The following is a 288,358-nucleotide window of genomic DNA, read 5'->3' on the forward strand; positions in this document are numbered from 1 at the left end:
CGACTTAAACGAATTGAGAAGTGGGTTGAAACTCGGTTTCTGACTTGCACCCTGCGCGCAGTTCACAGCTGTTCGGATTTACACGTTTTCGTTCTTGTAACATCTTGAGACTCTCTGCTTAAGGTTGTTGTAATATGATTGCAATTTAGCTGCTCTGACCCAAACTCTGGAGAGAGGATTATGCTGGTTTGTGCAGCGAGCTGCGAACTCTCTGAAAATGATCTAAGGTGATCCACTATGCAGTCTTTAATCGCTAATCTCCCATTTATTGTTTTATCTCCCAAAGCTTTCTTAATAGTTATAGCACTTCCATCAAAGGCAGCATGTTTTTGTATTGTATTTTCCTTTGATATGCGTAGGAGCTACCATTGTTCCCCATTCTGGCAAATATGTTTCAACTTGGAAATGGAAGTGCTGCTTGGTCTTTGCACAAGACATGTGTTGAGCTTTAAAAAAGCAACCCAAGGATTATCTGGAAGGTGACCCATTTAAATGTTTTCCTGCCTGCTAAATGGGTCTCATATCCCTCAATGCTAGCTGCTTCTTTCAAATGAAAACATCCCAAGTGAGAAGTTTGGTTCTTTAGGCAAGTCTCTTAAATCATGGAATTACACTTTTGAAAAGGTCACCAAAGCCATCTAGTGCAACACTGCAGTGTGCAGGAAAACCAATTAAATCCTCCCTGAGAGATGGCTGTCCAGCTCTTAAAAACCCTTCAATTTATAGTCTCTGTGGGTATTGCTTAGTCTGGAAGCTTTTTGTTAAACATTATAAAATACAATCTGGAAGGCTTTGGAATGAATTGGAAGTCAGTTCTGCTGATGCATCTGAGAGCAAGGTTTTCTGAGCATTAATTCTGATCCTAATGATTATGTATGTATGTGTGGCCTCTTCTTTCTGAACAAGGAATATGTATGTATTCTTGCAGTGACAACAGATTGATTTAAATGGAAATATTTTCTAGATGGTTTACATGAATCAGACACCAGAGGGCGCTAGACATCCTTTTTAAAGCAAGAAACTAAGCAGCAATGTTTCTACCCTGCTTTCCCTACCTCAAGCACTCAAGATAGGTCAGAGCAATTCCCATTGGCTTTCATTTAGCATGTTGTTACGGATGTGAGCTATACACTTAATCATCTGGAGGATACCAGGTTGAAGAAAGCTGACTGAACACATTTTAGCTTAGTTTATTGTGGGAACCCAGTCACATGTGATTCAATTTATTGTTAGTACATACCTATAGGGTTAGTTTGATGAATTTTGGTTTATTATATGGAAAGTATGATGCGTACCTACTCTTTGTGTCCTTGATGGACATCCTTCATCCCATATGTATTTTGTAATCAATGGTGAGTATATATGTTTGTACTTTGTAAAAACTGCTTTATGGTGTAGTAGACACAAAATACTTTTCTTGCCAGACTTCTTTTTAGAAAGCTTTGCACTGAGGTGGAATGACTGTAGAGAAAGGTCCAGGATCACCACATACAGACTGATCCATTTTCATAAGAAAAAAAATCTCAGATATAGAGTCTTGAAAGTTTTGCAAAATGACCTTTATTTGTATGAAGTGACAGAAGAAGCCTAAGCAAAGCAAAAGAGCAAGTGGGTGGAAATAGGCAAGCAAGGTGCACTGAAAAGAGACAATTATCTTAAGGTCAGAATGCCACATTCGACCCAAGCAACAAACAGGGAAGTTGGAAACAACAAAGCTCTGGAAAATTTCATGGCCAGAGCCATTGAAGAAAATGCTGCAGGGCTGAGGAAAGCATGTGACTGGGAGTTGAAAGCATATCCTAGGACAGTGATGGTGAGCCTGTGACTTGGATGCCAGAGGTGACATGCCACAAGCTGTTCCCAAAAGCACATTCTCACGTGAGATTTATGGAGGCTGGAAGGCTGCTCGAGAATGGGGCGTGTCTTGGAGAGGCTGCAGAGGGCTGTCAACAGAAAGAGAACACTGCATGAAGGTATCTGAGTGGCAGAAGTGCTGCTACGGTTGACGCTGCAGCCTAGGCCTCTACGTCAAGCCCAGCATCAGCCGGCCACTGAGTGTTGCTGTTTAGAATAACCAAGATCAGGGAAAGATAATTCTTTGTTGTTTAGGCTGTGTGTGTGAATGAATGAGAGAGAGAGAGCGATTTTCCAGATTTTTGACATGCCAAGCCCCAAAGGTTTGCCATTGCTATTCTACAAGCCATGGGGCAAATGGGGAAGCCCCATGGATAGATCCAAAGAATTGGCCAGCAGTTACCTTAACTGGATTGGGCCTCATGATGAGGTGTTTCTAAAATTTATGTGTGCCTTTCCATATTAGGATGAATACTTTATGGCTTTACAAGTTTTGTGTAAAGGCCAAGTAGCCCTATTACTAGCATAAGTATAGTATGCCATATAAAAATGTTTTATTGCTGGGTTCCCATGTCTTCACCTCATCTCTTCCTCAGTTCATGACCGAATCTAAAATAATCCTGAGCTGGACCAAGTTTGATATTTCTGTTTTGACATCATTCCAGGTGAAGCTTCAGATATATAAAACCTGTTAGGCTTTGCTCACCTTACCTTGGAGGGAAGTTAAAATAAAGGTCAAGTAGGAGTTGACAATAGGGATTACAAATGCCATGCTGATAAGTTTTTTGCCAATTCAAAGAATGGGTGATAGCACTAACAAAAAGACAAGTGGTGAAGTTTGGAACAAAAGGAGGTTTAAACAAAAAATTCTTTTTTCCTTTAAAAAAAAGTTTATTGCAAAACTCATTATTTGGTAGCTCTTCCAGAATCCACTAATGTACAGTACAGAATAAATCAGCATCCTGCTTCAACCATGTTTAATCCTGATTTTGAATATCTTGTTCAGATGCGTGCATTCTGATCACTAATATGGTATGTACATAGTAACTTCAGATACGGTCAGCTACATACATTGCATTATTTAGTATTGGAAATATTTGTAACATTACAGTAGAACTTCGTTAACTTGCAGAGACAACTAATTTTTCCAACTACATGTCAAGTACACAATATACTTTTTCTCATATAGGTTGTCCTTGTTTAGTGATTGGAACTGGTTGTGATGAAATGATCACTAAGCAACAGTCACTAAAGGAATCAAGTGACTGAAAGAGGGAGAGACAGACAGTGGTGCCTTCTCATTCAAGATAGCAATAGCACTTAAGACGTATATACTGCTTTATAGTGCTTTACAGCCCTCTCTAAGCCGTTTAGAGTCAGCATTTTGCCCCCAATAATCTGGATCATTTTACCCACCTCGGAAGGATGGAATACTGAGTCAACCTTGACCCAGTGAGATTTGAACTGCTGAACTGCAGCTAGCAGTCAGCTGAAGTAGACTGCAGTACTGCACTCTAACCACTGCGCCACCTCGGCTCTTTTAATGAAGTTCTCTTCTACAGGGTCAGTACCTGATCTCCCCCCAACCCCAAATTCATAAATTCAGCTTTGTAACCTTAATTGATTATAACCCTCCTGGTACCTGAGGTTGCATGAAACTGACCAGATCTTAATCAGTTTCACACTGAAGGTTTTTGTTGGGGTAAATGTTTGCATTGGTTGGAAAATGATTTTTTATTACTGTTTCATTTGCAAATAGTCACTGTTGCTACACAGGGACTGCCTGTATTATAGAGTTCAACCTACAGTAATTTAGGTAGGTTAAACCAGAACTAAGTATGAAAGCAGCATTTGCCAGTGACTGTGGCCTTTTATTCAAAATATTTTATTACTCTGCTATGCCTACCTTACATTTTCTGCTTTACTAGGAATATAACAAATATAAGATATGCTTGCTAAATATATAACAAATTTTATTGGCACATGCCTCATATTTTATTCCTTTATTTTCCACCAAAAAAATCCAGAAAATCTAGTTATTCCCTTCTCTGAGTGATCTCTGCAGTTTATTGAGGCTCTACTGTAGATGATAAAGTGCTGAAAGTAAACAAAGGATCCCAAATTGCAACACGGTCTTCAGAATTTTCCAGCAGGGAGACAATATGGATTGCTTAAGATACAGGGACACCATATTCCTGTGCCTAGGGCATTTTGATGACAAAAGTAAAGGATTTTACTGGAACATAGTGCCAGTAAATAGCTCTTAAGATCATGTTTTTGTTCTTTTATAAGAATATTTAAAATCAGAATGTTTTATATATGATTCACTGAAAATTTGCCAGCATTCATATATTTATGTCTTAAGTACATTGTGATGGTATAGATTAGGTTGCATTTGTTTTTTGGTAGGGGATACTGAAAAACCCTATTCCCTATCAGGAATCACAATGACCTTAATTTGTATAATCTTAGCAGAATAATTGACATACAACCATTATCAATGGATTATCAAGAAACATTTTTAATCTGTACTTGTGTGTATTCAGAACAAAATCTGTTATTTTCTTGTTTCCCCCCTGAGTTTTCTAGTGAGAAAAAGACGTAGAAAAGTGGGGTAAGCAAACTCGTGTCACCTTTGATGTGGCTATTTATTAAAAGTCAGTGAACAATAGTCAACATGTTGCCGCCACCTCTTAGAATTCCCTTTCTTTATACAAAACTTAACTGAAAATGGGAGATGCACAAATTGCATTTTAAAAATATTAATTTTGTTGCATTTTTTTCTCTGCAGTGACTGTTACATTGATTCATGCATTATGTGACTGCAATGAATGGAGCATTTTAAAAAAAACCAGATTACCAGGTTATCAGATATAGCTGTAAAAAATCTGGATGACCACTAGATGACAGCCAATAGTTAGGTTTAAATATCTCTCTGCTGCCCTCCTGTGGTCACTTGGATTTTTAAAACATAGATCAGATAACCCTCAAGTTCTCCAAGGCTTGGTTTATGCAGTTGGCCCCTTTAAGCTCTCAAACATGGCTCCACTGAGGCACACTGTCCAGTGGAAATTGCAAGAAAGTAGATGACTGAGGCATTAGATTATATAGTTTCACCTTTCAATGCACTCTACTGTAAGGACAACTGTGGTCATACAAATGGAATGACAAAACATACAACCTTCATATGAAGGCACTGATGGAACAATCAGAGCTTCTATTTAACTCATAAAAGACCTATACATGAATGAGTGTGGAAGTTAACAAAGGTAAAAACAGATCCCAAAAATACAGCATGCACGTTCTCAAGCTTGTCCATGGAGAACTAAAGCCTACAGACATAGACCTAACTGAAAGATGATTCATAGTATAACCAAAGACTGTGGAATGTTTTCAGAATAAAAATGTTTTTCTCCTGATTCATCAAACTTTTACAGGTAGCTCTCCACTTACAACAGTTCATTTAGTGACAATTCAAAGTTACAACATAACTGAAAAAAGTGAGTTATAACTTTTTCACACTTGTGACTTTTGTAGCAGCCCCATAGTCACATGTTCAAAATTCAGATGATTGGCAACTGCCTCATATTTATGACGGTTGCAGTGTACCAGGGTCACATGATCACCTTTTGCAAACTTCTGACAAGCAAAGTCAATGGGAAAGCCAGATTCACTTAACAAACATTATTCACCTAACAACTGCAGTAATTGACTGAACAACGGTGGCAAAAAAAAGTCGTAAACTGGAGCAAAACTCACCTAACAAATGTCTCACCTAGCAACAGAAATTTTGGGCTCAGTTGTGATCATAAGTTGAGGACTACCTACTGAAACAATCTTAATACAATTCCATACATGCTTGAAATGTTTTTACTGGATTTAAACCACAGCCTCCATTACATCAGAGCAGACTCTTGAAGTCTTATTAACTAAGCCTATAGTCTGGTTGTTTCAGCCTTTGAACTCCAAAACACCACACAGTATCTTTGTTTCATTTCTTTAAAAGGCACCTGTTGTAAGACTTCTATAACCATAAAAATAAGTAGGTGCACTATTACCTATGCCTAAAAATCTACACACTAGAAATGCATCAAGACTTGGAAAGAGTTTGGGGCAAATGGTTTGTTTTAAATAACAGTTAATCACAAAATAAAAATAAATAACTTTTTTTAAAAATTAAAACTGCTAGATCAGTGATTGCCTGAATGTCGAAAGGCAAGTAACAGTAAGTCTTTAAAAGTACAATCCTATTCATGCACAATCAGTATTAGTCCTTCTATGCCTGATACTGTGATTTTGAATACATCTACTCGAAAAGCAAGTCTCACCAAGGCTGCAAATTTATGCACATTCAGTAGTGTATCTTGAAGAAAACAGTACAACATATAAATAATCATACTTAAGATTATGCAATAATTTTTATCGGCATTTTAAGGTAATACTGTTATGAAAAAGCTATAGTAACTGGCCCTAAAATAGAACTGGTAACCTCCAAACTTTTGTGGAGTTTAACCAACTTTTTAAAAAAGCACACAAAAGCTATTCGTTAATTGACTAGTGAAGAGTGACAAAAGTTAACTTCTTCCCTTATGTTGCTGGATTCCAATTCAAGTCACAGGACAAGGAGAATTGGCTACCTGTTCCAAGTATAAATTTAATACCTGTTCTCCAAAATTAAAAAAACAGAGCAGCTATGCTTATTTGATGAAAAGAAACATTTCAAGACTGCTTCATCAGATAAGCCACATCTGATTTTTCTTTCCCCTAACATCTTGCTTCTTCACTATAATTTGGAATTGAGATATTATGTGTTGCCTGCTTCCCATTAATAAGAACATTTGAATCACAATTTCATGCTCAGTAAGTGTGTGCATGGAATTAATCAATAGAACTTCACATGTCAGGTGTTTTCAAATAGATAATATTAACCAGTCTTTATGATTGCTAACATGTTCACCTTTGTTGTGTTGCATTCCCTTTAATGTGTTAGTTTCGAAAGGTGGACTTGAGCTGACTTGTTTTTCCCCAATCTCTAAATATGTGTTAAAATTCAAGCTATGCTATCATAGCTCTTTACAGAATCCTCTGTTTTCCCAAAATCAGTTTCTATAAAATCGTCCTGAGGCTCCGAGGCGTTCTCTTGTATTGATTGTTTCTTTCGTTGACATGTTAAATTCTTGCAAGGCCTCACCAATGAAAGGAACACAGCAGCCAGCAGCATTCCACCAGCACAGGAATAGAATGCAGAACTGTATTTTTTTGTGGTATCCACTAGTACACCTGTAAAAGCAAGAAGAAAAGAGCATGTTATGAAAAACTTTATACGTACCAGTTTGCCACAATCTTTTGAAACATTTTCTTCAGATTTTTCTTTCCTGAGTGTGACTTACAGAACACCAAATCTAATCTTCCAAGTTTAAGAACAAGCAGAGGGGCACCTGGGCTTAATAAGTGAATTACTTAAACAATTATTACATTATTTAAAAAGAAGGGGAAAAGAGGGAAATGACTTTACCAAACTGTTCCCATGATGCATGCTTGGGGTTTGGGCCCATCCTAAATAGCTCAAAATTGTAAACAATTCTAGAAAAGGTATTGAAGGTGGTCCTTGAAGTGCAGCATTCAACTCACTACTAAAATTATTTCTAAACAGTCTTGAAGATAAAATTATGACAGTTGTTTGTCTTGGGCATAGAAGTCAAATGATCATTTGCTCTTTAATAGTGTTTCACTCAGGTTGAGTGTCTGCTTCTGTCTTATTTAATTTTTACACCCTTTAAGCTGTGGCTGGACAACTTGTGGTTTCCCAGGTGTTTATGAATTGCACCTTCCACCATCCCTTATTAGTCCAATAACATCTAGAAGGCTACAGGTCTCCTCTTCCTCTCCACATGTAAACTTTGTTCTGATTCCTTATTTGCTTGCATATTGCTAAACTCAGAATAAAAATCTATGTAGCCACAGTCAGGCAAGTAGAGATTTCTATGGCTTGTAAAGAGCTGGGTTCAAGTATTAATTGAACCCTGGACAAATTCTCTTTCACTATTAGCCTTCTGTAAAATAGGAAAAACTACCCACTTCGTAGAGTTTGAGGCATAAAACAATATACCAGTCTTGAAGCACTCTGTAAATTAAGATTTCCATTGCTAATAATATGATTAGTAAGGATGCTACTGTTCAACTACCGCCCAAGCAGATGGATAATGTCTGGAAGCCAAAGGAGTGCTTACTGGGCAATGCTAAAATACTAAGTTAGAGGGATAAAAAAGTAGCAAGATTGTTTATTAACTAACTTATATGCTGCTTCATAGCCCTCTCTATGCTGTTTACAGGGTCATATTGCCCACAATAATCTGGGTTCTCATTTTACTGACCTCAGAAGGATGGAAGGCTAAGTCAACCTTGAAGCTGATCAGAATCAAACTCCTGGCAGTTGGCAGAATTAGCCTGCAATACTGCATTCTAACCACTGCGCCACCACATCTTTTTACACAATAAATTGATTAGCTCCTTTAGGGAGGCTGATGAAAATGCAATGCTTATAAATCTATATGGGCTGCTAATGTAAACTCTTGCCTTCTATTGTTGACCTACAGCCCTTATCATCTAGGAGTATTTCAATTTCCTTCTGTTTCCCTATGTATCCTATATAAGCTGAATTGAATGTTCCCTGTTCACACAAGAGCACCTTTTCCATTTTTTACTTGTTCTTCAACTGTGGTTTAGTATACATTACGATCGCAGTAGAAAGCTGCCTAATATTGAGTCAGGTAATAGGTGCACATATGGTAGAATCTTGTCAATACTGGCTGGCAGTATCTCTTCATATTTTCAGTGAGGGCTTTCTTCAGCCCTACCTGATAATGACACACTGAACCTTGGGAAACAGGTGCAATTGTTAGGGAGCCCCAGCATGGGTAGAAAGAGTAGAGAGAGAAGTAAAAAGATCTCTGAAATGCTGCTTAACACTACCTGCAAGGGGTGGTCCAGCCAACCCTGATAAGCTTTGAATAAATACGTAGACCCCTGCAGCAGATGCCATCCTCTCAATGCCCACGACATCCTCTTCAGCTAGCATTGGAATGTGTGTGCCCGCTACTGTCCCGAGCATGAATCCAAAGAAAATGCTACACATCATTAGCCCCCAAAAATCGTAGGCGAGAGGGAAGGCAAAAAGGGCAATGTCCAGCAGAATGACACAAATGAGCTCAATGTAAATCTTTCTGATGGGCTTTTTGTTGAGCACCCAACCAGCGCCGATTCTACCAAAGACCTCAGCAATTGCCATTGCTGAGAGAATGTAAGCAGAGCGATCCTTGTTGATGCCAAGGCTCATGCTGAGAGGAATTATATATAGCGAAGGAGCAAAAAATCCCAAAGTAGCAAATAGACCAAAAAGCGCGTAACAAATAAAGCTGCAGTCTTTCAACACAGAGAAGTCTAGGAGTTTGGGTTTGGGTTCCTTGGTAGGAATGCCACTACTGGCTATGAACATCTCCATGTTTTCCTTTGGTTCTTCATTTTTAAGTTCCAAGTTGGCATCTCTAGATACGTTGTGAGGTGAGGTAGTTATTTCTACTCCTGAGTCAATGGAGTCTATTGAGGTGCGTGTCTGTTCATTTTCAAGCATGTACTTTGTCTCTCTTTGCTGTTCCACTGGTGGTACTTTCACTACTTCTTGTGCTATGATTGTGATGGGGCGCAGCAGCAATCCGCAGGCAGTAATTCCAAGCTGCAGTAGACCAACAAACAAGAGGCTGGCTCTCCAACCAAAGTATTCCTTTGAAGCAGTGATAGCTATAGCATAGGAAAAAATAAAACGTACGTATGAACCAGGGATGAAATGCCGGTTCGGACCAGATCGCCGGATCCGGTAGCGATGGCAACGGGTGGTTCAGCGAACCGGTAGCAAACATCCCTGCCCACCCCCACCCCCCACGCCCAGCTGAGCCACACAATCATCAGAGGCTTTTTTAAAAATTATTTTTAAAAGCATTTTTCCGGCCAAAGAGGTTGTAGAAAAAAATGCTTTTAAAAATTAAAAAAAAAAAAGCCTCTGATGATCCTGTGGCTTTTTTTCTGGATCAGAAAAAAAAAGCCTCTGCCTATCAGGCAACTCAGCTGGGATGGTCAGAGGCTTTTAAAAGCATTTTTTTAACAACCTCTTCAACTGAAGAGGTTGTAGAAAAAAATGGTTTTAAAAGTTAAAAAAAAAGTTGGCCACACCCACCCAGTCACATTCCCCCACCAAGCCACGCCCACAGAACTGGTAGTAACAAATTTTACATTTCACCACTAGTATGAACTTGGAAAAACACTCACGTTTATAACAGTAAATTCAAATTTTGCCATAGTTTACACTCATGGAGTTTAGGGACCGGCATAGAATTCTTGGCTAATTATTTTGGGAGATGTGGATAGTTTAAGCATGAGAAAAACAAACTACAAAACGGATTTTTATACCAAATGTTTCTTTGCCCAGGTAAGCTTTGGTGCTGCTGAACTTTAGCACATATTAGACAGAAATATATATATATGCTTCTGTCACCTTAGGGAAAACAGGATCAAATACAGTTCTCTTACTTTTCCAAATCTATACTCTGTGAAACTAAAACCAGTGTCTTTCTCCACCATGATGGATTGAGTTATATGCAATAGATATGGGAGCTAGAACAGAATTGGGAGACACTAAGTATGGGCAAAATGAAGGTTTTGGCATGGAGGAGGACTGAAAGCACATTTCATCTTAGCACGTATAGTAGGCCTGGTGAATTCTAGTAGCATACTAAAATTGCACCCAGCCATATGGGCATGCTAAGACCCCAGGGTTTGAATTTCAGATACGATGGGTTAATCTCCCAGATAACCACATAGACAGCCTTTCTACTATTAATACTGCAGTTGGAATTGCAATTTAGCTTTATTTTTAGCTTCTGCATAGGTTGTATGTCATTTTACTCTGCTTATTGAAAAAAATAGTAGCAAGGTGAGAACATGCTCTATAGTAGTCCGAGCTCGTGTCTAGAATAACTAAGGAGTCAAATCGTGTCCCTAATTACAAATTTAGGCACAAACCTCCTTTTATAGTTTTCTTTATATTTCCAATGTAAAGATCTGGATATCCCTTCTGTCATCCTGTCCTTTATTTTTCTAAATCTCCCTCCCCCACTTCTTACTTAGCAGGTGATGTGATTTTTCTTAAGATTGGAAAGACGTTCTAATTACTTGGAATATAATGAATGGAATGATCTCTGACTCTTAATGAAAACAGCATGCATTCCGAGAACTTGCTATGCTTTTATAGAAAATACGTTGGAAGTTGAGAATACAATTAAATTGATATCCTTTCTCTTTGTAGGATCTCCAATAAGAGTATACAGCACTCTTCTCTCCCAATTCTCCCCACAACAATCCTATGATGTATGTTGGGCTGAAAATGAGTAACTGGCCCCACCAAGTAGGCTTCTACTGCTGACAGTAGTTTAAATTTTGCATCTATAATACTTGCATTATTACATAGTTGTTTTGTTTTTAGTGCCTTGATTGCTGGTGACTACATGGACAACTCCATACAATTTTCTTGGCAACATTTTCCGAAGTTGTTTGCCAATGACTTATTCCTAAGGCTGAGAGAAACTGACTGGCCTCAAGTCATCCAGCTGGCTTTATGCCTAAGGCCCAACAAGAACCCCTGATTTCCTAGGTTCTAGTCCCGTTATGGCAAACCTATGGCATGTGTGCCGGAAGTGGCATGCAGAGCCATCTCTCCGGGCACAGCAGCCGTCGCCCATTGCTCTTCCGGGTTCTGGCTTCGCGTTCGTGGGAGTGCCAGAAACTGGAAGAGCAGCTCCCCAGAATTCATGTGCACGCCAGGAAGCTGAGCTTCCAGTTTCCAGTGCATGCATGCGCACTGGCCAGTTGGTTTTTGTATGCGCATACATGCCAGAAACCGGAAGCTCAGCTTCCCAGCGTGCACATGCACGCCATGGAGCTGCTCTTCTGGCTTCCAGCATGCTCTCCTGTTTCGGCACTCAGTGCCAAAAAGGTTCGCCAACACTATTGTAGTCTAATGCTTTTACCCACTAAATCAAAATGAACTTCAATTATCTATTTACTTCTTTACAATATACAGTCGATGCCTTTGAAGCATGATTTAATGGATTAAGCACAGTTCTGCTCAAATGAAAAATCTATGGCTTTTACTATCTATGTCTGGCAGAACTGTATGATCTTTAAGAACTTAGCTAGAAATGTTGCATTTTTGAAAATGATTGAGATGGAAATCCTTTTTCCATCATTGATCTCTTTTTCTGCTAAATTACAAGAGTAACCCAAAGAGGAACATTAATTTGGAGTTGCACATTCTCTACAACAGGGATCCTCAATCCCTGGCCATGGACCAGTACCAATCTATGGTATGTTGGGAACGGGGCCGTGCAAGCAGCAGGTGAACAGGTGCTTAATCTGCACATGTGTGGGATCCAAGTTCCATGTATGATACCCCACCTTCCATCCGTCTGTGGAAGAGAGTTTTTCTTCCAAAACCAGTCCCTGGAGCCAGAAAGGTTGGGGACCGTTACTCTACAATTAATATATTTGTTAATTGAAAATAAAATTTTAACATGGCCCCAAGGTAGCTAGATTTGGGCAGGACTATGTTTTGATATATCCATGCCAAAAGGGTGAAGAAGCATACAATATTAAGATGCCTCTATTTCAGAAAAGTCAAGAAACGTGTTTTTTTACCTGGTGCAAAAGAAAAAACAGCAAAGCATTCTCCTGTAGAAGCCACGGCAGTGACCAATGAGCGCTTTTTGTCAAAGTACTGAGACAGTATGGTAACAGTTGGAAGAAAGGCAAAACAGTATCCTAAACCTGTGAATAAATGCCAAATGTTAATATAAAGCTGTTATGCTCCTGCAGGATCGGAAATATTTTTTAAAAATTATTCACTCAGGACATACTCCTTGCCACCCATAATTTATCTTGAAATTCTGACATGTTTTGCTAATTCTTGTTTTCAAATAATTAGAATGTGTCATGATACATTTCCCATAATAAGCTCTCAAAATGAACCTTTGCTCTGTCAAGTGGGCAAGGAAGCTGAAAATCCAGGTCTGCCTGTGATGGCATTAACAACCAGGGTCACTCAGCAGAACTGAGAACTCTGCAGATTTTTCTCTTTCCTAGATATCTCGGCCTCTTCATACAAGAGCTACTTCTACTTCTCAATGTAAACATTTCTTGCAGAATAATGTTAGCTCAACATTTCTTTAAAAGAAACTCACCCGAAACTATGCCAATTGAGATGTACATTTCAACCAGTGTACGTGCAAAGGAAGCGGCAACCATTCCACTACAGACCAGTAGCCCTCCAATCATCACCACCAGACGATGACCAAAACGATTAGCTACAATTGTAGAAAGAGGAGCTGCGAAAAGAAGGAAGATTTAATTGTTTATCCTCTTTTCAGACCAGGATACTGGAACCCAACCTATGTGCTTTGGTTAGCAGGGTCCTCCGAATCTCTCCTCCCCTTATAACACCTTGTATCCAACAGCTAAGAACGTGACAACGTATAAGTCACTGGTTCAGTGATTCAAACTTACCAGGCATCAGTAATTTACTTCTGGTTATTTTATTTTTATTCTATTAGAGCAATCCCAAGTGGTAGGTTGTACATACACACATTTACCTAATGTATGATAACCAGTCTGGTTGTTAAGAGTTACAGCACCAGGCTAAAAACTGGGTGTTTGGGAGTTTTAATCCTGTCTTAGGCACAACGACAATTGGTAATCTTGGGCCAGTCACTTTCTCTCAACCCTAGGAAGAAGGCAATGGGAAACCACTTCTGAAAAACCTTGCCAAGAAGAGTGCAGGAACAAGTCCAGACAGTTGCCAGTGACTCAAAGACACCAATATAAAACATCCCCTCACTATGTATATTTCATTAATAAGTCCACAGTGGCAAATTGGCAGGTGTTCCAAGTTTCAACAGAGAAACCTTATTTCTCACATCTCATCAGGTGACATGGTTTGATTAATAGGTAACCAAAATATGCCAGCTCTGCAGGATTAAATAGGATGGGCAGATACTATAAAGGACGGTCCCTCAAATATGTCTGTAAACTTGAATTAAGCCATCATCTAAAACAGTTATTAAGCATAAAATGCATAAAAAGTAAACTTTCTCCAAGAGCCTAATTGTAAATCAATGTATACAGAATGCAATCCTTAATTGTTCTAGTACCTATTTCTTTCAGAATTCTCTTATTGAAAGACAGGAGCTGGTTTGACAGTAATCTCACTTGGGATAAATATATGTTGTCCTTACTGACTGCAATCGGAACTGGCAAATCTGTCATTAAGGGACACGGTTGTTAACCCAAAACATCATAACCACACCAGATTTACAGCAGTCCCACAATGGTGGTTAAGTGAATCACTATGGGTGGTTAAGCGCAAACATCATCTGACCACGACTTACTGCTGGCTTCCCCATTGACTTTGCGTGGTGGAAGCCAGCTGTGAAGATTGCAAATAGTGATCACAGGATGTTCTGATGCTTATAATAAATGCACGCTGGTTGCAACATGCCCAAATCACGATCACTTTGCTACAGGGAATGGTGCAATGGCTGCAAGTTCAAGGATTGACTGTAATTATCACTGTTGTTCAGGGTTGTCCTAAGTTTGAATGATTGTTAAACAAGTGGTCATTAAATGACCACCAATAGTATAACCAAGCCTTATGCTGGGTAGGGCCCCTTTAAGCCCATTGAAAGCACAGGTCTTAAGTCATAATTATCCATGTATAAGACCAGGTTTGTAAGACTTCATATAACTTTATATGAAGTTTCTAGATCGGGACTCCCTACGCACGGTCACTCAGGCACTCGTCACTTCCCGCCTGGACTACTGCAATGCTCTCTACATGGGGCTCCCCTTGGGGTGCACCCGGAGGCTCCAGTTGGTCCAGAATGCGGCCACGCGGGGGATTATGGGAGCAATGGGGCGCTCCCATGTGACACCTCTCCTGCGCGAGCTGCACTGGCTTCCTGTGGTCTTCCGGGTGTGCTTCAAGGTGTTGGTGACCACCTTTAAAGCGCTCCATGGCTTAGGGACGGGGTATTTACGAGACCGCCTTCTGCCGCCAATAGCCTCCCACCGGCCAGTTCTCTCACACAGAGAGGGCCTCCTCAGGGTGCCGTTGGCCAGACAATGTTGGCTGGCGACCCCCAGGGGGAGAGCCTTCTCTGTGGCGGCACCTGCCCTCTGGAACAACCTACCCCCAGAGATACGCACGATACCAGACCTCCGGACTTTTCGTCAGGCCCTGAAAACACATCTATTTCATCTAGACGGGCTGGCTTGACCCCATCCTTGCGGTTTTAAATTTATAATTGGTTTTAATTGGGTTTTTAAATTGATGGCCAAAATTATTTAATGTTTTTTAAATTGTTTTTAAATTTTATATGTTGTGTTTTTACCGTGGCTGTTCACCGCCCTGAGTCCTGTTGGAGAAGAGCGGTATACAAATAAAATAAATAAATAAATAAATAAACTATTATCTAAGTATACGCTTACCTGTAAACGTAAGTACAAATACACATATTGAGATTATCCATGCTATCCTGCTGTTGCTTTCCTTAAAACAGTCCACTAAGTCAGTAAAGAAGACCCCAAAGGACTTGATAATGCCGTACGTCAAGGCCTCCACAAAGAAGAAAGCGAATGCCACAATCCATCCCCATCCTCCATCAGGCACTTTAGTATAAACATTTGGGGTAAAGCATGACATTTTGGGTGCTTTGACAGTCATTTTGCTCTGGAATAGAAAAGATGTTAAGATTGGGGTATCCTCTAAAAACACAAGGCACATAAAGTTCACTTGCTAAAATATAAGGAATTAAGTGTGAAATAAATATTAAAAAATGTAGTTTCCCCTAGATCGGGGGTATCAAATTCAAGGCCCAGGGGATGGATCCAACCCATGGGTTGCTTAGATCTGGCCTGCAGGGCCGCCCTGGAAACAGCGAAGGACTGACCCACTGTACTTCTACCAGCGAAAACAGAGTTCGGGAGGGCCACATTTTTGCTGGCAGAGGGTTGCAGGAGGCCATCGCAGCCAAAAACGGAGCTCGGAAGCCCATGTTCACTGGCAGAGCACTTGGGGCATCACAGGCGCCCCCAACACAAGTGACGTTGAGGTGGCCACGCCCACCCTGGCCATTCCAGCCCCCACAGGTCAAACACAACCCTGATGCAGCCCTCAATGAAATAAAGTTTGACACCCCTTACAGTATAAAGAATTGAAGTAAATTTGTTTATTAATTCTCCATCTCATTATCACAAATTATGCTGATTTTATAGGACCAGTTGAATTTCTAAGCTCAAAATATATTTCATCATAAGAACAAACTGATGCCATTCAAGAAAAAGCAATTAAGGAGATGAAAATATAGTCGAGGGCAGTTCTGGGGGTACAAAAGAATCCATGATGATCCCAAAGCTGTAGTGAGAGTGGGGAGAATCCTGTATTTGCAATCTGCTCTTGAGGCTGGATTCTAATTAAATCCAAGCCTATCCTACTGTTAAGAGATGTTGTCTTCATAGTTGAAAATGCTGAACCTTCCATATGATGATTTTAAATGTTCCTGGTTCTGTTTTTTCAAGTCAGTTTTGACTCTTGGTCCCTGCAGTCCCTGCAGTTTTCTTGGCAAGGTTTCCAAATTGGCTTGCCACTGCTTCTTCTTCCTCAGACTCGCCCAAGAAAACCCAACTGCTTTTGTGCTTAAGGCAGAACAAGAATTTCATGGTCTCCCAGTTTTTAGCTCAGTATCATAACCACTACACCAAACTGGCTCTTTTTAAGCACTAGAACAGCCTATACAGGTAATTCTTGAGTTACAACTATAATTTAGGTCCACAATTAGAATTATAAAGCAAGTCATCATATGACGGGACCCAGTTTTACCTTTTTTTATGGCGGTCTTTAAGCAAATGTGGCAGTCATTAAGGGAATCCATTGTTTACTATGAGGTGGTTTTTGCTGGAAACTGGAAGTAAACTTTGGTTTCTGGCAAAAATGGCATAAGCCAAGTCACGTGATTGTGGAGTGCTGCAAATGTGGGCAGGCTGCTCAAAATGCAGTCACATGACCTGGGGAGATTGGGGCAGATGTTGGAACTGGATTCTAAGTAAAAAAAATTGGGGGGGGGGAGGTCTATCAGAACTTTGATCATAAGTCAAGGTCTACCTGTACAGATGGAAGCTGTGTACAGGACTGCCTATACACGGGCAGCGATTGCTGATTCTCAAGGGGCTTTGTAACTCAATAAAAGCTCCTTATCTAGTGCACTCTAAAAGAGTCAAGCATACCTGAAAAAGTTCTTTGTGCTGATACTTTGTATAGTCCCAGGTTAATGGTACGCCACATCCTGAGGTCCAGACCATCCCCACCCTATTGGCCTTCCGAAAAGCGGTGAAGACCTGGCTCTTCCGGCAGGCTTGGGGCCGTTGATCTCGCTGCTGCAATTTGGTGAGATCCGGCCATGAATGGTGTGAATGGGTTTTAATTGTTTTTAATGGTTTAACTTTTAATGTTTTATATATGGTTTTTAAATGCATTGTAAGCCGCCTTGAGTCTTCGGAGAAAGGCGGCATACAAGTTGAACAAATAAATAAATAAATAAATAAATAACCTTTGAGTGGTTCTTAGAAATATGAGTATGTTCAGAGCATTTTCCACATGAGTAAACTTTGGAAATAATATACTCAAGTGTTCCGAGTGAATCGAAGCTGTTTCAACTTGGAGACTACAATTCCCTTTTTCTGCTCTGCTGATGCCTCAACCGTGGTAGATTAGAGCATTAGGAGCCAAAAAGAGTCCCCATGCAATAATGCATATTTTAAACCCAAGAAAGTGTAGGGATATATGGGAGTTCTAATTTAGTGGGGCTGGACAACAGAACATTGGGGAAAGTGGTATTAGAAGATCTTGGTGCTCTAAAAATTAAGTATAAAAGTGCTTTCTGAAACAATTGAATTGTTCTAATTCAATATCTCAATATGATGAAGTCAGTATATTTTCTCAATGGAGTGCAGAGCAACTTTCCACAGGGGAAAAAAAAAGATAGTAGAGCTTTGCTAAACTTCATGACAAAAGTAATAAAGTCACCGACTTAAAATTCTTGGACTTTCCATCTTTTATTCCAGCATTCTTGCAGTGCAAGGATTTGCAAAAAGCTCTATCCTACTGCAATTGCCAATCATTCTTTAGCTGCCAGTTCTGTGGGGTCGCTTGGAAACATTAATGCATACAAAGTTCTGCTTTAGTCCCAGTTAACAGTTTCGGGTTTCACTAAATAGGCAATTCTGTATCCTTGATACACAAGATTTTTGTATACATACTATTACTGTAATACTATTATGTCTTAGTATCAGTATATACTCTATTGTACTATTCATAAGGAACAAATTCCATGATGTCATAGACATCTTAACTATATGTAGTGAAATATAAGGTGCTTCAGTGTGCCAAATTACATGTGAGATACATTTAGGAGAAAGTTAGTAAAATAATTAAAAAAAATAATTTAAAGTATGTAATAAAAAGTTTTAAATGTTTTCAGGAAAACATTTCTTTATCAGGAATTTTTACGTCAATAAATGCTTTTTAAAATTAATTTATTTTTGTCAAATAATTCCTGAAATATAGGATTGAGTGTTGTATAATAGAGGAAGGATTTTAAAAGTTGGTTTGCAAGAGGCAAATTAAAAAAAAACTTTGTTTTTAAACATTCATCAAATCACTTATGCTTTAGTCCAAAGGCACTGCTAGGCCATTTTAAACTAATTAGTCATGAGGTTTTTAACATGTTAATTAAAATAGGTAAAAATAATACAGAAAGCAGAAAGGGCAATCAGTAATTATTTTTAGTCAGCCTGCAATGTGCAGGTGCTTATGAAACCATAAGACTGGACAGTTTGTGCCTGATGACTTCAGATTTGGAGGAATAAGAACAGATGGTATCTAATATTTCAAGAATCTCTGCAAAATCAGAGCGAAGTAACTTTCGTTACTGTAACACTTAATGCAGACCAGGCAGGACTATTGTATTAATAGTCCTACCTGGTTTGAATTAAATGTTACATGTATGTGGTGATATGTTAAGGGGTGTAACAAATCCTACAGCAAAATCAAATGTTAAAAGAATTGCATTTTTTTCCTAATTTGGGGCAGAAAGAAAAGAGCCAAGGCTTTCTGTAATCTGAATCATAATATAGTAATCCATACATAGCATTGAGTGAGATCTTGATCAAATCCTGTCTAAAGCCTGGCATAGGACACGGTCCAATATTAGTTTCATTTGCTTCTGGAGAATATGTATTGTTAAGTCCTGTCTATGCTATTTCTGCTTAAACATTGTACTTCGTTTAAGCTTTCCCGGTCGCAGCTCAGAAAAGCGCAGCTTAAAAAAGATGTGGGATCCAAGGGCTTTGTTTAGCGGAGATGCGACGCCTGCAGAATTCAATAGCGCGGAACACAATTTTTAGCGGCCACGTTGCGCCATGCGGTTATCCTGAAGCCGGTTTAAAGCGCATTGATAGAATGCAGATCTGCCCTGTTCTTTCGCCTTGCATAAATAACGCCATACAAAGCTTTTTTCCCCTTTAAAAACAGAAGGGGGAGAGAGACCTATTTTATAAGCAAGGTTTTTCTTTTAAATGTAGTCTTCCCAATGGAAGAGCAACCCCTCCGTTGCCCGCTCCCAGTCCACGCGATGTATGTAGAGCGTGGGAAGGGAGCACTCGCACGAGGGCCCAGGAGTGTATCTTCATCTCTTGTGCAACCTTCAAGGCACAGTTACACTTTATTTTTCCAATCGGATTCTTTGCTCTCCCCTTTTTTTCAGAGAGGCGGATGCTCTTTCCGATTAAAACAATAGGTAACAGTTTAAAAAAAAAAAAGCGACAGTAAGACAACCAAACTTGTGCCCAGAAGAAAAGTCACTTACCAGGTCAGAAGATATTGCTGCTGCAACTTGGGGAGAGAAAGATGTGGAAGAAAAAGGATTTCCCCCCAAGCTGCAGAAAGGAGCACCTTTGGCCTATGACCTGGTCAGCAACATGCTGAAGCAGCGGCTGGAACACCCGACCCTTCGCCCTCAGTAGCGCGAACCAAAGACCCCGCTCCAGAAGGCGCGGGAAGGGGGCTGCAGTCGCTTCAGACTTATACTCCTGACCCCCTTTGGAAAAGGTGGAGCCTGCCCTACTCCTAAAATAGACCCCCCCTTCGTCGGGAAAGAGCGGCCGGGAGTCTGGCTCGTTATCCGATGCTAGGCTCCCGCTGCTGGTGCCAAGGCTGCCCCATGGTCAGCCGGCGCGTCCTTCGCTCCCGAGTTTTTTTTCTTTTTTCGGGGGGGATTTCTGCCCTCGGCTCGACTCTTAGCAATCTCTCTCGCCTTCCCACGCACGCTCTCCCCGCTCCTTTTTTAGCAAATGCTGCCGTCTCTTCTGGTTCACACCACATCAGCTCCGCTTTTTTTATATACCGGCTCAAGCCGGTCTCTACCGGCGGATCTGGCGCGCGCTGTAACTCAGCAGCGCCATGTGCGCGCCGGAACCCGGTTTTGCAATTGCAATTGCAATTGCAGCAGCTGACGAACGAGCGGGCGAGGTAGCGGGCGGGCCGGCTTCCGCGCGCTCTAGAAGGAAGCGCGCGCCGGGCGGCCGCAAGGAGCCGCGACCTGAACGAGTAACGTTGGGAGAGGAGGCGACAAACCCAAGGGAAGGGTGCAGTGGGATGGGGTGGACGAGTTTTATTTGGAGAGCGGTCGGACTCTGCCACGTTTGCTTCCCTTCGTGACACCTTCTCCTCTTTCCTCATAATGCCATAAAACTGATGTAATTCGCCTAAGCCGCAGCCCAGACGCGCGGTTATTAAAGAGACTTTCCCTGTCCCTCTTTTTTTTTCCCCTTGTTAACTTCCTCTTTTAAGAAGCAGCGGCAGGCAGAGCTCGACAAACCATTTCCCCGCTAGTAATGTATATTCTAAAAAATGCACTAAGTGAGCTCCCCTCCCCCCACCCGCCTCCCATTTCATAGAGGCTGAGCATCTTCATGCAAAAGGAAGCTTCGCTGCGCCGCTTGGGAGTCCCTAGTTTAGCTCATCCCCGAAGAGCCCATCTCGGTTGGAGGAAATCCCTCGCGTGAGACTCCTCGCTTCCCAAGACTGCAGCCTTTCCGTCTTTTTTTTCCCCTCCCCTGCCTGCAGCAGGGGAGCCTTTCCTAGTAAGTTCGACCCGCTCTTTCCCAACAATTCTCTGTACTGTTAAAGGTACCATCTCCCGCCTCCCCCCCCCTCACTCTTTCGCATGGTTTCCGCTCGTGTCTTCATCAGCACGTGAATTTGCGGGGGTCGTCTGTGGCGGGTGGGTGAGAGCAACAAGGGGAACTTCCCTTCGCGTATTAACGCGGGGATTATAAACGCGGGCGACGGCGGGGGAGCCTCTCGCTTAAATCTAGCTCAGCCCCTCATTCGCAGGAAGGTCAGCTAAGGTAAATTGCCGCAGGGAGCGCCGAGCTTCGTCTTGCGGAAGGCATCCGCGTGAATTTCTTCCTCCTTGGGCCCGCCAGCCAGCCAGCCACCATCGGCATCTTTTCAACGAAGGAGAAATGGCAAGATCTGCTAAATACCACCCCCCTCCCCGCAAAGAAGCCGTTCAAAAGAGAGGAGGCGTGGACTTTTAATCATTTGAGTCCCAAGGTGCAAACATGATCCAGACCAAGAAACTGAAAAAGCAACGAAGCCGTCCGAGTGGACCCGGCTGGTGCTCAGACCAAAGTCTGGGTACCACTTGGCACCCAAGTAGTTCTTTGTAGCTTCGCAGTTGCAAATTCCTGGGGTGACCACTACATTTCCAGGGCAAAAAGCCTCGCGTGAAACAGTCGCGCGCGCGGCGAACGAAACTAACCAAACCAAAAAAAAAAAAAAAAAATCGCGCCAAATTGCCACACTGCAGTCACGCTGACCGGCTGGAGAGTTGACGCAGCCCCACGGCTTTCTTTGGGACGCGTGTACTTTATAGAGTTTGCATTTGGCCCTCAGCTTTTAAAGAAGCGTCATCTTAATTGCTGGGGCAGGTTCCCCCCGGACTCGGGTAGCGCCCCCTAGCGGTCGACCTGCTTTGGCATAAGGGTTCCCGGGCGCGAGCCCCAGTGCGCGCTCTTGCCTTCGCGGCGGCGCGAGCTTTTTTCCCCAGGTTCGAGCTCGTGCTGCTGCTGCCGCCGCTACAGCTACAGCCGATCCGGGCAGAACAGGTTTCTGCCAGTTTGGGTGTGTGTGTCTGGCTGCTGTTGTATACATGCACTAGAGACTCCTAATCTCCCGGAAGCCGAGCTGTCCTTGTTGCAACGGATGATACTGATGACTCAATAGACTGCCGGTGCTTGCGAGCGAGCCTTTGCAGAAATCGAAGTAGTCGCCGCCGTTCCTCTCCGAGTTGGCAGTTTGCAGTCTTCAGTTTAAGCTTGGGTGTCTTCTGTTTCTCCTTTTGGTCTGTTGTTGTTGTTTTTTTATGCTGTCAGGTCTATTAACGGCTCCCGAAGATGATTTTTGCTGAGTTATTAGAACTGCTTGTTAACGCTAGTTTCACTAATGGCTGCTGTGAGCTTCTTCGCTGACCCACGTGTGTGAAGTTCTTGCATACAACCTAAAATTCACTTGAATGGTAAATTTTAAAGGATACCGCAAAGCTAGTTGGCTCCAGAAATGCATAATTACAGTACTTCCACTTTCTACAGCAGCAAAAGAATTTTTTTTCCCCTTCCGGTTCGCGTGTAGAGGTCGGAACAGACTGAAAAAGCAGAGACTTATGTAATATGCATTTAAAGTGTTTATATAAACTGGCCAACTAGTCTTTGAGGAAATACCATTTAATAGTAATAATAAAAAAAACCCAAAGAAAATACTCAAAAAATTATTCTTGATTGTTTTTAAAAGTCCAGTAGGGCTCAGTTAAACACAATAAATCTTGGATTGGGGATGAAGCCATTTCTGCCTTTTGCTGTAATGTGTCACTTTAGCAATCAGAATCTCAAGGAAACTTAAATATAACAATTCTCTCTTTGCCATACTGGAAGCTAGATATTGGTTAAGATGGGTGGCCATGTAAATCTTTAAAATTCGGTATTTTATCCCAAATATGAATGCTTACTTAGAAATTAGTTGTAATATATTCAATGAAGTTTGCATTGAAATCAGTTTCAGATTCTTTGTAATTAGCATTTTTACTGAAATTCTGGTTGCAACTGGTTTCTTCAACTCAGATAAATTTGGAAGGCTGGGAGAAAGCTGACAGAAGCCAAATGGATAAGGCATGCCAGCTTAGAACAGTGTGTTGTCATTTTAAAACAAAATGTACTTAACTGTCATTGGATTTGAGGGCCCTGGAAGATGTAATTTACATTTTGTGTGAGCTAAACACTGAAGTGAAGTTTCCAGTCAAGTATCCTTCAGATGTCTCGGGACTGAAGTGGTTGGAAGGTTTAACCAGCATTCCTGCTTGCTGGGATCCTATTATTATGTCACATCTGGAGAGTGACAGGTTGGAGAAGGCTTCTTTAAGTGAATTTCCTACTGGAATAAGGATAAACCGTTTCTGCTGAACTTTATTAAATATATTTATATTTAAATATATTAAAATGTTAAATAATTCTGGAGCACCTTTGCTCCAGAACATAAAAAGATTAGTTATAGTTATAGGCATTTTTTTCTATAAGAATAATATTCTACTTCCATCTCCACTCCCTAAATTTATTGCAACATTACTCTTAATTCTCTCAATCTGTCTTCACAACATTCCTGTGAAGTTGGGATAATATTAACTCTTCCCTAAATAAGCTAAATCAGAATTTGAAGCTTTGTCTCCCCAATGTGCATTCTGACTGCTGTATGGGAATAAAATAGAAAATATTTTAATATGCAGCTACAGGAAAGCAGTTGCCTGTCCAGAATCCCCAAGGATTGGGACATGAATAGGATTTGATTTAAGTTCTCCAGCCCTTGACTCTCATGGTTACATCAACAAATCTGAAAGGCTGATTGTGCATGTTTGTTCAGTTTCTAGAAAAGAACACCTTTTGGCCAGATAAGCTGTTTGTACTTCAAACAAAAATGCATGACGCTAATAAATGCATGACGCCCTTCTTTGTTTTTGCATGTTTTTTTTTTTTAATTACAACAGTAAAAACTAATAAAAACTACACTTGGAGAAGAAGAGAATCGAAAGGAAAAAAATAAGTGCCGGAAAGAAAGAAAGAATAAAGAAAAATATATAAAGAAGTGACTTCCAACCTTCATTACAACAAGGATTAATTAATTAATTCGATTTATATGCCGCCCTTCTCCGGAGACTCAGGGCGGCTTACAATGCATTAAGCAATAGCCTTCATACTTTTGTATATATCTGCTTAGTAGGGCTTTTTGGCCCCCCCCTAAGTATGTTAAATTTGTTTAACAAGGATTCCAGCCCTTCCCTTCCCTATAAGCAAATCCATAAAACATCAACTTTTCAGTCCTGGTGTCAGCAGAAAGTCCCTAAAGAACTTTGCAAAACAAAATGAAGTCTTACATTAACCTTGATCAAATAAACCAACTTTATATTACTACTTTTTACTTCTAGCAGTCTTAATTTTAAATTCAGCCAATTATTGTTATAGGATTTTATTTCTCTTAAATTCTTCCTTATCCCATTACACATATTTTTTTCAAGGCTTTAACAAGCCTGTTTCCTAAATTTAATTAAAAACTATTTTCCAGGTCATTCTCTTGGCTTATCACTTGTATTTCCCTTTTAATTTTTAAAACGTCAGATGGTTATTTGAGTTTGTGGTTGGGGCTAAAAAACAGCTTCTAAAGCATAGCTGATCATCGTAGGGAGCTCCAGTGACTAAAGCAGGCAAAGTGTGAAGACAGCAGCTGTTCCAGGTAGCCATTTTGGGCACCGCACATCACGTTTTCAGCCTCCAAAAGCATTGCGTTTTGGGGCGGCAATTAGCAATGTGCTTTGCCAATCCCCGCAGCCTTGAAGGGCTCTCAAACGGAGTGGTTGGAGGCTGAAAACGCGACGTCTGGAGCCCAAAAACGCAAGCCATTGTCACTGGCAATCTCTGCAGCCAGGAAGAGGACGCGCGGAGGCCAAAGGGTGGGGGGCGGCGAATGGGCGGGGTTACATTCGGAGTATAGGATGCACCCAAATTTTCAGTCTCTTCTGGAGGCGGAAACGTGTAGTTTACTCAGTTGGTAGAGTATGGAAACTTGACCCTTTGCCATGCTGATTACAAGCTTGTAAGATAAAGAAAACCTCTGCTTTGCCAAGCTGATCAGACATTAAAGAAAACCCCTAGTCAAACTTTCATTTCAAATCAAAAAGCCTACTTCAGTGGTCCAGAAAATCAAATTGTAAGGACTGTAAGAATATAAATTATGCTAATAACATGCACAATTGGAATATGTTGTCATTACTGTTTAAACTCTTCATTATTGTTTGAACTTTGTTTTGTTTTGTTTTTTTAAATTAAAGTCATTCAGAAATAAACTTGGGAGAAGAAAGCAAAGGGATAGCATTGGAAAGTACCCTGTAATATATAGAACGAATGGAGGACATAAGAGGAATAAGTGGAAATGTGTAATATGAGGAAGAAGCTGTTTGTCTTTAGGAGTGTATCCTGTATTTCTGCTAGTTATCAGACAAATCATGTTAAGTAAAAAGTACAGGTTGTGAGAAATGAGTTTCCAGATAAAGCAAAGGAAAAGCAGAGAATGATTTGATTGCTTATTTGTTCCCTATGACTATCATTAAGTGTTGTACCTTATGATTCTTGACAAATGTATCTTGTCTTTTTATGTACACTTGAGAGCATATGCACCAAAGACAAATTCCTTCTGTGTCCAATCACACTTGGCCGATAATTCTAAGATGAAAACAACACTTTGCTCTTGGGCACAATCCTTGATTGAAAGCCCTGCCTTGCAGTTTGGTGTCCCTTGTTTGTTTCTGCCTCTGTTGTCAAGGTTATATATGCGAAAATTAAAAAGTCTGCTTCCTTTTCTTAGGATATTGTTGTACTGTAAGTTACTGTACCCTGGAGTAGAATTATTTTACCCTAAGACCCAGTTTGGAGTGTTTCTGGTGTCTAGGCTTAAAAATATGCTTACCCTTCCTTTTGTGTTTCATTTAGGAAATAATTTGTTTACAGATACATTTCATTTTGTGTATAGTAATTAAAAATATTGAGCTTTACCAAATACATATTTTTAACAATGTGTCTGGACAATGGAATTATTGGATATTTAGCATGGAGAAGATCCAGAATCTTTTCTAGAAAGCATGAAATTTATTTTCTTCTCAGTCCTGAACAGCCTATATGATCAATGCCATTATTTAGGTTTAATTCTTCATTTTGTAAATAATGACATTTATGGCAGAATCTTTGATTTCAGAATAACACTCACTTTTCAGTACTCACTTTGAATTAGTTCAGACAGAAAACTAACATTAGTTATGTACCACTGTGGAGTTGCTTGAAACGTGAATCATATTATATTCATGTTTTCTCAATAATGTGAGGCCTTTTCATATATACAAGAATTCTAACACTGTCAGTGTATCTCCTTATGTTTGTCTGAGCTCTCAAAAGAACTAAAATCCCTGTTGTACAGTGTAAGGAAATATGACCTTCCAGATAGTGAGGTTCATTAGTTCATTCATTAATGCTAACTGATGTTTTATCAATTAAGTGTAGCTTACATTACAATAAAAGAAGATATAAATCAAGGGAGAATTACAGTATTTGTAGCTTGTGTAGTCCTTGGTGCCCTCTAAGGTTGGTGGCTTTCTTACAAATGTTTCATTACCAAACTAGGAACATCATCAGCACTGATGATGTTACCTAGTTTGGTAATGAAACATCTGCAAGAAAACCACCAAGCTCAGAGAACAACAAGGACTTCACAGTTCAACTGTGAACTACAAATATTCTCTTCTATCAGTATTTGTATCTTGAACCAACCATCGATCTCTATCCTAAGATTCACTTTTAAAATAAAAAGTAAAAATAATATAAACCTACCGTATTGGCATTGTTGAGGTCTCCTGTAGGTGTCTCCATATCTTAAAAGGCCTCTTGGCTATCTAGGACAGACTGGGAATCATATCAGCGTCTGGTTTCCACTCTACAATTTCAAGATAAATGACAACATGGAACAAAGATCCACGCTAAAAATATTTAAAAGTCAGAAACTTTATAAGATTTTAAATCCCTCCCACAAAGAAATAACTTTAAAGAAGTTGTGTATTTCTCGGGTAAGGAACTGAATAAAACTTCCAGGTGTCCCTCCCACCATTAGCTAATTACTAACCTTGGTCAGGCTACGGTTTACAGTTTCTGCTTATACTAGTTAGCATTCCTCTTAATTGCTGAGACACCCCAAATAGTTGCCCAGGTTTCTAAAATCCAGGTAGGCAGGCTACAACTCAAATTTTGCAAACAAAGCCAAAAGTGGTTGCTTTCACAAAAGGCGCATAGAGACATTTGGGCTGTTTGCTTCCCCAAGTGATAACCCTTGGCATGATTTGGGAAGATTTTCTCCAGCTGGCAGCTTCTAGATACTGCTGTTGTGTTGCATGTTCATCTTCTGACATGCTGACTTAGAATTCTGAGAATTAAAAACTCAAGGAACTCAAGGAAAGTGCCAGGTGGGAGAAGGGTGACGTCCATCCAACTGCTGCCCACTCAGGTTGCAGATGCATGTTGATTCAGGCAGAAAACTTACCATCCTGGAAGTCAAAAGACATTGTTCATCCTTCTCTCCTGAAAAGATTATTTTCTGCTGAAAAAGAAAAAAAAAATGGGATGTTTGACTCTGCCCTTTCCCTTCTATCTTTCCCATCACAACAGACAATAGGGCCTATTCAAGTCTGGCTTATCTTTAAAAGTACTAAACAGCATCAGACCTATTTAATGGATGGGAGACTACCAAAAAATTCCAGGATTGTAGACTACTTGAGAAAACATCCTGGAAGAAAGTAATGACATCATATCTGTTTGTAGAGAAAGTTATATGGGTTTGTCCATAAAGTCAAGGTTTTTTTTTTAATCTCATGCTACCAGTCATACTCAGCACTTAGGCCTGTATCTTTAGATAGCTTTCAAGCATCTTTGTTAGGCCTGGGTGCATATGACAATCAAGAGTTAGCACCTATGTGAACAGTCCTTCTGAGAAGATAACATATTGGAAACTACTCAGAGGAAAACTGTTAAGCTACTCTGGTGTTCAGAGCGCAGAAGTGAGGGTAGCTGGCCAGTTTCCATTTCTCTTTCTAAGGATGACACATCACAATCCCTAGAAAGATCAGATACAAAATCCTCTGTATTATGTTTCTATTTGGAATGGTGTAATGTAAGAAATCCTCCCCTGTATATTCAGTACCGAGAAGATATTGCATAAATCCTTCAAAAGAAATGCCTTGGATCATACAGTAGTATAAACAAAGCACCTTCTATGCTGTTTAACATCTTTTTTTCCCAGGCCCACATAAGTGTTTGCGAAACTACTACTAGCGGTCACTGCCGACATGTGGAGGGAGTAAGGACCAATGTTCAAAATAGTTCAGTGGTCCTGGAAAGCAACCCAGCTGCTTTCATGAGTCAAAAGGAAGTGCTTTATTCTGTTTTGAGAAATTTTATGTGCCAATTGACTCATAGCTCAGTTAGATATAGAAATGCAGTCAAAATCTGCTGTGGCAGAAATTTAGGTCAGTTTAAATCCAGTCTGGATTTAACTGAAGACACATCTTCAATTCTTGTATGCTTAGTGAAAGTGTTGTTTAGTTGGATCTTTAAATGCAACTTTTACAGAACATTATAGTGCTGTGTGGATTTTCTTTCCATTACATAGGTGTAGTTAACATGGCTAAAAAGGTAAGTAGAGTCAGATATGGTTAGTACTTGGAAAGGAGACCACCAGGAAATCTTATAGCAATACACTAGAGTGGGAAGCTGAAAAAAACATCTTGGAAGAAAGTAATGAATGATAAATCATATCTGTATTCTTCTAGAAAAAACTACATGGACTTAGTTTGAAACGAAGGAGACATTACCGTGTGTGTGTGTGTGTGTGTGTGTGTGTGTGTTAGTTACACTAGTTAATCCCCCATCACCCCCAAAATTTCCCTAGTAGCATTTCCTTTAGCTCATGGCTCAGTTGCTGGATCTTTGGCAAAACATTAGCTTTAGTTAGCTGCAAACAACATGACTATTTGTAAGGAATTTTGAGATTTATCTGCAAATATGTGCTAGGACAGTTCTTAAAATACACCTTTCTAAAAATACTGATTTTGTAATTAACTTTTCTAGTAAAGAATTATGGACGCCAGCCATCTCAGTTAATTGCTGTTGTCTGTGCTGTGGTAGCATCCACTTTCTGGATGATGTACAAGAAAGAGATCTGGTATCTTTTAGATCCTTGTTCTATTCTGCCTGGTCCTGTCCGGTGCCAGCAGCTAGTCCAGTGATGGCGAACATTTTGGGCTTAGTAGGTCAAAAGTTCAGAAAAACTTGATTCTGTTCAGTGGTGAATGCTGTCGGGTTAACAACTGGTTCGGTGAGCTTGCTTTTTTCGTGTAGGTGTGTCTAAGGTGCTTGTGCTTGCACTGAAAATGGAACATTTATGTCCACTAAATATAATCACATTTCTTTTTATGTGGAAAAAATGGTTTTGTATAAGCAAACATCAGGTGCAAAAAAATATTGCTTTATGACCTATCCAAGAAATTGTTTAGCCCTAGATGTAGATCAAATATAGCATTCTGAAAAGATTTATCTGTCTAAGGGGAAGGTACATTGGTCCCAAGTTGGTGGGAAAGAATGTGAATTTTTAACTTCTGTTATGGTGAATTCTATAAGTATTTATATTTACTTAAATATATAAAGTAGCTGTTTTAATAAAAAAAAAAACAAAACAGAAGCTCATCTGCTTACCTTCCAAGTCAGCAACGGTAAGTAGAACAATGAGGGGTGGGGGAAATCAGCTGTGGCGCACAATTGAGATGAGCTACAAAGCAGGAAATAAAGGACAGGATCGAGCGGAGGCGGGTTGGCGGGGCCAACTGATTGTCAGTGCTACCGGTTTGTTCGAACCGGTCCGAACCGGCTGAATTCCACCTCTGATTCTGTTGGCGTGTCACATATACATACCCCTGGATAAAAGAGAAACAATTCATAATGAGTGGCTTTTGAAGGTACAGTATCTGCCTGTACCCACTAGGTCAAATAAGGTGGGCACACTCCAAATCCCTTCTGTTACGTGCTGCCATCTAGTAGGACCTAGGTTCTAGGAAGTGTTTCTTCTCCTTAACTGCCCCTGCTGTGTATGGAACATGGAAGACTTTGACAAATTGTAGGGGTAAGGTGAGAATAGAGTCCAGCAAGGTAGAAGCCTGATATGTGGGAGAGTGTTGACCCAGAAACCCAGAATATCCATTGTGATTCTTTGGATGGTGGTTTCTTTTTAAAAAAGATTTTTATACCTTTGTGAGTCACCCAGGGTTGTGGTTCATAATATGGGCAGCTATCTACGGTAAATCTTTTAAATAAATGAATAAATTTCTTTCAACATCACCTGCAAAAAGTATTCCAGTAGGCTTTGTAGAATTGACTCCCACAGATGTTTCAGGGTTGTAATTCTAAAAAAAATCTCAGATTTGGCTATAAAATAATTCCTACATATGTACTTTAGTAAAACCATCAACTTATAAAGCCCTTCCCAGGCAAGTTGAGATTTGCAATCATGTTTGGGATGACTTTGGATACTCAACCTCTTTTCTATTCATGAAACAAATAATTATTACCCACACAGGCTTACTGGAAGAAATATAATTAAGCACCCTCTTCTTTTGCAGAAATAAATTGTTTGTTTTAGATGACTACCTCTTGGGAAACTGTTAAGCAAGTTCCCAGTGAGTCATTTTGGTTCTTTATACATTTTCTCAGGCAGCTTTTCTGACACATGACCCAATAAAGAAGAGGTTTTGTGGAAAATTAAATCTTGTCTCTAGAAAATAATAATCGTTATGAAAAGTGGGATTATGGGACTTTAACACTTTTGTTCTGAATACCCTATTTATTCTGTTGAAGTTCATCCCCATTCATGTACTTCTTTTCCACTCAACTTCTGAGTTTTGATATTGTGCCAATTGTTTTTTATATACAAGATCCAATCTGGATCAGTCACAGGGAACCAAAGGTTTAGTCTTCCAAACTTTTTGGACTCGTGCTGGAGTCCATCCTCAGGGAACTTTTCTCTCACCAGAATGTGTTTTCTGTTTGGCACCCAATTATTGTTTTAAATATTTTATATAGTGTTTTATTGAAAGATCATAAGCCGCCTAGAATGGGTGGGTTCTAAAATTTTTTACTACCGGTTCTGTGGGCATGGCTTATTTTGTGGGTGTGGCTTGGAGGTCATGTGACTAGGTGGGCGTGGCTAGCTGGTCAGAGTCATTTCTGGAAGGTCCCCGCACTTAAGACCAGTCGTCGCACTTACGACCCGACTCATTTATTTGCTTTTAACACTGATCAACTGTAGGACGGCCCTTTGAAGCCCCGCGGCAAGAGTTTAAACAGTTTTTTTCCCTCTAGTCATCAGCTGGGACTCAGGAGGCAGCAATAGATTGGGGGTGGGACCAAATAAAAGGTAAGAATAACGTGGGGGGGTGGGAGGGCGGGGGGGGAGAACCGGTTCGGTGACGTCATATCATCACCGCTACCGGCTTGGCCGAACCAGACCGAACCGGGAGGAACCCACCACTGGCCTAGAGTCACTTTGACAAGATGGATGGCATAGAAGTTAAACAAACATACATACAAACAAACCTTTTTCCCCTGGGGATTAGACTTGATTTGACTCTGCTGGCCTTTTGTAAGACCTTGAAACCTGGTTTGGTTAATGAGCCCAGAGCCCTGGATGTGTAATTGAGGCCATATCATGGTTTATTAATTGTTGTATTAATTGTTTTACCTCAGGTGTTGTATACAATATATTACTATTGGTTTGTTATGTTTTCATTTGTTTTTAATCATTGCTGACAACTCAGAATAATGTATTTGAGATGGGTGCCAATATACATTGAGTTGGATTGGATTGGATTAAGTAAGTAAGTAAGTAAATGTAATAAGGTATTATTTTGTAAAACATCATCTGTATTATCTTCACTACTAATATACATCTATTTTTCCTTTATTGTGCATTGCTTTCTATAGCATAAAAAGATAAAATCTCTTTTGAGTCAAGTTTGACTCTTGCTGACCTCATGGATAGAGACAGACCTGCGTAGGTTTCTTGATAACATAATGGACGGAGTTTGTCATTTATTGACAATATATATATATATTTATTTTTAGCCTACTGCCCTAGTCTTTTGCTATGGTTTCCCATCCAACTTCTAATCAGATTTGCCACTGAATTTTCAAGTTCAGTTACGGACAACTAACTACCAGTATATTCCTAAAATACAGATATTTATGTCCAGAACTTAAAATGCTAATTTCTTTCTTTCATAAAACACTTTTAATAGTGCCAGGTCTACAAGTCCCCTTATCAGTTTCTTGTATAGTCCAGATTTTACTAAAACAAGGAAATTTATGCTCTGTGGTACATCTATATCTCTCTATTTTGAACAGACTATATACCGGTACCTGTACTGTCATTGGCTTGCTGATATCCTTGCAAAAACATTATATTTCCCCCCATATGTTGTTTCCAGGAATGTCAACAGAGGAATAACTTTGATCACTGATATATCAAAACATATATGAAAACTCTGAAAACTGAGGACTAGATTCTTGCCCACTCTTGCTTGTGAATCTTTGTTTTAATACAATCATTTCCCTTCACGTACTCTTCATGGAAACCTTCATTGCCCATAAAAACACTACAGAAATCTTTAACTTACAACAATTCATTTACAAAGTTTGCAGCATCCCAAGGTCATGTGATTACTATTTGCAACTTCCAGCTGGTGTCTAACAAGCAAAGTTAATGAGGGAAGCCAGATCCGCTTAACAACCGCATGATTCACTTAACAACTAAAGTAATTTGCTTAGTAATCATGGCATGAAAGGTTGTAGAATCAGGTGCTACTCACTTAGCAACCACGATGCTTAGCAACAAAAATTCTGGTCTCGATAGCAGTTATAAGTCAAGGACCAACTTTATGCCAAGAATGTGTTCCACAGTGCCTATAAAGTGTCCTGTTATTTTAAAAATGTTATTTCTTTTAATGTGGGCATGTAAACCAGCAGGTAGTTAAGCTGATCAAACAGTACCATATCTGTTGGGACGGATTAATAAGAAACATGGCAAAAGGAAGGATTTGGATGAAAAATTTTCTTGTTGTGAAATTCTCTGGGTTTGGTTATATTGTAGTGCAGTTCTCTTAAATATCAGGCCTTGGCAAAGAGTCCTTCTTGCTCTTAAAATAGGTGGAGTGTGGTGTCTCTTCAAAGACGCTGCTGAGTCTGTTAAGTCACATGAGACGTGCTTACCTCCTCCCAGTAAACAAAAGCCATTGCCAAAAATTGAGGCAAACTCAGATTAGTCACTTACAAAGTGAAGAGTCTGCCAGATAAACTCAAGAGAGTGACATATTAGCAATTCTAGGAAGTGCTGTCCCAAACATACTTGTTTTTCTCATTTTATTTTAGATATATTATTGGCATTACCTCAGAGGACACCAGAAGATGACTGGGTTTGGATAATTCTACATCTTAGTTTTACCAGGCAGTTCCCAGGGAAGTGTTGCCTCTTTTTAATTTGATTGATTCTGAGGGGAAAAGACATGCGTTTCTGCTTCTAATTTAAAGTTGTCCTGTCTGAGCAAAACTATGCTCTGTGAATGACATGGGGGCGCCTTTGACAGTCACCTAATTCAGTAGTACCATACTTTTATTTACTCTTTCTTATTTATTATTACATTTATATGCTGTCCATCTCACCGTCCAAAATGACTCTGGGCTGCTTACAATGCAGTACTTTGTTAGACATGCAGTATATATTCATTACATTCACACATTGCACTAAGACACACTGTGTACATTTAACATTCTGGGTAAACCTAGCCATTATAAACCGCATCTTATGGCTTAGTTCAGTGGCCTCCAATCTTTTGAGCATCAAGGACTAGCCTATGTAGAGAGATTTTTCCGCGAACCAGAGGGGGGGTGGTTTCATTTGCTGCCTGCATCCCGCAGATGGGGCTTCGCTTGTTTGCGCGGCCTGGTTTCTAGCATGCCGCGGACCAATGATGATCCACAGACTGGGGGTTGGGGATCCCTGGCTTAGTATATATTGCATAAATTCAGTCACTTAAGGTTTTACAACAAAATATTTTTAAAAAATATATCAGGGCTTCCTGCAGATCAAGTTCAACATATAAGGACCAATCTGGCTGTACACCGCCCTGAGTCCTCAGGGAGAAGGACGGTATAGAAATCCAATATAAATAAATAAATAAATAAATAAATAAATTGTATTTGGTCATCTTATTCCATTCCATTTTAAACTTAATTAAAATGAAACCTAGTTCATATGATCAGTCGGTCATGTGTCTTAATAATTTTCCCTGTCATACTAACTGTGACAATAACTTTAAAAGTCTCTGGGATTATATTGAAGGTGTAGCGTCCTCTGCCTGTTGCCTCCAGCAACCAGGAAGCGTTTCTGATTGGTTGCGAAGTGACAGCTCTCTTGGCGGGAAGCATAAGTGTTGATCATTGGTTAGACCTTCTGACAGCCGATGTATAAATAGTGGGTCTGTTGCAAGTGTTTCTTTGAAGCGTTCTGGTTACTTGTTATGTTAACTAATAAAGCAGCTGTGTTGACCTAGTCTCGCCTCAGTCGTTATCCACGCTCAGTACCGACGTTAACACTGGTGACGAGGTTTGGGGCTACTGAGGAGACTCAAGGTACGCATCCATTTCTTTTCTTGCCACATTACGATGTCCACCCCAGTCATGTTCGCCCGTTTCGAGCCCGCCACGGAGTCCTGGGATGCCTATATGGAGCGCTTCGAATGCTTTCTACAGGCAAATGACTACGCCGGGCTCTCCAGTGACAGGAAACGAGCCCATTTCTTAAACTCCTGTGGCCCTGAGATATTCACAACAGCACAGGCTTTGTTGGCTCCTCAACTCGTTTCTATGGTGCCTTGGGACCTTCTTTTAGCCAAGCTGCGGGCTCATTACGCACCGGCTCCATCTCACATTTCCTGGCGATTCGCTTTCCTTCAAATCCGTCAGGGGGAAGGCAAATCCATTAACCAGTATATGGCTTCCTTCAGATCTGCAGCGATTGAGTGCAAATTCCGTGATTTGGATGACTCCCTTTTAGAGCAATTGGTGTGCAGAGTGAGGGACATCCGGCTGCAACGGCGTCTTCTAGAAAGGACTGATATCACCCTCCAAATCGCTATTGATGAAGCCTGTGCATCAGACAAGTTGACAGCCGAGATGCACCGAACTCATACAGCAATCCCGCCTAGCCACACCGTTACCGTACATTATGAGTAAGAATTTTCTGATGACACCACTGATGAGGAAACTGAAGTGAGCTGCCTGAAGTCCCTGCCGGAAAAGAGGGCACCAGGAAGGAAGACCCCGCCATCTGCCTGCCTGGGATGTGGCGAGAACCACCCCCGGTTCCTTTGTCGTTTTAAGTCTGCAATCTGCCGGTGCTGCGGGAAAAAAGGCCACCTTGCCAAAGTTTGCCGAGCATCTGCACCGGAAACCCGTCCTGCTTCAGACCAACATTCCTTTAGGAGACCCCAAAGGGGTCTCACCAAGTCCCGGGAAGACTGTTTCACAATCTTCCGATACAACACCCACCCTGCGGTGTCGACCAGTCAGGCTTCCTCAGGTTTCAGGAAAAAAAATTACCTCACAGTTAAGATAGAGGGTGTTCCCTGCCAAATGGAGGTGGATACAGGCTCTTCTAAGTCTATCATAGCCTGGAACACCCTACACAAGCTATTACCTACCCTACCTAAAAGTCACCTTTCTGCCTGCTTTACCAGGCTTCGTGATTTATCAAGGAAATACCATCCCCATTATGGGACGGGCTAAATTCAGGGTAGAGAGGGGGACTTTCTCGGGTCACCTCCCCTTAGTCATAGTCAAGAGTCACCTCCCCAGTTGACTTGGGCTAGACTGGTTTGAGGCTTTAGGCCTCACAGTCTCCAGCATTCACTCCATCTCCACAGATGGTTTTGAGGCCCTGACTACAGAGTTCGCAGAAGTTTTTGATGACACCTTAGGTAAATACACTGGATCCCCTATTTCCCTCAGTCTCGACCCACAAGTGGCCCCTATTCATCTCAAGCCAAGGCGAATGCCATTTGCCCTTTGCCGAAGGTGGACCAGGAACTGGATAAGTTGGTTGCTCAAAGGTTTCTGGAACCCACAGACCATTCCCCTTGGAGACCCCCATCGTTATACCAATCAAACCCGATGGGTCTATCTGCATCTGTGGGGATTTTAAATGCACCCTCAATCGGGCCTTACAAGTGCACCCGTATCCAGTTTCTGTGGTCCAGCACCTCCTACTTTCCCTGGGTCAGGGCACCATATTCGTTAAGCTGGACATGGCCCAGGCCTTCCAGCAATTTCCTGTGGACGATGCCACAGTGACCACCCAAACAATTGTTACTCACAAAGGGGCTTTTAAATGTCGCCGCCTCCAATTCGGAATCAGTGTGGCCCCAGGGTTATTCCAGAGCCTCATGCAGCGTTTGTTGCATGGGATACCTGGGGTCATCCCTTATTTCGATGATGTTTTGGTTTCTGCAACTAGCAAGGCACAACTGCTCCACCGTTTGCATCTCGTCTTGACCCGTTTTAGACAGACAGGCCTCAAATTTAAAAAACCTAAATGCAGATTTGGTGTTCCCAACCTAGAATTCTTAGGGTTTTTAATAGATGCAGACGGCCTGCACCCCGCGCCTTCTAAAGTGGACGCTATAAAGAAGGCCCCAACTCCCACATGCAAGGCGGAGCTGCAATCATTTCTGGGCCTGCTTAATTTTTATAGTGTTTTTCTGCCACATAAGGCATCTGTGGCAGAACCTCTCCACAGGTTGCTGGACAGCAATACACCCTGGCATTGGGGAAAGGCGCAGGCCTCCGCTTTTGCAGCTGTTAAGGATCTCCTAACTTCAGATGCAGTTCTTGTTCAGTACTCAGATCGTCTTCCCCTCTCACTGGCTTGTGACACCTTTCCCTATGGTATTGGCGCAGTCCTGAGCCATGTACTGCCAAATGGGATTGAGGCTCCCATAGCTTACTTCTCAAGGACTTTGTCCCCAGCTGAACGCAATTATAGCCAGTTGGCTATCGTGTCAGCGGTCAAAAAATTCCATGATTATTTATATGATCGTTTCTTCCAGCTTTTCACAGATCACAAGCCCCTTCTGGGTTTGTTGTCCAGGGACAGACAGACCCCCCCCAAATCATGCCTCCACGCCTGTCTCGCTGGTCAGTATTTTTGGCTGTCTACAACTACCAACTCATACACCGCCCAGGGAAGGCCCTAGGAAATGCAGATGGCCTCAGTCGCTGTCCCTTGCCTTTGCCTGTTTCTGACCCAGCCCCAGGAGCACCCATTTTCTTGGTAGATGAATGGGAGGTCCCTGTTACTGCATTGGACATAGTCAAATCCTCGCTGAAAGACCCGAAGATAGACCCAGGTCTTAGATTGGGTATCCCGGGGATGGCCTCGGGAACACATACCCGAGGAATTCCGGCCATATGAAAAGAGGCAGCATGAGTTGTCTGTGTTGAGGGGCTGCCTTCTTTGGGGATGCAGGGTAGTGATTCCTCCTCCCTTGCAAACACCCATTTTACGTAGCCTTCATGAAGGACACTCGGGTATCGCCCGGATGAAGGCTCTGGGTCGCCTAACTTGGACAAGTCTATAGCTTGTCCAAGTTAGGGTAGGAAGGGTAGGAAGATGTCAGAGTTGCCAACAGTCCCACCCGGCTCCCCCAGAAGTCCCCCGCCAGAGAGTGGGGAAACTCCTAGGAGCCCTTGGTCTCGGCTTCATATCGACCTGGCAGGGCCATTCCAGGGTCAGACCATATTAATAGTTGTTGACGCTTATTCTAAGTGGGTAGAGTTGGCACGCATGTCCTCCACCATGCCAGGGGCCATTATCTGGGTCCTTCGTACGTGGTTCACTACCCATGGCCTGCCAGACCTGATTGTGTCAGATAACGGCCCACAGTTCACCTCTGCCGTTTTCCAGGTGTTCCTGGCTGAACTGGGCATCCGCCATGCCTCGGTGGCTCCCTTTCATCCGGCCAGCAATGGACTGGCTGAGAGGGCAATTAGATCTGCCAAGGACATCTTGTCCAAACTGGGGCCGGCCAACTGGGCGGAGAAGATCACAAAATATCTCCTGGCGCAACACCCCACTCCCTGCCCAACAACTAACCGCAGTCCAGCCGAGCTCCTCATGGGGTGCCGCCTCAGAACAACCCTGGACAGGCTACATCCAAACTATGCAACGGATACCCCCCTGGATTCTACTAGTAGGGTCAGGACCTTTAACCTAGGGGACCGAATATATGCTTGGAATTACGGGGAGGAACCTCGCTGGTTGCCAGGTCAAATTTCCAAAATAACAGGGCCCTGTTCTTACAGGATCTTGCTCGAGGATGGTCGAAGCTGGCACCGACACATTGATCAGATCCAAGAGCGACTGTTTGCTTTCCCTCCTGCCCCCGTCGGGTCAGAACCTGAACTAATTGAGGCGGCGGATCCCAAAAACAATTTCCAAGCCAAAGTTGCGGCCCTCACTCCCTCCTCCCAGGCGGCCCCATCGGCTGACATACCTGAGGATCCGGTCGTTCATCCGCCGCTGGAGTCTCTGAGCGAGGTCAGGCCACAGATACCCAGGCAATCAGTGGATCCAGGCTTGGCAACCTCCATTCTGCCACATTTCGAATCTTCCGCTCCGGAACTGCGGCGTTCCAGCAGAATACGCAGGTGCCCAGCGTATTTGTCAGACTACACATGCGTCATCCGAGGGGGAAGGAGTGTAGCGTCCTCTGCCTGTTGCCGCCAGCAACCAGGAAGCGTTTCTGATTGGTTGTGAAGTGACAGCTCTCTTGGCGGGAAGCATAAACATTGACCATTGGTTAGACCTTCTGACAGCCGATGTATAAATAGCGGCTCTGTTGCAAGTGTTTCTCTGAAGCATTCTGGTTACTTGTTATGTTAACTAATAAGCAGCTGTGTTGAGCTAGTCTCGCCTCAGTCGTTATCCATGCTCAGTACCGACTTTAACAGAAGGCTTCGTGAATCACCAGTAACCTTGTGGTCTAAAGTTGTGCCGTGTGCAGATCACGCCATTGTGTTCTCTTCCTGTCTTCTTCTATACTACTTGTCTCTCTATCAGACCTATCATGATGTCTTTTGCTCTGTTGTATATACTGACATTGGCTGCTGCTGGCAGTAATGAGGAAATTAATCAGAGGTGGGTTTCAGCAGGTTCTGACCAGTTCTGGAGAACTGGTAGTGGAAATTTTGAGTAGTAAACCAGTAGTAAAAATTCTGACTGGCCCCGCCCCCATCTAATCTCTGCCTCCCAAGTCCCAGCTAATCGGGAGGAAATGGGGATTTTGCAGTAACCTTCCCCTGGATTGGGGAGGAAATGGAGATTTTACAGTATCCTTCCCCTGCCACGCCCACCAAGTCATGCCATGCCACGGCACGCCACGCCACGCTCACCAAGCCATGCCGACAGAACCGGTAGTAAAACAATTTGAAACTCACGACTGAAATTAATAATGTAGTAATGTAGAATGAGGAAGGAGCAGTGTGGGGGCCTAGTGGTCAAGATGCTCACACACACCCCACTCAGAAGGTTGAGAGTTCAATCCTAAGTAGTGGCAGATGTTTCTCTCTGATGAAGGGTATCCGGCCAGTAAACACTCAGCTCCATCCAGTCGTCCCGGCTCTACCTCGAACTAAAGGATTACAGGGTCGTAAAAAGGAAATCTTTAATAGAGAATGTATTAACGTTTTGTGCTCATCCACTGTCTCAACACAATGTGTCTCTGAGTCTTGTTCTGGGAAAAAATAGGAGGAAGGAGCATAATATCTGCAGCATCAAGTTCTTGACTGAAGAGCAAGATAGAAATCTAGTAACTAAGCAAAGCACGTAACTGTCTTAACAACAGTGGTGCTGGCATGTACCTGTTGGTTCCATGGACAAGCAAACTTAATTAACAAGTTGTACATGGCTTGATTAGCCAATCTTAGGTTACAGACATGGAATAAATTTTAATCCAGGAGTGCTGCCTTTAGTAGCAGACAGGCATTGTTTATAGAAGAAAGAACAGAATATCCCCTGATCTAAATACTTTTTAAAAAATCAAATCTTGATAATTTTTTGTTGCTCTGTCCTGTCGCTCACTTTTAAGAGTGTGGTTCCCAGCATAATTGAAGGTTATAGCCACTTGATCAATTCTTCGACAGCAGCTGTCAAAGATAGCTCCAGGAATCTTCTCCAGCCTTACCTGTAGATCAGAGCTCCCCACCCCCCACCCCCGTCCGCCCAGGTCTGTGAACCAATACCAGTCCGCAGCCTATTGGGAACCAGGCCGTGGAGCACATGATTTTTGTGTACATTTGTGTAAGTGGCGGGTGGGCGCACAAAACCATCCTCTTCCCCCGTTGCTGCCACTGCCACTGCTAGACCACAGAGCCGGAAAGGTTGGGGATGGCTGCCATAGATGATCTTGCAAATTATTGCATGCACATAGCAGTTTCTTTACCACTATGCTACCTTTTCAGTTCTGATACGGGAAGGCATAGCACCTGAATATAAATGAAGTTGTGCAGCCTCTCCATGTGGCAGTCCAACACACCTGGGATAACGGTAGTCCTCAATGTGCAACCATTCATTTAGTGACCATTTGAAATTACAATGGCCCTGAAAAAAAAAATGAAGATGATTTTTCACACTTACCTCTGCAGCATCCATCTGGTCACCTGATCAAAATTTGGATGCTTGGCAACTGGGATATTTTATTTTTTTACACACACTACAGTTGCGGTGTCCTGGAGTCAAGTGATCAACTTTGGCAACCTTTTGATGAGCAAAGTCAATGGGGAATCTAAATTCACTTAACAACCATGTTAGTAACTTAACAACTGCAGTGATTCACTTAACATCTATTTTATGAAAGGTCATAAAATAGGGGAAAATTCAAGTTTTTTTGCCTAGCAACAGAAATTTGGGGCTCAGTTGTGGTCATAAATCAAGGACTACCTGTATTCCAGATGACCTTTTCTTCATCTTTCCTTCATTTCCTCCTCCGTGTGTGTGTGTGTGTGTGTGTGTGTGTGTGTGTGTGTGTGTGTAACTTCCTCTTTACCCCATTTTTGTAGTCAGGATGGTATTACCTACCATATTTTATGTAGGTGCTTCCTGGGAACCTGCTCTTGGAAAAAAAAAATGAATGAAATCTTCTGTATTAGGACTCTTAGACCTTTAATTAACCTCAGTAATTCCAGCAAAGCTTATATTCACTTATTCATTAAGCCTGATTGCTAGGGAATTTATCTGAGGTTCCAGCAGGCCCAAATCCTGAATTCTTGCCTTGTGCACGGAGTGTTTTAATTTTTCAAATCTCCTTTTCTGTTCGCTTTCTCAGGACTGAGTTTTGTTTTGTTTATCCCATCCCTTTACTCATGCCCGTTGTTTAATTAGGTCATTCTTACCCCTTCTTTCTTTTGTTGTGTTGACTAACTGACCAAATTTGTATCTTCAGCTGCACATTCTTTCCCCAAGGTCTTTGATACTCAACTGGAACCATCTGTCATAATACTGGTCTTAGCTGGACTCAGCTGGACTGTTCCACCCACCTCCGACTGCTTATGCTCCCAGTGACTTTCTGTCTTTGATATGCCAGCCGGCTTTTTCCCCCCTTTCAAGTGTCATCCTCTGATAACATTCTCACTGTCCTTGCAGATTAGACTGGACTGATGGTGATGTACAAGGAGCTTTCCTCTGTGAAATTAAGTCAGTTTTGTCCAGTTCTCAGCGGATCAGGCTGTTGGCATCTCATAAAAGTGAACTCTGATTTATTAACTTAGTTAATAAAGGCTGGGTACAAGTGTTGCAAGCTGTCAAAGTGACTGATCTGCAAACAGAGTGTTTACTACTGATTGGTTTCAGTATTGTGGTAGGATGGTGAGCTTTTAAAATATGAATAAAGGCCTTCTCTGGCGAAGGTGAACTGGCTAGAAATACCTGGCCAGGTACAGCTATTACTGTTTCAGATCTGCCAGCTATTTCTTTGGAATGTACTCTTCCTGCAGACCTGATGGAACCGATAAATGCTGATGTGGGAAGTTCTAAAGCGGGAAAAAAATAGTATTATTATGGCCAGAGGTTCAGCCCTAGATCCCTAGTGGGATCTGGTGGTGATACTGTGACTTTTAAGGGGCCTTGTGTATGTCCCTAGTATAGGAAGTCCATGACGTACAACCACAATTGAGCCCAACATTTCTGTTGCTAAGCAACGCAGTTGTTAAGTGAGTTTTGCTCCATTTCACAACCTTTCTTGCCACAATCGTTAGTGAATCACTGTAGTTTTTAAGTTAGTGACACGGTAGTTGAGTGAATCTGGTCCCCCATTGACTTTGTCAGAGGATCACAAAATGCGATCACATGACCCCGGGACACTGCAACCATCATAAATAGGAGCCAGTTGATTATAATCCAGTGTCTGAATTTTGATCATGTGACCATGGCGATGCTACAATGGCTGCAAGCATGAAAAACAGTTATTGGTCACTTTTTTCAGTGACATTATAACTTCAAACAGTCACTAAACGAATATATATTAAAGGTGTTCTTAAAAATGTCCCTATCTCTTGTGGCATTTGGGCATAAAGCAGAGGGGACTTAGTTCTTCCATGGCTCCAAGTTACAGATTACACTCTGAACCTTTTTTCTACCCTTCTTCAAGAAATGCAAGAGGCGGCCAGCAGATACATTGATGATAAGTCTGTTGGCCACTGCTTTGGTTTCTTAGTGCTTTCCTCATAGTAATTCAGGAGAGTGGGTTGTCAGTCCATGGCCCTTGACCCCACATTCATTGTTACGTGCTATTCATGTAACAGGCCTTCATAATTACACAGAGTAAACTGTGATCCCTATCTGGGAATTGGATGCCAATTTAGCTTAAAAATAACAGTACTTTCTACCCTCAAAAACATCTCTTTTATCAGAGGTAATAATATTTTGTAGAATTACAATGCATTGTTCTTTGCTTAGGATGCTTTTGTTCTTTGTTTAGGATTCTTAGGATGCTCTGGCAATCCAGATTATTTCAGTTTTTCATAAGTACAAATTATAAAAAAAAATTAAATTAAATGAGAATGGCAATTTCAGTAACAAAGCTAAATTGATTTGGTCAGTGACATTAATACAGAAAAGCACACTAATAGAACTGATCCACTAATACAGGGCTGTCAAACCCGCGGCCCGTCGGCCGGATGCGTCACATGCTGGCCCCGCCCATGTCCAGTTTAACGAAAAAGCCACAACACATCACGTGACGGCGCCGTGGCAATCCAACTTTGACACCCCTGCACTAATAGAACTGATCTACTTTTGAAATTGAAATTGAAATAACAGTAGAATTTTTTATTTGGGAAAATGACCATTAGTATTGGAAGTATAAAATGTAATAATAAACATGTACTAATTAGTTAGTCAAATATTACCACATCTCTCTCTCTCTAGAACTTTTGTGCAGCTTTCAACTTCACAAGGGGATGTAAAGTATATATCAGATAGATTAGATTTTTTTCCCCTTTGCTAATTAGCAAAGCATTGTAATACAGGTAGGTAATCCTTGCCTTGCAACCATTCATTTAGTGACCATTCAAAGTTACAGGTGCACTGAAAAAAGTGACTCATAACCTTTTTTCATAATTACAATAGCAATAGCACTTAGACCTATATATTGCTTTACAGTGCTTTTACACCCTCTCTAAGAGGTTTTACAGAGTCAGTCTATTGTCCCCAACAATCTGGGTTCTCATTTTACCGACCTCGGAAGGATGGAAGGCTGAGTCAACCTTGAACCGGTGAGATTCAAACTGCCAATTTGCAGGCAGGCAGCAGAAGTAGCCTGCAGTACTGCATTCTAACCACTGCGCCACTGCAGCTCCTTGCAACATCTCCATGGTCACATGATCAAAATTTGGACACTTGGCAACTGGCTTGTATTTATGTTGGTTGCAGTGTCCTGGAGTCACATGATCACCTTCTGCAACCTTCTGACAAGCAGTGTCAATGGGGAAGCCTGATTCACTTAGCAGCCATGTTACTAATCTAATGACTTCAGTGATTCACTTAACAACCGTAGCAGGAAAGGTTTTAAGAAATAACCTGGCTGAGCCCAAGGGAAGGATCTAATACATCATAAGTCACGAGTCCCTGAGCATCTGCAAGAGAACTAAATCCAGCCCATCTTGAATGCCTCTTTTATCTCCTGCTCATTTCCCTTAAAGGCTGGTTGGATGCTTGTAGAGAGCTTACGCTTGCAATAAATCTTTATACTCATTTGACTGACTTCTCTAGCTCTTAACAAAAGGTTGTAAAATGGGGCAAAACTCACTTAACAACTGTCTTGCTTAGTAACAGAAAGTTTGGGCTCAATTGTAGTCGTAAGTCAAGGACTACCTGTATTTTATCTCATAAACAAGTAAACCACATAGTTTTCATTTTTCTAATTCAGCGTTTTTCAACCGTGGCAATTTTTAAAAATATGTGGACTCAGCTCCCAAGAATTCTGGCTGGGGAATTCTGGGAATGGAAGTCCACACATCTTAAAAGTTGCAAGTTTGAAAAAGACTGGTCTAGATAGTTCCAGATACTATATCTGGTAATAGATATTGTCTGCCTTGCTCAAGCGGGATTTTATCTATAAAATAATTGGCTTGTGTTGGCTATGCTGGTTGGTTGTGGGTAATGCAGGCTAACATACTTGAAGAACTCACAAATGGGGAAAACTGTTTTATCTTATAATTCATTTACCACACAGAAGCTGCCAGAACAGACCAAGACAAGTTCTTAAGGAAAGGAATGTTGTCTGCAGTTTTATTAACTTTGGATCTACTTGAGTCAGATTTACATTACAGATAGTCCTCAATTTACAACTGTTCATTTAGTGACCGTTCAAAGTTACAACAACACTGAAAAAAGTGTCATGACTATTTTTCACACTTAACAACCATTGCAGCATCCCCATGGTCACTCGATCAAAATTGAGATGCTTGGCAACTGTTCCACATTTATGACGGTTGCGGTGTTCTGGGGTCATGTGATCAGCTTTTGCAACCTTCTGACAAGCAAAGTCAAGTCAGATTCACTTAACAACCATGTTGCTAACTTAACAAATGCAATGATTCACTTAATAACTGTGGCAAAAAAAGTCGTAAAATGGGGCAAAATTCAATTAAGAAATGTTTCACTTAGCAGCGTAAATTTTGGGCTCAATTATGTTTATAATTCAAGGACCACCTGTAGTGTGAGAAGAGTAGCTTCTGGTAGCAACCAGAAAAATGTCTGAATGTTTGCATGTAGCCTATATCCTGCTAAAATTTAATTTTGTTCATGTTTTTAGAGGAATCTGAATTTTGAAATTATGTATTAACTTTTGTACTTAAAATCCTTACATTTGTTCTAGGCTTGCCCTTATCCTGCCTGCGATGACTCCTATATCAGCTATACTTTGCATGTCGTAGCATTTATCATTTTGAGGACTAGACAAATTTGTTTTTCTAATAAGCTTTAATTCTAGTAAGGGTGGAGGCGAATTCAGACATGACAGTTCATTCATCCAGCTGGAAATCTTATAATTGATATGGTTCGTGATTAGGAAGAAAAGTTGCTACGGTTAGATTTGCCCATGGTAGAAAGCAGAATTCTGGATTACAGTAAATACATTGTACTCCTACTACAGGAAGTAGTTATTTTAAGGCGTGGAAAGTTTGTCTTCTAATCTATGGGAATTTGAGTTGTGGTCTTAAAGACATTTTGATAAATATGCTTAGGATAATAAAGCCCTTCATGGGATTGGCCTATCTTGAGGGATCATCTCTCACCCTGGTTATTCCCAGCCCGACCCATTAGATCTGGCACAGAAGGCATGCTCTGGGTACCATCAGCTAGGGATCTGCATTTAGTGGGTGCCAGGAGAAGTGCCTTCTTTATCATGGTCATCCTTACCCCCAGAATTAGATGATCTCCATCCCTTTTGAGTTGTCAAAACCTGATTATGTTATTGGACACAGAACTCCCAAGGAACTGGAGATTTGTTTAGTTGCTTTCATTGTTGAGCTGGCCTAGGGGTTTGTATACTTGGATTTTTTACACTCCTTATTTTGTTTAATGTAGATTTCTATATTTTTTTAATCTCTTCTTTTTTTATATATTTTGTTTTTTTATCCATTTGTTGCATGCCACCCGAAATCACTTTTGGTGAGATGGGCCGCTATATAAATCATTGATTCAAACTGTACTTAAGTGTGACTTTGTCTGAAAGTGGACATCTAAAGAATCTTCAAATATTGCTCTAGATTAGAATTTGATTAAATTGTTGGATTTGGGGTTCCTGCAAATAAAGGGCTAAAGTTTTTACGAGAGTGTGCAGGTTTATGGTAAAATAATTTTGTTTCCTCTCCATGACAGTGTGACTTTCAAGAGCTTGCCACTATGAATACAATTTCATGGCATAATTTGCTCTAACCAATACATCTGCTTTCCCTAGATTTCCTCCCCCCCCCCCAAATAATTGCACATGGAAATATACTGATAAGAAGTAGTTGTTGAAAGCAAGATAATTAGAATAGATGCAAACGTAGGTAGATCTTTGATGACTTTGAAGATTAACTGCACCTTGGCAGGTGTTGTTTACTTGGTGAATTTAACTCTTTTTTTAACTTCTGAGCATGGCCCTTTCTTTCTTTTTTCTTTTCCTGTGTAGCTGCCTTTTCCTCCTCTTGAATTTATTTATTATTTTTTGCTGTTTCTGTTGGAAAGGGACCTATGTGAAAGTGTGAATATTTGTGTGTGTTTTCTGTGAGAGTGATTAGTAAGTGAAACAATTATCTTTTAAGTGGTTATATTTTGAAAGCAATTAATTACTAGAACTTTGTCTGTCTGTCTATCTATCTATCTATCTATCTATCTATCTATCTATCTATCTATCTATCTATCTATCTGGTTTGGATATATGGATATAATGCACACATACCCTGGGCAAATAGTGGATGAGGGACAAATCTTCAGAACTGGTTTTAGCTGGTGTTAACAAACCAACAGGATCCCAAGCCGGCAATGCAAAACATGTTGCCTTTGTGTTCACAGGTTTTTTTTAATCTGTTTTTTTCTTAAAGAACCATCTTAAATTCAGAGTCGCCTTTCAAGTAAAGCAAGTAAACAGCATGTTATATCTCTACCTGCAAGCTTGTATGTATGTTTTTCTTAATATGTCGTTCTAATTTTCTTTTCTGCAGAATTTCGGGAATGTTGCAGTTGATCTGAAATATCCACATTGCCTCTGAAGAAAAGAACACCCAGGCAACATTTACAGTTGGATATTTTTAACGTTCATGAGATTCTCCTAAAACTGCTCTCCTGATGCCATGGATATTCTGCTTCTTAAAGCACTGGTGTTGGTCTTGGTCAGTTGCTTTACTGGGCTTCTCTACTGCCATCCCAGGCTTTCTTTTAACTGGGAAAGAACAGTTTACAAGAAACCAAATTTCATAGTGATTTTGGCAGATGATGTAGGATGGGGAGATTTTGGAGCCAACTGGGACCTAAAAAAAGACACACCTAATTTGGATAAGATAGCCCAGGAAGGAATGAGGTGAGTTTCAAACCATTCTCTAGCATTCACAGTTATTTACCATGTATTTAGAGAGTGTAGACAATTGTTTAAATGCTACAGGATTATAGGATTGTACTTATAGTTGTGCATTTTTGTTTGCTTATTGATTTATGACATTTACATTGTGCACAATCAAAAGCATTCCGTATTTTTTGGAGTATAAGACGCACCTTTTCCCCCCAAAAAAGAGGGTGAAAATCTGGGTGCGTCTTATACTCCGAATGTAGTCCCACCCAGCTTCTCAAATGGAGGTTTCAGAGGCTGAAAAAGCATCAGAAAAGAAGCTTCAGAAAAGAAGCCCCCAAACAGAGCTTCAGAGGCTTTTTTTCTGAAGCTCTGTTTTGGAGGCTTTCAGAGGCAGAAAAAAAAAGCAAGGCACAGAGCTCACAACCAAGGAACCTGTTGCTAAAATTCACCTCTGGGAACAGCTGATTGGGGGTATTCCGGGAGACCGATTCACCTGCCAATCAGCTTTTTTCTTATTTTCCTCCCCAAAAACAAAGGTGCATCTTATACTCTGGTGCATCTTATACTCTGAAAAATATGGCACTTTCAACAGCTTATAACATACAGTATATCAAAATGAGAGGGTAACATGGAAGATTCATAAAACTTAAATTAAAAAATACAGAAGCGTTCTAGACAGCATGTTGTATCAGCCTCCTGTGGAAAAACTATTTTTAGCAATCTTCAGAAAACAACTAGAGTAGGGACCTAACACCCATAGGAAACCTTTCCAGAGAGCCAATCCAATGGTGGGGGAAAATGGCACCTTCATGACCTCCCCTAAATGGGGAAAATCCATTGCTTCTTGTGGCATGATTGAAATGGTTGGGCCAATTCCAGTAGAAAAATGTGGTTCTGAAGAAATATCAGGGTTATTTTTTTAAATAAACTTGGTTTATTTATTTATTTACGTATATGCTGCTTAACTCCAAAAGGAATGATATATCAGAATAATATAAAAGTAAAATAGACAGAATTGAATAAGAAAACATAAATGCCATAACACACCAAACATTCATTTCTTAGCCATTGAGTATATAAAAAAATACTAACAGCATTAATCCCACTTATACTTAATACCCACATCATACTGTCAATCCCCCAAAATATTGTAAAGCCGCCAGATAATTGCTTTCAAATGCAAATGGGAGATAAATTAATTTCATAAATATAGGACCTTGAGGGAATCTGGTCAAGGTTGATTACAAATTGAACATCACTCATTTGCACTACTACAAGACTTGAAAGTTCCTTTGGAGGGGAGTGAAAAACTGTAGTAATTCCAGAATGGGGTGGCTACACAGCTGTCAGATCAGTCCAGTTGTTGCCAAATAACACCAAATTTAAATACATTATTTTGCTTCTGATAAAGCTTACGTGGCATAGTAGCAAGATAGTCTGACATCACCTCAACAAAATTGAATGGGCTAATGTGGTTCAAACATATAGAGATGACTGCCTATTTGTGAAAAGTCCATCAGAGTAGGTCAGATGGCATGTTTCCATAGTCTAGAGAGTACCTTTATCTCTCCCATTCTGTAAAACGGTTAAAACTATTATGCTATCAAAACTGAATTCATGATCAGCATTCATCCATATTTTTGTTTTATTTTGGTTTACTCTTTTCTCCTGTTTTACTTTTGCTTTATTGTTCATCGTCCAGAGTCTTAATTCATGGGAGAATATCAATAAATACAATAACAATGAAATTGTATTCATATTCATTAATAGGTGAGTTTATTCTTTTGTCCTGGTTTTGCCCTTTTCTGGTGAGTATCCTTGAGGAAGATGAATGGTCTAGAAACATGAAATATGAATAAATATCCACATAAATGTACACATAAAAATTATTATATGCATATATTTATTGGCAGTGAAATGGGGAATATTCATGATTAGTTTCATCAAGAGATGGCAGCCCTACGTTAACCAGTGCATAAGAAAGGTATTGCATAGATTTTTCATGTGAATTTACACATTTTTTCCATGGCTATCTATTTTTTTTTTCTCACTGTCTACTCCATTTTTTTGTGGAATGATAATGTTAAATTGAAGGTCATATTCATTTGGGGTAAATAGGTTGGTGTCATCATCATTATCATCTAAACTTGTATGCTGCTCAACTCTCAACATCTCTGGGTGGCTTATGCAGTAGAATTTGGAAGAGTTAAAGAGCCATTTCCAATGTTTTACTGGCACAAGTGGCACATCCCTCCCCCCCCCCCCATGCTCAGTCTTTAAAACTGTAAACTTGCTTAATAACTTGCACTTCTCTAAATCTGGGAGGCAATTAGTTTGAACCATTTCTCCTACAGCTACAAATGCTAATTGTGAGACATGATTTAATTCAAGGATGCTGTAATGAATAGTTGTTTTGTAGGATGTACCAAGAATTTATTGCTTCTCTAAAGACGTCAATTCTGGCTATTTAAAACCTCCTCAGGCGAATGGTCAAACAAGGCATTGAGATAGCCCTAGTGATTGGGACTTCTGTTTGCTTAGTGTACACATGTTTCTCTTGTGTTATCTGTCTTGAACATATTTGCTTCATACCATTTTGGCATGTACACAAATCTTAGAGAGCAGTCAGTCAGCCTTCTTTCTATTAGTTGTAGCTCATTTTCCTTTAATATATAGGCCAAACATGTGTTTGATTTTTCTCTTGTTTGTACAGAATAGCAATAGCACTTAGACTTATATGCCAACCCATAATGTTTTGCAGCACATTCTGTGCAGTTTACAATGTCAGCATACAGCTCCCAACTGTCTGGGTCCTTCATTTTACTGACCTCGGAAGGATGAACCTCTCAGGATTGAACTCCAGACTGTGGGCAGAGTTAGCCTGCAATACTGCAGTCTAACCACTGCAGCACCACAGATCTTGTTTTTGCAGAACTATATGAGAGCAGTACATCTATTGAGACATGAGCCCTGCCTCGTTTCCATTATTTAGTTTATTTTTCTATTTTGATTGGTCATAGACCTGCAGCATAGAATCCAAATAGCCTATTTCAGTTCTGTACAATATTTCAGACACATGGTAACCTGTCCACACTAGCAGACCACACCAAACTGTATCAATAGAAGAGAATACACATACAATAGGCATTATGGGAATAAAGCTGATGCAGCTGGAGCTGCTGGTTTCCACCCCAGACAGAACTGTTATATTGATCTGGTATCTCCCAGTCTCAAGGTTTTGAAGAAAGTAAATGCAGAAAACAGTGGACTTACCAAAGGCCCCAATTATGAAGTAATAGTTGAACCAGGGATTTCTGAGCTCACTGCTATACTCTTAGTTTATATTACGGTAGTTTTACTCAAAGAATGAGATGCTTATTATTGTTCAAACACTTTTACCCTTTTGATCTAATTAATCAGATTCCAAAAACCTGCGGATTACAGATTTCCTCACCATCTCCCATCATGCAATAATCTATCCAAGACATCATGCAAATCCATCCAAACAATTGTATTGATTGCTTTCCTGTTACATTTCTTTTTCAATTCTTTTACTTGCAACAAATTATTGGTATTTTTTCTCATGAATGGTATCGGCTTTATTTTATGCACAACGGGAGTTTTAAAACACGCCCATAATAAATGAGTCGTGAGATCCACTCAATAGGATTCTGCTGATATCTGCAAAGAGAATATAAATTCTAGAGACTTCTCTTATAAAGATTTAAGATTGTCACTTTGTTATGAATTATTTCAGTCAAATACAATGCCTAAGTTGAAGATTATTTTATTTGATGAATGTACACCGTGAGAGACAGTTGGTAAAGGCACTAGACTAGAAAACAGGAGACTGAATTCAACCCCTACTTAAAGTGCCAGCTGCATGAAGCTGGGCTAGTCACTATTTCTCAGCTCTAAGAAAAAGAAGGCAATGGCAATCTACTTCCAAAAATATCAAGAAAATTAATATACTCAGGATAATAAAGACCTTTGTTGGCATGGGATCAGGCTATCTGAGTGATCTCCTCTCCCAGGTTATTTCAGCCCACACCAGTTGATCTGGCAAAGAGGGGATGCTGTGGGGATGCTAGGGATCTACATTGGATGGATCCTAGGAGATGTGCCTTCTGTGTCGTAGTGCCTGTCTTATGGAACACCCCCCCCACCCCCCATGTATGGATATGTCCAGGTAGTCACCAGGATTTTAGGAAAGCTGGTTTGGTATAGTAGTTAAAGATATTGGACTGGAAACCAACAGATTCTGAATTCCAATTCTACTTTAGACCCAAAACCTGCTGAGTGATTTGCAGCTGAGTGATTTGAGGCTCTTTAGGCCCTAGGAAGAAAGCAATGGCAAACACTTCTGGAAAAGAGTCATAACATAGTTGAAGCCACTCCCCCCCCCCCCAAATATAGTATTTAAAGACACCAGGTTATAACTAATTTAATTATTTGTGCCAAGCAAACTTTTTCTTATGAGATTTACATGAGAATGTAAATCAACTTTCTTCAAACTTGTTTCCTCAGCTGTTTTGGGGTGCAGCTCTGAATACTTGTTTCAATAATTGCCCATATGGGCTGCAGCTAATCAGGGGTGGGTTCTACTTACCTTTACTACCGGTTCGCATCACGCCTGCACTCTTCTGCGCATGTGCAGATCACCTATGATGACGTCCAGGTCAGTGGGTGGAGCCTCCCACCGATTTTACTACTGGTTCTTGCGAACCGGTCTGAACCGGGGGCAACCCACCACTGCAGCTAATGTATGCTACAAATAAAAATTTGGTAGGGTACTGGACTGGAAAAGATTGTTGTAGACAGAGTTGTCTACAACAGCATAGCAATTAGCATAGCTAATTCGTGGTATGAATTTTTTGCTCCATTTTTTATGGTTAAAGCTAGTTAAAAAAGAAGAAGAAGAAGAAGCCCAGACACATGATAAAAGGGATTTTCTGCATATAGCTTTCCTTAATCCTGCATGGAAAAGAAGTAATTAGATTATATTGTGATCACTTGAGATTTTAAAAATTTGGATTAACTGACATTTTCTTCTTTCAAATGAAATGTTGCTGTACAGGATAACCTTCAACTTGAAAAAAGTCTGATGACTTGCCCATTATGTGAGGCCGTTTTCAAGAATGTTTGTCCTGTGCTTTGAACCTTCTGGCCTTTGATGTCATCAGATGAAATAAATTACCCTTTAACTACGCTAATAGCCACATCTCCATTCCTAAGTTTCCATAGCCCAAAAACTTAGTTTGGACATTCTACGCCTCAAAATCTGTAACGGGAGATACTTCAAAAATAAATCAGTCACATTAGTTGCACAAAGCAGCATGCTTTTAGAGAATGAGTTTTTAGGAAGATTTGGATACTGCCAGTCTGGCTGAAAATATCACCTCATTGGCAGATTTGTCCCCTAGGAAAAGCTTAGCACTGATTTTTCCTTGGACATTAGCAGCCTTGAGAAGCCAAGTTAGCAAACATGCTGTGCATCTTGCATTTGCACTAATTCTGAAGTAATGATTTTTGTCTGTATACATTTTTTTTTTAATTTGATTTATATGCCGCCCTTCTCCGGAGACTCAGGGCGGCTTACAATGTGCTAAGCAATAGCCTTCATCCTTTTGTATATTTATACAAAGTCAGCTTATTGCCTCCACAACTGGGTCCTCAATTTACCTACCTTAGAAAGGATGGAAGGCTGAGTCAACCTTGAGCCTGGCGAGATTTGAACCTGCAGTAATTGCAGGCAGTTGGTCTTAATAACAGGGTGATTTAGACCACTGTACTACCAAGGCTCTTTGAACTATCTGGGCACTTTCCCTTTTCCCTAAAGGCAGAATTGCCTGCAACTGCCGATACCTATCCCTGCAAAGCAGTCGATGAGAAAGTGGAGATTGCAGAAGGCTGCAGATGGGCCAACGCAAACACCTCCTGAATCCCAACTATGTGTCGTGCAGAGATGGGTAACCTGCATGCTGATTGGTTCCGACTTCCTACTGGGAGGTGGGAGAAGGCAAAACATATTCACGCAGGGAGCGTTAAAATTCGCTGACCCTTAAAAAGAATACCTATGCAACCATCATCCCCAATCAACAGACTCATACATTCCGTGCGATGCGGCAGAAATCTACTCTAGCCTTAAAACATGACATAAATATTGCAAACTTAATGCTCATATAAGTTAATAGGAATTTCTTGAAAGCAATAACAGTGCTCCAGATCCACAGATGCAAAAGTACACAGTGTGTGTAAGGATAAGGATGAAAAAAAAAAGGAAGCACATATTTCAGTGTCAAACTACATTAACCAAGTAGCTTTGGACAGCCTGGCCTACAGTAGTCTCCTCTAAGAAATAAAAAATCTAACTACAGTTACCATAGATATTTTGTCATAAACCAACTCAATAATATTTTGTTTCAAATGAAAAGGAGTGTAATAAATGAAAAATAATAGGAGCCTTTCTCCCCTTTTTCTAGATTTGTAGATTTCCATTCAGCCGCATCTACCTGTTCCCCATCACGTGCCTCTCTGCTTACAGGACGCCTCGGCCTTCGTAACGGCGTCACTCACAATTTTGCTGTGTCTTCAGTGGCAGGCCTTCCATTGAACGAGACAACATTGGCAGAAGTTCTGAAAGAAGCTGGCTACCTCACCGCTATGATAGGTAATTTAACCTACCCCAGAAAGAAAACTTAAATTGATTCTATTTATAGCTGGATATATGCTAGTCTATGATCAAACTGAAGATTTGATTTATTGCTGGAAAAGAGATAATACCACTAAATTATTTCAGTTGGAAATGTGCATAGAAGGCCAGAATTTCCTTAGGTAATTTGGTAATATTTGCCATACTATAAAGAACCTTTGCAGCACAAGTCATCTTGGACCATGAATCCAGTGTAGTGCGTATTTTTTTGTTTTTTGTTCTACGTCATCTAGGTCTAATTCTCAAAGAAGCACCAGCCCCTTGATTGCAAAGTCTATCCCAAGGTATTTTGGTTTGGCATGAGCGTGCCCAAACTCACTTTCACTGAGATAGCCAGGAAACCCAGCAGCATTGCTAAATTCCTTATATAGTGCATCTTCTCTGTGGATAGGACAATTCCTATAGTTTATCTTCCAAAACTATTGCTATCACTGTCTCAGAAATCTTAGTATTTGGCAGTTTGCCCCTAAGGTTTCTCCAGGATCTTAGTAAGGTTCCTTTCCCAATAAATGTAAAGATTTTAAAGATTTGTTCAATTTTCTGCTTTCTCTTTGAGTTCTGTTGCTGGTTTACATTATGTGTTAAGTTTACATATTGTTGTAAGCTGCTATTTGACACTATTCACAACAGAAGATGGGTTACTTTTCTCATGCTATATGCAAACTGGCCTTAAGGACTCACCTTTATTGCATAAGGGTTCGGTATCCTGGAAAGTCACTGGATTCAGAACATTTGGGTGCTGAGAGAGAAAGATGCACTTTTCCTAAATAATAATAATAATAATAATAATAATAATAATAATAATAATAATAATAATTATTATTATTATTATTTTATTTCTATTCCTAGATTGTAAATTGGTGAGGTAATTCAACATGTAATGAAAGTGAATCATTTGTAGCTCTGAGTTTAATGCTGAGAATGGAGTTGTTTTTCTTCTGTTTTTATGATAGGAAAGGCTAGCTCCCAGTTCTTATGCAATTTTATCCATTTATCCTGCCTTTATTGCTTTTACAAATATCTCAAAGTGGCAAACATATCCAATACACCTTCCTCTTCGTATTTTCCCCACAACAACCCTGTGAGGTGGGTTGGGCTGAGAAAAAAATGACTGGCCCAAAGTCACCCAAGCTGGCTTTCATGACTAAGGATTCATAGTCTCCTGCTTTCTAGCTTGTTGCCTTACCATTAAACTGAAACTGGCTTTTTTATCACAAATTTTATTATAAAATGGGAAAAAAATTGGCTTGTTTTTTAATATTAGCTAGAGCCAGGGATGTCAAACTTGATTTCATTGAGGGCCACATCTGGGTTGTGTTTAACCTTGGGGGGGCTGGGGGCATGGCCATCTTGACGTCACTCCTGTCGGCGCCTGTGGTGGCCTGAGCACTCTGCCAGCGAAAACGGGCTCCCAAGCTCCATTTTCGGCTGCCACAACCTCCTGCAATCCACTGCCAGTGAAAACGGAGCTGGGGAGGCCCGCTTTTGCTGGCAGAAGCACCGTGGACCAGTCCTTCACTGTTTCCAGGGTGGCCCAGCGGGCCGGATCTAAGTACCCCAGGGGCTTTGAGTTTGACACCCTGAGCTAGACTCAATGATTTTGATGAGTCAGATAACATGGTTTGTAAATTTTGATCCTGTCCTCACTTTCTCAACTAATTGCCCAGAGCTAAAGTAGCCAATATTAAATGTTTTCCACAGTCACTATTTTGCATTAACATGTTTAGGTACTAATACTTTTCTGTTCCACATCACTTCTTTATAGGGAAATGGCACTTGGGACATCATGGCCCTTTCCATCCCAGCTTTCGTGGTAAGATTTCTATACTTATTTCCTCCTACTAAAATGCCATGGTTGTTCTAGTTGAAATTGTAATTTCATAAAAGTGACTGCTTTGATGTACATAACTTCCACATAGATAACTAGGATATTCTGGTCTGGATAGAAAGCAGGATTTGCAAGAATGTAGCTTTTCCTTAACCTGCTGGTTTTTGTATGGAGGAGAATAAACTTGTTTTTAGACAAGGAAGTATTTTAATCTTATAAGGCCCATGACCACAACAAAGCAAACACATAGATACATAGCTATGTAGATTTATAATCCTGTAAACTCCAAACAAGCTCTCAATTTTCATCAATATTGATATTTCATCTAAAATTCTTCTTTGAACTGGACTCACATTATGCTAGTTGTGATTTGGCTAAAAATCATTTAAGAAATAAATCTTAGTTGGCTAGGTTCATACAGCAGGCTTAGCAATAAATCCAGTCTGCACTGGATATCCTTTCATAGGTTTGAGTCTATAGTGTTTTGAGTGACAGTACAAAAATAAATGGAGTCATCTTATACCTGTGATTTTTTTTTAGGAAAAGTTGTTTTTTCTTCCTTTTTAAAAATTGTATGAAATCTATTTGAGGACTTACAGTACAGTTTTTGTGTATTTCCTTCCTTACATTAGCAAAAAATTGCCACCAGTGGCAATTTAAGTTAGGACTCAAGTGGAGGCAGATATGTGTATTGGACTCTGCTTGGAACCGTAGGGTACAGGTTGCTCAACTATTGTCTGCAAGCAACTGTTGGCTGGCAACACACAATATACTAAGCCAAAATGAAATACTAGTTAATATTACTTAATTCAATGTATTAAATAGTTTATCTTTCTCAATCTAGTAGCTTTTTAAAAATTCCACATGTTGTAAACTTTTGGGAGAGGGAAAAGATCAAAGAGACAGGTAATCTGTATACTGCTAAAATTCTCCTGCCTCTTGTCTGCTTGTAATCTTCAGTTAGCCCAAATGGCAAACATTTTTGAATCAAGGTACTTTAAATCTGCTACGTTAAAGAATCAGTACAGAATCCATGACCCATTTACTCCTGTGTAATTGAAATCTGAAAAAACTTCACACCAGTTGTATTCGCAAAACTGTAGACACAACAGCAATGCCACAGTTAGCGGAGGTCACACGATTGTGATTCCAACACTCCCTGTCAGCTTTCCACAAGCAAAATCAATGGGGAAGCCAGCAGGAAGTCAGAAGTTGCTCTCGTTCCCACTGCTTTATTGCCTGCCTTCGGACTTTCTGTTTCTCTGTTTAGGTAAAGAAATACCTCTGAAATATTGACCCAGTGGGTCATGGGTTGTTTAGTTTAGCAGTTCTCTCTCACCAGATTAAACCCCTGGTGTCGGTGACGAACCCAAATGGATCCTGCAACATTATCCTGGGTCATGCATATTTGCCTTCAATTGTCCAGTACAGTTGTAACAATAATGACCCAATGGCTCATAGGTTGTCTAGTGCAGATTAATAACAGAGCCATGGTGGCGCAGTGATTAGAATGCAGAATTGCAGGCTAATTCTGCAAACTGCCAGCAGTTCAATTCTCACCGGCTCAAAGTTGACTCAGTCTTCCATTCTTCCTAAGTTGGTAAAATGAGGCCCCAGATTGTTAGGGGCGATATGCTGAGTCTATAAACTGCTTAGAAAGGGCTGTAAAGCGCTATGAAGCAGTATATAAGTCTATTGCTAATACAGTGTTTTTTCTGGCAGTAATGAACCTAATCCTGTTTAAGACTCTTAAATAATTCTAAGAGAACCATGAGATCACAGTCAGTGTTTGAATGTTGATATGTATCCTGCTGAGTCCTTGCAGTTGGTTTGCCACAGATGTGTATTCCATTTCAGACAAGAGTGACCCCTTTGTTGAGATAGCTAGACATACCTTCATTTTATGTCTTTTTGTTTCTAGGTTTTGATTTTTATTTTGGAATACCATATAGCCCTGATATGGGCTGTACTGACACTCCAGGTTATAACCTCCCTCCCTGCCCAGCTTGTCCCAGATGCTCCACAACAGTCAGGTATGTTTATTTATCGTTTATGAATTTATATCCCAGCATAAACTAGTGTCTCTTGGCAGCTCACAGAGTATCATGAAAATATTAAAACATTCATAGTATGTTTTGAAATTTCAGTTCAAGCACTGAACCAGAAAATCCAAAAATCCATGCACAATAAAGATTAACCCAAATTAAAAATAAAACTAATAAAACAGATGGCACTGTATATAACATAATTGGAACACCTTTCAAAATATCTCAGTATTTAACATCTTTCTGAAACTCTCAAGGTGTGGACTGGCCTGACTTCCATGAAATAGTTCCACTGATGCTACCTCTGAGAAGCAAGGCCTTCTAACTATGTTTTCCCTCATTCTATGGAAATGTGGGACTACAAAAAGTTCTCCCCTAAACCACCTAAAGATAGTCCTCATTTAGCAATCATAATTGGGACTAGTATCTCTGTTGTTAAGCAAAGCACTTCCTAAGTAGGAAATCATTTTTATTTATCTATTTATCAAATTTATTGGCTATTCACCGTACCACAGGATAATTCTGGGCAGCCAATAAACTCATGTGACTGTGCTTTCTTTTCCCCACTCCTTTTCCCTTTAAATGCTCAACACAGTGTTAAAATAATAGGAAGAAGGAAAGGAGGGAATCAAACAAGTGATCTTTAGACAGTCTCGTCTGTGCCTGACCCCCTTTTCCCCCTATTGTCTGCCTGTTTAGTCTCTTATAATAACTTTTTCTCCAATCTCTCTGCTCTGCAAAGAGGGAAAAAATGTGTAACAGGGATTCTGTGAAGGTTATAAATGATGGTGATGATTGTAAAGTTACTTTTCAACATCATTGTAACTTTGAATAGTTGATGAACAGGGCAATTGGTAGTCGAGGTCTACCTATAGTAGGTTGGGTTCATTTAGGTTGGAAGAGGTGGTCCTGCAACTTCCAAGTTCCGAGCTATATTTAGCCTAATTATCCTTTCAGAGCAGTTTGTGGTAATTTGAAACTTTGTCACTTGTGTTCCATCCTATCTTTTTCAGTTTGGCTAGAGGCTGTCTCATTGATCTGACAAGTAATTTAATCTACCTAGCCAAATGTAACTTTGGCTCTCTTTTTTAGCTGATTTTGTTGCGCAAAGGCTATGGAACTACCAAAATAAATAATATTTTTAGAGCCCACTTTTGTATTACTCTCTCATTCCATACTCAAGATCCTAACGATTTTTTTCCAGTAAACATCAGAAAAACTGCTATCCTGAAATTGCACTTCCTCTTTTTGAAAACCTTACGATTGTCCAACAGCCTGTAAACTTAACTACCTTAGCTGCGAAGTTTACAGAAAAAGTTATTCATTTCATCCATTATGCCAGGTAAGAAAATTTCCATGAACATTGACCTTACTTCAGTAAAAGAGTAATGGGTTGGCATTATATAAGTTACCCTGCAGTCTAACTATATATCTGTCATTCTCTCTCATGAAGCTCCAAGGAAAAGATTGGAATTTTTCCCTTCCGTTGCAAAATCCCCTTACTAAACAATCCTAAATTGGAATTTCCATTGCTAAATGAAGCAGTCATTAGGCAAAACTTTACATGACTTCTCCACTTAGCGATGGCAGTTCCAGTAGTCCCAGTCCAACTGCTGCTGGGCTGGGATCCAGGTGCTGGGCAGGATGCAGTGTTCAGATGTATGTGGCAAATGCAGCAAGAACAGAGCCACATCGGTCAAAGGGAGTTTGCTAGGCCCAACAAGAAAGGAGGTAATTGAATAGGACGGGGTTGTTGATAGCAAGGACAAGAGATGGTGGCTCTCTGGATGACGGTGGAGGCTGTTCACAGTGAATGCAGAAGAGGCGGAAGTGGCGGGACAAGGGCTTCCCAGAGGCCCATGCTCTGCAACTTGCATTGGAAAGGGATGATAATCAAAATGTGCCAAATAAATACCTTCCAAGCACACTGAAAAGGGGGAAATGGTGGAAGAAAATCAGTTTTATTGTGGCTCCTGATCCATAGTCTTGCTAGCTGCATTCTAAAGCAAGCAAAAACAATCCAGACTTTTTAAATAATTACTGTAAACAAGTAATGATAAAGATCGCTCCAATGCAACCAAAACAAAATGAACTGACTGGGATGGAAATAATGTGTATATTTAGAGACTATTGATAAATAAGGATGACAAAACAACAGTACTAAAAATAATTGATTTGAAATCATGTCCTAAAAACGGACTTTATAAATAAAGTCCTTTTTACATAAATAATTATAAACAGAATAACATGCCAGAATATGTTATACTATTACAATTCAATCAGTACAAACAATCTATATTTATGAAGGACCGAAAAACCCAGAACTTCTAAGAAATGCTTGGAGCTTTACAGTCTTTATGAATGGGTGTCTTCAGAACTGCATCATGTTTGTTCAATCTTACCAAATCATGTGATTCTTATAATATTTTATAGTTTAGTTTAGTTTATTATATTTATATACCACCCTTCTCCCGAAGGACTCAAGGTGGTGAACAGCAATGGTAAAAACAATATGCAACAAAAATTTAAAAACTTAATTAAAATGGATGGGGAGAAACAGACTCAGGCTCAACCCATCCAAGACTGAGTGGCTGTGGTTTCCGACATCCCCATATAGTCAGTTGGTGCCATCACTGACTATTGGAGGCGAGTCGTTAGCCCCCACGGAGAGGGTCCGCAACTTGGGTGTCCTCCTGGACTCACAGCTGTCTTTAGAAGGGCATCTGACGGCTGTGGCCGGGAGGGCATTTTATCAGGTTCGCCTGATTCGCCAGTTGCGTCCCTTTCTGGATTGGGACTCGCTAAATACGGTCACTCATGCCCTCGTCACTTCCCGCCTGGACTACTGCAATGCTCTCTACGTGGGGTTCCCCTTGAGGAGCACCCGGAGGCTCCAGCTGGTCCAGAATGCTGCCGCGCGGGTGGTTATGGGAGCGACATGGTGCTCCCATGTGACCCCTCCCTCCTGCGCGAGCTGCACTGGCTCCCGGTGGTCTTCCAGGTGCGCTTCAAGGTTTTGGTTACCACCTTTAGAGCGCTCCATGGCCTAGGATCGGGGTATCTACAAGACCGCCTTCTGCCACCAGTAGCTTCTCACCGACCAGTACGCTCCCATAGAGAGGGGCTTCTTAGGGTGCCGTCGGTCAAACAGTGTCGACTTGCAGCCCCCAGGGTTACATAGAGATTCTAAGTGATTCTGTTAGTATAGCATAGCCTTTATTGTCATTGTACATCATATATACAACGAAATTGGTTTTAGCCTCACTGGTGCATTCCATAACAAAAAATACAAAGAACATAAATAGTATAAAGAATAATCCCTATGCATGTAATTGGGGGGGGGGGGGGAGAAAAAGAAAGAAAATAGTCATATGTTTCCACATGTGCATGGCGTGATTGTGGTTGTGTTTAAGAGTCTGATAGCCCAAGGATAGAAACTATTTTTATACCTATTTGTTCGGCTGGGAAGTGCAAAGAGACACTGACCAGGGTGTGAATCATCTCTGAGTATCTTCCTTAGTCTGCTAAAGCAGCGAGACCTGGCGATGTCATCCAGTGGTGTTAGAGGGCAACCAATGGTTTCTTGTGCTGAATTGATCACTCTCTGTAGTGCCTTCTTGTTTGCAGCAGTTAAACCAATTTACCATACTTTTTTCCCCTATTGTGTGCCTGTTTACTCTCTTATAATCACTTTTTCTCCAATCTCTCTGCTCTGCAAAGAGGGAAAAAAAAATGTGTAACAGGGATGCTGTGAAGGTTATAAATGATGGTGATGATTGTAAAGTTATTTTTCAACACCATTGTAACTTTGAATAGTTGATGAACAGGGCAATTGGTAGGTGAGGTCTACCTGTAGTAGGTTGGGTTCATTTAGGTTGGAAGAGATGGTCCTGCAACTTCCAAGTTCCAAGCTATGTTAAGCTATGTTAAGTCTAATTACACTGACACTGACCAGGGTGTGAATCATCTCTGAGTATCTTCCTTAATCTACTAAATTCCTACATACTAAAAAAAAAAAATACTGACGTACTTTGGCACTAAGTTTGCCTTGTTAATATGTAGAATTCAAGTTTCAGTCTTATCAGAGGTGGTAACAGAAAGTTGGTGCAGAAGGCTATTTTATTTTAACTTCAGTAGAACTGAAGTTTTGGTTGTTTCTTTAGTACAGAACTTTGATTTGATTCCAAAAAATGTGCTTCAGAGTATATGGAAATGCAAATCAGCGTACAACTGCAACTTTAAAGCAGCGACGTATTTCTTCAGGATTACTATCAGGAGTTGAATACAGGTGCTATATTTATGCTGAAGTCCTGTTTGTTATATGCAAACATCTACACAGCACATTAAAAAAAATCAGTCAACAGGACTCTGCTAGAATTGGATTATGTATCCAAGACATTTTCACATAACAACTTCAAAAACCTGGAAAGCTGCCAATGAACCTTTGAAAGTTTCTGGCTAATTTTACTATTATTATTTTAGTTTTATACTTCGGCACAATTTGTACTCATAGAAGATCAAGGCATTGCAAACTTTACTGGGGTTAATGAAAAAGATTTCCTTTTTAATGAATCTCAGGGGTTATCTTTAATTGGGTATTAGGACTGGATCGAACTGGTTTATCTCTTATGCAAGCAGCTGAAACTAATCCAGGAGAAAATTCATTTGAGTGGACAAGCTGATATCTTAAAAACAACTTTATACGCTTACATTTATTTTCATTTTTCTTGATCCTTTTTGTTCTTAGCTTTGAACAAATTGTGAATTCTTGAGATCTATGTGGGAGATTTCTTTTATTATTACTATCAACTTGGAATGTTCATGGTAGTAGAGGAAAAGAGACAGTTATTAATTGCCACAGATAAAAGAGAAAAGATTCCCAAATCGGAGTAATAGATAAAACTTCCAACTTCATATATCATTGAGTGTCCCCATAACCAATATCTTTCTCAGCTGCAATTATAAGTGGCGACCAAATATCTAAATAACAGTAAAACAAATCCTACTATAACATCTTCTTTCTATTTAGAAGAATCACTGTTTTCTTTTTTTATGTGGTAATCAACTAAGGCAAATTTATTGGTCTCTCATTCCAATATTCCTTGGAAGTTCTCTTAAAAACAGTGAGTCTGTTTTTAAGTATGGGAAGCTTTAATTCATTCACTTTTATGCAATTATTGTAATTTATGAGTATTTATTTATATATTTAGTTTCATTGGGATTTTTTTTCCTTTGGTTGCTTTCTTCTTTTGGTATATGTTGTGCAAATATTGTATATGGGTACACACACTCATACACAGAGAAACAAATGCACAGGAAAGAAAACTCTATGTTTTGTATTTTGTTATTTTTTCTTTTTTTCTCTTTCTATATTACAGCAATAAAAATAATTTTAAAAGATTAGTTTAGCAGATTGTTGTAAAGATACATTTAATGAAGATTGTTCTGTGTCATCTTGGAAATGTTGATGCAAACTTGTATTTGTTTATTTTTAAAGTCCATTAGAATATAATATATTAAATTACGCAAACACACTCATGCATACAGGCTGTATTTCTTGTCCCATTTTGCAGCTGTTGTCCCCTCCCTTTTCTTTTGGAAAGCCCTGAAGAAGAACAAGACTTCTCTGAGGAAATAAATCAAGCTGAAAACAAGAAAATAGCACATGTTATCTGGCTATGAAAAATAAACTAGTCTCTATAATATCATCCTTTGTTTTATTTGATCTTCCTGGCAACACACCTTTCTCCTTACTGAGCATCTACTGTATTGGAATGCTGAAACAATTTTAAATAGTATTCTTTGTATGATGCACTATCCCCTTTATTAAATGCTGACATTTTAATGAGGAGAATAGGGCATAGTGCTTGGTTACTTGAGGGACTGCGTATCTCCTCCAATATTTGCCCAGCCAATTTGATGTGGTAGGGTTAGCGTGCTTTGAGTTCCTTTGATTAAACAATGTCATTTATCAGGCCCCTGGAAGCTTTTCTCCCAGGCCTTTAGTGAGCATGAACGAAGTCCAGAGATGGTATTCAGCCGGTTCAGACTGATTCGGGCAAACCAGTAGCAGTGACTGTGAGTGGGCCCGCCTACCTGCCCCGATGTAATGCCATCCTATTTAGCCACTTTTTTGAGACTGGGCGCATGCACGGAAAGCTGGGTGCATGCATGGGAGGCCAGGTGCAAGGCAAGCGAAGCGAGCGTGCGCGCAGACAGTGAACTGGTGGTAAAAAATATGTGAAACCCACCGCTGCATGCAATCACCATTACAGTCAATATGCATTGTCCTATGTCTGACCTGAAGGGTTTTTTTTTTTCACCTCTTACAGAGCAGAGATTGAAGAGGGGTTCGCAAGAGAGTAAGCTATTTGCTCTTCTATACTTTGAAAGCAGTGTGATTATGCCAGCAGCAGGAAAGGGTCAGGCAAAAAAAAAAAGTTGCCTACAGAAATCACTTCTTTTTTTCTCATCTTCCTTCACAGAACAGGGAGATTGGAAAGAAAGGGATCTCAAGAGAGTGGACAGCATAGCCTTTCCACAGCTCCTAGTCCTGGGCTGTGATACAGTTGCATTCTGTTCAATGTGTACAAAACAGCAAGTAGACACTTGAACATTCCAAAGGACAAGGGAAGTGGTTAGAAGGCAAACAAAAGATGAAGTGTGAAACTGTGTTGTCTTGTCTCTTTCTAACTGGAAAGCACAATCACAGTCACATGATTTCTCACTTAGCAACCACTTCACTTAGCAGCAGAGTTGCTGATCCAAATTAAGGTTATTAAGCAAAGATTACCTCTGAGCAGATCTTTATCCAGGTTTGCACAACTGCTTCATAAACTGTTCCTGTGTTTTTGCATACATGTCTGTGCACAGTCAATTTCCTTCATGTTTTTTTAGTGAGACAGTATGTGGAGGCAGCTGAATTCAGTTAATGTGGCAGCCATACAGGCTGGAGAACAATATATAGCTCCTTTAATGGTTCTAGGCAAGGTGTGCATTCTTGCATGTTGGGAAGGAGCTCTTTTAAAGGATTTACAAAGCGCTAGGCAGAAGTGCTTTTCTTGAGGGCTCTCCATGAAGATCTAAAATTTCTCGTAAAAGCTCTCTCCTTTGATATTACATTGCTTTCTTTAGAAATGGAAAGTAGCCACCCTAGTCCTTTCTCATCATAAGACTGGAATTAAGAAAATGGTATCAGCTAAATCTTTTTGTTCCATATCTTTCTATGCATAGCCATTTTTTCAGGGAGAATGATAAAATAGATAGCAATACAAGAGGAGAGATCAGAATGCAATGTTTATTTCTCAATGGTAGTCTTCGACATAGCAGTCATGAGCATAACAGTGACATTCTTGCACTGTTGAGCTTCCAGTACAGTAAATATTAACAATTTTTACAATAACAATTCCCCACTGTACTTTTAATTAGAAAGGTTGGTTAGTCCGCATACAAAGAATACGTGGAAAAATTTGACATCAGAAATTCCAGTATCTAAAACCAATGAAAATATTTTGAGTATCTCAGGAGATATTGTTACACTGGTTTTAAAGCAGACATTCTTGATCAAAGGACTCGCAAAAATATTTTGTTATAAAATACTCAATATAGGATTTGTTAAGAAATTAAATTCCGTTGCTCATGAATCATATCTCTTTGTATATAAACACACCCACACCCACATTCAGTCTTTTTTTTGCACAATACTAGAGGCAGATGAGGAACCTTTTTGTCTACAAACATTTATTCACTATAATAAATCTAACATTTAAGATGCCTCAATGTTCTTTTTTGATGTGTCAGAAAGAATTTCTTTTATCTTCCATTCTTTCCAGATCCTCTTCTTTCCTGGAAAATATGTGAAGATTGATGTAACAGTTGTAATTTTAATGCAAGTTATTTATTATATTATTGAAAGAAATTGCTTTGCATATCAAGTCAGCTGTGAATTAGTGCAGGATAGAAAATGATGTCATTTGCTAAATAATAGGGTAAACCATTCCATGTGGAAATCTAGGGAGAAGCCATTTCCTGAGAGAGAAATATAACCTGAAATGAGGGAGTTTTGTACATCTTGTCAATCCATTCTTTGTTTTGATTGATTGAATATGTGCCATCAAGTCATTTTTGACTCTGAGTAGTAACTACATAGATTTCCTCCATGGTGATGTGTCCATAACCTGGGTCTTCTAATGGTGCACCCATCAGCACTGAAACTTGCTATTGGTCATCATTTTCTTCTCTTTCCTTCCACCTTTTCTAGCACTGGACCGTTTTTCAGAGAGGTTTTCCCATTCTTTGTTTTTCCTGAGTTTATCGATTAATCAATTAATGGAATTGCACAAGAAGTGAGCAAACGTCTAGCAGTTCTGAGTTTTAGTGGGCATTAAGGATCCAGAGAGATGTGAGCAAAGGGGAGTTTGACACAGTGTGTGAGAAAAGTAGCTCACAAAATTGCACCTGGACAACAATCAAGAATCTTTCTCAATTAACCCTGAGGAAAAAAAACTGGTGCACTTAGATTTAATTCAGGATTAGTAATTCAGAAATTGCTAAGTTTCAAGAACAGTAATTCTTTTAGCCGGAGAGTCACACTGGTAGCGTTGTCTGTGGGAGGAATAAAAACAGACAAAATGGTGGAATTGGTATTGTATTGGCCTTGCTCTCTGTGTAAAAGGAACTTCCTGCCATCTTGCCTTTTTTGATCTTTGGCCCCTCTTTCACAGATGCCACTGCACACCCGAAGAGAAAAAAATAAAATAACAACTGTGACATTTAAGATCAAACTGTAAACTTACCTATCATCTTATAAGTAAACAGTACAGGTAGTTCTCGACTTACAACAGTTCATTTAGTGACCGTTCAAAGACACAACGGCCTTGAAAAGGTGACTTACGACCATTTTTCACTTATGAGCATTACAGCAACCCCAGGGTCATGTGATCAAAATTCAGCTGCTTGACAACTGACTCAGTTGAAGTTTTGCAAACTTCTGACAAGCAAAGTCAGTGGGAAAATCAGATTCAGTTAATCTCTATATCACTAATTTAACAACTGCAGTGATTCATTTTAACAACTACCAAGAAAGATTGTAATATGGGGCAAAATTCTCTTAACTTTCTCAATTAGCAACAAAAAAATTGGGCTCAATTGTGGTCATAAGTCAAGAAGTGAGCAAGTTGCACTTCCAAAACAAGCAAGCCTTGTAATAAAATAGTTTATTTCTCTAAATCCTTTGTCAGCTCATGTATTCTGATGAGTAACTCTAAATTGCTAGTGTCTGTGGAAAATGTCTCAGTCTTGAGGTTAATTTTTGATTGGAGCTGCCCAGAGTTGGTTGAAAGATCAGTGGTTATATAAATGGAAGGAAGGAAGGAAGGAAGGAAGGAAGGAAGGAAGGAAGGAAGGAAGGAAGGGGAAAGAAAGAAAGAAAGAAAGAAAGAAAGAAAGAAGGAAAGAGCCACTGCTCTTAATTGAAGCGGGCAGTGACTGTAATCTGTGCTCAAAGTAAATAGATTGCATTAATAAACCCTCTTAATTAGGGTTGCCAGGTCTGCTTCCAAAAAAAAGCGGACAAGCGGGGGGAGAGTTAAGTAGTAAAAAAATTTAAAAAAATTTTACAATTAAATTATATATTTTCTTACAAACATTTTAACACGTATTAAAATAATCACTTCAAAACTTTACTTAAAATTCAAAACATCAAATATATTATAATAATATGTAAAATATTAAATTATATTTTACTTTGCTGTCGTGTGTATTTTTTATTTGACTGCGCAGTTTTGATCAATTCTTTGTGTTTAAGGAATAATTCTTTAATTTCAGTACAACGTTGAGAAATATTAAAAAATATACAAAGTTCACTTCGAACTGATGGTACAAGCAGTCAGTTACGTTTGTCAGTCCACAAATTTCCCATGACGCTGAAAATTCGTTCAATGTTTGCATTTGATACCAGAATTGATGCACAATACTGGAACAGTTTCAGTAAACTCGGAGCTGGCTCTTTCTTGAAAAAATACATCCACTTATCACGGGATGAATCGCCCTGCAGATGAACATAAACTTCTTCTAAGGCAGAAATTTCATCGAAGAGAGTGTTGGGTGGAAGTTCTTCTCGCCATGATGATAATAACCAGATGTTTGTCATTTCTTCTAAAGTTGGAGGATTATTGCGATCAATTAGATTGAAACAATTTAGCGTCTCATATACCGAATCGGTGAAATTATACCACTTTTCTAGGTACGCAATGGCTCTTTGATACACGTTGATGGCTTCTTTCTTGAACTTTTGCACGGCATTCTCAGGCAAATGTTTTTTACGTAAGGCAAATAAAACTTTCATTCCAAAAAACTGCTCATCGTATTTTTTTTGCAAAGAATCACGCAGCTTACACATGATAATGTGAAGATCACATGCAAGAATTTTCTTGCTTTCCAGCTTCAGTAGGGTGTCTTGCATTATTGACATGAAGAAGTGCGTGAAATATAAATACAATTCTGAAATTGTTGGTTCATCGTCCTTTGCGAGTTCATTTTCCTGATCCGAAATAAGGTTCCAGATAACCTTATGGCACTCATCAGATCCAAGAGAAATAAAATACGATTTTAGAGGTATCCAGTTTAAAAGAAGTCTTTTGACCGCTTTAAACAAACTTAACCAACGTGTTGGAACATGGCGCAAAACTTCATGGAATTCTGACTCACAAAACTTACGTACCATTTCATCATAAAGCTTTTGAATAAAAAAAATGTCCACTATTTTGTGAAAAAAAATAGTGAACATAATGTGAAAAAAGTGGACTGTCCGCTCAAATAGTGGACACCAGGCAACCCTGTTGTTTCTGATGAAAAATAAGGTATGTAGATGTGGGTGCTCTAAACTCATCAGTGTCTCAAGAACTGCAGCGTTCTTAATGTAGCTGAGTTTTCGAATTGGTGCAGATATTTAAAGAATATTATAAACTCTGCTTGAAATAGAATTTTATTCCGTAATTATTCCCTCAAAAGATTTCTCAGCTTTGTTCCCAGCCCACTTATGCTTCCCACACTTCATATCCTTTCCCAAATTTAACCATGCTAAGACTTCCTTTTCTTCTGCTTCTAAGAAGAAAAGGAAGGAAAGAAGGATTTATACTTTTGAAGCTCTTAAATATAACAATCCCTGTCTGTCTTACAGAATGATGTCAACTGGGGAGCAATTGATAATGTTAACATTTCAGTGCAAGTTAATTAATATTTCCTGACCTGGCAATTAAATATAAACCTTTACAAGGTAAACATTTTTTCTAATACATTTCAGTAACCCAAAACTTTGTAAGTGAGCATTAAGAATGGACCACATGGTTCAACTATTTCTCCTAGTAGCAAAACCCAGGAATGATAAATATAGAGGAACATTCAAAACTCAGTGATTCAACTTCTTATTCAATTTTTGACCACAAAGTTACAACATTATGAGACCTTGGGGGATTTCTGCAAGATGGAGTAATAGTACTACAACTGTATGATAGACATCTTGCAGGGAAGAATAAAATTTCTTGTAAATTCCTGCTTCTTCGGTCTACTCTGCCTGGGAGCTGCTAACATTAGGCACCATTTTGCTGATGCAACCGCTAGATAAGGCCCATTGACCTATTTTAAAATATGTATGTATGCATTTATAAAAATTAGACAGTTTAAATAATCAAAGCCTGCAAGATACCTGTTCTATGAGCTCTCGTGTAATTTCAGCCATTTTTATTCTAAATTTATATGCATTGTTTTACAACTGCAGCGTTGTGCAAAACTGCCTTGATGCCCACTGCCAGAAAAACTTCCTGATATATATGTTTTATGTAGAAAGGACATAGTACCGCCTAGATCAGGGATGTCAAACTTGCGGCGTTATGTCATCACATGACATATCATGACTTTTTTTCTCCGCTAAACTGGGGGTGGACGTGGCCAGTGTGTGACGCATTCAGCCTGCGGGCTGCCAGTTTGACTCCCCTGGTCTAGATGAAAGCGGATAAAAAACAGAGCAAGAGCCTGTGACTAGTGTTTACTGGTTTTTAAAAATGTGTTTGCTTTAATTGTATACTGTAGAAAGGTTGCCATTAGGAAGTCTTCCAAACTTTTTCCTAGAGTTCAACTCTGGTGATATAGAAATCAGTGAGGTGAATTCCAGAAGTTATATGTGATGTGGGATTATAGAAATGCCGGTATTTATTTATAAAATGTATAGGCTGCCCATCTTATTTCAAGGTAACTTAAGGTATGGTTCAAGAATAAAAAAAGGAGGAAGGGAATGGAAGGAATAGGATGGTAACTACTTGATAGAAAGAGGAGGAATTCATAAGTGTATTTTCTATTTTATTTTATAAGCTTTCCTTTCATTCTTTATACTTTTATTCTATTTAAAATTCTAATAAAAAATAAAAAGAAATGAAAGTGTGGGTCAAAGCTCTCTGGATCAAAGTATGGATCAATCTTTTTAGTTAACAAGATTGGGGAAGAAAAGTGACATTGTACAACTCTTGCTTCAGCCCCTGCAAAAGAGACCAAACAGGAATGGTGCTGAGAAAACAGTTCCTATGTGTTGTTTTAGGGAAATGAAAAGTTCAAGAGATGACAAATTTCGGTGCAAGAAGGGGAAATTATTCCTGTCAGCTTTTTTTAAAAAAAATAATAAGTTACTCAATAGTTTGCAATTTACATTGCAAAGTGGTTCTTAAAGCTATGAGATGACAACAGAGGACAGAAAGTGCAAACAAAAGAATCCCAGAAAATGTTAAAATGAAATCTGTTTTTCCACTCATCCCAGGAAAAAGTAGCATCAGTTCCAGCCTTTGGTTTCCCAGTATTCGTTAGGTCATGTATGGTCATAAACATCCTTTGATCCAACTTTTATAGCCAAGAGATTTTTGTAACAGCCAATTAGGAAGTTATCAAGTATGGAAGCAAAAGGAAAATTATTAAATACGGAGAGAATAAAGGCATTAACTGCATTTAATTCTAATTAAAAAGAACATTAATCCAATTTTGTTTTTGCCTATTTCTGCTCCATTGCAAGCCATGGTTCCCCATCACATAAAAGGAAAATGTAGCTTTGATTCCCAAAATTTTGCATGTATCTGCTTTAATGTATCTTCTAATTAAATGTGAATTAACAATAATTTCTTCCTGTGAGGAAAATGTGAGAATTTCTTTCTCTCCAGTTTACAGTTAGACTTTTATAAATCTATAATATATTTATTTGTATTATTGTAACAGTTGCTCGGAGTCACTTGGTCACCTTCTTATTAATAAATGCATGCTAGGGAAGCTGATATGAACAGGTTTAGGAAATGAGATAAATGAAAGTTGGGGTAGGAAAGGAGATTTGCCAAAGAAAAGAAAATACAAAAGTAGAGGCAGTTTTCGACTTACGACCACAATTGAGTTCAAAATTTATGTTGCTAAGCAAGACAGGTTGTCAAGTGAATTGCACCTGATTTTGCGACCTTTCTTTGCCGCATTTGTTAACCAAATCACCAAAGTTGTTAAATGAATCGTGCAGTTGTTAGACAAACCTGGTTTCCCCCATTGCCTTTGCTGTCTGGAAGCCAGCTGGGAAGATTATAAAATGGTGATCAGATAGGACGCTGCAACTGTCAATAAATACAGGCCGGTTGGCAAATGCCTGCATATTGGTCACATGACCATGAGGATGTTACAATGCTCTTAAGTGTGGAAACCGGTTATAAGTCACTTTTTTTCAATGTCTTTGTAACTTTGAACAATCACGAAAAGAATGGTTGTAAATCAAAGTCTACCTGTTCAACTGTTGGAATTTTAGTCAGTTGCTGTGTGAGACTGGTTTACCACTAATAATGGTAGGTGTAATAGGTGTAGGTGTAATAATTCTGAGCAAAGATGTTGGTCCTCCACATAATTAACTGTTGCAAACCTTTATTTTGTTTCATTTTCCAGCCAGAAGGGCCTCCCTTTCTTCCTATATCTTGCTCTGGCTCATATGCATGTGCCTTTGGTTTTGTCTGAGGCACCTTGGAATCCATCTTGCCAAGATCCCTATGGAACATACTTGAAGGAAATGGATGCTTTGGTGGGACAGATAAAGGATGCAGTTGACATCACAGCAAAGGAAGATACATTCCTCTGGTTTACAGGTGAAGTTAAAAAAAAAAAGAATCCCTCACTGCAGTACAGGTGGCCCAGAGATGTCATTTTAGTCGGGACATTTGAAAGTCTATCCAGAGAACTTGCTGGATACAATAGCATGAATCGTCCTGATAAATTATATAATGAAGTTATATAATGAAGTATTTTAAATGTCTCATGTGTGGTAGCTAGGGATAAGATCCAGTGCAGGAAACTAAAACATCCCTGATGGATAGCTCTTAATTCACTGCTCGAATATACCAGGCCCACATGCAGTAAAAGTATAAATAGATGTATCACGACCCCTCTTATTTATTTTAGGTGCTGCTTTTGTTCTGCAGTTAGCTTCATTTTCTTCCATTGTCTCTCCCCCCCCCCATTGTTTCTTTCTTTGCTCAGACTGTTTAGAAGTTAATGAAGGTTAGATTCCATAGGCAGAACTCAGTCTTGTATTGCAATGCAGATAATCCATGTTTCCAGACTTTGACTTCATTAAGATGAAGAATCTTTTATTCTTTGTTACTCCATTGTTGGGCTTGTGCTAGCAACACACACTAAAATGCTTGTACTTGGTCACCCTGATTAAAAATAAACTTCAGCCATTTACAGGGAGTCCTCAATTTACAACCACAACTGAGCCAAAAATTTCTGGTGGCAAGCAAGACAGTTGCTAAGGGAGCCCTGCCCCATTTTAGGACCTTTCTTGCCACAGTTGTCAAGTGAGTCATTGCAGTTGTTAAGTTACTAACCTGGTTGTTAAGTGAATCTGGCTTCCCCACTGACCTTGCTTGTCAGAAGATCACAAAAGGAGACTGCAACCATCATAAATACAAACCAGTTGCCAAGCATCCAAGTTTTGATTAGGTGACCATCGGGATGTTGCAATGGCTGTAAGCGTGAAAAATAGTCATAAGTCACTTTTTCAGCGCAGTTATAAGTTCAAAGGATCACTCAATGAATCAATGAATGAATTATAAATCAAGGAAGGACCACCTGTATTTGGGAAGGGAGTGTTTTATTCTGTTGCCTACAGATTCCAGGAGAAGTGAGTAAGTTACCTACCTATCCTGGAACAGCATAACTACCAGCCCAAATAGAATAGAATAGAGCTGGAAGGGACCTTGGAGGTCTTCTAGTCCAGCCTCCTGCTCAAACAGGAGAACTTATACCGTCTCAGAAAAGTAACTGTCCAGTCTCTTCTTAAAAACCTCCAGTGATGGAGCGCCCACGATTTCTGAAGGCAAGCTGTTCCACTGCTTAATTGTCCTTACTGTTACAAAGTTTCTCCTTAATTCCAGGTTGCTTCTCTGGTTGATAAGTTTCCAACCATTTTTTCTTGTCCTGCCCTCTGGTGCTTTGGAGAATAATTTGACCCCTTCTTCTTTGTGGCAGCCCCTCAAATACTGAAATACTGCTATCATGTCACCCCTAATTCTTCTTTTCTTTAGACTAGCCACTAGAATGGAACTCTTTCATCTGGGGCTATAGCCTCATCCAGATACCCTGGAACTTCTGCTAAAATGGGCAGCAAACAAATTTAATAAACTCAGATAAAGGTTCTGAGAAGATAGAGCTCTCCAAAAGTATCTGACAGGCCGATGATTTATGACAGATACCTGCTTCTTGCAAACAACCACCAATTCTTAAAATTGATCCCATAGAGACTTATTTTTGTTATACACTCAATAGGTTCTAAGAGCTTTAGAGACAAAAAGATGGAGTTTGATTCAGGAAGGCCTCCTTTTGAAGGATCAGCTGGTAGCTCCTTACCTCCAAATGAATCTCTGATAATAAAAATGTCGTGCCCTTAGGAATTCCTGGAACAAATTAAAAAGTTGCTGCGGTAGAGTGGAGTATATTTTTAACAATCTTATCCATTGCTAGATTTAGTCATAAACGAGCATGGTTTTTCTCAGGAATGGTTTTTAAGTCAATGGGAAAGCCAGCTGAATAACAACACTTGTTATTAATGTTCAGATTAATGTACTGGAACTGTAAAATTGATGTTCAGATTAATTTGCTGCTCTGGTATTTTGGTGCTTCAAGATGTATTGTAATAATTTGTACACCTGTGAAATCTGTGTCTGACTTTTTCCTGGGTCTTCTACTTAAGGAACTGGGCAGTGCCTCCTCCTTTTAACTTCAATAATCCTCCAATGTCACATGGTCTTGGATGACCCATCATGTCTTGAATTCTATTGAGTAAACTTATTTTCTCCACACAGCTGGGCTCCTATCTGAAAAGAGAAATCAGCACACAAGTTCCGCTTTTATGAAAGTGCTTTTCTTTGTTTTTTTTATAAAAAGCCAGAGTAAGGGCTTCAGATTCAGTGTAAATTTGTGTAACTGATTATGGGCATAGCATACAGTTCTATTCTCCTTTGAATCTTTGAGTATCTTTGCTCCTTCTGAACCTATAACACTTACGTAGCTGTAGCTGAGTTTTAGCCATGAAGCAGATGAGGTGATACAACTGGCTGATTCTAGATACTTCTCAATAAAACCTGTGCAGTGTAGATTAACTTTGGCAGAGATTCTTTCTTGTCACCAAATTTAATGTGGGCAATGAACAGACTGCCCAATTTACTTATAATTTTAAAGGGGTTTTGAACGTATCAGTAGCCCGTTTTGAAGTTTGTTCGCTACAGGCACTGTTTCTTTGAACTAATTCTTCAATTCTGGCCAAAAACACAAACCTTTGACTAATAATTAAGCACTTCATTACATAAGAACAAAATAGCCAGTTCCGAAGTCTGCCATTAATGAGTTGTTTTCTCCCAAGTGAGGGAAGTAAAATGTGGTTCATTAAACTCCAATGCAAACTCTTTCTTATTATTGTTTTGTCTCCTTATCTTTAAGAATTATTCAAGTGGCAAATAACTTTCCTTCTCACTCAGAATAAAAGTCTCTCTGCAAGTTTGTTTTAAGAAAAAAACAATGCTAATCTTTTAGAGTTTGTAATTGTCCTGCTTCATAGCCCTGTTCAGATTCCTCTTGAAGGCAAGGGACCCATTTGCTATTCAGTGTGGTTTGGCAGCCAGGTTTTCTTTAAAAATATATATATACAAATTTTATGAAAGAAATTTTTGTTAAAAAAATTCACTGTTATGCATCATCCAGATACACTCTTGTGAGATGGTCAGCCATATAAATGTGACAAATATTTCCTGACAAAATAAAATATATTAGAAAAGAAAGAATGAAAATAAGAATAATGAGTAAGTGGAATAGATGTAAATGTAAATAGAAGAGGAAAAGAAATAAATGTTCAGATCTTGACAAATTACAATATTTGTCAGCTATAACTGCTGAGTAAAATAATTAACACAAGAAGGGGTGCCCAACTGCACACCGTATAAGAATTTCCATATTAGCCCTATGTTATTCTGCAGGAGAATATGCCAGCTCCGATTTGGTGTAGATCAAAAACGTGCAAAACAGGAAAAGATGGGAAATTGGTTGAACTAGTCATCATCTGGAACAAACCCACCCTTGCTGGGGAGGCTGTGAACTCCTGAGTCATTCCAGTTCCTACCCCAGCTCAGGATTTGAAGACTATTCTCTCAGTCTCAATAGTCCCTTGTAAAGCATCCTTATAGGTTAAAATTTCAAGAAGGATTGAGATAGCCTTTGCTATTTATTTTTCCTCCAGCCAATAAATTTGTTAGGCCAAGTTGACCAAGTTTTGCACAATCGCCATGCTTGTTTGTTGACATCTGTTCAATGAAAGATACCCATTTTGTTTCTGTCTTACTTTTATTTTAGAATTGTACCTAACATGACACTTTTTATTTTGGTAGATCAGGGATTCTAACAAAAAAGTGACAATTTCTTTTGTTTTCTCTGAAAATGTTTTTGAGAATGAATTAAACTCCTGCATTAAGGAATAGGTGAATCCCTGCAGGGATGGAATTCTGAAGTTCTTCCATATCTTTTATAATCTTGTACCTTCCTTTCCAGCTTCATATAACCCATTTGATAGTATAAGACAGGGGTCGGCAACCCTAAACACTCAAAGAGCCACAAAGGTCCTAATGCAAGCCTCCCATTCAATTCTGGAGCCAACCGGAAGTCCGGTTCCCCTACCATAGAGTCTCCTCCTAGCATGGCATCCTTTTTCCTCTACCTGTCCTAAACTGAAAGCCCTATCAATTGTGGAACCGATCGGTGACAAGGAGCCACAGCAGAGGGATGAAAGAGCCACATGCGGCTCCAGAGCCACGGGTTGCTGACCCCTGGAATAAGAAAAAGGCACTTGATAAAGCATGGTTAATCATGTGTAATTGTTAATATAAATAATATTCAGTTGAAAGAAATGGGAACTATACTCTTTGGCTCTTGAACCGTCCTTGTTTCCAATGAAAGACACCTTCCTGTTCTGTTTATCAACAGGGTCTCCTCTTATCTTTCTAGGAGACAATGGTCCTTGGTCCGAGAAGTGTGACTATGCAGGAAGTGTTGGTCCATATACAGGGATGTGGCAACGAAAAAAAGGTAGCATCGCTTTTTAAAAGTTCTCTTCAGCTTTTCTGATTAGAAAATTTGGGTTGCATGTTCTTTTTTTATTACATTTTCCTTCTCAATCTAGTAGCTTTCTTCTTTTGAAACAAGCTTTGTTGGGCACATCGCTGCATGAAATTAGAGGGCTATCCTATAGTCAGTTTTGCCTCCAGCAGTCATTTATGAAATGCTGTCAGAGTGTCTGTGTGATGTTCACTCTTTCAAACATGATAAAGAAATATTATGTTTATTATTATTAAACATTTAAATGTTATGTAACATCAAAAACAAACTATTTTATGATTTGTTTTATTAACCATTTTTGGTTTAGTTAGTTTAGTTAGTTAGTTTATTTGATTTGTATACCGCCCTACTCCCGAAGGACTCAGGGCGGTGAACAGCCAAGCAATAAAATACATAAATACAAAAATTTAAAAAACCAGTTAAAATCAAATTAAATCATTTTGGCCAGGACAAATTAAAACACCCCAATAATTTAAGAACAGATTAAAATTTACATATTAAAAGAGGGAGGAGATTAGGCCAAGCCTGCTTGATGGAATAAAAGAGTCTTCACAGCACGGCGGAAGGTGCGCAGATCCGGGATCCTCCGTATCTCTGGGGGGAGCTCATTCCAGACGGTAGGTGCCCCCACAGAGAAGGCTCTCCCCCTAGGGGTCGCCAGCCGACATTGTTTGGCTGACGGCACCCGGAGGAGTCCCTCTCTATGAGAGCGTACTGGCCGGTGGGAGGCTATTGGTGGTAGTAGGCGGTCCTGTAGATAACCAGGTCCTAAGCCATGGAGCGCTTTAAAGGTGGTAACCAAACGTTGATTTTTATTATTTATTCATGCTATTGAGATTGTATTTGACCCTTAGATTATTTCGTCAGCGGCATCAAGTTTGAAATGAGGATCCCTTTTATTTTCATGGTTCCACGCACACTTATTTTTCATGGTTTAAAAATGCTGTTGTAATGGAACTTTGCACACTCCTACCATATCAGAACAGGGACTAACGTCCTCTCAGCTCAGACAGCAAAGGATGAGGGATAGTTATTTCTGCTTATGCAGACAGGAAGGTGCAGCGTAAATGCAGATATTTCCTGGTTTTGTATCTGATACCCTTCTTGGTGTGTATGTCTGTGAGTGAGTACACATGAACTGATGCTCTTAAAGTCATACTTCCCCAGTTACTCTTTGGGAATAGCAGTAGCTAGCTTTTCCACATCTGTTTCCTGTCCATTTCCAAATATAGAAGTGGAAAAAGGACTGTGGCAGAACTCCCACAGAGGAAGTCTGAGAGTTTCTTTTCGTTGTTTAAAAACTGTTCTGTAAGCTTTAAAAAATCATATCTCGACACATGATACCATTTCATTCACGCATATGAATGTCTCAGATTGGCAGCCCTTGCTTTTCCAAAATAAAATCTATGTCATAGAAATAATTAATTCATGGAGCTTATTGCAAGGCGGCTACTCCATTAGAAGTCTTTAAAAATCAGTTGGGAAAATTCATAGAGAAATTCCCACAACATCAAGGTAGTGCCTCACTGTGGGTTTTATTATTATTAGGATGATGATTATGATGATTATTGATGTTTGTAACAGACCAGTGTGTGAGAGAATGATTAATGCCAGTGGTGAATAAAACTGAAATAGTGGTCGGCTAAGGAGGCACTCTTTGGAAACGAGTGACATCTGAAATTGTTCCAGGAACATCTCCTTTGCTGCTAATTTTCCATTTTTGGTTTTTCAGTTTCTCTCTTGTTTCTCTCATTTCAGGAACATTTTGTTTCTGTCATCTCTCAGATTTTCCCTGGAATCTTTTTGTAATTTGATGCAGTAGAGAACTTGAATAGCCTCTGTTAAAATAAATGCCAGAATATGAATTCTTTCTGTTCCACAAAGATTTGAATAGAAAATCTATTCGAGCTGATATATATTTGATATTCTTTGTGCTTTGGGACAGTGCATGAAGGAAAGAAAGGTCAATTTTTCAATTGGCCGCCATTTATTTGAACTCAAGGCATTTGGAGGGGGGAAGGAACTAAATTGAGTTTGTTTCCTTCAGCCCACTTTTCAGTGGAGAACCTTTAGATTTGATAAGCAAAACTAGAAGTATGTCACGCGTGTACCTGTTGTTATACTGAGTCAGTGCTTCCAGTTGTGAGCTCCATAAAACCTGGGTTTTGTCAAGAGAGAAATCAAACAATTTTGCGATGGGCATCTGAAAGAAACCAAGCTGGGTGAGCTAAATCTTTTTACTCCAGGGAAAACAACATTTGTAATGAAGGGATATTCCATCGGGACTCAAACATTTGAAATTGCACAGAGAGCCCCAAGGGCACAATTTTCCATGTAAGCTAAGGGCACAACAAGTAATCATTTTACAATAAAGTTTCCTTCAAGTTGACCTCAGTTACTGGCACGGTTTTGGATATTTTCATGTATTTATAGTATCATGGCAACACAGAACACTTTTTTTTTTTTTTTTTTTACTGTCTCCCGCCTGGGATATCTTGACGGCTTACAGGATGACTTACCCATCTTAACTTCTGATGCTGCAACATCCAGAGGCCCTTTTACAGCAGCAAAGTACAGGCATTCTCGGCTTACAACAGTTTGTTTAGTCACTGTTTGAAGTTACAATAGCACTGAAAAAAGTGACTTATGACCGTTTTTGACACTTATGACTGTGGCAGCATCCCTATGATCATGTGATAACAATTCAGATACTTCACAACTGATTCATATTTATGACGGTTGCAGTGTTCCGGGGTCACTTATCATTTTTGGCAACTATCTGACAAGTAAAGTTAATGGGAAGCCAGATTCAATGGTATTACTAACTTAACTGCAATGATTTACTTAATAACTATAGCAATAAAGGCCATAAAACAGAGCAAAACTCACTTAGCAACTGTCTCGCTTAGCAACTGAAATTTTAGGCTCAATCGCAGTCATAAATTGGGGACTGCCTATACTGTACAAATTGAACTGGTCTAGTAGCAAAGACATATTTTATGGTTTTGTGCCAGGAATAACCCATGAGATGATGATGATGATGATGATGATGATGATGATACAGACATTGCTGTCATTGGAAAGAACCATGTCTCATTTCTTGATATAGCCATCCCAAGAGACAGTAATGTTGACATGAACAGAATTGGAAAAGATGACAAAATAACCAGATTTGAAATAAAAAATCACAAATTTTGGAAAAAGTGGTATGAGGCAGTAGATGCAATACCATGAGTATTTAGGAAAAAAAATGGATTGTCTAAATTTGGAATAATTTACAACCACCCAATTACTAATAACAGCATCATTGATTATCTCATTCATTATTAGGTACAGGTAATCCTTGACTTACCATAATTGAACCCAACATTTCTGTTGCTAAGTGAGACAGTTGTTAAGTGAGTTCTGTCCCATTTTACAACCTTTCTTGTGGAATCACTGCAGTTCTTAAGTTAGCAACACGCTTGTTAAATGAATCTGGCTTCCCCATTGACTTTGCTTGTCAGAAGGTTGTAAAACATGACCTTGGGAAACTGCCACAGTCATAAATATGAGTCAATTGCCAAGTGTCTGAATTGTGATCATGTGATCATGGGGAAGCTGCAATGGTTATAAGTGTAAAAAACAGTCACAAGTCTCTTTTTCAGTGCTTTTGTAATTTTGACTAAACAACTAAACAAATGATTGTAAATTGAGAACTACCTGTATTACATTTACAGCTGCAAGCCCTTCAGTAGGATTCAAATCATGAAGAAGAAAATCAACCAACATCAGCTATGAAATATAATAAATAGAAATAGCAAAACTCATTCAAAAAAGTTTGAGTTGTGGTGACTTGATTTGAATAATACTTGGGTACTTCTTATTAGCTTTATTGGCAATAGTCTGAAGTGGTTTGGCACTATCTTTTTCTAAACCTAACCTTCACCCTTGGATTTTCTGGTGGTTTTCCATCCAAATATTAAACAAATTCAACCCTGCTTAATAGCTCAACTCAGATCAGCTAGATACCTCCATCTTAACTGGGGAATAACAGTCTTGGTAGGAATAACAACAAAAACAACATTCCTGTAATTGTTATGCTTTGCCCTTCCAGAAGCCAGGTTAATCCTCTCAGTTTCTGGTATACACTTCTATTTCAGTTTTTGAATTTTGCTTATCATTCCCATCTCCCCACTCCCTAAATACATAGGCTTCCACGTGGAGGACAAAGCCTGTAGGAGATTTTTGCATAAGGACAGGACTTTAGTCATAATACATGCCACCACTTGCAAGTTCTATACTCTTTCCCCCACCCTCAGGGACTTGTTGCTATCTACACTTGCATCAAAAAAACAACAGGCCACTTAGTTCAGGTAAGTGAGGGCAGATAGGTTGGGTCACACATAACTTTTCCCCCGGTATATGTTCATTATTTGTTCCTTTATGCTTAATATCTGCAGGAGAACTGGCTTTATTGCTGCCCGCAACTATTCTATAAGCATAGTCATTAGAGCAAGATCTGTTTGAGAATAATTGATTTTTTTAAAATCTAGATTTACGGGGGAATAGAAGGGGAACATCAAATTTGCAGATGACATTAAGCCAACATCCCAGAAGACAAGCTCAGGATCCAAAAAGATATTGTCAAACTTAAACAATGTGCCCTATCCAACAACATGAAATTGAAGGTGGAAAAAAGCAAGGTTTTATGCTTAGGCAGGAAAAACCAAAGGTACAAGTACAGATTAGATGAAACCTGGCTCAAAAACAGTAACTGTGAGAGAGACTTGGAGTCCTAGTTGGACAATCACTTAAATAAGTGCCTTGGTAGTACAGTGGTCTAAAGCACCCTGTTATTAACACAGCTGCCTGCAATTACTGCAGGTTCAAATCTTACCAAGCTCAAGGTTGACTCAGCCTTCCATCCTTTCTAAGGCAGGTGAAATGAGGACCCAGATTGTGGGGGCAATAAGCTGACTTTGTATAAATATACAAAAGTATGAAGGCTATTGCTTAACGCATTGTAAGCCGCCCTGAGTCTCCGGAGAAGGGCGGCATATAAATCAAATTTAAAAAAAAAATATGAGCCAGCACTGTTGCAACAGTCAAAAAAGTTAATATAATCCTTGGTTGTATAAACAGAGGCACAGAATCAAAATCACGTAAAGTGTTAGCACCACTTTATAAAGCCTTACTAAGGCCACACCTGGAACACCGCATCCAGTTTTAATCACCACATTGCTAAAAAGATGTTGAGACTTTGGAAAAAGTACAAAGAAAAGCAACTAAAATGATTAAAAGCCTGGAGACTAAAACATATGAAGAACGATTGTAGGATTTGGCTAGTCTTGAGAAAAGTACTAGGGATGACATCATAGCAATATTTCAGCATTCGAGGGGCTGCCACGAAGAAGAGGGGGTCAGCTTATTTTCCAAAGCACCAGAAGGCAAGACAAAAAAACAGTGGATGGAAACTAATCAAGGAGAGAAGCAATATTCTCTCCTTGATTGATACAATATTCTCTGGAATTAAGGAGAAACTTCCTAACAGTGAAGACAATTAACCAGTGGAACAGCTTGCCTTCAGATGTTGTGGGTGCTTCACCACTGGAGGTTTTTAAGAAGAGATTGGACAGCCACCTAACTGAAATGGTATAGGGTCTCCTGCTTGCACAGGGGGTTGGGCTAGAAAACCTCTTCCAGCTCTATTCTCAAGTGCTAAAAGAAGGGTGTGGCTTAAGTTGTCTGTCATTTATCTGAATGCCAGAAGTAAGGTTGTGGTTGCCAAATTTTCAATTGTTTGCTAGGGTTTGACTTTCAATCTGCTTCATGCTGTGAAAAGCTATTACAGTTTTTTGTATATCAGGATGCTTTGGAAGATGTAAATCCTGGCCAAATTGTTTTCTGCTCTGTTGGACAACCATAGTGAAGTGAATGCTTTGGTGGGGGGTGGAATGAAGTTTGCCAGTTTTGGAGGTGAGCCAAAGACCTTTCAGAGAAAACCAGATTAGTCTGACCTGCTTCCTATATTTCTGTGTGAAGAGGCAAAGGGGAAATTGCCTATAGTGCCGGCAGGAGGGATAATTTTTTAAACAAAGCAGCTGTGCCAGGTTTATCATTATATAAATGTTTTTGCAGTCTGATGAAACAGTTTGTACAATAAACATTTTCAAATCGTATTACATAAATGGAGTGTAGACATACACCGCTTCATCCCCATCTTGACATCTGGACCTGGAAGCAAAGCTGAATAGTCTTGAAATTTGTGGAAAGTGGATTTTTTTTTTCCATTCATATAGTTTTGCTGATACAGTTCTTCAAATTCAAATCTTAAACACTGAAAACATTTAAGTTTTGATATCCTCTAAAGTTGTTTTTGTTACTTGGGAGGGAATTCTCATGGTTTGGCCTTGTTCTTTGAAAAGGGAGCTACCCTTCCTTAGCTTGATCACTGATTTGTCTAATCCTCCCTAATCTAGCAGCATCTTTCATGATATACACCTTCAAGTCTAGCTGTCTCCACGGCAAATTCCCAGGTCTAACATTGTTCTGGAGCTACCCAGTTTTAGGTACTGTAAATGTAAATAAATCCACTGACTGGAAAAACTGGGCTTTTATGGGTGTCATTCACCAAGTTGTTCTCTGCAGCATCTTGGGTCTATTAGGCTTTCTCAAGGGCTCCTAAAAGAAGGTCATTTAAATGGGGCAGAAATTGATTTAGCCAAGTGTAAAACTTGCATCCAAAGGTAGCTTGATACATATTATGTCATGCTGTCCCTTTGAAACTACTTAGAGTCTTCAGAAGCTGCCATATAGCAATAGCCCTTAGATTTATATACCACTTCCTAGTGCTTTACAGCCCTCTCTAAGCGGTTTACAGAGTCAGCCTATTGCCCCCAACAATCTGGGTCCTCATTTTACTGACCTCGGAAGGATGGAAGGATGAGTCAACCTTGAGCTGGCGAGGAAATCCAGAAATATCTCAGACACTGAGTTGACCTTGGGGTCTTGGCTCTTCAGAAGAAAATGAGGCAATACTGAGACATTACACAAACATTTATTCTGTATATGCAACTATTTTCCTTTTTTGGGGGGGGGGGTGTATCATTACATGTTTTAATAGATCCCTTGTGTTTTCCTTCCTATGACATTTTGTCTTCTTGGCTGAAAAGGGATTACTTTCTTTTACACCCTTACTTCATAATTCTTTTTTGATTGATTGATTGAATATAAAAGTATTGGCCAACAAGCATCTGAAAATGTGGGTTGGTTTTTTTTTTCCTTTTTAAATTTTACAGGTGGTAGCTCAGCAAAGCAGACAACCTGGGAAGGAGGACACCGTGTTCCCACAGTTGCTTATTGGCCAGGGAAGATCCCAGCAAATGTGACGAGCCCTTTGATGTTAAGGTAGGAAAGGAAAATGCTTTCTGTTATGGATTGTTCATGTAAGATTCCTTTATGGCCCATCTAGAACAGTGTGTAGATGACTGACTCCCAAACCATAGCAAGCTGAGCTGCTAGAACAGCTGAGAACACACATTCCTGAACATGGAAGAATTTGTCATCTCTGAAATGATAAAAATGGTCAGAAATAAAAGGTACTAACCAGTAAATGACCTTTGTATAGTTCCACAGTGTTTTGCAACCTATTGCTTTCCTTAACCCCTCCTTCAGGCCAATAGAGAGAATTTGTAAACAAGGCTCTAGAACAGGGGTCATCAACCTTTCAGACCTCAGGGACCATTAAATTCATAATTTAAAATCCCGCAGACCTCTAATATGATCTGCCTAATGACCGCCTGGGTGCGCATGTGACTGGGTAGGCATGGCCAACTCGATGTCACTCATGTTGAGGGGCACCTCGCTGGCCTCTACTTGCCCCTCCCCTCCCAATCACTCCTTGCCTGCCCGCCTGGGCTCCTTAGGGCCCCAACAGGGAGCAATTGTTGGAGCTAAGCAGCCACCATGAGAAAGAGTTGGCGAAACAGCTGGCTCAGTTCAAATTGGATCTGACCGAGAAAGATTGTGTTTTCAATCTTCAACTTTTCTTTGGTTTATAGACTTACAGAGAGTGTGAATGTGAAGATTGGTTTCCAAGTTACTTTTTTCATCACTGTTGTAATCATAAACAGTGGTTAAATGAGGACTACCTGAATTGCCATATGCCTAAAAAGTTGGGTAGATTTCAGGTAAATATCTGTGGGGTGGTCCTGTCATAGTTCCACAGTCAAGAACATTAGGGAGTGAGATTTCATCTACTTTGAACTTCACAATATTTTGGCATTGTCTGAGTAGACCTTAACATATATTAAATGTAGCTAAGTGCCTGTTTTTTGCCATGATCCTAACGATCCATTGTCCTCTTATTCCTGCTTTGGGCAGGGTATTTGCCTTTCACAGCTTTAAATTTGTCTTTAATTTAAATAATGTATTATGTCACTAATAATTTGGCTTTATTTGCAACTTCAAATGAGTTCCACAGGTGTTATTCCTTTATTACTGGCATTATAAAAGTAATTTTCACCCATGGAAGTCTCACAACAGTTCTAATTAACGCTAATAAATGCTACAATACTTCGTGCATTTAGTTATTTATTTAAAGTATTTGTACAGTACTTACTACCTCAGCAATTCATGGCTGTTACCATAAACCACTCACAGAAGTTCGTGGTAATATTATTTCCAGATGCATTTTACGTACTATCCATCGGATCTGATTCATGAGACCTGGGAACACATCTCCATGTCACTTTCTGTCTGCTTGCTTTGATCCTGCAGTGAAATGTTCTTTACGTTCCATTGTAATGTTAGGTTCTTAATTGATCAGTCAGTCAATCAATCAGTTATGCCAAATCAGGGCTGCTGCATTATGACCATTTTATTAAATCCCTCAACTCCTATATTTTTGGAATACGATATTTCTTGGATAACTGTTGATAAATTTTGCTGAAAGGATAACGTATCTAAAGAGTCAAAGATCCTTTCCTCACTTCCTAGTTATAGAGCGCTTCCCTCATCCTGGAATCAGCAGAAAACTATTCTTGTGTAATAATTGTTGTCCACTTTTTCGATCCATTTCCTTCCTCTTTTCCCAGTCACTGCCACCTACCTAACTTCCTTCCAACCTAACAGAAATAAAGCACTTCCAGCCTGTATGTGAATAGCAACAGGATTAGAAGGAAACCAGTACTTGAACTCCAGGGAAATATTTTAAAATGTATTGTGAGTCAGGATGTATTTTTATCCTGGATAAATTTGAATTCTATGTCTTTTTAATAATTGAGAAAATAGTGTTCTCACAGTTTAGGAAAACTGAAGTCCGGACAATATGCAAGTCTGAGAATGTATCTCAGATCTGTTTGCTAGCTAGTGAAGGCTAAGGAAAGGGGAACAGCATCCTATGATAAATAGATTTTTAAAAAAGAACCAGGAAGAACCTCTGCATAACAGTTTAAACCCCCTCTCAAAGTAGCTTCCAAAATAAAACAAGAAGGTTAATATTTTAAAATAATCTTTTAAAAATTGAAAGCAGCAGGAAACAATTAAAAGTTTCAGGTTGGGAAAGGAAGAGACAGCAGCAAGGCAAGGAAATTATCGTAACTCAGCTGCATTGGGGGAAAAGCAAGCCCAGGTGTCCTTGCTGGCAAGACTCCAGCATCTTATGGAAAATTTACTACATATCTATTAGAAAAAACTTATTAATTGTGCAAATTTAACGAGGCTGATTGTTCCTTTGGAATCAGTAAGATTTTTTAAAAGTGTTCCATGCAAAGAAGGAAGAGATTTTTGTAACTCCTTATCCATTGAAGGAATTCTTGTGACATAACACTCTATATCTAACAATCTAATTAATTGATTGTGAAAGTATAACGGATAGCCATAAGGAAGAAAACTTACTGACAATGAATACTTGGATGTCAAATGATTTCCCTGGCTAGTTTTAAGGGATTAAGGCTTACTACAAACATTGAAAAAAGAATGTTTGTGAGATGGGGTTCTTTTTTCAGGAAAATAACAGGGAGGATGCATGCCCTTTCAACGTATGGGACACAGCGAAGGCTGTGTTTCGTGGTTTGGTGATTAACTATATGGCAGGGAAACGAAAGAAGGAAAGGGCTGAGCGTAATAAATTATTGGATGACCTGGTAAGAAGTGAGGCTATGTTACAGCGGGACCCAAGCAATATAGGATTTAAAATGAATTTGAAAGTAGCACGACACCAAATTAATTTATTAGATCAACAGGATTTGGAGAAAAAAATAAGATGGATGAAGCAAAGATACTTCGAAAGGGCAAATAAACAAGGGAGGTGGCTCACTTACCGTCTAAATAAAGAAAAGGAAAAGAACAGAATTCATAATTTGAGAGATGGGAAAGGCAATTGGATTACAGGGGAAGAAGGGAAGAAAGTAATTGCACAGGAATTTTATACTAATTTATATTGTAAGGAAGATAAGTCTGAGCAGGAAATAAAGAAATACTTAGAGGAATCAGACATACCCAAAATACCAGACTTATCTAGGGAAGTATTGGATGAAGAAATTACGGAGGGGGAAATTGAAAGGGTCATGGGAAAACAAAAGACAGGGGAAACTCCCGGTACAGATGGCCTACCGATTGAATATTACAAAGCACTTTGGGAAACATTAGGTACGCATATGACTGACCTATTTAATGGGGTAATTCGGGAGGGACAGACCCCGAAATCATGGACAGAAGCACTAATAACTCTTTTGCCAAAGGACAATAGTGACCTATCTCAGATTCAGAATTATAGGCCCATTTCACTTCTTAACGCGGATTATAAATTATTTGCAGCGGTTTTAGCAGAGAGACTCAAAGGGTTTCTTAACCAATTTATACATGAAGACCAAAATGGTTTCTTACCAGGCAGACAGATTAGAGATAACGTAAGAATAGTCATGAATGTTTTGGAATATTACGAAACCCATACTGATAAACAATTGGCCCTGGTATTCATGGATGCACATAAGGCCTTTGATCGTGTGAATTGGAGTTTTTTAATAGGTTTACTGCAACATATGCAATTTGGAGAAAGATTTATTCGGGCAATCCGTGCAATTTATTCAAAGCAGACTGCTAAAATTTCAATTAATGGTGATGTATCCAATCAAATTGATATTGAGAAAGGAACTAGACAAGGGTGTCCGCTTTCCCCGTTGCTATTTATTCTGTCATTAGAACCCTTATTGAGGGAAATTAGACGTAATATGGGGATAAAAGGTCTTTATATCCAAAATCAACAATATAAGGTGCAGGCTTACGCTGATGATTTAGTATTTATATTAGAAGATCCGTTGATATCGGGACCGTGTCTGACCCAGGAAATAGAAAAATATGGTAAGGTGGCGGGATTAAAAGTCAATAGGGAAAAAACTAAAATTATTGCCAAAAATTTAACAGTAAAGCAAGGGAAAGAATTAGAAGTGAATTTGGGGTTCCAAATTGTAAACAAACTAAAATACCTAGGCATTATTATATCAGCCAAATGCTCCACGATCAAAGAGGACAACTATTTGAACCTTCTCAAGAGAACAGGTCAGGATCTAGAGAAATGGAAGAGTATGCAGATATCCCTACTAGGTAGAATAGCAATTATAAAAACTTATATACTTCCGAAATGGATATACCTATTCTACACAGCACCAGTTAGACTGGATAACAATTTTTTTAAAAAATTAAATTCTTATGTCCTTAAATTCATTTGTCAAAATAAAAAACCCAGAATTAAACTTAAAATGCTTCAAGAACTTAAAGAAAGAGGAGGATTTGGTGTTCCAAAATGGGAATACTACTATCAGGCCGCAAATTTAGTCTGGATTAGGGATTGGATATTGCTGAGAAGAAGGAGGTTGTTGATTTTGGAAGGTGAGGGGTTACATCAAGGATGGCATTATTTTCTTTGGCAAAATAAAATCCCAAAGCACAGGTGTCTTGCAGGACATTATGTGAGGAATATTCTAATTGAGTCGTGGAGGAAAATTAAGGGTAAATTTTACTCTTCAGTCCCCTCCTGGCTGGTCCCACTCGAAGCTATAACGTATAGGCCTCTATATAACAAAGAAAATCACCTCTCTTACCGGGAACTTTTGGACCCCCATGGCAGTCTGAAAACAAGAAATGAGTTGGAGTTGCAGGGAAGACAACTGGATTGGTGGGCTTATGCCCAAATTTGCTCGAAATTTAAAAAAGATAGGGAACAAGTTGGTATTAATTTGAATCAGCATGATCTGGACAATATCATTCTAGGAAAAGAGGATAAAATGTTATCAAGGATATATAAACTTCTAATAGACTATTGGATAGGGGATGAAATAGTTAAAGACTCTATGATTGCCTGGGGGAGAAATATTGGTTATCCAATTGATTTGACCAAATGGGAAGAAATCTGGCTCAAACATATGAAACTCCTGTGGGCAACATCATATAAAGAAAATGTGTACAAGATGCTGTATAGATGGCACCTTCCACCTGCCCGTCTTTCTAAAATGTATTCAAATCTCTCACCAAACTGTTGGAAGTGCGGGGAGATCGGCACCTATTTCCACATGTGGTGGACCTGTCCCAGGACGAGGGAATTCTGGAAAACCATACAGGCATGGATTATGGAAATCACAGGTTATAACTTAATTCTGAAACCAGAGTACTATCTACTGAACATTAGGCCAGATAATATAGGCACAAATATATGGTGTCTGTGTGTATTTATCACCACCTCAGCAAGAATATGTTTCGCCCAACATTGGAAGGGGAAAGACCTGCCGGCTGAGGATTTGATTCTGGAGAAAATTTTGGATTATGCGGAAGCCGACAGACTGACTAAAGCATTGCGAGATCAAAAGGACTCCGTATATTTCCAATGTTGGGACAAATGGTATGTTTGGTTGAACAACAGACACCCAAAAAGTCAAGTATAACCAGGACTATGTTTAATATTTGTTAAATTTGACTGAAGCCTACATACCGTAGAAAGCGTAAATATCATGTAAAGTTTCTGTCGCGATCATTTGTTTGACTATTTTTTGTTTGTTTGATGTACTGTTTTAAATAAATAAATTAAAAAAAAAAAAAAAGGCTTACTACAAACATTGAATAAACCACAGATAATGACTGGCATACATCTTTTCTTCTGAAGCTAACTTTAGTTCAGATACAGGATGTTTTGGAATATATAGGAAGGATTAAGTACAGCAGTGATGAAATTGTAAAACTCAATCTAGTTTTACTCCTTTGTACCTGTGACTTATGTTTCCCAATAAAAGCTCAAACTTTTTGCAGTCCAAATGGTGAACAGTTCAGAACTAAAACCTCTTAGAAAGTTTTGAAGACCTATTATAAAGTATATTAGAACTTGCAAACTTTTTTTTCTAAATTACGAAACTAGTAGTTGAAACTCATGCTCCTTTTTCTTTTATTAAGAACCAAACTAGAAAATGCAGTTTACGTATGCCCATTTTTACATAAACAGCCTGCATTTATACGAGTAAGCATCTTCAGAACTTATAGGTTGTGATAGAAAAGCTTAACACACGATTTTTCTTCTGGCATGCATAGTTCCCAATTCAAATTCACTTCTCACAAGCTGCTGTTAATTCCAGATTCTCCTTTTTGGATCCTCTTGCTTGCAGGACATTTTCATTGGGTGATACCCCATCTTTGGAACATTCTTTTGTCATAATTTATATGTCCATTCAGAACCAAAAAAAAAACATTTAAGAATTTTTTTTTAATATGGTCACCCATTAAACACATTGATTCAAGTCAATATATGTATATTAAAAAATAACTTGAAAGAGCACAGTAGTCTAGGAACAACTCAACAATATAGTACCAGGAACATCAAGCATTTTCAGCATTTTTTTACTACCGGTTCTCCGGAACTGGTAGTTAAAAATGCTTTAAAAAGGTAAAAAAAAAAAAAAAAGCTCCGACAATTGCGTGTTGCTCAACTGATCGTCGGAACTTTTTTTTAACTTTATAAGCATTTTTTTACTAAAGGTTCGGGTGAATAGGTAGTAAAAAGGTTGACTCAGCCTTCCATCCTTTCTAAGGTAGGTGAAATGAGGACCCAGTTTGTGGGGGCAATAAGCTGACTTTGTATAAATATACAAAAGTATGAAGGCTATTGCTTAACGCATTGTAAGCCGCCCTGAGTCTCCGGAGAAGGGCGGCATATAAATCAAATTTAAAAAAAAAAATGCTTTAAAAAAGTAAAAAAAAAAAAAAAAAGCTCGGACAAATGTGCAGCACAGCTGTGATCGTCCAAGCCTTTTTTTTACTTTTTAAAAGTATTTTTTACTACCTATTCGCCAGAACCAGTAGTAAAAAATGCTTTAAAAAACTTTTTAAAAAGGTTCCCAAGATCGCACGCCACAGCTGATTCTCCACCCCTCCCCCCGTTGTTCTACTTACCTTCCCAAGCCTCATTTTGGTGTGTATTGCGCATGCACGCGCAGCGCATTTAGTGTGAATTGCACATGTGCGCACATGCACGGCCAGCGAACCAGTAGCAAACCGGTTCAGATTTCACCACTGCTTTTGATGAATGCCAGTAGCAAGGCCTTGATGATTTCCTGCTTGTTAAAAAATAGGCCAGTAAAGTAGGTCATCTAATGAATAGAAGAAATTGCACTGTCGTTGATTGGTTGGTCCCTTGACTTAAGTCTGCAGACTGAGAAACTTCTCTCTTTATGGATGTGACTTTGTGTGCTTATGTAAGGTATTTATGGAAGAAACAGTGTTATCATATTTATGTAAAAAAAAAAAAAGAAATAAAAGAAAAATACTTTTTTTCATCATGTATTTATAGAATAAATGTTCAGGTAACTGGAATCTTCTAGTTTGTTTACTGGGGTCCCTATTTAGCACAACAGGTTGCGTGAGTAAAACCATGATTATTAAGACCTCATCCATGCCTCACTAATAGTTTCCAGAGGATGTATTTTTTTAGGAGAGATAAGGAGAGTGGACACGCACACAAAAAAACACACACACTGGTCCCCCAAAGAAATGTGTGCTGTGCCAATTTGGCACATATCATTCAAAGGAGACAATCAAAATGACAAAAGGAAACAAAAAGACAATACACTTCCTCATCAACAATCAACACCCAGATAAGCAGAGATTAACACCAAGATTAATGCTAGACCAACAATCAAGACGTAAACAATACTCCAATCAACAACTATTCCAATTCCAAACAAATAAGCTAACAGTAAACAACAGCCTAATCAAGAAACCAGCAAGATCACTCTTACCAACACCTGACAGGGCTAGCCACTTGTATATAAACAGAGAACAAATCCCACTCCTTTCCGGCACTGGTCTACAAATATTCTATCTCTGCCAATTTATCATCTCAGGTTTGGGATTTCATTTGTCTGTCTAGAATCATTAAGATGGAGCAGGCATTACGGGAAGAACACTTTAGGCCAAATAGGGCGGCAGATGGTTTTAGAAGTAAAAAGATACTAAAGGGCGTTTAGGGGGAAAAGGGGAAATCTTTATAATCAGTCAAGACTTGTTTCTTCCTCTTAAGTGGTATTTGGCAGAAGAAGAAACATATAGCAAAAAGAGAAGACACAAACCCACGCACATTCATTTGAAGAAGATAGTGGTAGGACTCTGGGAAGTTTCACTTTTGAAGAGAAAATCCTCCCTGAAGAAAAATTCAAATGGTTGTCTTTCTGTTGGACTTATCCAGAAATAACTAGAAAGTGGAGGAAGCCAGGGTTTATAGACCATAAATAATAAAAAAACTGTAATATAGAAAGGCCACAGCACTGCAAAGTGTTAGGATGTCTTTTCTTGCCCTTCTTTTGTTGGAGCTTGCAACAAGAATGTGTCTTTGCACATTAGAAGCTGAGAAGAGTCTCCTCAGTTTTATTTGAACAGGTTTACTTATTTCTCCAGGTGAGAAATACAGAGAGGGACTTTAAAAAAAAAAAAAAAGTTTTTAAACAACATAAAACAACCATCATCCATTACAATTACTGAAAATGTATCGATTGGTTACAATTCTTTTATGCTTAATCCCATAAATTTACAAGTTATTTAATTTCTCTCATTTGACAATTTATTATATCCCTTTGTATTATTATTCTCATTTACCAATTATTTAACAGTGGCTTATCTCCTGTAAAAAACCGCTTCATATATTTTCTTATTACATTTATTTCATGTTTCATATTTCATTTCCATGCTTTATTATCTAGCCATTGAGAGGGACTTTTGAAGCAGAGAGCAACTATAGCTTCATTTAGGATATGTCAAAAACTTCTCTGTGATCTTCAGCAATTATACCTTACCGAAGATCACCAAGGATTCCATCAAATAAGATAGAATTGTAAAGATGTGGGGCATTCAGTTCTGCATGGCTAAAAAGTAAGGTTGCCAAATACAGTAGATGAGTAAATGAGATACAGGTGGTCCTCGACTTATGACCAAAATCGACCCCAAAATTTCCTTGGTTAAGCAAGACAGTTGAGTAAGTTTTGCCTTATTTTATGATCTTTCCACTGTTGTTAAGTGAATCATTGCAGTTGTTAAGTTAGTAACATGGTTGTTAAGTGAATCTGGCTTCCCCATTGACTTTGCTTGTCAGGAGGGTGCAAAAGGTGATCACATTTAAAGCGCTCCATGGCATAGGACCTGGGTACCTTCGAGACCGACTGCTGCCACCAATAGCCTCCCACCGGCCAGTCCGCTCCCACAGAGAGGGTCTCCTCAGGGTGCCATTGGCCAAGTTATGTCGGCTGGCGATACCCAGGGGGAAGGGCCTTCCCTGTGGGAGCCCCTGCCCTCTGGAATGAACTGCCCCCGGAAATACGTAAGATCTCCAACCACCATGTATTTTGCTGTGCTCTCAAGACCCTGCTGTTCCGCCAGGCCGGGCTATCAATGTAATGATTTTAAATTAGGTGTTTTAAATTTTGGGGGTTTTAAATTTGAGCCAAAATGATTTAATAATTTTAATTATTTTTAATTGATATCTGTCTTTGTGCTTTTAACAGGCTGTACACCGCCCTGAGTACTTCGGGAGAAGGGCGGAGGGCGGTATAGAAATAAAATAATAATAATAATAATAATAATAATAATAATAATAATAATAATAATTATTATTATTATTATTATTATTATTATTATTATTATTATTATTATTATTATTATTACATGACCCTGGGACACAGCAACAGTCATAAAGATGAACCAGTTGCCAAGCATCTGAATGTTGATTAAATGACCATGAGGATGCTGCAACGGTCGTAACTATGAAAAGCAGTTAGAAGTCACTTTTTTCGTTCTAACTTCAAATGGTCACTAAATGAATGGTTGTAAGTCGAGGACTAGCTGTCTTTGGGGCTGCAGTTACAGAACTAGCCTAAAGGCAAAAATATATTTGCATATATTTGATTGGATTTAGCTCCCTAAAAGAAAAGGCTATCCTAGAAATATCCTAGAAAGATATTGTCTTTCTGGGAAAAGATAGTGTCTGATAGAATTATTTTCTCTAAAAAGCATAAAAATACTTGTGTATTTGTGTTGATTATACTGTTTCTCGAGAAAACCAAGACAGCTGTTAACGCATATGGTGCTAATAGTTTCATGAAGAAAGCTAGCAGTATTTCAGCAAGTTAGCTGCCATTTCTAGGGAGTGAGCCAGTCTCATGAAAAATGTTCAAACTAATCCAAATTTAGAAAGAACAATTAAGTTAAACGAAGTACACCCACAGGAAGTCATGTTAACATGCACTTGAGAATTAAGTTACACCAAAGGATTCAGGAACTGTTCATTTTCAGGCCAGAGATCATGGCAAAATTCTGCTGATGGACCTTCTTGTTTATAAACAAGGAGCCTGGATAGCTCAGCAGACTAATGCATTGTAATTTAACTCCAGCTGTCTGCAATTAGTAAGTTCGAATCTTGCCAGGCTCAAGGTTGACTCAGCCTTCCATCCTTTCTAAGGTAGGTAAATTGAGGACCCAGTTTGTGAGGGCAATAAGCTGACTTTGTAAAAATGTACAAAAGTATGAAGGCTATTGCTTAACACATTGTAAGCCGCCCTGAGTCTCTGGAGAAGGGCGGCATATAAATCAAATTTAAAAAAATAAATAAAAAAAATAAACAAGATCACCCTGTTTTTACTGATATTTAGTAATTAACTCCCTAGTATTAAGTATGCACTACAGTACTTAGACTGGACTAGTGACCCATGGTCATGACTATTTTTTCTTTCAATTCGGTGTTCCCCTTCCAATGTTTCTCCTTGAGTTCATCCTTTGTTTCATGCTGATTACTTTCCCTACAGTTATATGTGTTGCCTATGATCTTGTTGCCCTGTTACTTTCCAAATCCCAATAGTAACCAGGGAGAGAAAGTGAATAGAGACCCTGTGAGACCTAAGTGCATTTTCTGGTCTCTCTCAAGAACTCTGGAGTGACTAGGGCACCATGGGTGACCACACGATACGGCCACTTTGCTCAGGCTAAACAAGCCTGATTTGATCATTGCTTTAATAGGGAAATCTCCCCATTATGTGTGCTTGTTGAGGAACAAGGGACAGAGGGGTGAGCACTTAGGTAGAAAGATACCGAATACATATACTTACATACGGGACCACCTTCTGCCACCAATTGCCTCTCAACGGCCAGTTCGCTCCCACAGAGAGGGCCTCCTCAGGGTGCCGTCGGCCAGACAATGTCGGCTGGCGACCCCCAGGGGGAGAGCCTTCTCTTTGGTGGCACCTACCCTTTGGAACAATCTACCCCCAGAGATACGAGTGATCTCCGACCTCCGGACTTTTCGTCGGAACCTAAAAACCTATTTTTTTCAGTTAGCCGGACTGTCCTGATTTTATGGTTGGTTTTAAAATTTGATATGGATTTTAAATTGATAAGTTTTAAATTACGGGCCAAATTTATTTAATTATTTTAAATCTATTTTTAACTTTTATGTATAAATGTTTTTTATCTTGGCTGTTCACCGCCCTGAGTCCGAAAGGAGAAGGGCGGTATAGAAGTTCGAAAAATAAATAAATAAATAAATAAATAAATAAATAAATAAATAAATAAATAAATATACAGGGAATTTCATATTTTGTGTTTTATTACCCTGTTTCCCCCAAAATAAGACATCCCCTGATAATAAGCCCAATCGGGCTTTTGAGCGCATGGCAATAAGGCCAAGCGCTTATTTCAGGGTTCAAAAAAATATAAGACAGGGTCTTATTTTTGGGGAAACACGGTAGTTCCCTTCTCATACTTTGAAAGATGGGAAGAAAGTAAGAATTAAATATAGGTAGTTCTTGACTTATCACCTTTCATTTAATGACCGTTCAAAGTCACAATGGCACTAAAAAAAGTGAGTTGTGACCATTTTTCACACTTCCTACTGTTGCAGAATCCCCATCAGTGGTGCCCCCGGTTCGGACTGGTTCTATAGAACCGGTAGTAAAACCAGCGGGAGGCTCCACCCACTGACCCTGACATTATGAGAAGTGATCTGCGCATGTGCCGAAGCAAGGCGCGGGTGATTCCGTTGCGAACTGGTAGTAAAGGTAATTAGAACCTACCCCTGATCCCCATGATCATGTGATCAAAATTCACACTCTTGGCAACCGGTTCATATTTATGACTGGCTCATATTTATATGTATCCCAGGATCATGTGATCACTTTTTGTGACCCTTTTACAAGCCAAGTCAATGGGGAAACCAGACTCGCTTACACCCATATTACTAACTTAACTGCGGTGATTCATTTAGCAACTGTGGCAAGAAAAGTCATAAATGGGACAAAACTTACTTAACAACTGTCTTGCTTAATAACTGAAATTCTGGTTTAATTTGGGGTTGTAGGTCGAGGACTGCCAGTAATACAGTGGTAAATGTGCTTCTAAGTTAGATTCCTTTACAGTCTGGTTCTGTGAGCTGCCTATTGCACTTTTTTGGTCTACCATCTTATTTATTTATTTATTTATTTATTTATTTATTTATTTATTTATTTATTTATTTATTATATTTCTATACCGCCTTTCTCCCATAGGACTCAAGGCGGTGTACAGTCAAGAAAAATATAGACACACAAACATCATAAAATTGCTAATTAAAATTATTACTTAGTTTGGTCAATTAAATAAAACCCAGAATCTTCATCATAATTCTCAGCAAGCTAAACAAAACTCTGTCACACCCATTATATTTTTTTGCTGAATTTTTCATGTCTTCCTCTTCCTTTGACTTAATGTTAATCATCATCATCATCATCATCATCATCATCATCATCATCTTGTGGGATCTTGTGGGACTTTAGGATTCAGACTGACAGGCACTTGGTCCACAATACACCTGACATAACAATAGTTGAAAAGAAAAAAGTATGGTTCATTGACATTGCAATACCTGGTGATGCACGAATTGAAGATAAGCAGCAAGAAAAAATCACAAAGTACCGGGACTTACAAATTGAAGTTGAGCGACTGTGGAAAAAGAAATCGTGTGTTGTCCCGATTGTAATCGGAGCCCTCGGAGCAATACCCAAAGGGCTACCCCGCTATTTAGAAATTCTAAATTTGCCGGACTTGAACATTTTGACTCTACAAAAAACCACCTTACTTGGAACAGCTTACATCCTCCGACGATACCTTAACAGTTCCTAGGTTCTTGGTTAGGACTCGAGCTGCAGAGCTATTAACCAGCCTCAAAGGCTGTGAATCTCACTAAAGATTAACTAATAAATAATAATAATAATAATATTTCTATACTGCCCTTCTCCCGAAGGACTCAGGGCAGTGTACAGCCAATTTAAAAACACAAGACACAACAATGATTAAAAATTAAAATAATTAAATAGATTTGGCCGGTTTAAAACCCCAAAAATTTAAAATACCCCAATTTAAAATTATTATGTTGATAGCCCGGCCTGGTGGAACAACAGGGTCTTCAGTGCGCAGCGAAACACCCGGAGGTCGGAGATCTTACGTATTTCCGGGGGCAGTTCATTCCACAGGGCTGGGGCTCCCACAGAGAAGGCCCTCCCCCTGGGTGTCGCCAGCCGACATAACTTGGCTGATGGCACCCTGAGGAGACCCTCTCTGTGGGAGCGGACTGGTCGGTGGGAGGCTATTGGTGGCAGAAGACGGTCTTGAAGTACCCGGGTCCTATGCCATGGAGCGCTTTAAAGGTGGTGACCAACACCTTGAATCGCACCCGGAAGACCACTGGGAGCCAGTGCAGCTTGCGCAGGAGGGGTGTCACGCGGGCACAACGAGTTGCTCCCATAACCACCCGCGCGGCCGCATTCTGGACCAGTTGGAGCCTCCGAGTGCTCTTCAAGGGGAGCCCCATGTAGAGAGCATTACAATAGTCCAGCCGGGAGGTGACAAGGGCATGAGTGACCGTGCGCAAGGCGTCCCGGTCCAGAAAGGGCTGCAACTGGCGGATGAGGCAAACCTGATAAAAGCCCCCCCCTGGCCACGGCCGTCATATGCTCTTCTAAAGACAGCCATGCGTCCAGGAGGACACCCAGATTGCGAGCCCTCTCTGTGGGGGGTAAAGATTCACCCCCAATAGTCAGCGATAGCACCTGCTGACTATATCGGGACGCCGGCAGCCACAGCCACTCGGTCTTGGACGGGTTGAGTCTGAGCCTGTTCCTCCCCATCCAGACCCGCACGGCCTCCAGGCAGCGAGACATCACATCAAGGGCATCGTTGGGGTGGTCTGGGGTGGAGATGTACAGCTGAGTATAATCAGTGTACAGATGACACTTCACCCCAAAACCACGGATGATCTCACCCAGCGGCTTCACATAAATGTTGAACAGAAGAGGTAAGAGGACCGACCCTTGTGGCACTCCCCATGCGAGACGCCTCGAGGTCGACCTCTGCCCCCCTGCCAATACGAACTGCGAGCGGTCAGAGAGGAAGGAGGAGAACCACCGCAGAACGGTGCCCCCTATTCCTAACCCTCTCAACCGCTGCAGCATGATACCATGGTCGATGGTATCAAAAGCCGCTGAGAGATCTAATAGGACTAGGACAGAGGAGCAACCCCTGTCCCGAGCCGTCCAGAGATCATCCACCAATGCGACCAATGCCATTTCTGTGCTGTGCCCCTGCCTGAAGCCCGACTGGTACGGGTCTAGATAGATAGCTTCATCCAGGTGCCTGGACAGTTGTCGTGCCACCACACTCTCATCAACCTTCGCCACAAAACGAAGGTTGGAGACCGGATGGTAGTTAGCTAATTCAGCTGGGTCCAGGGAAGGCTTCTTGAGGAGGGGCCTCACCACCGCCTCTTTCAAGGCGGCGGGAAAGGCACCCTCACTCAGAGAAGCAGTTATAATCCTCTGGAGCCAGCCTCGTGTAACCTCCCGGGAAGCCAGTACCAACCAGGAGGGACACGGGTCCAATAAACATGTGGCGGCACTAATCCTACCCAGAACCCTGTCCACATCCTCGGGAGCCACAGGATCAAACTCCTCCCAGGTAATATTCTCAAGACCTACCCTCGTCTCCTCCCCCGGACTCACCCAGTCAGAGTCCAAGCCTTCCCGAATCCGAGCGACTTTATCGTGCAGGAATTGCACAAAATCCTCAGCTCGACCCTGCAAGGGATCTTCCCGCACTCCCCCCCCGAAGAAGGGAGTGGGTCACCCTAAACAGGACGGCTGGGCGGTTCTCTGCAGATGCGATAAGAGCGGAAAAATGGTTAGATTTCGCCGCTTTTATCGCCACTAGGTAGGTCTTGATATAAGACCTCACCTGTGTCCGGTCGGAATCAGAATGACTAGTCCTCCAAATGCTCTCTAGGCGTTAAGCAGATAACCCTCAATTTTCCCATCCCATAATCTTCATTTTGAATTGGAGACAGGATCTTATTCTACATCAGTTTGCATAATACTTAACTCCTACTTCAGTGAAGAATATAAGTAGACTGCAGAATGGCAGAACAGTTGTTCCCTCTCCACCCCCATCCTCACAAACGCACACACTAATGAGATTATTTGACATAGTGAGCCTGGCTCTTTTCATCAGACATTTATATCTGAAAAAGGATTTGCCTTTGATCATAGAATTACCCTGTGGTTTTCAATGGTCACTTTGCTCAAATATGCAGTACAGATCACAAGTGCGGTGAGGCATCATGCTGTAAATATCAACCCCTGTAGCCATTCATCTCATCTTGCTAACATTCCAAATTATGCTGTTTTATTTATTGATTGATTTGATTTGATTTATATGCTGCCCTTCTCCGGAGACTCAGGGCGGCTTACAGTGCATTAAGCAATAGCCTTCATACTTTTGTATATTTTTATACAAAGTCAGCTTATTGCCCCCACAAACTGGATCCTCAATTTTTATTACTGTAGGCCACATTTCTGGATTCATTCAACTTTTTTTTGTAAAAAAAAAAAAAAAGGAACAACGCCTTTTCTTTTGTTTAATTTATTTTCAACCTGTGTCTCTCACCTATCAAGATGAATCTGAATTTTATTCCTGATTTCTAGAATATTAGCTGTCTTACTCAATGCGATCTGTAAATCTAATAAATCTTCTATCCACCAAAAATATTAATAAATGTTGAAGAGGGATAGTACCAGGACCGATCCTTGTGGCAAACTTCCTCACTCTAGTTTGATAAGAAATCACTTAGGAGCATCCTTTCATTATTATTTTCAGTTTTTATGTACTTCCAATCTTGCTAATCAAAATGTGGTTGTGGAGACACTTTTTATCAAATGCCTTGCTGAAATCAACACCTGTGATCCTCTCAGAAAATTTCCCCATTAAAAAAAATGAGTGAAAGTTAATTTGATAAGGTTTGTTCATATAATGACCCCATGGTTTTCTGGATGTTTACAGGTCATATTTATGAACTTCTTGACTTGCTCAAAAAGTACCCTGTTATTAATATCACTTTGCCTGATCTGTAGTTCTTCTTTTTTTCCTTTCTTGAAGTAGGACCTCTTGTCTTCTTCAGTCATTTGGCACTTCACTTTTTCTCCAAGATTTCTCAAAAATAATACTTGATAAGATCATAAAGATGTCCCTTTAGTGCCCTATGATGCAATTCAGTTTGGCCTACAACCTCAAATAAAAGAGATGTTCCCTCACATCTAGAAATAGATATCCCAAAAGATATATAAAGTAATTATTATTTTTCATATCTCATACATTATTTTTTTGGTTTGCTTAAAATGTTTGCAACTCATCTATAGAATCGGACTAGCTAACATTTCCAATTCAAACATGTGCAAACAGAGCATTAATCATAAAGTGTATTGAAACTGTCATTTAATCACCAAGCAGCCAAGTAGGAACAGACAAGCCAAACCTACTTTTAAGTTCTTGGATTCCATTTGGAACAATGTAGGGTTTTTTTTCTAAATCCTGGATGATTCATCAAGAGGAGGTAAACAAATAATTCTCAGGAGCAAACAGCCCTCAGTGGCATTGCCTCTTCCTCAGGTGAATACCCTTTGCTATATTCTAGTGTCTCTGAGGATTCTATGCTTTTTTCAGAAATAATTTTCTTCATACTCCTAAATGGATTCCTACAATTTACATCCAGGAAACTTATTAAAAATTTAGGTATAAATCTAAGAGAGCTTAAATTCAGCTCTGCAAAGTATGCTGATGTGGGCACATGTGTGTACACACATACACATACACATTAATTTTGCAACACTCTGGATGTCCCCAGTGTATTCTTTGCTTGGAGTTGTATTTGTTTAGCAATCAGCTTTATGATCTTGCCAGAACATTTTTTTCACAGAAATACTATTGTTTTTCAATTTTTCTCAATATTGTTTATTGTTTTGCCTATTTGTTTCTTAGCAGTCATGCTAAAATTAATTGAATGGAAAAGGGAAAAAAAAAAACCAAGTTTCTTTCAGCTCCCTCAGCTAACATTTCATAAGTCTCTTAAGTGGGCTGATATGTTTCAGGTCAGGAAAATCTTCATTAGTGCTAATGTGTTCATCAGGTCTAATTTTGATTTCTAATTTTCCAGTATAGTCACACTTTTTAAAAAATACTCATCTAAACATGTTTTTTATAAATAAATAAACATGGTAATAAAACCATGGATTGTATCCAACGTACTAATAGCATAAAGGAACCCTTGCAAGAGAAATTTTCTGTCACTTCCTCCCTTCTTCAATCTCTAGTTGAGACTTTCAAAAAGATCTGTAGTGATTAAAGAGTCTGCTGGGAGAGGATAATTGGGGGATTGGCCACTTGTGCAGACTCAGTATGGCCTATATATTTGTGGTTCAGACATTTGATTTATCACTTCCTGGTAATACTCATTTGTGTACTAGATGAAGAGCTTTTCAAGTATTAGAAATAATTTCTTGATGGAAAGGGCTGTCGACCAGGATTGCTCTGTGAAGTAGAATATTCCCCATTACTGGAGATTTTCAAGGAGGGGCCGAAGAGCCACCTTTCAGAAACACTTAAATGATTTTTGCACTGGCTATGAACACCAGAAGTCTCCTGAAGTCACTTCATAGGACATTGTCCTCTGATTCTGCTGTTTGGATTAGATGTTCCCTGGCATCACCTCCCATTCTGAGCCTACCATTCTTTTGTTAAAATATTAGGGATATTTGACAAACCCACGAGGAGATCCACAGAGCTCAAGTAAATTGAAACTAGGACTTCAGTATCGTGTGCAAGGCTTTTCAATACTTCTACGGTTGTTTGTGAAATCTCTGCTGTCCATCATAATTCAGTAGAATTTTCTCTTTGCAAACTTTCCCAGTCCAGCCCATACAGCAAATACTATGCCAAATCAGAACTTGCAGATTGTATCCTAATTTTATGGTTTGCATTACGAGGAGAATTTTAATGCTTTATTTTGTAGAATGGGTTTATATGTACGTGGACTCAAACACACACACATACACACAAGCCTAAAAAGAAAAGGTCTCCAAAATTTTATATTTTGCATTGTCTGTATTTTGGCATCGGATGAGGTAGCCTTAGGAATAGGTTTGTAAGTCTTTTTTCATAATTTGATTGCCAAAATCAGCCTATATTCTAATCACAGGATATTCTCTTCTGCAGCACTTTAGACATATTTCCTACATTGGTATCTCTAGCAAATGCTACCCTTCCTCCCAACAGACGTTTTGATGGGATAGATATCTCTGAAGTCCTGTTCGGGTACTCAAGCAAAGGACACCAGGTATGGCATTAACCTTCTGAACATTGAGTAGCAACATCCACTACTTGAAGGTTGCAAATTCTGCACTTCCCTAAAATTCCTCACATTTCAAATGATTATCATTGTCACAAACAATGTAAATTTAACATTGCTCCTTGCTCCTGCACTGGTTTGCTTTATCTTGTTTTTCTTCTGAATATTTTGAATTGGTCTTAAAATGCTCCAAGCTTCCCTGTGTGATTCGCATGGAATTGAAAAGTTCATTTAAGTTCATTTAAAAGTTCATTTTAAGACCAATTTTTAGGTTCAGTTGCTCAATTCTTCTTAGGGAAATACCTGTTATTCCATCTCATAAAAGAGAATGGAATGCAGTTTCAAGCTTGAACTGCTAGCTGTAAAACAGTCAATTAAATCCTCAATTGTATTTCATAAGCTTAAATTTTACTATCAATCACACGTGTATTTTATGAAATATAATTAAATAGTTACATAAAGGCATTAAGACAGCACATACTTTTTTGCAAAATTGGTCCGCTTCAGAAAGATTGCTCCTACTTGCACTCTCATTCTTGTTGAGCACGGCAGTTGATCTGTAAACAATTTAATGCTTAAGCAAAATTCATCCATTATCTCTTAGAAACACTATGACGGCTCAGCGGTAGAGCATTTGCCTTGCATGAAGAAAATCTCTGGTTCAGCCCCAGGCCTGTACAGGGAAGAAACAACTTCCATCTGAAACCAATTGCCAATTCTTTTATATAACATGTTGTGAGGACTAGTAGCTTGACTTCATGCACAATGAGTGTGCATGTGTGCAGACACTCTGTGGCTGAGATTCTCGGTGTGCCATTTAAAGTTTCTTTCTCCATTTACATAACATTGCAAAGGCAGGAACAGTAGGAGGTTATTCCCAAGTAAGGAATGTATGTAGGTTTGTGCTGAAGTAGTTCCATCCTTTGATTTGAGTTCTAATAATTACAGTTATACAGCAGTTGGTTATAATAACAATTACTTCTTTTTTTTGCACAATAAAAACATTTATGTAATCTTTCTGCTTTTTATTGCTAAAGCTTTTTTAAGAATAGAAATGCAGAATTTTGTATATGATTTTTTCTCATAGTAATTTCATTGTGTACTGTCCTTTCCGCCTGAGAAAAAGAGCTAATAGCTTCCCTTCTAACTTTGTCTATGCCTTAAGAAATTGATGACATTTCCATCTCTGAACTTTCTTCCCTTATTTTCTAAAGAAAATCTTTTAAGGTTTTTAAAGAAATTTCAGTGGAAAATTGTGCCTTTACGAATAACGTTCAACTTGTTGCTTTTCTTGGCAATTTCATACAATTGATTTAAATTCTCCCCTTGCAGCTCTGTTGTTTCACTAAGCAAAAAGTCCAGGACTAATCAGCATTCCAAAATCTTTAGTCCCCAAATTCTATGCTAACCTGCTTTCTAAAAGGTGATAAATGCAAATGGAGAAGCCCATAAATTCCTTCCAAATACTTTCACTGAAGAGCTCTGTTTAAGATTTCTAAGCAGGAGAAGACTATGATGCCTTTTTCTGCAACAGGAGGAAGAAGGAAACAGGCTCCAGAAATTCTACATCTAGCTAGGGGGAACAATTTGTGTGTTTTTCAAACATATCCTTTTTTTTTTCAATTACATGTTTCCCATGCTAGACTAGTAGAATAGTTTCACCATCTTCCAGTGATTGCACTAGTTTGCTCAAAGGAATTATTGAGATTTTCTTCTAGAATTGTTGTAATATCAGTATTGTTCACTAAGCATATGTTCTCATGTGCTCTTAAATCATCATCATCCCTACAATTAAAACAATTAGACCAGCTAACTTCAATCTGTTGCTGGCACCTCTTTCATCACAAATCTACTTCTCCGAGTGGTTTTGTAAGCTCTCTTAAAACTGATTTTCTTTGTGAACAAATGGTATAAATTAAAATAAAAATACAGACAGGTTTCCTGAAAGCTGAAGGGAAACATTCTATCTTTGTCCATTGTGGAGGCAGTAGCTGAGGTTTTACATAAATGCATATTTTAAGAACATATTTAATTTAATTAAATTAATTAAATTTATATGCCGCCCCTCTCCGAAGACTCAGGGTGGCTCACAATACATTTAAAAAATCATTATAAAAAGACATTGAAAAATTAAAAACATTAAAAACCCATTTACACCATTCATGGCCGGATCTCGCCAGATCACAAGAGCAAGATCAACGGCCCCAAGCCTGCCGGAAAAGCCAGGTCTTCACCGCTTTTCGGAAGGCCAATAGGGTGGATGGTCCGGACCTCAGGAGGTAACTGGTTCCAGAGAGCTGGGGCAGCCACAGAGAAGGCCCTCCCCTGCGGGCCCGCCAGCCAACATTGTTTAGCTGACGGGACCCGGAGGAGACCAACTCTGTGGGATCTTACTGGTCGCTGGGAGCTATGCGGCAGAAGGCGGTCTCGAAGATAACCTGGCCCTGAGCCATGTAGAGCTTTAAAGGTAATAACCAACACCTTGAATTGTGACCAGAGACCAATAGGGAACCAGTGCAGCTCGCGGAGAATTGGTGTAATGTGGGTGTACCTAGGTGCACCCACGACAGCTCGCACTGTCTGGACCAACTGTAGTCTCCGAACACTTTTCAAGGGTAGCCCCATGTAGAGTGCGTTGCAATAATCTAACTGTGAAAGTTAGAAAGTTTGCCTACAATACTATATTGTCTTGACAGTGAAAATGATAGGAACTTTTTTTTTAAAGAGATAAAGTTGCAGAAGTAGTTATGCCTGCATTTCACAATTGTTGGTATTCTTACTATAATTTAACATTTTAATCAGAGATCTAATATTTGATCAGTGAGAAAAATTACTATCATTTCCTTGGTAAAATATGCACGCTGCTCAATTTGGTATGACGATGAAAGTGGTGGTAGTCAAATATTGATAAAACTAGCTATGTTTTTGTAATGTCAGCTGTTTCCTGACAATACTGATATCATATATGATATAAGGGAGATGTAAGATTCAGGCTGTTCCCGCAACTGTAATAGAGTGCTGGAATTTATTTTTTTATGCTTCTCCATTATTCTGTTTGTTATAAAATCAAGTCTTGTACAAATGAATTAATCTCTGTGTCTGTAGTCCTGCGGAGCCTAGAAATGTGTTTAGGGCCTTTGTAAATGTATGAAATTGAGAACCAAGGGTTTAAGGGTTGAGTGAAGGTACATAAATTGGCCTTATTGGAGGAGAAATATATGACAGAGTTGAGATGCATCACTATTAGAAGTAAAAGAAAGCTTTCTTTGAGGACTCTGCTCTATAAAACAGATTTATGATTGTTTCCTATTGGCTCAAGAATGTGAATTTCTGAAGCAGGCATGCAGAAAAGAAACAAGTGAAAGGACCTGTTTTAATTGCAGGGTATGGGAAGAGAGTTTGTTTCAGAGGCCAACAATAAATCTGTTTTCCATGTGTGGCATTTCAGTTCTTTCATCATGTTCAGAATGTAAAGACATTTTTTAAAAAAAGGCCCATTGAATAAAATGGACCTTAATCTTAGGAAATGGAGTTAAGTACTGTATATAGGTTTCATGTGGCAGATATATTTCTTTTGCCCTGCTCCTGTTTTGTCTTGCTTAATTAGTTTTACATATTTTAAAAGCAACAAACAAGCCTAGTAAATTAAATATATATGCTAGAGAGAGTCATTTCTTTTTTTGAAATTTTTCTAATTCTGAGGAGTGTGCAGAGTTCAGCCCAGCTAGATTTAAAAAGTCCATGGGAGTGGAAATAAGCAATTAACAGTTTGGATTCTTCTACCGGTAAGTATTAATGGGAGCAACATAATTAGATGCATAATACTGTTTGAATTTGTGTATGTACAGTTCTTGATACTCATTGAGTTTAGTTGATTGCTTGCAGACATTTCATTACTCAACTAGGTAACATCGGTTTGAATGTTGTCATCATTCACTCACATTGATGAGGTTACCTAATTGGGTAATGAAACATCTGCAAGAAAACCATCAAGCTTAGAAAGCACCGAGGTATCCACAGTTCAACCCTGAGCTACAGGTATTCTCTTCTATTGGAATGTATGCAACTTCCTATGACATTAAGCAAAAGAGAGTACTTTGTAATCTTCCCAATTTCTTTTTCTTCCAGACATTATTCCATCCCAACAGTGGTGCAGCTGGAAAATACGGAGAAATACAGTCCCTTCGGTTGAACCAGTATAAAGCCTTTTATCTTACAGGTATGTTATTTATTGGGGTTTATTAGGTATTTCTGAATATTCCCGTGGTGTATTCTTCTAGTAATATGTGTTTGAAAGTAATGAAATGTGAATAAAAGAAATTTTTAACAAGTTAGTTATTACTAATCCCTAGTGTCAAAATGTGTTAGTGTCCTAGCAATTATTTGTTTCCAGCTCTTCTCCAAACGGAGGAATTTTATAATAATGTTCTACATACAGAACAAGAAAGTATTTCCACAGAATTTATTTTTTAAAAAATAGACTGAATAAAGAGAGAAGCATAGTCAAAAAATGATGGTTTTATAAAGTCCTATTAAATGGCATCTGAGTTTATTCTGGTTAGGGAGTAGACTCTCTGTTTTGCCATGGTTCATACCACTATGCCGAAGTTCAGGTAAAAAGTTTGATTTTGTTGAGTATTTTATTTCTGGATTTCAATAGAAGAGCATTGGGAATTACAGGAGGATTCTATGGACAAAGCTGAAATTGAGAAAATATTTGAGAAGATATATAGTGAAACCTTGGTATGAGAACTGCTGCCTGATGGGAGTTCAAGAATTCAGCCTGTGAGAGAAGGAGTGTTGATTGGCATCCTGGGTGTTGTTATAGGCTGGTGGTTCTTGAGGTGTATACTTGGTCTAGAGGTTCAATTCTGAGATCGAGGTTCCCCAAGGTACTGTACTTTTAAGGGAGACAAAATATACAGCTCTCTCTGGGCTTATGTTGTTTTTATCCTCAGACTTTTACTGACATTTTAGAGGATTTCAATTTACATTCCACCATGCTCACTGAATCTTACTCTTCACACAGTTGGAGGGCTAGTCTGTGAAGTTCACTCTTGGCTGGCTCATACCTTCCAGCCATGAAAGGATCAACTCCCCCGACCCCACCCAGGCAGTCACATATCCCGTGTCTTTGGAGGAAAGAAAAAGCATGTGAAAAGAAAAAATAAAACAATGATATGATATTTTCCTAGGGATATCTGCTCCTTTTTAAAACAGCATTTAAAAAGCAAAACAGCAGGACAATTTGATGGTCTTCCGTATGCCTTTTTTTTTTTTTTTTTTGAATAGTCATATAAATCCTATAGAAGCCTATAGACACTTGCAGGGGTTGGGCTTCTGAGCTATAATTACCAGGTTCTTGCCTTGTTCTCTGCCAGATGGCATAGATATCATTGCATTCAACCAATAGCATTACCCTTCCTCCCACAGTGTTTTCCCAGTGACTCCTCCAGAAGTCTATAGTTAGAGTCCTAATGTGTTTCTTTCTCTATGTCCTACCTACTTTTTCTCAGTAGGAAAAAAGAGCCAAACTCAAAGATAATGAAGGAGATGCATACATTGTCAAAGTGAAGACAAATACATAAAAAGCACTTTAACAAAAAAGTGAAAAAATATGTCATTGTAACAACAGTTGCAATTTTACATACTTTCTAAAGTTGTTCAAATATGTACATTTCTAATACATTTATATGACTATCATTTTAACTTACTGTATTCTGTATAAATGTATTCCATATTTTATACTTGTCCATACAAATTTACCCCTATAGGCAATCCACTTATAAATGGCAAGTGCAGTCAGGTCTTCAGTCCATTGAGTGAAAGGGGTCATTTAATTGCAGTATCAGTCTTTTGGCTGTAATAAAGGCACAGAGAATCCATTTACATTGTCCAGTTGTCAGATTCCATGTATTCAAAAGAATATTATCCTCTGAAAAGTATTGCTTTTGTTGCACAATCACGTTTATATAATCTACTACCTTCTTCTAAAACTTGGTAAGTGTAAAACATAGTAGAAAATATTTTAAAGAAACATTATCCTTAGTACATCTCCAATAAAATGCTGGTTTTGATTACTCTTTTCTATACAAATGTAATGGAGTCCAATAAATTCTAAATATTATTCTGTTGTTGTTGTATAAGTTGTAATTTGAGGTCATTGGCATTCTTGCTATAGAAGTTAATGCACTCTCCCATTATCTAGGCAATATAGGATTCTCTAATAATTCTTTATTGCATTGTTTTCTGAAATCCACATATCAAATTAAATTATTGATAACAAATAGCTATAAAAACTAATGGTAGAAGGGTTTTTTTAGTTTTAAAAGATTTAATAAGTTATTCTAATATCTCAGGTATCTCAGAAGCTGAAAATGCTGCTTGTCCAAACAATGTTGTTAAAAAAATCTTGTAACTGTAAATGTTGTCATTGGGTGATATCTGATAATTTATCTCTAACACATCGTATATATTTTTTTAAAAAAAGCATCATCTAACAATTGGTCCAAAGTCAGTACCTCCACTTTCATTCAATTTTTCCATATTACCAACTTTTTCCCAATTTTTAATTTTGGGTTTCCCCATAAAATCAATTTTGGTATGGGCAAGAAGACGCCTGTGCCCTATTCTTAATGCTTGGCACTTTTCAGTTGTGATGGAAAGAACTCTTTTCAGCAATCTAGTATTGATTTTCATCTCTTCTTTCTCCATTCCATCACCAGGTTACACAGTCTGGATGCATTTATAAATGCATCCAGACTTTGCAGATAAAGCAAAGTAATAAACCATGTAATGGGTCTTAAATAATGTGCTATTGGATTATGCCAGTGATCAAAACCAGCTGATCAGTCAGGTTTAATGATTGTGGATGTATTCTTGTTTTTGCCTTCCATAGCTTTGAGGAATGAATACAGGCAATTCTCAAGGTGGTTCTGGAACCCTTGCATTACATATTTCACAGATTTTAGGCACATGAAGCTCAAAAAGTAGTGAAATAGTTAATCACTAAATAATAGAAGGTGTTAAAGCTATACTTTTTTTATTGCAGACCACATTTTTATAAGGAAAAGAAGTCTGGAGGAGGGGGGAGAGATATGTTTTTATTTGTTTCAGATAAAATACATTCATCTGATTAGCAGATCTGAAAGACAAACCAGTGTTTCCTGTTTTGCAATACTACAAATAAATAAATAAATAAATAAATAAATAAATAAATAAATAAATAAATAAATAGTTCCCAAGATGATCTTCGCGTGTTGAGGTTGGTCTGGCTGGATCCAAAACATAAGAGCACAAATCTGAGAGTAGATTTCCAACAATGGAATTGCATAGAATGACTTTGAATGCTGATGGGATATGGCTTTGAGGCTGAATCCTTACTTATGCAGTCATCTATTTGGCAAAATGTTGTGGGAAAATATGCAATCTGCCTTGTACAAACAATCATGGAAGATTTCATCATGATAATAACCAATGTCTCTAACAGGAGTGGAAAAACAGGTATTGAATGATTGAAGATTAGTGGAACTGCAAAGTATCTCCATAGGATCCTAGGCCTACTCTTCTGTAGAAGTCTTACAACTGTTATAACAGTTGGCCAAGAAATCCATCATCGGTATCTCCACATGCTGAAAAAAGGAATGTGTACACTAAGGAAAGCTATTCTACTGATGGCTTATCTAGATGGAGTAGGCAAAGTCTCTATGACTATGCTCTCTTCAACTGCCACTTCTGTGACTAGTGGATTGAAATACAGGACACACACATTTCACTTTTTGATCATGAGCCAAAGTAGCCAAAGTGGCTTGATGACAGTCCAACTGTTCAGATATAAAATCGCTAAATTATCTCATGCTATATCGTTGATGAACCTATGGCACGTGTGCCGGAAGTGGCACGCAGAGCCATCTCTCTGGGCACGTCAGCTTTCGCCCATTGCTCTTCTGGGTTCCAGCGTGCATATATGTGCCAGCCAGCTGGTCTTCATGGATGCGGGAGCACCGGAAACCATAAGAGCAGTTCCTTGGAGCACATGCGCGTGCTGGGAAGCTGAGCTTCCGGTTTCTGGCGTGTGCATGCACACTGGTCACCTGGTCTTCCGGTTTCTGGTGTGCATGCACGCATGAAGACCAGCTGGCCGGCGCGTATGCACATGCCGGAAACCAGAAGCTCAGCTTCCCGGTGCGCGCATGTGCTCCAGGGAGCTGGTCTTCTGGTTTCTGGTGCTCCTGCACCTGTAAAGACCAGCTGGCTGGCACACATGTGCGCGCCAGAACCCGGAAGAGCAACAAGCAACGACTGGCGTGCCCGGAGAGATGGCTCTGCGTGCCACTTCCAGCACACGTGCCATAGGTTCGCCTTCAGAACTGCTCTTCCGGTTTCCAGTGCGCCCCCCCCCCCGCGCACCCGTTTCGGCACTCTGTGCTGAAAAGGTTCATCAACACTGTGGTATATCATGCACCCCATAAAAATGTCTTGGAAACTGGAAGAAGCTGGAAGTAGATCCCAGCAGCTTCTTATCTTACAGCTTCAACAATGTCTGGACTATACATCCAATAAGTACCATGGTAAAGTTCAACATGCTTTGAAAACTGTCAGTGGTAAGCATCCCAGCCCATACTAGAAGTTCTCATGGGAAGCACTGCTTATTAATAGGATTAGGTTGAGAAATAGCATGCCATACGATATGGTTTTTTGGATCTCTCCATCAATCCAGTAAGATGGAGATGTAGTCCAAACATATGGCACAAAATCGTTGAACTGCTGGTTTTTTATTTATATCCAAGGCAGTTAGAGTGATGGTGCAGGTTGCAGAACCAGTCAAGTCTGCACTGGACAAGTTGTTGAAACAAGGGACGTTAAGCATTCAATCATCTTTGGTTGCCTGGAAGGAAAACAGCTTTTCTGACTCCATCAAGATATGTTCCTAAATGATGTTACGTTTTGCAGGATTGTTTGGTTAGCAATCTAGACAGTTTAAAATATTAAAAAACCTCTTTTTCCATTCCTGTATAGTTCCACAAGTAATCATTTTTTAAGGTAAGGAAGCTTACAATAGTGTAACCTCCCCAAAAAGTTACTTATAACTCATCCTTGAAGTTACTACTGCCATTTCACCACCCCCACAATTGCATTTCAAGCACTTAACAACTGACTCAAATTAAAACTGGTTGCAGTGTCCTGAGACCATGATTTGCAACTTTTTTTTTCTGGTTTCCAGCAAAAAAATGCCCATTTAGGAGAAGGCATTCACTTACCAACCACATGGTTCGTTTAACGATCATGTGGTTCAATTAATGACCATGATGCTCACTTTACAACCATCATTAAAACAGTCATGAAATCAAATCAGGTCATATGGTGACCTGCTTAATGCCGTGATGACTTGCGACCCAAATTCTGGATTCAGTTGTGATAAGTGTGTTGAATGAGGACTAGAAATATAGAAAACTAGAATGTGGAAATGTAATGTGTTTCTATGTACGAGTCATATGTTTGTATTTTAGTGATCTCTCTTCTGAAATCTCAAGTAATACATTACCATTTCCTCTGCAGTTAATTAGGTAAATGTTGCCTGTTACGAACCATAATAACTGGTATCTGTATTCATTCATAATTTATCTTTGTTCTTTATGCAGTAGAACAGCATTTCCACAACTTTTCAGGATCAAATCCCCTTTTGTAATGCTTATACTTCTCCACCTATGATTTAAACTAACTCCCCTTTTAATAACTCATTGAATTTGTAATTAAAAATAAGTACAAGAACTTGTTAAACATTTTTTTAAAAAATGTGTGCATATAAACATTAATGAAAATGTGAATTGATTGACATGAAAGGAGCAGTACACCAAATTTAATCTGAAAGATAATGCTTTTTCTTTATGAATTGAAAAAGTTTGAAAAACCACAATATATAGCGCAGATCAGTTTTTAAATCCAGTTATTCCTTTGTTTTGTTGCACTGTAAAATCTTCTTTTTCACAAATGTACATAAAAAGCAGAAAGATAAATTCCCCTTTCCCAATTCCTCAAGTTAATTATCCAAATTTCCTCCAGGCTTGAATTTCTGAAATGTTTTTGTATTTGAATCGTGTTTTATAGTGCGTGCTTGTTCTTGCAAAACAACTGGCAAAGAATGGATTATAATTTATGACTAGGGTTGCTAGAAAAGTTGTCTGGGAAATAGATGAATTCTGCTATTCTTCTGCAAGGCAGTCCTGGGGAAACACAACTTTGCCCTTTACATCTTTGTAATATTTACATCCATTGGCCTTCATTTTCAATGATGAAAACAGGGGAAGTTGGTCATCTCAGTTTGCATTCAGTATTTCCAAAACTGGATTATTCCCCCCCCCAACTATTTTTTGTTACTTTGCATTTGGTTTCACATTTGTAGAGTTTTCCATGTAACTTTGAATGGAAGTCGTTTAGATTCAAGAATTTAAATCGTATGTGCCAGTGAAAGGTTTAGTCTGTGGACACATTAGACAATCCTGTTTGCTTGCTTGAGAAAAAATTCTGTTTCACCATTCAGTTCAAATACTCTGAAAGCCAGGAATTATATGAAAAAATTGTTTTAATGATTTACTTCCAAATACATGTAAAAACTGCAAAAGATAACTAATTTAAAGCATTGATCTTCACAAAACTTACAATTTTGATTGAATATGTGAATACTTCCATGTTTTACTGCTAGTTTACAAGACAAAAATCCCAACATAATGATGCATGGAATGACATCCTGTTGCAATTTGGCTGCAAATATTGTATTTATATATTTCGCTGCCGAGTCTAGAATTGAAGAATTCTATCACAATAGTTACATTCCTTTTCCTTTTGCTGAAATCATTGGATTAAGTGCTTACCCTTTGGCTGGACTGTACAGGTAGTCCTCGACTTACAACAGTTTGTATAGTGACCGTTCAAAGTTACAACGGCACTAGAAAAAGTGACTTCAGATTTTTCACATGACTGTTGCAGCAACTCTGGTCATGTGATCAAATTTATGATGGTTGCAATGTCCCGGGTCACGTCATCCCCTTTTGTGACCTTCTGACAAAGTCAGTGGGGAAACCAGAGCCAATGACCATGTTACTATTATAACAAATAATGATTCACTTAACAACTGTGGCAAGAAAGGTTGTAAAAGGGTACAAAATTCACTTGACAACTGTCTTGCTTAGCAATGGAAATTTTGAGCTGAATTGTAGTCGTACGTCGAGGACTATCTTTCGCTCAGCCCACAGTAGTACACCCAGATTATTCTTGCTCATAATGTAGAATAGTTGCCTCAAAAGATAGCAGTTAAAAGAACTTGGGTGATTTGTCTCTTTCTAGGTGGTGCCAAAGCATGTGATGGAAGCATTGGTCAGGAAGTTCACCATCAGCCACCTCTCATTTTTAACTTGCAGCGTGATCTTCAAGAGCAAGAGCCGATGGACATTCACAGTGCTGAGTATCGTTCTGTTTTGCCATTGGTAAATAAGGCCCTTATGGATATTCTTCAGGATATTGCATCAGATAATACCTCTATAGCAGATTATTCTCATGATGCAGATGTGATCCCCTGCTGCAACCCCCAACACTTGGCCTGCAGATGTGAATCAACTTATTTTTGGAAAAATGTTAAACAACTTCCAAGTTTGCAACCATCTGTGTCCTCCCAGGAGAACTAGAAGTCATGTGGACAAACTGCTACGAAAATTACAACATTCTAGGTTTGGATTTTATATAATAATTTATCTCATTCTACACAATTTAGCTCGACTCATAACTGAAATATGGAACTAAAATGTTTGGACGGCTATTTGATACACCTTGATTAAGTCCAGATCAGCTAGAATCCAACATCACAATGTTATGTCTCTTTGTACTCTTTGTGCATCACAGAAAAGCAGAAGTGGGGATGTCAGAGCATAAGGCAATAGTACAAATTACAACAGAAAGGCAGGAAAGAACTATATTTTGGTATATTTTAACAGAAGCCATGTGCATTTCATAAAGTCAGATTATAATCCAAGTACCTCAGAGAAAGTTTGGCATTCCAGGCAGCAAATGTCATCCAAAGTTAGACAATGTTAAATTCGAACAATTAAGAGAGTTGTGATTCTTTTGTAATAATACGATGTGGTTAATTTTTTTATCAACCATTTGCCAATATTACATGTAACAGTTTCTTTTTACAGTCATTCAGACTCATAATATATTTTGATTTAAAAAAAATAGCTCTCATTGTTGAGCTCTCAACTCGATTTGTGTCTGATTTTCCCTGAAAAGAATAATTGAGGCCGGGGAAATAGGCTGCCACTGTGTAGTATAAGTAAAAAAGTTTACCATGAATTTACATATGCACAGTTTATCCATACAACTTAATCTGGACTGATATCAAGGCTTTTCTTACCCCTTTGCTGCACTTTGCTTCCCTGAAAGGGAAGTGTATGATCGGGGTTATGTATGCATTTATTTCCCAGGTTACATAAGAAGGAGGAACATGAGTGGAGACACAGCTCCTGTTAACCTCATGATGATTTTATTGACAAATATTTCAGCATTCCTCCAACTCTGAAAGTTGGGGATTTCCTTTTATTCAAGTAGATAATTGCAAAAATATTCTGCATGGGTAAATTATCATGTGTATACTGTACAAAGACATAAATCAGTAGGTTCTTTTATAGGTACATTTATACATGACATAAATAAGAAAAGAGCTAGCTGGAGTATAAAATTCAGCTTCAATCAGATGCATTTATACTGTGGTTCTTGAGAACAATGTGCATATACAGTACATTGATACCAACCATAGAGCATTTTAAGAAAATACACAAAAGAGGGGCAGAATACGTCAACTAGGAAAAGAGAAACATACTGTGTGAAAAGCACTGGAGCGTCTCTGGTTTGCCCCACATTTGTGGGTTCTTCTATATTCCCCCTTGTTTTTCCAAACTACCTCCCATCCGCCGCTCTGTGTTGTGTTGTTTGCCTCTCCTCATGATCGCTTCACTTTGTTCGTCCGGCTTCCACGGCATAAGATTATCTACCAAAATCAAAACAGAACGGCCTTACTTTCCCTGGTCATGTGCCGTTGAGCATGGGGCGCTGCAAAAAGGCTTGAGATGCATGCAGAGGGAAGCGGCAGGGAGATGAAAGTCATGGCACCATTTCAGTTTTGGCAAAGTTGATGGGTTTCTGGGCCTCCCTTAGGGCTTTGTCCTCAAATGACAGCAAAAAAATCTGTCTCGGAAATAAATGTGTGTTGGGATCTAGATTCAAAATATATTCCTAGGTTAAATAATGATTCCTGCAGCGGCTTCACTGCAAACTTAGGACACACTGGATCAGCTTGAAGAATCAGTTATTTAAACATGTAGAAAGAAGTAAGGCAACAGCTCAGCATACTGGCTAAAAGTAACATTTGTCTTGTGAGTTTGTCACTCCAAAGGCCATCATGAGAAGTTGTCAATTAGAGTACAAAACAAACGGAAGTTCTTGTTAAGACACAGCAAGCCTTCCCAGCTCTTTGAAAAGTGCCTGATGCTTCTGTTTCTCAAAATCTTAGTCATACTGTTGGTGCTTTACTTCACCAGCTTTTGATCCTGTTAGCAGTAACCCGTAGTTTACATTCTGACATTACACAACTCAACCAGCAAGAGAATATGGTACTGTTGCTGCTACCCATCTTATGCAATATAGTGTTAACGCTGAAATGCTCTGTAAACTATTTCACAAGCAAACCAAGATGGCTGTCCTAAAGCATTCATGTTTAAAGGCAGATCAAGGCTTCTTGACAGTTTCCATAATTGTTCCCATTTTCCATAGAGGCGACAACTTTTATCATATCCAGAACAATTCCAAGTAGAGAATGATACATACCATCATCTCTGTAATGACATGTTTATTGTATTGGTTCACAATAAAAGACAAATAAGGCACATAAGGAAATGTGGCATATTAGTGGATTATGGATCTCTGGTAATAGTATGTACTGTTTTTATTATTATTTATAATAATAATCTGGCTGTGTGCCAAATCTTAATAATTATTATGTATTCCATCCTGGTATTTTAGGTCTGGTATGGTAAAATTAATTCAACTCCCTTTGGCCTCATGTGCACATCTTTGTAGTTTTCTTGGCAATGATATATTTCCAGGAATTTTTTTAATTTTTAGTTTCCAGTTTAGTCAACAATCCTGATATTTCTTGGCAGTCTCTCCTCTTAATACGGTACACATCTGACCCTGCTTTAGCTTTTTGAGATCAACTCAGATTGGCTAGATCTAGCTCTGCCTTAAGCTGGGATTTTTGGGCAGATGAATTTACAGTAGATATCCCAAAACGTCACTTGTGATAGTAGTAGATAGTAGTACACTTGAGACTTGAGTTGGACCAGTCAGTCCATCTCTTACTTATTTTTCTGTTTATATCCTGCTTTTTGTTTTTATAAATAGACTCGAGATAACAAATATAGACAATGCTCCTTCCTCCTACTATTTCCCCCCCACATCAACAACCACTCTGTGAATTGAGTTTGGTTAAGAGACAGTAACTAGCCCAAAGTCCCCCAGCTGGCTTTTCAGTCCCCCCTAAGGCGGGACTGATATATGTTCCTTAAGAATAAAACAAAACTCTAAATATATATACTTCCTTTTCTGCTGCTAGGGTTCCTATAAGTACTGTACCTGGAATGTATATGGGCCAGAGAACAAATTGCATTGAAAGTGGATAGAGACTGCAATCCTTCATCCTAGAATGTATAAAGGCCCATCTTAAGGAATATTGGATTTGAAAGGTTTCTGTCTCTGATTTCAGGAGGGAAGCTATTAATGGGAGAGAAACCAATGTAAATAATTTCTCCATCGCTTCTGCTCTGCTGATAGAAACCTAGTAGGACTTAGAAACCTTATAAGTTTTGATGTTGAAGTGTTACAAAATGAAAGGTAGGATTAACTTGGATAAGAAACACAGAGACGTTTTAAGAGGCTGTTTATTGAAGTCCCATGTTTCTATTTATTAAATTTAGATATTGTCTAACTCGCATCAATTCTGGGAGGTTTACAAAATGTTTTTTTTAAAAAAAAAGTTCAAACAGACAAAAAACAACATAAAACAAAAAAGAGCAAAGATGGCAAACCCAGATAGGGACGAAGAAAAGAAAGAAAGAAAAGGGGACTTCAATTACATATACCTCCTTTGCGGCTTTCTTTTCATTTCTTTTCTTCATTTTCATAGCTTACTTACTCCATGAATAAAATACTTCATTACCACGATTTTATACTGTATTAAGGGTGGTTCATAAGTAGCACAGCAAAAAACAAAGGATAAGAGCATGTCTACCAATCAAATTACTATGATTTGAGAGGCATGAGAAATGCTAAAGAACTGTAATCTACCCTCTTCTATTATGGCAGCCAAAGGTAAAATAAAACACATGCTTAAAAACAAATGGAATAGTTCCTTAATGATCTGAACAATATTACTGAGCACAATTAAAACAATTGCTAATTAAAGTTACTGTATCTGGGCTGCAGAAATCTAGATTACAACTAGATGGGGTTTTTTTAAAGGTACAAATTTCATAATTTTATAATATTAAAAAACTGCAACACTAGCACCAAGCACAACAAAGAAAGTAATTATACAGTGAAGAACAAAAATCTAAATACTATACATTAATTAAAATTGGATAAATGTGAGTGAATGGCCACTGCATGGCAGCAAAGAGCTATTATGGATTTCGGTATCAACTTGCTGTCATGTAATAGCCATCCTACAATTTTACAGCCCAGATAGGATAGCTCTGGAAGCTCAGTAAATTTCTATGCCCATGTATTAATGTAAGAAGTAAAAACTGGGAGAATACAAATCAGTTTTAAATATAATACTTTTTTTTCCTGAATACTGGTCATGGTCATGATTACCTTTAGAAAAATTAAAAAAGAAGAAAACAAACAGAAACCCAAACTGGCTTAGCTACTAAGAAGTAGAAGGGACATATTTAGCTCTGGCTTCCCTGTAGAATCAGCAATAAATACCCAAATTGAATGCCTTTGGTCTCCAGTTTTAAGTATAATTTTCCACTTACTGTAGCTTTAAGGGGAAATACATATAAGTCCATGCACAGGCCTAGTGAGCAAAGAAACATGGGTCAGACCATGCCATTACAGACAGTCCTCGACTTACAACCATTTGTTTAGTGACTGAAGTTACAGCAGCACTGAAAAAAAACTGAATGGCCTTTTTTCACACTTATGACCATTGCAGCATCCTCATAGTCACCTGGTCAAAATTCAGACGCTTGGCAACCAGCTCATATTTATGACGGTTGCAAGTGTTCCAGGGTCATCTGATCACCTCTTGCGACTTTCTGACAAGCAAAGTGAATGCAGAAGCCAGATTCACTTAACAACATGCTACTAACTTAACAACTGCAGCGATTCATTGAAAAACTATGACAAGAAAGCTCATAAAACAGGGCAAAAAATTCACTTAACTGTCTCGCTTAGTAATGGAAATGTTGGGCTCAACTGTGGTCGAATACTACCTGTAGAGCAACCCTTCGTGCACCTGAAGAGGAAATCTTTGGGTCCAACTGATGCCCTAGAGAGAACCACTCTTTTCAGAAATTATAAAGCGGCATACCACATCCTCATTTTCCCTCCCAGGTTTAAGGGTCTTGACAAACTATTGAGATGGTCAAGGCAGAGGCAGATAACAGCAGAAGCAATACAGGTATCTAAGCAAGCTGTAGTATGGAGGTACCCACAACGTCCTGGCTACTTCCAATTAAAATCACTTGAGAAGGAAGGGATCACTTGGAGGACTTTGGGCAGCACTAGTTCCAGGAAGGCTGCTCCCCCATGATCCCATTCTATATTTGGGATTTTTCAGCTACCTCCATCTCATATAAAGAACCAGCTGGAGCAGTCCCTACCCTCAGGAAACTTACGCGTCTTAGAAAAGGGGTTGTTAAATCTTAGGAACAAGCAAGCCTTGACTGAAAGGCCTGGCAAGATTAAAAAAAACATCCACAAGAAGGAAAAACTCAAGCCAATATAAACAGCCTATTTGAAAAATGTCCCCATGAAAGAAGTTTTAAGTCCTCCCTTTTAAAGGTCAAGTGAGTACAACCCTTCTTCTTCCTTTCCCCCATTAGATTTTGGATAATGCACCTGCATCAACAGAGACGGAGAAGCTTCAGAGATACGGTCTCAAAGCTCGGTGAATTCAGGCATCTGCTGGGATGGCTGCTCCGTCTCTTTTTGCCTTGTGTCCCTGACATTTTATCTACTTATCTATATTTCATATTTCTTAACCTCTCATCTCCCCTCAGAAATAGATAGCTTCTGTCTCTAGTAGCCCAGGCATGGCAGTAAATCCCCCTGACCACTGCAACTGCACACAAATGACGCTGGTGATCCCTTTCCCCTGATCTTGCTACAAACCTCCTCCTCCCATTATGGAGAAAGGGCAGGGCAAGGTGGTGTACAAAGCTTCAGACAACCTTCAGACACCAAACAAAGTACCACGGGATGTAGAAAATAAGGCTAGAGGAATCAAATGGGAAATACAACCCTTCCTTTCACATTTCTGAGACAGCAGCCCTTTGTTAAGTTTCTCTTCTGGGCTTGCTCCGAACCACTTGGAAAGCAACACGTGTGTGAAGAGTTGCTCTGGCATCCAAAGCGTGCACTCAGATCTGAACTACACCTTGAAGACATCATTATCTTGGGAGGATAATTTTGTAAGGAAGCCAGGCGTGGCCTAGAAGTACATGACACTGCTACATGGTTGAACTTCGAAAGGCATGGAACCCAGCCCTCCCTTTACCTGGCAGCCCACAGCCTGGTGTAATTCGGATTCACTATTACAAATATACTTGGAAAACAGGTTTGTAGAAGGCCTCACTCCAAAAGCCCATGGTGGGAGTCACACATCCCCTCCCCAAGTTATTTTAGAAGTGGAACAGAGATGGCTACCAAGCAGGAGAGGAAGGGACAGATCGCTCAGAAGAAAAGATTTAAGCTTTTCTTCTCAGCATGAATTTCACAATGCTGTTTTAAGTACTCCTAATGCTCACAGGTGGAAATTCATTTTCATCATCCAGACATACTGGCCCAGTAGCAAATTCATGCTCAGGTATTATCTCTCCTCGAAGGGCTCCCCCATCTTCCGAGTAACCTGCAATGTAAGAAGACAACTTAGTTTATAAGCCTTTAAACTGAATCTTATAGAATGATTTTTACACAGGCACCTCTCGTTGCACGTAAATTACCAGGTGGCTAGAGAGCATCAAGTGGTGGTCTGTACCTGTCATTCAACTATCACAGCTGAAATATTACAATTAGGACTTTACTGTAAAAATCCTCTCCATTCACACATTCATGTGCAAATAATACACAGACATTCTCAGAGGTATCAAGGGATTTGCTAAGTCTGTGAAATCAACCTTCCAACATTTTGGGAACATAAATTTCAGAAAATTCCAATAACACCAACATCTTGTACGGTATAGGAAAGTGCCAAAGATGTCAAGTAATGCATTATACATATTTTCATAAAAATATTTTTAAAATGACTCAGAGAAACTCACAAATACGTAGCAGTGAACAATTCTGACATGACTAAAACAAGCAACCCGCAGCTTGATGTAAATCTGGTACTGACCTGGCATCATAGAAGGGGAAGGCACTGAAGTCTGCCTAGCTACGGTAGCAGCATAGGTTTGAGTTGCTGGAGACAGAAGATCGTTTTCTTTGTTCTCTTCTGGCTTTACCCAGTCAAGCAAGCTAAAAGGATGTGGGCCAGGAAAATGAGGGGGTTTGAAATAAAGGCTAGTCAGTACCCAGTAACTTCAACAACTGATTGTACTGTTATTTGTTGCTTAAGCTTGACTTAACAGAGATGGAGGTTTTTGTGCCATCTCCAGCCATAGGATGCATTATTTGGCAAGTCAAATGGACAGAGTTACTATAATGCTTTTATGTAGAACACAGTTGCAGCTTGAGTTCTTCAAAGATGTTTGGGAGACAAGAAGAAGGTCATGGTTATCCCAAAGGTGCTTTTCTAAAAGGCAACTGGACTTTCTTGGTTTTTTCCCTTGAAGACGTTTCGCTTCTCATCCAAGAAGCTTCTTCAGTTATGACTGAAGGGTAGGGAATGGAAGGATTTGGAATGGAAGGAATGCAAAGAATATAAATCCTTCCATTCCCCACCTTTTGAAAAACACCTTTGGGAAAGGTATTTATACTGATGTAAAGTTATTGCCAAGACATCTGAAGAGGATCAAGACTACAACAGACAAAATGGCAAGATGTATTTGTTTAAATAGAAAACAGTATCTCTTCTATATACTTTTAACCTAAATCTTATCCTACCCTTGGCCCTTCCACTAAACCCTAAAAGTATCACACAACACAATATCCCCAAAGAACCATTTTAAACTACAAGCAACAAGTCAGTCAAGGACAAAATAAAGTTTTGCGGGTTTATATTGTACACAATACAAACACACTCATCACCAGGCATGGGAGTGGTGATTAGCATCGAAATAAGGTGGCTCTGCCAGAGTAGATCACAGCTGCAATCTACACCACAGAAGTGTAAAAGTTAAGCGTAGGAGTTAATTTAACAGTTAAATTAATTCCTAGAATACTTCAATTCCAGGCCAGGGCTTTGCATTGTTGATGACATGAAAGGGACATATTGTCAACTTCAACTGTTACTAATTTTTTTTAAAAAAGTATAGCACAAATTAGGCCTCCACGTTTCTACATCTTCACCAATTTATCTCCCTGCAAGTACTCTTATGGTTCCTTTGCTGCATTCATTTTCCCTTCGGCATGTGCTTCCCTTGGGCTGCACTTTGGAGCTGTCTTGTTCTATCACAGGTGTCAAACTCGATTTCACTAAGGGCCGCATAAGGGTTGTGTTTGACCTCAGGGGGCCAGGAGGGTGTGGCCAGTCAATATCACTTGTGTCGGGGGCACCTGTGGTGGCCTGATAGGGGCTGAGGGGATCCTCCTGCAACCCTCTGACAGCGAAAACAGAGCTCGGGGGGGGGGGGGCACATGCCCCCCCCCCCCGAGGTCCATTTTCGCTGGCAGAGGCATCACGGGCCAGTCCTTTGCTGTTTCCAAGGTGGCCCCCAGGCCAGATCTAAGCCCCCCACAGGTCGGATCTGGCTCGCGGGCCTTGAGTTTGACACCCCTGTTCTATCAGAATATAACTGAAGGGACTTTTCTTGCTGTATAGAATTCTGTTTCTCTGAGTGATGGCCTGTGGACTTTTTGTATTCTACAGCAGCATTCAGTATTATCATCTGATAATGCTCACTTCACTTCTCTTTCACTTTTACGTGCCCCAGCATAATTGTACATATTTTTTGTGAATGACCCTTATGAAAAGATCGTTACACATTCAAAACATGATTTTTCTCCTTAACATTCTGTCTTATAAACAAAGGCGACTCTTGCCAATGGAAATCTGTTATATATATAGTGTAGACAATCCCTTTTAAATTATCCTACATTTTCTTCTTTATTTTCTCTACATTTTCTTTGAATTCTTGAAATAACTAAGCTGTTACCTGTGCTTCTTGATTAAAACACATTCTCCGCCATCTTGGGGATCCAGGTTGTAGATGTAGAGATGTCCACCAGATGTTGTAACTAAGAGCCGAGGCAACTTTTGGATCCTAATAAAAATGTACAAGAACATAGCTGAAATGATCTCTAAATAGGCTGTACCACCTATTTGCCCACACTAGATTTCCTGGAAAATGGATTTGTAAGGTGAAGATGCTTATGGGAGAGATTTGGCAGCCACAGTTTGCCTATTTCTCTGATTTTAGTGTCAAACAATTACTACAGTATTTTTAATTAATAGTAGGAAATATACATAGGGGTAAAAATCCTAGAGACATATACTGTATGCAGACATATATAAGCATATGATTTTGAACCTATTATAAGGCTACATTAGTCACACCAACAAGGAAGTTTTCTCCTAAATGAAGCCATCATAGTATTATCCTGTGATGCAGAGCAAAATTCACTTCTTTTACTAACCAATCTACTTCATGCAGTTATATTATTTGAAAAAATGGGGGAATGTTTTAGCCTTACTCAACACTATTTGATTCACCCCGCACTGTGCCATTTCTGAAACATTTTCACTGGAACCTCAGTGCCTCTCCTAAATAAAATAGTTTGTCCAACACAAAAGGAAGGCAATCCTGTTTAGTTGCTGTAGCCCAGTTTACGTACGTTGAGAGCACACAGATGTTCCTTTGTCCAGAGAAGTTCAGGCGCACGGTAGCAAAGGCCCGGTCTTGGCTCATCATGCCCGATACTTGAGAAGGGAGGTAGTTGGTGGCAGCCATGAACATCTTGCCCATGTATCCACTCCAGGAGGGAGGTTCTTCTGGCCGACTAAAACAAACAAAATGCCAGATTATAACATTCTACTGTGGGAACATCTGTACGATATAATAACAACAAGGGTCTTCATTTCCTAAAGCCTAAAGCAGATAATTTCATTATCTCTCCTTCACTCCTCATCAGACTTCCCTGTTTCCCTTTCACTTCACCATTTCAGAGATGGGGACCCTCAGATGTTCCTAATACAGGAATAAAACCCTTATCATTAATGAAATGCAATAGAGGCGGATGGCGTTTTGTAAATAACAGCAACAAATCTAAAGTTAAAATATTATTGACATTTGCATCAGTTGTTTAATTATGTGTTACTGTTTAATGTAACACTGTACGCCTAAGCCAGGGATGTCAAACTCTTATTTCATTCAGGACCGCATCAGGGTTGTTTGACCTCAGGGGGCCGGGGTGGGCATGGCCAGCTCAACATCACTCCTGTCGGGGGCGCCTGTGGTGGCCGGAGCACTCTGCCAGCGAAAACGGGCTCCCAAGCTCCGTTTTCGGCTGCCACGGCCTCCTGTGACCCTCTGCCAGTGAAAACGGAGCTCGGGAGGGTTGCACGCGGCCTTCCCGAGCTCCGTTTTTACTGGCAGAGGGTCGCAGGAGGCTGTGGCAGCTGAAAACGGAGCTTGGGAGCCTGTTTTTATTTAATTTAATTTAATTTAATTTAATTAATTTAATTATTTAATTTAATTTAATTTAATTTAATTTAATTTAATTTAATTTAATTTAATTTAATTTAATTATTTAATTTAATTTAATTTAATTTAATTTAATTTAATTTAATTTAATTATTTAATTTAATTTAATAATTTAATTTAATTTAATTTAATTTAATTTAATTTAATTTAATTTAATTTCCAATTTATATACCGCCCTTCTCCCTAAGGACTCAGGGTGGTGTACAGCCAAGATAAAAAAACATAGAATACAAATATTAAAACATTTAAAAATATATATAAATTTTGGCCCGAAAGTTAAGAATCACAAACTAATTAAAAGAATTTAAAAATTTCTTCTAAGCCAACCCGGCTTGCTGAAAAAGATGGGTTTTCAGGGAACGACGGAAGGCATTGAGGTCATGGATTCTTCTTATCTCCGGGGGCAACTGATTCCAGAGGGTGGGAGCCCCCACAGAGAAGGCCCTCTGCCAAAAGCGCTGCAGGCCGGTCCTTTGCTGTTTCCAGGGCTCCCCCCCCCCCAGGTCAAATCTAAGTACCCTGAGGGCCAGATCCGGTCCCCGGCCTTGTGTTTGACACCCATGGCCTAAGCAAACCCCTTTCTCACCAAGCACTCAGAGGTGGTTCAATACAGTATTGTGGTAGGCAAAAAAGTTTGAATTTCCCCCCTTAAAGCTATTGCAGGATGAATCCCAACTCTCAGTGAAGATAGAGACTTCCAAAAGCAATTGACAGCAACAACTTTAAAGCATGCTATGAAATCAAAGCAATCGACTGAAAGATCAGTCTAAGAAAAGCCAACATAAAAGAGGGCATTTTAAAAAGCACCCACTGTACTCCAGCACTGAAGTACTATTGAAAGGAAGCCATTCGCAGGAGAAGTGTTGTTGTGGGGATATTGGAGGAAGGCGTATTAGCTATGAGCATCGCCTTGAGTTATTTATAAAAATAAAAAAAACCAAATAATATAAAAGTAAATCAAACTGCCAACTGCTGTGAAGACCTACCTTCAAGTTGCCAACTGGCGATCTCCGAGCCATGCCTGGTTTGTGCAGGCATCAGCAAGAGCTAGAATAAAGTAGTCTGATCCTGAATGGTTTGGGGTTTGTAATAATACCCAAACCTTCAACCTGGCTTAACAGCAGGCTGTAAGGAGCTAGCAATGATCTTTTGGCCCACTTGTGGTAAGGCAGCCCAAAAAGGACGTTTTTGTTGTGGCATTCACCTCTGGATATTGCAAGCCCAAGACAATGTCGTTCAGAGCTTGTCATGGTAATCTATTTTTGAGGTAAGCTAGGCACACATCTTAATGCTTGAACGTTTGCTGATAAAGGACATAGCTGACACACCTGCCAATGTGGACAGAGGCACTTCTGGTCATAGAGATCTCTACATTTATATTGAATGGCTACCATACATTCCAACAAAGATACTTCTTTCCTCAATTCTGGCTTACCTCTCTTGTGACTGCTCTCTGCCTGATGTTCAGACAGGCATTCAAAGTAGGATACAATATATCGATGCCTTCCGTCGTGCTCTTAAAACCTTCTTTTTCCAGCAAGCCAGGCTGGCCTAACACTTTTAAAAATGTTTTTAATTGTTTGTTATTTTTAATCATGGGGCCAAATTTATATATATCTTTTTAATTGTATTTTAATGTTTGTAGTTTATGCTTTTACTTGGCTGTTCACCGCCCTGAGTCCTCAGGGAGAAGGGCGGTATACAAATTTAAAAATAAATAAATAAATAAATAAATAAATAAATAAATAAATAAATAAATAAATATACAAACATTCTCATTTGGTAAACATGGGGTCAAAAGCAGTCACTAAGAGCTCCAAGCCTTAAACTAGCTGCATAAAAGACTGGAAACAGGAGCAGCTAAGAGCAGCTTAACAGAGTTGGAAGGGAGGTCATCCCTTCCAACTAGGTCATCTAGTCCAACCCCCCACTCAAGCAGGAGACCCTACACCATTTCTGACAAATGGCAGTCCAATCTTTTGTTGAAAGTCTCAAGTGATGAAGTTCCCACAACTTCTGAAAGCAAGCTGTTCCATTGGTTGATTGTTCTCACTGTCAGAAAGTTCCTCCTCATTTCTAGGTTGAATCTCTCCTTGGTCAGTTTCCTCCATTATTCCTTGTCTGGCCTTCAGGTGCTTTGGAAAACAGCTTGACCCCCTCCTCTCTGTGGCAGCCCCTCAAGTATTGGAAGATGGCTATCATGTCTCCCCTGGTCCTTCTCTTCACTAGACTAGCCATGCCGAGTTCATGTAATCGTTCTTCATATGTTTTAGTCTCCAGTCCCCTAATCATCCTGGTTGCTCTCCTCTGCACTTTTTCTAGAGTCTCAACATCTTTTTTATATGACCAAAACTGGATGACCAAAACTGGATGCAGTACTCTAGGTGTGGTCTTACTAGGGCTTTATAGAGTGGTATTAGTACCTCACTTGATCCTGATTGTATCCCTCTGTTAATACAATTTAGGATTGTGTTGGCTTTTTTAGCTGCCACTACACACTGCTGGCTCATATTTAGCTGATTATCCACTAAGACTCCAAATCCCACTCACAGTCACTGCTATTAAGCCTGGTTTCCCCCAGTTTATATGTGTGCTTTTGGTTTTTCTTACCTAAGTGTAAGACTTTACTTTTTTCTACATTGAATTTCATTTTGTTAGATAGGGCCCAGTGTTCAAGTCTGTCAAGATCCATCTGGATCTTGAGCCTATCTTCTAGAAAGCTAAACCTTTCTAGGATTGTATTAGTAACATAACTGCAACACAGCCACTATTCCAATAAAGAAGATTAAACAGGTCTAGGATAAATACTATGGCCAGGAAACCAAGCCATTGCCAGAGAGCAGGTTCTTGGTCAACGTTTCTGAGTCCAGCTTGAACTGCAATCCATCACTTTGCTATTCCTAGCTCCCTGAATGAACCTACAACTGCTTTTACAAACCCGAGGAAATCCATTTCTGAATCACAACGGTATCTCATTGTGTGGCTTCACAAGTGCCAGAACTACACATGCCAATACTGCCATTTGCAGTCAGCCATTGGAAATGAGTCAGCTTGAACATATATAGTAACTATCCAAAACCCAAATCCTGGAATCAATTGGCAATAACTGGGATCTGAACAAGTTTTCCATTCTGCCAACAGGTTTTCAGGGATGGTCAAACTTGCTGCCAAAGCAAAGCTTGAGTGATCCATGTAGAAAAACAACTGTAGCCGATTAGGAGAGATTACTGAAGTAATTCTCCCAACAAGCAAACCTTGGTTGTCTGTGAGCAGATCTAGACCTGGTGAGGAGTATCTTTCTCAGCTTCCATCTGCCATCTACAAAAACCTGTCAAGAGAGAGTTCCCTTGCTAGAGCTCAGTTTTCAGTGGCACATGCAGCATCATTTTGCTACTCACCTGTCGGTGAGATGCTCCAACTTAAAAATATGCACTGTCTCAGTATTGCTTGATGCACACAAGAACTGGGAATCCATACTGAACACAAGGGAGCTGATGTTCACGTACCTAAAGTAAAGGGAAGAAAGAACCCAGACAACTTAAATGGAATAGGAAAAGGTAATAGACCGGTCCAAATAAGCAAGTTGCAGAGGTTCTTCTAGGATGGAAATACATTTTTAAAAAGTCTCATGAGAACATCTCTGAAGAATTGATTAGCAATGGTGTAGCATTAAGGATATTTGGCTAGGAGCGCAGCACCAGATTCTAATCCATTCTTACCTGTGGATGTTTCTTGGATGAGATAGGACCAATCTCTCTCAATTAAACCGATATCACAGGCTTATTGTTGCGGAAAAAATGGGAGGAATCTGCACTGTATGTAAATTACCCTGACCTCTTGAATGACAGGCAGGATAGACGTTCCAGCAAATCAATCATACAGTTTCCCTATATTTTTAATTCTGTGGGTGCTTCTGCATAAGAATACCCCAAAGTTTTACTACTTTAGAGTAAGAAAAATAATATATAATGTATCACTGAAAAGTTTCCTTTTGAAGGCCTTCCAAAAGATCAGCAGGGTGGGGCCATCCTAATCTTAGGACAGAAGGTCTTCTAAAAGGCAGGAGCTACAGCAGAAAAGGAACATCCCCTGGTCCCTGCCAACCAACATGTTTTTGGTTGGCAGAACCTGGAGCATGCCCATCCTGCTGGAACAGATTGAAAAGATAGAAACAACTGGAAGAAGGGGACCCCCTCAGGTAACCCTCTAAATCCATGAGGGATGACAACCAGCACGATGAATTGCTAGTAACTAGAAAAATCACTGGCAATCAAAGCAGTGATGTTACACGCGCCGAGTAGCTGACACCATTTTGCAACCTGTGCAGCTGCATTCTGTACCATCTGAAGCTTCTGACTGATTGTCGAAAGCAGCCCCACGTAGCGCTCATATGCTACAGTAATTTTCCTTCTTGCTCGGTGATTGGTTCCACTCTGTTTGACAGAAGGATCTGCTGCCCCTCACTTGTGGGTTGCTTGAGAGTTTGATGCTCTCACTCTACCTCTTTAACATCCACATGAAACTACTGGGTGAGCCCTAGATTCTGCAGGTAAATCTGTCAATGTATTGACCCAGGGTATGAAGGCTGCTCAAATCTGGGTGAGGAAAATCTTTAGCTCAAGACTGAATGGCTGTAACTGGATTGCTGGGTCTGGGCTGTTTTCACCATTGCATTTCCCATTTGAGACGAGCATGCCCACCTGGACTCATAGCTATAGCTTGAAGAGCAGATGGGAGCTCTGACCAGGAGAGTTCTGCACAGGTTCGCCTTGTATGCTAGCTATACAGAAGGCCCTTCAGATGGTCGCTTATGACCTAATCATCTTGCGGCTGGGATTACTACAAAGCACCCTACATATGGCTGCCCTTGAAAACAATTTGGAGGCTACAGCTGGTCCAAAATACAGTGAGTCCAGCCCGATTTTGGTCATGTGACCTCAAGGATGCTGCAACGGCTGCTAACTGTGAAAAACGGTCATAAGTCACTTTTTTCAGTGCTTCTTATGATTTTGAATGGTTGCAAGCCGAGGACTACTTGTATATGTTTTTAAATATTCTAAACTGCCCACTTGAAAGAACAGATTAGGGATGGATCACTACAGAGAAATCTATGTGGTAACTAGGAGTCAAAAATGACTTGATGGCACATATCAATCAATGAAGTTGCCCAGAATATTTTTTGGATTAAGCCGCCTCAGAATCCAATAAATAACCTGTTATTTCAAGTGAAATACTGACATAAGAGCAGCAGACCAACCTCTTCATTCCTCTCCTGAATTCGTAGAGTTTCTGTCCTTCGGGGATGGAAAAAACACGAAAGACGGTTCCCTGAAAGGAAAGACATGAGATACGAAAGTGAAGAGGCAATCAGGCGGGAAGCAATAACAGCATTTTGCTTTTGGAGAGGAAGCGCTACCTTCCTTTCGACTTTGGGTGGATAACCATTTTGTAGCAAGGGGCACAGAAAAGTTGTGTCATCAGAGAGGCTAGTGGAGAGTCTGCCAGATTAGAGCCACTCTTAAGATCATGGAGGAGGGTTTTTTTTTATGATTATGAAATAGGTGGGTTAAAGCTAACAGATGCTCAATGCAGCCATTTTGTTGCTTTTTAACACAAAATGCACCAATTTCAACAATGTGAAACTGGAGAGCCACAGAACTAAGGTACATGCAAACCACAAGGTTGCCCACTTACTATTCAGCAAGGTAGAATAAATTAAACAGTCCTCAGCTCCAGAAAAAGAGTGAGTCTTATTCCACACGTGTTTTCTCTGCCCTTTTTCTCCTCCTTCTTGCTAGCCACTCTCCCACCTCCCCACCTGTCCCATTTTCTAATTTGTAAGTTTCTTGGTAGGATCTAATAATTATTATTTTTAAAGTTATCCTAGGAACAATTATAGATAGATATCAGAGCAAAGTCCATCCTAAGTAAACACAAAATGAATGGATGGTTTACTTTCAGCTAATGCCACAGAACATTATTAGAAAGTTGTTGCCTCTAAAGTTTACATCTGAGGAAATACCATTTAGGATTAAGCAATATGTTTGTCTAGGTTGGGTGGCTACTAATTGGGTCATTACATGCTGTTTTAGAACAAGGACTCCTGGTCTCTATGAGATTTGTTCCTGAGCAAGTATGATCTGAATGACATTTCTAAATGTATGACCTGTAGCTATTTTCTGTAGATAAGAGTTATACAGTATGTTTAACTCTATGTACTCTGATAGCAGTCTTCAAATAACTGAAAGGTCAACAATGCTCTTGTTCCTGAATGCTGGAATGAAGTTAAAGGAAGGCAGATTTCAGTCAAATGTTACTATTCTTACTCTTAAGAATAGTTCAATAGTGAAATTAATTACTCAGAAAAGTAATAAGATTCTTTCTTCATTGAAAGAGGTCAAGAGATACATTTAATGTATCTCTTGACCTCTTTATGGATGCTTTAAATCTGAATTCCCATACTGAGCAGAAAGTTGGAAACTGTGGCCTTTATAGGCCCTTCAAGATAAACAATTCTAGACTTTTTTCCTGCTATTTCATCAAAAATTTGTTTGATGAACACTTTTTCATCAAAAAGTTTTTCACTCCTCTGGATTCTAAACAGCCTCCTGAATAACCAAGCACTCCAAATGAATAGGACTGTTACACGGACGTGTGTTCAAGTCATTGTCATAAAAATTTCATTAAGATATCAAACTGAAAATCTAGAGCACTAGACCACATTTTTGTCCTATGCTGAGTAAAGCAAGACAGCATTAACCTAAGAGAGAAACAACTAAATGAAATAAAAAACTAAGGACAGAAAAGAACCAAATGATATGGGGAGAAAAAAAATCCTAAACGAATTAAGGGGGGGGGGGGAACCCTAAATGAATGAATAAATTTTTGTCCTAGGCTGAAGGGAAAACAAGACAGAGAGAAAAAACTAAATGAAATTTTATTTATGTAATATATGTATAAAACATGTATACAGCTGCCAATCTTTATAGCAATCCCTCAGCAATTCCCAATAGAGCTCTTACTAGAGGGGGATAAAAGATACCCAACAGAATCAAATGATAATCCAAACACTCATCTTCTTTAGTTCACTTCCTCTGACAAAACCCAAGGTCTATTTGTCAGTCTCCCATTACACTGCTGACTTACCTTTTCAGAAGCACTTGCTAGTTTTGACCCTGTAGAGTTGAAAGCCAAGGCCGCGAGGGGCCCTTCATGGGCAGAAATAGAACAAACATCTCTCTGTTAAGCAGGGGGAAAATAAAATATGGCTATAATAACTAAAATACATTTCATCCCTCCGAAGTAAAAAATACATCGCCTATCTAACATTATGATATAAGTACATGCAAAATGTACGATGTGTGGAACCATGTATAAAACAGCCATTTTTGGATGCCCAGGTCTAACGGACACATTCCATCAATCTTGCACTGAAGATATATAAGTGCTCCAGGCATAATTTGGAACACACACGTTCTAAGGAGGGAGTCAGTGAAGAAACGGTGGAGCTGACAGCAGCATGTAGCAGCAATGAAAGGAAACTAGTATTGGGTCAATGTGGGGAAGGCCAACCTAGACTTGGACCTTAAAGTGATCTTGAATTAAAGTATGATGGCAGCAATGAAGGGAAGGAGAAGGAAGGCACTGGGATAATCAATAGGTGGGGGCTGGTTCACAATAACTAGAGGAGAGAAGAGTAAGGTAAATCAGTGTTGCTCTACTCATCTTGCAAGATCTTTTGAAATCTGCTTTAGCAAAACCCTGGACTACCACATGATTCTAACTACAGAAGAACAGGGGACAAGTCAACCAAATCTAGCTGAATCCCCCCCCCCCACCCCCACTGTAGTGTTTGTTCCATGCACAGGACAAAATACATTTTCTCTTTCTTGCATCCCTCTCCTTTGAATTAATCATGTTCATGATAGGACTCCCACTAAGTTGGAACAACAAATCTGATTATTCAACAGGGGATACGAAGGAGGGTTGGGGAAACAGTTCGGAAAATAATGGCAGCAAACAATAAAAATAAAGGAAAACATCCCAAATGGACTCCTGAGAGTCAAAATCAAAACAACTTTCTGCCCAGCCCTAAGCGTATGCTTCATGCTACAAGTGTAATGCTCCTACCTCATTTAAATTCTATTCTCAAGCCAGAGTTACCAAATCTGTGTTCCAGAATACCTTTGCAATTCATGTTTGCACCTACCAAAAGGTTTCCATCATACAACACAATCTCGCCGACAACAGGACTACCAGGATATGCCACGTAGGAGTTGGAATGGTTGATAGAAAGTGCACATAAACCTGCCAAGAGAAGAAATAGCATGAAGTAATGTAAACAGAAGTAATGAAGCTCAGGGATAACAAAAGCAAGGAGGTTCATAGGCAACGGCATGGCTTCTCCTAGAGAAACCTAACCTGTGCTGGACCAGTTCTGGCAGCCACAAGCATTCTGGACAAAAACTGTCTGGACTCTTGTGACATCTACAGGTAGCTGATGGTATAGTTCCATTCAGAAACTGCCCAGCAAATGTGACATTGTGACTGATTTTTCCCCTTCACATATCCACCTTAAACTAGATGGCTTTTCCTTTATGCGGCCATTGAGTTTCAGAGATCATCAGGGAGATACCAATGGAATTCTCCTGGGAAATTGCTGGCGAAGCTAGTTTCATGGTCTAACGCACAACAGGCGCAGCAAAAAAATGTGTGTAGGCAAAGAATGAATTCACTTGGATCTGAGTGCTTTTGTTACTATACCGGAAAGAGATCAGCAGGCGCTCTAAGCAGAAAGAGTAGAAAGCAGAAGCAAAAAACAGAAATCGTTCAAAAACCAGAGGACAGCAATTTTAAGATTTATTGCATAGTGGTTATCAACTATGTAAAGAGATACCCACCAATCAAACACTATATATCCAGCATTATTCCCATTTGTTTCCTTATTTTTATCACTACGAAAGCGAATTAAAATGTTGTGTATCATATTAGCGATAACAAAGGATCTTCATTGATTCAAAATCCTTGTATACTTCTCAAAACACCGCCATTGGATTTCTTGTCAAAACTCTTTAGAATTCTTCAGTATCTTGCTTATATTTCTAAAGTTGTTCTAACTTTCTAAGTCGTGCCAAAAGTGTTTTTTTTCCAAAAGGCAGATGGACTTTCTTGGTTTTTTTCTTTGAAAATGTTTTGCTTCTCAACCAAGCTGCTTCTTCAAGTCACAACCATGACCTGGATAATCGAGAATCTCCATAGACAACTTTCCAAGTCACTTTGTATTTTGTTTAAAGCAAAACCCCAAAGCTGTTCTAATTAAAAAAAAAAGGAGGTCAAATTAGAGGCCACTAACTATATCACTGTTCAAAGATCTTCTTGGATTCCTTGAAAAAATTATTAACCACTTGCAAATCCTACCTTTCCAATACCACAGAATTGCCTGTTTCATTAAATGATTTCCTAGTGACATTCAAAATCCTTTGTTCACAATGATTTACATGCAAAAGACTCCATTTATTAAAAATGATTTGTTCTGAGTTTGAAATTCCTATTCTGGAAATGTCTCAGCCTAAAACAGATCTATTTTAAGCTCAAAACACCTATTTTAGACTCAGAATATCTGAAACTGCATTGGGCACTTCCATTAAAACTACAAAACAAAATGGCATGATACCACATTCACCCATTCTCCACTTTGCTCCCGCATATTGGGTTCAGTCTTGACTGTTGAGGGGCACCTATTTGGGGAGAAATCCAGTGCATGCTCTTGTGCCCTCCTGATTGTGGACTCCCGTTTGTCCAGTAAGCTCACACTCTTGTGCACCACTGATGCAGTTCAAAACACACTTGTTGCAAAGATATATTTGCCAATTTGGGCTGTCTACTGAGCCCCCACTCCACTCCCACCCTCAAATAGGTTGCCAAATGAAATGTAAAATACCATCTTCATTTTTATTAAGTAAAAGTTGTATGTCTGATGACTTCTATTTATTTAATCAATTTACAAGTTGCAGAACTCAACAGTCAATTTCCAGCAGTTTACACCATAAAGTATATTAAAAAAAGCCAATTAAAACACACAAAATTACCATAAAACAATAGGTGTGGTGATGACCATCCAAAGGCCCTTTTTGTTCAGATGTATTTATAAATGCTAGCCGGGGTTTGTCCGGTTAGGCCTGGGGATTTGGGATTTGTCGCAAGGGAACGCACAATGCTGAAACTGTTCCATGTTTTGTTCCAACCGAATGTTCTGTTTGGCTGTTGTGTTAAATTCAAAACAAAATCCATTTTCCATTTTGTGTACCTTCACTCCTTTTCACACTCAAAAACCTTACTGCATACAGTATCCCCATCTTCTGCAACCCACTTTACCCAATCATTCTGCATGTTTCAGGAGTGAGCACAATTCCACGCTAGCTACTGACTCTAGCAAATGAGGGATGATTCTCCAGCACACAGAGATAATCCAGTTGAAGATTCAGAAAGTGTCAGAAAGCAGAGAATAGCCTACTCTGCACAGATCAGGCCTCTCCAGCTTGCTGCATGTGTTGGACCCACAACTCCAAGAATCCTTAGGCAATTGCTGGGCTGGGCAGACAAAACTAAAGATTCACAAGCCAACCCCATTAAGGCTCCTTAAATCTTTCAATCCCACACTTTACTTTTTCTCCATCCTACAAAGTACCTTCCTGACCTACAGGCAAACTTAACACCACAAATACAAAACAGTTGATAGTTGCAAATGTCATAATAGTCCAGCCACAGATGAGGAGCAAGTCCTTGTGTTAATACTCAACGTTCTTTTTGTATTTCTAATGCCACGACATTGTGCCAAACATAATATTTAGCAGGTTGTGTTCACAGCATTGACATGATACCATGGGAGAGACAGGGGGTATGGATGTATGTCATCCTGGGATCAATTTTATGCTGCTTTAAGGAAAAGCAAAGTTAATATATTGAGTGACCATAAATTGCATTTTTAAAAATGTAGGGTGCCAAGAGCACAAGGGGTTAACATGTCATTGATGACATCTCCAGAAGGGCTGATCTAGTCCCTCCTTTTTGTTAAAATAAAATAGGTATATTAAATTTACAAGATGTTTAGCACCCCTAATTCTGTAGGAGGAGTGGCAGAACTTGGTGGTGGAGTTAAAAGAGGGATCAGCCTAGAATCCTTACATAGCCACAAGAGGACTTTAATTCCATTGAACCTTATCTAACCCCAAGCAGCAACTGTTATTTGAGAAGATTCCTAAAAGATAGGGTTTTTTTTTAGCAATAAATCAGTATGTTTGGACCTTTATGTGTAGACATGGTCTTTTGCACCTGATAAATTCACTGCTATTTTGCTTTTCTAAAAATTTCAGTTTTCAGAATCTGACAATTTGTTGCCATATTTCATCTGGATGTTACAGAGGTTTGGTGTCACAACAGTCCTATATAACCTGTAGTTTGCTCATCCCTCATCCAGAACAATCCAAGCTCCCAAACTGTCATTTTTGTTGTTGGTTAGGATACTGCGTTGTAGAACAGAAACTATACTCCAGGGAAGAAAACAATTCCCACCCTGAAAAAGTCTGTTGCTATGCTGGGAAAATCTATTAAGTTCAGTTTTATTCTGGCTCCCATTTTCTCAAACGTAAATTCATTTTGGCCTGCATCCTTATTACTGTGTAATTTTTATAAATTGCAAGTACATATATTTAGGTTTAAATTGCTCAAGTACATGTAGCATTTACGTTTTTGAATTCCTAGCTTCATTTCAAAATTCAGAAAAGCACGGAATGGAGAGGAAGGGAGGGAGGGAGGGAGACACACAGAGAGAGAGAGAGAGAAAGAGAGAGAGAGAGAGATGGACCGACACATTATTAAATTAAAAATGTACTAAACCAATACGTCCCTTTCCCTGCTATCAGGACAGAGGTCCCTCTGCTCCAATCATTCAAGACACAAAATGATCTGCTGGCTTTGCTTAACTCCTGTATTACCAGTGGTTATCTTGGCTGCCAAATGGGCCTCTGGGAAGGTCTAAATGATGTTATACAGAAATAATATGTCCTGCAAAATGCTTTGTTCTTGGTTAATTAAGAGAAAGATGCAAAGTTAATTTTGTTTCTGTACGTGCATTGGAGAAGTGGAGATAAGGTAAATAACCAGATCTGGGCCCCAGAAATCCAGACAATTACTAGATGGTGGCAGAGAGATAATTTATGTGTATTTGTCTACTATCGTCTAATAACTATCTGGATTTGTTGCAGTCCAGATCTGATAGTCCGAGATAACTATAAAAGTGCTGCCTAGAAATCCTCAACCATTCAAACTGCAATATTCCCATGAAATGAAAGAGCTTGTATATTATAGAAGAAACAATCGCATTATTTTTGAAAGTGCATGTGTCCACAATATCAGCATGAAAACAAAATTTCAGGCATTTCTCCATCGTATAAATTCTTGTCTGACTTTTTGGACATTAAAAATGAAAAAAACAAGTAAAATAAAATTAATGGGGGAACCCAAATAAGTGGGGAACTGCTGGTCTGCCATCCACCCATAACCTGCCCTCCTATTATTTACAATGATAGGTGTACTTGCAAGTTACTTATGTTCCTTAGTCTTAGAAAAGTTCCTAATACAGGTAGTCCTCGACTTACAAAAGTTCATTTAGTGACCATTTAAAGTTACTGAACAAAGTGACTTATGAATGTTTTTCACACTTACGACCATTACAGCATCCCTAGAGTCACGTGATCAAAATACAGATGCTTGACAACTGACTCATATTTATGACGGTCACAATGTCCGAGGACCACGTGATCAACTTTTGCAACCTTCCGACGAGCAGAAGTCAATGAGAGAAGCCAGATTCACTTAACAACCGAGTTGCTAATTTCACAACTGGAGTGATTCACTTAACAACTGTGGCAAGAAAGATCCTAAAATGGGGCAAAACTCCCTTAACAAACGTCTCACTTAGCCACAGAAATGTTGGGCTCGATTGTGGTCATAAGTCGAGGATTACCCATGTAGCCAATTATCAGCCCACAGCAAATGGCTGCTAAATTGGACTGGATGTGGAAAGCAAAAGAGCATCTTGCCTCAGAATAACTGAAGCTGCCATTGACACATACCTTCTTCAGAGTTTCCACTGCCTTGCACAGGAGTCAGGACACATTTGTAGCAATAGAGACTAAGCTGAGCATTAGTTTAGGGAGCAGAAGTGGGCAGAGGTGTTGCTGATTACAGGAGGACATGTTGCAATAACCCCAGGAAAACTATAATGATGTAAACTTACAACAGTTAGAACAGGACACAAACAAACCAATACTTAATCTGCCGCGGTTGTTAGTTTACAGTTATAGTTAGAAGTAACAACAAGACCAAACTATTCCTGTTGCAGAAAGCGGCAGGAGCATTTTTCTACTGGCGCTATGAAGAGAAGAAGACCGGAAAGATTCTTCTTTTCACAACGCCCATTACTCTTCTTTGGCAATTCATGCTGGTTCCCTTACCTGTGGTGTTAGGAGGGGTGTTCAGGATTGTTTTTAGAAGCTTCATGTCTTTAATGTTATGAATATAAATAGATTCTTCCAAGCAAACAATCAGTCTCTGCAAGGATTAAAAAAAATGAAAACAAAACTTGTTATTTAGCCATGAGAAAGACCCCAAGTGTTGCCAGATCCCATTAGGGCATTCCAGAAGGATTCAGTCACAGGATAACTCAAACTACCTTCGAGGGAGTAAATAAGAGAAACTCCTAGTTCTACCACTTTTGATATGCATTGCATGATTATATTATTTTTTGTCCGCATTTTTTGTGCGTGGAAAGAAAGACAATTATCAAAGACCACAAACAGTTCTCTATAACGTGCCATATTTGTTTTTGAAAACAGAAATAGATATACAGTAACTCAGAAATAGCATCTCACACATCAGTCCCTATAGTTCTGTGACATGGGAGTGTTACCTTTACAAAAATGTTTTACCTCAAGTAAATCAAGCTCAGTTCCTTGTGATGATTCCATAACGTTTTTCTAAAATCCTACGGTTAAAAAGGATTTTGAAGGTTTTCTAGTGCAACCACTTCCCAAGGCAGGAATCCTCAGATCATCCCAGACAAATGACTGTTTAATGTTTGCTTGAAAACTTCCGACTGTTGTGGCCCGTCAGCGGCCTGTGCAGCTAGTAGCTGATTCCAAGAGTGAGGAGGCTGGTGTGGTGCTGTGCCAGCAGCCTGTGCAGCTGGCACTCAAGTCAGACAATGAGGAGGCTGGAGAAGATGTGGTACCAGAGGCGGGGATTCAGCCAGGACCTTCAGAACCTCCAGAAGCTCCCTTAAATGAAGAGGACGAAGAGGAGGAGCCTCTTCTTGATGCACGGGCGTGCAGAGCTGCCAAAAGGCAGGAATGGCTCCTCAGGAGGAGGTCTCCTCGAGAGTAAGGCTTGGGGCTAATTGGCCACTCCCTTAGCCTATTTAAGGAGGAACGCCGACTGAAGCAATTTGCAGGGAACAACTTCATTCACATACCGTCGTGTTTTATCTTGCTTATCTTATCAGCTTCCTGCAAATTGCTTCTGGGCATTCTGCCAACCACAGTAAGCTTTCAGATTTATTCTTTGAATTCTTGAAGGCTGTTAATGCAGTTAATTAACAGCCGTGGTTGTAAAAGACTGATTTATTTATTTATTTAAAATAAGGTTTGAACGGACTTTGTGTGTGCTGAGTTCTTTGGGGTCCGTAGCTGGGGCAGAACACCAACGATGGAATATAATTAACAGACTTCACTTGCATTCTTGGCATGGTGAACAGATTTGATTTGCCACAATGTCCTTGTACCCACTCTTATTTTAAAATGTCATGAAATTTCAATCTTATTTTTCAATATATATATTTTTTACTTTATGTTGGGATAATATGGTCAACATTTAGGAGCATAATGGTGATTATAGCATATATAGGAGCTGTTGTAGTTTCTGTACTATGAAATGGAAAGTACTGGAACAATGAATCAGTGGACACACTTGCTCCAAAATTACTTGACTGTATCATATACTTCTAGCTGTCAAGATAATGCTGAGCTGTGCAGAATATCTGTTTGGAAAATTGCATTTATTGAAGCTGCTGCAATCCTGTATTCATTTACCTGGAGATCAACTCCATTAAACCTATTAGGACTTATTTCTGAACCTATATTAACTGTACTGAAGATATACTGTACTGAAAATATATATTAGCCAATTCAGCTAATTATTGAATAATCTAAAGAAAACTAGTCAATTATAAGAAAAATCCTAACGCTGCAAATAGGAACATGGTTTCGTCTTTTTCCAGAATCTTTGCATATTAAAAACAGGAGCAAAGTATCATCTCTGACAAATTGCTAATGGTACAACCAAGTTGTGACCATTTAGTTACAACAATCTAAAGCTTTCTCAAGAAAGACACAGAAGCCATTTACAGGATCTAGCGGGGCAAAGAACACAAAGCCCCTGAAATTGCCCTAACAATTAGTCTGGCATCCTGAGGCCGCTGAAATGTAATTTTTTAAAGAGGAAACTTAGTTCATAAAACCCAAATTTGAAATTATTGCAAAAATAGGATTCAGTACTTAAATCCTTCATTTTTTTTTTTTTAGAAAACAAACTTTTTCCTAGCTACAGCATTCCAAACAAGGACTGTCAAGTGATTGAACCATGTTATTTCAATTAACATGTTATTTCCAAATAATCTAGCACTGTATTTTCCAGTACCTCATACACAATGCTAAAGTAATCAGATTTTCCACTAAAATGATTCATGCAAAAGAAAGTGTATTCTGAGCTTGTGTCAGTATCAGTGGTAAGTTTGGATTTTGCAATGTAATACTCTGCTTTTATAAATTCTAGGATTCCCTGTGAGATCAATGTGCTGCCTATATAAAGATCGCCACTTGCTGTCTGAAGCTGGCTACTTATTTAAGCATAAACCAATATTCCCTTGTTTTATTTCCCCATATCTCCTCATATCCCATTTTGTTTCTAAATCCTTAAAAAATTGGTCTGATGACTGAAAATGCACATGGTATTCCTAGGAATCCATTTATACACTGATCACTAAGCTCTGAGTAAAAAGAGAGAGTTCCACATGCCAGGGAAAAAGAACTTTAAAATTACACTGAACGCTTTACAACAGAATTCCCCAGAATACCTGGGGAATTCTGGGAGTTGAAGTCCTCCAAGCTTAAAGTTGCCAAATTTGGAGACCCCTGAGCTAGACTACAAAGTGCCCATGAAGAAAGGATATATCCAAAATTCATCAAGACTTTCCCAAGCATTTGGGAATTTTTCCCCTCCCTCTTCTCTGTAGTTTTAGCACTTGCCCTCTTCTTATAATGAATTCTGATCAGTGTGAGGGTCCCAGCACTATGCCAACCTTGAGACTAGATTCTCAGATGAGAACTTAACACTATACATGCTGTTTTGTAATGAGCCATGTGCTTGAACCTAAGTTTTAGATTCCAGTCAGACTCAATTCTAAGCGCCAACAAGAAAACAGTATTTAGTCCAGAAGCACATTGCTCAGAATTCTGGGAGTTGAAGTCCATACATCTTAAAGCTGCCATGTTTGAAAAACACTGGTCTAGATCCAGTCTCCCACATTCCTACTGGGATGAGAGAACAAAATCCATGCAAAAAGGGATATTTGCATATTTCACCTAGCACAAAAAAGGGATATTAGAAAAAGGATAACTGAACAAGAGTAAAATGGTTCCATTATAAAGAACAACTTGGGAAACTATAGAGATTCAATTAAGGCAGTTGCTTTACAAAGCCAAGTAAAAAACGTAGATTTTTTTTTCTGACCATAAAAACAGCAGAAACATATGTGTCCCTCTCAAGATCACACTATGAGTCACATTACATGAAAGGTCAGGACAAGTAAAAAAAAAAATCCTATCATGCGTAGCATATTCTTAGCTTTTGAAATTTAATTCCCATAGGAGTGGCTGTGTTTACAACAAAAACTAAGTGTTCTGTCACTTGAAAGATCAAAATATCTCTTACTGAATACGTTTTTGTAGATAACAATCCAGTTCATATATTTAGAGAAGCAGACTGTGATTATAATTGAAAAATGGGTATGGAATAATCAGTTAACCTATCCAATGACAAAATACTTTGTTGCTGCAATGGTGGTGAATTTAAGAAGTACCGTAATTGGTGATGGATAGTTGTAAATTCTGAGTTTTCAAAGGATTAAACACATTTTTTAGATAAGGCTTCATGTCCAAGCAGCATTCTCAAATGTTCAAAAGAAACAGTGGAAGGGCAATACCTTCATTCCCTGCTTAAATCCCAAAGGATCCCAGTGGATCTTCCTTAAATAATGGTTTATAAAATTGGCTTGACAAAAAATGGCAAATTTTCAACTGATCAACTGCCAACAGACCAATTGATAATCCAAAGATCTATAATTGTGCGGAAATGGACAAACTAACATTTGAAATGAAGGACAAGGTAGAATCAAAAGGTTATATAGCGTGGAATAGGTGGTATAATTGGATAATTCGTAGAAATGAGAGTAAATGTAAAATTCTATATGATAATAATAATTAACAAATATGCACTATTAATAAGATAATGGACATAAGACCAAAGTCACTTTTTCTTTTTATGGATTGTTGTTTGTATTAATATATGTATCTTGTATATATATGGTACAACATTTTACTTTTTATATGTTTAATAAAATTTTGTTTTTAAAATAAAAAAAAAGAAAATGGCAATTTTCAAAAATCAGTGTTCTTAGGTACAAGCAAGGCAAGATGATGTACCCTACATGGTTGGAAGTATGACAAATTCATAAACTATAGATAATTTATTTTTACACCCACAAATTAGAAGCTTCTGGAGATTCTTGTTAAGATTCAGAACCTGACACAATCCAACAAAACAGGGTCTTAGTTTCAGAGGAACAACCCATATTCATGTTCCCATTTTTTAAAGAGTCTGCTTATAAACTATCATACCCTTTTGCCAACTGGAAACCAGATCTGATTTTGCCAAACATATGTGACTAATAATGATCTGGCAATAAAGGGCTTCATCAGCTTAATTTAAGAGGATTCCTCTATTCTAAAATACTAAAATTTTCCATGCATGTATCCAATCAAGAAAAATAACTGCAAAAAGACTCTTACACTTTTCATTATTTGCAACAATAAGATTTCAAAGTTTTCATCATAATGTCCTTAGCGCTTTATATGAAGGACTACAGTCATGCTTGACAGACGACATTCTTCACTTATCGTATTGGATGTTGCAATTATAATACATTAGAAGGGAGATGTACTGTAAAGGCAAATAGATCAGAGGACCCCAACTTTTGGGGCACCAGGGAGCAGTTCCGTGGAGAGGTTTTTCCACAGACCAGTGAGGGTTTGGTTTCATGTGCTGCCTACATCCCGCAGATGGGGTTTCACTTGCTTGCGCAGCCCAGTTTCTGTCGTGGCCCGCTGCCGGTCCATGGACCAGGGGTTGGGGACCCTTGAAAAAGATCATTTCATAAAATTAGAGGAATATGATGCAGTTCAGCTAAGATTGAAGCTTACCTTTGATATGGAATAGATGTAATAGCAGTAGAACTTAGACTTATATACCGCTTCATAGTGCCTTGCAGCACTCTCTAAACATTGACAGCATATCCCCACCCCCCCACTCCCAATAATCTGGGTCCTCTTTTTACCAACCTCAGAAGAACGGAAGACTGAGTTAACTTTCAGCCAGTCAGGACTGAACTCCTGACAATGAGCAGAGTCAGCCTGCAATACTGCATTCTAACCACTGGGCCACCATGGTAATGAGTAATTAAAGATTACATCACTCTGAAATATAAGGTGACAATTCAGTTAAGCCATGGGTTCTTTGAACCATGGTTACTTGAGTACATCAACACTGACTAGATTCACACACTGGCTGATTATCTGATGTAAAGGTGATACAGGCAAGTAAACCACATGGTTTAGTATGACATGTGAATCTCGTCTCTTATTTCTAGAATAAACACTTCCCAAGAAAAGGCTAGAGAGCTATCAGATGTTTAACGGTTCTGAAAGGGAGTCAGAGAAAGATGGATGTCTTTCCACCAAGAAGATTCAAATCATTTACTGTCAGAGAAAAAACGCCTCTAGATCTTACCTGACGGTTGAGCCGGATGGAAAGGATATTGCTAGAATAGCTGTAGTTGCAGATTTCTGTCCCTTTCTTGAAATGATAGACGTTCATCTGCTGTGGTTTCGCCCGACTCACCACCACCACCAGACTGCTGGAGAAGAGGCGCTCCACAATGAAAACATCTGGCATTTCATCTGGATGGAAGGGTGAAAAATTGTCATAGAGATAGCAGCATGTTTTCAAAAAGAAAGGGAAAACTTATCAGTTTCATTTCTATCCTAAAATATTCTATTCCGATATTGATGAAAAGGTCAAAACGCTGCTTCCATTTACTTATTATTTATTGATTATCCATTATTAATTCTATTCCATCTTTCTATTCCAAACTCAAAGGCAGCTTGCAATAATAAATGCAAAATGATGGAACAAAAATGCAATAAACATGAAGATCAAATTAGCCATTAAAATCATTATCAATTAAAAGATATACATATAGTATCTTATTACCATTTACTTAAACACTGGGAGCGTGGAAATAAACACAGCTCTTAAGGAACTGCTTTGCAGCCTAGGAGCCACACTAGAGAAGTACCAAATTATCAAGTGGCATCATCTTCAGAGGAATTTTTCCTAATGTATCTTAGTAAAGGGGCAGGTTCATAGCAGAAGAGGTGGTCCTATAATAATAATCTGGCCCTAATCTGTTTCACTTCAAAGCTCAACACCAGGACTTTAAATTATGCCTTTTTCCAATGGTAGGTAGCTTGGACACCAGCGATAATTTAGCATAGAAAATCACAATTAACCACAAGAAGAAAGAGAAACTTTCATGTAATTCTTGTAGCCATACCAGCAAAGGTAGTGATAAGCAAATCAGCCTAAGCCTAGAAATTCTAATGCTAACGTAAGGTTACCATATCTGAGCTGCAAGAATCTGGATCAGCATTACATGCTAACAAAAAGATAAATTTCTGAATCTTTGCAGGCCAGTAAGGTAGCCAAAATCTGATGATGTTCTGGGAAAAGAAGGAACACTTTAATATACTTTGTTATATACAGTAGCTGGTATTTCTTTTGGGCCAGTCATTTTCAGGCCAATCCACTGACAGGGTGGTTGTAGTGAGGAAAATAGGAGGAGGGAGGTGTGCTGGATATGTTCACCACCTTATTTGTAAAAATAGTAAAGGCAGGATACAAGCAAGCAAGCTAACTAATAAATAAAATATTATTGCTTTTAGGCACATTAGAAACTGGGCTTTTGTTAATTTAGAATGGCCTTCCGCCGTGGCCTGAAGACCTTTCTTTTTCAGCAAGCCGACCTAGCTTAACACTTTTTAAATGTTTTTAATATGTTTTGTTATTGTTTTCTAACTTTGGGGCCAATCTTATATATATATATAAGATATATATATCTTTTTAAATTGTTTTTAATGTTTGTATCTATGTTTTTTACCTTGGCTGTACACCTCCCTGAGTCCTTCGGGAGAAGGGCAGTCTATAAATTTGATAATAAATAAATAAATAAATAAATAAATAAATAAATAAATAAATAAATAAATAAATAAAATAAATATGGCAGAATCACTTTCTTTAGAAACACCCCTAGCCAATCCATGTAGCTGAGATAATGAAGAAAGGTTATAGATATTAAATAATTAAGTAAATGTAGTATCATTAAACTTGTATGCTGCCCAACTCTTAAAAACTCTAGGAGGTTCACATCAAAGATGTTACAATAAAATCAATAAACATAACAAGATAAAATTAGCCTTTAATTAAAAGGACACGGATTCTACACCAGTGATGGCTAACTTTTTTGCCGTTGTGTGCCAAAAAGCAGGGGGAGTGTGGGGGGGTCGCACATGCACGTGCCCACACCCATAATTCGTACCCGTGCCTCGCCCCCTCTGCGCATGCGCACATGACACACACACCCCGCAGCCCCCCCCCCCCCCCCCGCTTTTGGCACACGATGGCAAAAAGGTTACTGGTGGGCCTGGTAGGCCTGTTTTTCACCCTCCCCAGGCTCCAGTGGTTTCTTGACTTCCAGTGGGCCCGGAAGGCCCGAAAACCAGCTGGCTGGCGCACGCATGCGTGCTGGAGCTGAGCTAGGGCAATGCTTGTGTGCCCACAGATATGGCTCCGCATGCCACCTGTGGCACCCGTGCCATAGGTTCGCCATCACGGTTCTACACTGTATTTGCAGCATTTCACGTTAAAGAGCTTTAAACCACCAGCTTTAAAATCAACTATCTTCTATCATGAAATGTAGCAACACAGAGATATCCCTTTGTCTGCCTCAGTCACATGTAGAAATATTTGGAATTCTGTCCTTGAAAAGTATGTTGTGTCCTGATAGTAAGAATGTAGTTCAATATATCCTGACCTACTAGGTTATGTTGAGCCACAAATTAAGTTCTACTGCTTGACTTTACACAAAACTATTGAAATTCCTTCTGTTCCTTTCCTGAAGTCAAAACTATTTATTCACTATTATTCTCTTTTAATTTTTCATGTACAAGGGTACATTTAGTCCTCAATGTATAACAGTTTTTTTAGTGACCATTCAAAGTTACAACAAAACTGAAAAAAGTGACTTATGGCTGTTTTTCATACTTATGACTGTTGCAGCATCCCCACAATCATGGGATAAAAATTTTGGATGCTTGGCAACCGACTCATATTTATGACGGTTGAAGTTCCGGGGTCACGTGATTAGCTTTTACAACTTTTTGACAAGCAAAGTCAATGGGGAAGCCGGATTCACTTAACAACCATGTTACTAACTTAATAACCTCAGTCGTCCACTTAACAACTATGGCAAGAAAGATCATAAAATGAGGCAAGAAAAATCATAAAATGAGGCAAAACTCACTTAACAGCCGTCTTATTTAGCAACAGAAATTTTGGGCTCAACTGTAGTCATATAAATTTTTAGGTTATTCAGAAATGTTCAGATATTACTTACACCAGAACGGTGTGCACCTGTGTTCTGGTGTAAGTAATACTTGCAATAGGGTGTTTTCAACATACCCCCATATATAGGTTTGTAGTGCATAATACTGTATTCCTTTATAATGGCTTCCTTCGGATATACCCTTTGACAAATCCACCATATCTGCCCAGATTTTATGTAGCTTTGTTGCCATTTAATTGTTGTACAGTTTTACACTCCAGATATGGTAGTTTACTTCGGTATTAGAAGTTCTAGTCCCAGTTTCACATTTTCTCCTCTTTCTTTTCTGGCACAGTGGCCAAGACAAGATTCTGCATGAGATTAATCACAGTGCATTTATACCTCTGTGCTGCCATTTCGTCACCACAGCTCAGATACCGTTGCCCTAACTTTGAGGATAAGCAATACCCAACAGCTTCTGTGAGAGCTGCTCCAATAAACCTAAAGCTCAATCAATAATATAAGTGTTGGTTCATATCAGCTATGTTTTAGTGATGTGTTTTCTTTATGGTTTCTGCTTATTCCTGCACTTCTGGGAGAGCTAAATCTTGGGAAGCAGCATTATCTATCAACTTTGAATTTTGTAAGTGGAACTCCATGGGAATTATTCCTGTGGTCAAATCTACACTATGTTTGGCTATTTGAGTGTAACTTAGTAACAATCAAATATGAAAAAGAAGAGTAGTTGCATGGAAACAATTAACAGAAACAACAGCTCTGAAATGGCTGGAATAAGTTTCAATGAACTCACTCGCTAAAATAATATTGATGTGGATGCAATCTCATGACGTAGGAGAATAGCCCTTGACCCAATCCCAGCTCATGCACTCAAGGAAGCCACAAGAATGTGAAAGCTTCCATTTCTGCCTTGTATAAAACAAACTTGCAGTTCCATATCAAACAAAGCTAGATAAACTAGGATTAATCTCAATTATAGTTAGCAAAATCAGTTAAATTCAAAATGCAATATTACTAAGCTAGCTTGCATTTAATAATAATGATGATAATTAAAATTTACTTGTACAATTGGTTTGGAAAAAATACTAAACTATGTTAAATCTCAAACAGAAACTTCCAATTTCTAGACTACTATGCTAGAGACATCAATAGTGCCACTCCCATAAAGTCAATCACAGCATAATATGTATCAGGATGCAGTTATTCTGAGCTAAACAAACCTGAATTGTTTTGATCTAACTGCATTGTGTTTAGGAATAAAGGCTCTTTATGTTTCAGCCATCTGCTTATAATCACCTCTTCTTCCACCCTGTGAATTGTGCTTTCTCAGCAATGACCTTGCCTCAAATGAAGGCAGATATACGTGTCCCAGGATAATGTTGCAGGATCCAACCTGAGGCAATCACTGGGACCAGAGGTTTAGCGGTCCAAGCTTTCAGACTCTGGTTCTCCTCAAGGAATGTCTCTCCCTCTTTCTCTCTGTGCACTGCACTGTTCTATGAGTAGTATTTACATAGAGAGAAAAGCTCCCTGAGGATGGGCTCCAGCACGAGTCCGAAAGTTTGAAAGACTAAGCCTCTGGTCCCAGTGACCAACTCAGATTAGATCCTGCATGACCTTGCCTATTTATTTTGTTGCCTTTAGAATGGAATGGAATGGAATGGAATGGAATGGAGTGGAGTGGAGTGGAGTGGAGTGGAGTGGAGTGGAGTGGAGTGGAGTGGAGTGGAGTGGAGTGGAGTGGAGTAGAGTAGAGTAGAATAGAATAGAACAGAACAGAACAGAACAGAACAGAACAGAACAGAACAGAATAATTTATTGGCCAAGTGTGATTGGACACACAAGGAATTTGTCTTAAGTGTATATGCTCTCAGTGTACATAAGGAGAATAAAATACATTCATCAAGAATAAAAAGATACACTTAGAGTCAAGGTTACTAATAAGCTATCAAATCATTCTATTTATTTTATTGCTTTCATTCTAGTTAAAGGTCATTCCCCATAATCTTATTTTAAAAAATTATAATAAAATAATTTGTTTTCCTGAATAACTAAATGAGCAAGCATGGTGTTTTTTAACTCATTTGTTTAATTGGGTTCCTTTTTATCTAGTTTTAGGACATGTGGAGAACAGATCATGTTTTATGGTCATATTTACACAGAAATATTAATAACTCAAAAAGGTTCACAAGCTTTTAATCAACACTGATACCGGTATCAAAGGGTAGAGAATTTCCCACACTGTTTTGATTTATTGAGCATGCAACTATCCCTTTAATACAGCTGCATCTGGATGACTGCTTGAATATAATTAAGGCTGCAGCCAAGAAATGCCATCCGCTTTCCAGCAGGAAAGATAAAATGAATTGCTCATTTGGGACACATTAATGTGCTATAACGCAGAATAAAAATTATCATCAACTACTATTTTGTCATGCCAAAACACAACGGACTTACTGCTTTCATGGACCTGATCCAGCTGTTCCACAGAACTCAGAGAAAAAAGTCTGTATCCAGTTTTGGTTCCAATGGCCAAGGAACTAGAGAAGAGAAAAATGACACAAATTACACACAACAACATACACCCCATATAAAACACTCTTGGAATATTTGGGTATTTTTTCCAAGCTATAATGGAAGACTAACTAGGAACCACAGGCATGTCACTCTAAATATATAAAAATAAACAGACAATACAAAGAAATAGTTATCATACTAATTCAGCTAGTCCCAGTTGTTTGAAGAGTCCTTGAGAAATTGTTTTTCCCATGAGTGGATCAAACTTTTTTTTAAAGAGGAATTATCATTAGGGCACATGGAAGTACTAAAATATATAAGGAATAAGGAGTAAGCTGTTTTTCATGAAACTATTCTGAAAACAATAAAATGGAAGACAAAATAAAAACCAAGGAAAGAGAAAGATAGTGATGGATGAATGGAAGATGATGCAGCTTTGAGCAAATTGTTAATGAGAAGTCAGATTTCTGCTACTAAAGTTGATCACTAAATAATCTAACACAGTACCAGATTTCCTTCATGATTTTTTTTTCTTGGCAGGTTAGTAAAATACTCTTAATGCATTTTTATATTTAAACAAAATACCAAAATCCAAAAAATGAAAAAAGGCTGAAAATGTCACATCCTTTCCAAGTGATGCCATTTTGTCACTAATATTTCACAGTCTCGGTGTTTATTATGTATGATCCTAATCCATGTCATTGAAAGAATTGATCTGTTTTGATAGCTTCAAATAAGCAGAATAGCTTCAAAGGAAATGCAAAAACAATACAGAACTCTTACAGATTTGAATGAATTTGAAAATTTAACTCAAATCATGGAGCATTTGCATGTTTACTTTATTTACAAATTGCTGGTGAAATATGACTCAGAAATCAAATAAAGACTAATGTAGAACGAACTACTGGTAATCTCTATGAATTGTTTCACATTCAGGAGATATATTTACCTTGGTTGATCATCTTATGCAAGAGGATCTCATATATGACATCAAATATACCGTAAGCCTAAAGAAGGACTAATGAATAGATGCTGGATTGAGATCCAGCTTTCAGAATTTAGTGCTATCTGGATAGTTACCCAGCTGAATATTCACAGAAAGTTAACAGATACTGGGAGAATACCAAATAGTTGGTCATAATTAATTTTGTTGCCACCCAATGTGAAAATTCATATCAATAATCCCCATTAATAGCACAATTTAAGATGCAAATATGTTATTTACAGCAAAGTTGCTATATACAGAGTCCCCATTTGCTAAGAATTTGATTGCAATGTTATCTGATATAGATAATTGTTATCTATATCAAATTCTAGATTAAGAATGATTTTGCTATGGATCCTTTAATGACAAAGAAATATGTTTTTAAATGCCCTTGGCCAGAAAGAAAGTTGTCCAAGCTATGGCCAAATAATCCTTAAACTTTGATTAAATTTGAAGATGAAAAATAATGTGACACTCTAAATCAGGGTACAAAGTGGCAGATCTCTGCCAACCAAAACCCTGCTATCTTACACTATTTGGGGAAGATACACATTGGGCACTTTTTCTTCTGCCATACTGTCTCTTTTAACAAACTTTTCAAATGGAGGAAGATTTCCAATTCTGGGATATTCCTGAGAAATGAAAGGATTTTGAATCCCAAAGCAGTTTTATTCTACTTTGCTTCAATCCTGTAGAAACATCTCAAATTGCATGCCTATTGCTAGCACTGAGAGTAGCGAACCACTTCATTAGCACAGCTATCCAAAAAAGGGCTGAGCTAGGACTGAGCAAACTGCTGATAGAAGAAACATTTCTATAATTAATACCTCACTTTTCTTTCAGAAAAGACAAGCTTGATTCACACACACTGTTAATGATATTTATTTATTTATATTTATTTATTTATTTATTTATTTATTTATTTATTAAATTTCTATACCGCCCCCTCTCCCGAAGGACTCGGGGCGGGGAACAGCCAAAATTAAAAACACACAATACAAACATTAAAATACTATAAAACAAAATTAAATTTATCATTTGGCTTCCCCAATTTAAAAACCCCTTACCCATAAAATTCCCCAATTAAAAATGTTTAACCCAGCCCGGCTTGTTGAAATAAAAAAGTCTTCAGGGCCCGGCGGAAGGTCCGGAGGTCCGGGATCAGTCGTATCCCTGGGGGTAGCTCGTTCCAGAGGGCGGGTGCCCCCACAGAGAAGGCTCTTCCCCAGGGGATCGCCAGCCGACATTGCCATATAGTGGTCTGAGGGGTTTTTTTGCTTTAGTGTGAGGTTATATTATAGCTTTAGACTACAGCCTTGATCTTATATACTATACGCTTCTATAAGTAATAAAGAAAGCCACCACATGACAGTTTGAATATAACAGTTATTTTTATTTATTTGTAGTTTATGAACCAGAAAGTTTATGCTGTCACAAGAATCTGTTTTTCTGCAAAAGGCTACTGTATTTTGGGTTTTGTTATACAACTATGAAGCTGCTATTGTTATTTAAAAGAATTAAACACACTGCACTTATACAGTGTGGTTTAGACAAATTCAGTTTCCCTATCTTGATTCACCACAATATCCCACACTAACAAACAAAGCATAACAGAAGTTCTTCAACAAATAGTAAAAAGCTGACATATAAAGACCACAGCTGTAAAATCCAGTAAAACGGGGCTACTTGCTGGATTAACATATAAAAAAGTATCATATTATAAGGTGCAAAATAGGTAAAGAAGGAAGAACAGCTTGATTATTACTGAACTATTAGGGAATAGTGACACACAGGGACAGATCTGGAAGATGGTTTTGATTTGGAATTCCTAATACTACGTTCTCTTAAAACAAAGCATAAATAAAATATTCAATAAGTACTCTCTCCCCCTCTCCCCCCTTCCCTCATTCAAGTTATTCCCTTTTCTTCCCCAACGGGAACTAACAAAACTAAGATATTTTAGCCTATATTTTTTGTCTGTTGAAGTTAAATTTCCCTACAATATAAAATCTTTATATATGTGGTTTTACAAAGCAACAATTTACTAGTTCACTGCATATCCAAGTCAATTCTGGTACATATCCTATTCATAGTAGAGTAAACAGAAACAACTGTGGCATAACTGGAATTTCAGTGCATGGAAGGCACACTCACAAAATGGCTCCTGCAGAAGGCATACTACTTTACAAAATTATTTAAACAATGGAAAAGTTCTATTTATGAGAAATGAACTAGCCTTTTGGAACCTATACCATCCCAGTGAAGCTTTTGAAGAGCCCAAAGACAGTTCTGTAAAATGACGCTAAATGTTGGTGCAAGATTTCTTCCTTTTTTTCTTTATATGTAAGTAAAGACACCCTCAACTTACAACTGAACCTGAAATTATAGTCGTAAATTGTTACAGTTTAAGTCAAGGCAACATGTGATCAAATGTCGATTTTATGACATTTTTGCAACAAACACAGCAGTCATTAAGTGAATCCATTTTCTCCAATTAGTATTTTTGCCAAATTTTGTGGCAAAAAATGTCACAAATTGCAATCATGTGATTGAAGGATGCTGCAAATGACCATAAAAGTGAGCCAGTTTTTAAGTACCCAAAATATGATCATATGATCAGGGGAAATGGGGAGAACCACAGTGTGCAGCTCTTGTAACTCCAACAATGGGTAAGTAACTCTAGGGGAGGTTTGTTGTCATGTTGAATGATTGTTAAACAATTGGTCATAAGCTGAGGACTATTTGTAGATAAGTAAGTAAATAGAGGCAAAAATAGCACGAGCGCTTAGACTTACTGTATATACCATTTCACAGTGCTTTACAGTCCTCTCTAAGCTGTTTACAGAGTTGGCATATTACCCCCAACAACCTGGGTCCTCATTTTACCGACCTTGGAAGAATGGAAGGCTCAGTCAAAACCTTACAGATACCAAAAGTGATACCTAAAGACACCTTGCTTCCAGTGAGCAATATGTCCCTTAGTCATTTAAGAAATGCAAATGCCTTTTATTTCTCAGAATGAACTGACAGAAAACTGATGCTGAATTTAACAAACCAGTAACCTAAAACCTATGCCAAATATTTCTATTGGGATCTGAATGTTATTGTTTAGAACAATTTGCAAATTGCCAGGCTCCCAGACTTGAACCGGATATAAAACAACAGTCACAAACCTGTAAAGCAGGAAATGTGATGCAAGGGAAAATTAAACACTGCAATGGCCGAAGACTGACAAATACATTCCATTAGATACAGCTCCAAGAGCCTAAAAGGGAAGGCTCCCAATGACAACAGTGACTGTACTACTACTAAGAAATATATATAAGCAGCAGCAAGTTCAAAACTAAACTGAGTAACTCACATTTAAATACATGTCTAAAATAGATAAGCCCATCCATAGTTCCTGTTTTTTATCAATTCACAATCCAATTAAAAGCTGGGGGGTATTTGGAAAGGAAAGAGCAAAATTCTAGAAAATTCATATAAAATAGCCTTTTCTTAAATATATTTTAGTTTCAGATAAAAATGAGCTAATGCTCTGGATCTGAATTTATTACCAATTCCAGAGCAAAGTCTATCCATGAAAACCAACATGTCAGGGGAAATGTTCCAGCTTGGCCTCTTGCCCTTGAAAGTTATTTGTTGGCTTCCTTCAAACTAACTTCCAGCATCATTCTAAACTGGTAGAGTCAAGATGCACTGCGAAATATTCCTGAATATACAGCTGTTACTCTAAAGCTCGCACAAATACAGGTAATCCTCAACTTACAACCTTAACTGAGCCCACAATTTCTGTGGCTAAGCAAGAGACTTGTTAAGTGAGTTTTGCTCCATTTTATGACATTTCTTGCCACCGTTGTTAAGCGAATCACTGCACTGACATGGTTACTAACTTGTGTCTTTGCCCTACCCAACTGACGTAGGTGAAAATCCAGGGAAAATCATCATTCTTTCAGAGATGGCGGAAGGAAAACTCCCAGCACCTGGAATAGGAGGATCCAGGAAGCACTGTAGCACAAGCTGACTTTCTTTAGAAGCCAAGACTCTCACTCAAGTGAGAGGTATAAGAACTCCTTGCTTTACAACAGTTCATTTAGTGATGTTTGAAGCACAACGGCACTGGAAAAAGTGACTTATGATCATTTTTCACACTTATGACCATAGTTGCATCCCCATGGTCACGTGATTTACATTCGAATTTTTGACAACTGACTCACATTTATGACAGTTGCAGTGTCCTGGGATCAAGTGATCCCCTTTTGTGACCTTCTGACAAGCAAAGTCAATGGGGAAACCAGATTCACTTAACCGTGTTAACTAATTTAAGAACTAATTTAAGTGATTCACTTAACAAATGTGTTGAGAACAGTCATAAAAAAAACCTCACTTAACAAATTTCTCGCTTAACAAATTTTGGGCTCAGTTGTGGTCATAAATTGTGGACTACCTATACTACTTTATTAGTATTTTATTAGCTATGCTTTGTTGAATTCTAGGAAAAGGAACTGAGATCCAGATCAAGTAAAGAACACATAGCTTTTATGCCAAGATACGGTACTAGATTCAAACTTAGCATCTCTCAACATGATAGCAGTGTTCCAATATTTGAGGGGCTGCCACAAAGAAGAGGAGGACAACTTATTTCCCAAAGCACTGAATGGAGAACAAGAAAAAATGGATGGAAATTAATCAAGGAGAGAACCAACTTAGAAATAAAGAGAAATTTCCTGACAGAACGATTAACCAGTGGAACGGCTTGCCTTCAGAAGTTGTGGGTGCTCCATCACGGGAAATTTTTAAGAGATTGAACAACCACATGTCTGAAATGATATACGGTTTCCTGCCTGAGCAGGAGGTTGGACTAGAAGACCTCCAAGGTCCCTTCCAACTCTGTTATTCTCTTAAATCTGTTAAATCAAGCTAAGAAAATGTTTTTTTTCTCACACAAGTTAACTGTACTGGCTATCAGTATGTCTCAGTCTTCTGCAGTTTCAGAAATCACCCATGATTGCTTGTGAAAAGCCTCCAGGGTCACAGGCAACTGGAAAGAAACATTAAATAACTGGTTGGTCTCCACTTTACTACTTCTAACTCTTTAGGCACCACAAGCTAGAAAAGGAACACAGTAGACCTTTAATCTGATCCAGCAAGACAATTTCTTTTTCTTTCTTGTTCTTTTGCTCACTTGTATATAAACTAGTAAATATATATTCCAATTTCTAATTCAAAATTCATATTGTTTTGAATACCATTTTATTGAACAGAAATCAGAATTGCTACAAAAATAAACTCTAGCATTGATATCTGAGAGAGTGAAGATGGTAAGGAGCTAGGATATCTTTTATCCAATTCTAAAAACACGAAAAAATAGGTAATCCTCAATTTACGACTCCAACTGGGACCAAAATTTCTATTAAGTGAGTTTTGTCCCATTTTAAGACCTTCCTGGCCACAGTTCTTAACTGCAGTTGCTAAGTTAGTAACACAGTTATTAAGTGGATCCAGTTTCTCCACTGACTTTGTCAGAAAATCGCAAAGGTGATCACATGACCGCAGGACACTGCAACCATCATAAATATGAACCAGTTCCCAAGCATCCTAATTTTGATCACGTGACCACAGGGATTCTGCAAAGTCGTAAGTGTGAAAAATGGTCATAAGTCACTTTTTTCAGTGCTGTTGTAAATTTGAATGATTGTAAATTGATGTCTACCTGTATCCCGATCATTCTAGCAAGTTAACCCAGAAAGTGTTATGCATCTTAAAATAATTTGTAATAATACAAATAATATTAATAATACAAATAGTAATAATACAAATAGAACAAGCTGAAGCTTTGCACAGACCAAAACTATCAATTATCAACATGTCTACTTTTTGTTAGTTTTGAATCTATTCAATATATTCCCTTCTTTTCTTGTATTTTATCAAAATAACAAGATATTTCCTGTTGACTTTTCTTTCTGTGGTTTGGATGCTTCATTTCTACCACTATTACTTAATAGTACCCTCTTAAAGCCAAACTAGGGTACATCTTTCTCCACATTTTTAAAAATAATGTCTACATTCACAGAACTACTATGAATTGCTCCATATCCTGCAAGTTTCATGCTCATTTATATTAGAATCAATTTCCTTTCTGTCTCCATGACGATTTAAGGCTGGTTTTAATTTAACCAATTGTGGGTACCACTGGGGAAAAAAGCTTTTGAGAGTCACATGGCAAGTGAATAACCATATAACTCAGCAAAAAATAAAATAAAACCGTATGTCAAATCTTTGTTTGGAAGAATGTATGAAATCATATCACTTTAAAATTATGCCAGTTCTAATATTAACACCCAAAATGTGTTCTATATCATATATCTCAAAACTTCAACGCATATTTTTTGTTAGTTATAGTATACAATTCTTTTTACTAATACCTTATGCTACAGAAAGCTGGGTGGGACAATTACAGCTTCTCACAACTTGTTTCAAAGTAAGTATGCAACAAGTAAAAAGGATATGACTACTTACATACCTATCACACTATTCTGTAGGCAATATTATGCAACTGCGGGGGGGGGGGGAAGAAGGCAGGATATTCCATGATATTGTTCTCCTACAACAATAATTCTCAACCTTTTCTTCATCATGGATCCTCTTTAAATATCTTTTGTAGCCACGGGTCCCCAAGACTTAATTCAAGATTTAAATCATAATATTTTTTTCAAGCCTTCGCAGACCCCCAGTGATAACATCGTCTCCCCTCCCCCTCCATAGACCACAGGTTGAGACCCACTGCTTTACAAGGTTACCTGACCAACAGCAACAGAAACGCTACAGATTTTATACTAAGAAAATGTCTCTCTTTTTTTTTTTTATTTCAAAGCTCCTTCATTCAGGAAGACACCGTTCCATTTTTTTTCCAGGCATCTTTCCAGCTAGCCTGTTTAACCTGTGTAGACGGAATACAGATACAGAATACAAAACACAGATGCGGTATTTCTTTTCTTTTTTCACTTTCCAGTTATAAACAAGACTTTCGTTGATACTTGGATCATGGGTTGATAGAAAAGAGGGGGAAAAAAACCAGCACCCAGGAACATCATCAGTACAAAAAAGGTGGAAAAGAGAAACATCCAGCCTCTGGCTTCAATTTTTTTTTTAAAGTACCAATATATTCACAAGCTGGTGGGAGGCGATCATAAACAGAACCACGAAGACTGGAGCAGTCTTGAGGTTCATTCAAATCTCCCCAATATCATTTTTTTTTAAAAAGGGGGGGGCAGAAAGGGAAACGCAGCCATGCAAGGGAGAATCCACAGACCTTCAGTACTGTACTGAAGAAGCCCACCAGCGACCGCTCCAAAATCTTATCCTCTTGAATAGCTGTTATTTGCAACAGGCTGTTTTTAGTTCCAATAACTGAGAGAAAGGACAGATTGAAAACTAAACAAAGAGCCGACCGAACAACCTCGGGATCTTTATATAGGCAGGTCTTAAAAACAGCCGGCGAGGGACTTAAAAGGGGTGACTTTTCCTAAACCCGCCATTTCCCGCTTTTCTCCAGCCTAGGTTGCATCCCACTTCTTCCCTTCCATTATATATCCTTATCCGATCCCCACCTTATTCCAGTCCTCCTCCTCCTCCTCCTCCTCCTCCTCCTTCCCTCCCTCCTTCCCGACAGCAAAGACTGGGTCCCATCCCTATTTACGTACGTGCAATCCTGGTTATAGGAAAAGCAGGTCAGGGCCTCCCGCTCCCCTTCCCCGCCGGCGGCCTCCATAAGCAAGCACGGAATCCTCGGCCTCGATTTCCACCCGGTCAAGCGCGGAAGCTCAGGATCTCCCGCCGGCCTTCCTCCCGCTCGCTGTCACCGCTCCCCGGCGCCGGATCACAACAGAAGAAACAAGTCACCTAACCACGGCCGGCCGAAAGGCGGGGCCTTTCGACCTGCCCGCGCTTCGCTATTGGGCGAGGCCCTTTCGAACGCCTCACCTCGGCCCCTCCGCCGCCAACCGGGTTCAAGCTTTCGATCGCACTCGGGAGGCAAAGCTCCCAAGCCCCGCCCACGACGCCAACAGGGCCGGCGGTGATTGGACGAAGAGGTGGAAACAGCTGACAAGTGGCCACGTGGTTGTGTTATGGTTGCATCAGACTGGAGCCGAGACAAGAGTGGGCGGCAGGTGGGCCCGGAAGGGCTGAGGTGGCAGCCGATCTTTCGGACTCGAGTTCAGCCCTGGAGCCTGATCTACGCCGGAGTACAAAACGGAGCAGTCTCCTGTTCCGGAGGCACGTCACGCTTGGGAGGATACTGTGGATGTGCAGCTCTTTACTCCGCTAAGAGCTTTGTGCTGAATTAGGCATGAGGCTTAGACTTTTAGACTAACTTTATTGTCACTTTGAAGGTACACTAATCGGCATACATTAAAATGAAGTTTCGTTGCTCTCAAAGGGTCACCACCTCCAATATACACTACATAAACATGACTAAATAAATAAATTCTTCTTCTTCTTGTGCCAGATCTGTCGATCATGTTGGCGATCCTATTTTTATTAACAGCCGCACAAAAAAGTGCTGCTGAGTTTTGTCCAAACCAATCCCTTAGATTTTGAAGCCATGATGTTCTTCTGCCTGGACCTCGTTTGCCTTCAGTCTTTCCCTGGAAGATTAAGTGAAATATGCTCTATTTTTCCGGGTGTCGCATCACAAGTCTAAAATATTATAACTTTCACTTCACATATATTTGGGAGGATTGGAGGAAAAGCAGGATAGAAATCTAATAATAAGTAAACAAGCCCGTTAGGAAACTTACTGCTAGAAGTGCTTCGCAATAAACATCGAGAAACAACAAAATTCTCGTATCCTAAGATAGTCATAATTGCTATTTGCGCAAGGATTTCAGTCAAAAATAATCAACCAAGTAACTGAGTTTCCTCATCTGATAGCAAATATTTCACAAGTCCTGACTGTGATATGTAATTGCCAGATGTGAAAGCATTCCTGATCTGACATAAACATCCATAATCTAGATAATGATAGTTATTTTGTTGCTATTATTTATTAATATATGTGATGTAAAAAATCATTAAAGGTGATTTTAAATAACAAATAGTACAGTCACCTTAGGTCCGAATCTTCTTTATCGCTATGTTCATCTTTGTGTAGTTGGAAATTCAGCCCTGTAACTATGTGAAGTCACTGGCTTTTATACAGTGTATAAGCAGTGGTTTAACCACACTTTGAATAAGTTATAATTAGCTCAGTACATACATAAAAATACAAACAAAAATGAGTGCATCTAAAAGATATGCCAAGCTAAAACTAATCAACTATTTCATAATTCTAATGTGCAAGTCAGATCAGTTGCCACAGGGTTCTTTATTCTATTTAAATAGACCATTAACGTGGAAAAACAACTACAGATAATTGTAAGCACTCATAGTTATTAGAAATGAAAAACAATCTCATGTAGCTCCTGTAAATTGTAAAGTTCATGCAAATCAAAGGAAATTACAGTAATTACCAGTATGCTTTGCATCTAAGACTTTATCTACAATTGCTTCATATGGGATAGAATATTGTAGGAAAACTTCAGCAGACTATAACAGATATAGAAGTGTAGAAGCATCTGTCAGAAGCAAATAAACCTGACCATAAATCTCAAATTCTGCCTGTACAGTACTGTATCAGTTATTCAGATTAGCACATATTTTTTACTATGCTCAGATTACAAATAACTTCAGAACACATATGCAGGATGAAATGGAGAAGCATGAGATGAAAGACAAACTTAAAATAATAATTGTTCTGTCATAAACATAGGAAGTCTTGAGAGCAATTAATACATACTGTAGGGGCCAAAAAAGGAGATTGGCCTGTGCAATTCAGGAAGGAAGACCCTGCACCAGAAAACTCAATCATGAAGGGAGAAGCTACTAACTTAGCTTTCTCACTGATATAAAGCTTACTCATAGCTTTCTATGAGTAAGATTTATATTTCATGATGAAGTAGCCAATCATGCAAGTCCTCCTTTGCAGTAAAAATAAGTCATCTGTTATTTGTGAAAACTCAGCCCAAGCTCAATGAAATATAGGACAGGTAAAGCATATGCAGAGAGCGACTTTGGTGTAATAGTTAAGGCACCAAGCTAGAAACTGGAAGACTGTGAGTTCTAGTGCTGCTTTAGCACAAAGTCAACTGGATAACTTTGGGCCAGTTGCTTTCAGCCTAGGAAGCGGGGAATGTATAATCCACTTCTGAAATCTTACCAAGAAAACTGGCAAGGGGCTTGTTTAGCCAGTCACCAAGTCAACACTGAGTCAGAGGAAAGAAAGAAAGAAAGAAAAGAGAGAGAGAGAGAAAGAGAGAAAGAAAGAAAGAAGGAAAGAAAGAAAGAAAAAAAGAAAGAAAAAGATTGATTAGAATTGCAAAGGGAAGCTGCATATGATTCTAGCTGCAGGAGCAGCACCACAAGTAGACATCCTTGGACAGGGACAAAGGCTTACACATTTGCAATATGTCACTGCTGATCACCCAGAGCCTCCTGGCACTGTTGCTTTCACTCATCTTCTCTGAAACAGTACATACATAGTATTCTACAATGATAAAGTAGGCTTCCTTATGTTGACGTGATTCTTGGACACATTGATGTGATTTTCTAGACAATAATCCAGAAGGGTTTAGTGTTATCTTTTGGAATGTTTTCAATTTCCCGGTCTAGTTTACTGGCCTGGGATTTCTAGTGATCTCCCACCAAGGTCTAAACAATTTGTACTGTTTCTGAGGAAAGTCAAGGTCAGTTAGGTGCTGCCGTGTGCTGTATTATAAGTCAGGGATCACAACCTCAAGGTTATATGCTGTTCCTGGAAGCAAATCCAATAGCTTGTCCAAAAGTTGCCAGGTTGGTTTTTTTAATCCTACTCCCATTGACTGGAGAGCCGCTCTCAACATCTTGCTCAAGGTTAGATGCAGCCCCTTGCTGCAGAAGGGCCACATAACTCAGTGCAAACTGAGCACAGTTGCAATAACCAGCATTTCAGAGGGTGATGAAGAGGCAGTCAAGCCTTTGAAATGGTGTTTGTCTTTGATACAGTGCTAGAGACTGAAGAGCATAGTATGCCCAGTAAGTATCAGGAGCAGAATATCTTGTTGGTTCACATCTGGAGTTGCAAGTTCAGGATAAGCCCTAAAGGAAGACAGGATTTAAAGCAGTAAACAATTACAAATTCTTCTTCCCTCCCTTGCTGATAGAAATAGGTGAAGGAGATCTGTGCTACACACCAGGTAACAAAAATGTTCAAGAAAGAACAGAGTGTGAGGAAATACTGGGTGGATTTTCATCAAGGATACACAGATCTTTTCCACATTCAGTCATAACCTGCAACATGTACATAAGGCAGAGTCTGATGCATCTGTCTGATTAATGGATGCTCCCGCTGATACAACAGGGGCTCAAAGGTAAAAGCTTGCTTCAGATCCTGGAATTGTGCCTTAGCCTGAGAAGACCAGTTGAAGAGAATAAAGTGATAACTAGTAAAGTGAGTGAAAATGGATGTATTTAACAAACTCAGGTATAAAATATCTAAAAATTACAAAAGCCGCTCCAAACACCATACATCTTCTATACACCTACTAGCATTATCCTTCTGAATGCCATTTGCTGAAATTCTGTAGCCCCAAAATTCCAAGGTAAGATTGTCAAAAACACAATTTTTTATTTTAGCATGTAATTTGTGTGTACTTACTCCAGAACATTCCTGACATGGATAAGCAGCTGGATATTTTTGGGAGAGGAAATCACCTCATATATCATGACATGAAAGTCCCAGATGTTTGAGAATATCTAATTCATGAATCTTATAAATACTGTTAATTAGTTCATCCAAGAACTCAAATTTCTTAGAGCAAATGTCAAAGACAGTTTAATATTTTTGGCTTCTTTCATAGAGATACAGAAGTACAATTTAGTAAAATTGTGAGATATGACAGTAGAATGCAATCTTTAACATTAAAATTAAAATTCCCAAGTTGTGAACTCTCAATCTGTTTTTCTTCTTTCTTGACAGGTTGGGAGCAAAGGCAGGAGATTAAAGTCTAATACATCTTTTTTTCAGGTTGAAATCAATACATTCTTTCAAATCTTTCATTCTACTTTAGATAGGATATCTATATTTAAAAGTGATCTAGAACGAAGGTCACATGAAGTGTGCTGTATGTGCATGCAATGTGTTGTTTCTAAAAACACTAACAAATTCAGAATAATTTTCTGGTAAAAAGGTCCAAAATGTGAAATTATGGTGATGAGGAAATGTGGCCTTAGTTCCATAACTGGTTATTTTGGATCCGCACATCTGTTGCCAGTGCTGAAATAGCCTGTTACAGCTACCAGTGGTGTTCCAGTGAGTCATCATCAGGTCTCAGAAACATAACTAAAATTTATATGCATGGGTGTAGGTATATACATACTGTATATACATACATACATACTATATACATAATGTGTGGCAGTGTGCCCACAGTAAAAAATGACAATGTTATTTTACTTGTAAAAGAAAGTAGTGAGTTCAAAAGATTAATGTAAGTTCCTAACAACAGCATATGACCAGAGATATTACAAAATCTTGGAAATCAAGTAAGAAAACTATTGTACTCATTTAAAAGTAAGTACATACATATGGAGGTGGGGTCACTATGAGTTGTTTGAATTTCTTTTGCTGAAAATTCCTGAACAGATTGATACCGTAAACATACAACTAAAATGCCGATCTGCTCATTTGCTATGTTTTGAAACCAAAACCAAAACCTTTTTTCCCAGTTTGCAAGAATCCCATTAGTTAATTTCCCTATATTGTCATATTTATTTTACAGATTTTGATGTACAAATCAGTGGCGGGTTACTCCCGGTTCTGTCCGGTTCTTTAGAACCGTTAGTAAAAGCGGCGGGAGGCTCCGCCCACCCACCTGGACATCATAAATGATGATCTGCGCATGTGCAGAAGCAAGTGTGCGCCCATTGTGAACCGGTAGTAAAGGTAAGTAGAACCCACCCCTGGTACAAATGCATCATTTTCTCTAACTCTTGTTATTATTAACCATTACTGCTGCTCATAGCACAGTATTAAATCCCTAGTAATGAATGCTGCCATCTAGTGAAAGTTCAACCTAATAACTGGAAAACTGAGAGAACTTCATTTATTGGATTGTAAGCTTCATGGTATATGTAAATAGGCTTGTTTCCAAGCTGACATGATTAAGATTCCCATAATAATGTGCAACAACTGATTTGAAGTCCTATTGAGAGGATTAAACAGGAGCCTTAAAGTGACTTTCACATATTACTTTTTGTGCTATAATATGATACGATTGTAGCTTAATGCATTGTGTGAACCCAGTCATGGTCATTTGTGAAGCATATTTAGCACCATAGTGGTCTCCAGGCAATTGTGTTTATTTAACAAATTATGGCTAATAAACAAGGCCAAGATCATATGAAGAAAAGGGATCAGAGGGTGAAACATACGGTATATTCATCCTTCTATTGTCAAACTATAAAATCATCAGCATTAATTTCCATTTTGAAGCATGTCTTTCTTTGAAGTCAAAATGACTTGAAAAGTTAATGCATACAGTGCCAAATGATCACTCTTGACAAATGAAATACAGTGCTTTCCAGGGCAACCCAGGCAACCAATAATAGAAGGTAAACAGAAAACTCTGTGTTAGCAAATTATTTATTCAACATTACCTGCTCAAATGTACTGTAGAAATTTGGTAGTTTTTTTTTTTAAAATCAAGAAACTTGATTATAACTCAATATTTTAAAATTAGCCAGTTGTAGCTTATTCAGCAAATTATGTTTCATTATATAATTAAATTATATAATATATAATTATATATTTAAATTATATTTAAACAAATGTTTTACTGTAATATATGAATCCAATCTAAAAGTAAAACAAGGCTCTGACTGTGAATTAAACTAGCAGGAACAAAGACAAGACAAGCAAAAAATTAAAGTCCCAAAGGGAAAAAGGCAAAAAAAAAAAAAAAAAAAAAAAAGACAATAAAACCATCCCAAATATTAAAAAGGGGTATCTATAAAAACTTAATGGTTTTAATTTTTAATAAATTTACTTCTATATAAATTATAAGTAATATGTAAAGGAATTTAATATATTTTATTTGTAGGAGTGTGAACTTTCAGTATAACCAGTATAACCAGAACTTCAGTATAAGTTAAATTTTAAATTGATTTTAAATTGGATTGTTTTAATTTACGGCCAAAATATTTAATTATTTTAAACAGTTTTTAAATTTTGTATGTCTTGTTTTTTACTTTGGCTGTTCACCGCCCTGAGTCCTATTTGGAGAAGGGCGGTATAGAAATTGAAACAAACAAACAAACAAATAAATAAATAACCATCATTTGGATGCAGGTTTTCTCACTCCATCTATTGGGGAAAACCTGATTTAAATATTCTTGAACACTGTGGGCAAAGTGGAAAGGAGCTACATCTTGCTGAAAGACAGTCCTCTTGATAAGTCCGGATTGCCTCTGTTCAAGAATAAATTCTGCAGCATGTCCAAAGAAGCCTCATCATTCATCATAGTTCCTCCACAAAAGAATGGACCAATTTTGTGCAATTTTCCCAGATGGCACCAGATGTTCCCTTTAGGAGAATCTCTTTCAAGTTTTCAATCTCTATGTGGTTCCTGTGTGGCTCAAATAAAGCAATTATGACAATTAACCTTTGCTGTTCTTTCGTCACTAAACAACAACCTATCAAATAATGTTATTTTCAACCTCATCAATAAAATGATGGAAGACAACTAATCTTGCATCAGTCTTCTTCTAACTATGTTTGGTGGACTTGAGTCATGTACCTGTCCTAATATAATTTTGTTTTGAGGATTCTGTAACCTGTTTTGAGAATTTATGCTGGCTGGGGAATTCTGGAAGCTGAAGTCCACAGGCCTTAAATTTGCCAAGGCTGAATACGCTTGCTCTTGTAGTTGAATTTCTTTGGGATGCTTCTAGGATTTAGATTTTCTTCTGACAGCTAATTCTGACTTCAGTTAAAGAGCACAAATTACCTTTTGTTCACAGTAATTCTATGCGGGGGTGTCAAACTGGCGGGCCGGATGCATCACTTGCCATGCCCAACCCAGCTCGGCAAAGGGAAAAAATGTCACAAAATGTCACTTGATGGCAACTTGACATCTGTGTTTTATAGTGAAGAATTTATGACCTCAAAATAGGGAACAATAACCCGATCGCCCCACAAAAGACAGCCCCCTTGCATCGTCAGTTCGCCCTTTTTGTTAGCGAAATGTTTGATTTCCCCGCCCTCAGTCTTTTCCGGCCACCCCCTCGTGACCCAACTCATGACTTTCCTAATCACGTGGTCTCTGGTTGAGGCTCTTGCAACCTCCGCTGAAGTGATGGGCCCCGAGTCTAAGATGTCAATCAGCAGGACTGGAACTCCGGGTGTGGGGTCCTCTATCCTGTCCAGTAACGGGCAATGGCTGAGGGCGTCAGCGTTGCACATGCTCACCCCTGGTCGATGTACCAGGCGATAGGAGTATGCTGCCAAGAAGATGGCCCAGCATGCCATCCTGGGGGATAGGGCTGCTGGAGTGGGTTGGTCTCCTGTGATGAGACCCAGAAGGGGGCGATGGTCTGTGATGAGTTCGAAGACTCTGCCGAACAGGTATTCGTGGAACTTCTTGACTCCTGAGACAGCTGCCAGGGCCTCTTTGTCAAGTTGGCTGTAGTTCCGTTCGGCACTTGAAAGAGTCCGGGAGTAGTAGGCGATGGGTGCCTCTAGACCGCTCGGTAGTCTATGGCTCAAGGCAGCCCCCACGCCGAAAGGGGACGCGTCACAGACTAGCACTAAGGGAAGCGTAGAATTGTACTGGATTAGGAAACTCTCGGCCGACAGAAGTTTCTTTACAGCCGCAAACGCTGTAGCTTCAGCCTTTTCCCAAACCCATTTGGACTTTTTGGCCAACAGTCTGTGCAGGGGCTCTGCTACTGTTGCCTTGTCCCTTAGAAAAATTGTGTAAAAGTTCAATAGTCCCAGGAACGCTTGTAGTTCCGCCTTATCTTTGGGGGTGGGAGGCTCTCTGATTGCCCTAATCTTGCTTTCGGTGGGGTGTATGCCGGTTCCGTCTTCCCAGTACCCCAAGAACTCCACGGAAGGGACTGCAATCATGCACTTGTTGCGTTTGACCCTGAGTCCTGCACTCCTGAACTTCCCTAGGACTTGTCTCAGCCTCTCCCCTAGGTGCTGTTTGTCTTCTGCGGTGATGAGCACGTCATCGAAATATGGGACCACCCCGGGGATCCCCTGTAACAGTTGCTCCATGGTGCTCTGGAATAGTCCTGGAGCTATGTTGACTCCGAATTGGAGTCTGGTGCACTTGAAGGCACCTCTATGCGTTACTATAGTTTGTGCCTCTGCGGTAGCACCATCTACCAGCAGCTGCTGGTATGCCTGCGCAAGATCGAGTTTCGCAAAGATCTTGCCTGGCCCTAGGGAATGCAGAAGGTGATGTACGATTGGGACTGGATAGGCACTCTGCTGCAGGGCCTTGTTGATCGTACATTTGTAGTCAGCGCAGATGCGCACAGACCCGTCCGGCTTAACGGGGGTCAGAATTGGGGTCTCCCATCGAGCATGATCGACTGGCACTAACACCTCCTGCTTTATCAATTTGTCCAATTCCACGTCGATCTTGGGCTTCAGAGCGAAAGGTACCCTCCTTGGTTTCAGTCGGATGGGGGCAATATTGGGGTCGAGGTTGAATGAAATAGGGGTCCCCACATACTTGCTGAGCCGCTCGTCGAACACGTCCTGGAACTCCTGCATCAGGTCGTCCTTCAGGGTGCTTCGCACGTTACGGACTCCGGTGAATCCCATGCCCAGGGCTCTGAACCAGTCCATGCCCAGGAGGCTTGGGAGCTTTCTGCTGATGGCGGTGAGGGGAAGCTTCTCCCGGAATTCCCCGTACTCCACCTGGAACTCGCTGATTCCTTCCATGGGGATGCGGTTACCCTGGTAATCGCGCAGTCCCAGCCGCTGGTGCCGTAGTTGCCGTCTCTGGATACTGGGGACGGCCTTCTTTAGCTTGTCCCAGGACATGATGATAATGGGGGATCCGGTGTCGATCTCCATTACACACTTCTCCTCCTCGATGCCGACCGTCGTGTAGGTCTTCTCCCCGGGGGATTTGCAGGTCCGGCCGATTCAGATGGTGCAGGCCTCAAGATCCTCAGATTTTGCACTTTTCTGGTAGCCACCCTTCGGATTGGTTCTCGCCCGCTGCGCCGTCTCTGATTGGCTAGCATTGCTCTGCGGCTTGTGGTGGTGGTTTTGCTTGGCTCTGCAAACTCTGGCGATGTGCCCCTTCCGCTCGCATTGCCGGCAAATGGCGTCCCGGAACTTGCAGGTCTGGTGCGGATGGGGTTCCCCACAACTCGCACAGGCATTTCGCTGACCTCGCCGGTTCTGCTGGTACTGTTCGGTCCTGTAGACTTCTTCGTCTGACTCTCCCTCACTCCCCGTTCCCATGGTTTCCTGGTGAACCGGGGCTGACTTCTGTGCCGTTCTGCTCTGCGTCGTCCCTGTAGTCTCTCGGCTGCCTTGGATGAGGATTCTTGAGCCCTCGCCTCGTCCAGTGCGATATGTAGTGTGAGGTTTGTCTTTGCGAGCAACCTCCTCTGCAAGCGAATATCTCTCACTCCACAGATTAGTTGCTCTAGCAGCATCTCATCGAGGTCTCTGTACTCGCACTAATTTGCGGCCTTACGCAGGGCAGTGATGTACTCGCTGATCGACTCTCCCTCCTGCTGCAGCTGTTGCCGGAAGTCGAACCATTGGACGTACTTCGATGGCGTTGGGGCATAGTGGTCCTTCAGCAGTGTCTGAAGCGTCTGCCACAATATGGTGTGGACCGAATTTGGCTCCGACAGGGCCTTGGCCATATCGAACACCTTGGCTCCACAATGGCTCAGGAACAGGGCTTTCTTCCATACATCGGGCAGCCCCTGTTGGTCGCTGGTCACCAGGAAGCATTTGAAGTGGGACATGTAGGATCCCCACTTCTCTTCCACGGGGTTGAAAGGTGCTGGCGGCACATAGGTAGACATCTTCAGTAGATTCTCCCAGTGCTCTGCTCGCTCGTCTGGCTGGATTCGGGTTTGCAGCTCTCTTGTCAGCTCGTGGCTTCAGCTCTTTCCGTGGCTTCTGGCCTCAAGATCCCATCCTCGTCGCCAATGTTAAGTTGGGTGAATGAGGACGCAGCAAGCCAGGCAGTGAGTGACAACAGCCCTTTATTGTATGGTGAGAACCAGCGACTGACCAGGGGAAACAGCTCCCTTTATATACCTTGCAGCTGTGGTGGTCAGCCAATCAGCTGACGGTCAGTTAATTCAAACTGCCCGCCCAAAATCTACATACACAACACTTTTATTTATGCCATGCACTTCAACATTAACTTGGGCTTTCAATAATTTGCTATACATTGATAGTATTTTGATGTGATATAGTGGTATAGGGTTTCCTGCCTAAGCAGGGGGTTGGACTAGAAGACCTCTAAGGTCCCTTCCAACTCTGTATTCTATTCTATTCTAAAGTATCATACAAACCTGGTAGCAAATAATACATAATTGTCTTCAATAAGTATCTTGCGACACTTGATGTTTACCAAGCAGCAGCAGCATAATATAAACAGAAGCCCAGCCCATTTTAAATGCCCTGCAATTTAGCTTTTTAAATTGCAATTTCTATTTTGCAAGGAGGGATACCGTAGTTCAAAATACATCGGCTTGCATCCAAGCAGAAGAGAGCCACATGCAGAAGAACGTTGAGACACAAACCCACAGCTTTTTAACCCTTTGCATGTATCGCGTCTCCGAGAACGCTCCAGCCACGTCCAAGGATAGAGTCTCCTCTGTAAAATTCCCTACAAACTCCCAGCAGCCCCGATGATGATGATGATGAGAGAGGGCTTCTGGAAGTAGCAGTTCCGCAACAACTGACAGTTTGCCTAGCTACCGGGAGTCTGAGAAATCACAATGCACGAGTCTGCACGAGTCTCATATTTTTTTTCCTGCCAGATCGAAAGGCGAGTGCCGCCAAGTTAGATAGGATTACCTCAAAAGTTTAGAAATGCAATTTACATTTCGAGACAAACCCTCCCGCTTTCGCTGCAGCAAATGGCCAGCAAGCAACGGGCAGCTCCATTTATGCCACACTTTAGACTGATGCCCACTTTGCACAACCACTGCAAGATCGAATCCGAGGCTCCGCCACCATATGGACGCCTTCGGTCTCCCTTCCTAAGGAACAACTCCCTCCCCCCCCCCCCAATCGCCCCGTGCTTCCCGCTCGGGGAACGGGGAGGGCGACGGTGCCGTTTCAACCCGCAGTCTGACGTCAGCGGGAATTAAAGGAAAAGCCAGTAATTGCGCGCAGCGGCGCTCCTGCCCCAGCCCCCGCCCCCACCTCCTCCTCTTCTCTCTCTGGCTTCTGCTACTACTGTATAGCGGGGGAAGGAGAGGCGGACGGAACGTGACGCCGTCCCCTTTAAGGTTGCCACGGGGACGGTTCGGCAAGTGAGAACGAGGCTCATTGACGTCACGCTGGGCGGTGATTGGCGGAGAGAGCTGGGTTTCCGGTGGGAGCGATTGCCGAGAAAGAGAAGGAGGCCGCAAATCGGGACAGGAGGAGGAGGAGGGGGGTCGACCATCGCGGAGAGGCCCAAGCAGGGAGTCGCCGCTCGGACCCGGGGTAAGTCAGAGCCGGGCCTCGAGTCTCTCCCGAGGAGGGTGAGGTAGGGGGGCTACGCAGCCGCGCAGGGGTGCAGCGAGGCCCGGTATGAGAGGCGCTGAGGCGGCTTTTGATCCGGGAGACGCCAGGCCTCCGTTGACTCCATTCTCGCCTCAGTGGAAACCGTCGAGCGGCGAGGCGGAGGAGGACCGTTGAGGGGACGAGGTTAGGGGCTCGGGCGGGGGGACGCTGCAAAGTACTCCGGGCGGGGGTGGGGTGTTGGGGGGCGGGGGCGGGGCATGGGGCCGGCCGGTACCGCGCCGTGGCTGGCTTTTTGGAGGGGGAGGGGACCGGTTGAAAACAAGCGGCGCCTCTGCACGAGAGGAGCGCCGTGGGAAGCGGAGGGAGCATCAGCGCGGCTCCCGGGAGATGTCGCCGCGTAGGCAGAAAGCCAGAAGGAATTGGGGACGAAGTCCTGCTTTGAAGTAGCTACTGGCTGGGGATTTTATTTATTTATTTATTTTGCTGGTAACCGTTGAGGCGAAGTCTTGAGGGACACTTAACTGATAGATTATTTGAGGTGAACATCTATTATTATTATTATTATTATTATTATTATTATTATTATTATTATTATTATTATTATTTTAAAATAAGCCACTTGAGCCTTCCATTCGGGGACAAACTTTGTATTTACCTAAAAAGGCAGGATTGTATTGGGAACAGAATTTATTAATATATTAAGTCTTGTCTGTGTTTGTTTGTTTTAAAAAAGTAGTGTTGGTGGTTTGGTTAAGAGATGGAGTGAACTAATGCTTGGATTGCTGTCTCCAATGTTTTGATTTGTTTTAGGACATCTCCAAGCCCATATTGTATGGAAAGCAAACCCTTAGCAGTTGGCTACATAGTTTACCACTTGCTTTAGTGTGGTTGCAGACCATGGTTAATGGTTGATTGCTCCGATCTCAGGAAATCTAAGCAAGCAGGATGGGAAGGGAAAAAAAAAACACCACACAGCCCAGAAGTAGAGAATGTCAAACCACTTCAGTAGTGTTGTCAAAACATGGTGGATATGTCCATGTAGTCGCTGGGAGTTTAGATTGATTTTACATGCTTTAATGGCACTGTTTGTTGGGTCTTGTCCAGAATGCTTCATGTTGGGCTAAATTTGCACTCCTAAGTTTCTGTATAGAAAAATCAGTAGATCGATCATACCCAGAGAGTTGCTGCAACTTGCCTCATATTATATAAGGTGCTTTCCTCTGGGTGTGGATAGTAAAAATCATCCTCCAGATGATTGTGTCAATATTTTGTTTCCTCCTGATAGAAATGGACTAAAACTCATAAGGGTATCAGGACTTTAATGACTAGTCCTTGGTTAAAATGAGAGATACTGTTCTCATAGATAAAAACTGCTAAGTTTAAAATAGCCTATAATTTATGGTCTCTTGAATATCTTAGTTTTCCTGTCCTGGTGAATGAACAGTTACTTTTTAACAGAAAGAACACATTTTGTAACTCCCAGTTGCTTTTTTTCCCCTTGGGAGAATTATAGGGAATTACCTTGAAATATGTTAAGTTGGTTCAGACTGTTATTAGGGTCTTGTAATAGTCTATCCTTCAGGTATGCAGCATTATTTCAATAAGATAGAGGATTCTTTTTGTCACTCATTTAGAATCTTTTCATAGATTAGATTTTTCTTCATATTTTTTTATCCCTAATGATTCATGTAGGTAGCAAATATATTTTCTTTGTCTGAAAGCAGACTTTAATTGGAATGAATTTAGACAGGTTTTACTTTGAATCCATTTTCTTCACATTGCAAATACTGATGGCAACATAAAGGTGTTTATAGAATTGAATTTTCACTTGATAGCTATGTGTAAAAATACATTGCCATTGTTCTTAAGGTAAATTCTACTAAAAATGGAATGACTTCTATTTGGCATACCTCATAAAATATTTGAGAAAAAAGTTTCTTGTCTGGTTTTTGCACTGTTGTCTGCTGCTACTGTCAACAGTGTGAATGTTTTTTCCACAGACTAATTTGCAAGCTGTTATAGAGCCACAGAGTAATTCTTGGACATTTAATTAAGCTGTGTGTTACTGACCTTTATTATGCAAGTTGTCAAAACAGAAGAGCCAGCTGATACTATAGAATTTAAGACAATATGATTGTAAATGCCATCTAATTATATGTGTGCTGTTCCATCAGAAAAAAGTTTGCTGTAATGTTTAAACTCTGCAAGAATTGACACAAATACAGTGTTTTGAAGGGGAGATTGATTATTCAGCATTTTCATTTTTTATTTAATCGGCAAATTATCCTCAGCAATGGTAATCCAAGGCATATGTTTAGAACTCTAAGAATATAGCCATGTATCTAAATATGTCACATAGGAAAGCATGTATTAATAGGGTGTTCCAACTATTCACTTTCTTACTTCCGTTTTGAAAGGTGATACTGGGATTAACAGTCTCCTGCAAATTCTGTGCATACCTGTAGTTGCTGTTGACTTCATCTCAAGTAAGTAGTGATAATCTGAAATAAACTCTTTAGTTCCATAATTATTTTTTTAAAAATCCACTAATGAATATTTTAATTTAATTATGGCAGCTTTCTTTCCAATCAATATTTTTCTTGAGAGCTATCATTAGTAAAATCATTTATTTTCATTTATCTTATTATGTTACCATCATGTTCATTATTGGAAGCAGTTTAGCTTCTGATATTCCTAGGATAATTGAACATGGGTTTTGGTTGAATTATGCTTTAATATTTTTTTTCTGATCCCCTCCCCCCCACCTCATATTATAACCAAGTACTATGTCTGCAAATACGTTAATGTTCAACTGCTATGTTTGCTGAGAGACATAAGTCTAATATACCTAGTGTACACTACTACTACACTAAGATTGCAATGGAAGCTAGAGTTTCAAATATGTTTTCTTTCAGATACCAGCAATGGCAGCCTCTAGCAGTAGCAGCAGTGAAGAAGAACGTAGCCTCCGTGAATGTGAGCACTACGTCCAAAAACATAACATCCAGCAACTCCTGAAAGATTGCATTGTCCAGCTTTGTACAGTGCGACCTGAGAGACCTATGGGCTTCCTCCGGGAATACTTTGAAAGATTGGAAAAGGTATAAACTAAATTTCATAAAAGAAAATGAGAAAAACACTCTCAAAATAATAATCCTATGCTTGACCTGGAGCACATCAACTTTTCAAAAAAGTACATCATTATTTAGTTCTCTGAAACATGATTAAGACTGGACTTTGAGGAAAATGCAGAGACAGATTCCTTTGTGTAAGATTCTGGATTTTTAAAATATTCATAGTAACTCTCTTTGGTTCAAGAGATTTTTATTTAGAATATTTTAGTTCTTTGCTTTTCACACATAGAAACAAAAACTAAATATATTCTTAAAATCAAATTTAACATCAATTTTCAAACTGGACAGAAAGGCCTATGAAAAGCACATTATGGTCCAAAATGAAAAGAATCATTGGAAGATAGAAAACTTATTATTTATTATCAACTCCATAAGATTTGTCGTAGAAATATGGTATTGTTTTCATATAATGTTATTCTTATAATCCTAGAATCTGGTTTTGACATGCTTTATAAAATATGATCTTCACTTTAGCCAGAACTTGTTTGAACATATTGAGTGTCTGTTCATGGAACCTGCCAATCAGAATTAACTATTTTGGGGACACAGGCCATAAATAGAACTAATTAACGAAGTGGGCTGAGTTTACACAAGATGCTAAAGTACACAAAAAGTCCAGTGTTACAGCTAATCTACTTTAACATGCATGCAAGTACAGTTAAATCTATATCCTGTTTGGCTAAACATTTTGCATACCTGCAACCATTTTATACACATTCAAAAAGATCCAAATACATAAATTGTGTTTACTGCACAACATGGCTACAGTAATACTTTCTTCTTGTTCTTTGACTGCTGTGTCAGTAACAGCTTCTCCTATCTCTATGTCAACATTCTGTGGAAGGAGAGAAGGTCAGCAACATTCATGGCATGGCAGCTGATTATCTAAAGGCATATCACAAGACCAATATTTAGCGTTTTCTGCAGTCGCTCTGAATTGTTAGATTAATACATTTAATTCTCTTGGGACATAATATTAGAAAAACCTATGTTTTGTGTAGAAGAGTCACTTTGCACATATATTGATAATTATGTATAAGTACTTTTAATTTACCCTTTAAGGATGGATACATAAACATTACTTTGATAGGTAAGACTCTTGTGATCCATGCAGCTTTGAATTTGGCTTGATCCAAACATTGAATTATGCAGTTTTCTAAAAGCAGTCAAGTGATTGTGTGAGCTTTTAAGTTCCTGGCTTGGATTCAGAAATGTCTTGTGCCAGCCGAAAGGACTATCTCACTGGACACTAGCATGAATCTCTGAATTCTTCTATTTACTTATCCTCTAGTGCCCATTTGTGTCAGGTCATAGGACTCTTTGGTCCACAAAGAGTGGAATTGATTTCTACAGGGTGTTGTCATGGGAAGAAGAGACAGCCAGTAAAATTCTTGTTTCTGGATCCAAGAGAAGTTTCTTACATATGAAATTTTTCATTGTAATTTAATGTTTTGAAGTGCATTGTATAAAACCGATAGATTAATGTACTGATTTTTTAGTTGATTTTTTTTAGCAGGAACCCTTTGAATAGGGACTGATACTTAAGGCAAGTGTGTTTATTTTAAAACTATATTGGTCTTATGTTTAATAAAATATTAAAAATTATATTTTTTTATTTTCTTCAAAATCGGGTTTCAAGTATAAATAGTACAATGCAATAGCTTTATAAGCAGTGTCCCAAATTTCCATAGTGATTTGCATAATTTAGCATAGATTGCATAATGATAGTCATTATTGACATAATTTGCATGTATGACAATTATGTAAATTGTTGTAATAATATAGTATCTACTTCAATGGATTGCCATGAATAATGAATATTTCCCCCGATTGAGATTTCACTCTCAAATCTACCCATGATCTAAAAGAAAATCCTGGTCATGTGCATAGCTGTGATACATTCTTGCACATTTTTCATTGTTATTCTCCATCATGAGATTCTCCATCATGAGAGAATTAACCCATCTTAATTCTTAAAATGTTGCTTACTAAAACAGCCTCTACACTACACTACACAACACAAGAACTGAATTGCTAGTTATATTGCTTGTCTAATAAATTACTTATAGGATAGGAGCCTAAGTGGCGTAGGAGGCTAATGCCTCCTAAAGCAGCATTTAACATCCAGCTGCCTGCAATTACTGCAAGTTCAATTCTCACCAGGCTCAAGGTCGACTCAGCCTTCCATCCTTTCTAAGGTGGGTAAATTGAGGACCCAGTTTGTGGGGGCAATAAGCTGATTTTGTATAAATATACAAAAGTATGAAGGCTATTGCTTAACGCATTGTAAGCCACCCTGAGTCTCCGGAGAAGAGCGGCATATAAATCAAATTAAAAAAAAAATTGTATTCCAAAAAGAGACATTCACTGTTGAACCAGCAAATTTCATAAATTTATGTTGTTTTACATATGTAAGTTGCTAATTGTCTTTTTTCTGTTGTCATATGTGATATATAACATTTTAATTCACAAAAAGTTACATTTTATGATTTTAAAATGATCGTAATTAAAATTGATTAATTAAAATAATGTTAAATTATTTTTATTTTAAAAGTTACAAAACCATTGAGCAGAATCTAATTGTCAATTTATGCAAACTGCTAGATAAGAATTTCAGCATTATATTTTAAAAATTACTCTAGCAGGTAATGATAAGATTTTTCAGATCATTAGGGCTTCAGGATTTATAAATTGCCTCTCTTTTTTCTAAAACAAAGAAGGGTAATGCAGATTGCTCTAAACTTGCAGAAGTGTAAAAGTATCTCTTCCCTTTTTAAAGTTTAATACAATATGCAATCTGATTGTATCAAAGCCTATGTCACCTTATTGATTCAGTAATTTAATTAAGTTCAAGTATTCATATGTACTTGGCAGCTTAAAATGACTTCTGCTAAGAATCAGTAATAACTTTAGGCAATTCTAAGTGCAAGATAGTTGACAAGAATGAATTTTGGTTTCTAATAAGTATGTGATCCAGTTTCAACCAGATAGTTTGTATATGTGTCACTGTGTATGAGTTTAGTAAAACAATTAAGAAAGAAGAAATAAACTATAATGTCTATATGGCTTAAATTTCTGTTTCCTTCTAGGAAGAAACAAAGCAGTTTATCAGTCAGCAGAAAGCCAGCTCTCGCACAGATTCCCGTGAAGATGAAATTTCTCCACCACCACCGATGAACCCAGTGGTTAAAGGTCGCAGAAGGCGTGGTGCCATTAGTGCAGAGGTTTACACTGAAGAGGATGCTGCCTCTTATGTTAGAAAGGTGTTGCTTCAAATTGTTACTTCATATAAGCCTTACTTCATGACTTGTATATTATTTTTTCCTTGGCCACTGGAACCTGTTTGGAGGAGTCAAACTGATTCTATTGTATGATTTCATCTCACATTTTTCTGATGTTAGCTCTCCTGTGATACCATCTGTATGATCTATATGGCTTTTGTATAGTTTAGTCAAAGCCTGGTTTTAAGAACCTGAATTATGAGAAAATCATTAAAATGTTGACTTATTTCTTGGTGCCATTATGCCAGCAAGAGGGACGAGTAAGACAAAAGTTTTGTTGCTTTATTCATTTTATCTTGCCAGCAAAATCAACATGTTTTAAATTATCTGGATGTTCAGGAGATGGATTCTAATACACTATAGTTAATACAGCAAATGGCAAACATTTTTTCCTGTATTTTCAGACTTCTATATTTTTCTTTAAATGAATAGATCTGCTATTCTTTGGGAAGAATAACACTCATTTAATTTTTTTTCTGAATTTGTATTCAGAATGTTGGCAAAACAATACGTTTGATGATTTGTATTTTTTTCTTTCAAATTAATAAGTATATCATGTTAGATTAAATTTACCTCTTCAGAAAAATGGTATATGATTGTGTCAAATAAAAAAAAGCTGGAATTCAGGGATGAATGATAAATCACTTAAAGTGCCTTCAGCTAAAACGTTGTGGGTATCTTCCATATTGCAGGTTATTCCAAAGGATTATAAAACAATGGCTGCCTTGGCGAAAGCCATAGAGAAGAATGTGCTCTTTGCTCATCTTGATGACAATGAAAGAAGGTAGGGTCTCTTCATTTAAATCAAACTAGAGACTGAATATCAAGGATTATTTTCCATTGGATTTGGGGGCTTTTTAAAATTTAACTTTGAACTAAGGTTTCCCAGCTGATTTCATTATTTTTTTTTGCAGCAAAAATTCTTATGTGAATCTTATATGAAACTCAATTTAGAAGAAACCCAGTGTATAGCTTTTAGAATTAATTACTTAAAATATTTAAAGGTGGTAATTAAAGTTTCTAACTGAATACTCCTCATTGGTTTTTGCCTGAAAGGTAGTTTTTTAAAGGTAAAGGCAAGGATCTCAATTTCAATTGTTAACATATGCCTGAAATTGAACTTGGATTTGACTCATTCTATATTGACAGATGTACATTGAATGGAAAGTGTGGATTGCTCTGTATGCAGCTCAAACAGACTGTGCTGCATCAGAACTACTGTTCTGTTTTGAATGCAGCAGGCTTTGAGACTGCTGCATACAAATTAGAATGACGGCTTGCCTGCTCAAAGTTTTGTCAGTTCAAAATAAAAAAAAATGTGGATCTGGCAAACTCTGAAAATCTCATAAGAATTTGCTTTTGCATCCTCAGGAGGTTGTGTCTATGGAATATTCCTCCTAGACTATGTATTCCATAGAGTATTATAGTAACCTCATGTCACTCCCAGCGTTTGCAATCTACTTTTTTTTACTTCCTAGGCAAGACTAGAAACATAACTAAAGGTGAATTGTAAGATTAAAGAAGAAAAATCTATCATTGTCTTTTGTTTGGCACAATTACTACTCTCAAATTAGTTTTCAACTCAGATAAACTTTGTTTTATGAATTTAAGTTTGGGATTATTTTATAATAATTTATACCTTCTTCCTTGTACCACATGTCGGGAGTAATAATCATATCTGTGTTATAAAACATGTAGAAGTGCTCTTTAATTTACTCAAACTAAGGCTGCATGGATATTTTTAATATTGAGTCTTCCTCTAACTAATCAAGCAGGATTTTTTTTGGCAAAGCCAATTTTTAGTTGTATTTTAAAAATGGTGTTCATTATAATTGTCTTAGAATTGAAAAATAGGAAACAGTGGACTGTTCACATTGTTACAGATTCCATTATGAAAATGGAATGAGGTAGGAAATAACACCTCATTTCAGCAAGTGAATGTCAATTGACAATATTAGCATAAATGTGTTCCACTTTTTCCTTTTATGCTGAGTAAATCTATATTCTCTTTCAGTGATATATTTGATGCGATGTTTCCAGTCACTTATATTGCTGGTGAGACTGTGATACAGCAAGGTATGTGATTTATTTTTTTGATTGGAATTTATTTAACTTCTAAGGTTTTACGTAACACTTTGTTTTTTTATGACATAGGACTTGATATAGAAAGATGTTCTAAATATATTACAGATAGTTTTCGACTTACAACAGTTGGTTTAGTGATCATTCAGAGTTACAACGGCCCTGAAAAAAAGTGACTTATGATCCCTTTTCACACTTACAACCGTTGCAGCGTCTCCATGGTCACATAATCAAACTTCAGACACTTGACAACTGATTCATATTTATGACGATAGCAGTGTCCCTGTATCATATGATCACCTCTTGCAACTTTTTGATGAGCAAAATCAGTGGAGAAGTCAGATTCACTTAACAACTGAAGTGATTCACTTATCAACCATGGCAAGAAAGGGCATAAAATGGGACAGAACTCATTTAACTGTTTCAGTAAGTAACAGGAAATTTTGGGCTCAACTCTGGTTGTAAATTGAGGACTACCAGTATTCACTATGCAATATATTAGGGGTTTCTTCTGATGTAAGTTATTTTTTTTTTTTTTTTTGGTAATGCTTTGATAAATTGGTTAGGATTAAGGATACAAATCTTAAAAACAAATAGCAGCCAGCATTGGTTTTTGCAGAAGCTTTTACATTGACTTGAGGTAAGCTGGTTGGTCCTTAACTATCCAATCATAGCTGAATAGCTCCATCTTTTTTATTAATAGTTAGACATGGAATACAAAGTCTAATTTGCATAAATTTGCACGAAGAACTGAAAGAAATACTGAATATTGTAAAATTATGCTAAATATAAAATTGTAATTGTACGTATTATGTTGATTGATATTCGATCTAAAAAGTTCTGTTGATGCTAAAATTAAAAGGCACATCTCTAATGCTTTTTAAATGATTAGGAAAGTTATTTTACATACTGTTCTTTTCTTTCTTAAGGTGATGAAGGAGATAACTTCTATGTTGTTGATCAAGGAGAAATGGATGTAAGTTTTTTCCCCCTTCCTTAAATATATTGATCTAGTGTTGTTGCATAATTTTAATATGTGTATGGTAATATTAAAGATGGTCATGATTATTAAATACAATGCAAATAACCAGTTGGGATTTGACCCTCTATTGTGGCCTTTCTCTAAATTTACTTTAGTCATGCATTTTCTGATATTTTCTGATAGAGCACAGGCTACTGTTGAGACCAAATTAAGATATTGGTTGGTGCTTTAACTGTGTTAAGCAGTTTATTTTAATCATGGCTTATAAAATCATTACGTAGTGATAAACTGATAAAGAAGTTTTCATTATTAATTCCAAATAATAATTGTAGCATATTTTCCTGGTACTTTAAGTAATCAGGAATGAAAAGTATGAACAATAACTATCAAAGTCATTGCAAATTGGGTGGCATACAAATTTAATAAATTTAGTTTCAATGTAAAGAGCTTGGCCTGGGTTTCCCCGTCCTATAGGAGATACAAGGGGACTTGATCCAGGAGACTGGCCTCTTCAGTAATAACTCCCACAGTATCGCACAATGCTCCCTCCTGGAAGCTTGATTCACTCCCATCCTTATGCTCAAGAACTTTCTCAAAATGATTTTATTTCAGCAGAACCTGGGCCCTACATTGGCACGTATCTGTTTTTATAGTTTTGTCATAGCCCTGTATATCTCTATTGAATGGATTGTTTTAAAGATATGGCATTGTTCACTGTTTGGATTGCTCAAATACAGGTTGTCCTCAACTTACAACTATTCATTTAGTAACTGTTTGAAGTTATAATGGCACTGGAAAAAGTGACTTATGACCAGTTTTCAAACTTATGACCATTACAGCATCCCCATGGTCACATGATCAAAATTTGAGTTCTTGGCCATTGGCATGTATTTATGAAGTTGTCCTGTCCTGGGGTCATGTGATCACCATGCGTAACCTTCCCAGCCAGCTTCTGACTACAGAGTAAATGGGGGGAGCCAGATTCGCTTAATTATGGTATGATTCACTTAATAACTGCAATGATTAGTTTAACAACTATGGCAGAAAAGATCGTAAAATTGGACAAAACTCACTTAACAACTGCCTTGCTTAGGAACAGAAATTTTGAGCTCAGTTGTGGTTATAAGTCAAGGACATGGGTGTCAAACTCACCATGTCATGTTGCCATCATGTGATGTTTCATGACGTTTTCCCCATTTGCAGAACTGGGGTGGGCGTTGGCGTGCGTGTGATGCATCCGGCCCACAGGCCGCCAGTTTGACACCCCTGGTCAAGGACTACGTGTATACAGCTAAAGCCATTCAGATTGGAGCAGTCTATAAGTGTAAAAAAATATATATCTTAGTAATACTTTTGAAAAGGCAGCATAGAAAGAGTATTAATCTCTTGAACCTTGGTGTTGGAGAAGATCCTTTAGAGAATATCTTGGGCAGCCAAAAATAAATAAATGGACCATAGGATTAATTGTTCCAGAGTTCTCAGTCAAAGCACAATGGCCAGGCTCATATTACCACATTTTGGATACATTTTGTGACAACCTAGCTCTGTGGAGAAGTTTTTAATGCTATGAAATGAAGATAGAAAAAGAAGAATAGGGTGACTAGTAGCAAAGTGGATGGATTGAACGCCAGTGGGTTTATCATTGAAAGATGTGAGGGATCAGGTTGAAGACAGATCATCCTCTATGCAGTCACTTGAGAGTCAACAATTACTTGATGGCACGTAATTAATGAAAAGTAACTTGCACCCTAGGTAAATTGGGGTAAATAATTGGGGTAAATAAATAGAGTGAACCCTTTTATCATGCAAATAATCCTTAAACATTTTTCCAAACAGGAGCAGCCTCTCGGCATTTGCATATTATGAACACATGAGAAATTATTAAGATGTTATTTGTTTGATTTCATTCTGTTCTGGAAAGGCCTCGATGCTGTTAACAAAATTTAAAACAGAATGTAAAAAGATTTTATTTTTTTAAAAAAGCTAGAATTAACAAAGTACATATCAAAACCAAAAGAAAATATATTTTGAAATAAATGTCTATATATTCCTCCTCCAGGTTTATGTGAACAGTGAATGGGCCACCAGTGTTGGAGAGGGGGGCAGCTTTGGAGAACTTGCACTGATCTATGGGACACCCCGAGCAGCAACTGTCAAAGCAAAAACCAACGTGAAACTGTGGGGTATAGATCGAGATAGCTATAGAAGAATTCTTATGGTAAGTATTTCAGTGTCTTGAAAGAAACAATGCATTTATAGCATACTGTATTTGGGGAAGCATATCAGTAAATAGTAGAATTATAATGAACTGAGTAGAATTATAATGAACTGAAGAATAGTAGAATAGTAGAATTATAGTATATATTCATTATATTCTAATGAATAGTAGAATTATAATGAACTGAAGAACAGCTGAGTAGTGATAATTTCATCTGAATGTAGCCTTTCACAAAATGGATATTGGATGTTTATATTAGTGATCAGTTTAATACATCATGTCTGTGCTTACTTCATGATTAAGATGTCACAAATTGGTTGTTTATACTAAGTGATACGAAAATGAGGCACAGTTCTTTAATTTCCACTCTTGTGGTGGGACTTATACAATTTTAGCTTGCTAAATCCCAGTCAAACATATTTATTGTTTTCATCAATGAAAATGAATGACTTGACAGCTCAGTTTCTGAAATTCACCCTTGCTGCATTGTAAATGTTAAAAGTGAATTACAGACATAACAGTTTTCTTAGAAGTCTTGAGCCGTATTATTAAATATGATATTGAATGAGTATTGTTTTACAGAGTTCTCAGTAATGCTCTAACCTGACCTCATGAACTTCATTTAAGATGGGCAAGTTTAGTTTTTCATTTTTAATGTGCCATTTAATTTATTTGCACTTCAAAATCTTAAATCCCACTTTAAATGGGAAGGCAATGAAACTCCAATCATCAGCATTTTAATAAAATTCAGTTTTTTCAACTGTAAACTAAATTGATTGAAATACATAAGAGGCTCTTGCTTATAATTAATTTGTTTTGTCTCATGATGGCTAGAAAGTGCAAGAAAAAAAGCAATTAGTGAAAATAACTTCTCTCTACACTATGTAGAGAGCCATGCCCATAACAGCACACTATTAAATGCTGTGAACAGAATATAATTCATGTGAATATTGGATCAGATATCTAAGTCCCAAGGCAGCTTTTGTTTTTGTATTATACATTAAAAACCCTCTTAAAGGCCAAAAACTTTTCGCAACAAGTTTAGCGCACTGACATCTAAATGGATGCACATGAAACTGATTTTTTAAAAAAATAAATGGACCGAATATGCCATATAGATACTTAGTGTAGGACTCTGCATGGCATATTATGTTCATTTATTTTTAAAAAAAATATAAGTCACCTTTTTGCTCTTCTGGGTCTCTAAATAATATTCTTTTAAACTATTATTTATTGTACAAGCATTCAATCAGGAACTAACAAACCAAGAACTCAGAACTATTTGTGACCTTAATATGCTCATGACAGGAGAGTATTCTGGCTTCCTAAAACAGCAAAATAGAGATAATACTGATTTTCAGGTGTATTTTCTTTCCCAACTTCCAGGGTAGCACACTGAGGAAGAGAAAAATGTATGAAGAGTTTCTTAGTAAAGTGTCAATACTTGGTAAGTGTGATTTCTTGGTGTTACTACTACATGGGCAGATAGAGAATATTACATGCATTCTGTTATTCTATATTTTGTTGGTGCTGTTCTCCTTTTTATTTATTATTTTGCATTGTATTGTACTGCTGATCTTTTTATCATCCTGCTTATACTTTGTCAATAGTCTGAATAACAAATTCTGGGGTTTTGTTCTTCCTTTTGACAAAAGTTTGGTTTGTGACTAACTTGTATTGCTGAAAAAATGCAGAAAAAATGTTTCAATTTCTGTATGCTCTTCAGCATATAGCTTCCTCTTAAATATTTTCTTCCATCATTTTGTTTGGTGTCCTTCAGTCTTTTATTTTTTATTCAACTCTTTTCTTACATCTTTATGCTTCCTATATATCTGTGTGTGTTTGCGCACACCCGTGCCCATATCATTGACTTGTTTATGTACTCATGTAGCCTGTCTCCAAAACAGGATTTAGAGTCCAGCCACTGCTTCAGAACATCTTTCTGTGATACATATTAAATTGTCACATTTTTTGCAACCTTGCTGTAAAGGAAAGCAACTGTACATGAGAAACTTACTGCTTGTAAGGATCTGTTACGTTATCAGTTGTATGATGACCTATTTACAGTATTGTCAATTGTAAGCATTTAGCTATTTCTAAAGACAATTTTTGATCACTTCATTGTTTTTAAAATACCTTATTTATGTTGATGAACTGTTAAGAAGAGATAACATTTTGAATAACCCACTGCCATAAGAATTAATTTGACTTTGATTTAGGGAGCAATTTTGTTTCTTACGACATAGATACAAAATGGGTTTGTTTTGGAGCGTTTTCTATGGAGTATTACCAGCTCTGTGAGTGAAAGAGAATCTCCTTATTGAACCTGGAACATTGCTACCAGTATGCAGAGATGTCCATTAGAATAGCCAGTGCTTACACTAAAAGTTCCGCATTAAGTTGCAGGCTCTTAACTTCCAGCAGCCGCAATTGCGTGACCAGTATTGAGTGATATTGGAATTTGTATTTCAGTAACTTAAGAGGGCACAGTTATTTTAGTCCTGGCCTACTAATTAAAACATAATCACCTAATCTGCTATAAAGGACCTTGACAACCCTTTTGGCATTGTTGAGATGTTATTATTTGAATTGCCAAATTTGTGATGTCAATGAATGTTAAATTGTTTGTAGTAAAGTGAGAGATTGCGATTGAATAGCCTGCATAATGGATGCTGGGGTAGATAGGAGCAGAAAACCCTCATTTTAAGTAAACAAATACCTTATTTATAAATCTTTGCAACCCAGCAAAATTCGCTATTAAATACTTACCTTTTAATTTAGAATCCCTTGACAAATGGGAACGTCTCACAGTGGCTGATGCATTAGAGCCAGTACAGTTTGAGGATGGACAAAAAATCGTGGTGCAGGGAGAACCTGGAGATGAATTTTTCATTATATTAGAGGTGAGTAATAATAGTATGTATTGCTTGTTAGTTACAGTTTTAGCTTCATTTCTCTTGATTTAACTCTGATTTTTTTTTTCAATATTAGAGTCCAATCCCTATCATGAAATGTGATTGTATTTTTGAAAATGTATGTAAAAGTACTAGCAATACTTCACTGAGTTTGAAATAGCTCTCAGTAAATTTAATTATTTGATCATGATTGGAGAATATGATTTTAAAAAAAAACCATACAGCAGAAAGAATATCCAGTTTGATTATAAAACAAACTTGTGGGTAATATATGGCACCAAGGATGGACACACAGCCTCTCTCAGTAGGTCTTAAGGGTTATGGGAACACATTAATTTGAGTTATTAAATGGAGATGCCTCTGCTTTCTGAATTTATGATGAAACTGTTGTTCTGGCAAATAGAAAAAAAACTGTCACTAACCCTCTGATTCCTTTATAGGGTACAGCTGCTGTGTTGCAGCGCAGGTCAGAGCACGAAGAATTTGTTGAAGTGGGCAGACTTGCACCCTCTGATTATTTTGGTGAGTTTTCCTTTATCTTCCATCCCTTCCACCTCCCATAAGCACATCAGTGTTATCTCACCATGTCTCTGTAAGTGCTTAAGTCAGGGAAATGCATTGCACCAGCAGGAAATAATTGATATCAAAGCAGCAGTGAAATCCAGCCAGATCTATCTGGCTCGCGCAAACCGGTAGGGCCGGCAGCAGGAGGCTCCGCCCACCCACTGGGACGTCATTATGTCTCATTTTTTACCCTCTGCGCATGCGCAGATAGCGCGTGTGCTCCCACGCACTTCTGTTCCCGAACCAGTAGCGAAGGTAAGTGGATTTCACCGCTGCATCAAACTGATACTAATCCGCATAGTAAAAGTTGCTTGAAAAAGATGCAATATTCCTCAGAGATAAATAGATTTTAGTGAAGGTGATTTACTTTCTTCTTGGCTGGTGATGACAGAATAGCTTTATGTCCTTACCAATCTTTTTAAATTCTGGCTTGGAATCTGTCATAAGAGCTTTGGATTGGAACATCAGACATTGATTGAAATAAAAGTCCCCTATCTAGATAATTTATTATCTGTCATTATGATCTTTGGAATAGGGTGTGGATTGAGTTAAAGCAGTGTCATATTATTTGAAGAAAGAATATTGTAGTTATCTTTTAAATATATTTCCACGGTATTATGGAACATTTCCATAAATGTGAGAAAATTATTTTCACTGCTGTCTGAGGGGGATTAGAATGAGGCAATTAGCTTCTTTACTCTGTTTTGTGCTAACTTCTCAAAGCCCAATTATATTAATAGTAAGCCATTTGATATGCAAAGAAGTCTCCTGTCCTATGTTAACTGTAGTTAGCATAACTTATTCTTTCTAACTGAAATTAATGTGAGAAGAGGGAAGTCAGACTCACATACTTTGACTTTTCCATCAATCCTATATAGAATTGTATCATTTTCTAAAATACATACTCTTATTTATTTATTTATTTATTTATTTATTTATTTATTTATTTATTTATTTATTTGGTTGATTTCTATACCGCCCTTCTCCCGAAGGACTCAGGGCGGTGTACAGCCATATTAAAATACATATAAATATACAAAATTTAAAACAATTTAAAATTGAATATATAAAAATTTGGCCCATAGATTAAAACACACATACACCCATTCTAAAATTCGTATTGGGCCAGGCTGGCTTGTTGGAACAAGAGGGTCTTCAAGGCGCGGTGAAAGGTACGCAGGTCGGGGATGAGACAAATCTCAAGGGGCAGCTCATTCCAGAGGGCTGGTGCCCCCACAGAGAAGGCTCTCCCGCTGGGTGTCGCCAGTCGGCATTGTCTGACCGACGGCAACCTGAGCAGCCCCTCTCTGTGGGAGCGTATTGGCCGGTGGGAGGCTGGCAGAAGGCGTTCTCTTATATACCCCGGTCCTAAGCCATGGAGTGCTTTAAAGGTGATGACCAACACCTTGAATCGCACTCGGAAGACCACCGGGAGCCAGTGCAGCTTGCGCAGGAGGGGTGTTATGTGGGTGCGCCGAGTCGCCCCCATAACCACCCGTGCGGCCGCATTCTGGACCAGTTGGAGCCTCCGAGTGCTCTTCAAGGGGAGCCCCATGTAGAGAGTGTTACAGTAGTCCAGACGGGACGGGACGAGGGCATGAGTGGCCGTGCGCAGGGCATCCTGGTCCAGAAAGGGACGCAACTGGTGTATCAGGCAAACCTGATAAAAAGCTCCCCTGGCCACGGCCATCATATGATCTTCCAGGGACAGCCGTGCATCCAGGAGAACACCCAAGTTGCGAACCCTCTCTGAGGGGGACAAGATCTCATCCCTAATAGTCAGCGATGGAGCCAGCTGACTATATCGGGATGCCGGAAACCACAGCCACTCAGTCTTGGAAGGGTTGTGTCTGAGCTTGTTCCTCCCCATCCAGATCCGCATGGCCTCCAGGCACCGGGACATCACATCAAGGGCATCATTGGGGTGGTCCGGGATGGAGATGTACAGCTGAGTATCATCAGCGTACTGATGGTACTTCACCCCGAAACCACGGATGATCTCACCCAGTGGCTTCACATAAATGTTGAACAGAAGGGGCGAGAGGACCGACCCTTGTGGCACCCCACATATAAGGTGCCTCGGAGTCGACCTCTGCCAACACAGACTGTGACCGGTCGGAGAGAAAAGAGAACCACCGCAACACGGTGCCCCCCACCCACAACTCTTCCAACCGGTGCAGCATGATACTATGGTCGATGGTATCAAAAGCCGCTGAGAGGTCTAATAGGACCAGGACAGAGGAACAACCTCTGTTCCGAGCCCTCCAGAGATCATCCACCAACGCGACCAGTGCCGTTTCTGTGCTGTACCCAGGCCTGAACCCCGACTGGAATGGATCCAGATAAACCGTTTCATCCAGGTACTGGGGAAGCTGTTGCGCCACCACACTCTCAACATCCTTCGCCACAAAGCGAAGGTTGGAGACTGGACGATAATTTGCTAACACTGCCGGGTCCAGGGAAGGCTTCTTGAAGAGAGGCCTCACCACCGCCTCTTTCGAGGCGGCGGGAAAGTCACCCTCACTCAATGAAGCATTTATAATCCCCTGGATCCAGCCTCGTGTCATCTCCCGAGAGGCCAGCACCAACCAGGAGGGACATGGGTCCAATAAACATGTGGCTGTGCTCAGTCTACCCAGAATCCTGTCCACGTCTTCGGGAGTCACAGCATCAAACTCTTCCCAGATAACATTCTCAAGACCTGCCTCCATCATCCTTCCTGAATCTACCCAGTCAGAGTCCAAGTTTTCCTGAATCTGAGCGATTTTGTCATACAGATACTGCACAAAGTCCTCGGCCCTGCGCTCCAAGGGTTCCTCCCGCGCTCCCTGGTGGAGCAGGGAGCGGGTCACTCTAAACAGGGCGGCCGGGCGATTATCTGATGATACAATAAGAGTGGTAAAATAGTTACATTTTGCCGCTTTTATCGCCACTAGGTAAGTCATAATATGAGATCTTACCAGTGTTCGGTCGGATTCAGAAAGGCTGGTCCTCCAACTGCTCTCCAGGTGTCTTTTCCGGCGCTTCATCTCCCTCAGCTCCTCAGTGAACCAAGGAGCCAGGTGAGACCGGCGCCGGGTCAGAGGCCGCAAAGGCACGACCCGATCCAAAGCTCCAGCGGCCGCCCTATCCCAGGCGGCCACTAGGTCTTCAGTTGAGGCGTGAGTCAGAGCCTCAGGGAATGGCCCAAGCTCCGTCTGGAACCTATCAGGTTCCATCAGGTGCCTGGGGCGGTACTATGCGACACTAACAATGAGCAATAGGTACAAAACCTGCAACCACAAGTAGTGTTAAATCAATTGTGGATTATTACAAATAAATCTAAAAGGGGAGGGGATTCAAAACACGGTATGTTTAATCCAGATTTAATGTCTATTGGGAATTCTGAAAATATTTTTTTACTTTAAAACACCATTCCACAACACTGTAAAAGAACATTTTTAACATTTGAGCTTGAAAAAAGTCTCTATATTCACTATTACTTGGAAACAAGTGAATCCTTCCCCAAATTTTGAGGCTGTGAAGCAAAATTGCATTGAATAATAATCGGTGATTCTCCTACAGGAAATAAATGGAGTGAAAAGGATTCTCTTCATTCTTAACACATTTTATTTATAATGTCTAAGATCTAGTTTTTGCTTGAAAGAAAAGTCTAGTTTTCATTTGAAGGAAGATGGAAATACTTATCTCTATTCATATTAAGGCAGGAATAGACAATCTTCCAATTACTAAAGTTTATATTCTGCTTTTTGACTGTATGAGAGCCATAGTGAGTGGAGCAATCCTGGAATACCTGTGGGATTTGGTTTTTTTTCTGCTTTTTCACCCTTGGGGTTCTGAGGGATTTTAATTTTTGTTGTACATTGTTTTTACCATGGCTGTTCACCGCCCTGAGTCCCTCGGGAGAAGGGCGGTATACAAATATAATAAACTAAACTAACTAAACTAAACCAACCAAAATATTGCTTTAATGTAAGTAAAACTTATTTTAAAGGTTTAGTTGTGTTTCCTGTCTTTAAATGTCAGAAGTTTTCTCCAGTTTTAAATCATGGCTGGAGGAAGCTTCAAAAATCAGGTACGAAGATATCATTTATCCTTAGAGCATCAGGTTGCCCACCTCTAGGTTAGCATACAAGCCAACAATGCACGATGTATTATGTTGATGAAATTTCACAACAATCATTTCCAAATATTTCCTGTTTAGGAGATAAGAGAAGAAAGGGTGGGCTATCCACAATTGTCTAAGCCTCATTAGGGGGAACTAATGAGAATAAAAATAGCTACAGCAGTTCAGGAATTATTATAGTTTTTCTCTCATAATGAAAGCATAGTTTTAGTTCAGTACATAAGTTATCAGTTTTCCATTATTTGGTCCATTTGTAATAAATGTCTTTTTTTCCCTTGTAGGCGAAATAGCTCTATTAATGAATCGTCCTCGTGCTGCCACTGTTGTTGCTCGTGGCCCCTTAAAATGTGTAAAGCTTGATCGGCCCAGATTTGAGCGTGTCTTGGGTCCATGCTCCGATATTCTGAAACGGAACATCCAGCAGTACAACAGCTTTGTCTCTCTCTCTGTCTGAAGTCTCCCTCCTTCTCAAATACATGCTTCACAAACGCAGACTGTTTTCATTACTCTTGTGCAGAGCCACACGGCTACTGGCTATTGCAGCTTCCTGTCTGTCTGAGAGTGGGGGTGGGGTGGGGTGGGGGGACGGGAAGAAAGCAGTTGCTTTTCACAGCGTTTTAAATTTTAGAGCATTATTTTGGTGCTCCTAGCACCATTGAAAAATAGGGAATTGTATGGAAACTTTTACTGTTACTGCTTCTCTCTGTGCAATGTACACTGTCCAGTATGGCCAGTGACTGCCATTCCTTTTGCTGGGAACAATTCCTGAGCACCGAGGTTATTGCAGTAGAGTTAAGGATGTAACAGTGGGAAATTCTAAACGTGCGTTCTCCACAGTGAGTCCCATGTTCCTTTTAGATTGTGATCACTTTCTACTGTACTTTTCTCAGATGGAGAAACTTACCTTCTCAGCTCAACCTCTTGGCAAAATGTTCTGGATATGGGTGATGTTTGGTTAAGTTTACTGAGATCAGCTTCTAGTAAAACCAGAGTTAGAAGTTTGATAGTTTTGTGCATCTGTATCCATTTCAAGATGGCTTGGTTATTGTTTGTCAGGTTTTTGTATACAAGCTTTTGTTTTGGCAACTATTGTCAAGTGTTGCTATCTTTGGCACAGCAAAAAGTTTTGCCTGTTCTCAGATGTGAATATTTATAATATATGCCTCCTGATTTTTCTCAAAGGGCAACCAATGTGCTAAACCCCTGAACATAGGCGTAGGTGTTTACACTAGTGTACTGCTCCTCAGCTAGTGTGAGTTGTAACACCCCATCCACACTATCTAGAACAGGAAGCTGAAGGGTGCATTCTTATGTATGCAGTCTTATGCCTGCCCTTTCCAAGCTTTGCCTTCCCTGTTAACTTTGGAACCAGATAGTTCAGTGATGCTATTTATGTAACTGGTGGTCAATGCAGGATGGAATATACAGTCTAATTTAGGAAGATGATAGGACTCCGGCTAAAATGAAAGACAGGAAGCAGAAGAATCAATGCCTGTTTCCTGTCAAACTCCTAAAATATTTAGCTGGAAGGAGACACATGCTCTAGTTTGTTTGGCCTCACATTCTCATTGATCTAGTGGAATAACTAGTTTTTGAAAGTTAATCCTGTTGTCAAGTCAGAAGTGTGTTTCAGTATTTACCAGGTTTGTGTTAACAATATTCTGTGTGGCACTCGGTGCTATCCACTAGCTTTATTGAATTTCACAGTTGGAGAATGTAAGCAAGTCAGTTTATTTGTAACCTAAATGATCTAAAACTACTGTAGAGCTTTATATGGCAGCAAGTGTTTTGCATTGTTTATGAAACTGTTCTTAACAAATCTTACTTGCCCGGTTAGCGGCCCCTTCCCTTGGACAATTGGACCTAGTATACACCTTTCTGACTTGCTGGCTGTTGGAAGAACATTTGCTAATCATACTTTGCAGTTGGAGGAATAGGAACCTTAGCATATTCTTTGAAAAAAATCTGTGGGCAGCCATTGATATGTCCCCATATCTGGATTTGGATTAAATGTAAAATATACATTATTAATTCCTTCTGATCATCCTAACCATCTTGGTAAGGTAAGGATATCCACCTGCATTCTTCAGAGATCCATGTTACTTTTTTCTCTAAATTCTATTCAGTTCAAATCTACAGGGATTATTTTTCCTTATACCTTTTGTTATTTTTGAAGCTTGATTTGATCCTTGTTGAAGCACCAAAAAGATTTTAAATGTTATGTAAGCGCTAAAAAAAATGCACATTTTTTTATATAAGGCTTTCTAATCAAGTTTCACTACTGCGTCTTTTTAGCTTGCTGTTTACTCCCTTTTGTAGTTTTACCAACAGGATTTTAAGATGAACCAGCTACGTCTGAGTTAAATATTAATCACAGTTAAAGCTTTACCTTTGTGTGCAATTTAAATATGTTTGAATCCACAGTTGGTATAGTTTGCCTTAGCTAACATTCAGGGCTTTAGAAGATAATCTGTTTTGCTAGGTCACCTTAGCAAATTAAAAAAAATCTACTGCCCTAGAGTGCTATAGTAAACCAGAGGACCATTTTTGTATTGTTACCTGACTATAAGTCTGACTTATTGTATGTGCTAATATATTCCTTTTGTTATAGATTGTCCTAATGGCAGGTAAAGCAATAAAATGATTTAAATTCTTAAATGTAATCAGTGTTTCATTTTTGTGGGCCCTTCCCCTGCTAATTCTTGGATTTGAACAGACTAGCTGGGGATGGTCTTACTTTTTTCTGATACTGACCCACTTTTTACCTTAGCTAATGTAACATAGTTCCTTGTGTATTGTTAAATATGAACTTGTCAGCTCTTCAAAGTAGATCAGGCCTCTCCTATTTGACCACTGACTTAGTAGTAGCTCTTCTCCTGTCTCTCTCGGCCATTCATTCCCTCTGCGCTCTCTTTCACTAGGATCGCTATAGAGGAGCTTCACCTTGGAAAATAGTTACTTTTGAGTTAAATAATGGTTAGAACTAATTTTCTTTGATACAGAATTTTGACTCACATAAACACATATAAATTGGATGGGATTCATAAGAACCAAAAAAACCCTTGTTGCAGTTAAATTATATGGAAAATGGAGCCATGGTTCTGCACTAAAACATAAGATTATGTTTTTGGCTTAATGTGGAATGTAGATGTACCCTTTATGGCTTAGTGTGTAATGTGCAAACTGATCCATTGCATTGTAATCAACAAACCATAGATCAAAAATTCCAGCAAATGTTCGAATCAACCATTAGTATGTTTTGCAGGTCACTTAATGATGAGCAATTAATAAACACGGACTCTGCTTTAAATTTTAAAAATGAACTATGGGCTGATTGTCAAATAAATGAATCTTCTGATGCTTTGGTATCAACCAGGGCAAGAAAACATGACTTTCATAAATATAAATAGTTTGTAAGATCACTTGATAAGAAACAATGTATTGGGGTGTTTAATATTGTAGGGGATTATTATTCCTTTTGATAATCAAGTATCCGGGTAGACTTCAAGTGTTTCATTATGGCAAATTCACCCTGGGTTTTTCCTTTTATATACTCATGAGTGATGAAGTACATCAAGTTAATATTTAAACTTCCTGTATTAAGAGAAACCCACTCTTAAACTTCTCATATAATTGTTGTTAGCATTAAAAACATGCAAAAATGCCAAAAAATAGATCACCAGAGATAGTGACTACTTTATGGAAACATCAGCTTTTACTGACTGAGATCCAAAGTGACTATGCTGATGCATTCCTGTAATCCCATGGGCCTTGGAACCAGACATTTTATTTGAAGAATGTTTTAAATCTTCATATCTGGAAACTATCAGCAGAGGGAGTTGAAATACTGTACGATCATTGACTTAAATAATGTAACCAATTTAATACTCTGATGAACCATTGTTCAAAGATGGTAATCGAGCTGAAGTGAAAATCAAAATTCGTAAACTTTGGTTATCAATGTTACACGATACCCAAATATTAAGTATTTCCAGGGAAGTTTATGGAGTCTCCAGGTAATTTCCCCAAAGTTGTCGAATTGATGATTGAGTATCCTTTCAAACAGCAATTGGAGGTTTGCAGCGTTTGCTATGCTACCCATGGACTTGTACAATAAATACTTTTGTGCATCCATAGACAACAATTAGAAAGTGAATTTCCACCTTTCCTATTTGTAGAAGATCTAGCTTTGGTATGTTAATTGCTTACAAATGATAAAAAATACAGGTTTTAGGATAGGGATAATATGGTGCTTTCGTTGTTAAAACTGGAATACACCAAGTATACCTCAAATTGAAGTTTTTTTCCTAGCTTGTACTCTCCAAATACCTACACCAGAATTCCCAACCTCCATGGGTAATACAGTAGTAATAACGAAGCTGTTGGAATTTCAGAAAGTTGCCAGATGAGGTTTGGAAGATCGTGTGAAACTCCCAACATCGGATGGCAGTTGACACTAGATTTTCGACTTGTTCTTTGTAGTTCCATCTTCATACCTCCTATGCTGAATGACTTTGCCAAAAGCCTAATGGTAATCCTTGGGGATGGGGGAGACACAAGCTAATCTGTCCAGATTGCCCCCCACAAACATTAGAGACGTGTATAGGCTGCATCTGTGCTGTTAAAGTCCATGATCAATGCAAGAAATCTTCAATAGAGATTGATTTCAGATGTGAAACCAACAAATGTTTTGAATTACTAGAAGGACTAGGGGCGACTCATGGAATTGTCAGTATTCCTTGGTGTACTAAACCTTATTTTGAAGGGGTACTGGGTAAACTGAAGTTTATTTGAAAGGGTAGGGGTGAGGAGATGGTTTCGATGACCAGACTTTTTAAAAAATCTGTATTTTAATCTTGCATAAATTTACCAGGGAAAGAAACTGCAACAGTTGATATCTAATTTCCTCAAACACCTTGGTTGCATTATCGGCATCGTACCCATCTTCAATGAAATGTAGACCAGAAGACCTACCATTGAGCTGCCAGCCTTAGTGTTTCCCTTACCAGTACCAGATAGTTTTAGAACGGGGAATAAAAAACCACCAAATTCAGTACCCATAGTCAGTTGACACCATGCTTATAAAGTGTTAAAGGGTGATTATTGGCAAAAAAAAAAAAAGGGGGTAGAGTCTGAAAATGGATGGGAAGTGTGTGCAGTTGGCTAGCATCCTGAAAAAGCATTGTGGTGCAAAATCTTTTTTCAACTTCCATATGTGTTTCCAGTGCTTTTAGAGTTGGTCTAGATTACCTTGGTACATTTCCTTCACAGTCCATATTCTGTTTGCTACTCTCTCTCTCTCGCTCTCTCTCTCTGTGTGTGTGTGTGTGTGTGTGTGTGTGTAAGTGTAAGTTCAACTTCCACTATGATGATACTGTTTGCTTGAAAAAGCATTGCTACAGCTAGCTGGTGATGAGACATCAATCAAGATGCTAGTCTTATTCTTCATTATTCCAAAGTGAATGGCTGGAAAGATTTCAGTGGCAAGTGCTATAATGTAAAATTGCAGCTTATATGCATTGCCTTGATATCAAGGACATCTGGAATCATCCGAAGGCACCCACAGTGCAACCCCAAATTGATGGATCCTTTACACAAAAGAAAGAACAATTTCTCCTTCCTTGGCAACCTTGAGACGGGTGGAATTTTATGCCTTAAAGTAGCTTTTCTTTCTATTGTGGAGTTGTCTAAACTAGGTTAGAGCCAGAATGTCTGCCACATCAGCACATTTTCATGGCTTGCTTTTGCCAAGGGCTGCTTCTACAGTTGTGTTACAGTTTCTACTACAGTTCTCCATAAACTAAACATCCCTGAGGAGGTACAGGCCCACCTTATTAATATTTTCCTAAATCTCAATGTGGATGCATTCCAGAAATGTTTCTTTAGTGCCTCTCCCTTTCTTTATTCAACCCACCAATCAAATCTAGCCATGATGAGCCCAGGCAAATCCTGAGAAGGACATCGTTTGGTAGTTACAGAAGATGATATATCTTCAATCTCTTGGAGAAGAGGCAGGAAGATTGTGTAGCTGTGATGTGTATGTGATTCCCATCTATAAATTTGAGGTGAAAGCTGCAGGTTTCAACCACCCAGTGGTTTCCTGATTCTGCCGTGATTGCCTTCCTCTCGCGTCTTAATGTCCAGATTAAGGAAGCGCAATCATTTCAAGTTCAGGTTCTAGTTTTTTTTCCTCCTTGACTCTAGCTTGGCTGTGTCATTCTGTCAAAAGCCACAGGTTCCAAAGGCTTTGTGTCAGCTACAACAGTGTCTTCTCCAAAGGCCTCTATGCATTTCTCCACAGTTTTCAGGATAATCTGTAACCTCCTGTCCAATGCCAGAAGGTGGGCTTCAGTCAACACGGGGGCAAGGCGGTCTTGAAGGAGGGACTCCCTCATGATATCACTCAGCTTGTAGTCTGACTTGGCTAAAAGCTGCAGCCTTAACAAGGTGATCTTCTTTATTCTAAAGGAAAGGAAAGATAGTTTTGAGTCAATCTGTTTATGGGGGAAAAAAACCTTCAAGATCTAAATATTCTTATTCATGTTTGAAAGCTTAATGTGTCCAATTTATAGCTGAACAGAGCACTTGACACACAATGAAAAACTATTGCAAGCTCCTAGCTTATGCTACTTACAGAAGCCTTGAGGGTTTTTTCTGGAAAGGCCAAACCTAAAGAAGCTCAATCCTGTCTCTTGATTATGGAGGCAAGGAGTTATTGGTTACTTTTCTTGGTTTTTATTCTGGTAATAATAAAAAGTCTGTTCTCTGTTAGATGCTGCATGGCCCATTCCCTATCAGCCTTTTTCAAATTTTCCCATTTTCATGTTTTAACATTTTTATTGGGTTATAAGATAAAATAAGATACAAAATACAAAAATAAATAGGAAAATGGTGGGGAGGACGAGGAGGAAGAGAAGTGAGGAAGGATATGGAAAAAAGGAAAGGAAACATTAACTTCTAACACTCTCTTTCAGTAAAATAAGGCATTAGCATCAAATCATAACTCTTTGTTTTTTCATAATAATATGAACAAGCCATTTCTATAAAGATCTCTCAATCTAATTAGTAAAACCCAAAATCAAAGTTTCATTCTTTTTCACTTCAAGCACAAAGTTCAGAAGCAGTCTCCATATGGAAACAAAAGTACTTGTATTCTTTTCTTTAATCAAAATAGTCAATTTTGCCATTTCAGCTAACTCCATCAACTTCTGCAACCACGTTAGGAATCAAAGTGTCATTTTAACATATTTGAAAAATAAAATAAATGACACAATGGAAAAAAGAAAATGAGAAAGGACAAAGTGGACGGAAGGTAAAATATTAGAAATTAAGTAGAATTTACAATTTTAAAAATCAATGCAAAACTAAACATCCATTGATTTATATTATTTATATATTAATATCCCCACTATTTGTCATTATCTGAAATAATTGCATGTGATCTTACAAAAAAGTAAAAGAATCACAAAAGATAAGTATAAATAATAGAAAATAATTAGTAATAATCAGGGCATTCCCTCCCATTGCATATGACCTATCCATAATTGCAAAAAAGAGATGAATAATAATAAATGTTGGAAATATTGTGACATAGAATGAACATCTTACCATATTCTGTTGGTCATGTAAAAAAGTGAAAAGCATTGGAAGGACATACACATAATTATTTACAAAAATATTTTAAAAGAAAGCTTGACCTGAATTCTCAGGGTTAAAAAACATCACCACCAAAGCAACCCCTACTCTAGGAGTCTTTACAGAACAAACAAGCAAACAAATAAAAGAATCTACTGAGATACTGTATATATTGTTGGATGTAAGGACAAGCTTGGCCCAACATTGGTACTTTGCCAACAATATCAGTTTGGGAGTTCAAACTTGAGAAATAGGTAGCAGTAGTAAAATTAACAGCACACAGCCAGAATAGAAGTTTGAGTAAATTGAAAATGACTTTCCTACCTATTACCTGTCACACAGCAAGGGAAACACACAATACTTGCATCACAGTTTTTAAGGGGAAAATATTGACTATAATGACTATAACCATTAGAAGTGTTAATGTTTATAAAGGATTCAATGTAATCACCCTATCATCCTTTTAAAATACTATATTGAGTTAGGAAAAGATTTTGGCAAAGAAAATGTGATCCTTTCAGGGTAGGAGGGGGCAAAAGCCAATTTAGAGCATACGAACTTGAAGGACATTTAAAAGATTTAGTGGCAGTTCTATAATTATAAACCAGATGGATTTGCAAGGTGTGAATAATGAACAACTCTTGAAACCAGACCTGGAGGCTCTATATATCTTTATGGCTTCAGATGATGCTTTTGGCATTGGCTTCTATAGAAATTTAGAGGGGATATAGTGGAAATCGGTTAGCTATGCTGGAGAAAGAAACCCAGAGGATGAATAACTCTTTGCCCAACCTCTTGAAGGTCTAGCTGTTGATTTATATGAATTAATAAAAGAATAACCTGGAGAGGACACAGGCACTACAATTTATGAGTAAATCCTATACCCCAAAATGACTGCAGGGGGACACAAAAGAAATGGATGAAGTTTTGGTTCCTTTTAGAAGCTGATAAAGTCTTAATGTTCTTGACAGGGATCAAAATGAATGCCTCAATTTCCTTGTGCTTTGATGAATAGCAGATCTGAAAGGGAAGGGGTGTATATCCAGTAAGGCAATGAAGTCTTGGTGATTGCACGCAGCTTAGAATTCATTGTACTCTGAGTTGGAGATAATTTAGAAATTTTATTTATTTATTTATTGAATGTATTTGCCGCCCATCTTGTAGCAAATGACTCTGGGCTATAATAACGGCAAAATAATTTTGTTAAAGGTGCTAGATGTTTAGAGATCAACTGAAAACACACACACACACACACACACACACACACACACACACACACACACACACACGGAGCATTGTCCAAGGTGCGACACCCTTTTATCCTGGTTCTACAGGACTCCTTCTTACTTTCCAGATAGTGAATCTGGCAGAAAAAAATAAGTTGGGGAAATCCTTTGGTGATTGCTTCATGTTCCAACAACTTGGACTTCTTGAACTTGGCTTGTCTCATTTAGCAAAGATAGGCAAAACAGGTGATTACTTGCTTGCTAACTCTCCAGGCTACAACATATAGCCTTTCTATTTAACTAGGCTGATGTGGAAAGGCAAGTACTTACATGCAACACTGTTTAAGTGGAGCCAAGATGGAGATCTCATCATAGGAATGTTTCCCAAATCTGTGAAAACAAAGAAATAAATGTTAGCATCAAGGGCACAGCAAACAATCCAGGATGCTGGAAAAGAATGTCTTTCAGAGTGGTCAATAGAAGGCAAAGGCATGGCTTGATACTGACTGAATTTGTATCTAAAACGCAGGCATAGGGAGTTAATTGGAAGAAGCTTGACAGAATCAACAGATGGCAGCATCTAGCCAATGTTGGCTGAGCTTGGAAGCTAAGCAGAGACAGTCTGATTCATATTTTGGTTTGGGATCATTTAGGAATTACAGGGTTGTTGGCACAAGTTCGAACCAAAGAAAATATCCTGAAAAAAGGATGTGAGAAACCACTTCTTTAACGTTGCCAAGAAAACAACGCAGATGACAGTATGAAGCATAACCAAAGGATGTGTTTACTGTAGGAAGTAAGCCTTATCTCTTGCCTCTTAACTTCCCACTCAGCCTCTATAATTCGGACCATTTTGCACCCGAGGCCAAGGACAAGCTGTGCCACATTTTAAAAATCATAGCTCCAGTGAGCTCCAATATTGCTAACCCCTTCTGAAGTCACTTGACAATCAATCCTGGGGAGGAAATTGGGTTTGCTGGTTTGCTGCACACCCTTGTGCTGCTAGTCATGCTGCCTCTAGTTTCATAAGCCCTGATGTCCTACAACAGGGGTGTCAAACTGGTGGCCCACGGGCCGGATGCATCACATGCAGGCCCAGCTCTGCAAAGGCAAAAAAGTCATGATACATCGCAATGCATCATGTGACGTGATCGAGTTTGACACCTGTGTACAACAAGAAAGGTCACTTGCTGGTGAATCCAGCTATCCATCAGGGACGGATGTTGAGAGTAGCAATCTTGCAACAATTATAGAACCAGCCATTGTCTGTCCTGCTCTCAAAGGAAGAATTCCCTACACTCTACTGATGTTCACATGTGATATTTCTGCCCTGATAAAATGCTCTCTCTCTCTCTCTTGCTCGCTCTCTCGCTCTCTTGTGTGCTCTCTCTCTCTCTCTCTCTCTCTCTCTCTCTCTCTCTCTCAGAATTTCCTAATCAACATCTTTAGTGCTCGAGGTTAAAATTAATAATTTCTCAGGGTTCCCAGAAAGACCTAAGCAGCTTAAAGCCAATACAGATTGCAGAATATTGGAATGCTCATGTCAAGTGCATTGATTCCCATTAACAGTTGAAAAGCTCAGGTAATATCAACTCAGCATGTATTTCATTTAGTCCTACCCTGCTTAGAAAGATTAGGGCACAGGTATAAGATCAATGAAAAGACGGAACATAACTTGCATTACCTCATATGGTATTTGGCAGACTAGCTGGGGATGCTAGTAATTGTGGTTTAGCAACATCTGAAATCCACAGATCATCCTGCAGGAGCCACAGCTCCTGTTCAGCATGTGCACCGGCCAACTGTTCTTCAGGTTTCCAGGGCTCTGGCACACGCTAAGATCAGCTGGTCAGTGTGCATGCACATGCCAGAAACCAGAAGAGCAGCTGGCGATGGCACGCATGCCCACAGAGAAGGCTCTGAGTGCCACCTCTGGCACGCATGCTATAGTTTGCCATCATGGCTGCATTGCATCCTGTCCTGAAACTCAGCTAAAAAGGGTCCAGATAATTTCCTCCAAAGCCCTCTGAAGGTACAACCTGACCATCTTCTCAATGATATCCCCCAAAACAGAGATGTTGGAGACTATGAAAATTGTCCCAAGTCAGCAATGATTTCTTAAAGAACAGGGACACCGGGGACCTCCTTCAAGGCAAGCAGAACCACCCTCCCTTTCAAGGCTTAATTCACCCATCATACTGACCCAATCATATTTTTGTCAAATTCATATCTGAAAATTCATCCAAACCCAATATCTGACGTAAATAGTAAACAAGTTTGGTGGAGTTGTCCTCCCACACATGTAGAAGGGATCAGTTTCAGGAAGGCCAAAGGACAACCTGCAGGTTTTATATGCAGCTGGTTGCAAATCAATTCCTGGCATCCTCAGGGACATCCGGAGAAGCTTCTGTCAAATTCCCTGGAGATGCAGGACCGGTCATTATTAACATTCCAGGACAAGAGGATCAAACATTCTGGCATAGTGCAAAGGAACATCAATTGTACTATTAGCAGCCTGAATGTAGCTAGTTTATTTCTGCTACAGATGAACCTGGCCAGATTACTGCTTGTTATGAAATAGGTCAGTTTAAGGCAGTTTCTAGGTCTCCTCTCTTCAAAAAAGGTCTGGAGGAAAAAAAGTGGGAAGGAGAGAACCAGGGCTGTCAACTCCTAAGCAGATAGGAGCCCTGTTTTAGTTTAATGTGGGGTTTTATCATACATATTTTCTAAACCAATATTATATCCGATGATATTTTCACAATCTGAAGTCCAGTTCTATCTGCAAATTGTCAAGGCCAGTGCTTAGGTGGGGGAGAATGCTGATAATGAGGAAAGTTGCCTTACCCTCTGGCGTTATCCAAATGAAGCAAAAACCCATCATCTCCAAACTTTGTAAACATCTCATAATGATGGCGGTCCATGTTACCTTTCAGAAGACAAAAAGGAAGAGCATGGAAAACAAACGCATGCAGACCCACATCCCATATTTAAATACAGAAATCATAGATCTGGATCCATAGATTAAGAACTGCTGAAAAAGAGATATCAAACCCTTTTAAAGTGAAAGGAGGACTAGAAACTTAAAGAGCTTACAGAAAGCTTTTGGATCACGTAGGTTGACAATTCAGGATGCAGATGCACAACTGGTTTGCTTTATTATGCTTTCCTTATGGCCTGTGTGTGTGGGGGGGGGAGGGGGGCTTCTTAGCTCAGCTTGCAATGAAGTAAACTCTGGAATTCAAGTGAACATCTGGGATTCTCTGGATAGGGTCTAAAAACTGGAGTCAGTTTGAGTTCCTGGTTATACATGCATATTTATGCATGAAATGTAACTATTTTCTCCCAGGAACTAGCATGACTGTCAATATAATTCCACGATTGCCTGTTCAGAGGAAACCCCCTTGAGTTACTTTAGATATACAGCCAGCCCAGTGTATATACACAAAATTGCAGCCTCATTTGTTCTGTAGTTCTGCTAATGTTGCATGTTGTGGTCAATTAGGCTTTACTGCTATACTGCAATCCAGCTCGAAACCACCATTACAAGAAAGGTTATTAATCTTCATGGCATGTACACCGGATTCTATATTAGGACTCCGAGCTTTTCAACTATTTAATTATTCCTTCCTCTGGCTGCAGCTCAGCGGAGGTAAGATATGCGGTCTCCCGATGAAGCCAAGACTTTGACATTTGAAAGTCTGGTTAAAGTGTGCAATATCCTTTTTGCCCAGTAGAGCACAGCTGGATTGCTTTTTCTAAGTAGAGCAAAGTCAGGATATATACAGCATGGGCCTCCCATATTCCCCTGGCCATTGTTTTTATATTCTTTGAATTTGAAAAGGAGATCTCTCCAAAGTAAGGTATTTCCTGAGACATATGATCAGCCCTACATCCATGCAAAAAAGTCCTATTATATTCAATAAGAATAGACTCTTTGCAGTGCAATGCTTTGTGAATACGTGTATCCATCTGCCTTGGAAGAAAAAGCTACCCCACCCCCCACCCCCAATTATGGAGGTAGAAGTCACCTAGGAGGTAAAAGCCGTGATGAAAAGAATTTTGAAGGCCATCAAAGAGTGCAAGCCATTTTCCAAGGGCGTTCACAATAACATCTCAGATTTCCAAACAGTCAACTGGAGACATTTGCTGTATATTATAAAATGTGTTTGTTCCCTACTGCCAAATTCTGGAAGAAAACATGATGGAGTGTGGCAGAAAGCAAGACATTTAGGAGGCTTGTTCTGGCATGTGCCTATGTGTGTGAGTTGTTAACATGGAGACAAAATCAAGCACAAACAATTCAGCATGTCAACAACATTGTGAAGTTAATCCATTGGAATGGATTGTAGTAGACAAAATCTCATGCCACAATGCACCTGGCATTCCTTAAACTGCCATTGTCATTTTTTTAAAACCGCCAATATCTAAATCAGAATGGATGAGTGAATAAATGTGTAGCTTTTTTATCTTTCGCACGACTATATAATATTTAAAGCAAATAGCAAATTGCTTCTGCTATTTCTATCTGATGTAATTTGGCCATTGCAAAAACACCCCCCCATTCCCCACCCCAAATGGAGAGTTTGAATGCTGAATGATGGACTACGATGGACTCACATTCCTGTTCAGAAGCTCATTGGGGCCAGTCATTGTTTTTCAATGCGAATGTTGTAAGGATAAAATAGAACTAATTGCATAATGAACTAATTTTTGTTTTTGGAGAAAACATAAATACACCCCAAAGGATTGCTTTCCTCTGGAATGTTGATATATTGTTTGTTGTTGTTCAGTCATTATGTCTGATTCTTCACGAGCCCATGGACCTCAGCATGCCAGGCCCCTGGTCTTCCACTGTCTTCTAGAGTTTGCCCAAATTCACGTTCATTGCATTGATGATGCTATTTAACCATCTCATCCTCTGCTGTCCCCTTCTCCTTTTGCCTTCAATCCTTCCCAACACCAGGATCTTTTCCAATAAGTCCTCTCTTCTTATTAGGTGCCCAAAATATTTGAGCTTCAGCTTCAGGATCTGTCCTTCCAAAGAATAGTCAGGGTTGGTTTTCTTTAGCTTTGCGTTTGGATCTCCATACAGTCCAAAGGACTCTCAAGAATCTTCTCCCACACCACAATTTGGAAGGATCCATTTTTTAGCGCTCAGCCTTCCTTATGGCCCAACTTTCACAGCGATACATTACTACTGGGAAAACATGGCTTTGACTATACAGACCTTTGTTGGCAAGGTGATGCCTCTGCTTTTTAATATAATTTTTTAAGCGTTTTAAGTGTTTTGTTTATTGTTTTTAATTAACGGGGCCAAATTTATATATGTATATTTTTAACTGTATTTTAATATTTGTACTTGATGTTTTTACTTGGCTGTTCACCGCCCTGAGTCCTCAGGGAGAAGGGCGGTATACAAATTCAAAATAAAATAAATAAATAAATAAAATAAATAAATATGCTGTCTAGGTTTGCCATAGCCATAGTTTGCCAAGGAGCAAGCATCTTTTGATTTCATGACTGCAGACACATTGACAGTGATCTTGGCTATATAGGATAAGGAATTTAGCCAATCCCTTCCACTCTCCACATTGAAACCAGAGAATTCAGCTCAGATAACCTGGAAAGTTTTGAATTTATCAGCATGTTCTAAGCCGGCTGTATTTCATGCCCCATGAAACATTTCCACTCTTAGACAGAGCACCTCAGATCCTTGAGGATCACAATCTCTCCCTCTTCTTACTTACCTATTAAGAAGTCAAATATGGCCATGTCAATGATATTGAGTAGCCGGCTGCCACTGCTGTAAGGATAAATCTCCTTTACGGTATTGCAATAGAGAGGATTTATTTCCCACCTGGGAGAAAGATCAAAGAAAAGAGAGTTGCTGCTGGCATCGGCACCTTCCCCATCTGCTGCCTTTCTTGAAAAAAGAGGGAAAAGGCAGCACTGGACTCTAAGAGGAAATTAAAGGTTTGGGGTCTAGCCTGCCATGTGAAGCCATGAGTACAGGCAAAAAGTGAATGCAAGCAATAGGCAAGGATTTTCAAAACTGTCAAGGTTTGTAAAACATCTAAAGAACATCTGTAGAGAAGCTTGAGCACTCTCTACACCAGGGGTGTCAAACTCGATTTCATTTAAGGCCACATCAGGGTTGTGTTTGACCTTGGGGGAACTAGGGGGGCATGGCCAGGGGGGCATGGCCATCTTGACGTCACTCGTGTTGGGGGTGCCTGCGGTGGCCCGAGTGTTCTGCCAGTGAGAACGGGCTCACGAACTATGTTTTCGGCTGCAACAGCATCCTGTAACCCTCTAACAGTGAAAATGGAGCACGGCCTCCTGAGCTCTGTTTTCAGCTGCAACAGCCTCCTGCAACCCTCTAGCAATTTGAACAGAGCTCGGGAGGGCCACACACAACCCTTCCAAACTCCGTTTTCACAGGCAGAGGCACCGCGGGCCGGGCCTTTGCTGTTTCCAGGGTGACCCTGTGGGCCAGATCTAAGCACCCTTCAGGCTGGATCTGCCCCCCCGTGCCTTGAGATTGACAGTCCTGCTCAACAGGACTGTTGGGAAAAGAAGTTTCATTCCTTCCCTCTCCTTGTCACAATCATGATAATAGGCCCTCCACAATTGGCTTTTATATTTCAAGGTAAGCCTACATTTAATACTTTTGATTTTTCATATTTACATCTTGATTTTCCTCAAGGAATTTAAGGCAATGCACATTATAGGTGTTTTTTGTCTTATTCCACTGCAGCTACTCAAAGAGTTGGCCTCAAACCACCCAAAGAGCTTCTGTTGGCTAAGCATGGAAACAGTAGTTTCAGAAGCAATTTTTATCCAGACTGGGTTAGTAAGAGGATTAAATTTTTTCATTCTTCCCTCAGGCATGTCCACACACCTCTTTATATATAAGCTCCTGTTGGACTTCCTAGAAACTGTTATTTTACAGTAGAAAATGGAAACAGCATTTATTACTAGCTTGGCTATAGTGGTTAGGACCTTTGTTTGGTCCAAATGCATCTGGTTGCTTCTTGATGGGCAAGATTAGGAATGCAAAACTGAGGTGTGAGCTAAGCCTGGGGAATTAGTCGAGACTTACCCTCCAGTAACTATGTCTAAGATTACATCCTTGTTTCTCTTCTGCATAAACAGAGGGACCAAGGGCCTTTCTGAAGCTGTCCTGCTCAGTAAGTGTAGCATAGCATGTTTTTGAAAGGGTGGCCTTTGTCTGAGCAGTAAGCAAAAAGAGAGGTCCATTTACCCACTTACTCCTCTTTTCCTGCAAAGGTGTAGGATCGGATCCACGGATTAGGGATGGAGATTCGTGGTGCCAAGTTGAGAGAAGGCAGGAAAACCGAGAGGGAACCTTCCAAGAGATGAGGGTTCCCACAGACAGCATATTCTGTTTTGCACATGTAAGGGCACTTCGCGAAGAAGCAGACATTGCTGGCTATGGAGAGAGGAATCCGTATGAGACTCAAGACTGATGCAGAGACCTCCAAGGTCCCTTCCAACTCTGTCATTCTATGACTTTCTATGGCAGGGACAGAGGTTGTCCATAACAGGCCATAAGGAGGTCAGAATGCAGACATGCTCATCATGAGGTCATTATACAAATGGTGTGATTGCAGAATGACACCTGATGCCCATACGTTTATTTATTAAGAAAATGTATATGGCTGTCCAAATTATGGTGACTCCAGGAGCTCACAGTACAAAGACCAATAAACCTCCACTCCTCCGATGACAACAATCAGACCAGTGACTTGATGGATTCTGTATCACTCTGGGGTCCCCAGGCCACTTGGCAGAACCCTGTCTTCAGGGCTTTGACCAATGTCCAAGTGAGGGCCCATCTTATCTCTGACGGGATGATGTTCCACAAAGGAGGAGCCAGAGAAGGCCCTTCTTCCTGATCTCACTAGGTGGACTCCTAGAAACTGGAGTCATATCATTTTCTGCTTCCCTGCTACAATGGGCTAGGTAGATGTGATTGGGAAAAGATGGTCCTTCAAAGTTGCATAATGTAGTAACAACAAGGCCCTTAAAACTTGGTTTTGTCATAGGGCCATAGCGCCTGTGAAATACAGTAGTTGGCACTGTGTTTAAGTTCATAAGCAATTTATTACAGTTTTTAACTATTTTAATTGCATTTTAATGCTTTTGTTTTTAATTATTTTGAAGATTTGTTTTTTGCTTGCTACTCAGAGTCACCATATGAGATGGGAAGGTTATATATTATTACTTAGTACGACTATGATGTCTAAACAGCGTTCAGAGATTTAGCTGCTAGGGAAGTATGACAGGACTAATACCTGGTCTCCCTGACAGTTAAATGCAAGTCTTTCCAATGTGACAAATTTTCTGGGCACACAGGTTTCATATAAACATGCAGGTTATGTATGGATGCTTACAACAGGAGAAGAATATCTCAATTTTGTTGCATTTGCTCATTTAGTTAATGCAGGTTTTCCAACATAATTTAACATGATCAGGCTTAGTCTCATAAATACTGACAAAGTTATTCCCATTTTGCCTGGCTAAACCTGGAGCAATCTTGGTCGTACAAAGCGGAAAACAAGGCCTGGAGCAAATTTTGAAAGAATCTTATGGGTATAGCCCTCTGTCAAAAAGCCTCACAATCACAATGGATAGTGACCTCTGGGTTGTCTGTCCACAACTTTTAGAATGGCTGTCAAAGTTTGACTGTTACTACATTGAAGTTGAGTATTTTTTATCTATTATTTTAAATTCTTAGATTGTTGTGTGGTGAAAGAAAATCTGAAGAGAACCAATTCACCAGCTGTGCTTGGAAAAAAAAGGAACTCTCAATCATGAGGGTGTCGAAAGTGGCACCTCTTTAGTAGGCAAAGCATTTCTTCTTGTCCATCTCTAACCCCAATAGAATAATTAGTTTTATTCATGCTGAAGTGAGGTACAGAAGTGTGTTTCTTATTTGAAGAGGTGGAAAGGTGATATAACTTGAACATCTCAATTTAAGGTGCTGCCATTGTGCTTTCAAGTCATAAATAGCTTATGGCATGACTATTTAAGGAAACTTTGAAAGACGCCTCCACTGTCCCAGATTCATCTTCCTAGAATATTGGAGCAGGCCTTCTACTGTACAATTTCCAGAATATGAAATGTATCTTACAACTTGAGTAAAGCAGGAAACCTTATACCACACCAGACAAATGGCTATCCAACCTCTTCTTGAAGACCTTGAGCGATGCAGCACCCACAATTTCAGGAGCCAAGCCATTCCACTGATTAATGGTTCTTACTGTCAGGAAATTTCTTTTTAGTTTCAGGTTGGTTCTCTCTTTACGTTACTTCTTGGTTCTGCCTTCAGGTGTTTTGGAGAATAAATCAATCCCTTCTCTCTGACTATCCCCCAAGTCCTGAAAGACAGCTTTCATGTCATCCTTAATCCTTTGCTTCTTTAGGCTAGAGACATACCTAATTTCCTTAACTGTTCATCATACAGTTTAGCTTCCAGACTCCTCCTCATCTTTGTTGTTCTTCTCTGCACTCTTTCTAGAGTCTCAACGTCCTTCTTGTATTGTGGTAACCAGAACTGGACACAGTATTCCAAGTGTGGCCTCATTAGTGAAGTATAAAGTAGCACTTAGCACTTAGACTTATATACCGCTTCCCAGTGCTTACAGCCCTCTCTAAGCAGTTTACAGAGTCAGCATATTGTCCCCAACAATTTGGGTCCTCATTTTACTGACTTTGGAAGGGTGGAAGGCTGAGTCAACCTTAAGCAGGTGAGAATCGAATTGCCGAACTGCTGACAATCGTCAATCAGCACTCTTAGCCTGTAGTACTTCATTCTAACCACTGCACCACCACACCTCTAGTAGTACTATCACTTTGATAGTGATAGTATCTTGAACACTTCTCTCTGTTGATGCAACCTAGGACTACATTGGCTCATTCAGCAGCTGCAACGCACTGCTGGCTCATAGTTAAGTGGTGATCCACTAGGACAGCTAGATCCCCCTCATACGGTAGTTACTACTATACCATTTGGCTCCATGTAAATCTTTACAGTTCAGAAAACCTGTGAAAAACCAGCTGCTCTTTCACCAGGAATTTTATTGTAAACTGATTATAGTTCTTAATTTAATTTATTTCATGTTTTCAACTGTTTATATTATTTTTGTTTTTTAAAAAAATGTTGCTAGCCATTTTGAATACTCACTGAAGTAAAAAGACTGAATATAAATCTATGAAACAATCTTACCTGGGGAAATAAAAAAGACGCTTTGTAAGATTTCATTCTTTGTAATTTCTAAAATTTCTTTTGTGACGTTAATCATTCTCCCAGCTGCTGGAGGGACGCGTCGGAAATCCAGGATTCTGCAAAGGGCAAAATGTATCGCTCAGATCAATGCAAAGAAAGAGATCTCCTTTTTGTTAAATTGAATCTGGTCTAGGTCTCCATTAGATTTTGTAAACTTTAGCATAAGATTTTTGTTAGTTTAATCTGCCATTGTGATGGTATAATCCATAGCAACTTCCCACATGGAGAAAGTTTACTTTCCATGTTGTTCTCACAACGTTCTTTGAAAGTTGTCTGTGCTTCACAGAAAAGTCTATAGAACATGACTGTGTTCTGAGTATATTGGCTGCCAGTTGAGGATAAAGAATAGGATGGCCAGGCCTGTTGGCTTACAATGCGCTGCCAGTTAAATTTGGGTTAGATTAATTTTTCTAAAAGTATTCAGAGTAAGAACCCTGCAAATTAGGCAAGAAAGTCATCTAAGTTGATGGAGAAGACTGTGCCCATTTAACTTCCTTGATGGGGCTTCTGTCAGATTCCTAGCCAGCTAGAAAATGGCAAGTTCAAGGAAAATTCAGAGCAACTAAGTAGTCCTTGTGAAAACAAAAAGAGGGTAAGATGAAGCCAAATACATAACTCTAAAGAAGGCTGAAAATATAGTATCTTTTGTATCTTGATCAGAATGTGGGACTTGTTGGTTCAATGTGGGCCCTTCTTGTTCTGAAGCTGGATATTGACACGATTCTGCAAGCAAGGATGGTGTGTTGCAGTAGTAAATTAGTTAAATGTCTCCCAATAAGAGCTTTCCATGGTATGTCAGTGAAGAAGCTCATGTACTGTAGGCAAAGGAGCCATGTTTTAATCCCAGGGAAGGTGAAATCTTAAGAGTTGTTCTCATCACAAGAATGGTGAGCACTGAAGTACCAGGCTGGCAAAGGCCAATGAGCCAAATTGAACTTAACTTTATCCTCATTGGATACCCTACTGCAGCGTTAACCCTGGCCATTTTAAGATGTCTGGACTTCAACTCCCAGAATTCCTCAGCCTGCACTGCTTGAGAAATGCCTTCTTATTGGCATGATACTCTAAGAATGCATCTCAGAATTTTGAAACATTCTGAGTAGTCTAAGAATTATAGTCCCCATACATTTGCAGAATACATTGAGAAAAGCAAAGCTGGATACTCCATTGCTCTGATTCATCATAAGCCAATTCCTTCTGTTGCAAGGATTTCCAGGGATATAGCTTGACTGAACTGCCTTGACACCAGGAGAATTAAAACATTTTGATCTTTAACAATAGTACAGATGGAGACATTTCACCAAGAGCAGCTATTCTAACCTATTATGGTCACTTTATAGGAAGGATGGGCAGCATAAAAAATTAATAAATAAATAGAAATAAAATTATATCCTCTGAAATGTAACACTTCTATTCACGCTGGACCGTTTTGTCCTTCTTCCCATTAGAATCATAAATTAAGCATGTTATCTGGAAGATAAATCTATCTCAGCATCTACTTCTGTCCTACTATCGCAGCACCATTGAGAGTGTCCTGACATTCTTGCATGGTATGGGAGCAGCTCTGTAGCGGACAAAAAAGCTCTACAGAGAATCATTAAAACTGCCCAGAATATCATCGGGCTCCAGCTACCAGCCCTGGATGACATCTTCGAATCTCGCTGTTTGAGGAAGTTGCATAACATTCTCAGAGACTCTTCCCATCCTGCTTACAATCTTTTTGGACTGTTGCCTTCTGGCAGAAGATACAGAACAATTAAAACTCGGACCACACGTTTTCTGAATAGTTTTTATCCCAGAGCTATAATTGCACTCAATAATGAACTAAAGGGCCACCATCAGTCAGCTGTTGGACAGCATTACTTGGTCTGTTGTGTGGATGTTTGGGTGGTTTAGGGGTGGGGAATTTGTGGTGGGTGGGGGTATGTTTGGGGATTGTTATGGACCTGGTCTTTGGGTGTTAAGTGAATTTCGTTGTATGGGTATACTGTGTATACAGGTACAATGACAATAAAGTTATTATTATTATCTAAAAGGTCTGGAATTATACAAATTATCCAAAGAAAGGAATAGCATGGTACAACATTCATAGCTCAAACAAAGAGGATTTTACGTCATATGCCATCAGAGTGTTCACATTGGTAGCTGCTAATACTGAGAGGTCTTTGGAGCTCTCTGAACTTGGTTGTTTTCTTGCAGACATTTCATTACCCAAATTAGATAACATCATCAGTGCCAGCTGCTGGGTAATGAAATGTCTGCAAGAAAGCAACGGAGCTCAGAGAGCACCAAGGACTCCTCATTTCAACCCTGAGTCACAAATACTCTCCTTTGTCAGTAGCTGATGCTGATATTTAACTACAGTTACCCGGATCTAAGCAAGACCTCGTTTATTCATCCTGTAATAGCTTTAATTACACAAGGGGGGAGTTTATTACAATGCTTCACAACCTTGCATTCTGCTGTTTTGTTCTCCCCACCACTTAAGCAATTCATTAAGACATTTGATGGATGGCTCAAGTGAAATGCTAGATGCCAGCAAGAATACTGCCCCAACTTGTAAATGCTGAGACGTAGGAGATATTTCTACTGTTTGGGCTGATTCATACCATACAGCTTTGCAAAGGATGCTCTAGGGTCTGGTGTTCTTTTTTTTTTTTGTCAGCAAAACAAGATGATATTTGGTTAGTGAGTCAGTAACTGCCAAGCAGACTGACTAATAGTAATAATGGCACAGAAGCTTCTTAAAATGCCCTCAAGAATTGGCTTTTTCAGCCTGCTGTTTGCAGAATAAAAACACAAATAAAGCATAGATTTGGATCTTGATCAGGACTCCAGATGCATCAAACCAAGCGTGATCTACCACCAGACCTGCCAGATGCATCACAAGCAGAAAAAAAGGGAGTTTAAGAGAGCTCCGAATGACGTGCTAATATAACACAAGCAGCTAGGTGGGAAACAGATGCAAGAGTTATCAAGAATTTGATAAACAAACAAACAAACAAACACTTCACTTTCCTGGCCTTTTGGAAATGTGTAAACACCTGGTTTTGCCATCTTCCTTGGGCCTCGCAGCCATGGGGCTGGTAGCATCCTGAGAACCTTCCCCCCACCTTTTAATTCTAAATTTTAACTTTCTTCGTCCTTTACATAATTTTATATACAGTTTTTATATTTTTATATTTTACTTGTACACTGCCCAGTCTCTCTGTGAAGGAGATAGGCAGTTTCTAAATAAGATAGATAGTAGATAGATAGATAGATAGATAGATAGATAGATAGATAGATAAAGAGAGAGAGATTTCTAAATTTGATAAACAAGCAAACAAATAAGACTTAGGCAGCTTGCGGCAGTATCAAATTTCCCCTTTGTTAAATGTTATTTGTAACATGTGAACTATGAATATGCAGTGGGTTGTATCTAGTGGTTGTTCATCCACTTGTGGGGTGGGATCTGCTACCCTGTTTCCCCCAAAATAAGACATCCCCTGATAATAAGCCCAATTAGGCTTTTGAGCGCATGGCAATAAGGCAAAGCACTTATTTCAGGGTTAAAAAAAAAATATAAGACAGGATCTTATTTTCGGGGAAACACGGTAATAGAACAGATTCCTTCTAAATTAGGGGAGATATGGAGGAGAATAGCAGGAAAGCCGCTTGCAGAAAGTATGATATAACCTATTATATTCTAGAAAGTTGGAATGACCTGAAGCATGAAATGACCTTTCAAATAACTAATAGTAATTTATTAATTACCTATTAAACTTGCATGCTGAAAGACTATGGACAGTTCCCAACAATCGAAGAAATTAGAATATAATCAATGTAAATAAAGGTAAAACGAATGTCTATGGAAACTGTCTGCACAATGTTTTAGAAGAAAGAGCTGGAGTATAAAACTATCAGGAAATTGTATTTCTTTTTCTATTACAGCCCCATGCTTAGATCATAGGCTACCACAATTTTTCTCATTTCACATGCTCTTTCCTGCACTGCACTTAAAGATGGCCAGAGAACACAAATCAATCATCAAAAATCATGCTGAGCACGAAATGATGAGGAAACTACTATATTCCCTGCTTATTTTTTCCCTCAGCTCTCCAGGGAAGACATCATAATTCACTAGGAGAATGTAGTTATATCAGCAATAGGAGTCAGCAAACTCCCAATGTGGATGAACTACGACTTCCAGCAGTCCCCTCAGCTTGGCTAAAGATGAGGGATGTTCGGAAATATAGCAACTTGGAGGGTCACAGATTTGTCACCCCAGATCTAGACTAATCAGCATTGGTTCTTGAAGGTTTTAGTCAAGCCCTATCTGGAAAGAGAGGAAATTAGGCCTGTAAATCCTTTCCAGATAGCTCTTGACTTATGACCAGTCGCTTAGCAACGGACTTCCCCAAAGCTACTTATGACTCGTATTCAAAGTTCCAATGGCCCTGGGCTGTTCCCCTCCTGGGGTCACATGCAGGGGTGAAATGCTCCCGGTTCAGACCGGATCGCCTGATCCGGTAATGATGACGGCGGGTGGTTCAGAGAACCGGTAGCAAAAATCCCTGCCCCCCCCCCATGCCCAGCTGAGTCGCATGATCAACAGAGGCTTTTTTAAAATTATTTTTAAAAGCATTTTTTCTACAACCTCTTCCGATGAAAAATTGCTTTTAAAAGTAAAAAAAAAAAGCCTCTGATGATCGCGCGGCTCAGCTGGGATCATCAGAGGCTTTTCAAAGCATTTTTTTCTACAACCTCTTGGCCGAAGAGGTGGTAAAAAAAATGCTTTGAAAAGTCTCTGACGATCCCAGCTGAGTTCTCTGATTGGCAGAGAGGCTTTTCAAAGCATTAGAAAAAATGCTTTGAAAAGTTAAAAAAAAAAAAAAAAGTTGGCCACGCCCACCGTCACATTACCCCACCACCACCAAGCCACACCCACAGAACCGGTAGTAGCAGATTTTACATTTCACCCCTGGTCACATGGTCATGTTTTCGGCACTCAATAAGCAGCCTGCATTTACAGCTGATTACAGCATCCTGCAGTCACATGACCACAATTTACATTTGTTTTGTTGGAAACTGGTGCCTGCTTCCAATTTCAAAAAATGCCCATTGAGGACAATGGATTCACTTAACAAATATAGCATTCACTTTACAAATGCTGTGTTCATTTAACAATAGCAGCCAAAAGGTTGTAAAATCAGGCAGAGTCACACGGAGACCCACATAACAACCAGCATGACTTATGACCATAATTCTGAGCTCAATTATGGCTGTGAATCAAGGACTGTATACAGAATATAATTTCTGTCCTGAATGATAGTTCTCCCCAATAATACAATTTTTTCCCCTATCAGTATTTATTCTGGTGACCCTTAAAGATTTTAATGGTTGAAAGGGAAGACCTGTTTAACATTTATGTGAAGCCACTGGGCGAGATCATCCATGGCTTTGGGGTGAAGTGTCAACTGTATGCCGATGACACGCAGTTGTACATTTCAACCCCAGGCCACCCCAATGATGCCCTTGACGTGATGTCCCGTTGCCTGGAGGCCATGCGGATCTGGATGGGGAGGAACAGGCTCAGACTCAACCCCTCCAAGACTGAGTGGCTGTGGTTTCCGGCGTCCCAATATAGCCAGCTTACACCATCGCTGACTATTGGGGATGAGATCTTACCCGCCTCAGAGAGGGCTCACAACTTGGGCGTCCTCCTGGACTCACAGCTGTCTTTGGATGATCATATGACGGCTGTGACCAGGGGGGCTTTTTATCAGGTTCACCTGATTTCCCAGTTGCGCCCCTTTCTGGATGGGGACGCTCACTCACGCCCTCGTCACTTCCCGTCTGGACTATTGTAATGCTCTCTACACGGGACTCCCCTTGAGGAGCACCCGGAGGCTCCAACTGGTCCAGAATGCGGTCGTGTGAGTAATAATGGGGGCGACCCGTCGCTCCCATGTAACACCTCTCTTGCGCGAGCTGCACTGGCTCCCGGTGGTCTTCCGGGTGTGCTTCAAGGTGCTGGTTACCACCTTTAAAGTGCTCCATGGCTATCTACAAGACCGCATTCTGCCACCAATTGCCTCCCAGCGACTGGTACGCTCACACAGAGAGGGCCTCCTCAGGGTGCCGTCAGCCAAACAATGTAGACTGGTGACCCTCAGAGGGAGAGCCTTCTCTGTGGGGGCCCCTGCCCTCTGGAATGAATTGCGCCCAGACATACGAAGGATCCCCGACCTCCGCGCCTTCCATCGTGCAGTGAAGACCCTGTTATTCCAGAAGCCAGTCTGATGGGATAAATGGTTTTAATTTGGTTTTAATGGGGTTTTAAAATTGGTTTTAAATGAGAGTTTTAAATTCAGCCTATGATTTAATTATTTTAATCTGCTTTTAAATTCTATTTTGTACACTGTTTTATTATGGCTGTTCACCGCCCTGAGTCCTTCGGGAGAAGGGCGGTATATAAATAAAATAAAATAAAATAAAATAAATAAATAAATAAATAAGAGCAGAACATTCATTCCATAATGATGTGAACGGCTTTAAAATTTGCGGCCTATGCTATGAGTAAAGGCTGATACCTACCCTCAATGCTCACACAGTTGGGTCTACTGCACCTTTTTGCCTCATCCCTCTGAAGCTGCAGTCAAGCTCCTTTCTAGACAAATAACTCAGCAGGTAATTAACACTTGGGAATTACCTGTCTAGGTGGAAGGCAGCAATCTCTGCATTGTGTCGCTGAAAGTCAACAAAGTAAAAGAAATCTTCCGGAGTCTCCTCATCTCGTTTCTGTCTGAAAGAAAGGTCCAGGTAATTAACAGGAAAGAGATTGTGCGTAAAACAACATATATTTCTGAGGCTACGAAAAGTATTTGACAGTAGCTAGAATGAAAGAAGGTTTCCTTTCATCTCTTTCTGCTTTGCAGTAGCTCAGATCTTTTGGATTCCTTTGTGTTCTTCTAGACTTGGAATCTCATGCTCAAACTAACCAACACCACCAATATGTTTAAATAATCATTGAGAAGACTAAATAGTCATGCTATGGAATTGGGGTCCAATTATGGCAGGAGTGCACAACTCTGGCAACTTTACGACCTATGGACTTCAACTCCCAGAATTCCTGAACCCACATGGGAATTGAGCATGGCTGGTTCAGGAATTCTGGAAATTGAAGTCCACAGATCGTAAAGTTGCTCACTCCTTACACTATGGGAACTTTCTTCTGTTGCCCTCCTAATGTGATTTTGACCAAGTTAGCCTGTTTGCCTAGTTGAGAAGGAAAGTTGCTATTCAGGTCAAAAGGGATCAGTTGGGAGATTTAGATCCCAGCTGGGATCAGGACAACAGAACAAACAGTCAGAATAACTCCCTCTTTTGCTACACTGCCCTGGTCTGCCTCATCTCACATCTGCTCTTTATTCTTTCCATAATTTTTAAAGGATGTATGTAGTCACACCCAGTTGGCAGTTAGTCAACCAGCAACTTCTAGGTGTCTTCTTGTATATTCATTCTGAATCCCCTTCAAAATCTTTGTACATTAGCTAAATGTCTATGGAAATTCTCAGGTCATGACCAGGTCATGATTGTCCCAAAGGTGCGTTCTTTCAAAATGCAACTGGACTTTCTTGTTTTGCTTGAAGACATTTCGTTTCTCAGCCAAGAAGCTTCTTCAGTTCTGACTGAGTGGTGGAGTCAAGCCATTTTCCATTCCATCCTTCCTGCAAGGAATATAAATCCTTTCATTCTTCACCATTCAGACAGAACTGAAGAAGCTTCTTGGATGAAAAGCAAAATGTCTTCAAGCAAAACAAGAAAGTCCAGTTGTCTTTTGAAAGAAAGCAGCTTTGGGGCACAACATTTACCTTTCACTGCGGTTTCAACTTTGGTTGTACAGGATGCAGCTTCCAATACCTCTTGTGGGCTTTGTTCTTTCCACAGAATTGCTGAAAACCAGCAGCACAATTTATGGACATGCCGAGGTAGGAAAACATGAGAAGTACAGTATGGTGTAAGTCCTAAAGTAGACCTTGGGTATTTTTTTTTTAAAAAAAATCATCTCTCTACCTACCACCACAAAAAACCCCACACAATTCGAACCCTTGCTCCTTCTCCTCCTGATCTGCACAACATCTATAGCTTTGCTAAAAATGCTTTAGTGAAAAAGATTCATGCCATTTTCAAGTGAAGCAAGCTTACCTCATTGGTTTGAACATGGCTTTCCCGAAGTCTTGGAACCGCAAAACAAGTTTCAGGTGCACCCCGCTGGGCTTTACAACTAAGAAATGAAGAGAGATTCAGCTCCTTGTTCAAATGTCAAAACCCACAGGAAACATAATATCTGCCTTAAGAAAGAATTGGAATGGGTTTCTAACACCTTAAGGGGTGTGGTATATGAAGATCAATATCTAGTTCGCTATAGAAAGCTATCTCTTTTTCTTTCTTTTCTTGTCTGGAAATCAGTAGGAGACCCAAGGAAGTCCCAAATCTGCTGGCTAGTCAAAAATGATCTGGAGGGAGACCATGAATACCACTTCCACACTATTGCCAAGGGGGATTCATGCAGTCCCCAGGAGTTGACCTTGACCTGAGAGAGCCTTTACTTTCGTTTTTACCAATTTAACTCATTTGGGAAGATGTTTGTTGCCTGAATGTGCTTCTTTTGATATAAAAGCAAGCATTTTAAACACCTGAAAAGCAGCTGTGGGTTGCTTTTAGTCCCAACAGAAGTGATTGATTTCTACCCATGTACAGGTAGTCCTCGACTTAGGACCATAACAGAGTCCAAAATGTACTGTGCTAAGCAAGGCATTTATGGAGTTTTATGACCTCTCTTGCCGCTGCTGTTAAGTGACTCACTGCAATTGTTCAGTTAGTAAGTGAATCTTACCAACTGTAAGTGGTTAACTGTAAGTTGTTAAGTGAATCTGGCTTCCCCATTGACGTTGCTTGTCAGAAGGTGATCACTTGACCCTGGGATACTGCAATGGTCATAAATATGAGTCAGTTGCCAGGCGTCCAAATTGTGATCACATGACCACAGGGATGCTGCAATGGTCATAAGTGTGACAAATGAACAAATGAGTCACTTTTTTTCAGTGCCGGTGTAACTTTGAATGGCCACTGAATGAATCGTTGTAAGACGAGGACTGCCTGTATTTAAACATTTAAAGGAATCCAGGATTCACCGTCATCGATCCAGCTGGGAAATGCAGGGTTCAAAGTGAGCTGGGTCAATTTAGCAAGAACAACATTTCTGCTGGGACACGGAAAAGAGACAGCCATTTTCTTAATCTCTCTCTTTCTGCCTGTCATCTTTGTACTTCTTGACAGACTGTTATAGAGGTGAGGGAAGTCTGAGAGCAGGACGAGGAGGCTTGTATCTCCTTGAGGAGGGTATCAAGGATGAAGGAATGTCCTTCCTTCCTTCCTTCCTTCCTTCCTCCCTCCCTCCCGGCAGATTTCTCTCAAATCTCGGTGCCTCTTTGGATCCAGTTCAAGGTCAGGAAGAGATACTGATACTGGTTCAACAAATGCACAGCAAGCCTTTTAATAGCCTTGCAACTCCAAAGGGAAATTACACCACAGCGCTAGAGTTGCCTTTAAGCATTTAGGGCTGGGTGAGACAGAGCCCTAAATAAAGCCCAAAGGTAGCACTAAGGACTTGGCTCATACATCTCATTAATAGAACTCCATCAGCCCCACCGCCAAAAGGACTCCTGTGACATTTTGGTCAAAAAGCCGTAGCAGATAGAATAGCATTTCACCTACTTTGGGAGCAGTCACAGGCCCCGAGCAAAGCTTTCTCATCCTGGCTGTAATCTGGAATGAAAAAGAAAACCTTGGGAAGTTTTCTTACAAGGAAGGGAGGTAGAAGGTAGAAGGCAGGGGAATGTTCTGCTAACAGCAGGATTAAGAGCGGAAAGGGGGATCAGCGAAAGGGACCAAAGGAGAACAATAGGACCAGCTGGCAAAAAGAAATCATGATGTCGCTAATATGAGTTTATGAGAACTAGTTTGGTCTGGTGGTTAAGGCACCAGGCTAGAAAGTGGGAAACTGGGAGGTCTAGTCCCACTTTTGGCCTGAAAGCTGGCTGGGTGACTTTGGGCCAGTCCTGCTCTTTCAGTCTAACTTACCTCACAGGGTTGTTGCTGTGGGGAAAAGAGGAGGAAGGTGTGTTGGATGTATTTGCTGCCTTGAGTTATTTGTGAAAATAATAAAGGCAGAATATATATGAATGGATGGATGGATGAATGAATGAATGAATCAATGAGTTTTTGAAGTACAAATTATTTGTATGATGATTTCATCAGGAGCACGACATCATTGTGGCTTCTCCCAAATTCCCCAAAGACATTTCCTGTGGGAAACATTCAGGTTTCACTGCAAGTAAAAACCAGCAAAGAAGGTTTATTTATTTTTATTTATTTATTTTATTAGTTCGATTTATATGCCGCCCTTCTCCGGAGACTCAGGGCGGCTTACAATGCATTAAGCAATAGCCTTCATTCTTTTGGATATGCCTGCTTAGTAGGGTTCTATTATAGCCAATCATTTCTACCACTGACCCCCCCCTCCCCAACACACATACAGGTAGTCCTCGACTTATGACTACAAATGGGACCAGAATTCCTGTTGCTTAGCAAGGCGGTTGTCAAAGTGAGTTGTGCCCAATTTTACAACCTTTTTGCCGTGGCTGTTAAGTGAATCACTGCAGTTGTTCAGTGTATCATGTGGTTGTTAAACAAATCTGGCTTCCCCCATTCTCTTTGCTTGTTAGAAGTCGGCTGGGAAGGTGACAAATGGCGATTACATAACCCCTGGGATGCTGCTGCCGTTGCAAATCTCTGCCAGTGACCAAGCACCCGAATTTTGATCGTGTGATTCAGGGGTGGGTTCTAAATTTTTTTACTACCGGTTCTGTGGGCGTGGCTTATTTTCTGGGCCTGGCTTGATGGTCATGTGACAATTCTTTAGGATTTAGCAGAGGTACTGGTCTACCAGGCTTTTAACTGCTTGCAGAGCTGTTCCAGTCTACTCATTTGTTTTTGGAGGCCCTGGTCTACTCATTTGTTTTTGGAGGCCCCGGTCTACTCATTTGTTTTTGGAGGGCCCGGTCTACCCATTTGTTTTTGGAGGCCCTGGCCTGCTCATTTGTTTTTGGAGGCCCCGGTCTACTCATTTGTTTTTGAAGGCCCCGGTCTACTCATTTGTTTTTGGAGGCCCCGGTCTACTCATTTGTTTTTGGAGGCCCTGGTCTACCCATTTGTTTTTGGAGGCCCCGGTCTACTCATTTGTTTTTGGAGGCCCCGGTCTACTCATTTGTTTTTGGAGGCTCCGGTCTATCCATTTATTTTTGGAGGGCCCGGTCTACCCATTTGTTTTTGGAGGCCCCGGTCTACTCATTCGTTTTTGGAGGCATCGGTCTACCACCACACTGCCTTTTAACACTGATCAGCTGTAGGGCAGCCCTTTGAAGCCCCGCAGCAAGAGTTTAAACAGTTTTTTTCCTTCTAGCCGATCAGCTGGGACTCAAGGCAGCAATAGATTGGGGGTGGGGCCAAATAAAATGTAAGAATAATGCAGGGGGGGTGGGGGGGGCAGGCAGAACCGGTTCGGTGACGTCATATCGTCACCGCTACCGGCTCGGTAGAACCGGGCCGAACCGGGAGGAACCCACCAGTGGTGTGACTGTGGAGATTCTGCAGTGGTTGTAAGTGTGAGGACTGGTTGTAAGTCACTTTGTTTCCAGTGCCGTTGTAACTTTGAACACTTGCTGAATGAATAGCTGTAAGTCGGGAGACTCCCTGTGCTACAATGGGAAGAGTAGGGAAACCAGTGTGGGGTAGAAAGGTTTCCCAGTCAGAATTTTCCCTTCCAAGAAATTCTCTTTCTTCCTGCTTTTTCCGACTGAACTCTCAATTTCCTTTTGAACAGATTCCCTTACACGGTTCCCTTCTGTCTGTGTGCTTCCTTTTGTTTAATGCTACTCAATGCTTTTTTTTGAAAAGGAATAAAAATCAGAGGAACCCCACTACTGTAGTGTTTGCTCCTTTATAAGCACAGAGGTTGCCGCTGTGAGAATTAAGTCAGTCTTCTTCAAATACAGGTAGTCCTCGACTTACGACCACAATTGAGCTCAGCATTTATGTTGCTACGTGAGAAATTTGTTAAGCGAGTTTTGTCCCATTTTATGACTTTTCTTGCCACGTTTGTTAAGTGAATCACTGCAGTGGTTAAGTTAGTAATGCGGTCGTTAAGCAAATCTGGTTTCTCCATTGACTTTGCTTGTTGGAAGGTCGCAAAAAGGGATCACGTGACCCCAGGATGGGACACTGCAACCGTCATAAATATGAATCAGTTGTCAAGCAACCAAATATAAATCACATGACCATGGGGAAGCTACAATGGTCGTAAAGTGTGAAAAATGGTCACAAGACACTTTTTAAAATGCTGTTGTAATTTTGAATAGTCACTAAATGAACTGTTGTAAGTCGAGGACTACTTGTAGATTGGAGTACATTGCTTTTCTTCAGACTGAAAGCCCTTTACTTGAACGTTGTCTTAGGTATCGCTCTCTGAAGAGCAGGGAGGGGCACAGATATCTATGAGAAATCACAATGATTGCAGGTACCCGATGACATCATCATACAAATAATTTTTAATTCGTAAATTGATGTCAGTGATATCACGAAGCCAACGGTGTACAGTACATCACTTGTGTGATTGTGTCATGACAATGTTCTGAACTAGGCTCCCTTAAAAAGCAGGAAGCAGGAATTGGTCCCGGCAAAACCTCTTTTGTTTACACGACTGTGAATTACTTTCATTCACAGTCAGCAAGGTTTGTCCAAACAGTTTTTCAAAGGAATATTTCTCAACACACCTTATCTTGCTTGGCAAGCTGCCACATAACTTGTTTCCAAACGCAGGGTAAGGCAAAACTTGGCACAGAGTCTCTTAGAGTCACGAGCAGAATTTTTCACTCTTGAAACTACCGAATGAACGAATTGTTTCCTGCAAAAAACCCCTCCCCGTTCACTTCTCTTTTGTTTCCTATGGGAGGGGCCAATCATCTCTAAGGTGTGGCTTTACTCCCAAGTCGACCCTATTTTCTGAATTGTTCTTGTCTTCTGGCAGCTCTGCGTATGCGCACACTGGGAACGGGCTCCAGCTGTTCCTCTGCTTCACTGCTGTCTATCTCCCTCTCTGCCTCCAATGCAGAGCCTTCATCCGAGCTTTCCCCAGCCCCCAGGACTGGCCCATGTTCCTCCCCAACCTCCTCACTGTCTGACTCTGCTGCCAGCTTCATTGTCTGCCGGTGGGCCACAACAGACAAATGTGCCATGACTTGTCTCCCTAACCCTGCCCTGCTGATGGGATCAGGACAACAATTAAGATTGTTTAACTACATTTATGTGTAATTAAAACACCCGAAGTCTTCTGAACCTATGGGAGGCAAATTGGTGTCCCAAGAAATTAACTATTCATAATTGATTTGCAGCCCTGTATGTAATCTGGGCATGAAGCTCAAGAATATGAACTTTATGTGGCTGACTTCTAGAGGTTCTAACTTTTCATGCATCCTAGTGGTCATCTGGATTAATTTTGCGTCCCAGATCTGGTAGCCTAATATTTCCTAATAGTGAAATTTAGAAATTTCCTAACAATGAAAACAATTAACCAGTGGAACGGCTTTGCCCTTCAAAGTTGTGGGGGCATCATTGAAGGCTTTTAAGAGACTGGACAGTCTCTTCTTCTGGATAGAATGGTACATAGAATCTCCTGCTTGTGTAGGGGGTTGGACTAGTCATTAGAAGACCTCCAAGGTCCCTTCCCACTCTGTTATTCTGTCATTTCCTTTTATTTCAGCCCTCCTTTAAGAAGGATTCAAAGCATTACTTACCAGCACTGATAGTACTAAACTTCTGTGTGTCCCTAAGGAGTTGATCCACCATAGGGCTGGCCCGTGGATACAAGGCATGGCGATTGATCCCCAGGTGGAACTGAAACCAGCTTGCCTCGTGTCTGAGCTGAACCACTGAACCCACGGTTAAGTTGCGCTCTTCTCTATAAACCTGGTGCCTTCTGAAATACATGAAGCAGAGAACTTGTGTTTATTCAAAGATTAAAAAGTGCCCTGAAGGAATTGTCACTAATATAGGTTATCCTCCAATAATGATCACGATTGAGCTCAAAATTTCCATTGCTAAGCGAGACAGTTGTTAAGCGAGTTTTGCAGCATTTTATGACCTCTCTTGCCACAGTTGTTAAATGAATCACTGCGGTTGTTAAGTTAGCAACACGGTTGTTGGTGAAATCCAATTTTTTTTTACTACCGGTTCTGTGGGTGTGGCTTGGTGGGAGTGGCAGGGGAAGGATATTGCAAACTCTCCATTCCCACCCCACTCTGGGGCCAGCCAGAAGTGGCATTTGCCAGTTCTCTGAACTACTCAAAATTTCCTCTGCTGGTTCTCCAAACTACTCAAAATTTCTGCTACCGGTTCTCCAGAACCTGTCAGAACCTGCTGGATTTCACCTCTGGTTTTGCCCCATTTTACAACCTTTCTTGCCACAGTTGTTAAGTGAATCACTGCAGTTGTTAATTTGGTAACATGGTTGTTAAGTAAATTTGGCTTCCTCATTGACTTCGCTTGTCAGAAGATTGCAAAAGGGGATCACATGACCCAGGGACACTGCAACCGTTATAAATACCTGCCAGTTGCCAAGTGTCCAAATTTTGAGCATGTGTCCATGGGGAGGCTGCAATGGTTGTAAGGGTGAACAATGGTCGTAAGTCACTTTTTTCAGTACCGTCGTAACTATGGTCACGAAATGAATGGTTGTAAATAGAGCACTACCTGTAGATAATTTGTCCAAAGATATCCAAGTTTCTAGACCAAGGGTGTCAAACTCAAGGCCCAGGGGATAAATCCGGGGTGCTTAGATCTGGCCCACTGGGCTGTCCTGAAAACAGCGAAGGATCGTCCCGTCTGCAGTGCCTCTGCCAGTGAAAACAGAGCCTGGGAGGCCTGTACAGCCATCCCGAGCTCTGTTTTCGCTGGGAGAGGGTTGTAGGAGGTTGTTGTGGCCGAAAATGGGGCCCAGGGGTCCCCCCCTGCCAGTTTTCACTGGCGGAGGGCTAGCAAAACAAACTAAAAGCAAAACAAAAGGAGAAATGTTTCCCCTATTGCATTTGAGTGTGCACAAAGGGACAGGAAAGGAGAAAGGGAAAGAGGAAAGACAAAGAAAAAGAAGGAAGGAAGGAAGGAAGGAAGGAAGGAAGGAAGGAAGGAAGGAAGGAAGGTTGGATTGCCTCAGCCATGTCCAGGCCACCACAGGTGCCCCTGACATGAGTGACGTCGAGCTGGCCACACCCAGCCCACCCACGCTGACCTCAGCCCCCGAGGTCAAACACAGCCCTGATGTGGCCCTCAATGAAATCAAGTTTGACACCCCTGATCTAGAAAATCAATAGGCTGGAGGTTGCTATCTTTGCAACAAACCATGTTGGCCCAAGTGAATAATGGGTCTGGCTCAGAAGTGGGTTTCAGCAGGTTCTGACCAGTTCTGGAGAATCAGTAGCGGAAATTTTGAGTAGTTCGGAGAATTACTCAATACCACCTCTGACTGGCCCAGCCCCCATCTATTCTCTGCCTCCCACGTCCCCGCTGATTGGGAGGTTATGGGGATTTTGCAATAATCTTCCCCTGGATTGGGGAGGGAATGGAGATTTTACAGTATCCTTCCCCTGCCATGCCCACCAAGCCACGCCCACCAAACCATGCCATGCCCACCAAGCCACATCCACAGAACCAGCAGTAAAAATTTTTGAAATCCACTACTGGTCTGGCTACTAGCTCTCTCCCTCACTCACTTCCTTCTCCCAATTCTGGTAGCACATCTGTTCCCGTTAGCCACAGCAGACAATGCCAGTTACATTTCCTAAAACTCAAGTTTACAGACCCATTGCTGTTTCTACTTTCTACCATGCTTGCAACTGAATTGGAAAGAAGGCATGGACTGGTCTGGATGGCACAGTTTTACATTATGTACGGATAGTCCTTGTCTTACAACCATTCACTTAGAGACCGTTCGAAGTTACAATGGCACTGAAAAAGTGACATATGACCAGTTTTCACACTTATAACCACTGCAGCGCAGAGGTGGGTTTCACATAATTTTACCACCGGCTCACCACGCACTGAAAATGTGACTGTGCGTGCATCTTCAGCGCTTTCAGCGCATGAGTGTGACCTTCCACACATGCAGTTTGCTCACACACATAGCTTGCACGCATGCACGCGCCTTAGAAAATGTGGCTAAATAGGACGGCATCATGCCGGGGCAGATCGCAGGTCGCCACTACCGGTTCGCCTGAACCGGTCTGAACCAACTGAATACCACCACTGCTGCAGCATCCCTGGGGGTCACATGATCAGAATTCAGATGCTTGGCAACTGGCATGTATTTATGATGGTTGCAAATGTCCCAGGGTCATTTGTAACCTTCCCAGGCAGCTTCCAACAAGCAAAGTCAATGGGGAAAGTCAGATTCCTTTAATGATCACAAGATTCATTTACCAATTGCAGTGATTCACTTAACAAATGTGGTGACAAAATATCCTAAAATGGGGCAAAACTCTCTGAACAACTTCCTCACTTAGCAATTTTGCATCAGTTTGGTTGTTAGTTGAGGACCAGCAATACCTATGTGGTTTTGTGAATATGTGAGCTTAGAGCCACCCAGAATATTATTATGTAGTTTAAAAGATTATTGTTTAAAATGCTTTCCAAAGGGATGGAACCTGGTTGCCTCAGAACCACCTGGTGCAATTGATAATCCTATAGTGACATCACTACCTCATCTCCAGTAGCAGTGTATACACCTTCATGCTGCTCATGGTCTGAATGCTACGGGAAATTGGGGAGTATGGACACTAACTGGAACCAGAGGTGCCAAACTGAGCCATCTGCCGACCTTCAAGGATGCCAGTCCTGGGAAATGGATTTGCACTGGTGCCTGAGGCACCGAGTTTCCAAAACATCAGAACGAGACCTGATTGGACTGCTCTCCCAGGAGGGAGAGTTTTGGACATTGAGGATTGCTTTCAATGTATAATTTTGCATGGTTTTTCCTCAGAGCTTGCCTCATCCATGCTGCACTCAGCATCTCTAGTAAAAGTACCTTTTCTCTAACACTTATGGGAGTCAAAGGTCGTTCTTTCCTATGGAGTTTTCTGGACAGAGAAAAAGAAGGTGTCAGAACGAAAAAGACAACTGTGGGTATAGAAATATGGGGCATCTACAAGATAGAGAATTGGAGACACTCCTCATATTTTGTTTTGGCTTCACCTCTGGCTATACTGATTTGCATCAAACCTCCAACAAATTGGAATTCTGCATTAGAAAACATTCATTCATTCATTCATTCATTCATTCATTCATTCATTCATTCATTCTATTTAGATGCCTGTCCATCTCACCAAGTGACTCTGAGAGATTAACATAGGGTTAAAAACTTGCCAAGCAAACTAAACAATGACCTAATATACTGTCTGTCTAAGGGTTGCATCTTGACTAGCACTCCTTTTTATCGGAATCCTCCTGCATTAGGCTGGAATCCATTAACACAAGATCGCTCTGCCCTTTTCTTTTTCTTGCAGTTTGCTGGACATTTCAGAAACAGATAATATGAGTTGGCAGCCCAGGCTCTTCTCAGAAGCTGGGAATCCGCACTGCAAATCCACTTTATGATTCAGGTAAGCAAGTTCAAGAGAAATGGACCTCTCTGTGTGGTTACCCATTCCTTGGTACTGTTTTGATTCTTGTAAGCAGATGTGCATTCTATATACAGTATCTTTACTTGAATCCAGGTTTAGGTCATAAAATGTCTAGGTCATAAAATGAACAGGCTAAGGGGAGCCAGCAGTTACTAGACAAACAAATGTTGCGTACAATTACATTTGAAAAAAAATCTGAAATGGTTTACTGCCCTAAGTATTCCAAGATCAGAAGTGGAGAATGGCTCAGGACATTTGTGGTTTCAAAGATGTCTAAAAAAATAACAGGGCACAGAGCTTTTTCCAAACCATAATAATCAGTCAACCTCTTGGACAGATATAAACCCTGTAATTGCATATGTCATCAGTGTCAGTGGCAATAATGAAGGCCATATTTGCATTAAAAGTTTAGTAGTTGGTCCACAGTAGAAAACTCTAACTCTGTGGTGCCATCTAGTGGTCACTCAGAATCCTTGCAGCCTAGATACAGCCACCCAGCCCCTGCGCTGGGGTTAGAGAGAATTAATTTTAGTTCCAAACAGCTTTGGGTGTAACCTTCCCTGGTGAGCTCTGTCATGCAAACACATAAAGTAAATTAACAGAGGGCTCCTGGAAGAGCGACAAGTATTTAGGATAGCCCACATAACTGGACCTTCTCCAAAAACTCCCGTTTTTCTGATTTTTCTATTTTTTCTGTCCCTGAGCACAGAATTTGCTGTTGCGATATCCATACTGTCCTATTAGTGCCACTAAGTGATGATGTAGTTTTAATCTGGGACAAATAGCAATAGCAATAGCACTTAAACTTATATACTGCTTTACACTGCTTTACAGCCCTCTCTAACCGGTTTACAGAGTCAGCATATTTCCCCTAACAATCTGGGTGCTCATTTTACCAACCTCAGAAGGATGGAAGGCTGCTGAGTCAACCTTAAGCCTGGTGAGATTCGAACTGCCAAATTGCAGGCAGCCGGCAGTCAGCAGAAGTAGCCTGCAGTACTGCACTCTAACCATTGCACCACCACGTCCCAAATAAAGGAAAGTTGGTGGATTCCTCTGTTTGTCCTCCCACCAAGCATTACTTCCCAATCATTCTCTTGAAGAGTAGTGAGATGAGGATGGGGATGGAGAAAAGTAGACAGATACTTGCAAAGCATGTGCAAGCAATTCACAAGTTCCCTGACCCCCCACCAAGAGTCTGGAGGTACAGAATTCCCATGTGTGCCATCCTGCATCCATGATTGTCAGCGGGCAATTCTTGAACATCAATTTAGTGCTCTTTTCAAAGGAGAGGTAAGCCCACATTCAGAAATAGCCCAGATGACAGATCACAGGAATGGAAGAGTGGATGCATGGAGAAGTTGTGGGGGCACTGTCTCCTGCTTCAGCCAGTATGTCTCCTGTACCAGAGGTGGGTTTCAGCAGGTTCTGACCAGTTCTGGAGAACCGGTAGCAGAAATTTTGAGTAGTTCGGAGAACCCATAGTAAAAATTCTGACTGGCCCCACCCCCATCTATTCTCTACTTCCCAAGTCCCAGATGATTGGGAGGAAATGGGGATTTTGCAGTATCCTTCCCCTGCCACACCCACCAAGCCATGCCATGCCCACCAAGCCATGCCATGCCCACCAAGCCACGCCCACAGAACCGGTAGTAAAAAAATTTGAAACCCACCACTGTCCTGTACATTGTGGTCAGATGAACAGATTTGGAGAAATGGCATGAAGTAGAATCCATCTTGATCCACTACTGCAAAAAACACAGCAATTTGGGCTGAGGTGTTCATGATGGGCAACACCCAAAAGAAGGGTGTGAAACATGCAAAACGTGTGAAGTAAGAAAATCACTTCATTTCCTCCCCAAAATAATAAAAACAGTGGGACATATGACCCCTCCCCCAAACTCTTATTAGTAGAAACAATAGAAAACTTCCACTGGCTTCCCCATTTGCTTTGCTTGTGGAGACCATGTGGGCTTCACTTAACAACAACAGCAGCCAGAAGTGTCAGAACTGCCATAGCTAAGTGATGTGGATATGTGACATCATGCTTTCCAACCACGTTGCTAAGCAATGGCAATCCCAGTCCCTATTGCTGTCATTAATTGAAGGATACCTGCAATTTTTTTAATGTCAATTTAATTTGCTGTCTTCTGAATCTAGCAAGCCAAGTATGTAGGGACCAATCCTCCAAACTAGAAAGAAAGTTCTGATGGGATTGTCATGTGTGGGGGGTGGGGGGGAGGGCAGGGAAGGAAAGGGAGAATCTGATGAAAAAAGTGGCAATTTATTTCTCTTTATTGTGGGTAGGTATAAGAACAAGACTTTTCTGGGGTTTGCCTACGAATCTCCAGAAACATCACCATAGGCCGTGTGTGTGTGTGTGTGTGTGTGTGTGTGTGTGTGTGTGTGTGTATACACATATGTATAAGTTTGTGTGGTTGTATTTTTACATATACGAGTACTCTGATTAAGCACAAAAATCTTAGGAGTGGAAAACTAAGGAGCATAAATGACTGAGTTTTAGCAATTGAGCAATAGCTTACTATATCATTTTTCTGCCACTTCAATTTGTGCAATTAAATTGGAAAACATTTCCTTCTTTTCCTCTTCCCATTAAGCCGTCTTGTAGCAACTTACCCCTTCTCTGAATCTTATGAGAAATTTACAATTTATAAACTTTGGCCCATACCTGGATGTATTCAATCCGTTTGATAAGAATCCAGATAATCTGCTTATTCTAGGGCACTTACAAACTGTAAGATTCACTTAACAGCAGCAAAAAGGTCATAAAATTGAGCATAACTCAATCTAAGGATGACCCACTAAGGCTGAGAAGGCTCTGGTGGCTACAACTACAACACAATCGTTGTAGTAGAAACTTTTGCAGGCAACTATAATTTTCAGAGGCATAAAGCAGAGGGAAGATGTGCTTGGACGTAGGAGGGAAGCTGTTTTGCAAGATAAATGCAGAATAACAAATGTGTACTGACAGCAGAAATGCCACCTATGAGTCATCCAATTTAATCTAATGCAACTTGATTTTTATGAATTGGCCCAGCAGTTAAATTCTCCTTCTATAACTATGCTCCATTTGCATGTGAGCTAATTCTTGTTCCTAGAATTATCAAACCTGATTCACCCTCCAAATGTATAGGGGACCATTAGGCAAGATTTGAGAAAATTTGGCAGAAGACTCTGACCTTCGACTGTATCACACCAATACTGATGGATTTAGGCCTGTTTGCCCATTTCACCATCTAACAGTGGGTGTGTGTAACCAGAGAGTATCATTTCCATCTATATTATTCACAAAACTGATAATATCTTTATATAGGAAAGAGATGTCCCACCATATCTAGACTTGGTTTATTTCTGTTAGGCTTAGGTAAATTGTGCTGAGCACGGGTGCCCAACCTTGGCAATTTTAAGACTTGTAGACTTTAACTCCCAGAATTCCCATGCTGACTAAGGAATTCTGGGAGTTGAAGTTTGTAAGTCTTAAAGTTGCCAAAGTCGGACACCCTGGTGCTGAGGAACCTAGAGTACTTACAAATGAAAAAATATGGTCTTGGAGCTGCTATATGAAATCAATACTCAAATAATCAAATATCACCCAGGTCAATTTAATTAATTTGAATGCTGCTAATTGATGCAGGCGGCAAAGCTATATTTATTTTCCTAGACGTTGCTTCTATGGAAGATAACAGAAGACTCACTTCTTGGTAAACATGCACCAAGATTTTCATTGTAACCGTAACCAGGGATGAAATGCTCCTGGTTCGGACTGGCTCGCCTGATCCGGTAGCAATGGTGGCGGGTGGTTCGGAGAACTGGTAGCAAAAATCCCTGCCCTCCCCCACTCCATGCCCAGCTGAGCAGCGCAATCATCAGAGGCTTTTTTTTTATTTTTAAAAGCATTTTTTCTACCTCTTTGGCTGAAAAAATGCTTTTAAAAGTAAAAAAAAAAAGCCTCTGATGATTGCACGGCTCAGCTGGGACCGTCAGAGGCTTTTAAAAGCATTTTTTCTACAACCTCTTCGGCCAAAGAGGTTGTAGAAAAAATGGTTTTAAAAGTAAAAAAAAAAAAAAAGTTGCCCACGCCCACCCAGTCACATTACCCCCCACCAAGCCACGCCCACAGAACCGGTAGTAATGAATTTTACATTTCACCACTGACCCTAACCCTTACTTCCAAATAATTTATAGATGTTTGTGTGAGAGTAAATATGCATCAATCACAACAGCGGCTGCACCTATAAATCACATTAGAATCAAGCTGGATGGCCTGATATATCTTTGAAATCTCTGCATAGACCCTGTAACATGTGACATGTGTCACTTCTCCTGAGGGAGGTGCATTGGCTGCCGATTTGCTTCTGGGTGTGGGTTGCCACCTTTAAATCCTTACATGGCTTGGAACCAAGTTATCTGAAGGACCATTTCTTCCCAGTTAAATCCACCTGACCCACCAAAGCAGGGAGGCTGGGAATGATGCATGTCCCCTGTCCTATGGAGGTGCATTTGGTAGGACCAAAAGAAGGGCCTTCTCTGTGGTGGCTCCCTCCCTCTGGAACATCATCTCTCAGGAAATTAGACTGGCTCCCACTCTGACAGTCTTTCCCAAGGCCTGAAGACCTGGTTCTGTCAAGAGGCCTGGGGAACCCAGAGTGGGATGGAGCCTATCAAGTGGAGGAAGGCAAATATACATGGATATACATGGTTCCAGGATAATGTTGCAAGAGCCAATCTAGGTCAGTCACCGGGACCAGAGGTTTTGTCTTCCGAGGTTTCGTACTTGTGCTGGAGCCCATCTTCAGGGAACTTCTCTCTGGCTCCAGCACGAGTCCGAAAGCTTGTAAGACAAAACCTCTGGTCTTGGTGACTAACCCATATTGTTTGATTGCTTGTGGTCACCAGGGGATGGGTAGGGGGTTATTGTTTTTAACGCTTTATATATTGGGTATATTTTTTGTAAATTGCCTAGAGTCACTGAAAGTGAGTGGGAGGCCATATATATTCTATGAATGAATGACTGACTGACTGACTGACTGAATGAATGAATGTTCTGAACTCCTGGTTCTTGCTTTATGAAATCCTTGTGCAACCTCTGAATTGGCAACTGAGTTCATACATTATGCTAAATCCTAACTGGAATTAGCTGGGTCTTAGCATAGCATGTTGTCTAAATCAGAGGTGGTATTCACTTACCTTCGCTACTGGTTTGCAAAAGTGTGCACGCTCGCACGCGCACTTGCTTTGCTCACACACACTTTTGCGCAAGCACAGGGCCTTCCACACATGCACAGAGCATCAAAAATGGGACGTGATGATGTCTGGGTGGGTGGGCGGAGCCTCCCGCAGCCGCCGCTACCAGTTCACACAAACCAGATAGAACCGGTTGAATACCACCACTGGTTTAAATTCAACCACTTCAGGCTATGAATGCTCATTTTAAGCGGGGCCCTGTGAATGAAACAGGCCATGACAGCTTCCTCAACAAATCATAGTTAAAATATCATGGCTTAGACCAAAAAGTGTAACTCCAGGCAATATTCCTGAAGGGAACTGAACCAGGGGTAGGTTCTACTTACCTTTACTACCGGTTTGTAATGGGGCTGCGTGCGCGCGCGAGTGAAGCAAAGCATGCGCAGAAGCATTCTGATGACATCAGGGTTGGTGGGTGGAGCCTCATACCAGTTTTACTACCGGTTCTATAGAACCGGTGCGAACCGGGGGCAACCCACCACTGCACTGACCCAGGATCCCAACTAAATGGGCATGCAGCGATTCCTTGTTTTTTCCAAGATATGCTCCGTTTCTCGTTGCTTCCCTTAAAAGACTTCTAATGCTATTATGATTGAGTTTTGCCCATTTTACTTCTGCTATCAAAATTTACAATGGCCTGAAAATTTTTTTTGCTGAGCTCCTTTTAGGCCAACTGTAGAAATGATCTTCAGCTGTTTTCAGATGCTTGCCACAGCTCTTGACATGAATATAAAACGAGTTAGCGGATTTGCTTGCTTTATTTTTCTTTTCAGGTTTCTGACTGGGCTTTCTCTTTGCGCTTTTCATTTTCGCCTGATACTTGGGATATGCAGGTTAAGAAGATTCTCATGTAAGCGCAGCCTGAATTAAGTTGTGCCTCGGTGATTTAAATTATTAGTCCCTCGAGATTCAAGACCGTTTGTCTGCCTTTTGCTTCCAGTTTATGGGGTCGTAAAGTGTCAGCAACACAATTTATGAATCGGTATGCATCTCGGGCGTTAGTGTATAAGAATTCAGTCTTCCAAAACATGTTCTTGCTTTATTTGCAGCTCGGCATTAAAACCCAGACAAGTCTAACGTTAACACAGCTTGTTAAACTTCTCTGAATGGCAACCTCAGTTTATGAAGCCCATATATTGCATTACAAAGCAGCTGCAGAATAATCAATAGTGTCTCACACCCAAGGAATACGATGCAATGCTAAGTCGCACCAGGGCAAATGGCTTGCCCAGACCGCACAGAAATAATCTTGGCAGATTATTTATTTGGCAGCAAATAAAAAAGCCTCCAAAAAAAAAAAAAGAAAAAAAAGAAAAAAGAAAATTGCAAAGGATAAATCAACTGTAATGGATAAGAGAGAGAAAGGGGGAAAAGAAGAGAAACGCAAACAAATAGCTTTCTCCTCCAGGATGGATGGAATGAGTATAGATAATCTTTGACTTATAACCATTCATTTAGTGACTGTTCAAAGTTACAATGGTGCTGAAAAAAGTGACTTATGACCATTTTTTACACTTAGAACTGCTGCAGCATAACCATGGTCATTTCAATCAGAATAGACCTGGAAGGGACCTTGGAGGTCTTCTAGTCCAACCCCCAGCTCAAGCAGAAGACCCTATGCCATTTCAGATAGGTGGCCATTTTGTCTTTTCTTAAAAACCTTCAGTGATGAAGCACCTACAACTTCTGGAGGCAAGCTGTTCCACTGATTAATTGTCCTCACTGGAAGTTTCCCCTTAATTCCAGGTTGCATCTCTCCTTGATTAGTTTCCATCAGTGGTGGGTTGCCCCCGGTTCGCACCGGTTCTATAGAACCGGTAGTAAAACTGGTGAGAGGCTCCGCCCACCAATCCCGACGTCATCAAAATGCTTCTGTGCGAGTGAAGCGAGTGCGCGTGCGGGGCCCCGTTGCGAACCGGTAGTAAAGGTAAGTAGAACCCACCCCTGGTTTCCATCCATCGTTTCTTGTCCTGCCCTCTAGTGCTTTGGAAAATAAGCTGATCCCCTTTTCTTTGTGGCAGCTCCAGAGGTGAGCTGCTGCCGGTTCGGACTGGTTCAGGTGAACCTGTAGTTGCGACTTGCGGGTGGGGGTGGGCCTGCCCGCCCCAGCACTATCCCATCCTACATTGCCTTGTTTTTGAAGCCACACTCATGCACAAAAGGCCACATTTTCAGTGCTGGGTGAACCGGTTGCCCTACCCCTGAGTAGCCCCTCAAATACTGGAATATTGCTATCATGTCACTCCTAGTCCTTATTTTCTCTAGACTAGCCAAATCCAATTCCTGCAACTGTTCTTCACATTTTTTTGTCTCCAGGCCTTTAATCATCTTAGTTCCACTTCTTTGCACTTTTTCCCAAAGTCTCAACAACTTTTTTGTAATATGGTGACCAAAACTGGATGCAGTATTCCAGGTGCAAGATTTATAAAGATTTATAAAGCGGTACTAATACTTCATGTGATTTTGATCCTATGTCTTTGTTTATACAACCAAGGATTGTATTAGCTTTTTTGGCTGCTGCCGCACACTGCTGCCTCATGTTTAAATGATCATCCACTAAGACTCCAAAGTCCCTCTCACAGTTACTGTTTTTGAGCCAAGTTTTGCTTAATCTGTACTTGTATCTTTGGTTTTTCCTGCCTAGATGCAAAACCTTGCTTTTCTCCACATTAAATTTCATTTTGTTGGATAGGGCCCATTGTTCATGTCTGTCAAGATATTTTGGGATCCTGAGCTTTTCTTCTGGGGTGTTGCTATTCCTGCCAGGTTAGTGCCATCTGCAAATTTGATGAGTCACATGATCAAAATTCAGACGCTTGGAACTGCCTTACATTTATGACGGTTGCAATCTCCTGAGGTCATGTGACCACGTTTTGCGATCTTCCAATAAGCAAAATCAATGGGGAAGCCAGATTCACTTAACAACCATGTTATTAATTTAACAACTGCAGAGAGGTCATAAAATGTGATAAAACCCATTTAATAACTGTCTCGCTTAGCAACAGAAATGTTGGTTTCAATTGTGGTTGTAAATTGAGGACTACTTGTACCAGCAGGAGGTGGGATACAATTCACATTTTCTTTCCCTTTTTTAGATTCTAGTCTGATTCACATAATATGCAGAGCCATAATATAAGTAGATTCCATTGTGGCTCAGCTAGTTGTGCTGATTCACAACTATAATTTCACTTTGGCTGAGACTGACGTTAAGCACAAATGGCCTTAAGAAATTTTCCACTGAACTTGCAGGGAGAGTTATTAAGTGATGGAGTCTCTAAGTTTTTCCAGGGAAGGAGAACAATAGAACAATAGAGTAGCAGAGTTAGAAGGGACCTTAGAGGTCTTCTAGTCCAACCCCCTGCTCAGGCAGGAAACCCTATACCATTTCAGACAAATGGTTGTCCAATCTCTTCTTAAAAACTTTCAGTGTTGGAGCATTCACAACTTCTGAAGGGAAGTTGTTCCACTGATTAATTGTTCTACCTGTCAGGAAATTTTTTTCTTAGTTCTAGGTTGCTTCTCTCCTTGATTAGTTTTTCTCCCATACTTTCTCCATGGTAAGATTCCTCCTTAACAACGATGGTAATACTATTATTGAAAAATCCCAATGAGAGAAGGGATTCCCTCATGAGACTTTTCCCTTGGGATTTAATGGAAGTATGAGAAGTTGCAGGAGAAATGGATAGTATAGAGAAAGTGCAAGGATTTCACCTGCACTTTTTGACCATAACTAAACAAAAGACAGACACATCATCTGAATCTTTCTGCAAAATGCTCTTTTCTCCCCACGAAAGTATTTCTAAAGTAAATTCCTCTTCACTAAATTGAATGAGATTTGGTAGGGAAAAAAATATAGCAGAATTTCTGAGCTTAGCAATTTGGTGAAAGCTCAAAGGACTTCCAAGCATCACCTGGGAAGACTTCCAAGTCTTACAACCCAAACATCAGGACAAACAGCAAAGAAAACACTTCCATTTCAGATCCGAGTTTGGTTTATTTTCCACATTCTTCGGATTCTGACATCTTTTTCTAAGCTATATTTGTAGCTCAGAGTTAAAATGAGGGGTACTTGTTGCTCCCCGAGATTGTTTTCTTGCAGAAGTTTCATTACCCAAATTAGCTAATCTCATCAGTGCTAGAAAGAAATGTGGTTTGCTCTCACATTATATTCTAGTACAGGGGTATCAAACTGGCGGTCCATGGGCTGGATGCGTCACGCGCATGCCAAGCCAACCACAGCTCTGCGAAGGGAAAAAACATTGTGATACGTTAACAATGTGATGCTGCATTTTCTAGTGGTTTATAGGTTACTGCAGTGGTGGGTTCTAACTGGCTTTACTACCGGTTCTCCACGGAAGCGTATTACGAATCTGCCCAGCTGAGGTGCGGCAATCCACTCTGCCGCACCTCTCAGCTGGGCTAAAAAAGAAGAAATAAAAGGAATACCATGGATGGGGACGGGCGGGAGGGCCCAGCTCCCGAAGAAAGAGAACCGGTTCGGTGACGTAATAGTGTCACCGCTACCGGCTCACCCGAACCGGGCCGAACCAGGAGAAACCCACCACTGGTCTACTGATGATATTACCTAGTTTGGATAATGAAATGTCTGCAAGAAAATAACCCAGCTCAGAGAGCACCAAGGACTCCTCGTCTTTTTCTAAAGTTGACTTGTTTTCTTATTTATTTATTTATTTTGCTAAGAAAGCTTACATACAATGTCCATTTGGTTATCAGAAACTGAGCTCACCCGACAGAATATTTATTTTTTCCTCTCTCTTTTACCTCATTACTGTTTCTCCAGATTCACTCACAGAATGATTGTCACTTTTTCTTTTCTGGTGTAGCTCATTTATTCATCCATCCATCACCTTTTATATCCCTCCACGATTGTATGCAGACTCTTGGCTCATCTAATTCAGAATCCAGCCTTACCCAAGGCTACTCTACAAATAAAGTCTACATCACAAACACTCAAACATCCACATCAATGTCTTTTTCTTGGGAAACAGCTTTATCTACAGAATTTCCATCTAACATCTTGTGTCTTAAAGTATTTAATAAACCTGTGATAGACGCTGTTCAAAGAGTCCCCAGCAGAGATTCAAGGACGCAGCTGTTTGATAAGGTTATTTATTATTAAGGAAGATAGAAAAGTTACAATAAAGCAGAAAAACAGCAATGTAGCAGTCCCAAACTTTGTGCTTCTTTTTCTCACTTTCTTAGATTGCAAGCAGGTCCTTTCTCAGAAAGAGGGATGGTTGACATCTGGGCACTTTTCTTGTAACTGCCCTGACTGGTCTCAAACTTTTTGTTCCTGATCTTGGTCCATACAGGTTTCAAAGTTTTAAGCCCTTAGATCAGGGGTGAAATCCAGCAGGTTCTAACAGGTTCTGGAGAACCGGTAGTGGAAATTTTGAGTGGTTCAGAGAACCAGCAAATGCCACCTCTGGTTGGCCCCAGAGTGGGGTGGGAATGGAGATTTTGCAATATCCTTCCCCCAGAGTGGGGAAGGAATGGGGATTTTGCAGTAACCTTCCTCTGGAGTGGGGTGGGAATGGAGATTTTGCAGTATCCTTCCCCTGCCACGCCACCAAGCCACACCACGCCCACCAAGCCACACCCACAGAACCGGTAGTAAAAAAAATTGGATTTCACCACTGCCTTAGATATCTTTACTATTCATTAAAGAGAGCCAGTCAAAGTAGTCCTTGACTTATAACCGTTCGTTTAGTGCCTGTTCAAAGTTACAAAGGTCCTGAAAAAAGTCACCTATGACCATTTTTCATACTTACATCACTGTTGCAGAGTTCCCACAGTCATGTGATCAAAATTCAGATGCTGACAACTGGCTAATATTTCTGATGGTTGCATGTCCCAGGATCATGTGATCACCTTTTGCAGCCTTCCGACAAGCAAAATCAATGGGGAAGCCAGATTCACTTTGCAGCCATGTTACCAACTTAACAACTGCTGTCATTCACTTAACAAGCAAGAAAAATGAGGCAAAACTCACTTAATAACTGTCTTGCTTAGCAGTGGAAATTTTGGGCTCATTTGTCAAACATCAAGGACTATCTATATTGTAACTGGCCTGTCTTGTCCTGACCCTGGTCCTTCCGGCCCTTAGAGCTGTATAGCTTTCAAAAATAATTAAGACGTTTTCAGCCCTTACACATCTTTACTATTCATTAAAGAGAGCCAATATAGCGATGAAATAGTGTTTTTCCAGTGAGACCGGTCTATCAGGGCAACCTGGTCTACCCGAATATGGGATGAAGTATACTGCTTCCGCTTTCGCCTTTCAGCCCTAATCCAGGAGCCTTCGCAGGTAGTTGATTCCCCGACGAACTAACTTTGCCAGTAAATTTAAATTTAACACAATATGGTGTCAGTGAATATGAGGTCATGAATTGGAATAGACATGTCAACAGGTGAGCCAATGAGGATTGTTTGGTGACTCAGATAGTTTGTAGCCTGGGCATGGCTTAGCTTGACTGTTGTGTATAAAAGAGTTGGTTTGTCCTTGCATTATTGCTTCTGTGATTATATAGATTCTGTGCTTCTGGATTCTGACTTCTGGATTCTGCTGCATGGGTATTGTATACATGCATCATGCTTTATATTACTGTACATAAAGAAGTTTCTTTTATACATGAATCCTGCTGAATTCTTTACTTGCGTGCTGGTTGGATTGCTGCAAACTCTAACATATAGTGATGAAGGTGTTCAACTAGAAAAGAGCAGATCCAGAGATCCCATCTTCAACCATGGAAGCTCCCTGAGTGAGGGTGGGCTAATCAGACTCTCTCAGCTCCAACTCCCTTTCCTGTGGGGCAAATAGGTTTTGTACTTAGCTATAAACATATACCAAATGGAAATACTGAAGCTCTTTTTTCCCGACATCTGCTGCAGGCCTGAGAATTGCTACTCCTTTAAGAGTAACTTCAATGAGTCAGCTCCTGAACTGATGCAGCAACATCGGTTTTAAAGCTTGCCCAGATGCCTGAAAATAACTAACCTGCTGTAATAAATCGCAGGGAGGGGCTGTGTTTTTGTGCTGTTTGGAAGACTTCTTCCAAATCATTTTTTGAAGCATGGATGGTCTGAATCATAAGTCCAAAACCTCTAAGGAAAGTGAAGGAACCGTCAAGTGACAAGCAGAAATTCTAGTGGTCCATCCCCCATCACTGCTGTTTATGTTGGAAAGTACACCCTGCAGCCACACAGCTCTTAAGAACATGTTTTCTACTAGGAAAAGGAGGGAGGGGGGATATATGGCAGTTTTAGATGTCTTTTTACCAACTTAGGGTAGTCTTTTGTATGTGCACAACTCTGAGTCAGTTTTTGACTCCTGATGACTGCTTGGATTAGATCCTGCCATTTTCTGGGCAAGATTTTGGGTAGGTTTGCCCTTCCTTGCTTTCTTAGAGCTGAGGGAGAGTGACTGGCCCAGAGGCTGGAGTAGAGCTCATGGTCTCCCAACTTCTAGTGTGAAGCCTTAACCACTACTCCCAACTGGTTTTGGGGTTTTGGCACGATAAAATGTTCTTGAAGTAAATCCCATAGCTGCACGGAGACAATATTTGGCTTTTGACCGCATAATGTTTCTGTGTACTAACAGACTCTTTAGCAACATTTTGATGGCCTGGGAAGCCAGGATTCTGGAAATAATCTTGGATCAAATTCCTGATACCTGAGTAGAGGCTTCAGGACATTTCCATTAGTTTAAATATATAGCTTTGTTTTGGGTGGCTGTCCCAGGCACACTTCCAAGGTGCTATGGTTGGTTTTTATATGACAGATGATTATCCATTGGTTAAGGACAGATGAGACTTCCTTTTATTTTCTTGTAAGACATTTCTTTGGTCTGAAGTGAAATTAAAGTTGACCCTGATAGGCTTCATTTCACCCTAGTAGCTTGAAAAAAAAAAAAACAAGCTGTCACTTTCTGACACAGAGACAATTGATCAACCAATTGCCTTTCTGCAACAGCAACCCACAAAAAGCAACCACAACTTACTTGGGCGGCTTATATTTCCTTTCCTTTCCTCCCGGAGCTTGCCCCATGCTTCTTCTTGTAAGTACTTCCCTTTTTCTTCTTTCATGCAACCTTTCAGGGTTGCTCCTACAAACTGTGGTCATTGATCCTTCATTGCTTTTTACAAAGGAGTTAATGATGAAGCTGGCTCTGATTGTCGCTATGAATCGGTGGCCTTGCTTTCCTCAAAAAAGACATGGAATTTATGGTTTGCCTCTAGTTACTGGGAATCGGATCAATTGTTCCTGAGCAAATGAACAGTGAACGTCTCCTCTCAGTACCGATATAGATCAACCTACCAATCTTTGCTGGCTGAGAATTCCAATCGATATAGGGGACTCATTGAGACTTATCTATTTATGTGGTGGCTAAGAGATGAAGGTTCAAAACCTGAGCTCAACATGACGGGGTGAGCTCCTGTCCTTGCCTCAGCTTCTGCCAAATTAGACGTTCGAAAGCATGCAAATGCAAGTAGATAAATAGGTACCGCTTAGGCGGGACGGTAGCAGTGCTCTGTGATGTCATGATGCCCACATGACTGCAGAAATATCTTGGACAGCGCTGCTCAATAGTTTTGAAAAAGAGATGAGCACCACCCCCTACAGTCAACAATGACTAGTGGAGCAAAATCCGCAGGGACTCTTTTTTTTTTTTTAAAAGAGATGAAAATAACTTGATGGTACATAATCAATCTATGGGACAGCAGATAGGGTGAAGTTGCATTCTAGTGTCCCAGGATACAACCTGTGGTGGAATGTAGTCTGGATTCCCTGGTAGGAGGGGCCACATTCCAGAAGGCAAAGAGGCAGCAAAGCATGGAAAGTCTTTCGTAATATATATATTTATCAGATTTTCAAACTGCCCATCTCCCTCAAAGGGTACCTCTACGGTGTACATGGGATAGAAGGCCACATACCTCCCATGCACAATATTCCAAAGGCCACAACTTGTGGCTCCCTTGGTTCAAATTTCAGTCCCATCCAATGTCATCCGGGATATGGAAATACTCCTTACATGTCTGTTACTCGTGCATGGCATTTCTCCCTCTTTTCCCTTTCCCACTGTATTATTGACTATCTTTTTAAAATCCTTATATATCATATACATGTGTCGACAGTTGGACCTTGAAAGCAAAGAATCAGTTTTTTTAAAAAAATCTCTGGGCTGCCACCCAGTGGTTGTCCTTATGGGCACACCTGAGATACAGCCAGTGAATTAGAGCTGTGGAACATGTAGAGTTTGAGAAACGACTTTCCTGTGTAAATGATTTTAAATACAAGTAGTCCTCGACTTAAGACCACAACTAAGCCCAAAATTTCCATTGCTAAGCAAGGCAGTTGTTAAGTGAGTTTTGCACAGGGATGAAATCTACTTACCTTCCCAGCTGGTTTGGAAGTGCATGTGCTGTGTGCGCACACTCAATTTGCTCGCTCATGTGCATCATTTGCACGTGGGGATGCTCTGCATATGCACAAACACTTCTGCGCATGCACAGAGGGTAACAGGTTACTTCCTGGTTAAAACCAAGAAGTAATGACGACCAGGCGGGTGGACGGAGCCTCACATCGCCGCTGCTACTGGTTCTCTGAACCACCGGCTGTCATTGCTACCGGCTTGGCCGAACCGGTCCAAACCAGGAGCATTTCACCCCTGGTTTTGCCCCATTTTACAACCTTTCTTGCCACAGTTGTTAACAGAATCACTGCAGTTGTTAAGTTAGTAACACGGTTGTTGAGTGAATCTGGCTTCCCTGCTGACGTTGTTTGTCACAAGGTTGCAAAACGTGATCACATGACCCCAGGACACTGCAACAGTCATAAATACAAGTCAGTTGCCAAGCGTCCAAACATTGATCACATGACCACAGGGATCGTGCATTGGTTATAAGTATGAAAAATGGTCATAACTTACTTTATTCAGTGCTGTGGTAACTTTTTTTTTTTTTTTAAATTTGATTTATATGCCGTCCTTCTCCGGAGACTCAGGGCGGCTTACAATGCGTTAAGCAATAGCCTTCATTCTTTTGTATATTTTATACAAAGTCAGCTTATTGCCCCCACAAACTGGGTCCTCATTTCACCTACCTTAGAAAGGATGGAAGGCTGAGTCAACCTTGAGCCTGGTAAGATTCGAACTTACAGTAATTGCAGACAGCTGGTGTTAATCACAATGCTATTAGTCTGCTGAGCTACCAGGCCCGGTGGTAAAACTAAAACTTCAAACAGCCACTAAACTAATGGTTGTAAGTAGAGGACAATTTGTACATAAACTAATGAGAGACTGCAAGGAGTTAGGGCAGGGGTGTCAAACTCGATTTCATTTGAGGACTGCATCACGGTTGTGTTTGACCTTACGGGACCATGGTGGGCATGGCCAGGGTGGTATGACCAGATCGACATCACTCGTGTTGGGGGTGCCTGTGGTGGCTCAAGCGCTCTGCCAGAGAAAATGGGCTCCCGATCTCCGTTTTCAGCTGTGACAGTCTCCTGCAACCCTCTGCCAGTAAAAACCGAGCTCGGGAGGGCCGCAGCCCTCAACCAGGATGCCAAAGTACTATACTATGGCCCAGTTCCTTCAGTTACAAGCCCGAAGTCAGATGTGGGCTAATCAGTTTCAGTGCTTTGCACCTTCTAGGACAGGTCCACAGCTCCGCTGTTTGCTGTTCCACCACTAGGCTTTGAATCTCTTAAGTTGCTTGCTCAGCCACTTACTAGGTCAATGGATCATCCCCATATAGAGACAAAGAAAAAATCACACACAGCAAGCCAAATAACTAAGGATTTCAGTCATTCTTTTCATCCTATTTGTGAAACCAGAGACAGGGTAATCAATGCCAAAGGAGGAGTGCGCTCTGCGCATTGACCGGATGACTGCTTAGTCAAGCCACAGGCAAAATTAAAAGCAAAAAGCTGTCTGTAGCAGGACTGAAGTTGCATTAAAGCTAGGGGGGGAAAAATGGACAGGCAGAAAAATGGCCAAGAACTGAACCGGCAGAGCCAACTGGAGCCTCATGATTTCCAGCTTGGCACATATTGTTCGAAGCTGCCTCCCCAATGAGCATCAATGTGCTCCACAATGCCCACATGCCTCACCTTGAGCTGGGATATTAGGGAAAAGGGCCCTCTTTGGAGGTTGGTTACTTTGGGTTGAGTTTTACTGTTATTGTCATTTTTGTTAACTGCTGCATGTTGGCTTTGGCAGGAGCAGGAAGTATACAAACCGAATAAATAATTAATAAAGAATCTTTCTTTATGGATGGCTACTTTAGAGGAAGGGGGGAGAGGAGGGAAGGAGATATCAGAAAAAAAAGGGGGGGAACTTAATGTGTGTTGACTCTATCCCTACTCATTGCTTGCCTCAGTTCCATCTAATAGCTTAGATCAATGATGGCTAACCTTTTTTTCTTCGTGTGCCGAAAACATGTGTGCGCATGCGACAGTGTGTGTGCGTGTACACGTGCCCACACACATAATGCAATGCCTCCTGCCCCCGTGCATGCGCATGTGACCCCCTGCACATACGCGCGTGACCATCTGCACTTCTCCCAAACCCCCACACATACATGTGTGACCCCCCCCCCCATGCACCATTTTCGGCCTAGTAGGCCTCCCTGAAGCCTCCTGGACCAAAAATAGGCTGCGGGGTGTGGCTGTGTGTGCACTGCTCCCTCTGCAGTTCTCCACCCCCCGTGCACCATTTTCGGCCTAGCAGGCCTCCCTGAAGCTCCTGGACCAAAAACGGGCGGCGGGGGGGTGGACCGCTCCCTCTGCCCCCACATGCGCAGCAGACCCAAAAATCAGCTGGCCAGTGGGAGGTGCGTGCACATGTGCAGTGGAGCTGACCTGGGGTGATGGCTCTGTGTGCCACCTGTGGCATGTGTGCTTAGATGGAGCCCATCACAGGCTCAGATGGAATGTGTCCCTCAGATAAAAGAAGGGTGACCCTACCTCACTCCAGCTAAGAGACTAAAAAGATTTTTTGAAAGCCTTTTTTATTTGGTTCTCCAATGAAGACAAACATGTAATGGAGCACACTGCATTGTTTGCAAGGAAGGCTGCAAGGAAGATATGAAAGCCCATCCTGACAAACAACGCTGTTAACATTGGGGGGGGGGGATGTATTGAATTGATACGGTCGAGATAATTTTATGTGCATTTTGCTAAAACCTATTGTTGAGAATAAATGTTTAAATATGTAACCAAAAAAAGAAAGAAAGAAAAAAAGCCAGAACGAAAGAGCTTGTCTTTCATCTCTGTTGTCATGAGCCGTTGGTGCTAAGCGACAAGTTTCTTTATCTCCACTGTCACATTTCAGCAAGAGAAGACTCATTTCCTTGAATTGAAGTAAGGTCAGCAATGCTCCTTGATCCGCTCTCTGGATCTCACACCAGTTCTTCTTCTTACCTTATACTATTTTTGACATATGTGTGTGTGTGTGTGTGTGTGTGTTTGTGGAAGGAGAGGTTGTTGTTCTCTCAGGGATCAAAACTAATAGTAGTGATGGCGCAGTGGTTAGAATGCAGTACTGCAGGCTAATTCTGCTGACTGCCGGCTGTCTGCAGTTCAACAGTTCGATTCTTTATTTTTTTTAAATTTTTTTTAAAATTTGATTTATATGCCGCCCTTCTCTGGAGACTCAGGGCGGCTTACAATGCGCTAAGCAATATTTTATTTATTTATTTATTTATTTATTTATTTATTTATTTATTTATTTATTTATTTATTTATTTATTTATTTTGTCAAGCACGCATTAGATAACAGATATAAGTATAAACATGATTATGAATACATGAAATGGATACGAATAAAAGGGAACATTAGGACAGGGATGGTAGGCACGCTGGTGCGCTTATGCACCAGCGTGCATAAAAACTTTATTCTCACTGGCTCAAGGTTGACTCAGCCTTCCATCCTTCCAAGGTGGGCAAAATGAGGACCCAGATTGTTGGGGGCAATAGGCTCTCTGTAAACTTCTTAGAGTGAGCTGTAAAGCCCTGCGAAGCGGTATGTAAGTCTAAATGCTATTGCTATCATATAAGCTGTGTTGATATAGAGATCCAGTGACAGACTGATACTGTGGCAGTTTACAATAAAGATTTTTGGCTCCTACACAAGATTTTCAGCATGACTTTTCCTGCAGGACAAAAGTGACCCTGTTCACTTTAAAGGCAGCTGGTAAGTTGCTAAACAAGCTTGACTGCCGCATTTGGAAAAGATGCTGTTGCTCAAACAGCAATCTCTTTGCTCTTATTTAAACTTCGGTGTGGATTTTAGCAGGCCAAGGCTGGCCTCGGAAACGCACTGACCTGGATGTATCTGCTTGAGCAATCCACAGGACTTCGGTCCAAGAAATAGTTGATAGGCAGCAACGTGGAAAAGCTGTTTCTCTCCATTACTTTACTCCCTGTAATATGCTAGTGAGATAAGACCTAATATCAGGGATAAGGCCCTCAACAGAGAGCAAACCGCAAAATGAGCCAACTCTAATCCTGGTTCTTTTAGAAAGTACATTCACATGGTATTGCACTAAGCCATTCCAGCTGATGAATATGGATGCTCACATAACCTACTTATCCTTATTCCATACAACTCATACTCCTCCATCAGCTGCTCATCTATGTTTAAACAGGAGCATGCAAAATAAATGGTTTCCCTTTCTGATGAGCATTGACCAGAATTTGAATACTAACAAGAAACCATATTTTCAGATTCTGGTCAGCCCTAACTAAAAGTGACACCCATTCTATCAGGTGCAAATAACAGACATGTAGAGTTCAAATTAGCCACTTTATTGCGCTATGCCTATTTTACAGAAATCTTTGCGGACTGGCAGCTGTGACCTAGGAAAGACTAGACAAGGCTCAATGGCATTCAAGGAGGGGGGTGGGGGCAGACCTTGTCCACTTGTGTTTATATAATGACTCCAGACTAATTCCCTGTTCGACCCCTCCGGTTGATGGTTGTTCTCCAATACATTACATTTTCACACATTACCTTGCTGTATTAGGGACAACACATTGCAGATCAGGGCTTCTGTGAAACAGGAAGAGGATGTAGTGTACTAAGTCACATTAAATTGACTTTCTTTTTGATTCAGAGTCCAATAAAAGCTACTGGTACTTCGTGTTATAACCTAAATGGCTCAGCACCCAAATGTCACAAGTACAGTACAACCATATTTTTAGACAATCAAGAAATCCTTTATGACATCAGAAAATTTTCTATTGTGCCCTTTGATTGTAAAACTCTACTCTGTGAGGAAGGGCAATGGCCTTGGTGAAAATATTCTTGTGCTCTTTCGGGTGTTACACAGAGTCTGATGACCACAGCCAATGTCAGTTGTTTTGCAACCCTTTGCTGTCGTTGAATGACTACTCTGAATTTTGCAAGCCAGATGTAACAGCAGCCCCAGAGCCAGATCATACAAGTATTTTTTTTCCTACATTGCAGTTTCTAAAGCAGACTTATTTATTTTATATAATTTCAGCCTTTGTGTTATATATTTATCTATAATTCTCTTTTTCCAAAATTACACGTTGTCAACCATTCTGTGAACAAAAGAATTAGGTAGCATAAGCATAGTTTAAAGACATAAAAAATACTCCTAAACAACAAAGTGTGTGTCTTGCTTTTCATGGGTATATAAAGAAGATGTACTAACCTGATTTACATGAATAAACCAAACTTCTGCAATGTACAGGTAGTTCTTGTCGTACAACCATTTGTTTAGTGACCGTTCAAAGTTATAACGGCTCTGAAAAAAGTGATTTATGACCATTTTTCACATTTATGACTTGCAGCATGCCCATGGTCACGTGATTGAAATTCAGGTGTTTTTGGTAACTGGCATGTAATTATGATGGTTGTAATGCCCCCAGGTTATGAGATCAGCTTTTGCAATCTTCTGACAACCAAAGTCAATCGGGAAGCCAGATTCACTTTTATAGCTGTATTACTTACCCTGTTTTCCCGAAAATAAGGCATCCCCTGATAATAAGCCCAACTGGGCTTTTGAGGGCATGTGCTAAAATAAGCCCCCCTGAAAATAAGCCCTCCCCAAAAATAAGCCCTCCCCCAAATATTTAAACGCATGCACAGCCAGTCCCCGCCATTTCCTCTGATTTCCTCCACGCACCCCAAAATAATAAGACCTACCCGAAAATAAGGCCAAGCACTTATTTTGAGGTTCAAAAAATTATAAGACAGGATCTTATTTTAGGGGAAACATGGTAACTTTACACCTGCTATGATTCATTTAACAACTGTGGCGAGAAAGGTCGTAAAATGGGCCAAAACACACTTAACAACTGTCTTGCTTAGCAATGGAAATTTTGGACTCAATTGTGATTGTAAATTGAGGACTACCTGTACTACAGATCATAATTCACAACGGCGGCGTTCTTATACCACATTAAACCACAGTTATGTGTATATGCCTGAATTGGCTGGATTCATACACGCTGCTAAATCAAAAGCTAACAAACCATAATAGGACTTTGTGCATTGTGAAACACCAAAGTCATCATTTTTTTTTAATATTACATTCTCCCTAGTTTTCATGGAGGCTCTGGAGAAGAGGAAGAATATGCTGTGGCTAGACAGGGAAGTCTTACATAAGGTGCCTCGCCTCCCTCTTTTTTAAGGTCACAAATGATTGACATGCTATAGATAGGGAGGGTTGTTTGAGTTGTGCAAGACTTTTGTGGATTCAACTGTTAAGATGAATTCAAATCTTTAGAAAAATCTCCTTAGCTGTGAACCTGACTTAATTTCACTGTGGTATGAACCTCAGCACATTTCAGGATTTCCACTCCCCCCCCTTTACTCTTTTTAAGTATACCTTGGTTTAATGGTCACATTTTGGCTCTGTCATCATCTCTTAGAAGAAGTAAGGAAATACAGAGCTTGTCAATTTCTGAAAGGTCAGGTTACCAAAGGTACTCGGTTCAAAAAGGACGGATTTCATGTTCTGAATCTTGGAACTGTCTGTACTGTTTATCTCTAAAAAGGCTTAGCTTCCCTACATTTTCATCACGACCAAATGCTTCAATAAGAATGACACTGGATTTAAACTGGCACCACTAATGGGCAAGTGTGACTTTTCTAAAATAGGATGATAGTAATGGCTGATTTTGCTTTTTAAAAAAGGTATAGGTCAGTGATGGGTAACCTTTCCGGACCGAGTGCCCAAAGCGTGTGTGTGCACAATTGCGCGCACGCCCACCTGAACCCCCAAAATGCAATGTGCATGTGCCCCCCATGCACATACCCCCGCGCATGCATGTGTGGCCCCCCGTATGCAACTCGCCCCCCACGCATGCGCGGCAGAGAGAAGCCAAGGTGGCGCAGTGGTTAGGGTGCTGAACTGCAGCTACTTCGGCTGACTGCTAGTTCAGCAGATCAGCGGATCAAATCTCACCGGCTCAAGGTTGACTCAGCCTTCCATCCTTCCGAGGTGGGTAAAATGAGGACCCAGATTGTTGGGGGCAATATGCTATTTAGTATACTGTCGATTGTGGTAAGCTGCCCAGAGTCCTCGGAGAGTGGGCGGCATAGAAATATGATTAATAATAATAATTAATAATAATTTGACGACTAGCTGGCTGGTGGATGCATGGCAGAGCTGAACTGGGGTAACGGCTCACGTGCCCACAGAGAGGGTGTTACGTGCCACCTGTGGCATGCGGATATAGTTAATGCTCATAAGACACTGTTATAATGGAAGAAGGTAGTCCTCGACTTACAACCATTCGTTTAGCGACCGTTCAAAGTTACAACAGCACTGAAAAAAAGTGACTCATGACCGCTTTTCACACTTACAAACCGTTGCAGCATCCCCATGGCCACGTGATCAAAATTCGGATGCTTGTCAACTGGTGTGTATTTATGACGGTTACACTGTCCTTCCTGCGACCTTCTATCAAGTGAAATCAATAGGGAAGCCAGATTCACTTTACAACCAGGTTACTAACTTGACAGTGCAGTGATTCACTTAACAACCGTGGCAAGAAAAATCATAAAATGGGACAGAAATCACTTAATAACTCTCTCACTCAGTAACACTGATTTTGGGCTCAATTATGATTGCAAGTCGAGGACTATTTCTACATGAGAATCAGATGCAATGTATATTTCCCAAAATGGAAGTTATTTAGACATTTATCCTAGCTAGGTGAACATCCTTGTCACCACTGATACTTTTCTGGTACTCATTAAAAGTGAATTTTCAAGCCTGAAGGCTTTGCATTACTCTGCTCAACAATCTAGCTGGAGAGATACAGTTCTACGATCATCTATGTTTTTCTTCCAACTCACCTGGAGCAGATTCATTCATTCATTCATTCATTCATTCATTCATTCATTCATTCATTCATTCATTCATTCGTAAGATATACCTTTTGAGATATCATAGCCCTGGGCAGTCCAAAAACAATGATATAAAACACACCCACCACCAATCACAATAAAACTGCTAACACCCGGGGGGGGGGGGGGAAGACTCTTTCACCTACCAGCATTCTGTCTTGCTGGTCTTCAACCTCATTCTCCCCCAAAGTTTGGGGGAGGGGGAGAGCCAGCTCTTCAAAGCCTCCTGCAAGGTGAGGAGGATGGAGGCCTGCTGGATTTCTGGGGCAAGAGTGTTCCGCCCAAAGAAGGGGCAACTATGGAGTAGGCATACTTCCTGGGTGCCACCAGATGGCAGCATTTAAGGGAAGGAACTTGGGGTACACCAACTTTATCTGACCTTATGGGACAGGCAGATACCTTCAAAGAAAGGTACTCCTGCATTTAGCCTGATCCCATGCCATTCAGGACAGGCAGATACTTGCAACAATTTAGTATGACTTCCATTAACCTAGTAATTATTATTTTTCTTTTTTCTTTTTAATTGCTTATGGCTAACACAGCGACTGCTGGTATTTATAGGCGAGTGAGAATAGAATCACACTTTGTATCAATAGATTTATATTCATATCTGCACTTCTCATGGAGAGTGCAGCCAATACAGGTCCTTCTGGTGTTAATTAAGTTATCAGAAAAAGGAACATTTGCTATAATACCTCACGGTAATTATCCTTTCCCAACTTGGTAATAATATCCAGAAATATTGGGATTATAGTTCTCAAAATTTGCCATTAGCATGGTAAATGTTTGGCTACAGAAGGATGATGGGAGACTGTAGGAGTGGAGGCTGAGAATCTGGGAGACTCTAGTCCTATATTTTAAAAGGTATTTAATAGGGGAAGGCTGATGTAGACCAGCTCAGAATTAACATAGGGAAGGGCTATAGAGGGCTATAGAAAGGCCAGAGCCAGGGACTGGCGTATCCCCCAACCCGAGGTAGAAGGAGAGCGGGCAGCATGCGGGAGGAAGCCCTGGGAAAGGCCAGAGCCAGGGACTGGCGCGTCCCCTGACCCAAGGCGAAGGGAGAGAGGGTGGCATGGGGGTGGAAGGATGGCGAGAGCCAGGCCCGAAAGGCGGTCGAGCCTCGCTGTGTGCACCCCGAGGCGGCCCTTCGGCCAAGCACCTTACCTTCATGGGCAGCCACAGTCAGCAGAACGGGCGAGGCGCAGATGTCAGCTGGGCCACATGTTCTGGGCGAACGAGCAAAGGAGCCAGGTGTGACTTTTGCCACCGGCCAAGGCGGGCGCGGTGAGATAGGACGGGGTGGGACGGGGCCAGGGGTGGCATTTGCCAGTTTGGCAAACTGTACATAATCTTAACTACTGGTTCGCCCAAACCGGTGCGAACCGGCAGCATCCCACCTCTGGCAATAACCCTAAAACAGAGTAGAGATCTGAAATTGCATGATTTCTGTTCCCCTCCCATTTCAATGTCCTCAGGATATTGCTTTTTTTTTTAAGGCAAATGCCTGAACCTGTCAACCCTTTCCCTCTTCCAGATATAGGTAGTCCTTGACTTAAAACAGTCATTTATTTAGCGACCATTCAAAGTTTACAGCAGCACTGGAAAAAGTGACGACCTGTGCTTATGACTGTTTATAGCTTCCTCTTGGTCACATGATTAAAAATTTGGGCACTTGGCAACCGGCATGCATTTATGACTGTTGCGGAGGCCTGGAGTCATATGATTACCATTTCCCTGCTGGGTTCTGACAAGCAAAGTCAATGGAAGAAGATGGATTCGCTTAACAACTGCATGGTTCACTTCATAATTTAATTGATTGACTTAACAATGGTGGCCAAAAAGGTCATAAAATTGGGTGTGACTCACTTAGCAACCACCTTCCTTAGCAATTGAAATTCTGGTCCCAATTGTGGCCATAAGTCAAGGGCTACCAGTATCTTAACTGTGGGGTTAATTTGCATTAGAAAAAGACTCATTCCAAACCAGCAGCACCAAAGACAAGGTATCTCTTCTGCACTTCTCATGCATCTCAATGTGGATTCTCTCAAGTGATGGTTCCAGAGGGTGCAATTTCCCTGTTAATCATTTTAACTAGGCTCCCCAATAGCTCAGCCCCATGCTATCTGGAACTCAGCTTCAAACAGCTGCTGTGATTTCACTCTCATGAAAGTCGCACAAAATTTGCCTGCCCTGCAGCCCAGTCAGTCCCATCCTACAGAAGAGCAATGTCCAAGAATGACATCTCAGCAGGCCTTTACCCACAGGCACACACATTCTAGCCGGCTCTGCTTTTCTGCAGGCGTCCCCAAATGTGACAGCCTTAAGCCATTCTTAGCCGAAGTGGTATGACAGTAGGATTAGTCTCCTTCTTACATCACCATCTCAGCCTTAAGGTGTGGAAAATCTGTTAGGCTTAGTCACCTTAGAGGGAAGTCGGGTGACTGCAGCGAGGTGGAACCAAAGCGAAAGGCACAGGGCAGGGACTGGCACCACATTTGCAAGGGCGCTATTTTCTAATGATTCAGAAATGGATGGAGAACAGTGGAGAAAGGCACCGATTCCTAGAATGGGCTCCGACAACAAGGTCTTAGGAGTATGTGCCTGTGTTTGTGTGGATGGATGAATGGATGAATGGATGGATGGATGGAGGCAAGTGATGCTTTCTAACTTTGGCTTATAGTGGTAGGCTGGCCAATGGGGCAGAAACCAATCTGTCCTGCTCGGGGATATTCTAGCAGATTGCTCAGCATAAATCTGATTGCCAGAGAAGGAGGATCTGCCTGTTTGGCTGAAGCCACTCTGGGCACTGCAGCCTGAGACCGGGCACAAGTCCACTGATAGGAGGGTAGTGAGGAGTGTCGAAAAGAAAGAGATAAGAAACCAGGTGCAACCAGAAGTGAGGAAACTGCCCAATTTGACCCAGCACATATTTGTCAATGGGGGAGGCAGAAAGAGACCATCACCCCTTCCCTCTGGCCCGTTCCACGTAGGCAGGCCTTTCATCCTTCCTAGATCTGTAACACGAGGACCCAGATTGTTGTGTGTGTGTGGGGGGGGGGGGGGACAATATGCTGACTCTGTAAACAGCTCAGAGAGAGTTGTAAAGCACCGCGAAGCGGTATATAAGTCTAAGTGCTCTTGCTGTTGCTAGCCAAGAGATTTCCTCGGAGATGCTGAAATTGAGTTCCCAACCAGCTGACAACCAAGATCAGATTCAGGAAGATGACTTTGGAACTTTGCAAATCAAACCTCTTCCCCCCATCCCTCCTTCCTTCCTTGCCCAGAGGCGCGCGTGGGGAAGAACTTTCCCTCTCTCCACGCGAGCCCAAGAAACTAACTAGCCGCGGGTCTACTACGCACGCACGTGCGCTCCCCTTCACACACCCCACACCCCCTGGCATAGCAACTACAAGCGAGTTTTTCCGACGTGGGTCTCGCTCTCCGCGAAAGGTTGCCCGAGCCGCGCTTCTTCCGTCCGGGACCACGCACCTGTTCCAGCGGGCTATTTTCCGCCGGTAGTAGCGCAGCGTCTCCTGCCCGTTGAGCAGCTTTTCCGCCGGCCTCTCGGGGGCGCTGTAGAGCGGGTGCGCGAAGAGCCTCCTCAGCTTGGAGTGGTTGGCCTGGCTGCTCCGGTTGGCGGACGCGCCGGCCGGCGGCCGAGTCCGGAGCTTTGGACCGGCTGCGGCGATGGCAGCTGCTTCGGCGGGGCAGGAGCAGCGTGGCTCCACCGTCTCGGCCGGACCGAGGCGGCGCCGCATTTGGGGCCAGAGGTGGAAGTAGAAATCGGCGCTGAGCAGCGCCCCGAGAAGCAGCAGGATGAGCAGCCGGTCGCGGCGGGTCCCCAGCATGATCAGCCCGGCGTTGGGCGAGAGGCAGGCCGGGCGGGCGAAAGCAGCACACGGGCGATCCCGGGCAGAGCGCGGGCGTTGCGTGGGAAGGAGAAGCGAGCCTCGCACCGTTGGCCGGGAGCCCGGGCGAGTCCGGGCAGGGCCTCTGCCCCGCTGCCGCCGCAGGAGCAGGTGAGAAGCCGAGGAGAGGCAGGCAGCGCCCCGCTTCTGGCGAAGAGGCGACCGGCTACTACACCTTTGCCCGATCGCCTCTCCCGAGCTGCCCTCCCCAGGCAGGCAGACCGTGCCGCCTCTGGAAGGATGGATCTGCTCGGGGTGGGAAAGAGAGAGAGGGAGGGAGGGAGGGGAGCCGGCACGACCAGCCTCACCTACTACCCTCCTCCTCCTCCTCCTCCCAGTTCAGCTCAGCAAAACCGCGGCGGCGGCATAGGAGCCGCGCCTTGAGATCGGGGCCTCTTTGCTCCCCGGCTGTTCTCTTTCCCTACCTCGCCGGTCTTGCCGAAACGTCCCGGGGCGGAGGCGGAGGCAGCTGGTGGGCAGCCAGAGCCGAAAGCGCCCGGCGGCCGTCGAAAGCAGGGAGCAAGGCAGCCCGAAAGAGAGCGAGCGCCAAGTTTAGGAACTCCGGGGCGGTAATTGCACTGACTGGGCGAAGGCGACTCTCCCTCCGGGGCCGTGCTAACAAAGCCCCGTTAGAGAGGGAGCTGGAAATGATCGCTTAGCTTCGACCCTCCCTTTGCTGTCGGGAAGGCGAGATTTTAGGCGTGGAGAAGACGAGTTCCGGCGGCTCTCGTGAAGAGACCCGCTCCAAATGCGTGTCAACTTCAGTCTGACTTTGGAACGCGTTGGGCGTTTGTTTGCATCACGTGGTTAACCAGGTTAAATAAAAGACCTAAAAGCTTTTTTTCTCCCCAACCCGGATTAAATAGCGGTTTAGTGTATTTTTTATTTATTTATTAAATTTATATGCCGCCCCTCTCCGGAGACTCAGGGCGGCTCACAATACATTAAAAAAAAAAAAAAAACCATTGTAAAAACATTTCAAAGATTAAAAAACATTAAAAACCTTAGAACGCATTCACACCATTCAGGGCCTGATCTCGCCAGATCGCAAAGCGAGATCAAGGGCCCCAGGCCTGCGGGAAAAGCCAGGTCTTCACAGCTTTTCGGAAGGCCAGTAGGGTGGGGATGGTCCGGACCTCAGGAGGTAAAAATTGTGTGAATGGGATCAGTTTTATGTTTCAGCGTATTGGGCGGATTCAGATACCAAACTAAGCAGTGCAGACGAGAGAAGGCTGTCAGTTCGGGCGACTCTGCCTTGTGGCTGATGGCTTGAAGGGCAAATTTGGGATGGCTGGACAGCTGGCAGCTACTCACAGAAGGAGGGAAACCAAACCAAACTGTTTCCTTTTGGCCTTGCAGGTGTCCCCCCCCCCCCTTACACTGGAACGATTCTTTGGCAGTCAGGAAAGCTACCTACTTCCAAATGCTGTTGCTTTGGAAGATTGGGAAGAGATTGGAAGTTGGTGCTAAAGCCCTTCCTTTTTTCTTTCTTTTTTTTTTTAATGAGGATCATCCTGGATCGTCCTTGGCATCTCCAATTACTATATATATTCTTTTCAAATGCTGGGCTTCAGTTTTCTGGAAAGGTTGCCTTATAGCAGTGGTCTTCAACCTTCCTAATGCCGCGACCCTTTAATACAGTTCCTCATGTTATGGTGACCCCCAACCATAAAATTATTCCTAAAACCATTGAAAACATGTGTTTTCCAATGGTCTTAGGCGACCCTTGTGAAAGGGTCGTTCGACCCCCAAAGGGGTCGCGACCCACAGGTTGAGAACCACTGCCTTATAGAGAGGCATGGCCAGCTGAGCAGAATTGTCTATTCTTAACAGCAGCTTTTCGGTTGTACCTCCCGTTACATCTGGTCAGTTTAATGCAGTTAATGAGGATGATGGAATGTACAGTTGTTGAACAAATAGTCCAGCCTGCCATGAGATCAGTTTTCACATTCCTCCTTCCACTTTTGATTTCTTCTCACTTCTTCTTCCTCTTCTGCTCTTCCTCATCTTTCTTTGAAAGACCATTACATTGCTTCCTCTTTTTTATTCCAATCTTCTCAAATAAGATAAACCAACTGGATCTCTATGGCGAGTGTGTGTGTGTGCGCGAACTCACTAAATATGGGATGTAACTACTGTGGGCAAAATCTGTGCTCCTCCTCTTCTTCTCTAACCCAGGATTAAATAATAGTAACACAGAGCTGAGATATTAGTGCTGAAACTGCTACATATGTGTGTATACATACATACATATATATATCAGGAGTGCTATTCAGAAGGTTCTGACAGGTTCTGGAGAACTGGTAGCGGAAATTTTGAGTAGTTCGGAGAACCAGCAAATACCACCTCTGGCTTGGTCCCAGAGTGGGGTGGGAATGGGGATTTTGCAGTATCCTTCCCCTGGAGTGGGGTGGGAATGCAGATTTTGCAGTATCCTTCCTCTGCCACGCCCACCAAGCCACACCACACCATACCACGCCCACCAAGCCACGCCCACAGAACCGGTAGTAAAAAGAAATTGAATTTCATCACACACACACACACACACAGACACAGACACAGACACACACCACACCAATTTGCTCAATCAACAAATTTCTAGCCTGCCACAATCACAGTAATTCTTGGTGACTTACAATATATATAAAACAAGATTTTTACCATCCATGGTCAGATTAAAAACAATCCTAAGAACAATAACTAGGACAGGAAGGCCTGGAGGAAAGTTGTCTATGGGGTCGTGATTGGTTGGACACGACTTCGCAACTAACAACAACAAATAACAATAACTATGTAAAGCCCTAACACAACAACCATTAAAAAAAAAATATATAAGGATAAAGGAAGAAAAACAAAGTGTATATGTATGACAAAATTATTGGCGATATTTCAGGATCTAAAGATAGGCAAACAACTGAGGGTTTGTATTTACACTACAAGCAGAAATATGTTTGATGGTGTTAAAATACCAAACTTTTATGAGAGAGCTGAAGTCAATTCCATTTTTTTGTTGTCACCTCCACTCCAGTGCAAAAAAAGAGGTTAAAGATGTCTTGGAAAGAGTCCGTTTCAAAAGATTTCTTGGCTAGATAAAATGACTTTGATCTATGGGTCTATCCTGCCAAGATGTATGTTCTTCTTTGCTGATTTGAAAGATTGCACGTAAAATTTTTAGACTGGATGCCTATGATAATCATTTTCTTCTGGACAAGGAATCATCAGAGAATTATGGGCCTTTATAAAACATAGGATTAGATCAGGGCTGGGGTTAAGAATTATTTCCATCACAAGTGTTACCATTCTTAGCAACTGCATTTGTCAACTGTGGTCTTAAAAGAATTCGCCCATAGGCACAATTTCAATTAAGTGCTTTAAAAGCTCACTTAAGACACAACATGGACTATGCTATATGTGGATCAAATAATCTTAAATCTGTTTTGTTTTTTAAGAAAAGGAAGTCAGACTCTTTTTATATTCCCAGTAAACTTCATTTTTTTCTTACTTCAAGTAAGTTTCTCTATCCCTCAATGAGCTTCATACAAACAAAATTATGGGGTTCTTTTCTCAGTTGTCATAAATGAATATCAAGGATTTCTTTAAGAAATGATGAGCTGGCTATTGTAAATTATACTATTGTGATGGTGGAAACCAGTTATCAATTTTGGCCTTCCAGAATGGTATCAAAAACTGGTTTTGCCATTTGGCTTGGGGACCCAAGGGGGGCACTCACCTCTGGAGGCAGTTAATGGGGTTAGAAGGTCTCATCCCCATGCCATCTATCTCCTTGATGCTAGTTTTATATATAGCTTTTAAAAATTTTAGTTGTGTTTTTATTTATCTCTTTATGTTTATAAGCCTCTCAGAGTGGCCTTGTAGATAAAAGGGGCAGCATATAAAATAAATAAGTAATCATAATTTCTTTCCCTAAGGCTTTCTTTCTGTATTAAAGATCCTTTAATTCTCAACATATCTGGAAGACAACACCTTAGAGCAGGGGTGTCAAACTCATGTCATCATGTCAGCGTCACATGATGCCTTTTTCCCCTTTGCTAAATCAGGCGTGGATGTGGCCAGTTCATGACGCATCTGGCCTGCGGGCCAGGAGTTTGACAGCCCTGCCTTACAGAAACCTACTTTAAGCAAATTGGTTGTGAAATGCAATATCCCTCAAAAATCACAAATTGAGCTTTAAAAAGAACACGTCATGTTTTTTACAATATTATAATGGAATTATACAGTGATGTGCAATGGTTAAATTTAAACTGATGCAGGCAGTTTTATAGCTATTTTATGAACAGTAACTCAGACTTTCTTGTAGCTTAACTGCTTTTGCTAGTAGTTAATTTCCATAACAATATGAATTGCATTCATCCATTAATAAAAAAAAAATCATATTTTTATTTGATGGAGTGCTATTTAAATAAGAATATAAGGAAGCAGGGGTATAGCATTTTTAAGGAGACTGACTGCCCTCTGAATATTTTCAGAGTTCAGCTTTTGATCATGAAGGGAACAGCTGCATCAGAACAACCGCATAGGGGCAGGTTGTGTACTGCGGGCTTGTTTTGACCGCTGTACTTACAGCAGAGTGAGCAATCTGTTCTCCATCAGGTATGGTCAGATGACTACTCCTATTGTTGGCTAGGCTCTCTAGAAATTATGGTTATGGGCTCCTGACAATGATGGGTTGCCCCCGGTTCAGACCGGTTCGCAAGAACTGGTAGTAAAACTGGTGGGAGGCTCCACTCACTGACCATCATAGGTGATCTGTGCATGCGCAAAAGCTTCTGCGCATGCACAAGTGGGCGCAATGCAAACCAGTAGTAAAGTTAAGTAGAACCCACCTCTGGCTCCCGACTACATCTATAGGGCAGTGTGTCGTATGATCCTGATCTACAGATCTTTACTGTATATTAACCCAGAATGAGTCTCTTTGCATTCATTTGCAATTTATAAAGCAACAAAATACATCTGAAGCTGGGACTGAATGCTCTTCAAGGGCTCATGACTTCCATCCGGTATCTTCTTTAGCTTTTATTTATTTTTTGTTTGTTTTTTTCCTACTACACTATCTAAATTTATCTCCAGCTTTGTTTCTATAACAACTCTCTAGTTTTGTTTGCTCGTCTTCTGACGAACCTATGTGTTCAGTTTCAGGATGGAGTCAGGTACAAGTACAACTGGATGTTATTTTAAAAAAAGATATGATCATGACTGCTTGGGCCTTAAGCTTTCAGACAATCCTGAATGCAACCGAAACATCAGAGTACAAGCTTAATGAGCCTGTCTGCATTTCCTTTTAGATGCCATTTTTAGGACTCTAATCCTGCAGAATTGATACCTTTGGTACTTTGTTCTGTCTCTTTTCCACTCTCAGATCTGAAGATTTCAAAAATGTGTATATATTTTTAAACCTTTCAAATGGAAGAAGCACTACTTTCAGTCATACTTTAACACAGTTCTTTTGGCTAACATGGTTTCTTTGCTTTTCCAAAATTTAACATCCTTATTTAGGTGTAAGCTCTATGGAAAATACTGATGTTTACTTATAAATAAACATCAGCTGGGTCAGGCTGCCCATTTAGAATAATCTGTTTAAGGTTTTTGTACTAATTACAAAGCTTTCCAAAAGCATTTTGATAATGAATGATCCATTTTAAACAGAAGAAGTTGCACAAACTGTTTAATAAAGTCAATGTTTAAAGTCCCTATGTCCGGTAAACTGTTTGGTTTGACCTACTTAGGCCAACATCAAGTTACATATTAACATTTCTTTTAGGTACCAAAGACATTTTACTACTTATACTCAAAGTAGTTATAAAAATTACTTGAATTATTTTAGTAGGATATTAATTAATTAAAGTACTTTTTTGTTACTAGCTATTGGTAATCCCGAAGGTGCTTTTTCAAGAGGCAACTGGATTTTCTGGGGTTTTTTTTCTTTGAAGACATTTCTCTTCTCATCCAAGAAGCTTCATAGACATTTAGCTGTTGGTAAATTACTCTATCTAAGATGTTAGTATTAACTAACACGATTAAGCAAAGGAACTAAGACAGGTGTAGTTTAATTCAACAGCAACATAAGAGGAAGTTTTAAAATTAAGGTTCTTTTTCCCATTGTAGTTACATGAATGTGGTTATTGTATATCTTGTATCAGTACAGTACAGTACATACTTTACTGTACAGCCTGGTGTACCATATAAAGGCTTAAATGACGAAAAAAAGAACTGGTTAGCCAAGAACATGATGGAACAACATGATTTACTAAACAGAGAAAAATTCTTGTTACTTTTAATGGAGTTTCAAAGAATCTGAAAAACCAACAGAAATAATTAAGTTTGATAATGAAGAATTGGTCAGATTTGGGGCATTTCTTTGTGATTTGGAATGTTATTGTTTTCCATAGGCTATACAGTATTGAGAATGAATCCAGTAATTTAACTTCTAAAAAACTAGAAGCATGTTGATAATTCTGAAAGCTGATATGACCCTTCCCTTGATATAGTTGACAAGCCACCTAAGGAACTATAACAAGGTGCTATCTAGGACTTACATATTTATTCCTTCTTATAAAACTGTGCTGCAGGCAAAAAGTAGCAAATAATATTATAGTTTCTAGTGTAGACTCCTCCCGATTGATTTATTTTGAACGAGCAAGGTTTCATTTTATGATGCAGAAGATTAAAATAGTGCTACCATCCAATGACTAATGTGTTATTTAGCTATAATGGATTTTTAGCTATAATGTTTACTGGGCTGATTCCTAATATTCCATATTTACATTTTAACTCTCTTTCTGATTACTGTTAGAGAGATTTCATGCAGATGAGTACCAAGTAAATGGAAGATGAATGACTTGCTAGGTCCTGTCTCCATTTGTGCTTCCTGGTTTTGATGCTAGAAATACAGGTAGTCCTTCACTTACAACCACAATTGAGCCAAACATTTCTGTTGTTAAGCGAGACATTTGTTAATTGAGTTTTGCCTCATTTTACGACCTTGCTTGCCACAGTTGTTAAGTGAATCACTGCAGTTGCTAAGTTAGTAACACAGTTGTTAAGTGAATCTGGCTTCCCCCATTGACTTTGCTTGTCAGAAGGTCGCAAAAGGGGATCACATGACCCTAGGACACTGCAATCGTCATAAATATGAGTCAGTTGCCAATCTTCTGAATTTTGATCACTTGACTCTGGGATGTTTCAATGGTTTTAAGTGTGAAAAACGGTCATAAGTGACTTTTTTCAGTGCCGTTGCAACTTTGAACAGTCACTAAATGAACTGTTGTAAGTTGAGGACTACCTGTTAGTAATAGCAATGGCACTTAGACATATACATTGCTTTACAGTGCTCTCACCCTAGTCATCACTTCTTTACCCTCCTATCATCGGGAAGGAGACATAGAAGCATAGCCAGCCACACAAACAGGCTGAAGAATAGTTTTTATCCATGGGCTGTCAGACTCCTGAATGAGAAATGACATCATAACTATGTAGTATGATGGATTGCAGGGCCGTCGCAATGTGTAACATGTTCACACTGGTGAAATAGGACTGGGTGTTTTGTTAATATGATTTATTGGGTTAGGGATTTTCTGTCTTCACTGTAAGTTGTATTGTGTTGTGGGGGGGTGCACTGAGGGAGCTCAACCAATCTCATTGTACATATGTTGTGCACCGACAGTAAAGATTTGAATTGAATTTAGAGCCCCCTCTAAGCAGTTTACAGGGTCATCCTATTGTCCCCAAACAATCTGGGTCCTCATTTTACCCACCTCAGAAGGATGGAAGGCTGAGTCATCCTTTAGCCTGGTGAGATTCAAACTGCCAAATTGCAGGCAGCCAGCAGTTAACAGAAGTAGCCTGCAGTACTTCACTCTAACCACTGTGCCACCATGGCTCTAAAATGAATAATTCTATGAGTTTCTTTACAGAGCTGTTGTCTTCTTTCAGAAGCTGTAAATATGTGAGCTCCAATCTAAAGATTTGGAACAAACCAGGTATGCTTTATTTCCTGGGGGAGTTTGGTGGACACGAAGCATGGGTAACCACTCTAGAGCATTATCATTGTCTTAATGGTTTGTCCCATTTGTTCGAATTTGCATTGTAGTGATTACATTGGAACTTATCCCTTTGATGTCGTAAGCGTGTCCTCCAGAACTGCCAGAGGATCTGGCCTCCTTCCAGTTGACATCCTCGAAATGAATTTCCTAATGAACAACTGGTTACGAGTTGTCTAAGAGTCCTTTATTCATCATATGTTTTTAAAGATTGTTTTTTTAAAATTAAAAAAAAGGAGATTAGCTTGTAGGCTTTAGTGGGATATCATATAATAGCTGGGAGGATATGATGGAAGCCTAGTAAAATGAATCAAAATCAGCACAGCCCAACCACGGGATTTAAGGTATTTATTATCTCACTGTAAGCAAATGAGGGATCCTTTTTGAAATGTTTTCCATTCAAGTATTGAAGTTAACACTGGATTAAATTGTCATTCTCTCTGATACCCTTGTATCCCTAGTTCCTGTGTGGGACTATTATTCAGTCATTTCTTTGCACAGCACCAATACTTTAAAAAAACATGCATTCATTATTCATAAAACCTTAATATGAAGGATTACTGTTTAAGTTAATTGTACAAAACTTTAAATCAAATCTCAATTTTAAGAGTTTTTGTAAAAAAACTAATCTAGGTGGATTAGTTATAAAGTCAAAGAAGGCTGGATTTCTATCTGGGAGTTTTGAAACAGCAAACCTGGCTTTCCTGAGCAGGTTTGGGTTTCTAGCAAGGGGAGAAAAATCCCCTACTTTTCTACTCCCAAAATAAGGTCTTAATCCAAAATGGCTCCTGTGGTAGTCACTTCTAGGGAAAAAAATCTTGCATTTGTGGACAAGCTATATGACTAATATAAGGAATTTGTCTCCCTAACATTTTTAAATTTTTAATATGTTTTAAATGCCTGGGTTTGGACTGAGAGATTTGCGCTGAAATATTATAACTGGCCATGGGATGTCCTGGCAGGTAAATCAGGAGGAATGAAGCAAATTAGTTAGGCAATGAAAGAAAAGAGAGAATTGATGCATATGAAGGAGCTAGAGAGGAATAAAACAGGCCACATATCGCTATTTGAAATTGTGAGAAAAATCCACAGTCCAAACAAGACAGGAGACAATGATGGGAAAGAAAATACTCAAGTATCAGTGGGAATTGATTTTTTCAATTCCCACTTTTTCACTTTCAAAAAAGTGAACTTTTTTCCTTAAAGCAAGCAAAACTAAAAACCCACACAGAACCTTTGGAACTTTGCTAAGACAAAAGGAAACATTTGGAAATAATACATATATATGTTAGGGTAGAGAACAAGGTTGGGAGGGTTGTGTTTGGGAAAGACAGCTCTAGTCTATTGCAAGACAAAAAAAGACATCATTTGAGCCAATGGTGAGAGTTTGGTTGACTGATAGTTGGACGAAAAATAAAATGGAAAAACGAGAACAAGTATGGGAAGGAAAATTTGAGTTGAGTGCACTCCTAGTAAATTACCTGAGTGGGATTGTATTGTTTTCTTGACAATAATATGGGCATGGTTTGCCCTTCTGCCTTTCAAAATCTCCCCACCTTCCTTATCTTGTCTACAGTCTTCCATCCAAGTTCTAAATTCTGTAGTTCAAACCTATTTTTTTTTTTGTTAGTCTACTGTTTTTAAGTTCAGCCAAGCTGAGTTAGGAACCGGTGTAAAAGGATTAGAACATTCACTCCCAACTGACCACGTTTTTTTTTTTAGAAATCTCAACTGTTCCAGCCTAACTTCAGACACCAGTCTGGGAAAGCTGATTCAGAAAGTTGCTGTTTCTGTCTGCACCGATACTTGGCATCCCTTGTTCCCTTTTGCTAAAAGGTTTATGGTCAAATTAGCTGCTGAGGCAGGAGCCTGCTAAGCCTCCTATAATGCTTTGTCTTTCTCCACTTACCTTCATAATTAAAACTTGGGAAGAGATGCCCAGGCATCGGTTTCACAAAAGCAAGCGGAAGAAAAAAAAAAACCTGATGGTAAGAAATGAAACTCACGCTGTGCTTCTCCGCTTCTAGCACGTCTGAGAGAAGTGCCTAGATTTCATGATCAATAAAGTGTTGAAAAATAAGCCCTCTGTGGCAGTCGATGCTTAATAATCACAAGGAAGACATGCAAGGGCAAAGTATTTTGTTTAATGTTTATAATCTCAGCGTGAAAGTACCACGTTGGGATCAATCAGCCTTTTATCTTGCAAGACGGCTGGTCGAACACCACACAGCAACTAACCAAGTGTGCCGGCCTGCAGAGATTCTGTTAACTTATTCTTTCTGCAGCTTGCCCACCGCTGAACAAACGGGAAGATTACCCTGTAATCTGGCAGGACATTCAATTAATCGGTAGTGGTGAGTTTCATTCTGTTTAGGAGGTTGCAAGATGACAGAACTTCTGTCATTCGTCACATCCATTCCTGTCTTGCATTCAGGATAACTGCACGCTTTTAATCCTCCTAAATTTTGCAAGCATCAGCATTGATGATCCAGTATAGTTTTCTGATACTGCTACAAAAGCAAAACTATTTAAATTAGTATATATTACGGGAAGTCCTCAACTTACAGTATTTATTTATTTATTGGTTCGATTTATATGCCGCCCTTTTCCGGAGACTCAGGGCGGCTTACAATGCGTTAAGCAATAGCCTTCATACTTTTGTATGCTTAATAGAGCTTTCGGGGCCCCCCTAAGTGGTGTTCTTTTTTATACAAAGTCAGCTTATTGCCCCCACAAACCGGGTCCTCATTTTACCTACCTCGGAAGGATGGAAGGCTGAGTCAACCTTGAGCTTGGTGAGATTTGAACTTGCAGTAATTCATTTGCAGTAGTTCATTTAGTGACCGTTCAAAGTTACAGCGGCCCTGAAAAAAGTGACTTATGACCGTTTTTCATACTTGCAACCATTGCAGCATCCCCATGGCCACGTGATCAAAATTCAGATGCTTGGCAACTGACTCATATTTATGACAGCTGCAGAGTCCCAGAGTTACGTCATCCCCTTTTTGCGACCTTCTGACAAGCAAAGTCAATGGGGAAGCCAGATTCACTTAACAACCGTGCTACTAACTTCACAACTGCAGTGATTCATTTAACAACTGGCAGTAAAGGTCATAAAAGTGAGTCAAAAGTCACTTAACTGTCTCGCTTAGCAACAGATACTTTGGGCTCAACTGTGGTCATAAATTGAGGACTATCTGTATTTCAAAGACATTAGATTTCTTGGTACTTCTTAAACATCCCAATACTTTAGGATGGAGAGAAACAAGAGAAGTCTGTTGCTAGAATCTAGCTCTAAAAAGCCTAAATTATATCTCTAGTACAGGGGTGTCAAACTTGTGGCCCGCCGGCCAGATGCGTCATGCGCTGGCAACCCCCTCTCCAGTTTAGTGAAGGGGAAAAAATCGTGATACATCACGTGATGACAACGTGATGCTTTGAGTTTGACACCCCTGCTCTAGCACTTCGTTGCCACCCTTCCAATTTGGAAGAACTCTGGAGGAGTCTTGACTCTTTTCCATTAGATTTCAGAATGAGTTCCAACACTGAGCGAGCATTGTTTACATTTGTTCATAACCATTGGTAGGCATGGAATGGGAATATTGCATCTATCATGAATCCTCCTTGTTGGCTATTGATATCATTGACCTCAATGCCATTGACCGTGTTCTGGACCTGTTTAGCGGGATGGGAAGCACAGTATTAAGATGGTTCTCTTCCGTGGTCCATGGCTGGTTCAATTTGGTATTGGTTGATGGGAAGAAATCAAGCCCAATGCTCTTGCTTTACACAGTTCCTAAGGGGCGTACTCTCTGCCCATCCTTTTAAACTCCTATATGAAGCTGCTGCAGGAGATGACCAGGCTGAATCCAAAGGTGGGGTCAAATGCATTATCAGTTTGGAGTCTCTACACCCACGTAAAAGTCTTAAATCCAGCCCTCTCTTGAAATCCGTTGACTTATTTGGCATCAATTCGCCTTGACCATTAGTAGTTCAGATTGTTGTGTATAGGTAGCCTGAAATAAACCTGTAGTACTTTTGAATTCTATCTTAGCTCCTGGTTTCTTGCACCTGACCTCTGCTAAGAGTAGTCATCCATTCATATGGAGCAATTATACATCTCCGCGATTGCGCCAGTGAAATGATGCTGTTGTGATTTTCCAGATTTAGCTCTGAAATCAGAGCCGGTGCACAATTTGAGGGGGTTCCTCTGGACTCGGGACTCCTGCTTGAAGAAGAGCAGGTGGAAGCCATGGTCAGGAGGGTCTTTGTTGCAGATCTGTGTTGTGTGCCAATTGTGCTTGTTTTAGGAATGAAAGGAGACCTGCCTCTCCATCCTCATCCTTGCTTTGCTCTGTTTGTTAGTTGCTGGGGAGGTGGGTGGGGAAGCCACCCTTGAGGTCCATCAGAGGGAAAGGGGGAACTATCAAGGCTGCATTTTCTCTGTAGCAGACACTGGACAGAAGTTAGCCTGGTCATCTGCAGAAGACATCTCCCCCCCCTCCCAAAGCTGTCCGTATTGTGGAGAAAGGCAAAATGCTAATTACAACTCTATGTAGCTCCTAGGTGTGGAAGGCACCACTATGTATGTTCCCTTCCAGCCCTGTTTTTGCTTTCCTGCTTGACTCTTCTTTTCTTTAATCCTCTGGCTTTAATGCCTTCAGCCGTTGCCATTACTACTGAGTCACTTGAACATCTTTGCGCAATCTAATCCTTATTTTCCAGTACGGCGTTTGCACAACATGTTGAGTGTGAAATGTTACGAAACCTGCTGCTCTGAGAGCCAAATGAGCAGTTTCAATTTGAAACGCTTCGAAAGCATGCTTTCGAGAGTAACCCGTTTCCTTTCCAGAACAACAGCAGCCGTGCGCTCAAGGGTGCAAAATTCACCTTCAAAAAAGTTTCAAAACGAAGCCCACCCTTATTCTGCATTCAGCCACAGCCTGCAGCTCCCAAATCCCTTCTTACCTGTCTTTGGATCGCTTTCCCGTTGTTTGCCCGTCACTGATTAATGTTTAATATCCCATGTTTCTTAGGGATGCTAATCCAAACAAGTGAATAATTTCCCTTTGTCTTTCAAGTGTCGGTCTAAGGACTCGGCAATCAAAATGCCAAAAAGCAAAGCAGACAAAGATTTTACCACACAAATAAATTACTTTATAGATTACTGAAGAGTAGTAGGGATTGTGGAAAGAAAACTAATACACTGTATGAATCACTCATACAGTAGTGATTGCATCAGAATCCAGTGCTCCCCGTTGTTTTTTTGTTTTTGTTTTTGTTAATTGTGTAATGAAGGGTCAAAGTGGTTTAAATGACCTTTATTTGCTAATTTTTGAAAAGAATGAACACATACAAGGTGACTACGGGTAGTCCTTGATTTACGACCACAACTGAACCTAAAATTTCTGTTGCTAAGTGAAACATTTCTCAAGCGAGTTTTGCCCCACCTTTCTTGCCACAGTTGTTTAAATTGGGTGGGCAAATATGGTCCCTTTATGACCTGTGGACTTCAACTCCCAGAATTCCTGAGCCAGCTTGGCTGACTCAGGAATTCTGGGAGTTGAAGTCCACAGGTTGTAAAAGGGCCACAGTTTTGCCCACCCCTGGTTTAAATGAATCACTGCAGCTGTTAAGATAGCAACACGGTTGTTAAGTGAATCTGGCGTCCTCCATAGACTTTGCTTGTCAGAAGGTCAAGGAAAGTGATCACATAATCCCGGGACATTGCAACCATCATGCCAGTTGCCAAGTGCCCAAATTTTGATCACATCAAAATACTGCAGTGGTCATAATTATGAAAAACAGTCATAAGTCACTTTTTTCAGTGCTGTGGTAATTTTGAATAGTCACTAAATGAACTGTTGTAAATCGAGGACTACTTCTATATCTCCCACTCAGTAATACCACTTGTACTTTTTCCAGCCTTCTTAGAATTTTTTTTTTTGAGAATGTTATCACTACATGCATAATAGGCATGCATAAAACGTTGACACGCTGTATAAGATTTTAATTGTAAGATATGGTTTTCAGATCTCATCGCCATCTGATAATCTTTGTCTTTACCTAAAAGAGCATCCAAGTGTTCATTTGTTTCCTTCTTTCAGTTTATGCGCACTTTTTGTATAGGAATAAAAACTACAGAGGATTTACAGGATGTCTTCGTGTCAGATCAGCTATTGGTTTGGGAATGAAGTAGCATCAGAATTAATATTAATAAGTGCATCCATTGTTTTCTTTTCCCTTAATTGCCTGTTTCATAGTTCCTATCACTGCTCAAGAGAAATATATTTCTGCATCTCTCTCAGGATAATATTATCATCTGATTAAGTGATTTGTGGTTCTGGTTTTATGTTAATATAATTAGATTGGCTTTTATTATATCGCACTCCACTTTTAAATTATCTTACCGTGTAATAAAAAGTTGGTATCAAATCTAGGATGGGAGGGAGAGAGGAAGTTTATGCCATCGTAAATGTGTTAGTTTACATTGTGCCACAAAGCTTTTTGTTGTTCTTGTCCCATAGTTAAATTCCATTGCTGATGCAGCCTCATATCTTCATCCCACTTAAGTATGAAATGATTGATTAGTTGGGATGAGCATCTGGAGGAAGAAGGCTCAGATTTTTGTTAATGGCACCTAACCAGAACAAGTTGAAGATAGAAATATCAGAGGAATAGTTACTCAGCCCAAATTAGGTCTTGTGAATCAAATGACTACAAGTAGCCCTCAGCTTATGACCATTTCTTTGGTGACTATTCAAACACCACTGAAAAATGGCTATTTTTCACATGACCATTGCAGCATCCCCATGGTCACATGATCAAAACTTAGATGTTTGGCAACTGGTTCATATTTATGACGGTCGCAGTGTCGGGTCATGTGATTCCCTTTTACGACCTTCTGACAAGCAAAATCAATGAGGAAGCCAGATTTACTTAACAACCAGGTCACCAAATTAACAACTACAGTGATTCGCTTAACTATGGCAAGAAAGGTTGTAAAATGGGGCAAAACTCATGTAACATCTGTCTCGCTTAGCAACATAAATTTTGGGCTTAATTGGGGTCCTAAGATGAGGACTACCAGTACTAGGCTTGGCCAAACTATTAATTTCAGATTTCCAACCGAACTATAATGACTTTAATCCAGTCAATTATCAATTTACATTAGAGCTGTGGTGGCGCAGTGGTTAAAATGCAGTAATGCAGACTAACTCACTGCTCACTCCAGCAGTTCGATCCTGACCGGCTCAAGGTTGACTCAGCCTTCCATCCTTCCAAGGTCAGTAAAATGAGGACCCAGATTGTTGGGGGGGCAATAGGCTGACTCTGTAAACTGCTTAGAGAGGGCTGTGAAAGCATTGGGAAGCAGTATATAAGTCTAAGTGCTACTGCTATTTTCCATTTCTGAAATATCACTTGTGTTTTTAAAAGAGCTCGACTTCTATATTTGAAATGCAAAAAACCAGAACAAAACAATTTGGTCCTCTTGGGATTCAGTCAGATGTGTTTTCTTGCTAAGCTATTATCATTTGGTTAGGAAAATAACGACAACGAACCCAAGAATCTGCAGAGGAATGAAATATGCAGACTATTGTCCAGCTCTGTGTTTTTCTGTTTCTTCCCCCAAAACCGAGATTTGTAATGTTGAGTAAGAGCATTAGAGTTGGACCAATTCATGAAAGTCTTGGGAATGAATGATGTGTAGCTTTGATGGCAGAATGACAGCCCCTGAAGGCTATCAGCTGCTGAAGGTGTCCTTCTTATGTAATTGTTTGGCCACCGTGAGAACAGACTGCTGGACTGGACAGGCCGGGGCCTGGCTTACATTCTTCGGTTATATTCTTATATGTGGACCCTGGACTTTTAACAGCCACAGCATGGCACTCAGTAGCAAAACGCATAGCCATCCTTTTATTTCAGACTTGAAAACAACCAAACCCACATGTGCAGGAAGGTCAATTAGCAACTTTATTTTTCTATGCCTATTATACAGGAATTTCCCAAGATTGGCAGACTCACCTGGGAAAGACTAGTTAAAGCTCAAGGGCATTTGAGGTGTGGGTGTGTGTGAGTTTGTGTGTGTGAGAGAGACTTGCCCTCTTCTGTTTACATAATAAGCCCATGCAAATTCCCCATTTGATCCCTCCTCTCATTTGGGATGGTTGCTCTCCTAAGATTTTATATAATTCAAGATTTCTTCTTTCCAGACCACTATGAGAAACTGAAATTGCATTCCTGGTCCTGAAATTCGTTACAAATTGATAATTGTCCAAGGATGCTAGATATCCTAGGCCAACATGGCATTTTACAATTTTGATTATCCCATTGTATCTGGATACATGTATCTATTCAGAATTATGTTTTGATAATTACAGATAGTCCTCGATTTATGACCACAATCGAGCTCAAAATTTCTGTTGCTAAGTGAGACAGTTATTAAATGAATTTTCCCCATTTTATGACCTTCCTACAGTAGTTAAGTGAATCACTGCCCTTGTTAAGTTAGTAGCATGGTTGTTAAGTGAATCTGGCTCCCCCATTGACTTTGCTTGTCAGAAGGATTACAAAAGGCGATCACATGACCCCTGGACACTGCAACCGTCATAAATATGTGTCAGTTGCCAAGCATCTGAATTTTGATCATGTGACCGTGGGAATGCTGCAACGGTCCTAAGTGAGAAAAACAGTCATAAGTCACTCTTTTCAATGCCATTGTAACTTTGAATGGTCACTAAAGGAATTGTTATAAGTTGAGGGCTACCTGTACTTGCTTTTAGTTCTGGTGAAAAGTAGAAAAGGTTTTGAGTCTGTTAGATGTAAATGCCTTATTCCCCAATATGTAAATAGTATGTATATAGAATATCAAGGGTTAACTTATTCTTTAATTCTTAATGTATTCATGACTCACTACTACCACTTATAGCTCCACCCATTGTATATATAAGGAGCTACCTTCCCCTTTTTCCTTGCTTCTATCTGTGAATATTCAGTGAATATAGAATGCCTATTGTAAATAAAAGGGATATATATTTAAACCTTTAACTCTTAATAATATTATTGAGTCTGATCCTAAAATATCGCAACAATCTGGTAGCAGAGGATGGTTAATTGACTCAATAAAAGAAAAAGATTTAAAAATGTCCAAGAAAGATAGACCCAACACCAGGGCCTACAGCAAAGAAATGGAAACAGAACAAGAAATAATCAACGAATCGACAAACGCGATCTCAAGAGAAACCGAAGAATACACTACTGAAGATGAAGAAGCAATAGATGAGAATAATGACCAGGAGGAAATCGAAATAGAGAATAACGAACTCAGGTCAGAAATATTAAAACTACTAAAAAGCCAAAAGAATGATGAAAACCTCATTGCGAACCTCCAAGAAATGCTGAAGAACAGCGGAGCAGCGAGAGAAAAAAACATCACTAATGAGAAATCTAAAGAACCAAAAATAGTGAGTAATATGACTACAGAAGAGGTCGTTAAAAAGAAGAAGAAATGTGATCCCGCGCGAAATTTTGAATGGCAGCCATCTTGGTTTCAACAGACCTCCAAGACGAGCGAAGCAGAGCCAATCAAAATGTTCAGTTCAAAATTTCTGGCGCGAAATACGTTATCAGACAACGAAAATGAAAAGGAGGATTCAAAATCCTCGGAAGAGTCAGAATCAGAGAGTGAAGATGACTCAACAAAGTCCCAAATAAAATCAGCGATGAAAACGCTTTTTGCTGCATTTGGGCCAAAACTAAAAATCATCAAAGAGTCACCAAAGAAGCAAGCGAGCAAATCGATGCCTCGAGACCTGCATGCTTCCACCCTAACTTCGAGAACGATGACACCAGAACCCAGAGAGCCTTGCCAATTCCGCCCTACACCCAAGACCGAAGCAAGCGACAACGCTCACAAAAGAAGGAGAAGAACAACCGCAGTCACCAGGACTCCAAAGATCGAGCCAGAGACCGACTCGTCTGAAGAGGAGCAGAGCGAGCGAGCAGCGATGGAGAGAATCTTCCACGACGACGCCAAAGAAGAAATGGACAACGCGCATGCGCGAAGCCATACTGACGATCCGAGAAGATTTGAACTAATGAGAGAACCGCGCAGACTCGTTGCAGACATCCCCACGCCGTTTTGCAATTTTCTACACTTACGAGACCACGGACTGCCTCAGGTTGTAAGTAACGGACAAAATAATGTGGGAAACTTACCCAGTGACTTCCCAAAGTTAAGAGTTGACGGTATTAATTTACAGGAATGGTACCAGCAGCTCCAGGTTATTTTTATGAAAGAGAACCTGTTATTCTTTATCACTAGTCCCCCAAGAAGACCTTGGACTTTAAAAATAGATTGTTTACATCATAGAGCCTTTTACTTAATAATAGCTAGTGTATCTCCTGCAATGTATTATAGCATCAAACCAAACCTGACTGTTTCAGAAATTATACAATGCATGTTTAATTTGTTCCACAGCGACAGTGTAGCTACTACCACAAGAATGTCTAAGGATTTCTTTTCATCTAGAGTAAAACCAGGGGTTTCTATAAGTGAGCATTTAATATCTCTAAACAAAATAAGGGCTGAACTGCAATTGAGGGGGGAAGTGATTTCAGACCAAACAATGAAAAGTGTTATTATCAACTCACTTGATTCATCATGGGACAATTTTATGTCACATTTAGACACTATTAACCTAGGATATTTATCCATAGAAAGTCTATCCAACAAATTAATAGCAGAAGACAATTCAAGAAAAAATCGTTCTAGCAATCACACAGAACACAAACCTTTTAGGAAAGTAGCTTTCCAAGAAAAATATAATGAAACATATAAATGCCATAATTGTGGATCTAAGGAACACACCAGAAGAGATTGCCCTAGATCCTCAAAAGAAAAACATAGATCAGAATACATGAACAGACACACTTATAGGCAGTCTTCCATAGATAAACATAGATATAGAAGCCCACCAAATTATAGAGAAAATAGAGGGGGCAGAGAAAATTCAAGAGATAGAAAATCTGGTTCACTGAATGGACTAAATAAACAAGGCAACTCAAAACCACAACAAAATGAGAACAATAATTGGCTTATTGATTCTGGAGCAACAAATCACACCACTAATAACAAAAATATATTGTCTTCTTTTGCAGAAGATAAATTTGTGATAAAGGTAGCTAACCAAGATAAGGTTCAAGTATTAGGCAGAGGAAATGTAACTTTGCCTGGTCTAGGAAAAATAGAGGGGGTATTGTTAATACCTGAAATACCTCATAACATATTAAGTGCCATAAAACTAAGTAGAGACTCTGACATTAATATAACTTTCTCAAAAGGAAAAGCGACTTTGGAGAAAAATAAAAGTAATATAGGTACTGTAATGATTAAAGGTGGCCTACCTTACCTAATAACAAAGGAAGAGTGGTTACATAACATTGATTCAAATGTGGAAGAATGTATAGAAGTAGATGATGAAAATGTTAGCAACAGTGACAATGATGAATGTAAAATATCTCATGATCATACCGATACACACAATATAGAAAAACCAAAAATAGGTAAGCCAATCCATGATGAGTGTGCTCATATCTTACATAGGAAGTTAGGACATGCCAGCTTTCCTGTAGTACAAAAAATGACTGAACACGCAGAAGGTGTTAAAATAAAAAATTGTGAAAATTATTTGGAATGCTCAGTATGTAAATCTACAAAACTGAAAACTAGTCCCAGACCAAAAAAATCCACTAGATCAACTAACAAAATTTTTGACTTAGTACACATGGACCTAGTAGGCCCACTAACTCCATCAATTAATTATAGGAAACGTTATTTTCTGACAATAGTAGATGATTATAGTCGTTATGGGTTTGTTTATACATTGAAACATAAAGATGAAACCTTTCAAAAATTTAAAGAATTTTATAAACGCATAGAAACACAACATAATATCAGGATAAAACAAATTATGACAGATAGGGGATGTGAATTCATGTCCAAAGAATTCTCCCAATGGTTAAAAGATAGGGGAATGCTACATTACACGTCCAGTCCATTTTCTGCGTTCCAAAACGGAATTGTAGAGAGAAAGAATTCCACGTTACAAACCATGATTAGATGTACATTAGAGGATGCCGGCTTAAGCAAACAATTTTGGTCAGAAGCCTTACATTATTCAAATTACACACAAAATAGGACCTGGTCCAGTGTTATCAATAAGACACCATACGAAATAATGTATAATAGAAAACCAAAATTGGCACATATGCACATTTTTGGAGTCACTGCAGACGTACACATACCAAAACAGTTGAGAAGAAAGGGAGAAAATGTATCCAGGAGACTTAGATTCATGGGATATGAAACTGGTACTAAAGGATATAGATTCATTGATAGCAACAATAAGTTTATAATTTCCAGAACAGCCGTGTTCCATGAACAGGCCAACTGGTCTAAATTACACCTTAATGAAATATTTCCAAATAAACACAAAGAAACAGAATATCATGAGGAAGGGACTATAGATAAACAAAATACCAACAAACAAAAAAACAAAACAAAAACCTGGACAAATAGCCAACACAAAATAAAAACTGATACACTAACAAAAAAGGAGGCAAGATATATGCATGATAACAATAGCAAACCTGAAAGAATTATTAGAAACAACAGGAATAAGATACCAAGTAAATATAAAGACTACGTAATGCATATGGATGGTGAATCCATAACACCTAATACATACGAAGAAGTACTAAAACTTCCTCATGAAGAAAAAGAAAAATGGGAACTAGCCATGAAAAAAGAAATGGAAAGTCTGAAAGGATTAAATGTATTTACACCCACAACTGCACCTAAGGATAAAACAATTATTGGTACCAGGTGGATATATAAAATTAAAAATTTGGAAGAAGGTAATACCCTGTACAAAGCTAGGTTAGTTGCTCAAGGTTATGCACAAAAATATCCAGAGGACTACACTGACACATATTCCCCCACTGTAAGGACAGAGAGTGTCAAAACAGCCCTAGTGGTAGCATCAGCACTCAATCTTGAAGTATTCCAATATGACATACAGACCGCGTATCTACACGCAAAGCTAGACAAGGAAATATATGTAAGGGCCCCTCACAGCCAATATACCAACAAAAATGAAATTTGGTTGTTAAACAAAAGTTTATATGGATTAAAACAATCCGGTAAAAGATGGTATGATTGTCTAGTAAAAGTACTTAAGACCATGGATTTCAATGCTACCTCTGCCGATAACTGTTTTTTTGTCAAAAGGAGTAATGATCATATTGAATTTGTATTAATTTATGTTGATGACATTTTATATATTGGAAAACATAAAGAAAGAAGAGAAATCTTTGTAAACAAATTAAATGAACATTTCTCACTGAAATCACTAGGTAAAGTGAACAAATATCTTGGTGTGCAAATTAACAAGACTAGAAAAGGATTCAAACTTTCTCAAAAAGATAAGATTATAGAACTTTTGAACAAATGTAACTTAATCAATGCTAAACCATGTGACACTCCTATGCAAACTGATTTTCTCAGAAATAATGATGAATCATCTCCTGAGTTTAAGGACAATACATTTTACAGATCAATCATAGGTTCGCTACTTTATATATCTAATTGGACTAGACCAGATATAGCCTTACCACTCAATTTACTGTCTAGATATGTCAGCAAACCAACAATGTATCACTGGGAAGCTGTCAAAAGAATCTTAAGATATCTGAAAAGCACATTAAATTTTTGTTTAATACTAGAGCCTAGTGATAACAAGGAACCAAGACTTGTATGTTACGCTGATGCGGATTGGGCCGGAGACACATCCTGTAGAAAAAGTACATCAGGTTATATTTTCTTTTTAAATGACTGTCCAGTTTATTGGTATACCGGTAAACAAGAACTTGTAGCCACTTCAACAACAGAAGCAGAATATGTTTGTTTATCCAAAGCTGCAAATAACCTTGTATGGTTTAATGATTTAATTTCAGATGTTTGGAAAAAGCCTGCTTTACCTTTTGTTATGAATGAAGACAACAAAGCAGCTATTGAAATATCTAGATCCGATGCTATTGGACAAAGGTCCAGACACATAGATATAAAGTTTAAACATGTGAGACAATTGTCTCAAGACGGATTTATAAAAGCAATACATTGTGATACCTCAGAACAAGTGGCTGACATATTGACAAAGCCTTTACCTTCTAAACAGCACAAATATTTAACTTCCAAACTACACGTATTGTATTGTCCCGAATCTGAATGTAATTGGTGTTGTATAACTAATCGGCATTTAGAGGGGGATTTGTTAGATGTAAATGCCTTATTCCCCAATATGTAAATAGTATGTATATAGAATATCAAGGGTTAACTTATTCTTTAATTCTTAATGTATTCATGACTCACCACTACCACTTATAGCTCCACCCATTGTATATATAAGGAGCTACCTTCCCCTTTTTCCTTGCTTCTATCTGTGAATATTCAGTGAATATAGAATGCCTATTGTAAATAAAAGGGATATATATTTAAACCTTTAACTCTTAATAATATTATTGAGTCTGATCCTAAAATATCGCAACAGAGTCTCTACAGGAAATTTTGGGCTAACTCTCACTTGAAGATTGACTGGCAAAGATGATGCATTTTTTCTCTTAGGCATTTTGAAATGCAGTTGAATTTTTTAATTCACTGAACTGTTTTTCCGAGTCTGGGATGGAGAGCTTTTGGCTTCTCCCTCGCTGTTTTTTTTTTTTTTTTGGTTCATTCAAATGTTGTGGTGCAGCCAAAGTTTTATACCCTGTTCTATTATTTTCTACCACTCCCTTTACGTAAGCCAGATAGCTTCTCCACAACCTTGTATGTGGAAATGACTCTCTCCTTGGAGATGAAGAGATTAGCTTTCAGGTTTAAGGGCAATCAAATTCATCCCTGGCATTATATCCCGAGTCCTCTACTGTCATCCATCCTTATGGATGACCTTTTAGAACTATGTAATTAGAATTCAGGAAACAAAATCTTTGGCTCAGACACCAGATGTGAAGCTAGGAACAAAAACAACTGCGTTCATAAGGCACTTGGCAATTGACGAAGAAGACAGATTTAGCACAGATGTGCCACCCATTTTTCTGGATTATGTTGCGGATGGATTTTAGTCTGCTTTTAGCTGCAGTGGATTAAAACTGGGATTCCTCCCAATCTTGGAAAAAGCAGTTCTTGTTTCTTTTGGAAAGGCCCTGAGAGTAACTCAAAATGCTCAAAACCAACACACTCTGAAACCTACAGAACCTGTACAGCAGCTTCTTTAAGCACTTACTGTAGTTTGCCCCTTTCGTGTTAACCCAAGTGTGAAAAGTGCTCTTTGGCCACAGATGTCTTTTGCTTGTGTGTGTAAATGGGAGTGAACTCCTTTCCATTTTTGAGAGGGAACCAGTGTGATTTTGTAATCGGGCTCGGCAGAAGTCAGTCTGGGAAGTGCACACAATGCGAAGAGGAATCGTACCTTTAATCAAATTTGGAGATCTCTCCGCCATAAGAGATTACTCACCTGGCAGGTGAGACTTAACATGCTGAGTGAAGAAAAAGCAATTTTTGCTGTCAGTGCTCATAGGTGGTGGAGCTTTCTGTCCATCATCTGTCATTAAGAATTGGATCTTGAGGAAAAGTCCATCATGCATGCCGGTCTTGAATTCAGGAGCTTATATTCCTCTCCATGGCATTGTTTGGTTCTTTTGTTTTTAAACTACATTTGATTTTTCTGGGCAGCTGTGCTAGATCTAGGTACTCATTAGGGGTGGGTTCTAAATTTTTTTACTACTGGTTCTGTGGCTTATTTTGTGGCCGTGGTTCGATGGTCATGTGACAATTATTTAGGATTTAGCAGAGGTTCTGGTCTACCAGGCTTTTAATTGCTTGAAGAGATGTACCGATCTACCCATTTATTTTTGCAGGCACTGATCTACTCAAATATTTTTGCAGGCACTGATCTACTCATGTATTTTTGCAGGCACTGATCCATTTTTGCAGGCACTGATCTACTCATGTATTTTTGCAGGCACCGGTCTACTCATTTGTTTTCTTTTAACACTGATCAGCTGTAGGGCGGCCCTTTGTAGCCCCACGGCAAGAGTTTAAACAGTTTTTTTCCCTCTAGCCATCAGCTGGGACTCAGGAGGCAGCAGTAGATTGGGGGTGGGGCCAAATAAAAGGTAAGAATAACGCGGGGGGTGGGTGGAGGGGTGGGATGGGTGGGTGGGGGCGGGGGGCAGAACCGGTTTGGTCACATCATATCGTCACCACTACCGGCTCGGGAGAACTGGGCCGAACCGGGAGGAACCCACCACTGGTACTCATGTTATAATTCCTTTACTTCACTGTTATATTACAGGTAGCCTTGATTTACCACCACAACTGAGCCCCAAAATTTCCAGTGCTAAGCAAGAGAGTCAAGTGAGAGCTGAAGAAGCTTCCTGGATGAGAAGCGAAACGTCTTCAAAGAAAAAACAGAAAGTCCAGTTGCCTCCTGAAAAACCACCTTTGGGACAACCATGGTGGGCTGAGAATCTCCATAGACTTCTTTTCTGCAGCTATTGTTCCCAAGTGTCTTCCTTCGATTTCCAAGAAGGAGGATATTTGTCAATTCATTAAATCCAAGACCCCCAATTCCTTAGCTGCACCACTACAAATTCTCCCCTCCAGCACATTGTGGCTCTGATCTGATCTGGGTCTCTTCTGATCTGAATAGAGGAGGCAGTCTGGTGCCATTTTCACCCACCACAGTGCACTCACTTGGTAGAAGTGTGTTTTGTGAAAATCAGCAACCCATGTCTTAGGCTATGGCTTATTATGTATTAAGTATTATGTAGTATGTAGTATGTATTATGTATTATTATTATTATTATTATTATTATTATTATTATTATTATATATATATATATATATATAAGAGATGGAAGGGACCTCTGGAGTTCCCCAATCTTTTTGGGGGGAAGCAGAAGGGATGGTTTTACATGGGTGGCTGGCAAGCATGTCTACGTGTCCATTTGCACAAGCGGCAAATGAAGTGCACGACAGAGGTGGGTTTCAGCAGGTTCTCACCCGTTCTGGAGAACCGGTAGCGGAAATTTTGAGTAGTTTGGAGAAACAGTAGTAAAAATTCTGACTGGCCCAGCCCCCATCTATTCTCTGACTCACATATGTGCGCCTTTTCCTGCCACTTCCATGGCCCAGTTTCAAATGGCTCACAGCCCAATAGTGGGCCATGGTCTGTGGGTTGGGGATTCTTCTCCTAGTCCAACCCCCTGTTCAAGCAGGAGACCCTATGCCCGTGATGGTGAACCTATGGCACGCGTGCCACAGGCAGCATGCAGAGCCATATCAGTGGGCACACGAACTCAGCTCCGGTGCACATGCACATGCCAGCCAGCTGATTTTTGGGCCTTCTGGGTCCCCTGGAAGTCGGCAAACAGGCCGTTTCCGGCCTCCAGATGGCCTCCGGGGGTGGGGAAGGCCGTTTTCACCCTCCCCAGGCTCCTAGAAAGGCTCTGGAGCCTGAGGAGGGTGAAAAACCAGCCTACCGGGCCCACCGTACCATCATGTGCCAAAAGCGGGGGAAGCGCTGGGGGGGGGGTCATGCACACATGCGCAGTGGCCGGGCACATAGAATTATGGGTGTGGGCACGTGTGTGTGTGACACTCCCCCCGCTTTTGGCATGCAAAAAGTTTAGCCATCACTGCCCTATACCATTTCAGACATGTAGTTGTCCAATCTCTTCTTAAAATCTTCCAGTGTTGGAGAGCATTCATAACTTCTGAAGGCAACTTCCATTCCACTAATTTATTATTCTCAATGTTAGGAAGTTTATCCTTAGTTCCAGGTTGCTGGTTAGTTTCCATCCATTGCTTCTTGTCCTGCCTTCTGGTGCTTTGGAGAATAGGTTGACTCCCTCTTCTTTGCGGCATCCCGTCAAATATTGGAACACTGCCAAGTCTGACATCTCTGTTAAAATATCTATTGACAGCTGGGGAACAATTTAACTGCAATTATGTACGCAGGAAATCTGGGGTAAATGTGAATTAGCCCAGTTCTGGTCAGTGACGATTCCGGGAGTAAAGGATGATGGACAGGCTCTAGGATCAATATCTTTTGGCAGGTGGCTCTGGGGTCTTGGAGATCGGAGCTGCCAAGAATCCCCTTTTGATTAAGCGTCAGGCAGTCTAACCAGGTTTGTAGGGGGCAGAGGCAGCCAGCGAGTTGTCTTGGAAAGACATTATTTTCTGTATAAATAGGCGCTCTGCCGTGCCAGTACATTTTGTTTCCTCTTTGGAAGTTTGTTTCATTAGAAAGACTTCGCAGCTTGTTTTTGGCAAAGCTGGGGCCGACTGATGTCGTAACTTCTGTAGACATTAGCATCTGGATAGGTCTCAAGGAGTGTTGCAGTGAACCCGGCTGTGCTTGGATTCCTTGAATAGGCAATGAGAAACAAAAGGCTAATAAGACATAGTGGAATGCAGATTTAATCTATTGGGAATTAATACAAATTGCTGCTTTAAACCACAACAGTGATATTGTGCCAGCAATCACAGTGTCATTTTCCTTTCCTTTCCTTTCCTTTCCTTTCCTTTCCTTTCCTTTCCTTTCCTTTCCTTTCCTTTCCTTTCCTTTCCTTTCCTTCCCTTCCCTTCCCTTCCCTTCCCTTCCCTTCCCTTCCCTTCCCTTCCATTCTCTCACTTTTCTTTTCTTTCTTTACTTTTCCCATTTGGTACTCATCAAACGCCTCCCATTGGGTATGATTTAAAAGCAATGAAAAAAGCCTCTTAAACAAAATAGCATTGAAACCAATGGATATTTCCAACCTAGATGTAAGAACAGCTTTAATGACTATGGAAATCTAATTGATAAATCACCAGGGAATGAATGTGTGACCTTATGTATGCCTTAAAAAGAAGACACAGGCAGTTCATCCATACATTTTCTGGATTGTCTCATTAAGGCATTGTATTATCTCCATATTATATTGTCTCTTCAGGAGGTTTATCTCTGCGAATGTTGTTGGGCTTTAAGTTTACCTTGTTAGGGGATGCTCTAATTATTACCGGTGCAAATTGTCCTTGACACCATCTAGAAAACTGCACATTCTATAAAGTTTAAACTGTTCAGTAATTTAGTTCTTTATGTCTGACTTTTACTATGAATCAATAAAGCAATCAATCAATCAATAAATAAATATGGTCATTTTCGTGAACGTTTGCTGCCAATATTTTTCTTGTACAATATTTTTTTTGTACGCAAATCCTCGACTTACGACCACAATGAAGCCCAATGTTTCTGTTGCTAAGCAGGACAGTTGTTAAATGAGTCGTGTCCCATTTTACGACCTTTCATGCCACAGTTGTCAAGTAAATCACTGCAGTTGTTAAGTTAGTAACATGGTTGTTAAGTGAATCTGGCTTCCCCCTTGACTTCGCTTGTCAAAGAGGATCACATGACACTGGGACACTGCAACCATCATAAATACATTCCAGTTATCAAGCATCCAAAATTTTGATCATGTGATTATGGGGATGTAAATGTGTAAGTGGTTGTAAGTGTGAAAAGTCGTCATAAGTCACTTTTTTCAGTTCCATTATAATTTCAATCACTAAATGAATGGTTGTTAAATCGAGGACTACCAGTATCTATAAAGGGTAACCTTTGAAGCCGGGGGCTTGTATTTTTTTTTAAACCAAAAAGTTTAAATAAGTAAGAATGCAAAAAGTTTCCATTCCTTCCCACTTCACATTTGCAACAGATAATCTATCCAGAAAATCATGGGAGAGGAATAAATCAGAAGAAATACAGTGTCTGTGTGGGTTTTTTTTCATGGCCTCACTACAATGCCAGCTGGGATTTTGATAATAAATCCAGCTGTTTGGAGTCAGCATTATTCCAAGTTTTTCTCTATGGATGCTGAACAGTGGACTGACTCCTATTCAGACAAGCAGAAAACTCATTGTTATATGTTACACAAACAATGGAGCATTTTATATCAAATATTTGCACTAGAAACCAGATGGTATTGAATAAGAGCCTCAAATTCTTTTGGGGCTGGTGAACACATTTGGGATTTCAAACAAATGTCCTATGTAATATTCCAAGAAGGTTGCAAAGGTGGCCAAGGTTAGGAGAGCCTCAAAACAGTAGAGATAGATAGATAGATAGACAGATAGATAGATAGATAGAGAGAGAGAGAGATAAAGATAGAGACAGATGAAGATAGAGATAGAGAGAGTAGATATAGATATAGATATATAGATGATATATAGACAGGAGAAAGGTGATAGAGATAGAAATAGATACATAGAGAGGGGGTAGTGGGAGGGAGGGATGAGGGGTCCTTGGTACTCTCTGAGCTGGTTGTTTTCTTGCAGATGTTTCATTACCCAAACTAAGTGACATCATCTGATGATGTTAGCTAATTTGGGTAATGAAATATCAGATATATATTGATGGTCGTGCTCATTTGGTTCTATGAGGAAGTTATTTGGTCAATACACCTTCAGGTTCAAAAGGTTGTTTTTATTATTTACAAATATACACATGCATATGATAATGAACAGGGTGTCCTGTTACATTTTTACCCTAACTGTATGACTCAGATGTTGAGAGGAGAGAGAAGTTCATGTGTTGTCTCGCTGAGAGATAGATGAGAGAGAGAGAAAAAAAGGGGAAGATATCCAAGTGGTTTCTAGGTAAGAGTCCAATAAGAGAGTTCATTGGCTGATATAGTCACATGTGATGTCTGTAAAGACTTAACCCCTTCTAGTCTCTGGTGCATCACATGCAGGCAATATCTGACATGAAATGTCTGCAAGAACACAACCAGTTCAGAGAGTACCAAGAAGCCCACAGTTCAAACCTGACCTACAAATATTCTCCTTTATTGGTAGATAGATATAGATATCCATATCCCCATATCTGATATAGATAAAGATATATAAATAGAGGTATAAATATATAGATAAAGAGATAGATAGATAGATAGATAGATAGATAGATAGATAGATATTCAATTTCTATAGCTGCTCATCTCAGTCAATGATTCTGGATGGCTTACAATTCAAAATATATAACCAAACACTAAAACATTTTAAAACAATAAAAACATTTTTAATTATGGTATAAAAATGTTTTTGTAGCTTTTAAAAAAAATTCTACACGGCCCAGAGACACATTTTTTAATTAGGTGGCTATAGATGATGAATGGATAAATAAGTGAATCAATGAATAAACAAATTATCAAAGCAAAATAAAATGCAAGATACAAGGCATGGATATTCAGGACGTTCTGCAAAAGGAAGACAGAAACACTGGACATGGCCTGTCTATAACACAGGGCTCTTCTGCTAACAGTGATAGGTGGTCTCTTCTATAAGCAGTTACATCAAACTTTGTATGTTGGTAGAAGAATCGTCCTCAAACAGCTTGTGAATAGCTTTTGCTTAGTTCATGCTGTGCCAAAGTGGAGGTCTCTGGAGATCACAGTGCTGGGCTTGGCTAGATGGCCTTATCATTGTCTAGTCAATGAAAAGACTAGGTGGCCTTTTCATTGTCGATCTGGCTGCCTATCTTCCTTCCTTCCAGAAAGTGGTGCGGGGTACCCCCCCGCCCCCCAGTTCTAATAGTGTCACCTCTGCAAAAGTGGAAGAATACACAGTAACTGCGCTCAGCTGGTGTCTAGGTGCTTCAGCAGTGCTAGCACATTGTTCTCAGTGATGTAGCATTGATTTCTGTGAAGTCCAACAGGGCTGTCATGGAAATCTGGCTTAATAATGCATTTTTGCCAACATCCCCTGCAGCCCTCCTGCCATCTGCTTTGCAGAAAACCCTTATGTTCTGATTTCCAGCAATGCTTTTGGCAAGTGCCAGCTGAGCTACCCACATTTTTTTCTTATAAGTACCTCTTTCTCATTCCCTTTTACAGTTTGGCCTGCCCATGGTAATTTTTTGTTTGTTTGTTTATCTCCTCTACCCCTATCTGTCTTCTATAGCAAATGTTTTCTGCTTCTTCTCCCCGATGCAATTTCGAGCATCAAGACTCCCTGTTTCAGCTCTCATAGGATCCTCCCTGGGGATCCTCCCCATGCCAGATCCCCTCTGTTTCCTTCCCCACTGTTGTGCTTTCCTTTGTTTAGGTCATGTGCCATCTTCTTTTTTCATTGACTCTCAAATGAATAGAATACTTTATTGGCCAAGTGTGATTGGACACACAATTTGTTCTTGGGTGCATAAGCTCTCAGGGTACATAAATGCAACAAAGTAATATAAGATACCCATAGGAGAAGGTAATAGAAAAGATGAGAAGGATAATAGTAATGCAGTCATACTAAGTGGGTAAATTTTCGTAGATGTAGGACAGAACTGTGGGAATTAGTTGTTTAGCAGACTGATGGCATGGGGGAAAAAACTGTCTCTGTGTGTAGTTATTTTGGCATTCAATGCCCATATGACAGTGTTCTGAGGGGAGGAGTAGAAACAGTTTATGTCCAGGATGTGAGGGATTTGTAGATATTTTCTCAGCTCTCTTTCTGGTCCATACACTATACAGCAGTGGTGGGATTCAAATAATTTAACAACCGGTTCTCTGCCCTAATGACTGGCTGGCTGGGCGTGGCCTTGGTGGGTGTGGCCAGAGGGTGTGATAGGCAGCACCCGGCCTTCTGCACCTCCCTAGGAGCAAAAACAGGCTGGGGGGGGGGAAGCACCCCTCCATGCCCCATTTTGGGCTTAGGAGGCCTCCCTGCACTTACCTGGGAGCCAAAATGGGATGCATGGGGACTCCTGGAAGAGGTGGGGCAGGAAGGGGCAGAGCCAGCAATTTAACTACTGGTTCCCCCGAACCAGCCCAAACTGCTGGTATACAGGCCCCACCACTGATATACAGGTCCTTAAAGGAAGACAGGCTGGTTGCAATTGTCTTTCCTGCAGTCTTAATTATCTGTTGAAATCTGTACCTGTCCTGTTTGATTGCTGTACCAAACGCGACAGTTACAGAAGTTCAAATGACAGACTCAATAATTCCTCTGTAGGACTGTGTCAGCAACTCCTTGGGCAGCCTGAGCTTTCTGAGTTGGCAAACAAAGAACATTCTTTGCTGTGCCTTTTTAATGATGGTTCTAATGTAAGGTTTCCATTTCAAATCTGCTCTCGAGTGCAATGTCGATTTTTAGCTTTCCGGTGCAGATAAAAAAATTGGGCTCCGGGCTACTTTGCTTTGACATCTACCTGCCCAACACAGTGAATCTGGACGATACTTTGGCTCCCTCTTTCCATTTCTTTTGAAGAACGCAGCTACAGGGCTCTGTTCCTACTCAGGAAGATATAGGAGGTGATCAAGAAACTCGGTGATAATACATTTATAAAAATTTCCATTTATTTTGTTGGGGAAGCAGTGGTAATTGTCTTTAAGTGGGAGTTGGAATCTACACATCATGCTGTCATGTTAACATGGGGCTTCTCTCCACCCTGTTCTAGCAAATAGTAGCTTAAGAAGTCACCCAGCGGTGGAACATGTGACTTCAATGCAACTTATGAAGGGCAAGCATTGTGCTAATAATGGGACTTCTTGTGCTATTCCCAGACAGGCCCTAAGTCAGCTGAGAGGTTTGTTGGCCAGTGATCTTATTCACTTCCATGAGCATCTCTTCTAACCACTCTTTATAGTGTGCTACTTCGATTATATGGGGTTGCCATTGGTATAATTGCATCAGTGGTGAAATCCAATTTTTTTTACTATCGGTTCTTTGGGCATGGCGTGGTGTGGCTTCATGGGTGTGGCTTCGTGGGCGTGGCAGGGGAAGGATACTGCAAAATCTCCATCCCCACCCCACTCTAGGGGAAGAATACTGCAAAATCCCCATTCCCTCCTCACTCCTGGGGAAAGGATGCTGCAAAATCCCCATTCCCTCCCCACTCCTGGGGGAAGGATACTGCAAAATCTCCATTCCCACCCCACTCTGGGGCCAGCCAGAGGTGGTATTTGCCAGTTCTCCAAACTACTCAAAATTTCCACTTCCGGGTCTCCAGAACCTGTCAGAACCTCCTGGATTTCACCCCTGAAGTGCATGATACGCAATGTCAGTGCATATCCCAGCATTGTGATATACACCACTGTGTACCACCACTGTGGTTACTCCAAATTTTACTTTGTTTTTCCCTGCCAAGTTGAATTTAATTTAATTTAATTTAATTTAATTTAATTTAATTTAATTTAATTTAATTTAATTAATTCAATTTATATGCCGCCCCTCTCCGAAGACTCAGGGCGGTTCACAATACATTCCAAAAAATCATCATAAAAAACATTTAAAAATTAAAAACATTAAAAACATTAAAAACTTATTCACGTCATTCATGGCCGGATCTTGCCAGATCACAAGAGCGAGATCAACGGCCCCAGGCCTGCCGGAAAAGCCAGGTCTTCACCACTTTTCGGAAGGCCAATAGCTGGGGATGGTCCGGACCTCAGGAGGTAACTGGTTCCAGAGAGCTGGGGCAGCCACAGAGAAGGCCCTCCCCCGTGGGCCCACCAGCTGGCATTGTTTAGCTGATGGGACCTGGAGGAGACCAACTCTGTGGGATCTTACTGGTCACTGGGAGCTATGTGGCAGAAGGCGGTCTCGAAGATAACCTGGCCCTGAGCCATGTAGGGCTTTAAAGGTAATAACCAACACCTTGAATTGTGACCGGAGACCAATAGGGAGCCAGTGCAGCTCGCAGAGAATTGTTGTAATGTGGGTGTATCTAGGTGCACCCACGACAGCTCGTGCAGCTGTGTTCTGGACCAACTGTAGTCTCCAAACGCTTTTCAAGGGTAGCCTCATGTAGAGCGCGTTGCAATAATCTAACTGTGAGGTGACAAGGGCATGAGTTTGTACTTATCCTGGCTGCAGGTCTTGCTTACTTGGACTTCTTCTTCTTTTATCAAGAGTGGCCCTGCTGCAGACAGCATGCAAGGCCCAGACTTTACATGAACAGGTTGCTAAAACAGTTATCTATGCAATAAATCTAAAATAGAGAAGGAGAACATCTACAAAACAGGTAGTCCGCTTTTGCTACAGTTTGCAACCTTTCTTGCCACAGTCATTAAGTGAATCACTGCAGTTGTTAAGTTAGTAACACGGTGGTTAAGTGAATCTGGCTTCCCCATTGACTTTGCTTGTCAGAAGGTCGCAAATGACCCCGGGACACTACAACCATCATAAATATGAGCCAGTTGCCAAGCATCTGAATTTTGATCACTTGACCGTGGGGATGCTTCAGTGGTTGTAATCAGTGGTGGGATTCAGCTGGTTCGCACCACTTCGGGAGAACCGGTTGTTAACTTTCTGAGCAGTTTGGCAAACTGGTTGTTGGAAGAAATCATTAGGGCAGAGAACCGGTTGTTAAATTACTTGAATCCCACCACTGGTTGTAAGTATGAAAAACGGTCATATGTCATTTTTTTCAGGGCCTTTTTGAATGGTCACTAAAAGAATGGCTGTAAATTGAGGACGACCTGCCCATAAGATCAACAGCTTGTTGAATATGGGATTTTGGGAAAAATGGGGAGGGTGGGGGGGGGGAAATCAACCTCCACCTACTTAAATTTCAACCTGCAGTCAGTGCAATCAGGGGAACCGCAGGCCTTAGTTATGACAGGCCATATTTGAGTAGCACTCTGGTTTCATCAGTGGGCCGAAGCGTGCTTGCTCTCACTTTGCTTCCTATCATCTGATTGCCACTGTCTATGTTAATCACAATGGTTGGTGGGATGCATGCAGCTGTGCTGAACTAACTGCTTGACAGCATGCAAAACTGCTAGCCAGCTCCCTCCAACCAGAAGGAAAAACTGAATGTATGATGAGAAAGGAACATTAGCAGACAAGTGTTTTCCCTTGGCCGTGTGCCCTTTGCCAACAGTGCTCCAACAGAAACATTAACTTCACATCATATTTCTGCAGTGTCATTGGCCCTTTGGTGCTCAGATGCCCGTTGAAGGACTGTGTAAGCTACATGTGCAGCCCAGTGGTGGGTTTCAAATACGATCGGTTCTGTGGGCGTGGCTTGGTGGGCGTGGCATTGCTTGGTGGGCGTGGCTTGGTGGGCATGGTGGGCATGGAAGGGAAAGGATACTGCAAAATGGTGTTAGTTATCACCTTTAAAGCGCTCCATGGCATAGGGCCTAGCTATCTTCGAGACCGCCTGCTGCTACCGATGACCTCCCATCGACCCGTGCACTCCCACAGAGAGGGCCTCCTCAGGGTGCCATCAGCCAAACAATGTAGGCTGGTGACCCCCAGGGGGAGAGCCTTCTCTGTGTGGGCACCTACCCTCTGGAATCAGTTGCCCCCAGAGATAAGGAGAATCCAAGACCTCAGTGCCTTCCACCATCCCCTTAAAACCCATTTTTTCCAGCAAGCCGGGCTGGCTTAAGAAGAAATTTTTAAATTTTTAAAATGTTTTAATTGGTTTGTGATTTTTAAATTTTTGGGCCAAATTTATATATATTTAATTGTTCTTAATATTTGTAGTTTATGTTCTTAATTCTGGCTGTGCACTGCCCTGAGTCCTTAGGGAGAAGGGCGGTATATAAATTGAA

At 40.1% G+C, this 288,358-nt stretch overlaps 5 protein-coding genes and 1 long non-coding RNA gene across 13 annotated transcripts; 3 read left to right on the plus strand and 3 right to left on the minus strand.

Annotated features, from left to right (window-relative positions):
- Positions 1 to 2,724: 2,724 nt before the first annotated feature.
- SLC16A6 (solute carrier family 16 member 6) lies at positions 2,725 to 27,298 on the minus strand. 3 transcript variants are annotated; one of them, XM_034412681.3, is made up of 7 exons: positions 27,284 to 27,298; positions 26,995 to 27,097; positions 15,445 to 15,685; positions 13,143 to 13,286; positions 12,601 to 12,729; positions 8,827 to 9,651; positions 2,725 to 7,134 (listed from the first exon to the last, which is right to left on the minus strand). In XM_034412681.3, exons 2-7 carry the CDS (start codon positions 27,031 to 27,033, stop codon positions 6,905 to 6,907), a joined length of 1,608 nt encoding a protein of 535 aa, XP_034268572.2. In that variant the 5' UTR covers positions 27,034 to 27,097; positions 27,284 to 27,298; the 3' UTR covers positions 2,725 to 6,904. The 3 variants fall into 3 exon arrangements, with proteins under 3 accessions (XP_034268572.2, XP_034268573.2, XP_034268570.2); XM_034412682.3 differs by lacking the exons at positions 26,995 to 27,097; positions 27,284 to 27,298 and adding an exon at positions 19,878 to 20,444; XM_034412679.3 differs by lacking the exons at positions 26,995 to 27,097; positions 27,284 to 27,298 and adding an exon at positions 17,239 to 20,390.
- On the plus strand, positions 22,057 to 117,254 carry ARSG (arylsulfatase G). 3 transcript variants are annotated; one of them, XM_060688801.2, is made up of 12 exons: positions 22,057 to 22,418; positions 47,518 to 47,873; positions 54,344 to 54,531; positions 56,339 to 56,386; positions 58,323 to 58,434; positions 59,651 to 59,788; positions 72,400 to 72,596; positions 77,002 to 77,082; positions 84,393 to 84,501; positions 103,186 to 103,306; positions 107,447 to 107,537; positions 114,662 to 117,254. In XM_060688801.2, exons 2-12 carry the CDS (start codon positions 47,647 to 47,649, stop codon positions 114,997 to 114,999), a joined length of 1,650 nt encoding a protein of 549 aa, XP_060544784.2. In that variant the 5' UTR covers positions 22,057 to 22,418; positions 47,518 to 47,646; the 3' UTR covers positions 115,000 to 117,254. The 3 variants fall into 3 exon arrangements, with proteins under 3 accessions (XP_060544784.2, XP_087743135.1, XP_087743136.1); XM_087887009.1 differs by having other exon boundaries at positions 22,058 to 22,418; positions 103,246 to 103,306; XM_087887010.1 differs by lacking the exon at positions 59,651 to 59,788 and having other exon boundaries at positions 22,135 to 22,418.
- WIPI1 (WD repeat domain, phosphoinositide interacting 1) lies at positions 113,883 to 159,086 on the minus strand. Of its 2 annotated transcripts, none has more exons than XM_034412683.3 (13): positions 158,729 to 159,086; positions 149,981 to 150,063; positions 144,634 to 144,803; positions 138,969 to 139,065; positions 133,664 to 133,761; positions 132,601 to 132,693; positions 130,712 to 130,782; positions 128,853 to 128,960; positions 124,586 to 124,750; positions 123,907 to 124,014; positions 121,986 to 122,107; positions 121,399 to 121,499; positions 113,883 to 116,357 (listed from the first exon to the last, which is right to left on the minus strand). In XM_034412683.3, the coding sequence occupies exons 1-13, from the start codon at positions 158,794 to 158,796 to the stop codon at positions 116,310 to 116,312; spliced, it is 1,332 nt and encodes a 443-aa protein (XP_034268574.1). In that variant the 5' UTR covers positions 158,797 to 159,086; the 3' UTR covers positions 113,883 to 116,309. The 2 variants fall into 2 exon arrangements, with proteins under 2 accessions (XP_034268574.1, XP_034268575.1); XM_034412684.3 differs by having other exon boundaries at positions 121,432 to 121,499; positions 158,729 to 159,072.
- An 11,287-nt stretch (positions 159,087 to 170,373) lies between these two features.
- Positions 170,374 to 192,789, plus strand: PRKAR1A (protein kinase cAMP-dependent type I regulatory subunit alpha). Of its 2 annotated transcripts, none has more exons than XM_034412692.3 (12): positions 170,374 to 170,808; positions 173,247 to 173,315; positions 173,745 to 173,930; positions 177,053 to 177,226; positions 177,937 to 178,028; positions 179,259 to 179,320; positions 180,256 to 180,302; positions 182,368 to 182,526; positions 183,913 to 183,973; positions 185,308 to 185,429; positions 185,882 to 185,963; positions 190,413 to 192,789. In XM_034412692.3, exons 3-12 carry the CDS (start codon positions 173,754 to 173,756, stop codon positions 190,583 to 190,585), a joined length of 1,149 nt encoding a protein of 382 aa, XP_034268583.1. In that variant the 5' UTR covers positions 170,374 to 170,808; positions 173,247 to 173,315; positions 173,745 to 173,753; the 3' UTR covers positions 190,586 to 192,789. The 2 variants fall into 2 exon arrangements, with proteins under 2 accessions (XP_034268583.1, XP_034268584.1); XM_034412693.3 differs by having other exon boundaries at positions 170,796 to 171,012.
- Positions 192,790 to 194,901: 2,112 nt separating this feature from the next.
- FAM20A (FAM20A golgi associated secretory pathway pseudokinase) lies at positions 194,902 to 253,904 on the minus strand. The gene is made up of 11 exons (XM_034412691.2): positions 253,240 to 253,904; positions 223,203 to 223,384; positions 219,067 to 219,117; positions 217,495 to 217,573; positions 215,999 to 216,091; positions 209,245 to 209,360; positions 206,265 to 206,445; positions 204,740 to 204,849; positions 201,837 to 201,918; positions 199,323 to 199,382; positions 194,902 to 196,593 (listed from the first exon to the last, which is right to left on the minus strand). Exons 1-11 carry the CDS (start codon positions 253,596 to 253,598, stop codon positions 196,332 to 196,334), a joined length of 1,575 nt encoding a protein of 524 aa, XP_034268582.2. The 5' UTR covers positions 253,599 to 253,904; the 3' UTR covers positions 194,902 to 196,331.
- LOC117662939 (uncharacterized) lies at positions 253,567 to 278,260 on the plus strand. 2 transcript variants are annotated; one of them, XR_015732455.1, is made up of 3 exons: positions 253,567 to 253,769; positions 261,609 to 261,655; positions 261,766 to 261,900. It is a non-coding gene; the product is annotated as an uncharacterized LOC117662939 (long non-coding RNA). The 2 variants fall into 2 exon arrangements; XR_015732456.1 differs by lacking the exons at positions 261,609 to 261,655; positions 261,766 to 261,900 and adding an exon at positions 278,128 to 278,260 and having other exon boundaries at positions 253,645 to 253,769.
- Positions 278,261 to 288,358: the final 10,098 nt, after the last annotated feature.

Source organism: Pantherophis guttatus, chromosome 2 (genome assembly GCF_059756535.1).
Source record: "Pantherophis guttatus breed Tessera chromosome 2, ASM5975653v1, whole genome shotgun sequence".
In the NCBI taxonomy this organism is placed as follows: domain Eukaryota; kingdom Metazoa; phylum Chordata; class Lepidosauria; order Squamata; family Colubridae; genus Pantherophis; species Pantherophis guttatus.

Bases quoted from the DNA above. Each gene is read 5' to 3' on its own strand.
- WIPI1 (XM_034412683.3), bottom strand. From the start codon at position 158,796: ATGGAGGCCGCCGGCGGGGAAGGGGAGCGGGAGGCCCTGACCTGCTTT. The intron at 150,064-158,728 runs GTACGTAAATAG...TCTCTTCTCTAG, and splicing joins TCCTATAACCAGGATTGCAC to TTCCTTGGCCATTGGAACCA. The intron at 122,108-123,906 runs GTAACAGCTTAG...ACATCCTTTTAG, and splicing joins GTTTTAATCAAGAAGCACAG to CTTGCTTGACTGGGTAAAGC.
- FAM20A (XM_034412691.2), bottom strand. From the start codon at position 253,598: ATGCTGGGGACCCGCCGCGACCGGCTGCTCATCCTGCTGCTTCTCGGG. The intron at 223,385-253,239 runs GTGCGTGGTCCC...CATGTATTTCAG, and splicing joins AAAATAGCCCGCTGGAACAG to AAGGCACCAGGTTTATAGAG. The intron at 201,919-204,739 runs GTAAGTAAGAAG...GTCTTCTGAAAG, and splicing joins CATATTTGACTTCTTAATAG to GTAACATGGACCGCCATCAT.
- PRKAR1A (XM_034412692.3), top strand. From the start codon at position 173,754: ATGGCAGCCTCTAGCAGTAGCAGCAGTGAAGAAGAACGTAGCCTCCGT. The intron at 179,321-180,255 runs GTATGTGATTTA...TTCTTTCTTAAG, and splicing joins TGAGACTGTGATACAGCAAG to GTGATGAAGGAGATAACTTC. The intron at 180,303-182,367 runs GTAAGTTTTTTC...TTCCTCCTCCAG, and splicing joins TTGATCAAGGAGAAATGGAT to GTTTATGTGAACAGTGAATG.
- SLC16A6 (XM_034412679.3), bottom strand. From the start codon at position 17,523: ATGCCGCCTTTCTCCGAAGACTCAAGGCGGCTTACAATGCATTTAAAA. The intron at 12,730-13,142 runs GTGAGTTTCTTT...ATTTATTCACAG, and splicing joins CTCAATTGGCATAGTTTCGG to GTTTAGGATACTGTTTTGCC. The intron at 9,652-12,600 runs GTAAAAAAACAC...CCTATGCTATAG, and splicing joins TGTTTTTTCTTTTGCACCAG to CTATCACTGCTTCAAAGGAA.
- ARSG (XM_060688801.2), top strand. From the start codon at position 47,647: ATGGATATTCTGCTTCTTAAAGCACTGGTGTTGGTCTTGGTCAGTTGC. The intron at 72,597-77,001 runs GTGAAGTTAAAA...TTATCTTTCTAG, and splicing joins TACATTCCTCTGGTTTACAG to GAGACAATGGTCCTTGGTCC. The intron at 84,502-103,185 runs GTAGGAAAGGAA...TCTCTTCTGCAG, and splicing joins ACGAGCCCTTTGATGTTAAG to CACTTTAGACATATTTCCTA.